Below are 236,997 nucleotides of genomic sequence, written 5' to 3'. Positions count from 1 at the left end.
TATATATCTTCTCTTGGAAAGGTCATCATGTAAGGCCAAGCGCTTGGTTCTATTAGGTTTTCGGCTCTTGGATAAAGTGATTTGTTATGATGATAGATAAGTGCAAAATTTATACTTTATGAATTGTATCTCTCTCTGTATATATAAATATAGCGGCGATTGCTTATTTACCCCTCAAAAGTTTTCGACTTTTTGATTTACCCATCGTAGAAGGCTAATATTGAAAATACCCTTTTCACGTTCCAACCTATTTCAAAGATACCCCTAGAGTTAAATTATGTTAATGAATTGTTAGCAACAACTGTTATTTATATGAAATTACTATTTTGCCCTTTCATATATATACCCTTCCATCATCACCGACTTTTCTTATTTACCCTTAAGTTAGAGATAGAAAAAGTATTTTGATTCTTGGTCTTTTCAAATATACCCTTCTACCATCACTAACATTTCTTATTTGCCCTTAAATTAAGGGTAAAATAGGTATTTTGATTTTTTTAAATTCTAGTAAATATTTAAACTTACGTTTAACCCAAATTAACTTATGGGTTGTAACTGCAGGGGTATTTTAGAATAACGGGGGAACATATGAGGGGTATATTGGAAAGAAAAAAAAATATCCATAAATAAGATATTTTTGAAGTTTTGAGAGATATATAGGCAATTATCTCATAAATGTACATAAGCTTATCTCTCTGCATTCTAAGTTACCATTCATTAACACAATGAAGACAACCTTGCACCCACGTCCCTCTCCTCCTCCTCCTCCTCCTCTATGGCTTACATAAAAGTCGCGAATTTCACTGCCGACTCCTGCCCTATTACCCTTCTCGGGAGGTTCAACTTCGCACCTCGCTCAAGCGCTATCTCCGTCCCTGTCTCTAGCATCACCTTCTCTCCTTCCATACTGTTAAACTAGCAAGAATCCCATAACGACCGTTAAAAATTGTCAATTTGGAGATCTTTTGATCGTATAGTAAATGATGTCAAAAATTATAAAATTTGATTTCTAGAAGCTTTAAATTCTTTAGATAATGTTTCATGGTATAAATCATCGATTTAAAAGCTTATCATCAAAAACGACTTATGAGTACAAAGCCGATCGTACTCATAAGAGTATAGTAGCCGGACTCTCTCTCTTTCTCTCTCTCTCTATTATATATATATATAGAGAGAGAGTTGGACTGGGCTACTATTAGTAGCAAAATCCCATTGTTGCTACCAGTTTTTTAGCCTTTGGATCAACTCTTTTCATTATCTCTAACCATTGGATTAAATACTATAACCCAGTGGGGACCACTCAACCCTATGGGGACCACTCAACTCTAACCGACTAATATCATCCTGACCCTACAATTTTTCATCCAAGGGTTAAAAACTTGATAGCAAAAAGAGCGTTTTACTATTAATAGTATTCCAGCCTAATTCTATATATATATATATATATATAAAGTAGGGCCTTTATACTCCTATGAATATAGAGCTCTTTGTACTCATAAGTTATTTCAATGATAGAGAATCGACAATCCACACCATTAAATATGATTTAGAGCATTTGAAACTTGTAGAAAATAAATTTCGTAATTTTTTTGAAATTATAGTGAAATCCATCAAGTGGGCATAAAATGAATGGTCAAAACTGAACGACATCCTATAAATGGATGACCAGATTCTTCAACTAAGATCATAGTTATTGATCTTTATCTAAATAGTGAATAGAATTTTTTATCAAAATTTCAACCAATTTTGATTTTTTACAATGTTAAACTAACAAGCATTCTGTACCGGCCGTTAAAAGTTATCAATTTTAAGATTTTTTATATCGTAAGGTTAGTGATGTCGAAATTATGAAATTTTATGTTTAGAAGTTTCAAATTCTCTACATCATTTTTTACGGTATGGATCGTCGATTCGGAAATTCTAATATTGAAAAATGACTTATGAGTATGAAGATGATCATATTCATAAGAGTATAGTCACCGGACTATCTATAACTCTATATAATCCCCAAAAAGAATCCACGAGGCAAACCCACCTTCAAGGTTGGGAGTGGGCTCCATCTTCAAGTTTGCTCTCCCCGGCCTTTTATCTTCCTTTAACCGTTTCTCTTCCCCATGTGACAGTTTCTCTTCCCCATATGACCATTTCTCTTTCCTATGCGACCGTTTTTCTTCCCCATAGTGGTTGGACATTCATGTTCTTCCTCACACGATCGTTTCTCTTTTCTATGTGACCGTTTCTCTTCTCCATATGTTGTGGTTTTTCTTCTACTTTCTTCCTTGCCGTTTTCTTTATTATCTTGCTTTTTTCAATGTAGATTCACCAAAAGGTGGAGTGGTGATTGATTGATCTAATGCTTTCTTCAGCGCGATCCGAGTCAAGGGCGCCAATGCCGTCTGCTCCTCCCTCTACGTCGATCCTGATCTCCTTCGCCACACCACTATCCACGACCTCCTCTTTACACTCCACATCACCGTCGTAAATGACTGCGTCGAGGTCTGCTTCGTTTAATCGCTTCTTTCTCTCTTTTGTGATTTTTTTTTTTTTTGTTGGAGATGAAGGAAATGGGAGAGTTTCCGAAGATGCAGGGAAAGAGAGAGGAGAAGAGTTGGTGGATATAATGGGTGGTGTACTGAAATCCGTAGTCTAGAATGAGAATAAGGTTCCTGGCAATGTCGGTGGCAGTGGCGGCGACGCAGCCTTTTGCGATTGCAGCAGTATAGGACTCTACCATTAATAGAGGTTAGAGGTGAGGGTTAGCATTCCGACGCGCCAATCGCCCCATTCACGACACCTTCTTTATTTCTATTGATGAATACTTTTTATTTTTTATTGGTAGCTCCTATAGTTTCTACCTGCTGTGAAGCGCGGGTCTTTTCACTAGTATATATAAAGCTAGGCTCTTGTGCTGTCAAAAGTATGGAGGCCTCCTTATTTGTAAATTGTTTTCAATAATGGACATTCAAAGCGGCAATCAGTTTAGTTGAACATGACTTATAAAGTTTGGAATTATCTAGAAACCAAATTCATAATTTTTTGACTTCGTTTGCCTAGTAAACGGATAGCCTCAAAATGAATGGTCAAAATAAAAATTTCATAAAAAATAGTGATAAAAGGCTCAAATTCCAAATTGGAAGCGTTGATCTTGCTCATGATGTTAAGTAAAATTTTTTTATTCAAGTTTCACGTAATTTGGATTGTTTTATATTGTTGAACTTACAAATATGCCACATCGGTCATTAAAATAGTTCTTTTTGAGACCTTTTGATCATTTGGTAAATGATGCTAAAAAATTATGAAATTTGATTTCTAAAGAATTCTAATAGTGTAAATCATGCCTAATGGAGTCGATCATCGAATCAGATGTCCTATTATCGAAAATAACTTATAAGTATGGAAGCCTCCATGCTTTTGAAATCACAGATGTACCATAAATATAGAATTAGGCTACTATACTACTAATAGTATCAAGTGCTTGGTGTTATTAGATTTTCGACTCTTGGATTAAAAAGATGTGCGGTTAGGATGATAGTAATCTCCTAGGTTCGCTACTATACTATCGATAGTACCAAGCCTTGGTACTATTGAGTTTTTTACCATTAGATCTACTTTTTGATCATTTCCACCCATTAGATTATACTATTAAACCAACCACCCATTCAACCCTAGAGGGGACCACTATCATCCTAACCGCACATCCTTTCATCCAACTATCAAAAACTCAATAGTTCCAAGGGCTTGGTACTATTGATAGTATAGTAGTATAATTCTCTCTCTCTCTCTCTCTCTCTCTCTCTCTCTCTATATATATATATATATATATATATATATATATATATATATATATATAGAGTGCGGCTAGTATGCTCATGGAAGCACGGAGGCCTCCGTGCTTCCAAGTTGTTTTCGATGTTAGGACTTTCGAATTGACGATCGGCTCCGTTAGACTTGATCTAGAGTATTTGAAGTACCTAGAAAATAAAATTTGCGATTTTTCGATATCATTTGCCTAGTGATCGAAGGGGCTCAAAATCAACGGCTAAAAATAAAAATCTCACAAAATGTGATGATATGACATGAAAAATTTAGATCAAAGATATTGATCTTATTTTATATAGTATAAAGAATTTTCTATCAAAATTTCACGTGATTTGGATATTTCTACACCGTTAAACTTGCAACCGGCTCACTACGGTCATTAAAATTATTGATTTTGAGCCACTTTGATTACTAGGCAAATGATATCGAAAAATCACAAAATTTATTTTCTAGGTACTTCAAATACTCTAGATCAACTCTAACGGAGCCGATCGTCGATTCGAAAGTCCGAACAGCGAAAACAACTTGGAAGCATGGAGGCCTCCGTGCTTTCATAAGCATACCAGCCCACTATATATATATATATATATATATATATATATATATATATAGAGAGAGAGAGAGAGAGAGAGAGAGAGAGAGAGAGTAGGGCTAGAATACTTTTACAAGTATCACCCAAGTGATACTTGTGTGTTTTTAGCCATTGGATCTACTTTTTGATTACTAATAGTCCTTGGATCAAACACTATTCCACCTACCACCACCTACCACCACCTACCATCATAATCTCAACCTTACATCTCTCCATCCAAGGGCTAAAAACACACAAGTATCACTTGGGTGATATTTTTACAAGTATTCTAGCTCTACTATATATATATATATATATAGAGTAAGGCTACTATGCTATCGGAAGCACGGAGCCTTCCGTGCTTCCAGCTCGTTTTTGATGTTGCGACTTTCGAATCGTCGATCGGCTCCGTTAAACTTGATCTAGAGTATTTGAAGTACCTAGAAAATAAATTTTATGATTTTATGATATCATTTGCCTAGTGAACGAAGGGGCTCAAAATCAACGGCTGAAAATAAAAATCTTACAAAATGTAATAATATGACATTAAAATTTTAAATCAAAGATATTGATCTTGTTTTATATAGTATAAAGAATTTTCTATCAAAATTTCACGTGATTTGGATATTTCTACACCGTTAAACTTGCAAACGGCTCACTACGGCCATAGAAATTTGTTGATTTTGAGCCCATTCGATCACTAAGCAAATGATATCGAAAAATAATAAAATTTATTTTCTAGGTACTCCAAATATTCTAGATCAAGTTTAACGGAGCTGATCGACGATTCNCTATCCAATGGTTAAAAATTCAAAAGCACCACCTCCTTGGTGCTTTTGAGAGTATTAATTCTAGCTCAACTCTCTCTCTCTCTCTCTCTCTCTCTATATATATATATATATATATATATATATATATATGAGTAGGAATACTATACTCTTATGAGTAGTAGGCCCTTCGTACTCATAAGTTGTTTGATGATGGGGTTTCCGAATCGATGATCCACTCCGTTAAATATGTAGAGTATTTGAAACTTCTAAAAAATAAATTTCGTAATTTTTCGAAATCATAATAAAGTCCATCAAGTGGGCATAAAATGAACGGTCGAAATCGAACGACGTCCTAAAAATGGATGATCGGATCCTTCAATTTAAGATTGGAGTTATTGATCTTTATCTATGTAGTGAATAGAATTTTCTATCAAAAATTCAACCGATTTTGATTTTTTTTCACCGTTAAACTAACAAGTATCTTATACCGGCCGTTAAAAATTATCAATTTTGTGAGCTTTTGATCGTAAGGTAAATGATGTCGAAAAATTATGAAATTTGATTTCTAGAAGTTTTAAATACTTTAGATAATGTTTAACGGTATGGATCGTCGATTCGGAAGCTCTATCATCGAAAATAATTTATGAGTACGAGGGCAATCGTACTCATAAGAGTATAGTAGCCGGACTCTATATATATATATATAGGATTAGGCTACTATACTATTAATAAACAAATTGTTGCGCTATTAAATTTTCGGCCATTGGATAAAAGAACGTGCGGTTAGGATGACAGTGGTAGTATGATCTAAAGGGTAAAAATGGTCAAAGGGGTAAATTTAAAAACAAAATATTTGGTAGCACCATGAGCTTGGTGCTGTTGATACTACTGTAGCCGGATTCAATTAAGTTTGAAGATAAAAGTTCAAAAAAAAAAAAAAAAACACAAAAGGGAAGTTCTAATCAAACATAAAATTTGAAAAAAAAAGATCCATTTCTTTAAGAAGGCCCACCAGCCCAAAGTTTAATCCCTCATACTTTTCCACTTTCCAGCGCCCAGACTGCATGTCACCTAACGGCTACAATTACCCGCCCTTTCTGCCGGTCTTCCCCGACGTGCACTGCACCCGCACCGCCATCCTTCCTCTCTCTCTCTCTCTCTCTCTCTCTTTCTGGACATTTCTCTTTCTCTCTCTTTTTCTTTTTCCGTAGCAGCGCCAGCTAAAGCCGCGATGAATCAGTACTGTATATTCCCCCCCACATGTTCCGGAGAGGGCCTCCCTTTCTCTCTCTCACTTTTCTCTCTCTTCTTTTTTTAGCAAGAAAAAAGAAGCTCCCATACCCACATCATCATGGCCACCACCACCACCGCACCCCTCCTCCCCCCTCTCTCTCAATAGCGAAGAGAGAGAAAGGGAGCCTATTATTCTCTCTCTCTCTCTCTCTCCATTGTCCCCCTCTTTCGGTTCTAGAGAGAGAAAGAGAGAGGGTGTAGAGAGAGAGAGAGAGAGAGAGGGAGGAGAGATGATGTTGCAGAGGGCGGCGAACAACGCGTACTCGTGGTGGTGGGCAAGCCACATTCGGACCAAGCAATCCAAATGGCTCGACAACAACCTCCAGGGTTTGTTTCCTCTTTTTTTTTTGGAATTTTTTGGGATTTTTTAACCCTATTAATCTAATTAGTTCGTCGGTTTTTTCTTGAATTAGGGTTACTCGCAATCGCTCTTTGTTCAATCTTGTGTGGATTGATTCGGATTGTTTGATTTGATTCGATTTGGAGTAATCTTGGCGTAGTTTAAGATTGCGAATTGAGATTGCTGGATATGAAGCAGATGAGCATAGTTTCCTTTCTTTTTATGCCAATGTTGAATTCTTTTCAAATAGTTAATTGATTTTATAGGATTACGATTTTCGCTATTTGGGTACTAGTCTCTTTGTGATCTTTGTGCCGATCCTAATCATGGGCCAAGATATGTAGGGATTCGTTATATTTCATGTGTTTTGAAGCATAATTTTAATTATCAAAGTTACAAAAAGAGAGAGATTTGTAGTTTGCAGCGCAGATAGAAAGAATATTACCTTTGGTTGCCTTAATTTACAAACTAATTAATATACTTGGATTTGTTGTTTAAGAGAAAGGATTTGTCGTTTAAGAGAAAGGATTTAAGTATCTGTCAGCACGGGCCATATTTATCTTGCCGTATCATGCCATTAAATATCGGCACGATACAGCTCCCCTACCGATGACACAACTTAAAACTCTCTTTTCTCGAAATTAGTATGTAATTTTAATAAGCAATTAGAATATTTTGTTGCTACAGAAAATAAATATTTTATGTCATTATATTTCGGCACACATATATTTTTTGTGACCGACACGCATCGGTACAACCCAGCACGCACCATACTATATCGTGCCGGCAAAAAGGTTTTGGCATGACCCCGTATCATGGTACTTAAATCCTTGCTTAGAGTTTGCAAAATCATAAACCCGAAATTTTATGGCACAAGGTGATTTGAAATGATGGTTGCAGTACTAATTTATCTTATAGTGTACCATTCAAGTTGAACAATGGTAATAACTAAGCCTTTAATCGAAAATAGGTCCAGCTTTTCCATTTAGCTCTGTTTTAAGCAAGATTCTCTAATAATAAACAGAGCATTTCTCGCGTCCTTCTTCTCTTTACGTGCACTTTTTTTTTTCTTCGTCTTTCTCCTCTATCTTATGTTACCTTTCAAAGGAAAAAGAAAACCATTTCTTATTTTATCTTTTCAATAGGCCTTAGTATTATCATTCATCTTTATCTGTTTCGTAACATAACCATGAAAATTTCTACTTATGCTGTATGACACTTAAAAGAAACAAACAAACGAAGAAAAGAATCATCTAATTAGGTCCCGGAGCTGGTTATGCTTATGTGCTGTATCGAATAATCACCATTCATTTTGATTATGTAACAACTGAAAGAGGCAACTCTCCCTCTCTCTTTAATAGAACATTCTAGAATGCTCTATCCCTTTCCAATTCTCTACTAGCTAATGGAGCATTGTAGAAAACTCTAGGAACAAAGTGCTCTCTACTTGCTAATAGAGCACTTTAGTGAGTTCTAGAAGCAAGTACTCTAGAATATTCTAGAGTGTTTATGTAGGTAGGTTGGAGGCCTATAAATAGGTGTGAGGCCTCCACACCAAGTGTGAGTGAGTGTGAGGTGGTGTGAAAGAGTGGGAGTATGTAAGAGTGAGAGTAAAGAGTGAGATATAGTGAAGTAAGGATGTGAGTGGTGGTGTGAGGTGAGGAAGTGTTGTGAGGTGTAGTGTTAGTAGTGAAGTAGTGTGTGAGGTTTGTAGTCTTTTGGGTGTATGTGAATGAGAGTTATTTTGTGTGTATGTGAATGAGAGTTATTTTGTGTGTAATAAAAAGAGTTTTATTATTAGTCTAGTACGCCAATACTCTACAATTTGGTATTAGAGCCAGATTGTAGGAAATATTCTGCTAGTTAAATCGGTGAAATTCTGCCAGTCCAGGCAGTTAAATACCGATATAAGCAGAGATTCTGCTGGTGCATAGTCTGGTCTGGGACTGTGAAGTTGGTTAGTCTGGGACCAGACTTATTTGGTTGACTGCTGGGCAATCACCAAGTCACTATGGCAAATCTTGCTGGTACAACTAGGGGAATTAAGAAGCTAAATAACCATAATTATGGTTATTGGCAAACCTGCATTGAGTCTTACCTACAAGGGTAGGATTTGTGTGAGGTAATTGGTGGTGCTGAAACAACTCCACCACCAAAGGAGAATGCAGAGGTGTTCAGAAAGTGGCGTATCAAGGCAGGGAAGGCGATGTTCGTTCTGAAGATGACAATCGAAGAAGAGCTGTTGGAGCATATCAAAGAAGCAGATACACCCAAGGCTGCATGGGACACCCTCGCCTCGTTATTTTCAAAGAAGAACGATGCTCGACTTCAACTTCTGGAGAATGAGCTGATGACGATATCTCAGGGTAGCATGACGATTAACTAGTACTTCATGAAGGTAAAATCTCTCTACCGTGAAATTTCCCAATTAGATCCAGAGTCAAAAATTAGTGACTAGCGGATGAAGAGAATTATTATTCACGGCCTAAAACCCGAATATAACGGGTTCATTACTGCTGTTCGAGGATGGCTCACTCAACCAACGTTGGTGGAGCTAGAAAATTTATTCGCTAATCAGGAGGCCCTAGCCAAACAAATGGCTGGAGCCTCAGTGAAAACTGAAGAGGAGGCACTCTTCAGCAGTAGAAGAAAAGGTCGAGCAACAGGAGGGCCAAGAAATGTGAAGCCGCTGAAGGAGTTCAGTAGGGCAAAACAAAGGTCGGGAGAGAGCCACCTTACAGAGGGAGTCCACAACCAGAAGGAGCAAAATACCTGGCAGTTTAAAGGCGACAAACGGCGAAGCGGAGAGTGTAACAATTGCAGCAAGAAAGGACACTTCGCCCGAGACTGTTGGCATAAGAAGAAACAAGTACAAGGCAATATGGCAACGCCAGGTGCTAAGAAGGAAAAGCTACCAAAGCAGGTACCAATATATGCATTAACAACAATAGAAAATCCAAGAGAGGTGAATTACAGTACAGATTGGATCATCGACTCTAGATGTTCCAATCATATGAGCGGTGATAAAGACAAGCTAATCAGCACAACAGAATATAAAGAAGGAAGAGTAGTGGTGACAGCTAACAACTCGAAGTTGCCTATCACCCACATAGGAAAGACAATCATCACACCCCGATTCAGCTCACATCAAGTACAACTACAGAACGTTTACCATGTCCCAGGTATGAAGAAAAACCTCTTAGCAGTATCACAACTGATTGCATCGGGCAATTATGTAGTATTTGGGCCACAAGATGTCAAGGTCTTTCGCAGTCCCAAGATATCTGGTATACAAATCATGGAAGGAAAGAAAGTAGAGTCTATATACGTAATGTCTGCAGAATCATCATACATAGAAAAGACTCGAAAAAGTGAGACTGCTGATTTGTTGCATGCAAGACTGGGACATGTGGGCTATCACAAACTGAAAATCATGATGGAGCGCAGTATGCTTAAGGGTTTACCTCAACTTGAAGTACGAGGAGACACAATCTGCGCAGGATGCCAGTTTGGTAAGGCTCATCAACTTTCCTACACTGAATCCAAATATAGAGCCAAGGTACCGCTGGAGCTCATGCACTCTGATGTTTTTGGACCAGTCAAGCAAACATCAATTACGGTATGCGCTACATGATGACGTTTATTGATGACTACTCGAGGTACGTCTGGGTATACTTTATTAAAGAAAAATCTGAAGTGCTGCAAAAATTTAAAAAATTTAAAGAAAAAGTTGAACGCCAAACCGGTTATAAAATACGATGCCTGCACACGGATAATGGAGGTGAATATACTTCAGCAGAGTTCTCAGCTTATCTGCGAGAGTGCAAAATAAGGAGACAACTTACGTGTCCATGCACTCCGCAACAAAATGGTATAGCTGAGAGAAAGAATAGACATCTAGCAGAAACTTGCTGAAGCATGCTGCATGCAAAGAATGTGCCAGGCAGATTTGGGCAGAATGTATGAGAACAGCAGCACATGTCATCAACCGGCTGCCGCAACCGAAGTTAGGATTCATCTCACCTTATCAAGTACTATGGAAAATCAAACCCACAGTAAGTTATTTTCGAGTTTTTGGATGCGTGTGCTATGTGTTCGTACCGGACCATCTTCGAAGTAAATTCGACAAGAAGGCGATACGATGTATCTTCGTCGGGTACGACAGTGAAAGAAAAGGGTGGAGATGTTGTGACCCAACAACCGGTCGTTGCTATACATCGAGAAATATTGTGTTTGATGAAGCATCATCCTGGTGGTCCTCGCAAGAAGTGATACTACCAGATAATAAAGAGATAGAAATCAAGCTACAAAAAAAGCTTGGAGAACAAGAACAAGAAGGAGAAAAGGCTGTGTCAGAGCAAGAAGAAAGCGGTCAACCTTCAATAGAGCCAACCGGTGACGAGTAGCAACTCCAGAAGTCTCCAGAACCCTGGCGAATTGGCGTACATTATCAAACCCCGGGAGAAGATCGATCGAGCCAACTTGAAGATACAGGTACACAGTCACGAAGATCTTCTAGGCAAAGAAAACCTAATCCTGAGTATGCAAATGCTGCTCTCGCCGAAGAAGAAGAGACTCCAAAAAAGCCGACCTCCTACGAAGAAGAAGTTACAAGCAAGGAGTGGAGGAACACGATGGACGGAGAGATCCAGGTGCTGAAGCAGAATCAAAATAGAAGAGCAAATAGCCAACATATTCACCAAAGGACTAAGCACCGCAAAGAAGAGTTCCGAAGCAATTAGGAATGCTCAGCAGAGCAACATTAAGAGAGAGTTAGAGTTGAGGGGGAGTATTGAAAGAGGCAACTCTCCCTCTCTCTTTAATAGAACATTCTAGAATGCTCTATCCCTTTCCAATTCTCTACTAGCTAATGGAGCATTCTAGAAAACTGTAGGAACAAAGTGCTCTCTACTTGCTAATAGAGCACTTTAGCGAGTTCTAGAAGCAAGTACTCTAGAATATTCTAGAGTGCTTATGTAGGTAGGTTGGAGGCCTATAAATAGGTGTGAGGCCTCCACACCAAGTGTGAGTGAGTGTGAGGTGGTGTGAAAGGGTGGGAGTGTGTAAGAGTGAGAGTAAAGAGTGAGATATAGTGAAGTAAGGGTGTGAGTGGTGGTGTGAGGTGAGGAAGTGTTGTGAGGTGTAGTGTTAGTAGTGAAGTAGTGTGTGAGGTTTGTAGTCTTTTGGGTGTATGTGAATGAGAGTTATTTTGTGTGTAATAAAGAGAGTTTTATTATCAGTCTGGTACGCCAATATTTTACAACAACTTAAGTCATCTAATTAAACTAAATCATAAGTTTCCTCTTTATAAATCGTATGTACCAATTCCGGTATTTCTAAAAGCTATGTGTGGAGGCAATTGCTAATCTTTATAATGTCCTATATTGAAAGGTGGATTTTGTGAGTTGCTAACTGTTCTTTATCGTTCTGTAATACATTTGACTGAAGCACTAATATTTTCCGACAATTTCATGCTGCTACTGTATTTTAGCTACTATCTTCTTTCTTTTTCTTTTCTTTTTTCCTGACGAACATATTAGGAAATTGGATTATGCCTTGATTATCCGATTTGGATAAAGGTGTACTGTGATAATGTTTTCTAGCTACAGCACAAGTTCTTTTTCAGCAAAAGAGAAACCAAGTCTAGGGATTTCTCCTTTTCACCGGAATCAAATGCGCGTCATCTGTCATCTGGTCCTTGCCAGTATACAGAGTTTTTTGTCTAGCCTATGATAACAACATGGCTTTGGTAAAAATAGATTATGTTCTAATGTTCACATAAATGGACAAAGGGTTGTGATTGGTCTACCACATCTCTACAATTAAGTTTAAGCAAAGAATGGTCTACAGCACAAGCTCTTCTGGTTTTTTTTTTTTTTTTTTTTGGTTAAGCAACTCTGCATTTCCGAATTATCTTTTTTCCGTTTGTCAATGATTCTGTTTACCTTAGGTTATTTTCATTTCTTAGCATCAGAATATTATTACATGTAGCCATGTACAAACTACCGAGTGGGGAGACTTCAGTATTCTACCTGTGTATATATATCACATTATTTCGCAAATCCATGGTGCATATCTCGCCAGAATATCTAACTTTCTTAAACATAAATTAATACATTAATACATCTTGGATGCTTCTAGTGTTCTTATCTTATATGCCGCCAGAGGAGTTGTGATACCTCATAGAGATGAATCTTGTTGCCAGATAGAGACCTTTCATTTTCTATTAGTGAGAAAGTTCCTTTTGTTAAAAATTTCAACCTTACAATTCTTTTTCCCTTAACAAAAATATTTATAGATACATACATTTACAGTGTGTTTGGTTTTTTTTTCCTTTTCTCTTTCCTGTTATGTTCAGAGATGGAGGAAAAGGTGAAGCATATGCTCAAACTGCTTGGAGAAGAAGCTGATTCCTTTGGTAAAAGAGCAGAAATGTACTATAAAAGGAGGCCGGAAGTTATAGTTGATGTTGAAGAAGCCTACAGGGCATATAGAGCTTTAGCTGAAAGATATGATCATATATCAGGAGAGCTTCACAGAGCCAACCACACTATAGCGACCGCTTTTCCTGACCAAGTCCAATACGCATTACTTGAGGAAGAAGATGACAATTTACCTAAAGCAATCACACCCATCGATTCAAGTAAAATTAATAAACCTACAGTCGAGGGCTTAATAAAGAGGAGAAGAGAATCCCAAGCAGCCATAAAGGAGAAACAGGGTAGAAAAGGCAGTCCTCAGATGAGCAAAGAGAGAGCGCAAGAAGAGATAAACCAGCTTCAGAAGTCGATATTAGTTCTTCAGACCGAGAAGGAATTCGTAAAAAATGCATATGAGAGTGGAATTGCAAAGTATTGGGAGATTGAGAAGAAGATCAATGATATGCAAGAGGAGGTCTGTTATTACCAAGATGAGTTTAATGCGAGTGCCATTATCAACGATGATGAGGCACGAGCTTTGATGACAGCTTCTGCACTTAAGTCTTGCGAAGAAGCCATTTTAAGCTTAAAGGAAGAGCAAAAGAAGTCGATTGAACTGGCGAGTGTAGAGAAAGAAAGAATTATGTCAGCTAGAGAGAAACTCAATGCTCTCAATGTTGAGTTTGGTCAATCCCCAATTAAATTCAATGAAGTTTTGGAGGGGGATAATAGTGTTGAGAAGGAAGAAAATTTCTCTCTAAAAAATGAGAAAATTGAGTTGGAATCAATTTGTGAGAAATTAATGAAGCACTTTGAGATGAATTCTGATAGCTCGGTCGAAGAAATTGCGGGAAAAATCGACGAACTTGTGAGTAAAGTTGTGAATTTGGAGCTCACTGTCTCAACACAAACTGCACAGATAAATCAGTTAAGTTCAGAAAATAGTGAGCTTGAAAAAAATTTACAAAATTTAGAGGAAGAGAAGACGGTTCTTATTAGCGACTCAAATGAACTGACTGGCCGATTAAAGAAAGTAGAAGAAGAGCTGAAAAAGGTTCAAACTCTGGCACGTTCTGTCGAGGATGAAGCAAGGAATATTCGTACGAATATTACTGAAGTCTGTGATGATTTTAATGATATTTCAGAAAAATTGCAGACTTCAGTTTTGAAGGAAGGAATAGAAGCTGCGGAGATCAGTGAGATAAAGGAGGATGTGGCGGAAGCGAAAAATCAAAATGTGCAAGAGCAGATTGATAGTTCTAATCTTGATATTGAACCGAAAATGGGTTTCAATACTGAATTTGATACAAAAGTTCAACTTGAGCAGGAAAACTCATCACACGAAGGTCAAAAGATTCCTCTCAATGATTCAGAAATCAAACAGGGCATCGGAAAAGGAGAAGAAATTCGAGATCAAGACTCATCAAAAGAATTTAATCTTGTTTCTCTTGGTGCTTTGGAATTGGCTTCAATGGATTCATCAAATGGTTCAGAAAAGGTCTCTGACATAAAAGATGAAGAAAAAGTCGGAGAAAAAGAATCACACGAAAAAGCAACACAAATTGAAGATCACGAGCTGAGCTGGCAACAAGTCCTTTTAGATGGACTGGAAGGTAGAGAAAAGATATTACTAAATGAGTACACTTTGATTCTTCGGAATTACAAAGAAACAAAGAGGCGGCTTACTGAACTAGAAAACAAAAACCAAGATGATCTTTGTGAGACAAACGAACTTGTAAGGAAATTAAGAAATGCCAATACTTTAAAGGATGAAGAGATTCAATCACTTAGAGAACTCTTAAGCTCTTCAAATATGCATTCTGATGTGGTTACAAATGTAATTTCTGATAAAATTGAAGCCTCTTCTGACCCCCATAGTTCTGAGAAATTAAAGGATATAAATGCAAGTACCATCCATGAAACAGATGACTCCAATAATTCACCTACTGAAGAGAAGTTAAGAAGGGAAATTGATGCAATTTTAGAAGATAACTTGGAGTTTTGGTTAAGATTCTGTGCGTGCTTCCACCGAATTCAAGGACTGAAGAAGAGACATCAAGAATTACGAGGTGACATTGAAAGATTGAAATATGACAAGGCTCAAATGTCAAATAATGGTGAATTGACTGATCCTGCCACTGATTCTACGCTACTTGAAAAGAGGCTAAGAGCGCTTAAGACAGATCTTCGAGTGTGGATAGAACAAAATGAATTGCTCAAAGGGGAATTGAAATTTAGATATTTATCTCTTAACAATATCCAAGAGGAGATTAAAGAAGCTTTAAATGCAAGTATAGAAAAAGGAGTACAGTTTAGTTCATATCAAGCTGCAAGGTTTCAAGGAGAAGTACTGAACATGAAGCAGGAGAATGACAAAATTTCAAGTAAATTACAAGATGGGTTAGATCATATGAGCGAAATTCAAGCAGAAATTGAGAAGAGCTTATCAAAGCTAGATGAGAATTTCAGTTTGTCTATGTCGAGAAACAACAATTATGGCCAATTTAAGCATTACCCAACAAAGACTAGAGTACCATTGAGGACTTTTCTATTTGGGAATAAGCCTAAGAAAAGATCTCTCTTTTGCTGTGTCAATCCGACTCTTCAGAAAAAGAATAGTGATTTAAAATCTGGGTCTTGGCACTAATTTGGTTTAGGTAATTCTTGTGCTATTATATTTAAATTGTATTTTGTTTAACTTGATTGGAGGTCCTTGCTGAAGAGTTGTTTTAGTATAGCTGTTCGGAAGAGTACAAAGAGGATTTTTTTTTTTTTTTTTCTATAAATCTTCTAAACGGCATATCAGTGTGACCTAAGCAGAAACTTGAAATTGGAGCATCTGCTTTTGGTGCCTAAGAGCTCATTTCAATTTCCGCTGCAACAAAAGCTCTAGACTTTTTGTCTGTCAACGCCTAGTTTCTGAAAGTACTTTTACAGAAGCCAGGCCAAAATAGGTACTAAGTAACTTTTAACTCTTTTTTTAATTTTGTGCGCTTAAATACCATGGTATAACTCTAAATTCATTGAGCAGGTCTACATGGTAAAAATCAGGCGAAAAGATGGAATGGCGAATGAACTCATTGATAACATTTGGCTACAGTTACATTGATGATGTCTTGGTTAGTTTCAATTATTTCTGTTTCGACTTATGGGGCTTCGCACTGGAATCATCTTTCATTCGAGATGGATTTATTTTCTTTTTCATGTTTTAGACCCATCATTAACTACCCAATATTTATTTATTTTGGGTGGTAAACATTTTAGCTACTGCAAATATATACTTGGTTTGGCGCTTGTATAATAATGGTATGGAATGTTCAAATATATCACTCTACTACAGCTATGAGTTATTGTATTCTGATTCGCACTCGTCATGAGATGATCTTTTACTAATTCCTTGGTTTCAGAGTAAAAGACATGGACAAAGTATTAATAGGTTGTGGATTATGTTTTTCTTTTTCATTTTCTTTGTTTTGTATTTCTCACATTAGGGAATAATTTCATGTTGTTTTGTTCAATTTTTGGTCGAGTTACAATCGGAGGATTGGTGACGCTCATCTGAAACACTAGTAAGGGTTTCAAAACTTCAATTATTGTCACATAAGTACTGCTGGAGTGGCTTTTGAAAGCACAAAATTAACTTGTGGTAAAAAGAAAGTTCTGGAGCTTTTGCTGTGGTAAGAAGCTGCAATGCGATGGTGGTGATTGGTGAATGCTCTAATTTGGAGGCATTGCTTCTGCTACAGTAAGAAGCTGTTAGAGAAATTCTCTTTATTCTGCAGCAGCATCATGTTTGTTTGAAAGGCTTGAACATAACTGATCTCGAAGGCCGAACTGAAAATTGAACTGGAAAAGTTGTTATTTATGTGTTGACATGTTGATATTCAAGAGATGCTATTCTCACGGAAGAAGAGCTTGGTATTACATAAAAGAATTGAGTATTAGGTGCTGCTGGAGGTATTCTAATATTATCCTACTTTTTATCTAGGGATGTCAAGAGGTCGGATTTAGGGCAGATTTTTAAAACTCCGAATCTCACTATCAAACCTGAAACCCGAATCTGAATTCGAATACGACGGATTTTACAAAAATGTACATATCCAAATCCGAATCCAACCAAAAATGCGGAATCTGAACCCGAAACAATTATTTATCTTTATAATATTTTAAAACATATTAAATCTAAATTTTTAAAGTATAAATTTAAATACAAGCAGTAAATTATCAGGTATAAATATATGACAATTATTATGAAATTCCAGCAATCCGTTGTAGTCTAGCTGGTCAGGATATTCGGCTCTCACCCGAAAGACCCGGGTTCGAGTCCCGGCAACGGAATTTTTATTTTTTGTTTTTTAGTTAAATTGTTTAATTAAAAAAAGAGGGCAATTTCATGACTTTAAAAATATCATAGGTAACCGTCAAAACTTTGAAATATCATTAATACTCTCAAAAACTTTTTAAATTCTCATGAATATCCTTGCCATCATCCTCTATTTGCTTCGGTTAATGTTAATGAGATAAAATGATATTTCTGTATCTAATTATTGGTGAATAAAAGTGTATGAAGAACTCTCATCTGTAGGTCTATTTTAAAATGGACCCCTTCAACGGTATTAAATTTGGCCTCTTAATCGAGGGTTCCTTAACACTGCAAGTGTGGGATAATTAATAGCAGATTCTTGAGTCTACTAAAAGCCATGAAACTATAAATCTGATTCCAAATTAAACTTAAACAAATCTAGTATGTACCATGAATGACCACTTATCGGAGATAGTCCTACGGCAGGCCAGGCCTTTTGTGGCGGCAGACAATCACTATGCTCTTCGGGTTGACCAGGCACATGCTTTCTTATCCAATTTCTATAGCAATTTTTCTTGAATCCAATGATTAAGAAATTAAAGTGTCCGTATTGACGAGAGAGGGGTGCTTCATCGGCCTTATTCTATCAAGATCGAAATTACAAATTCTAGGACAACGGTGAGCAAAGAGTCATATGGAAGCGAGCGAGAAGTAGGTGATGCGGTGGCGAACATGTGGCAAGTAATGATATATCCCAAGTCAACACAGATCCCGTCAAAAATGATGGTGAGGAAGAAAAAGGTCCATATTTTGGACGGTTGTGTGATGACCGTCCTAAAGAAGAATTATTTTTGTTAGAAGAAAATTGGCGAAGCAATGCAGAAAGGAAAGATGCAAGCTATCTTCCTTAGAGGTGGATTGCTCGCGAAGAAAACAGCTTTGAACTTCCACCTCGGTGAAGTCCGAAAAGTTCCAAACATTAGTTTGGTAATAACGAACACTGTTATTAATAATAATTAAGATGAACACTGAGAAGTTGGATGTAAAAGTTCTTCTATAAAATACCATATCGAGTTGTATAGCAGCAAAACCTACGTACTCGGGTTATATAGATGACTTGAATTGTCTAGTGGTTACATACTATAGTGGTAGCTAGAACAAGGTTCATATGATATTTTAGAGCGTGATACGACCTATTGGGTGGGAGCTTCGTCATAACAAACATATCATACTATACGAGTGAAGGCCCGCGCTTCGCAGCGGGATATTTATACAAATTTTAAAATATTTTGAACAAATTTTTTTAATTTTATAATTTCTAAATTTAATTTTAAATTCCCAAATTCAAAAGTTAAAGAGAAAGAAAAATTAAAAAATTATTTAAATATGGAAGGATAAAAAAATTTGAAACTTAAAACACAATTTATTATATGTATTATTAATTAATTAATTAATTATATATTATATAACATTATTAATAAATTTAATTAATTAAATGTTAACAGTTAAATTTAAAATTTAAATATAAAAATATAAAATTCGAAAATTAAAATTTTAAAATCTCTCTCTCTCCCTCCCTCTCTCTCTCTCTCTCCCCCTGTGTCTCTCTTTCTCTCTGTTGCTCTCTCTCCCTCTTTCTCTCTCTTTCTCTTTCTCCCAGCGCCTCTCTTCCTCTCTCTCTTCCCCTCTCTCCCTCAGTCCCTCTTTCCACTTCCCCTCACCCAGTGCTCGCGTCATGCCCGCGCCCCGCATGCCCGCGCCGCGCCCCGCCCCGCGCGCCCGCGTCGCCCGCTCCCCACACCCCCGAGCCACACCCTGCCCGCGCCTGCGCCGCTCCTCCCCACGGCGGCGTCGAGCCCGGCACTCTTGCGCTACCTGTCCGCGCCCGTGCCCGCCCGCCCTGTTTGCCGCCTCGTGCCGGCGTCCGCCCCCCGCGCCCGCAAGGAGGCCTTTGGCCCGCGCCCGCGTTAGCGGCGGAGCTCGCCACTGCGCCGGCGCTCGCGGTCAGGTAAAGGAGAGAGGGGAGGAGAGAGAGAGAGACCGGGGGGGAGAGGAAAAGAGGGGAGATGGGTGGCGGGGGGGAGTAGGGGAGGGAGAGAGAGGGAGAGAACCGGAGAGGGGGAGAGGGAGAAGAAAAGAGTGGAAGAGAGAGGGGGGCCCACGCATCCGCCGGGCGCGGGTCGCGTGCATGGCGCGGGGCGCGCGCACACGCCTGGCGCGGGTCCCGCGCACATGGGGGAGAGAGAGAGCCGGAGGGGGGGTGTGGGGATCCCTGCTCTCTCTCTCTCTCTCTCTCTCTCTCTCTCTCTCTCTCTCTCCATGTCCCTCTCTCTCTCGTGCGACCGGAACCCCCCAAACGCGGGGGGATGTCTGGTCTCTCTCTCTCTCTCTCCCTTCATCTGTTCTCTCTCTTTCTTTCTCTCTCTCGACCGGCCCCCCCAAACGCGGCGCAGGACCCCCTCTCTCTCTCTTCCTCTCCCTTTCTCTCTTCCTCTCTTCCTCGCGAGCGCGGAGAAGCGGCCACGTCGGCCACAGTAAAACTCTCGATTCAATTTATATATAGATGTGCTTATCAACCAGTTAGTAGTGACATAAGTTCTGCCCTCTATATCATTATGTAAGCACTAACCTTTTTATTCTCTTGACTTAGAATTATGTTATGAAATAGAGGTCCGATGTAATTAACTTAGCATGTATCTCAGGATCATGAGAAAATACGATCTCATAGAACATACCAAGTGTTTGAATTGAGATAGATTAACATGAGGGACTGAACAAGATGTTCTAATAACACACCACGTAAACCTTATGACTTATTGTTTGGGTGGTTATCTCGGTTGTGCCATTTGAGATGATCATGAGTATGAAAAATTATTATAGGGTCGAGCCCTATTATTACGGAAGAGGGATTTATGATGCTTGATCCGGTGTGTATTGAAACGTCTAGGGCATAGACGAATTTAGTTAGTAATGTGCTATGTTAGTTGAGTGGTAACTTAATATAGCACTCCTACATTGCATTTTTTCGTTAAGTCGCATGCTCCATTATCCGTATGAAGAGTAGAATGTATGTGTAAGGAAGTGAATTCTCGAAATGCGAGAGTTGAACTTCGTGTAAAATCGACCAAGGGTCGTGTTGGTACGCTTCGGAAAGGCCGAAGATGTCGAATATGCAAATGCGAAAAGTGCATTGAGGAGGGGTCACGAGAACAAGCTGGAGCAAAATCTACAAACTACAGTTTTTGTACTCTTGGGGACCGGTCCCTCGGCCAGGGACTGGACCCCGTACGCGTAGGAATGGCAAAAGGCCTTCTGCGCGAAATCCTGCTCTCGGGGACCGGTCCCTCGGGCGAGGACCGGTCCCCGTACACGTGTAGGGCAGAGCAGAGGGCTCTGCGCAGAACTGTGCTCTCGGGGACCAGTCCCTCTGCAAAGGACCGAACCCCGTGCGCGTAAAGGGGCTGGCAGAGGACTCTGCGCGTGAGGCTGCTCTTGGGGACCGGTCCCTCCATAGGGAGACAGGTCCCCGCACCCGAAATCTGCCCAGTCTGGGCAGTGCACAAGAGGCAAATTGGAGGGGGTTTTTGGCTATTGTAGCAAGAGAGGGGTTAAGTGGGCATTTCCCCCTCTCTCTTTCTCTCATTTCCCTCCAACACACACACTCACACTCTCCCTCTCTCTCTCTCTAGAAAAAAAAGAAGGAGAAGAAGAAGAAAGAGAAGAAGAGGAAGGAGAAGAAGACCAAGGAGAGGATCTCCATTGCCATCTTCTTCCTTAGCTTGGAGTAGAAGCTTGGTAGAGGTAAGCTTCTATATCCTCTCATGGTAGCTCTCTAGGGTTTGAAGCTTTGACTCGAAATGGTTTTGGAGGAATCCTAGCATGCTAAATAGGTGATTAGAGCTTGAATCACAAGATTGTAGCATGAGATTTCTCATGAGTAGAAACCTAGGGTTCTAAAGAGGGGTTTTGCTCATGATGGGTTTTGATCTCAATTGAGCATGTCTAAACCAAATTGCTAGGTACTTTGACGCGTTGGCGAAGTCGGTTCGACGATTCGTCGAGGCTACGCAAAGGAATTGAGAAAAAAGGTGTTTTTGGCTTCGTTTCCGCCTGGAAGGCCGAGGAAGCGACCAAAAATCACAAAACTGGAGTCTAGACCTCTTGACATCACCAGAAGGTGGGGGGTATCCATCCCGAAGCAACCGGATTTTCTTTTATGTCTGAGTATATACATTAATCATGTACATTCATGTTGCACTTATGCATTATAGGATGTTGTATAGCATATTTCTATTTCCTTGCATGTTCCATAGTAGTGTAGCATGGAGAGCTTGACACAAGAACCTAGGGACATGAGAATTAGACTTATGACATATGAACCTATAATGGCAAGATAAGTGATGACATGAACTTGAGAAGACGTTGATAATGGACATCGAACTAGTGTAGTAGAAGCACTACGAATGATTGAACGAGTGGCATCTAAACTAGTTGAACACTGACTACAATTGATTGAACGAGTGGCATCGAATCTAGTGTAGTGGTCTATGGTGACATGAATCTAGGGATAGTAGTGTTCCCGGTTATTGGATTATGCATTTGCATCGGTGCGGTAAAGGCACTATGACCTTTGTAGACAGGGTATCCTCTTGTGGGGATTGGATCATACTCACTAATCTGTTTACACTTGAGGTGGTCGCTCCACTCAAGTAGTGGTCTCTGGAGTACTTCACCATAGGGGTAGACGTAGTTGTCCCGCAGACGGTCTCGGTGTGCGAGTGTAGCTTCTCCTCACCTATGAGATTGAGAGTGAGTAGGGGCGAACCTTCGGGTTAGCCGAGTGATTAAAGAAAGAGCATGAATAGCATAGTAGAATTGCATTCATATCTTGAGTAGACATAGTATATGTTAGCAGATTACATGACTATGTGACACTTACCTTCATAACATGATACTAGCATAATAGTAGAGTTATTGCAAAATGGACATTGCATGCATTGATTGACATCGAAGGCATGGTAGATTATTGTTGCAGCTCATATCTATCTATCTATCTATCTATCTGCTTATGCCTGCTTAGACCTAGTGGGAAGATCGGCGGAGTCGGCGGTCGAACCCACTGGGAACTATATTTATATAGTTCTCACCCCACTTTGTTGCACGGCCGAGTACGAGTTCGCCGGGCGAGGATTGCGGCAAGGGCATAGTGCGCTAGAGTAGATAGTAGATAGTAACTTTCCTATTTTGCATTAGAGTACCCTCATGTGCTAGAGATATATGATGTATTTTGGGAGCTATTTGTGTATATTGGAGATGAACTTGTATTACATTTTTGGAGATGGAAATATAATTAAAGGAAATTATGATGAATGGTTGTAATAGCTAGATTATCTCTCTTTATTCACTTGTACCGTATACTTGTATCTTGCTCTTACTTGTTAGCACTTGTGGTGCTTCGTATATGATCATGTATGTATATTAAGCATTTTCCTGAGCGCTTGATTGTACTTGATTTGTTGTTGAACCTTGGGCGGACGAGGGAAGTGCTGTCCGTTTGGCGTCTGTTCGATGTGCCCGAGCCGGACCAAATTGGTAGCGGTCTCGGAGCGTAACAATATGAGAGAAAATTGGCCATTGTGGCCAAGTGGGAGATTGGTTTTCTTTTTTTTTGAGAGATAGGTAGCACGCTACCCGCTTTGTTTATTTCATTTAGAAATAAACTTAGCTAGAAATGTGAATCAACTAGGATTCGAACTTGGGTCTTGGGAGATTGTTGCTATGTGGTGTGTCCACATTGGCTAGTTCTAATTCAATCCGATCCACATAAGATGTGAATTAGGATTTACCCTAATAAAATAAGGATAAGGATAAATTTGTATATTTGTTATTAGTTAAGAAGTGTATTTCCTAATGAATATCTATTATATCATTATAAATATTCTAATTCTAATATTTATGTTAGAATCAGGATATTTTAAAGGTTCTAATAATCTATAAATACTATTTTCTCTCGAATTTTGTACATTCGAATAAAACAGGAATTTCTTCTTCCTTTCCCTCTACGTTCTCTTTGGGCTTTACTCTAAAGTTCTCGGTTTTTTGGAGCACGGATAAAGAAGAGGACTCTAATAGCCATCTTCGCATCCGATCCGCAATGCATAGGAGAAGGCGAGATACATAGAAGATCCAAAAGTTACGTCGAAGATTCAAAAGCTACGTGGAAGATCCAGATGCATCACGACAAGAACGATTCAAAAAGAATAGTAAAATAAGCAACCTGATTCGATTTCGATACCTGCATATGTTAGCTATCTAGTTTGTAAGTTTTCGCTGTCCTCTAATTCCAACACAACTCTTCTCTATCGCATTTGTTATCTTTCAAAATTTCACCAAATCACCTCAAATACTTTCTAATCCCTTTCCATAGCCTTCATACACTTTAAATCTAATATTTAGTCGTCATTATCATTAATACTCTAAAGTTCAAAAGATCTCACCGAAATTCTAACTTTTGGGTCTATTTTCTCAATTACACTTTTTTGTTAACTCTTATGAAATCATTTTTCTAAATGACTTCACCAATTACCCCTCACCAAGAGTTCGCTCGTATGGCTTGGGTTCTATATGTTACAGTAAAAATCTTAAGATTTGATTTAGAGCAGCACTTAAATTTATATTAAATTTAGTATGAATACGGCAGAGGCCTATTGTAGAAGGAGAGTTATTTTGGAGTTTAATAATAATGATTTCTATCGGGAGAGATTCTTTATTCTTCTATCTCATCGTTATGCTTCTTCATCTGTATCACGTAGCTTTTCGGCTGCGTCAATTCTAATGTCAAAGTTCTCGGGCTTTAAGCAATTTAGAATTTATAAGATTTTAATTCAAAGGTCTAGTCTGTTGTCGTCAACAAGTGTCCTCCTCTCGAGCAATAGGTCTAGGGTTTAAGTTACGAGCACTGCTACATGTACATTCCAAAATTGTCACGCCCCAGATTATTACGTTTTTCCGGGCGTCTTCAGACCCACCGTATACATAGAAATTTTCGATGTATACGAAGCGATAGTTGTACCTGTAATCTCATCATAGCTACAACCAGAAGTATAGAGCTGCTAAACAGAAACATGTGTATATAAAACATAAGATTCGTAGTACATACAAAGCTTCGAACCAACACAAACACCTCGCTCAAGCGAGTAAACCGAACATAGAGTATGTACATGAACAAAACCCACTATCTCTGACGGGTACTCCGCTAGCACAGCAACCAAGGATAGGAAGAATCTAGCTCGCGACTCCCTCCCCGCGGTCGGAATCAGCAACAGCAGCAGCCGCAGACGAAGACTCTGCAAAAAGGGGTCAACAACTGGGTATGAGCTAGAACTACTGCAAAACAGAGTAGTCATCAGTGGGTATCGCCACCGACCTCAACGGCCCACCCACTAAGTCTACAGAAATATGTGCAAGGATAGTAAAGAAAGTTGGAAATAACTCTACAGCTACATGCCCCTATACTATTGCTAACCAACACAATCTATTTGTAAATAAACAAATGTATCACACTAACCCAATCTCACAAGGGACTGCGATACGCCCGCCCCGCCTGTCTAAGTTACACCATACACCACCCCATGGGCGGCCGGTGGAGAGCAAGGTCCAAACCGGACTACTATGACGTCAACGCAAAGCAAGATAGTCAGACTCCTGAGCGACACTCGTGGGCGCGACCCAACCGAGTATGCAAGCGTGTCTCTGCTGAGCTCAATCAGACTCTTACAGGCTGTAGTCAATGCAGATGGGTCTAAACTGGTCTAACAACCAAAGCTCACGTGCCCTTGGCACAATCTGATGCAAGATACAGAAATCTGGGTCTACCGTCAACCGTGACGGCACCCGACAGTACGAAACAGCCTACACTCAACTGTAACATGAGCTTGTCTTCTCAGCACGAGCGTAATCTCAGCCTATACTAATTTGGGTATCCACCTCGCACTAACAGCGGTGATACAAAAGTACAGTAGCTCCTGAAACTAAATCTGGTAACTTTTTGAAAATATAACGGTGTAGGTTTAACGAGTTTTCTCCTAAGTCAATTCCAAGTTCAACATGTAAATAAATATTCCAACAATGAGGCTCCAAATTCAGATTGCACACAACTATACCAATCGATGAATTCGAGCTATTAACATGATACTACACATGAAAACCATACATGCTGACACTTTCTAGGACTTAGAAGGAAATCCGACGATTTCGGTAAACATCAACCCACCTCGAGCGCTCGTCCAACGTCGGCTAGAAGTCGATAGAAGGGAACCCACTTGTTTGCCCGATCTCCATGGCTCATCGCGACACCCACGCGCGCGAACGGTCCTCCGGGGAACGTCGAATGCGAATGAGCTCGAGCCCCCGACCTTCCAGACGCACGGCTACCACCAGCTAGAGAGAGAGAGGAAAAGAAACAGCATTCTCCTCTCTAAACACCCTGCGCATATCTATACAGGGTGGGTTAACATAGGAAAGAACGACACATCAAAAAACCAAACTACCCCTTACCAACTCATTTTCCAGCTGGAGTACCGGTACCCTACTTGAATACTGGTTACTCGGCTTCTCAACCTGCAGTCTCGCACACTAGGTATCGGTACTAGCCCGATACAGTACCGATACCCAAGCTCGATATCGGTACTTGACAACAGGTATCGGTACTCAACATCAGCCTCGTGCAAATCCCAGAGCATCCAGTTCTGCAAACTCACTGGGGTACCTGTACTTCTCCCCAGGTACCAGTACTCAATACTGAAATCCTGCACTTTGTAGATTTCAGTGTCAGAACTCCACTCTCGCGCTGCGCTGAGTACGTTTTGCGTCCGTTTCACGCCAAAATGATTTCGACTTGTCCCGACACTTACCAGACGTGTCGACAAGCCTCAGATGCTGACATCACTCAGACCGCTAAACACCAGGAGCACTACAAAAATAAAATCTATATCTTACACCTCCTTATTAAATTACACTTCAAGCATAAAGCCTGATAAAAATATAAAAATGAGAATTAAAAAAAAAAGAAGACTATTTTGCCAACTAAATAGTGTCGTATACCCTTTCTTGTATCAACTTGGTTAAGGATATATTAAATAAACAGAAAATTAATATATATCTGGGTAATAGCAGCGGGATTAGACTCCACTCAAGAATAGTTCAGAGTGTATTTTTTTTTTATTTTTGGTTTTATTTTTATCTTCAAAATTAACATTAATGCGTCCCAATTAAAAATTCATGCAGCTAGAAATGATTTAGAATACTTGAAACTTATTAGAATCAAAACTCGTTACGTGTTTTAATTATGCTTTAATGTTGTTGCATTTTTTTTTCTCTCTTGTTCATAGGCTTAGGTTGGCAATATGTTTTTCAAATATATGTACTTTTGTGCTTTAGAACTCCGGAAAACTAAAATAGGGCGTTACCTTGGCCAATCTGATGCCCATGAAACTGTGATAAAAATCTGTAGTCTAGTGAGATGAATATTTTTACCACAATTTCATAACATCCAAAGAACTAAGGGCGTGTTTGGTTCGAAGTCGAAGTCGAAGTCGGAGTCGGAATCGGAATCGGAATCGGAATCAAAATAAGCTGGAATCGAAATCGGAATGACTCATTACCTAATTCTGTTTTGTTTATCACCTGAATCGGAATCGGAATCGGAATCGGAATAAATCATTTTCATTGTCGGTGTTTGGTTCAGGTAGATATAAAAAAACGTAATCAAATTAATATACTAACATTATCTTTATAATATATTAATTTAAATTCAAATTAAAAATTAAATATTAAAAATTTACATCAAAATTTTGAAATAATGTCAAAATTTTAAATCTATTTTTTTTAAAAAAATTAAACTTTGAAGTTGAATGGATAATTCAAAATATGAAACTAAATTTTGATTTATTCAAACAAACTTAACATTACAATTTAAATTTTAATTTGAATCCATAAATTTAATTTAAGTTTGAAATAAAATTTAAATAAAACTTTATATAAATTAAAATTTAATTTAAATTCAAATTCAATAAATTAGATTCGAAATACTTGATTAAATTTTAATTTTTAATTTAAGTTCAAATTAAAATTTAAAAATATATATTTAATTTTTATATTTTAACTCATATTTTAATTAAAAAAGTTGAAAAAATAAATTTAATCCGAATAAATATTCATTCCGTCCGGATTCAACTTCCAATCCGGCCTCCTAGGCCGGATTGAAAAATTGGGTGATTGGGGGATTTCCATTCCACTCGGAAATTGGAATCGGACTGGGACTCCTGCGTACCAAACACCCACAAACGGATTCATCCATTCTGATTCCGATTCCAGAGAAAAAAAGAAGCGAACCAAACACGCCCTAAATTCTAACTTCCAAGGAACAGATTTTTATTTTTTAAAATGTTTCAAGTGTTGGATGTGGCTCATTTGATTTATTCAAGACGATCTATAAAGATAAGTCGGTCTATTAGAGTCGATCTATAAAAAAATACGATAGATTTAACTATTAGAATGTATCTAGACACGTTTTGATAAGCTGACGTGATTTAACATCCTTACATTAAGTTATCTATAAATATGTAACATACGGTAGTTTCGGTCTAATTCTAATCTTAATTTTCTGTGACGACTATATCACTGGAGATTAGAAAATTAGACTCGAAACATCTTTTTTCTTTGCAGATCGTGAATGAGAACGAATAACAAAAGAGAATCGTCATCTATAGTCCGGATATAAAAATTGAAATAACGACAGAACTACAATCTTAATTTTTTATAAAATTTAACATCAAGGTACGGAAGTCTGCTTCGGACAATGAGACAAGAGAGCAGTCTTACAGCGGAAGAAATTAAGGAAGAAAGTACACAACCTCGAGACCCTCAAAATTACGCCTGGTTTTAGAAGATATAGTCAAGGGACAAACTTAAAATTAGGATTTTTTTTGCAATTGGACTCGTGAAAAAAATTATTTTTAAAAGGGCTTTTTTTGCAAATAGTTTTCTGAAAAATTTTATTTACGCAAATAGTCCTGTATAAAAATTATTTGCAAAAATAGCCCTGGCCCTGCCATGCTAGCGCCACGTCAGCGCCACGCAAGCAGGGCCTGGGTCAGGCGTCTAAGTTGAACACGGTGATTGGTTCACCGTGTCTAAACACGGTGAACCAATCATCGTGTTCATTGCATTACTCACACATCGTCGGGGGTGGTAGTATTACATTAGACACGGTGATTCGTTCACCGTGTCTAAACACGGTGAACAGTTCACCGTGTTTAGACACGGTGAATCATTCACGTGTCCTTTACTTCTATATTTGGCCAAATACGGCCTAACTAGTTGTATCGGACACGGACTTAACCATTTTCGGGGCGTGTCCAATACATTTGTATTGGACATGGTGAACCATTCACCGTGTCCAATACAAATGGACACGGTGATCCATTCACTGTGTCCAATACAACTGCCTGCCCGAGCAAATATTTTGTCGCACAAAAATCAATACAAGATTCAATACAAGAATACAATACAGATACCTATCAATACACATCACAACACATCACAACATCACAAAAGTAATAAACATCACAACATCACAAAATCAATACACATTACAACATCACAACCAATAGAATATCAATAATATAATCAATACCAAATAATCAAAACAGAATATACAAAATAAATGCAAGTTATACAATAATATACAAATATAATATCATGTTCTCCTCCCTCGACTCCCTCGACCACGTCGCCTACCACGTCCGCGACCACGACCAACATCATGCTCATCAAAAGGCTCCAAGATCTCCAACTGGTCTAGATGCTCTATAGCAGCACCCTCAATAACCGGCTCAATCACAGCAGTAGCATGTGTCGGTAGTATGTCTGGCCGTGGAGGAGCTGAAGAGGAGGGCTGATCTGGCCGTGGAGGAGCTGAAGAGGAGGGCTGATCTGGCCGTGGAGGAGCTGAAGAGGAGGGCTGATCTGTACGGATAGACCTCGATCGCCGTCGACGCCTAAAATAAGCAATATCACCTGCTCGAGCTGGATCCGAGTGCTGGTGCCGGGTCTGTAACATCAGCATAAGGTGGCTCCTCAATAGGTGATGATGGCCTCGGTGGACTATATATGGGTGCATGGCCGGACGTCGATGCTCCACCATAGTCTGCTGGTCCTGGAGGTACATAGTGTGGAAGCGTAGGTAAAGTCTTCCATCTGATCTGCAACCTGTGATGGGGTAGTTAAGACTCCACCTCCTAAAATATCGGGCAGGACACGTCTGATTGTATAATATGATCTCTGCACGATATCGACCTGAAATAAAAGCACAATAAAAAAAGATTATACGAAATTTTCTTGTATATATAAAAATTAATATAAAAAGATATTATATATTACAATCATACCAATACTCTCTCGACGTGCGCACGTGGCTGATACGCGAGTGGTGGCCGCTGTACAGGTGTAGAGATCCACCTCCTGGTGATCGTCCAATACCACTGCATGTAAACAGCGGTAGCTCGTATCGGATCTGGATCTATCTCTAGGGCCATCTCTGCTATATCTATCAATCTATCATTCCAACGCTGAATGTATGACGCATGGTATGCCGCCCAATCCTCATCTGCTCCACCTCGTGAATTAATGCGATGTATGGCAAGTACTGCATCAGGTATATACTGTAATAGCCCAAACTGTCACAGCACACGATCGGGATGATGGAGCTCAATAATGTGGAAGCAAACTAAGGTAGTCCTCGATCGCCAAACGTAGAACCCGGCCAGACAAAAAGGTGGGAGCGTCTCTAAAACAGTGTCGTCATAAGGCCTCCATGTAATCTATTGTGAAAAATAAATATGATTAGTTATCAAAATTAAACTATATTGTGACTCATGTTTCGAATAAAAATTAAACTATATTGATGTGACGCCCCAACTTCCCAGGGGGTCACCCATCCTAGGACTACTCCCGTCCTAGCACGCTTAACTCTCTTAACCTCTTAGGCCTTGCCACCACCCAAAATGCTTAAGCCGAGTTAAGAGTTTAGCCCTATTATATCTCATATATAGGACTATCTCCCCTCCTTTAAGCCTTGACGTCCTCGTCAGGCTCAGACTCACAAGTACCAGGCGATGTGAGACTCATCTCGCTAGCCCGTCATCCAGACCCTGGCTTAACGGACTCCATACTCACTTCGGTGTAATGGCTTCTGATACCTATCTGTTGAACGCCCCAACTTCCAGGGGTCACCCCTCCTAGGAGCTACCGTCCTAGCATCGCTTAACTCTCTTAACCTCTTGGCTTGCACCACCAAAATGCTTAACCGAGTTAAGGTTTAGCCTATTATATTCTATATATAGGCTATCTGGGTCTCAACATTGTATTCCGACAGTTTGAGTAACTTTTATTTACCTGAACTCTAATCTGGCTGTGCCAGTGATCCGATAAAACTAAGTCAGTAGTCCTGACATTTGTCCCGAAAACCAGCCTGGTATGCCCCTGATTCATTTATATCAATATTAGTTGATAGAATAAAAGTATATACAAAATAAGATGAAAAATTACTTAGCGACCCCTAGAGGCATGTCCGACAAGCCAGGCTGTGGTCGCTACTCCCTCAGGACGCCATATGTCAAGGTGGTCCCATTACCATATCTATTAAAAAATATTCTAGTTAGACAATGGAAAGAATAACCATGACTTAAGTAGAAGTATTGTAGGGTCGTGTCGTCAAATTGTATAATGAACGTAATGTCCCAAACCAACAACACTCGAGCCTTTCCCTAAGGAAGATTCCTAGGAGACGCGATAAAGATGCTAGCGCGGCTGCACCCATGCCAACCCCACCAAAGGTCAAAAAATCCTCAGATTGGCAGCCATATTCAAATGCACCCTATTCCCGCTTGATTATGGAAACAAACTAAACACTATCTGAAATAGTATATGACTTTCACGCCTCGATTCGTTGTAGCTCTAACAATAGCGGGAGGTGCGTTAAGGGGATATCATGGAAAAACGCTGAACTGAATAATACAGTCTTTTGATCTCAGCCACCGCGGCCTAATATCCTGCGAATCCACCCAGAAGGTAACCAGAGCTGCTGCCCACTGATAGGATCCCCTCCAGTCAGCAGCCCCGCATCGACGGGAGATCCCTAAATAACTGCGAACGTCCATCATGTAATCTCATCTCTCCATGTCTGCAAATAGGAGAAACTTTGTGCTCTCTCAGGCCACTCTTCACTAATGCTCCAAAATGACATGATTCGAGCTGTAGCGACGCATCGTGAAACGTATAAAATACTGCTCGTCCGCAATAATCAAACACCGCAGGATGCTCGCACTGCCATCTGTTCAATTTTACGTCCATGACTCCCGTAAATTGACAGGAGAATCATCCGTGCATGATTGTCCAAAAGCCAGCTCAAAATAATACATAAGTATAAAGAAGATCTAATAAATTTGAAATGTTTTAAAAAATTCCGACCTTCTGATCAATGTAATACTATTGGTCGTGCTTGCTCAGTCAGCAAGCAGATGTACTTAATAGGGTCTCGGCTTCGTCATGATCGTCTCTGAATTGGCTTAAAAAAAAAAAAACTGAGTTAGAAACATGATAACATTAGTGGCGTAAGTATAATAGATTAAGAAGTTTAAGTGTCATATTCATATAGAAAAACTTATCGACGACGCTCTCGGTTCTTTTTGCTTATTTTCAGGACAAGTGCTTTTGATAATGTCCAGGCTATTTACGACATACTCACTTGCCTCTATTCCACTGCTTCATCCATAAATTATGGATACGTTACGACTGGGTCATCAGCTTTTTTCTTACTCTCCCGTGGTGGCACTATAGAGAATATATAACACGATTAATAACGACGATCGGTACGTGAGTTGAACTGCGGTTCATACGAAGTCTTACATATGATGCGAACCAGGTATAACCTCGAGAGCAACTAAGGCCATAAATACTATGTTCGATCGGTGTGATGAACTACAATGACAAAATGTGTTGACACAGTGATTCTGTGAGTTGCAAACACAATACATGGACATGCTAGAATGCTTCATTGATAATCACTTGGTATTGAACATCACCGCCAGTAAGTATCGTCGAACATGGGTGAAATGCAAACGTCGAACTGTATATGCTCTAGGACTTCTCATCCGGGCTATTGATATTGTTATTCAACATTCGATACAAATTGCGAGACAATTGTCACGCCTCCCCTGATGTTTTAGAAAGAATTCTACCACTTGATGAAATGTTGCCAATCACATAAAGTGATATTTGGAAAGGCGCGAACTCCCCTCAACACCCATTTAAACATTCAATGGTTAGTATGTCATAATACCGATATCGTCGACCACATCAAAAGCTTTAGCCCGGTATGATCAATCTTATGAACGATTTGTGATCCCAACGCTCAACTTCTCATCCACAGCTTGCAATTCTTCTTTTTAATGCGTAATATTGGCGTTCTTCTGAGCACTCCCAATGATAAGAAATTTAAGTAAGTGTTTTCTGGCTTTGAAAATTGATATTCACATTGGCCTCATATGTCGTAAACACCATCAATGCGCGCATGACCTTTAATGGTGGAAATAAAGTGCAACGGTTCGCTAGGCCTTTAAAACGATCTAAATTAGTGTAATAACTGGATCTGTTAATACTTCTTAGGCAACTAAGAAAAACTCCTAACTCGAGACATTTTTCTTCTCACCAATTGGCGAAACTAGCGGAAATTGAAACACCATTGGCCAATCACACTGTGGCGCAATTAATAGCGTGGCCTCCGTATTTTCCATACAGATGTAGCATTGATTACTAAGTAATTGGCCGGCAATACTCTCCAATCATAAATCGACTGTCCCAAAGTGCCAGAAAGCATGTGAAAACATTCTCAGTATTGCTTGCCACACTAATATAAATTCATCTTTGTAATAGTTGTCCTGGATTGTTTGCATTCCAACGTAGAGAAGTATCGAGGAAGGTCCGCAGTATCGATTCCCCAACTAGCGTATATAATTTGTAGTGCTTTATTTCTGTGCCGCGCAAGCCTTGCTATATGATATGCTAATGTGTAACTCGCTCTGAAGCGCGGGCTTGAATTTCCATAGGACCATTGTAAGCCTTCGCCTTCAGTTAAGTAGTATAATTGACATATAAAAGATGATGTACACGTTTCCGATGATTGTATTTAAATTGAACCAAACAAGTGTGTGGACCTTTATAAGTTTTCTAAAAATGAACTATCTTTCTGTCCGAGAGCATGTAATACTCGATGGTAAGATCGACACACATAGTCGCAAAGTTAATATAGTTTATTTGACATAAACAACTTTAAGTTGGCACATATGTGCAATGCCAAATGTCCAAGCCCTTTATCAGCGATGATTTATCAAAAAAGTCGATTAGCTCATGATTCATCACTTGAGGACTCCTGATTAATATTTTGGTTCCGTAGATGCTTATAAAGCTTGATTAATTAACTTCTTACACAGGCCAAAACCGTTGTCGATTGATCTTCAAATTCCACGAATTCGCACCGGATCTGGTACAATCTTCGTTGTTAACAGATTTGAGTGTTTCCAATCCAATAAGACCTTCATACTCGAATAGCGTATCGAGGGCATTTAAGCACCTGTCATGGATCAGGATCAAGAACACCAACAAAGGATTCCTCATCGCATCCACTAGACTTCAGCATCATTCGCCCTTGATCTCTTCGTACAGTTTCACTAATATATCCACTCTACAGCTTCTACTACGATCCAATAGATCAGTTTGTAGTCAATCTACCCCGATTTGGTCCATTCATGATGAGTGAATATGGACCTTCATTTTGATAAGGAGGGATAGTATTTCTTCTTGGCCAAGCCGATCCTTGATGAACACACTGAATGGTCGCTGGAACTTCATCTACATAAGGATGGTTAGTACTTCTTACTTCCAACCGATATTCATTAACACTTAGATTATCACTGGAACCTTCCATCCACATAGAGGAGTTGCTTAGTATTTTCTTACTTCCGCAAGCCCGCCATAGATGAAACCTCATTGAGACATTATTTTGATAAGGAGGATAGTGGGTTCTGACTTTCCAATTCTACCATTCATGAATATATATGATGGTCTGGACTTTTGATAAGGACGGGACAGTAGACCTGTAGAAGATATAATAAGATTTAACTATTCACTTAATTTTTTATGTAACATAAATCATAGAATCACCTACACACTCATTTTGATTCAACAACGAACGATCATCACTCTACGAGACGCAATGCTGCATAACTGGCTTGAGATGGACTCAAATCTTGAACATTACAGCAAGTTAATTAAATTTCGCTGCGACATCTAAACTAATGAGAAATCACGAAAAAGATTTATAAAGATTCATTAGCTTTGATACCTTGATGTTACGACCTCTGTCGAATTGGACGTATTCTTTGATCATTGCGGGTAGGACGCATTTTAGTTGATAAAAATCGGTTATTATGGAGACGTCGTGGTGCCGCGACCGCATCTTCTGCGTCACGTATAATTTTGAATACAATCAGGAACGAAAAATATCCGACCTTAGAGTGCACGCTAGATTAGTAGGATCTGTATTTTGATACGTTAAAAATTCCCATTCACTCCCATTGACATTTTACCGTGGGCGTAGACGGTCTCACTTCAATCATAATTAGTACATTGTATATTTCATCTCTAAATCCAGAAAATGAGATATTGAGTCGGACGCAACCAATTCTTACGGCACCAATATTCGTGGTAATTATTGTTCTCCGACAAAATTCCGTCCATGTATATACGAAGAAATGGAGCCAGATTAAGTTCTAAAGTAGTATAATTACATGTAGAAAAATTATTAACTCAAGACATTATCACATTTCTAACATATAAAAGAAGCGACTGTAAAAGATGGAATTAACTATTGTCAAGCACCGGTCGCGTCGTGACTCACTTTGCCAATTAAGACGCAGAATGATCTGTGACAAGAAATCGAGACAATCATGAACATGGGAGGGGGTTGCAGTGAAAGACTTCTCAGCTGTGAGAAGCCATATGATATGCTTTGGGGGGAGGGGGGGTGTTCTCACAGTGGCTTCTCACTGTGAAAGCCACTTGTGAGAGTGATTGGGGCAGGGGGGGAGGGGTGTTCATCAACAATGAGAAGCTCAAGTGGTCTTCTCACCGTGAGAGCTCACAGGGCATCCATGTGAGAATGCGTGGGGGGGACAAGTGCAGGGCGGGGGGGCAGAGAACCTTCTCACATGTTTGGGGGTAGAGGAGTGGGAGGGAGGGGAGGGGAGGGGGGTCTCACATGAACCTTCTCAAGAAGTGTGTGGGGGGGCGGGGGGTGGTGGGGGGGGGGGGCCCCCCTGGGGGGGGGGGGGGGGGGGGGGTCGGGGCGGCCGGGGGGTGGTGTAGGGGGGGCGCGGGCGGTGGTGGGGAGCGGGGGGGGAGGGGGCAGGGAGCAGGCGACGGCAGGAGCCGAAGGAAAAAGAGGTGGGAAGGAGGGGGTCGGGCGGGCGCGGGGGGGGGGCGGGGGTGGGGCGGGGGGGGGGCGGGGGGAGGGGGGCAGGGTGGGGGACGGGGGGGAGGGTGGGGCTTACTCACGTGTGAGAAGTCCCCCCCTCACAGAGGGGGTGGGAAGCGGCGGCATCGCGCGTGGCTGGCCGAGGTGGCACGAGGCGAGAACGAGAGAGAGAGGATACAGATCGAGAAGAAGAGAGAGAGAGAGAGAGAGAGTCACGAGAGAGAGAAAGAGAGAGATAATGCTTCTAGGCTAGAGAGAACGAAAGAAAGGAGGTACCTCGGTGCAAAAGCGTGCGACGGCGGCATCCTGCGCGGTCGGCCGAGAGAGGTGAGGAAGAGAGAGCAAGAGGAAGAAAAGAGACGAGCGAGAGGAGAGAGAGAGAGATGAGAGAGAGAGAGAAGAGAGAGAGAGAAGAATGATGAGAGAGGAGAGATCGAGACATGACACAGCAGTAGTTCGGGGGAGGGGGGTTTGTGTTAAAGAGAAACACGGTGAATGGTTCACGTGTCTAACGCGTGAAACCAATCACCGGGTGTTCAGACACGGTGACCAATCACCGTGGTTATAACATGCCTTACCCCACACCCGCCCACAGTGTTATATGCATTACCCCACACCCGCGTGAGGGTGTGTAATACATTAGACACGGTGAATGGTTCACCGCGTCTAAATGCGGTGAACAGCTCACCGTGTTTAGACACGGTGAACGAATCACCGTGTCTAATGTAATACTAACACCCCCGGCGGGGTGTGAGTAATACAATGAACACGGTGATTGGTTCACCAACCAATCACCGTGTTCAACTTAGACACCTGCCCCAGGCCCTGCCCGCGTGGCGCTGACGCGGCGCTGGCGTGGTAGAGTCAGGGCCATTTTTGCAAATAAATTTTACACGGGGCTATTTGCGCAAATAAAATTTTTCAGGGGGCTATTTGCAAAAAAAGCCCTTTTTAAAAATAATTTCAGCAAATTTATATTTACAAAAATAGCTTTGTCCCTGCCATGCAAGCGCCACATCAACGCCACGTGGGCGGGGCTGGGGGCGGTAGTTAAGTTAAACACGGTGAACAAGCGCCACGTCAGCGCCACGCGGGCGGGCTGGGCGTGTTTAGAGCTAGTACGCATTTTTCGTAATATAAATATTGAAAAGAGAAATAGGGAGTAGGAATGTCAATGGGTATGGATATCCGAAATATTATTCGAACCCAAACCCGAATAAATTATATATATACATAATTTATTTTTATTTATTTATACAATATATAAAATATTTAATAATTTTTATTTCTTAGATCTTTATCCAATGGTATAAATTTTTAAAACCCGCTGGGTTCAAGTTCGGGTTTCGAGTTTTTGGTCGGATATAGATATGGGTATGAATTTTTAAAATCCGTCCGCTTTCAATTTTAATTTGATTTTTGGGTTCGGATTTAAATTTTTGAAAAAGAGAAAAAAAATAAATACAAATATGAAATACGATGAACCATTCACCGTGATTAAACACGGTGAACCACGTGATGGTTCACCGTGTTCAACTTAACACACTGGCCCCGGCCCTGCCCACGTGGCGTTGACGTGGTGCCTGCGTAGCAGGCCCAGGGCCATTTTTGCAAATTAAATTTTAGTAGGGCTATTTTTAAAATAAAAATTTATTAGAGGGCTAAATACAAAAAAACCCTAACAAAATAGATAAGTCCTCAAAATACTGAGATGGTCTTTTATACAGCAGTGGCACTATATATAATTTTGTTTAAGTCAATTAGATATCTTATTTTGAGCAAAAGCACAACAATTTTCTTTTAAAGAAAAAAATCATGATGCGATGGTAAATTTTATGAGCAAACTTGATTATTTAGAGCTATAGATAATGTGATAACACTCATATTTTAGATTTTTTTTTTCTAAACATTGACAACAAAATTGATTATTGTTCCTTTTAGAAAAGAAGAAGTGTTTGTGTACAGGTAAGTACCTAGTACCTAATTTTAAGGGGGTTTTGTACATTTAGCCCTCTGATAAATATTTATTTTAAAAATAGTCCTATCAAAAGTTAATTTGCAAAAATGGTTCTGGGCCTGCCACGTAGGCGCCAGATCAACGCCACACCGGCAGGGCTGTGACCAGTGTGTTAAGTTGAACACGGTAAACCATTCACCGTGTTTGAACACGGTGAATGGTTTACCGTGTTTCATATTTGTATTCATTTTTTTTCCCTTTTTTAAAAATCTAAATCTGAACCCGAAAATCAAATTAAAACCCAAACCCAACGGATTTTAAAAATTCATACCCATATCCATATCCGACCAAAAACTCGAAACCCGAACCTGAGCCCAGCGGGTTTTAAAAATCTATACCGTTGAATAAAGATCTAAGAAATAAAAATTATTAAATATTTTATATATTGTATAAATAAATAAAAATAAATTATGTATATATATAATTTATTCGGATTTGGGTTCGAATAATATTTCGGATATCCATACCCATTGACATTTCTACTCCCTATTTCTCTTTTTAATATTTATATTGCAAAAAATACGTACTAACTCTAAACACGGTGACACGGTGAATGGTTCACCGTGTTTAACTTAACTACCGCCCCCAGCTCTACCCGCGTGGCGCTGACGTGACGCTTGCGTGGCAGGGGCAGAGCCATTTTTGTAAATATAAATTTGCTGGGGTTAGTTTTAAAAATAATTTTTTTCAGGGGTCCAATTGCAAAAAAAACCCATTTTGTTATGACTTTTTGATATTGAGTAACCAACCATCTCAGGCACAAGTGGCAAAGAACTTGATGGTTGGTATCCGAGGTTTCAAGTTCGAATCTTAGTTGATTCACATTTCCAGCTAAGTTTAATGAAATAAACAAAGCGGATAGCATGTTACCTATCTCTCAAAAAAAAAACCTGATTGAGTAGAATGAAAGGTAAATAAAAAATATTTTTTCAAATTTCAGTTCGTGGACAGACTCATTTCAAAATTCATCTTTTCACGTACACAAAATAAATAACATAAGAAAACAAACTTTTAGTTCCTCTTTTTTCTCCAACAATTAATATTTTATTTTTTATTAAATATTTTTATCATTCAATATCTTCTTTTTTAAGATAAATCTTTATATATTATCGCTATTCTATCTACTAATATTTTATTGTTATAATAACTTTTAAATTTTGATGATTTTAGTTTAAAATATATACTTAAATTTTAAATTTATCAAAATTAGAAAATATAAAAAAAAATTCAATGTATATCTATATCTACACTATATATAAATTTTATAAAATAAAAAAAAGAACTATATAATTATTGTTGACGACAAATATTTAAATTTGAGTTAGAATATGACAGACATTTTCTAATAGTACATAATAAATGAATTTATTTTTTAAAATTTAAATTTTATGTTATAAATTTGAATAAATATGATGTGTAAATTTATATTAATTTGAAGTAGTTATTAAAATATTTGTTAGCATTTGCACGTATACTTAATTAGTATTTTATAATTTTCTTTTACCATGACATTGGAACTTTATACTTGAGGACTAGGACCTTATTTTACTTCTTAGCATAGGCAGCCGGTCCATAATCTTGATTGCTAAATGACGAACTGTTGATTGCTAAATGACGAACTGTTATTTTTAGGGTGCATTTGAATTTTTTTTTTTTTTAATCCAGGAATCGAAATTGAAATAGACGAATATATTTGTAAGTATTTAGTATGTGAGAGTCCCATTCGGATTTCAATTTTCAGATGAATGTGAATCTCCCAATTATCTCTTTTTCCAATCTGGCCTTAAATTTAGACGGAAAGAATGCACTTTACGAAAATATCTCAATTATATTTTATATTTTATATTTTTATTTAAAGTTAAATTTAACTCTTTGATTTTAATTTTTAATTAAAATATAAATTTAAATTAGAAATTAAATTTTTGATTCTATATTTTAATTTAGAAATTAAATTAAATTTTATATAAATTCAATGAAGCAGTTTGAATTTGATCTATAAATTTAAATGTAAATTTAGTTGTAAATTTGAATTTGAATCAAATAAAAAATTAGTTTTATATTTTGAATAGTCCGCTCAATTTTAAATTTTATTTTTTTAAAAAATTAGATTTAAAATTTCGGCTTATCATTTCAATTTTTTGATGTAAATTTTTAATACTTAACTTTTAGTTTGAATCTAAATTATAAATTTAATTTTATATTTTGAGGTGCAAACTAAATTTAAATTATTTTTATATTTTGTATTTTAATTTTATTTTAATTTTATTTTAATTGTTTTTTTATAATCAAAATTTTCAAATATTAAAAGCACGAATCAACTATACCGATTTCGATTGTTATACTGAATCAAACATATTAGGAGGTTGTATCATTCCGTTTCCGACTCTTGCCCATTCCGATTCCCATTCCCATTCTATTTTTTTTCATTTTGAACCAAACGCGCCCGTAGAGTATAGAAGCTGTTCAAGAAGTCAGTCTGAATAATAAATTGATCTCAAGAGTCATTTAAACAAACATCTGATTGTTAAATCAATCTTCAAGATCATACTGAATTCACTGTGGATTGAAACCAATTAAATATTTTGTGGAATTATAAATAATTGTAAAAAATTGGTATTAAATCTGAATCAAATAGGATTCTAAATTTGGATTTTAGGATTTAAATCTAATACTCCCAATTTATAATAGGTTAATGGTGCATTAATTTACTGCCACCCAAATGTGTTATTTGAGGCCTATAATCTTGGATCAATTTTGTTAACTGAACTAATTCAGTAGATTTATCAGCAATCCCTCCATTTATGTTGAGAAATAGAAGATTTTTTTTTTTTTTTTTTGAGAGATAGGTAGCACGCTACCCGCTTCGTTTATTTCATTTAAAAATAAACTTAGCTGGAAATATGAATCAACTAGGATTCGAACTTAGGTCTCGGGTACCAACCACCAAGTCCTTTGCCACGTGCTCTAGGGACGGTTGATAGAAATAGAAGATGTTGTACAACTCATTATACATGTATCTCTTATATTTGTTGAATGCATCGATTTTAAATTTTTTTATGCTATTAATTATATTATATAAGATTTTATAAGATTACTACATTTTTTGCCTCTTAAAAATATATAATTATGTGTATTACAGCAACTTTTAATATGAAAAGCTATCACCAAAAGAAAGTAGTTTAACTTACAAATCTGAGATAAAAAGTATAAAAAAAAAAAAAACAATGATAAGAAAAGAGAATACTTTATAGAAAAAATAATTTTTTGGAGCGAAAATTGCAAAAAAGTTAGATGAGAAAATAAACAAATCAAGAGAAAAGAGTAAACTTTATATATACCTTTAGTTTTATCTAATTAGTCAATTGTTATGTACATTAACATGGAGCATGAAAATAAATATATAAGAAGGAAAAAGAAATAAAATTGAACAATAAAATTAAAAAGGGTGCAATCAAATTAAAGAATAGACCGCCTATCTTATCACACTAGAACATGTAACAGCTCCTATAAAATATCATTTATAAAACTGTATAGATTGAAATCATGATGCATTCAAAATATCATCTAGCTGCTTCTAATTAAAATTTTAGCATAAACTTCAAATACCATCCATATAGTTTTACACTTTTTCACTTAAATACCATGTGGTTTAAAGTGTATCAAATTAGTGTCCTATGGTTTCATTTTTATCTTTTCGTCAGTTTGTTTGTTAATATTTTGTTAAATTATATACAAAAAACTTCAGATACCCCATCTAGGGTTATCAAATATTCGCTTTTAGTACTCTTTAGTTTTAACGTTGTTACTGATTTAACAAAAAAAATTAATAAAATTGATAATAAAAAAATAAAAATAAAACTACAAGACACTAAATTGATACACTTTAAACTAGAAAATACTAGAGTAAAAAAATATGAAACTACATAAATAATATTTGAAGTTTTTCCAAAATTTTATCCAACTTCAAAATTTCGTTGTCATTAAAAAAAAACAAAACAAAACCAAATATTTCCGTGCGGATGCTGTTTCCTGATTAGCACGCCAGACGTACGACCTCTGCTTTTCAAACAAGTCCTTCCGTGCCGGCTGGATTCTTCTCTCCTACAGCCAAACCAAATTATTGCTCCCAACCGGCGTCAAACTTTTTCTTTTCCTCTTTCTCTTTTCTCTTTGCTAAAAGGTGCCCTCGGTCTTCAAACTGGAATTCGTTCTTTATTTCGATCGTTAAATTTTAATTTATTAAATTTAGATTAAAATTTTGCAAATTGTAACAATAAAATTTTAGATTATATTTTAGTTAATTAAGTAATATATAATGTGCTGGTAATGTACCACTAATATAGTAATATTATAGTTGAGAATGTGAGAATGATTAAAATACTAAATTACTGTCACATCAGCAGCACATCACTATCTGACGAATTACTTTGCATTGTAAAATTTGATTGCAGTAAAAAATTACAATACATTAAAATTTAAAAAGCCAAGAGTTATGCGTTTTATAATTTAAGTGATCGACTACTATATAAGCAAGGAAAGGTTTACCGGTATATATCAGTTTGGGATGTATATTTTACAGCGGAAACAGAGATGATTCAGATTAATCCAATTTAAATTGAGTTTTAATTCTCACTTTCTATTTTACTGACCCACTGCTTTTCTTATTTCCCTCCTCCCCCCCTCCCTCTCTCTCTCTCTACAATAAATGGTAAGGATAACAATTGCTTTTTGAATAAAATAATTAAAATAATGGTAGCCGTCTGATTTGTTGATTGTAAGATGTACACTCCAGATTAGGATGTACAGCTAACACTGCTCTTTTCTCTAAAAATTTTATTACTTTTTTTGGGTAAGAATAAAAAAAGGGTTAGTAAACCCTACCGCCCTTGAATGAGGGATTGTAGGGATTAAAATCATTTTGATTGGCATTTGGATTGTCCAATCAAATATCTCCACATTACATGAAGATACAAAAAAATTAAAACATTATCTTAATGTGCAAATTCTATTTTGCTTCTTATTGGATTTTGCTCTATCTCACTCGGACAAAATATGAATAGTTTGAAAGATATCTTATTTGTAATAACTGTTGCAAGAAAGACACCGACCGTCTCTAGAGCAAGTGGCAAGGGGCATGGTGGTTGGTACCCAAGACCCAAGTTTGAATCCTAGTTTCCCTTAGGCCTGCATTAAGGATGCCCAACAACATTAACCAAGTCATCCATATCTTGGTAATCTTACATGGCACAAGTCGATTGGTTCATGCTTTAAGGCACTTTTCAAACTATTAGTGTCATTCTAAGGGAAAAACAAAAATGTCTCTTTTTGTAATGGCCATATCACATAAAATATATCCCAAACTGATCTTGTTGTGCCAGATAAGACAGCAGAGGATATAATCAAAAATAACATAATAATTTTATATTTAAATATCACAAAAATAAAAACACGACATCACTTGCAACATATGCTATGAGTTTCGGAAAAAAAAATAAATAATAACTAATTATAGTAATAATAATATGAATTTAGATTCAGAGTTTTAACACAACATACATACAAAGACCAGAGCAACATATACAAAAGTGGAAACAGAAAGTACTACTGAATAGTCTTGAAGTGTCTTTCCAAAGATGAATACCGATGTTGATCACCAGACACCAGATTGACAGCCAAAAGACCAAAATTTTACAACCCCCAATGCTCCAAAATCCTCATTTAATCCACTCGACTTCGCTGTCTCTCTGATCCGCCGCTCATTTTCCTTTCGACGCCCCTCCTCGCCTGCGGGGGAGTACCCGGCCACGAGAGACGGGGCATGTTTGAGGTGGGTTGAGTTTCCGGGTTGTAAGTTTGCGAAGCAAGATAAGTAAGTGCTGTAACGACATCGACTATCAGAGGTCTCAGCGCGGGGTCCTCTTGAAGGCACATGGCTGCGACGGCCAGGGCTTGGTATAATCCCCTCACCGGGTATTGGCCCTGAAGGTTCGGATCAGCCATTTGAGGAAACTTTCTTCGATCTTTGAATAAAGGCCGTCCCTGCAATTTAAAGTTGTAATGCATTCGTATACACATAACATAGAAGTAAACAAGATAGTACTTCAAGAGCTATTGCATTAGGGATGCAGTGCATTTGAACAAGATGACTTTTTTTTTTTATTGCATTAACCTGTCCAAAACTATTATAAGCCTAGCGGAAAACATATTTTCAGCATTCGGGATTCAGAGCTATTCGGAGAAGCCACGCCGATAGCTTGTCCACTAAAATTTTCTTCACAGCTTCTTACCACAGCAAAAGTAGAAATTTCGAATTAGAGCTTGTGCTTTTATTTTCCTAGCGCTTAATCTCTGCTTTAACCATTAGCCAACCAGGCAGTTAAACTATATATGCCGACAAGTATAGAATACCGAAGAATTTCATTTCAATCTGTATCTTGTAGTAGAATAAAACACTCAAAGGAGACTCAAAGTAACCTCCCAAAACTGCTTTCCTCTCCATGGGTAACATACTTCAAATGATTTCAAACCAACATAAGAGAGAAAATAATAGAAGGTTTTCTTACCCATGCAACAAGATTGTGCTCCCCCGCAGCCCTAGAATTATCAATAGCTTTTCTCCCGGTGATAAGCTCCAACAGAACGACCCCAAAGCTATAAACATCGGACTTTAGGGTTAACTGTCCGGTCATAGCATACTCTGGCGCACAATAGCCATATGTACCCATGACCCTAGTGGATACATGGGTATTATCCCCAACAGGGCCGAGCTTCGCCAAACCAAAATCTGAGAGTTTGGGTTGGTATCCCTCTCCGAGTAAAATATTTGAGCACTTTAGGTCGCGGTATATGACGGGTGGATTGGCTTCGTCATGGAGATACTCCAATCCTTTAGCTGCACCGGCAGCTATTCGCATTCTAGTATTCCAGTCGAGACTCTTTTTATCTGGAGAAGGGTCTGCAACCAACAAAATTTGTAAGCAGGTAATACAGCATATTTAATAATGTAATTTGTAAACAAAAACATATTTAGACATACAACCCAACAAAATTATCTTCAAAACATATACCCCTGCTGACAAAATCGTCAATTCTTAGACATATTCCTGCATCTTATATTGCTCCTCTTCGAAAAAAATCTTTTATTAAAATAAAACCAACTTGTCCCTGCAAATTGGATGATTCCCTAACTTAAAGCTATTTTTGTAAGAAGATGCACTTTCAAGGGGTACATATATACGTGTAAAAGCCCTCGTAGGGAAAATATTATGTTGGAAAATTGGTAACAACAAAGAGGGCTGTGACAAGGATACCATGAAGATGATCTTCTAATGATCCTAATGGCATGTACTCGTAGACCAAAAGCCTTTGATCTCCGTCAGCGCAATAACCAATTAGATTAACGAGATTAGGATGGTGGAGTAAACTCAACATCAGGACTTCGACAAGGAACTCCCTGTTCCCTTGCAATCCATTTCGATCGAGCTGTTTTATGGCGACAATCTGTTCACGATGGTAAGAAACAAACATATGGCCGTGAGCACGCTACGTGTTACAAAATGACATATATTTTTCAGAACTTCGCTTTCTACCGCGAGCATAAGTGGAGAAATCATGGTAACAAAATGTTACAAAATTACATGAGAAATACTCTTGCTAATCAGTTCTAGTTTCCATATATTAAAACATGAAGAAATAATCAAACACAAAACACGTGAACTGTTTGAAGAAGATCTACAGGCTTCTTCATTCAAAATCTCCTCCGCAACTTCTCGCCACAACAGAACAAAAAGGCTTCAAATTGGAACTAACAGCTTTCAAGGCCCAAAAAGCTCATGTTATCAGCTTCCCGGAAAAGCAAAAGTTTCATACTAGTATCTAGTAGAGTGGGCTGCAAGACCATAGACAAAAGTCTTACAGTAACTCCAGGTGACACAATCTCCAATCTTGTTTCTAGAAGCTTATGCTTCTTAGTGCAGAAAAGTTGTTTCAGAAGTCAAGTCAAATAGGCACAATACGATAATTACTATGGAAGGCCAAAAGGCAAAGTTTAACAATCTAACCTGGCTTATGCTTTCTAAGCGGCCTTTGTAAACTCGCCCAAATCCGCCCTCCCCGAGAAGGCAATCAGCCCTGAAATTCCTAGTCGCCGCCGCCAATTCACGAAAAGTAAACGTCTGCACCGCGCGTTCCGATCCATTACTCGAAGGCCCTCTCTTCAGCTCTAATGAATTCTGCTTCCTCACATTCAGTTGGAAATTTGATTTGGACTTCTCTTCTAAAACAGAGGAAGGAGAAAAGAATTACAGGAAAGCCTTTACAGTCTGCTGAAGCAATTACATACTTGAGTTACAAAGAGTTACCAATAAAATAAATTATAATGAACAATATTTCATTTCTTACCATTTGATTTGCAAGTTCTAGCACAATTAGGACTTAATATTGTATATAAAATTTATCTATCTACAATCAAATCCAAAAAAAAGTCCATTAAACACAATAGAGAAAGATTTGATTTATATCTAACCACAATAAACCTAAAAATATGAATTACTATTCCATAGACTTAACTAAAAACATGTCTCCAGTAAGGAAGAAAAATAGAAAATTCCTTAGAAATAAGGGAGGGGAAAAAAAATTGTGATTACAAAGAAAAAAGAGAAAGAAAATCCAATTTATTAGCTTGAATCCGAACCAAACCGACAGAAGAGAAAATTGGGAGGGGAGGCCTCAAAACATCGATTGAATCGATTCTAAATAGCTCTAGAAACACTAAGGAAAAGAAAAAAAAAAAAAAAAAAAAGAAACACCAAATATGAAAAGGAAAAAGAAAAAAAAGAGAAAATGAAATTTGGGAGGAGGCGATCAACATGAAGGGGAGTGGGAATACCTGCGGAGAAAGGTTTGATCTGATCCTTGTTGTTTTCCGGATTCTCTCTCTCGCCGGCGCAAAAAAAGCAACCCATCTCTCTCTCTCTCTCTCTCTCTCTCTCTCTCTTATTTTCTCTCACTCTCTCTCTCTCTCTTATTTTCTTTCGGACTTTATAAAATAATCATGGCCAATTTGCATAAAAAATTCACTAGTTTTGAGTTTATATAAAATTGGGCCATTTTTTCGATTTTGCAGATTCGAACTGAATTTTTTGTCGTCTAACCAAAATGCCCCTTGTCTCCATCCGCCTCTCGCATATTCCCTCGGATACGTATACCATAATGCACGCCGTCTGGCCGGGCATGAAATGCGCCCCGAGCATCTCTACGCAACCTCCCACTAATCGGAATGCGAACCAAATCAGCCCCGGTGTTTACTGTTTGGCTTTTAGAAATTAGATATGCTGAAGCTACACGATAAAAACTACACGCCCGGCGATAAGAATAATAGTGCAACTCAAAAGAGCAACGTGAAAAGAAATGGTGCAGCAACCTTTCTAATAGTGAAACTTCCATATTTAATAGTGCGACGCTAGCGTTCAATCTTCTCCTCACCAGGGCAATATCCCACTCCCTCAGAAGGCAATCAGGCTATCTTCTTCCCAAACCGTAAAAAGCGTAGGGGAGTTCATTCCAACACTTGTTTGTAGAGGAGAAGTGGAAGAAGTGTGGCCGAGGGACATGGCTTAGGGTCTGGAAGTGGAGGAGGGAGGAGAGAGAAGAAAGGAGGGGGTTCCGCGGTGTAACATTTACCTAATTAGTGCAATAGTTTTAACCATGTCTAAAAAAGAGCATATTGTTATCTGTATGTTGTGCTATCACGAAGGTAGTAGTGCAAAAAAAGGCTCTAAGTGGTGTAACATATTCCTAATTAGTGCAATGGTTTAAAAGAAATCGTGCAAAGAGTCAAGTTCTCAAAGGGTAGAAAATAGAAGCCAAAAGAATAAGAAGAAGATTAATTATTGAAATAGAAAATGCACTCTATTAATCTAGGGCAAGGATTACACTTTATTTGATGCAAATTATACTATTTTATAGTACTTTACAACATAAAAGACAGGATTTGTATACAAGATACCGTTTTCTCTAAACATTTAACAAAATAATAGAGATCATCTGGCATTTTTTGCACTTCCATGCACAGGGCGACACTACTTTTAGTCAAGGAGGTGAAGGCGACGAAGGGCGTCCCCACCAAACGCAAGCGATGCGGCGGCGGAGGAGGAGGGTCGTCGTATTTCTCATCCCAAGTCGCTGTGGCTGCGGCTGCGGCGGCGTCCGCAACTCTTTCTCGTCACATTTGTTTCAGCTGCCCAGCCAGTGGTTGCGAGGGGGCAGAAACTAAAGTCATTGTGGTTAGCAGCGGTGGTCGTGTCGACGACGGCCGCTGCAGAAGGGGAGTGAGGCGAAGGAGTGGTCGAGGAGGAGGATGCTGTTGGGAAGGGTAGGACCAAGCAGATCAGCATTAAGATCGACTCGCACTACCTAAAGCGCTTCAATTGCTCCGAGCCCTTTGGATCACCGCTCTACAATGGTCGAAAACAGGCTCATTGTTGAGTAAAAAATATAAATAAATGAGAACATAAGCAAACCTGAATAAATGTTTGAAACTTGAAGAGAAGAGAACTAATGGGCTCGCAGTAACTGAAGCACTCCACATAATGGTAGTCAATCTTAACGCCGATGTGCTAGATCGTACCCGTCACAACAGCCGCCTCCTTGTCGATGACTGACTTGCCTCTCGCCCCTTCTGCCGCCGCCGCCGTGGGGACCACCCGCACTTGCAGCCATGACGGCTTTAATTTCCTCCACCGGCTGCTTCCCTCTGGGTTGAGGAGGGTTCTTGCATGATCACTTGTTGTGACCCCACCTTTGGCAATTACAGCAATGCTTTTTAATGAAGCCATTAGCAATCGGCTCTCTCTGCGCAATCTTCCTTCTTCCCGGTTGTATGTGCATGTTCGGAGGCCGCGGCGGCACGACGGTGGATGGCAGAGGTGGCTAGTGCTCTTTGCCTCTTGTCGGGGGGACGTAGTCGTTGTACGTTTCTCGAAAGGTAGTAGTCTTAAACCATTTTTCAACAAAATCGTATGGATCGGACCTTCTCATTGAGATTGCTCCCATGGCATGAGTACATGGGATGCTGTCACTGTCCCAGCGCTTGCACGAACATGTCCACTTAGATAGATCCACAACCTCCATGGTGGCCAGAGTGATTACCTATCATATAAAAACATAAGGCACTGGCATACATGCAAGAAATAGTGCAATGTCTAAGAAATAGTGCAAACTGTGATAGCAATAGTGCAAATAGCTATGATATAATTCAATACCTTTCAACATTAGTGCAACAAATTACTAAAGTAATGCAATATAATTTAAAATGGTGCAAATAAAATGATAAAACCTAAAAAAGGACATCTGTCGATGGGTTTAGGGTGTAGAAATGAGACACTTCCCTTGAGCTCTCTATGATCTTCTCTACATAGGGCGTTAAAACGCTCGTCATCTGCTCCCCTGCCACTTTTCTCCGGTAGAAATACGATGCCATTTTCTTTCGCGTTTTCTCCACGAGGTATGTAATTGAAAGCCTCTTTAAACGTCGTATCGCACTGTTTATCGTCTCAGCATAGTTGGAAGTGAGCATTGAATAATGCCTGCCAAGAAAGCAATGGGTAGCCCACCTGTGTCAAAGAAGCTTTGACACATACTTGAACTATTTGGGGTTCAAATCTTTTATCTTCTCCATTACCTCATTGAATTCTGAGGCGGTGTAAGCACCCGCAACAGCCAAAACCTTCTCCACGCTGGGGTATTTTTCGACCTGTGCGGGAGATTAGTGGATAGGTGGTATACCCAGTAACCGTGGGTATGTTTCGAGAAAACATCACCTACCGCTTTAATGAGGCCCTTTTGACAGTCGGAAATAAATGTAATGACACTGTTTGGTCCATGGAGTTCACGGTTCACAACGATATTATCCCGCATCCATTCTAGAAAACAGCGCCAGGAATATCGATTTTCTCCCTCTGCCCACGCCAATGGCAGTATATAGTTATTTTCATCGATACACGAAACCGTCAGCAGAGCACCTCTATACTTACCAGTTAGGAAAGTACCTGGAAGTAAGGCAAACAGTGTATGTTAGGTCATAATCATGCAAAACAATTTATTTCACATCAAATGTAGAGAAAATAGTGCAACTACTATATACAAAGGTGTGAAATTTGGCTTAATTGTGCAAGTTCATACCATCCAGTCCAACAAGCGGCCTGCAGTTCTTCCGAAATGCACGAATAATGCACCAAATGCCCAAAAGAACTGGTGGAAACTTCCTTCATCGTAGTATTCTAGCTGAATGCATGCATTTGCGTCGCCCAACCTGAGCTCTCGCATGTACGCTAGAAATGCAGCAAAGGAACCCTCGAAATCTCTGTGGACCGTCTGAAGGACCCTTTCTCTGGTGCGGTAGGCTTTCCAATAAGATATTCTTGTATCGTAAGATCGTTGTATCTCAGTTTGTATCATCTTCGGCATGTAATTCTCGTTCGCCATGACCTGCTCCCAAATTACAGAGGTGATAAATTCCTTATCGCAACTCCAATGCCCTATACCTCCTATTGCCCTGCTGCACGTATGCTTGGAATCAAATTTCTTCACCCACCACTGATTCAGTCCTGGAAAATGACGGGCCTTGATTCTCTACGGACAATCAGTGACATGGCATCTCACCGTTATTTTAAACTCGTTGCATTTTGTGGGGGCGTACTCGAAACCTCGTTTCATGGCATAGGACTTAATAGCTCTCTTGAAATCGGCTTGCGTATTGGAAATCTGGCCCTCATGGACATCATCCACATCAACGACAGTTCGGACAGCCTCCGGCGTAGCGCTGTTGACCACGAGATATTCCTCCAGCTTGGATTCATACGCCTCTGGATCAAATTCTTCATATTGGCTCAACGGGACAACATCAATAGCGTTGTACGTCCGGTGAGAGTCAATCGACGGAGATATGACAATACGGAGGCTGTCGTCAGATTCCATGTCATCTTTCATATCAAAGAGGCAAGTATCACCGTCACTGTCCGTCTCCTCGTCGATGATAATAGGATGACAGGATCTGCAGAACAGTTGCAAATGGTGCAATACAATGAATTAGTTAAAACACAAATGGTGCAATGTAATGAAATGTAAAGATAAAAGAGTGCAAGATTCTACAAGAATAGTGTAACATTAGTAAGATTACTTGTGCAACATAATAGGAGTATCAGTGCAATTGATTAACAACGTGCAACTCACGATCCAACCGGTTCAACATTTGATGGTATAGGCGAACAATCTTCTGCTAACCGGCTACTTATCAAGATTTGCAATCGTTCGTCAGTAAGCGCCTCATCTAACTCGTCAGGCTCACAAGTAGGAACCTCTCTAGCAGCTCTGTTGCTCACCGCATATAGCTCAATAAGTGCAAATGTGTGGTTGCTATACAGTTTCAATATGCTTCGGACATCATCGCCGTCTACAATATCGATAAGGTTACCTATTTTTCCAGCGTAGCTAAGCATAATTTGGATCTTACACCTCTCTTGTGAAGTATTCATGCATTTGAAGAATCACGCTTCCAAGGCCTTAACAGTCTCCCCTTCACCAAGAAAAGCGAGGCGGCAGTTTCCTCCTACGTACCTCACGTTTCCTCCATCCTCATCGAAGAAGCCATTAAAATGACAGTGAACTTGTACTTCAGCGTTCTCTATGAGGATGAGTTGGAAGAAATAGTATTAGGTGCAAGTAGTGCAGATAGTGCAACAGCTTATGTGTATACATATATGATCTAGTTCGATTAGATGAGTAAAACTTTTCTGGTTACGGCGGGAAACAGAAGGTCCGTTCCCGCTATAATTCGCTTACGATTACAACATTGCTGAGATGGTGGCAAATTGGTAACGGCCTTCTCCCGCCGACCGTCGTTGCAACACCTCGGCGTCAGTTACACCATTTGGTTCGCTCACTACATTATTTTCAACATGTCTTACACTAATTTGAGGCATATTGCACTATTAATTCAAACTGTTGTCGAATAATTTTACTGGCATTGATTATAGTTTTTACTTTTTCAACCATACACGAATAAGACGTCAGCAAAATCATTACGCTTACGCTCATTCCCCGAGGTATGTTCTTACACCACTCCTCGGTAATGGAAAGCGGTGCTACAGAACCCAAAGATAATATGAGTCTTTTCTCCTATTACTTACCGGATATACAACTAATACCTCCGTTGCATTACTGTAGGCTTTCGTTTTTGCACATTGCACTATTTTCGTTCCTGCATACACAGTGTTTTAGTCTTCGTTACACCGTTTACAGTGAGCATTATATACAAGTTACACCATTAGCATTACTTCATTGCAGTTCTTAAGTCAAAGTTACACCCCCTTTCCTCCTCAATGCTGCTATACTTCTTCGACTTATCTTTTGCAAACACCGAGAGCGCTGAAGCGTTCATAGATGAATACAAATATGTTTTCGAGCACGAGATGGCCAGTTGCCTTATTCTTTTCGCTTCTATTTTCTACCATTTGGGAAATTGTACCGGTTCTACCCAAGCAACAGTTGACGATGACGATGAGAACATACGACGACTGCAAAATAATGGAGTTGCACTGCTTAGTGAATGATTACACTACTTATCAAAGAACGTTGCACTATTTTCGTCTTCGTTACACCATTTACACATTTGTTTGCACTACAACTTCATGCAAGCACCAAATATAGAGAACAATTTGCACTGCTTAGGGACTTGTTACACTATTTATGAAAGATTGTTGCATTATTTTTGTCGTAGAACCATTTACGAACATATTTGCACAATTACCTTCATATTATCAGCAAATATATAGAAAAATTTGCACTAGTTTGGTGTATATTACAAATTGCACTAAGGGGGGAGTTTTTTTTTTTTTTTGCACTGCTTGTAGACTTGTTGTAATATTTTGCAACGACCCGACCCGCCAGCAACAATAACTCGTTGGGCCCAAACCACCGGCCCAAAATGCTTAAGCCCAGTTATTATTACTAGCGTGTATGCCTCATATAAACCGATCGAAAATCAGTATCCCACCCGATGTGGGACTATTGGGGGCGTTACAAACTCCCCCTGTTTAGACCCTGACGTCCTCGTCGGGTCCAAACCAGATCACAGACAGACGGATCAAGACCAAAATTACCAGGCGAAATGAGATTCTAGAGGTGGCTCCTACGGGTTCAAGAGGTGGCTCCCACTAAATCCGTTGGTGTAGCACTTTGCCCCGCATAGCACTTTGCTCTCACATTTCCGGCTGGTATTCGGCCCTGATACCAATTTGTGTCGTCGACTACGATGTAACACCCCACACTTATGTTTCCTTTATTTTAACTCCTATTCTTTTAAAATTCGGATCTTTTCGTAAATACTAGTTTTTGAGGGACTCGGCGGCATATTGTGCTAAATTAACCCTAATCCCTAATTCATGCTGTTCCCTATTCGTAACAGCCACCCACCCACCTCTCTTTCTTCGTCTTTCTCTCTCTTAGCAACTCTATTCTCCTCATGTCCGTACAGCCTCTTCCCTCTCCCATACCCGCGTGCGCCGTCGTTCCGGGCACCATCGTCATCGCCATCGTCCGCGGCCACCGCCGCAATCCTCATCCATCGGCATTTTTGATTCGTCGTCGACAACATTTCATCGTCGTCGTTTCTATCTTTAAGAAGGTTTATTCCTTTCATTTTCGTCTCTACACCCATTCTTGAAAGCATCTAAATTTTATTGATAATTATGTGATTGTTGTTAGGTGTTCTTCTTTGATGATTATTTCTAAGATCGTTCAAATCTGATTGCTATATACATAAATATAGATTGATCATATTATTAAAATTTTTTTACCATGTATTCTCTATGTGATCTAGGTATATAAATTTTGCATATTCTACATAGTTATTGAAAGTCAGTTACATGTTCGACAAAATGCCTAAAAGAAGGCATATATTGTTTTGTTTCCAATTTTGATTCTATCTAATTATTGATTTGCAAATCAATGTTTCAACATCTGAAAACCCTCTTTTCGAGCATTAGATCCTTTGTTTATTATTTAAAACTTCATTCATCTTATCTTGCTTCTTTGAATATTTTAATCCTTAAAACTCATCATTCTCTTGATTGCTAATTGAGTTTCGTCGAATGTATTATTCTAACTCTCTTTCGTGCTCCGTCTTGACCTTTTGCATGCATTGGTAGCCGACATTGTCGACCTAAGTGAACCTATCCAAATTTAGATTTTTGTGTAAGCTTGCCTTGTAAATGTATATATATCCTTTTTGTAATTTTATTTTTTAGTTAGCTTATAGAGAATCGCATATCTCTATTTTAGGTTCTGACGATTGATTTTCGTGCAATTTTCGACTGGATAGCTTCTTAGCTTTGAAGCCGCTTTTGAGTTAAACGACCGGACACCCGTTAGCTTTTTGCTAAATAATTTAGGAAAATACTTTGATTGTGTGAAAATCTTATTTTGTAGATTTTAAAATTAAGGGTTAAGCATATTATTAAATATTTTGTAAATTGAGATTCAAGTGTGATTGACAAGTTCTTTTAGCAAAAAGAATTTTAAAATTTGATAATTTGTTCTATAAATTAGTGACTGGATAAATTTTGAATTATGATGTCTCTTGGTATTCTGCTATGCAATGTTGGCCATGTCGACATGTATTTTGTTATAGAAGTGAGCTTCGTCTTTGTATCACGCCTTCGGGTGCCCACGCCTATTCGCGCCTCTGTTTTGTTTGCGCCTACGGGTGCCTCTGTTTTGGTTGCGCCTTCGGGTGCCTCTATTCTGTTTGCGCCTTCGGGTGCCTCTATTCTGTTTTCGCCTTCGGGTACCTTTGGATCTCGCCAACGTATCATGTGATATAGTTAGTTGCCGGAGACTTAATATTTATTTCGTTATTTACTTAAAGAGAAATGCTTTGTAAAGTTATAGTTTCAATCTGATCTGAATTTAAAGTTTTATAATTCTTATTTTCTGAAATTTTGCAAATTAAAAACAAGTCTCTTGAATTATTTTTGTATTTATTTATTTATTTGTATGCTTAATCCGACTAATGTGGTGTATGGTTGCTTACCCAGGTTTCCAGACTGATTCGCAAGGCGGGGTCGGGACCGAGTAAGCGTTAGATATAGCTAGAGTTTGATTTTAGTCATTTTTGTTTTATGCCTAGCATATTTAGATGTGAATTTTTTTTTTTTGGACTTCGTAAATGATCGTTTGTTATCTGCTTTTATTTCGTTATTTATTCATACCCACCTTTGTTAATTATGGTATTTAGTGGACCGAATTTATGGTGTTTCGTAGTAAGCTTTAGTTTTATAGATGTTAGAATTCTGTTTAATTTTAGTTAAAATTTAATTTCTTAGTCTCACCTTATGATTATCTGAATTTAGTGGAAAATTGGTAATCATCTTTTTGCTAGTTTTCGTCTGATTCTGTAGCCTTGCATATTTGCTAGTTTAGCAGGTATGTGGCGTCTAATTACGCCTCGAGTTTGGGTCGTGACAGAGAAATGGTATCAGAGAATAGGTTTAAGATCTCTAGGAACTTTTAAGGTATAAGATTGTGAGAGCTTATTAGGACGTGTGAGGTTGGGTAGAAGTAAGCGTATATTTGAATTTGTTTTGCTACTACTTTGTAGTTTTGATTAACATCCTGTATTTATGTGTTTGTGATCCCTCTTTTAATAAGATGGTGCGTCCGTCCCGCCGTAGCAACACCAACAATGAGCAACCGAGGAACCCACCTCCAACTAGATCCGGAGATGCAAATCTGAACACCACCTTAGTCTCACTTTTGCATACCACATCCTCGGCAGCTGTTCCACCTCAGACCACTGTTCCACCTACTATCCAGAATCCGCTACAATCGACGACAGCACCTCAGATAAATCCTTCGGCTTTTGCTCCACCTCCGCAGCAGGCTACTGGTGTAGGGATGCCTTCGACAACTGTTCCCACTACCATTCCATTTGCGCCGTCGACTACACTTCCCGATTTCGTTCCGCATCCGTCACAAACCACTATTCCCACCCACTCCGCCACTTTACCGCAGAGCACCACAATGGATCCCCTGGTTGCCACCCTGATACAAACTGTTGTCGGACTAGTGCAGACTCAGCAACAGAATTTGCAGCAGAATCCCGTTCCTAGTGCCGCTGAGTCGAATTCCAGAGTTCGAGAGAGGAGCATCAATGAGTTTAAGAAATCTGCACCGCCACCTTTTTCAGGCACTACAAATCTGGATGAAGCAGAAACTTGGATCAAAGAGATGGAGAAGGCATTTTCGGCCATGTAGTGCACAGATGAGGAGAAAGTCAGATTCGGGACGTTCATGTTTCAAGGCAGAGCAAATAATTGGTGGAAAAGCTAGTTGAGAACTCTCGGCAATAATTTAGCAGCCCTTTCATGGAAGGATTTTCGATTATGCAAAGTACTTTCCAAGGAGCAAGCTTCGCCAGCTTGAAAGACAATTTCTGGATTTGAAGTAGGGTTCGATGTTTGTGGAGAAGTACGAGGCTGGGTTTGACCGACTGTCCCACTTCACCCCAAAACTGGTAAATGATGATGAGTCACGAGCTAAGACATTTGAGGAATGATTGAATGGACATATTCGCACTGGTCTCGCACCGCTACACCTTGAGGCATATGATGATGTCGTTTCCAGAGCGAAATCTTTGGATTTAGTATGGAGGCAGACTCAAGAAGAGCGAAAGGCAAATCAAAAGAAAAGGAATAGAGATTCTTTCAGAGAAGGAGATCGAAATTCAAGAGAATCTGACAGATCTAATGACTCGGGGAGGTCGCGTAATACACCAGCTCCTCGTGGTGAACCACCAAATCGAGATCAGAAGCTGAAATGTTCAGTTTGTGGTAGATGGCATAAGGATTCGGACTGCTGGCACGTCACTGGTGGTTGTTTCAGTTGTAGAGATTTGAACCATCGAATAGCTCAATGCCCTGTGTTTAGCACTGACTCTGGCACTGGATCCAAGACTCAGGAGAAATCTATTGCTCCAACCGGTCGTGATCATGCTGTTGGAAAAACTTTCTGATCTTTTATTACAATATTCTTTAAAAACCAATTTGAAAATTTAATTACAGGTTTAGAAAAATCCCGAAACGAAATTAAATAACAAATACGGTAAAGAAAAGATTTAGATAAGACCTGTGGATCGAGGCGTGCAAAGCATTGTCCTAGAAGTGAAATTGCCCCTCCACGTGCGAGGCTTCCCAGCAATTACTTCTAGCGATACAACGACCACGTTCCACTCCGTCGGCACGCTTCCAAGGTGGCACAAGATAAACCCAACCAGCTTCAGATCCAGTAAAAGAAAACTCGGCGAAAATCCAGAAAGCAGAAAAAGACAAGAGACTTTAGGTATGTTCGGGTTATTAATCAACTCGTGCAACCTCGCCCCATATTTATAATCAAGGCGAGAATCTTGCTTCAACGCGTCAAATCCGAGTAGAACAAGATAAGCCTATGATTATACGGATAAGGATTAGGATTAGGATAAAGATAAAGATAAGGATTAAAATAAAGATAAAACCGACAAAATAAAAATAAACCGAGTGTATGGACTGCGCGCGCCACCTTCCGGCCCGGCCCGGCCCGGCTCGGCTCAGCTCGTGCTCGTGCCATGCGTGTGTGTATTTAAACGAGAGCATTACTCTCATTTTTTTCCAAACAACTAGCTTGAGTACAAAGGAATATATAAAAACAACAAACACCCTTTTGGTTTCTAATGTGGGACCACTCATGCAAATTTTAGTTGGGCTCCCCAAGCGGTCCATTAACAATTATTGGGCTCTCAAGAGGCCTTAACAAGTTTTAAATCATAACAAACCCAATAAAATCCAATATTCCCCCACATGATTTAAAACTTGAAATAAAGAAAGCAAATAAACTGAAATTCAAAATAAATCAAAAGAATGCTGGATCTTTTATACCATGTATTCGGTAAAGGTACCTTTCGGGTTTGAACCTTCACTTAGTGCTTGTCAATGTACATCCGAGGGCACAATGGTGGACTACGCCTTGAACCAAGACCGGTGAATCAGATTTCCACGAATAGCACACATGGTACAGCTGTTTAGGTTCTAAACGGGTGAGCGCTTTTATGGCCATGCGCTAGTATCGCTTCGTGTGTGTTTTAGGGAACCACCCTCTTCCCATAGTCGCGGCCTCATGACTCCACACATATAGTAGGTCCTCAAAGGGTATCTGCAAAGTCACACCCTGCCTTATAGGTCTTGGAGCCATTCAGAGCCAATGCCCTTCCTATCCACTTGCAGATATGAGCACTATCGTCATAGGGATGAGGTATAAAAACAGTGCTCCTCATAGCTGCCTGTTCGACTTGTTTCTACCCATTGAACCTGCAACAGGTTGGGTTGCCATCGCCGGTAACTTCTATTGTGGGCTAAGCCCCATCCCCCTCAACGATTCTAGGATCACTGTCCTAGATAATCCCTTCGTAAGCTGATCAGCCAAATTCTTTGTAGATTTCACAAATTCCAATCCAATCACATTTTCCTTCAAATTTTGCCGAATGAACTTATGTCTTACTTTCATGAATCTATTCATCTTCGTCTCCACATTCTCTTGGGCACACTTATCTATAGCAAATTTGCAATCACAATGAATACATATAGGTGCTAAAGGTTGCTCCATAAGTGGTAAATCATAAAGAAACTCTCTAATCCACTTAGCTTCTGCTACAGTTATATCCAAGGTTATGAGTTCAGATTCCGTAGTACTTCTAGCAATCAAAGATTGTTTAGTTGATTTCCAAGAAATAACTGCTCCTCCTAGAAGAAAAACAAATCCAGTAGTCAACTTTATATCAACAGTATCACTAATCCAATTAGCATCACTATATCCTTCAAATACTGCAGGAAAGCTAGTGTAATGTAATCCATAAGATACAGTCCCCTCCAGATATCTCAAAACTCTTTCTAAGGCATTCCAATGCTCTCTATTTGGATTATGAGTATATCTTCTCAATCGGTTCACAGCATAAGCCAAATCTGGTCTAGTGTAATCTACCAGATATCTTAAAGATCCAATAATCTTTGAGTATCTATTTTGACCTATTGGATCTCCTCTATTCTTTTGAAGATGCACACTAGAATCATAAGGTGTCACTACAGGTTTAACATCAAAGTATCCAAACTTTTTCAATAACTGTTCACTGTAGTGGGATTGGCTCATAATAATTTCTTTCGATTTTCTAATGATCTTCATGTTGAGAATAACATATGCTTGCCCAAGATCTTTCATATCAAAATTTTCATTTAATAATTTCTTCACATCATATATCACATTCATATTAGTACCAAAAATCAAGATATCATCAACATATAAGCATAAGATCACTATCTGTCCATCATACTCTTTCGAATACACGCATTCATCAAACATGTTCACATGAAAACCATTTGATATAACCAAAGAATCAAATTTCAAATGCCACTGCTTATGAGCTTGCTTAAGTCCATATAAAGATCGATTCAACTTGCACAATTTATTCACATGTCCAGAAACTATAAAACCTTTAGGTTGCTTCATATAAATTTCTTCATCCAAATCACCATTCAGAAAACTGTCTTAACATCCATTTGATGAACAACCACACCATGGATGGAGGCCAAGGCAATCAACACTCTAATAGAAGTAATCCTAGCAACAGGAGCATAAACATCAAAATAATCTACCCCAGACTTCTGTGCAAATTCTTGTGCCACTAATCTAGCCTTATACTTATCTATAGATCCATGGGGTCTCAACTTCTTCTTAAAAATCCACCTACAACCTACAAGCTTACATCCTAAAGGTAAATCAGTTAACTCCCAAGTATGATTCTGTAGAATAGATTGCATCTCCAGATTAATAGCCTCTTTCCAAAACGATTCATCTACAGACGTCATAGCTTTGTCATAGGTAGATGGAGTATCTTCTACTAGTAGGACACAAAAATTATCTCCAAAATTTTTCGCTACTCTAGGACGCTTACTTCTCCTAGGTTCAGTCTCTTCTATAGGTTCACTAATTCTAGGTCTGCTAAAACTACCTATAGGTAAAGGTGTCCAAAATATCCGATATCCCATACCCGATCCGGACCCTATCCGGACCCGAACCGGATCCGAACCGGACCCGATAAAAAATGAATAGTATACGGATAAAAAAAATTACCCATTAAAGTTTCGGGTATGGGTCCGGATATTTTATACCCATACCCGATTTGGACCCGACCCGAACCTAACTTTTAAAGGGGTAGGGTCCGGAATAGTTTTCAAATCCGGACCCGGACCCGGACCCGATGAAATATCCGATAGTAAATAAAAAAAAATAAACTTTTGAAGTTGAAGGATCAATTTTAATATGATTTATAGATGATGAGTCACTACGTATTTTCATCCTAATGAAACCCTAGCCGTCTCTTTTACTCATTACTTTTTTCTAATTTTTTTACTCTTTGTTTTCTACTCCTTTTTTTTCATTTCATTTCCGCCAACAATATTTCATTGTCATCATCATCATCAGTGTCATCATCATCATCAGCGACAATATTTCTTTTGAATGAATTTTATTGGACGGTACAATTTATTAGAATGCAAGTTTTTTTATGGTGGGCTTTATAGTTTGTCTATTGACTATTTAATAAAGTTTATAAAAAAAATATATTAATACGGATATCCGTACCCGATCTAAACCCGATCCATATCCGATCTTGAACGGGTAGTATACGGGTAGTCACTACCCAGACCCGCTCAAATAGACCCGATGGGTATATTAGTAACTTTAGTACCGAGATCCAGACCCGACCCGAAGTTAAATGGGTAGGGTATATATATTTTTTTATAACCATTTCTTTTTAGGGTATGGGTACAGTATATTAATTATCCAGACCCGACCCGGTCCACGGACATCTTTACCTATAGGCTCAGCTGAAATAGGTCTATCTACTCTAGTTCTAAAAGGAAAAGCATCCTCAAAGTATACTGCATCTCTAGCCTCAATAATAGTGTTGTTAGAAATCTCACTAATTTCAGAATTCACCACTAAAAATCTATTTGCATTGCTATATTGTGCATAACCCACAAAAACTGTATCCACGGTCTTAGGTCCAATCTTTCTCTTCTTATTCTCAGGTATTTTCACTTTAGCTAGGCACCCCCACACTTTAAAATAATTCAGATTAAGTTTTTTACCTTTCCAAAGCTCATAGGGAGACACATTAGAATTCTTGTGGGAAATTCTATTTAAAATCACACATGCAGAAATCAAAGCTTCCCCCCACAAGTTCTCGGGTGCGCCTAAACTAATAATCATCGAATTTACCATATCCATCAAAGTTCTATTCTTACGTTCAGCAACTCCATTAGATTGAGATGTATAAGGAGCAGTCACTTGATGCACAATTCCAAACTCTTGACAGAAAGCAGTCATCTCATTTGAAGTAAATTCACCACCTCAATCAGACCTCAAAATCTTGATTTTCTTATCTAATTGATTTTCAACTCCAGCCTTATAAATCTTGAATATGTTTAAAATCCCACCTTTTGATTTGATCAAATAAACATAACAATATTTTGAATGATCATCTATAAATGTCACAAAATATTTATTTCCACCTCTACTAGGTCTACTTCCATCACAAACATCACTGTGCATCAATTCTAATAGATTGCAATCTCTATCCACAGATTTAAAAGGTTTCCTAGGCTCCTTAGCTTGCACACATATTTCACATCTATGATCAGATAAATCAGATTTAGGAATCAAATCGAGATGCATCAATCTTTTGATAGTATTAAAATTCATATGTCCCAATCTTCCATGCCAAATATTAGGAGAAATAACATTCATCACAAGAGCACTTTCATTAATAAAAGGAGAAGATACAGATAATTTAAATAAACCATCACTCAAAAATCCTTTTTCAATAAAATTCACTCCTTTTGTTATAACTACCCTATTACATTCAAAAACTAACTTAAAACCCTGTTGAACTAAAAGAGAACCACTAATCAAATTCTTCCTAAAGTCGGGAACATGGTGGACTCCGTGCAAGGTTAAGGTCTTCCCAGAGGTCAGCTTCAAGTCCACTCGACCTGTCCCTAGCACGTGAGAAGAGGCTGCATTCCCAATATTCACCGATTCTCCACACGAGTCCTGATATGTGGAAAACCACGAACGATCAGAATGAGCATGAACATTAGCTCCAGTATCTATCCACCAATCAGAAGAACTATAGGGCAGGTTAACATTGGGTGAACTAGATCCTAACCTGATAGTGGAGTCAGAAGGGTCAGACGCTGCAGTCAACATATTCAACTGGCGCTCAGGTAGAGCTTCCTTCTTTTTCTTAGGTACGAAAGGTCAATTTTTGCGGAAATAGCAATCCTTCGCAAAATGATTCATCTTCCTACACACAAAACAACCAGAATTGCCTCCACTTTCCTCAGGTTTAGGTTTCTTAAAGTTTGGGTTGAACTTTCTACGGTGGAAAGGCTTCTTCTTAAAGTTTCGGTGAGGCTGGAAGTTTCTACCATTATTTTTGGGATTCTCTACTAGGTTGGCTTGGATTGTAGGTTCATTGGGCTTCTTATCCTTAGCCCGGTTCGACTCTTCTATCCTAATGGATCTTAGGACATAATTCAGGGATAGCTCTCTCTGATTGTGGTTAAGATCATTTGCATGGTTCGATCAAGAGGGTGGCAACTTATCTATAAGGGCGGCAACTAAAAAACTTTCATCAAGATCTACACTACTAAATCTAAGCTGCTCAACTATATGCTCAAAATCATGAAGCTGGTCAGACATGGACTTATTATCTACCAATTTAAATTTAATTAGATCAGACGCTTGGTATCTCTTCTGAGTAAGATCAACTTGACCATACTTATTTTCTAAGGATGTCCAAAGTTCNTATCTACCAATTTAAATTTAATTAGATCAGACGCTTGGTATCTCTTCTGAGTAAGATCAACTTGACCATACTTATTTTCTAAGGATGTCCAAAGTTCCCTAGCTGTCTTAGCACTACAGTAGATGTCGTATAATTTGTCAGATAGGGTACTAAGAATTCGGTTTAAATAATGATAATTGATCATGTTATGGTCAACGGGAGGTGCGGTTGTAGTTGCAGATGTAGTTGCAGTTTCAGAAGTGGGAGGAGTGGATCCAGTCTGGGCTTGGCTTCGAGTAAGCGGTCTATTAATCACATTCTGGGTTGCACCTACAGGTGCAGATCCACTGGCATTCACAGCAGAATCCGAGATAGCAAAAACAAGCCCAAGTGTGGTCAGCCAGAACCTTATTTGGTTCTGCCACCTCTTAAAATTATGACCATCAAAAGTAAACGGTTTTGTCGAATCCTCCATAATAAAACAAAATCTGTTCACAAATTAATTCTACTGTTATGTCAAAAAACAGTTTTGAATTTCAGAAAAGTAACAGTAAGATATATGTTAATTTGTAGAAAAGAAATATTTTAATTACTATAATAAAAGAAACAGAAAGACTAAGTTAATTAAAAACTTTCGCTTCTAGATTGTTGGAAAATATCTTTCTGATCTTTTATTACAATATTCTTTAAAAACCAACTCGAAAATTTAATTACAAGTTTAGGAAAATTCCGAAACGAAATTAAATAACAAATACGGTAAAGAAAAGGTTTAGATAAGGCCTATGGATCGAGGCATGCAGAGCATTGTCCTAGAAGCGAAATTGCCCCTCCACGTGCGAGGCTTCCCAGCAATTACTTCTAGCGATACAACGACCACGTTCCACCCCGTTGGCACGTTTCCAAGGTGGTGCAAGATGAACCCAACCAGCTTCAGATCGAGTAAAAGAAAACTCGGCGAAAATCCGGAAAGTAGAAAAAGACGAGAGGCTTTAGGTATGCTCGGGTTATTAATCAACTCGTGCAACCTCGCCCCATATTTATAATCAAGGCGATAATCTTGCTCCAACGCGTCAAATCCGAGTAGAACAAGATAAGCCTGTGATTATACGGATAAGGATTAGGATTAGAATAAAGATAAAGATAAGGATTAAAATAAAGATAAAACCGACAAAATAAAAATAAACCAGGTGTATGGACCGCGAGCGCCGCCGCCCCGCCCCGCCCGGCTCGGCTCGTGCCGTGCGTGTGTGTATTTAAACGAGAGCATTACTCTCATTTTCTTCCAAGCAACTAGCTTGAGTACAAGGGAATATATAAAAACAACAAACACCCTTTTAGTTTCCAATGTGGGACTAAACATAACACATGAAAATTTTAGTTGGGCTCCCCAAGCGCCGATTAACAATTATTTGGCTCTCAAGAGGCCTTAACAAGTTTTAAATCATAACAAACCCAATAAAATCCAATACATGCCCCTCCTATCGATCAGTCCAGAGGTGGAAGACCTCGGACGCAAGGTCATGTTCAGGCTCTCTCCCAGCAGGATGTCCGGGCATCTAATGCTGTAGTCCCTGGTATTCTTCCCATAGCTTCTATTTCTTCTCGTGTTCTCTTTGATTCTAGAACTACTTATTTCTTTATCTCTTTTGCTTTTGTTTGAAATCATTTGTCAACCTCCGAACCCTTTGTTTATATTTTATGCGTCGGGCGCCTTTCGGGGATGAGCTTGTGATTGACCGCATTTGTAAAAGCATTGTCTGAGTATACAATATTTAGATTTATTCTAGTAGTCTAGTAGAGCAATCTTTCTGAACGGGAAGCTACTTAGGAGCTCGAAGAGCAGACGAGAATGATGTATCCTTAGTCCTTCGAGAGCTAAGATATGTTAAGTTTAGAGGACTAAACTTCTTTTTAGGAGGGGAGGATGTAACACCCCACACTTATGTTTCCTTTATTTTGACTCCTATTCTTTTAAAATTCGGACCTTTTCGTAAATACTAGTTTTTGAGGGACTCGGCGGCATATTGTGCTAAATTAACCCTAATCCCTAATTCATGTTGTTTCCTATTCGTAACAGCCACCCACCCACCTCTCTTCTCCGTCTTTCTCTCTCTTAGCGACTCTATTCTCCTCACGTCCGTACAGCCTCTTCCCTCTCCCGTACCCGCGCCGTCGTTCCGGTCACTGTCGTCGTCGCCGTCATTCGCGGCCACCACCGCAATCCTCATCCATCGGCATTTTTGATTCGCCGTCGACGACATTTCATCGTCGTCGTTTCTATCTTTAAGAAGGTTTATTCCTTTCATTTTCGTCTCTACACCCATTCTTGAAAGCATCTAAATTTTATCGATAAATATGTGATTGTTGTTAGGTGTTCTTCTTTGATGATTATTTCTAAGATCGTTCAAATCTGATTGCTATATACCTAAATATAGATTGATCGTATTATTAAATTTTTTTACCATGTATTCTCTATGTAATCTAGGTATATAAATTATGCATATTCTACATAGTTATTGAGAGTCCATTACATGTTCGACAAAATGCCAAAAAGAAGGCATATATTGTTTTGTTTCCAATTTTGATTCTATCTAATTATTGATTTGCAAATCAATGTTTCAACATCTGAAAACCCTCTTTTCGAGCATTAGATCCTTTGTTTATTATTTAAAACTTCATTCATCTTATCTTGCTTCTTTGAATATTCTAATCCTTAAAACTCATCATCCTCTTGATTGCTAATTGAGTTTCGTTGAATGTATTATTCTAAATCTCTTTCGTGCTCCGTCTTGACCTTTTTGCATGCATTGGTAGCCGACATTGTCGACCTATGTGAACCTATCCGAATTCAGATTTTTGTGTAAGCTTGCCTTCTAAATGTATATATATCCTTTTTGTAATTTTATTTTTTAGTTAGCTTATAGAGAATCGCATATCTCTATTTTAGGTTCCGACGATTGATTTTCGTGCAATTTTCGACTGGATAGCTTCTTAGCTTAGAAGCCGCTTTTGAGGTAAGCGACCGGACACCCGTTAGCTTTTTGCTAAATAATTTAGGAAAATACTTTGATTGTGTGAAAATCTTATTTTGTAGATTTTAAAATTAAGGGTTAAGCATATTATTAAATATTTTGTAAATTGAGCTTCAAGTGTGATTGACAAGTTCTTTTAGCAAAAATAATTTTTAAAATTTGATAATTTGTTCTATAAATTAGTGACTGGATAAATTTTGAATTGTGATGTCTCTTGGTATTCTGCTATGCAATGTTGGCCATGTCGACATGTAATTTGTTATAGAAGCGAGTTTCGTCTTTGCATCGCGCCTTTGGGTGCCCGCGCCTATTCACGCTTCTGTTTTGTTTGCGCCTACGGGTGCCTCTGTTTTGGTTGCGCCTTCGAGTGCCTCTGTTCTGTTTGCGCCTTCGGGTGCCTCTGTTCTGTTTGTGCCTTCGGGTGCCTCTGGATCTCGCCAACGGATCATGTGATATAGTTAGTTGCCGGAGACTTAATATTTATTTCGTTATTTGCTTAAAGAGAAATGCTTTGTAAAGTTATAGTTTCAATCTGATCTGAATTTTAAGTTTTATAATTCTTATTTTCTGAAATTTTGCAAATTAAAAACAAGTCTCTTGAATTATTTTTGTATTTATTTATTTATTTGTATGCTTAATCCGACTAATGTGGTGTATGGTTGCTTACCCAGGTTTCCAGACTGATTCGCAAGGCGGGGTCGGGACCGAGTGAGCGTTAGATATAGCTAGAGTTTGATTTTAGTCCTTTTTGTTTTATGCCTAGCATATTTAGATGTGAATATTTCTTTTTGGACTTCGTAAATGATCGTTTGTTATCTGCTTTTATTTCGTTATTTATTCGTACCTACCTTTGTTAATTATGGTATTTAGTGGACCGAATTTATTATGTTTCGTAGTAAGCTTTAGTTTTATAGATGTTAGAATTCCATTTAATTTTAGTTAAAATTTAATTTCTTAGTCTCACCTTATGATTATCTGAATTTAGTGGAAAATTAGTAATCATCTTTTCGCTAGTTTCCGTCTGATTTCGTAGCCTTGCATATTTGCTAGTTTAGCATGTATGCGGCGTCTGTTACGCCTCGGGTTTGGGGCGAGGCATATTTTTTATTAAGAATTGCACTAATTGGGTGAATATTACACCATTTCGTTCCTTTTTTTGCACTACTACTGGGCGGCAGCGCCAGTTACAAATAACAATTTGCACTCTTTTTGTACATGCTTGCACTGTTGTTGCGCTACTTGCTGGGCCTTTTGGTAGCGGTTTGCTGGTGACCGCCTTGTTCCCCTCCTCCCTCCTGCCTCATCTCTTCTCCAGTTCGTAACTATACTCTTAAGCCATGTTCCTCCCCGACGCTTCTTCCACTTCTCCTCTGCAAGCGCAGCAGTCGGCAGACAGTGATAGAATAAACTGCCAAGCTTCTATGGAGGAGGGAGAGTGCTGGATTATACGCCTCTACGCTTCTTGCGGTTTAGGTACAAGACTGCCTTCCTTAAGGGGGAGTGGAAGGTTGCTCTGGTGAGAGAGAAGGTTGAATGCCAGTGTTGCACATCTGAGCGGTGGATATTGCACTGGTACCAGCCGAAAGATGCACTGTTAGAAGGGTTGTTACACCATTTCTCTTTGCTTTGCTCCTTCGCGTTGCACTATTATTGCTATTACCGAGGGTGTAGTTTTCGTCTTGTAGCTTCGGCATATTTAAATTGTTAAAGCCGAATAGCAAACACCGGGGCTGGCGAATAGCGAGGCTGATTTGGTATGGGTTCCGATGAGAGCGAGGTTGCGTAAAGCGCAAGAGGCACATTTAATGCCCGCCAGGACCGTACGTTATAGTATACGTATCTCACCGAATACAAAAGAGGCGGATGTACACGAGGGGCATTTTGGTCAGGCGGCTGAAATTCCGGCCCGAATCTGCAAAATCGAAAAAGGCGGCCCACTTTTGCAAAAGTGCAAAACTAGTGGATTTTTTATGCAAATTGGCCAATAACCATCTAAAATTTTATAATTTGTGAAATAATCCTATCAAATTTATATTTGGCAAACTAATCCTCGAAACGCGGTGAATCATTCACCGCATTCTGAAAGTCTCTAAGGTCTTTTAAAGGCGGAGAATCATTCACCGCATTCATTAAAACGGTGAACAATTCACCGTCTTCTTCATAATTTTTTGGGAAAGAGAAAAAAAAATAAGGTTGTTAAAATTGTGCGTAGATTATACGAGAAATAAAAAAAGTGAGGTTGTTAGGATTGTGTGTGAAATATTAGAATTTTTGTTTGATTGTTAGGATTGTATGAATAGATTATTAGGATTTTATTGATTGTTAGGATTGTATAAATAGATTATTAGAATTTTCAAGTTGTTAAGATTATATGTAATTTTGATTATTAGGATTGTATGGATAGATTATTAGAATTTTTTTGATTGTTAGGATTGTATGGATAGATTATTAGAATTTTCAGGTTGTTAAGATTATATGTGATTTGTTGAAATATTTATGTGGTTGTTACGATTATATATAGGATGTAGGAAGAAACAGTAAATAAGTGAAAGACGGTGAATGATTCACCGGTTTTGTGAGAAATTAGGAAGGCGGTGAATCATTCATCGTCTTTAAGAGAAAATTGCTCCGCCTGGCAAGAAGAGAGTTAGTTTTCCAAATATATTTTTGGTAGGATTATTTCGCAAATAACAAAATTTTAGAGGGTTGTTTTGTAAAAAAGTCCAATTGAGGATATATCTGCTGCTTTTATATTAGGGAAAACTTCAAAAACCCCCCTTGTGGTTTCAATTTTTTTCACTTTAGTACCCTGTGGTTTAAAATGTATCAAGTTAGTACCCTGTGGTTTCTCACTTTATCACTTTAGTACCCTGTGGTTTAAAGTGTATCAAGTTAGTACCCTGTGGTTTTGTACTTTATCACTTTAGTACCCTGTGGTTTTAATTTGTATCAAGTTAGTACCCTGTAGTTTTTTAAATCACAGGGTACTAAAGTGATAAAGTGTGAAACCACAAGGTACTAAAGTGATAAAGTGCAAAACCACAGGGTACTAAAGTGATAAAGTGCAAAACCACAGGGTACTAACTTGATACACTTTAAACCACAGGGTACTAAAGTGATAAAGTGAGAAACCACAGGGTACTAACTTGATAAACTTTAAACCACAGGGTACTAAAATGAAAAAGTGTGAAACCACAGGAGGGTTTTTGAAGTTTTCCCTTTATATTAATGCAAAATCATTCTGCTCATCGTATGAACGCAAAATCAGTCCACTCATCATGTGAGCAAATAATATAGAGGTTGATGATTAACGAATGCACATTTGTGCATGCACACAATGTTGATGATTCCTGGCTGATAATCTTCACAAAACTTTTCCACCATTCAGAAGTTAAATGTAGCGTTTCGCATTCGAGCAGTGATCCACCGAATTTTGGTGAGGGATCATACAGTTGTGGGCTAAATGCACAAAATCCAAAAGTTTCTTCCCGAGGACATGGATTAATTGATATGGGACTGCTTCTGCAGAAGCCTATCGTCGCCAGCATGAAGTTACTGTGATTGTATGAATTCTTAGCAGCTCTTTTCAATACTTTACATTCTTGTTTTCGTGCATATACACTGATGGCCTAGTTACCTTCCGTTGCTCCTACAGCACATCCCTACGCCTTGACCATCAATCTAGAGTTTTTCAATAGAAGAGTGGATAAACTTTGCTTGTTACTCTTGGTTGTGTTTTTCTTTGAAAAACATGTTTGGATCTCTATATCCATGTGTATGTCTCATTCATTGGTGTTCGCCTTTATTACCTTATCTCTTAGGTGTCCACATTTTCATAATTACTTTAGTATTGCATTTCCATGGGTTCTATTCGTGGCGTGTTTGTAATTCTCAACACATAATCTGGACAGTATTGAATCTGGCAATGATAGGTAGGGGGGTACCACCCAATCACCTAAGCAGATCCATGTATAGCTTACTATAAGTCAAATTGTGGCCATCCATCTTTCAGTCTTAATTCTGATGTAAGTTAAGAAGATCTGCAAGAGGTGGCCAAGCTGATGGTGAGAGATCCGTAGGTTCACTGTAATCGAAGCTTCAGAATTCTTATTGCCAAAAGCTTTACTATAGATGATCAGTATGGTTGGAAGCGAAAAAGTAGCAGCAGAGCCAAAGAGATACTTGGTAGAATTGCATAAGATCAAGAACTAAGTTCATTTAGTAAACCATTGAAAATTTGGTTAATCTTTAGGTTAATTTAGTCTTTCTTTGTTGAATGATCATCAATATAGGAAATTATAAGAACCAGACCTGTAGATGTTTTTTATATAAAGTTGAACTCTACTTCTTATCACTCTCCTATGTTATACATTCAGATCATTGAAAATCGTACAAGAAAGCTTAGCAATTTGTGAAAGTTCATTTTTTATTCCAAACTAGGAGTTAGAACTAACAGAAGTTGACAAGCAATAAACATAACAAAGTAATCCCATCTTCATGATTGCTGCTTTAATACGATTGAATAGAATCGTGACTAAGTTGATGCATCATACTCATGCTTTTAAATTTATTTTACCTTATTAATGAATTACATAAGGAATCACCATAATCTTACAGCCTAAAGAGGAAGAGCATATTTCATCATAATTTCATAACATTGACTGCATTATCTCACAAATAGTAGTGTCAATGCACAATGATATCTAGCTGAGAAGCATTAAGTTGTGTATACTTGATTATCTATAAAATAGGAAGCATGTATTATTTGTTCATTAAATACAAGAAAGTAATCAATTTAAGCAGACCAGTTTATAACTGTGTTATTTATTTAGGCAAAGGTAGTATTGACAACTCTTTTCCGCCGTCAGGAGAGAGAAGTTTTTGGAGGTTTTTCAAGTGCATTTCAGTAGGTTATAGTTAATGATGCATGACAGTGTGGGCAAGGTGATTTAAAGAGGTACGCCAATAACTTCGTTTCCTCTCATTGTAATGTGTCTCCTACAAATCCATGCGATCTGCCCACTGTCCGTATACCTCACCCTCCATAAACCAAACCTCTCTGCTATGTCTGTCCCAGTAGTAATTCGTTGGCCTTTCAAGAAATCTGCAAGCCACTGTCTAGCTGCTTTCATGTCTTGCGCAATATCACCTGTTGAATTGTCAAAATTCCTTCTTCTTAGTCTGTTTCCTCCTACTTTTCCAATCATCACAGCTCCTAAAGCCCCTGCAGTGACAGCTGTGGCACCGTAAACAAGTGAAGGGTCCAGTAGGTGAGCAACTTCCCTGCTGAGATCAGGTATCATTTCTCCCATTCCCGCAACAAAATGTGCTCCTATCTTGAGGGCAAATGTCAACAATTTCATAAACTTGCTCATATAAGGAAGCAAGCATTTGACCGTTTGGTTGTCTACTTGAATGAGGCCACATCCTATCTGGTCATCCACGACGTGCATCTCTCTCCGAAACTCGCACAACATGTGCAGTCTTAATGCTGCCATGCCAGAAAATAATCTTGTAATTAGCCTTTTCGAGTAATCTTGAACCTGGACAAAATAGAACATATTGGGCACCTTTCGTTCTTGTAGTTCGATATTGTAGTTCACCAAGTAATCCACTTTATTGTGAAGCTCAGTCAGGAGGTGATACTCGTAATACCTCAACCCCTGAATCTCTTGTTTCAGGTCCTTGATCCCTTGCTCTATAGTCTTCAGTCTCTGCAGGACTATCTCAACACCCTTGGCAATGCCCAATATGGAAGGTTCAATAGTGTCTAGTTCATGGCTATTTACGTCCACAGCAGCAACATTGTTTTCTCGCTCATGCAATTTGTCCTGAGGCAGCGCAAGCTCAATAGCTAGATGATGTAGATCGTAATAACGTCGATGTAGTACTTCTCGAATATCCTCATCCGAAAGTAGATCTCTACCATAATCAGAGGCTGACTTCAAGATAAGTTTGCAATCATTTTCCACTGAGCTCCAGGTGTGCTGGTAATCATACATGCTATCCGCTGGCAAAGAAAGTAGAATCTGCTTTAGATGTTGAAGAGGCACATGCTGAGCTCTTCTGAATCTCGGTGGTATTAGGTGCTTGACGCATTCTGGTCTTATAATGCTTTCGATGAAGGTGATGCTCGGGCACAAACTTAGAATTGTTGGGATAATGAGCTGGTGGAAGACCCTTAGGATCTCACTGATGGTTTTGGTGGAACATGCAAGAATGTCGATATGGTGGCCAAGCTGGCCTCCGAGCTCCACTCTCAGATGGATTCCATTGATGACTACGTAGATTAGGTATTTCTCCAGGTTGTAGGTTGCACCTTGTTGGTTTGTTGACCGCAGAATTTTGTTGTAGAGGTGTACCTAAAATGTGAGTAGAAGATAATTTTTTTACTTTTTTTGAAGGAGAGAGAAAGGTAGCATGCCGCCTTCTTCGTTCACTTTTTTTTTAGAAATGAACTTAGGTGGAAATGCTGAACAAGTTAATAGTAGTAATTCTGATAGAATCTATATGTTTACCTTAGTTATACTCTGGGATCCAAGTCTTTAATAACAATTTGTCATAAAAACCACATTTTGATAACACATGTACTGTCATAATCTTATTTTTGGCCTCAGATGTTAACCACAGGGTCACCATTTGATTGGTCACAATCATTATTAATAGTCTTGATTACAGGCCTGCATAACATTGATTTGTTGTACGCGATTTTAATTGTTAAAGTATAGCACGTTAGATGAAAGATGAGTTACTAATACTCTGGGATTGAGTTGTTGCTTGTCGTCTTGCTTATGTGTGGTGTAGCATTTGTGTGCTTTTATTTGCATAGAGCTGTTTGCCTGATGTGAGGATTTACTTTGATTTAGATAGTTGTTCGATTGTACTTTTTTTCTATTTAATTAGGTTGTTTTTGGGTTTGCTGTTGACCCTCAAGGTAGTGTTTGTGCAGAAATATGAGTTTATATCTTGTATTTTTTTTATTCCTTTAATAAACATCACAGGGAATCACCCTATATTGTACAGTTTAAAAGGAAGTTCTTACATAAAAGCTGTATATGTTGTTGATTCTACAAGAACCGGAGTTTTGAATGAGAAAAATAGGACTGCATTTTAAAAAAGTAAAAATAAGTATTATTGGTACTGTAAAGGATATTTTCGCATAGGCTAGATAGTTTATCATACAAATAAAACTTCTAAAGTACATTTCTCCATGGTCTTTTCGTCACATGCTTGTTTGGCAATGGGATAAGAAAACATACAACAATATGGTAAAAAGATGCATTCTTGTAATTTTCTGACTTGATGTAGTGATTGGGTCAACATTTTATTTAACAGGGTAGATCTTTTAAATGGAACCGATAAAAGACTTGATGGAATATGTAAATAGGATAGACCAAAAATTTGTTACCTGTAGTTTTGCAAAGAAGCTGTTTGTCAGAAACATATGCTTTGAATCGTCACATTCTAAATGCCTTCCTACATAAACACACCCAGGAGTGCTCAATTGCCACTTTTGTGTTCTTCCTCTTGTTTCCTGTAGAATCCCTGGTACTAGAAGTAGAGTGTTTGGATCACCAGGATCTTGTTCATGGCACAACTCTAGCTTCAGCATCATATTTATTAGATCATTAATTTCTAAATTGTCAAAAACTTTTGGACCAGTTGTAAGAACCTGATTTTGCAACCGTAGTCTTATAACTTTCTCCAATTCTTTCCTGCTGATGAAACCATTTTTTTCATTTTGGGTAATTCTTATTGCATCTAAGTTTGTAAGCTGGCTGAGCACATTTCTGAAGAACCACTCACAATCTAAGATTAGAAAACCAAGATCCCCGAAGAAAATTATCTGTCCCATATTGTGTAGCGAGCTTGCTAGTGCATGCCTTTGATTATTCAGCTTCTCCATATTATCATGCCTTGATCTGATTCTTACGGCTGGAACTTTAAGTTGGCATAAATCACAAAACTCATTCCATCTCATTATGGGTTTACCATAGTTCCTCGAGCGCCAGTCATTTAAATGATTTATTAGGTCATTGCAGAACCGGTAAACTTGAGGAGCTCTTTGCACGATAGTTCTGCTAATCTTTCGTATGTGGTGAGTGAGTTTGCTTACAGAAGTTGATGATCTGGCATCCACGCTGAAAACTGTTGGGTAGAAATCGATGTAATCTCGAAAGTCTTCCCTTAGCCTTTGGATTGCAGCAACAGTTGAATGCAGGTCTCCTGATAGATGGCACACTTTATCGGAGTGAGTGAGAACCACGGAGACATGTGGTAGGAGCATTCGTGACAACGTTCTCCTTGAACTTGAGACTATGAACTTGAGCCAGTATAGCAGGTCTTCTTCGATCTCTGTTGGGCTTTTTGGATCCCTATTTGCTGGCTTTCGGAACAAGCTGGATATTATAAGGAAAAAGGAAGGACTTCCATGACCTGGAAACATGAGATCCTGCAGTGCACAATTTTCGTGCTGACCAGCAAGGTTCCAAATTGAAATTGTCATGTCACCATCATGAATAGTCCTTATCTTGATATCAGGCGCGCCTGCAATTTTCTCAACTGGCTCTATTAGACTCCTTATCCGATCCATGTATTGTGAGTCTGTTGCATTCATGTTGTGATATATGGAGTTGCAAAGAGTGGTTTTTCCTGCATGCACATGCACTAGTTCAGCTATCACCTCAATTTCAGTGCTTTATTACATGTAATGATTGCCCGGCCTATTTTTGTGAACAAAAGATCTCTTTCAATCAAGGATATGAGACAAATATGTTAGCTGAATTTCATGTCTAGAATTCGGCTACACAATGTTAGAAGTAATAGGGTTAGTATGAGCTCTTCATGATATAGTTTACTGCTACTTGTTAACATCATAATGCGAGCATATGCGGGACTAGAAATAAGGTAAGGTAATCGAGTGTAGTGAAAACTTACCTGCAAGTTCTTGACCGCAGAGGAATAATCGGCAGCATGTAGGCATGGTTTGAGGCAGATCAGTTAGCAAGTCATTTTCAGGAATCGGCGCTCCATTTTGTATCAGCTTCTCATATATTCCATCTGCCTTTCCTGCAATCTGCAAAGGTGTTCCACTGAGATCAATTTCTTCGATCCAAGGATTGACCTGCAATGTTTCCATGATTGTTTGTAAGACTACATCCCCTTCTACTCCTGTGCAACCTGTCAATGAAAGGAACCTTATGGTTGCATTCCTTTCCAAGCTTCTGAAGATTCTAGCAATATCATTTGGTTTCATGCTTCTGTCCTCACAAATGACTAATTGGACCATGCTTTGATTCGTCTCCAACAAGCGCAGGATTGCTGTTATGCCACATCTACCTATTCTCGTCTTCCCTCCCCCGAAAGTTAATGATTTTAGGGTGTTATTGGCTTGGCTTTGCAGCGGTGAGAACCTGCTGATAGGACATAGTAAATGCTCTACCCCGACTCCACCGAACCAATTCCCATCCACCCATAAGTTCTCTAAAGATTTGTTCTTGAAGAGCCCAGCACCGATGTATACTATAGCTTTGTCTTTAAGACAAGTTCTTGACAGCTTAACTTTCTTGAGGCTCTTGTTTTGCTCTAGAGCCCCTGCAAACTCTTTAGCCCACTTTGATTGCAGCGGGATGCCTGTCATATCAAGGGTGGCCACTGTTATGTTCCATCCCAAGGCGCAAGCTACTCTCCGAGAGCCTGAAGAGTTAATTTTGTAAATCCTAAGTGTGCTCGTCTCAGGCATGAATTCGACTACTTTGAAGCGCTTGCTATCCGTAGATTCTCCGCCCCATATGTGCAATTCCGTGGTTCGATTCCTTGCTATAGTCGCAGATATCAAAGGAGTTGCGGTGACGGGATCCTTGTCCAGTATCAGCAGTAACTTCAGTGCATAATTCATCTCAATCATTCGGGAAAGCTCCTCTGCACCTTCCGAGCCGACAGAGTCCTCCCATATTTGCAATTCTTCCACTGTGTCATTTTCTGCCAATGCAGAAGCAAGGTGCCTAGCTCCGGTAGACTGAAGGTTACACTCGGAGAAAATGATCGCCTTGATTGTAGTGTTTCTTTTGAGCATTTCTGATAGCTTAGGATAATCTTCTACGCCGAAAGTATTCTTTTGAAATTCAAGCTGCTTCACACCAGAGTTGCTGCTGCTCAGCCACGTGCATAGGATTTGCAATTGCAGCTGCTGCTGCCATTCCACTCCATGAAATGACAAGTTTGTTAGACTTTTCCAATTGCCCCTTTGCATGGCAAGCTCATTCAAAAATCGACTGAAGAATTGAGTACTGATGTCGTTTCTGGCAATGTTGATGCTCACCGATTTCTCTGTTTCTTGATACGAGTTCGAGGTGGACTGGGTCTGATAGAAGGAAATACTCTCCAGTTCTGTGTCCCCGGACTGGATTATCTGCAAAGCCCAGAGAAGGTCTCCCATGTTTCTGGGGCTGTGGGATAACATTTTTTTTTTCTTTTTTTCCTAGACCCTAATAAGAAACTTGCTTGTTGTAGAGACCGGTTACTACCTTCTACATAAGAAGAGTATTGCTTTGCTTTGCTTTGCTTCTTCATATTTTGCTTTGCTTCAGCTTGATGCGGCGGCTGCTCAGCAACGAATCTCACTGTTTCTGTAATCTCGCATTTAATTGTTTAATTATCAGTTAATCCTATCCCAAGTAACAGCGCCGAAGGTGCGCTGGCACGTATTTGATTTTTATTTGTTCTTTGACTATCTAAAGCAACCTAATGGATCCTGACGGAAAAGTTGCCCAAGGATCAGATTCCTAGCGTGTGATACAAAAAAAAAAAAGAAGAAAGTGTTTTGAGGACCAGAGTTAAAAGGAAGATGCCTCTAGCGCAAGATACGAATTTCCCTGCCCAACATTTTCTTTGCGTTATTCCAGAGACTGGAAAGAGTATGCATGCCTTCAATCAGCTAAGGTTCAGTGAAGCCTAACAATGAACTGAAAACTTTAGCACAAAAATCTCAGTACATAGGAGGAAGCTATGCAGTAACCAATACTGTATTTAACAATGAACTGAAAACTTTAGCACAAAAATCTCAGTACATGGGAGGAAGCTATGCAGTAACCAAACTGTATTCGTCAGTGCGCTACATGCCACTACAGTGTCACATGGGAGAAGTTATTGTCTGCACCCAGTCCTTCAGGTCAATCTGTGAACCGCTTCCTTTCGAGCCGTCCATCCATTCAACTACATACTTCAAACCTTATTCTTAAAAAAGAAAGTAATTATAAAGTAAAAATAAAAGCACAGAAGGTACAAATTCGCAGATTTGAGACAAAATCACAGTACTCGGCTAGACGTTAAGCATTCTGATGAACAGCATAGCACTGTTAAAATTCTCCACGTATCCAGCTGTCAAAATGCAGAGCTTTCTCTGATGGCCGGTTGTGCTACTAAACCGGCGAGTGTGAACTAGCCAGCAACAACAAAATCTGAAACCATAGGCCTCAACAGAATCAAATCACCTACGATATGAACTGAACATTATACTAGCAAGGCAACAAAATCTGAGGGTTCAAGAAAAAAAAAAGTCAGCAGTAGAATCACGTATCATCATGAATTATGTCCGCCTCCTCAGCTACGGCTACAACATTGCTCCCTTCCTTGCCCATAAAGACTGCAGTCAGCATCAGCTTACCTGCATCAGGGAAATCCTTATGCTTCATCAGGATTTCCTCCACGGAAGAAGAACTAGTGCTGTGTAGAGTTAGGCTCGAAAGTTGCACATGCTCTTTCCTAAGGGGCAGTATCTCCTCGAAGCTACCATCGTACATCATATCTGCTCCGGACCCATAACACCGACTTGAAGCATTGAAGAGCACCGTTTCTCTAAGAGCTTCTAAAAGGACTTCCTCACTCCAACCTTCTACAGTCGATGCCTGGCAGATAGATAGCCAGTCATCTTGGTTGGCTGCATTCATCCAGCACTCCTCCAGAGTGCTTACATTGGAACGGCGGAAGGATGCGCTCGTCCAAGCAAACACATCAAATACTTTCAGAGAAATATCTCGGCCCCCTCTTAAGCACATATCTATCAGTTCTGTGGGAGTCAGTGGCTTACTAATGTCCTCTTCACCAATGTTTACAAAGTATGCGACAATCTCTTCCTGTAAAATAGAAGTCAAACATGCAACAACTATCATCATGACATTAAGCAGTACATTAACATATCAGAATTTAAATATTATAATATTGTTATTTTCTTTTATCTATAATTATTGTTCTCAGGACACGAGAATAAGGTGGCTTTGGAAAAGAAAGCAAACCAGCCACCACCACCATTCTATCATATCTCCAAAGATGGGCATCAGAAACCAATATGACAGAAAGTTCTATAGTAATTAGTGTAGGTAGTCATCCAAGATACAGTTTTAACTGCATAGCTTAATGCAAACAGTTAAGAATGAGCACAAAAAGGCTCTTGGAGTATGGTAGAAAGGTTGGAAGTTTTCACGCCTATGTCTAACAAATAACCGATAATGCAATCTTGTCAATCACCTCCAATCATCATAATCTTGTGAGCAGTTTTACATGGTAGTAAAGAATGCCAAAAAAAGGTTACTACACAGGAATTGGTCTTAAGCCTCACGAGAACACCTTCTCCTTTAATGCTAGAGTTCATAGGCTGGCCAATGCAGCTATCTACACTTTATAAGCAACATCATCTCAGAAGCGCTAAAAGACAAAGCTTTTTTCCTTTTTTTTTGGGGTTCCAAATAACACTATCAGGATGCAATTGTAGGCAAATATCTTCATGTGTATATAAATATAATATGAAGTAGCAGTTCCAGAAACTAAAATATAAGTAGAACACAATTCTGTAGAAATATAAACTTAATGTACCACTCCAAGAATATCAGAACAGACAATACCTGTTTTCAGTTCAAATCGCTTTGTCAGATTATTGAGGTGATAGCTAAGCAATGTGATTAGATAAACAGAATGTTGTAATTAAGTTTTGAAATTGAAATGGAAAAGTTTACGTCAAGGAATGTATCAAACTCTTAAGAAATGTCACCTGCAATTTAAGAATCTGCAGATCAGCTTCTATGCGGGCAATCTTCATTTCAAAACCCACATCTTTACCTATTCCATAGAAGTGTAATTTATCAGCAACTAATGCTAATAATAAAGAGAAAGAACTAACACTCGTTTGACAATCCCAAACTCCACACGATTGTTAGTGGTACCTCCCAGACTCCAAACGAGTGTATATCACATCTATTAAACCATTTTTATATCCAAAAGGAAGTCATAAACTTGACTCCGTTGAACCAGAAGAGCGAATATTATTGGGTTGATCGCTGTACCAAAACTTGCCCTCTTTACTGCCTGTTTGACAAACTTTACCCTATAGTTGCTACAATTTACTTTTAAACAACTATTAATTGAAGAAAAAACTAACCTGCCATAGCTGAAATTTTGGAGACATTAAGTAATCGTCTTCTTTCAGCCAGAGACGGCAATCTCTTCACCTCTGTAAGATCAAAATTTTCCTTGCTGACCAACGCAGAATCATCACCGCCAAACAAAGATAAGGCATGAAGAGTTTCTGAAGCAGAGGAGAATTGACTTAAGAATATCTCATGAAGCCACCGCAAATCTTTGTGATCCTTGAGAAAATTTGCTAGCTCATCCAGGAACTCCTCTCCAAGCCTTAACAGCTTAGCATACTGTTGGTTCTTAATTAGCTGCTGAAAGACATAGTAGCTGAATCCTCCATGAGGCCCTACATGCTGCATTATAACATTACATCAAACTAAAAAGACCCGGCGTATTGAAATACATAAAATATTATTTGAATAAGCCACATTTAGCTACCAAATAGCAATTCTTGAAAGGAGAAAAGAAGTTGAGTGCCGATGCTGGATCATGAGATTTGAACTCTAGTTTTTTTGGTCTGTGCATCTAAATATCCTATCAATGAGCAAAATCTTACAAAATACTTATTCAGAATAAAAGGAATGTTCTCATACCATAAGGTTTCTGAGGAGTTCTGTATCACCAAGGTCGTAACATATATGCCACAAAGTTTGATAGCCTTCATGCTGCTTAGCAATTAAAAGAATGGGTGAAGTAACCTCTCTATATATGGATTCTTTTGTTTCATTGTCATCAACACCTTTACATGACTCCTGAAAAGAAAGAAAAGGAAAAAGAAAAAGAAAGCATGGTTATTTGTTCTGTTACTCAACTAAATTCAACAAATTGAGAAACAGAGCAATGCAGCAAGCTATAATTAACTGCATCAAGGAAAGTAAAGATTACAAGTAGATATGTCATTACTCTGATATGGGTGCATCGAGAAACCAGATTCACTTATAACACATAAAATCTGAAAGAGAAAAGGGCAAAACAGACAATTTCTGAGTTTTTTTTTACAGTTTTGCAACTCCTCATAGAATATCTTCACGAGGTAAATGTTCTATAATTCTAGTTTCGAGAGGCAGCATATTCTCAGGTCTATCAGTATGGACAAGAAAAAAGTTGGTTCCTATTCTCAAGCTACCTAAGACATGCAAAACCACTTACCAGTCAATCGGCAAGTTTTCAAACTTACACAATTATTGCTAACATATTTACAACCCACCCCTCCCCACCACCACCACCACCACCACCACCACCAAACAGAAAAAACCAACCACAGGAAACCCCTCCTCCCCCTCCCCTCTCCAAAACACCTTGTTGCAGCTAAGTCCATATACCTTTCAATATAATCTACTATCTTGTACATCTCGTGATAAAAAGGAAACAGACAAGTTGATGATATAGTGACCAAACAAGGATTAGATGAAAAACAAGGCATGGTCATCAAAACAAGCAAATATTCTAATAAGAAAAAAATAGTCAGCAATGTCATACCACACAAAGGTACCTGGTATTTAGCTTCCACAATTCTTTTGGCAAATTCATACATGGAACCAAGTAGCTCCTCTCTTCGTCGACAGTATTCTTCAAGTAGTCCTTTTCGTTCTTCCCCACGTTCAATTTTAGCACTGATTGAACCAGTATACGCGTCCAAGAGAGTAGCTGTCAGACCTTGAAATTGAGACCACAGTTTAGATTTGCCTGAAATATCCACTTCTCCTGATTCCTTTAAAAGCTGCATGATGAAAGCCGCTATGCTCCACAAACCTGACCGGACAACAGGCTGGCTGTTCCAAGGTGTTAATCCCTCGGGAGAAGGATACCAGTTCTTGTGCTCATCTCTATAGCGCATAGCACTCTGAATTAACAATGTACAAGCATTTGCTAATTCAAATGCTTGCTCCATCCGAATAAAAAAGGAACTCTCTCCATTAATTATATACTGAAGATAGTGAGACAAGCAATAGAAGAATTCCTCTATGTCAGAAACTTTACTGTAGAATACTTCAGCATTATCTCGATCCATTAAGAGAACAGTATTCCGGCGAGCTTTCTCACCAACCAGCTGAATGAGGCTCCATAGAGAACCAGCGGTGTGAATATAAGACTGAGATGACGAAGAGTTGGCTGTGCCTAATCGCTGCTGGCTAAGCACATTTTGTAGCTCCCTCAACTGGATCATGCCAGAAAGCTTCTCTCCATTTTCCAAGATGGTAAGCAAAGCAATTCCTACAAGGAAAAGAGACAATTGTCTAACATTGAAAATACACATAATGTCCCACAAAACAAAGGATAAAAAAATTAGCATACCACAAAAACCATTATAATCAACAAATATGCATAGTATCTGATTATCTTGATACGCGACATAACTAAAAGTGGAAAAAGAACATGACCGAGTAGACTTGAGCATCTGCTGTCATTTTAAGCATTCAGCTTAGACACATGAAGAGGCATATGAATAAAACGCAGTTCACATAGACAGATATTTGATGTTAAGAGACATAATTAACCATAGGAAAAAAAAAAAAAAGAGAAATTATGTTCATCAATTACAATAACTTCCACTTTACATGTTACATCCAAGCAATCCTGTTAGAGAGTAGCTCAGAAGATCTAAAGGTACATAGACCATTAAGAGCTTTCGTCAACAGTCAGTCAGTGCTAATATTCAAATACATACTGGAAGACATTCGCATGGCAATATGTTCCCAAATGACAATCTACGACCAGGCAAAATATTTTATCTATCTCTAGCAGATTTGAGACTCTTCAAACTGTTCAACCAAATCGTTTATAAGAACTAAACCCAATTCATAATGTATCAAGTATCAACCAAGACCTATCAGGTTATCTTTTTAAAATAGCTTTTGCAACATCCTCAAGATGTAGAATATCAGTATAAAGAAAATTTTCTATCACGCATCGTCGAGTTTGAGACAAGTGAAGAAGACAATCAAATTTAAAAAGTTAACAGGTCATCAAAATATGAAGAAACATGAATTCAATGGCATCATTTAAACTGATAACCTCAATCAACTATTTTTCTTCTAATTACAGAACATTTCCCATAAAATAAAGAGAGGAAAATAAATCTGTTGGGAACACATAAGACAGATTAAAAAGAGTTAAAAAAAAAAGAAAACACAAGCATTATATCCTTATTAGAATTTTGCTGAAGATAACTTTTTTATGAAGCCTTCATATCCAATGTGAACCGTTTTTGCTATATCCTCAATGGTGAAGGAATACTTTTACCAACTAGTTCGGAACCATCTGGAAGAATGAATAGAGAAACCGTGTTTGCTATATCCTCAATGGTGAAGGAATACTTTTACCAACTAGTTCGGAACCATCTGGAAGAACGAATAGAGAAAGAAAGCAGATGCAGCACACAAGCTGTGCGAATTAAGAGAGTATAACATTGCAAACATTTTAGCTCCATTTGAAACTAGTAAAGAAAGTCGCAGAAACAGAGTCCCCATGTCACAACCTCCACACCCACAAAGCAAAGAGAAAATACAGGGGACAAAAAAAGCCAAATAGAAAGAAGCAAAATCAAACAGAAAACAGTAGTTACAAAAGCCAAAGCAAGACAATTAATCATGCCTTCAGCATACAAAATGGATTGGATAGTTGGTTAATGACAAAAAATATGACAAGTAGAGAAAAAGCGACCCAGATCCTTACTTTGCTTTGAATACAGTTCCGCATGGCACTTAGATAAAGCAAGAAACTGAAGGTACTTTTGATGTTTTTGCTGCTTGTCCAAGAGAAGGGATGACACAACAGCTGAAGCCACGAAGTCAGAACCTCTTGTTGTCGTCCAATGTTTGGCTAACGTATCAACAATAGATTTGCTCATGCGAACAAATACATTTGTCTCACCTTCCTTCTCAAATGCTCCTTTCATTTGAAGCTTCTCAAAAACACCATCAACTGCGCTAGACAAAACAAAATCATGAAACAGACGACCTAGCAACGCTTCAACCTCTTCATCGAGTGCAGTTCGCTGTGCAATGCCAGAAAAAGCTGCCCTTTGTCGACCTCCACCACTCCAAGCCTCAGAGCTAGCCCTTCTGGGAACAACATTGCCGCCAAATGCCTGACTTCTTTTTTCTTCTTCTGCAACTCCTTCATTAGAGCTTCCTTTACGTGATAAACTTCGCTCTGGTGGCTCAACCCCACCAAGTAAAACTGCTTTTTCATGTATAGCCCAAAAGCCAGCCCTTTCAGTCAAGACAATCCAGGCTCCTTCCTCATTATCCTCAGCAGATGGAAAAACAGAAGCATCTAAAACTTTTCCGGCATCCCAAGGCAAATCAAATTGATAGAGTCTCGTGGAGCCCCTCCAGTAATTAGTCACTGTTGCAGTTCCATCACCAGATAGCACAATTGCAGAACCAGATGGCTTACCTCCTATACGTAACCTCATGGCAAAAAGGAAGTCTTCATCTTCCACCCTAGCTTTAGGAATTATGACCTGAAGAGGAGCCTTTTTCTCCAAAAATCTTTCACTCTTTGACCCATTATGTTTAGACGAAAAATGTTGACCAGGATTATATTGCATTGTCAGAAGAGAATACTGAGTGTAGCTTGAACTGCTCACACGATCTTTACAGAAGGTAGCAACAAGAATACTCAAGTCTCTTCCATGGTCATCTGTTTGCATGTCCAAAAGCCAGATGTGCTTCTGACCAGCTAAATCCTTTTTAATACCCAGATCACCATCATTGCCAACAATTTCATGAGCCCAAAGTTTTGTAACTTCTAAGTTTGGTGCAAGCATAATATTCCAACACTGAATCTCACGATTTGTTAGCAGAAGGAAATTCCGATCAGATTTTTCTGCGAAAGAATGCTTTGATTGCCAGATAAGCGACCTTGCATAACCTTTATCGCTTTGAGAATGCCTAGTAGAAGTACTACCAAATAGAACTTCGGATAGTTGTCTCCGATGTATTTCAGTTGGTTTAAATCGAAACAACCATAATGCACCATATGACTGGCAAGCTATTGCAATACATTCATAAGGACTATCAGGAACAGCATCAGCAATAATGGAGTTGAATTTTTTTTCAGACGAGTGTTCATGTCCAATACAACCGTCCTTATGGTTCCTGTTGACAGCATTTGTGCGATCATCTGACGAGCCACCATCATTATTGTTCAGAGCTGGAAAGCTAATAATTGGAATTCTTCCCCTTTCAGAATAAATGTCATGCCAATATGCAACAACTTGAGTCGTCTGATTGAATAAAATGACACCAGTAGAACTGCTTTGCTCTAACATGATATTACAGGATGTTGATGATGGAATGTCCCATCTAACCATACAAACCATCAAATGATTACTGAAAAGGGGCTCACTGTGTAAGTCATTATTTCCGATCACAGCAAGTGGGACCTCAAGTACAATACAATCTTTTGAGACTGAAGCAGATAAATAGCTCCAAATAAACAGCTCGCTTCCACATACCATCCATGCAAGGGATGTACCTTTATCCATACCACCAGCAATTGCTGTACTATCTGCATAAAAGATAATAGGTCAGTACTGTTACAGGTGATTGTAAATCGTAAACTAATAGGGTCAAGAAACTAGTCTGACTGAGCAATGATCATAACTACCAGTAAAATTCTTCTGCAGAAGATTCGATTGAGCATTGCGAACGATATGTGGAAAATCTCCAACAAAAACAGGCTGGATCTGATTAGAATCATCACTTTTATCTGCTTTCTTCCCTGTTGGAATTCTGAAAATACGAGGTAGTATTAATAATCAGATACAATCTGCAGGATGTTTATAACTAACACGGATCGCTAAGAAGTAAGGGCATGTTTGGTTCATGATTAGAATAGGAATGGGAAATGAAATTGGATTGCTTCGGAATGGCAAATGGAATGACAAATCATGCAAAAATGTTTGGTTCATTATTGGATTGGAAATCAGAATGGAAATTTGGAATTTTTGAGAGAGGATTTTGATTAGGAGAGAGGAATTTGATGAAGGGAGATGAGGCAGGTGTTGGTGAAAGAGAATTTTGAATAGTTTACTTTGGAATAGGCCAATCTGGGATTCAAAGCCGGATTGGGTCATAAATGGATTTGGCCATTCCCATTCCGGAGTGGAATGGGAACCGGAATCCGATTCCTATAAAACAAACGACAACTATCGGAATCAATGAATTCAATTCCGACTCCATAGTCTAAAAAAGGTGGAGCAAACATGCCCTAAGGGTAAATCAGAATAACCAGTAAATAGCATAAGCCGTTTAAAGTTTTGAGAACTGAAGGTTTAATTAAAGCATCATTAAATCATCTCGCATGAGCTAAGCAACCGAGTAATTGTAAGACCAATTCACGAACAGTGTAAGCTATCAAATTAGGCCATAGAAGGTAGGAATGTGATATTCTTACCAAAGAAACCTAATGGTGCTGCTCACTTTCTACAATGGTAGATTCTCGCAAGCAAACAGGCCGTTACGGAGCACCAAGTAAAGAAACTAAACTGCTGCTGTGAGCTGCAGAGGAGTGTGGGGAGTAGTACCTGGCGAGAACGGAGAGGCGGGAAGACCAGGGGGCTGGCGTGCCGGTGAGGGGGCGGTTGGGGATGGAAGGAAGGGGGAGGGGGAGGGGGAGGGGGAGGGGAGTGGAAGGGGATTCGTCGTGCCCCTTCTCCTTGTTCTCCTTCCCCCTCTGGGGAGAGGCGAGATGCGGCTTCCTCGTCGCCGGTGAGAACATTGCTCCCACAAGAGACGGACGGATCGATCGATTGCGACGAGACCAAGCTTTCTACTACTATTATAGGGTTTAGGGTTTTAAAAACGGCTTAAGAAGAGCCTCCTTGGTTCCGCCGGACAGCGGCGATGAATGCCCGAAAAGTTACAACGTGGAAAGCGGGAAGGGAATCGATAAAGGAAGGAAAACAAATAACCCTATATAGAGTCTGTCCATGAAGGTTTTTTTTTTTTATAAAATGAATCTCCAGAAATTCAATTTTAACAACACAATTTTATCAAAATTTTATTTATAAAATTAATTCTTCTTTCGCCACGTAGGCACCACGTCAGAAATTTCTCAAAAAGACGGTGAATCGTTCACCGTCTTTATTATATTTGTTGTGGTGAATGGTTCACCGCCTTCATAAGGCGGTGAATCATTCACCGTTTTTAGTACAAATCTCTACTCTGATGCGTCAATCTTTTCAAGTCTAGAATATGGTGTCTTTGATAAGACGGTGAATCGTTTTCCGTCTTCTCGAGGGCACAGAAACGGCGGACTTGAAAGGGCGGAAAGGGGGAAAAGGGGGAAAGGGGGATTTTATACTAAAGGCGGTGAATGGTTCACCGCCTTTTGAAGGCGGTGAACCATTCACCGCTTTCACAACAAATATTACAAAGACGGTAAACGATTCACCGTCTTTGTGAGAAATCCTGACGTGGCGCCCACGTGGCAAAAGGAAGGTTAGTTTTACAAATAAAATTTTGGCAGGATCATTTTGCCAAATTTGAGTTTCTGGAGGGTCATTTTATAAAAAAGCCCTCCATGAAGCTCCATTCTTTCGTATTATATATTTTTTTGAGTAATAGTTCAATATATTGTGTAAGTCTTGACCATTTATTTTTTTAAATAAATCGATGAGATATATTATGATTCTAGATGCGACCTACTATTTAGGTATGGGTACCATTCACCAGATACCTATTTAAAAGATATTTTGATTTTAGAAAAATATTTTAGTCTACAAAATCGGTTTTATCCAACTAAGAATACTACAACCTTCTCAAATACCTACAACAATAGTTGGAATTCAAATTACAACTAAATTGTAAATTTAAATACAAAGCAACTTAAAAAACTTAATTATAAATCAAATTCAACTTTTAAATATAAAACACAAATTTAAAATAAAACTTTCAGTTCAAATTCAAAATTTTAATTTAAATCAAAAATTAAAATTTGGCTTTCAAATTAAAAGTACAATGTAGATTCAAAATTTACAAGTTTAATATTAATTTTGAAATTAAAATTTTACATTACAATACCAACTTCAAAACTTAAATTTAAATTCAATATTTTTTTGAGTTGAATACTTAACAAATTGGGTATTTGTTAGCTAGCTGAATTCCATGACCCTTGATTCGATCAAAGATCCTCCTCGGGAAGCGTGTCGGGATGAAAACAGCTTCGGAAGGTGACCATCGAAGTTTGCGCCCTTCGATTGATCAAGCGATTCGGCTGACGAGGGATCGGATCAGCCAGGTTCGAAACCTCTACAATAAATTTGGTTCGGCTGGATGAGCCGAATGTACGGACCAAGCAAGAATTGAAGTCGGCCGAGGAGCCGAAAGATTAAAGAACACAGGAATTGGTCGGTTTGAATAGCCGAATGCCTTTATATTAATTGGTAAGGAGTACAGGGGTTGAGTGTGCCGGATGGCATGCAGACTCGGGTGATCTATTTAATACACTACTCCTAGGAAAAACAGTAAATGCGGGAAAGTAAAAATTACAAGTAGACTACTCCTAGAAAATGCAGAAAATTGTGAGAAAATAAGGGCGGTCTTTTGTTCACAGGAAAAAGATCTCTTTTTAGGATGTTATTGACCTATTTATAGATCGCCCCTTGTGATCAGTTATTATCTATGCATAATCGGCCATTACTCCTAATTTTTCGAGCTATTTTCAGCCCACATTCAGTCGATCGGAACTGCTTGCAACTGCTTGCGGTTACTGTAACCTCCCTTAATTGGCGCGACGGTTTGTTCTTTAAACCCTTTCGGTGCTCCCGGTGTACAGCAAGATTGATGCCTTTGAATGGAATACCGGCGTACTACCTGTTCGCGCCTAATTGGCTCAACAGTATTATCTAATTTGGTAAGTAAAAAAATTAAATAAAATATTTAATATTATAGGATGTTAACAAATTTGGTATATACTACTAATTTTTTTCCAATATTGGCATATTAACTAATTCAAATCAGTTAACCTGTTCAATAGGTTACTTTATGTAAAATTCAACTATACCCTTTATTAATTAAGAGTTTGATTTTAATACTTACTAGTGTGGTGACCTCGCACATTGCGGCGGGTATATACTGCTGAAATAAAAATTTACCAAAAATAAAATATCACAAAAAAGAGTAGGATATAAAGATCACATTATAGATAAAATACTTTTAAAAAAGTTAAATTATGATAAGAAAAAATCAACTATTCCTAGAGAACTAATCAACAATATTCAAGAGAACTCACGTATCAAGCAAAACTTTATGATTACAATAGTTTTTACTGTTTCACATCACAAATCAAATAGAAATTATATAACAATTATAGCACATATCAAAAGAGCATCAAATTGCATGAGCTCATGTACAGTAAAGCAAAATTTATTACAAATGATAAAGTCAAAAAAATAAAAAATAGAGGAATATTAAGTATGTACTGAGAAAAGACTATTTTCTACCGTAAAGCTACTGAGGTTCAAAACATGCATAAATTTGTAGACTATAGAAAGAGAGTGTGTGTGTTCGATGATCATTATTTGCATTAATCAAACTTTCATTGTTAAGAAGAATGAAATTGAATTTACTTGCGAACAACTTTTTTCGAGTTTTGAGATGGACGGAAACTTATAGGTATAGGATCAAATGGAAATAGCCACAAAAGCTCAACAAAGAAGGACGTCCACATTTAAACAGATCAATAAAGACATGAATATCATCCAAATGTGAGCTCAAATACCTCCTATGTCATTATTTAGAAAAAGAGCTATGTATAGGCCCAAAGTAGCCATAGTACCCTTCAACTTTTCAAAATTTACTTAATAGTCCTCAGGTTCATGACCCGCTCAATGTTTCAAAATTTGCTTAATATTTCATAGATAATAAAGAATTATAGAATGAAATTCTAGTACATCTCAAAATATATATGACTATCTTTTAAAAAACTCCTTGGTGCCGACATAGAGTTATCTCTTTTCTTATTTATTTTATTGATGAAAATATACTAAGAACTTTTTAACTTTTAGGTATTAGGCAGTTTGAAATAAGCCCCTCAACTTTTAAAATTTTGGTTAATGCATTCCTAACTTTTGGATGACCTATTCTTTTAACTGAATAAAATATTATATTAATATTAATAGTTTTGTTAGTTAATAGTTGGGGGAAAAAGCAACTACCTTTATTATAGAGGTAAGCGGTTGTAATCGGATATAAAGACAAAAATTTCTACAGTAATTCATCAATGGATGTCCAATGCCGATAATATTTACAAAGCAAGCTAAAATGTTAGTTTCTTACTCTCACACAGCAGAAAAATAAAAGGTAGAAACAATCAGATCTTGCTTAAGCTATATTGCATCTTGAGATGGGTACCCTATTCTTTACTATTGCCTTTCACTTTCTATATCATCAAATTTTGAAATTATCAAAAATCATATATAACCATCCAACCCATGGACACACACTAAAGATTCTCGAAATAAGATCAAAATCACAATTAAGAGAAAAAAGTGTACCCTATCTACTTTGGTTGTAGCAGTTAGGTTAGAGACAACACAATTGTCTTAAATCCATGTAACATGAGTTACGTTCTTGGCATATTCATAACATTTTACTTGAAAATGTTGTGAATAAACGACAGCTTAAAGCTTTTTACCCTAATTGCAAACTCCTAATAAGAAAAGATATGAGAAAATACATTAGATTATATCAATAATATGAGTATGGCCATGTTCTTTTTCTCTATTTGATTACAAAATATTTACCAAATTATATTGATATCATCAATAATTTTCCTAGACCACCAATCTCAAAATATTGGAGAATTAGGTTCACATTTATCCAAAATTATGTGTTTTCTTTTTTCAGAAAATAATGGTATAAATCAAATCACAAATAAAAGTTGACCAACTCTTCTCAAAACTTAAAAAAAGGAATATTGTAAATGTCCATGTCGACAGCGAAGCATATGTCCTTTTTAAAGAAACATATGCCGCCTAAACAGCCGCACGGGCCTCTTACTCTGTAGGCCCCGCACTGTATGACAATTTCAATTTTAAATTTTTATTATTTAATAGTCATTTCTTTTTTTATTTTATATAAGTAGAAGTAATTTAATAGAATTTATATGCGTAGCTCAGGTCTTATTGGTTTTTTTATATTTTGAGTGTATTTCATTATTTTTTAGTATTTTTTTAAAGTTTAATACGTTTTAAACTTTAAATGTCTCATGAGTGTATTTTTTTAATTTCGTTTCTTATTCCTAATTGTAAATGGTAAACTAAATAGAATGATAAGGGACAAAAAAAAGGAGTTGATAAAGAGAAGGGTAGTTAAGGAGAATAAGTAAACAATAATTAAGAGGTATTATTAGTGGGGTTAATTTCAAGTTTTAATTTAAAATCTATTGCCTACTAGAAGATTTAATAGTTAATCGTTATACTAAATACTTACACATTGAATGAACTAATTACAAATTAAGGCAGCCAAGTCATCTCTCCCTTTTTATTCTTTCTACTCTTCTTTTCCACATCCTTCTTCTATGAAATTAAGTGTAATTAATTTTTTAATTTTATTGAAAATTTAGATTGCATTCTCTCTACCTTTCTCTTTGCCATCCTTCTAAATCTCTTAACTAAACCGAGTTTACCCAATAATAAAATAATAATAGATATAGATAATTAATTGGATTCTTACTTACCAAAGAACGGTGCACCGTTCTTTGTAACACCTAAGTAATTTCAATTATCTATTGGTACCTCTAAAAAGAACTANTGTTTCTCAATAGCATTGCCAGCACAAGCGAAAGCGCCTACATCGAATAAGAATGATTTTTTCTCTTTTCAATATAGAAGGAAAAGATTACAACAGAAGCAGTTTATAATTTCATAATTTAATCCAATCGCAATTACAAGATATCATCAACAATTTAATCTGTGATCCTAAAGTTGATCATGAAATAATAATGAAAGTAGAAGTGTAGACATACTAACTATAAGGGTATTTTTCTCACAGTTTCTTAACTTTAGCTTGTTTGGTTGTAAAACAATAGAAAAAAGTGAGACTTTTCAGAAGTGCTACTTTTGAGAAAATAGGTACATAAAAAGTGAGCTTCGCTTGTTTGGTTTGTCTAATAAGTGGTTAACAGAATTTCAAACTTTTCTGACTTCTTATGTTTGGGTATAGGTGGGTAAGTGTGGGGTGTTGGGGTAGATAGAGAAAGAACCTTGATTAGATCGGGCGGCGGAAGAAAGTTGATGCTGTAGGGCGAAAGAAGAATGTTGATGTGGCGGGTGTTGGGGAAATATGAATGGAGATCAAGCAAATTATAGTCTTGAGGCGTGTAAGTTCACTTTCTTTAAGGTGTTATTTGCCCTCACTTGAATGTATGCTGTCGGGTTACCAGCAAATCACCTCTATGATACAACAAGACCGCTGAAAGACTGCAAACAACACTTTTGAAGACTTTTCCTTAAGAACTTCTCTCTTAAGCATCAATATGAAAAATTAGGAAGGAAAAAAGATTGAATATGTTGCCCTTGAAGCCTTCAAACATCTCTCATTTATAGGAGGTGAATGGTTACGATGAAATGACACAACTTTTAAAGTCATATCCTTTCACAAAAGGACACGTCCTTTCACGAATAACGAAAAGACATACTCTTTCACAAAAGGTTCATATTTCTTCGTGAATAAACATATCTCTGCGTGAAGAGACATATCTTTATATTAAATGAAGAGACGAATCCTTTCATAAGAATAATTACTTTATGAACAGACACAACTATTCACCAATCTCACTTCCACTATTACAATCTACACTAACAGCGGGGAGGAAGTAATAAAAATAGGACGGAAGAAGAAAGTTGATGCAGCGAGACAAAGGTAATAAATTTTGACGTGAGGGAGGGAACATCGGAATAATTGCGCGGAGGGAGGGAAATAAAGAAAGTCGTGATAACTCGTTACCCCACTTTTTATGAGTTTTTATCTTAGTAGACGAAAAGTCGGGTGAAAAGAATCCTATTATAAAAATAAGATCCCACTTTTTCTTATTAAAAGAAGTGCAATACGATCAACTTTTTTTAACCAAATAATCATAGCAAATTCAGTTTCTAAAAGTCCCACTTTTTATCCTTCACTTTTCATCAACCAAACACTCGTGCTTCCAGAAAACAATTTTCTGGCTAGAAAAGTATTTTTCGTCCCTTTGATTTCCAGAAAAAGTAGAATTTCACGAAGAAGTCTCCTTTTTTGTTTTCTAATTTCTTGAGAAATATTATTCCACAATTTTTCGAGGAACCAAACAACTGCCTAAGCTTGCAAATTTTTGTTGTTGAGGCAAAAGCAAGAGAGCTAACCAACCAGATAATAAGTAAAACACCTCAATCAAATGATCTAAGAACATAAAGCTACCCATTTTTTTTTCAAAAAAAAAAAGAACTAAATGAACAAAAAGGCAGTCGCACACCTGAACAACCACCACAATTACAGAAACCCAGATAGAGAAATCGAGATTGTCATCGATAAAGGCGCGAATTCTCTTCAGTTCTCCAGTAGCATCATGGGGAAAACTCTGTGAGGCATGTAAAAGGACACTGGTAAAACTTGCCTGAAACTCAAATCATGAACAACACTGGAAAAAGAAATCAAGAAACTAGTACTGAACATTGCAACTTACCTGTTCCCATTGTTTGTTGAAAACTATGCAACCCACCGAAGCTGCTTCTAGTAGAATGAGTGTAACTATCAGTGCAGCATACTGAAATTGGTCTGGCTTAAGGACATTACTCAAAGATTTGAATGTCAGCAAAACCACCAAAAACATGTAAATCTGAGCAGGAGAAAAGCATATAGTGTGAAAAAGTATAGAATTGACCTGAGTGTCGGATCGTTGGCTCTAACCATTAATTCTAAAAGCTCGAGTTATTAGAAAGATACAACCAACTCACTTAAAGCATACAAACACCGCGCTCATGGATCTCGATTGTGACTCGGCCCATCCGAGCCTCCCACTATTTCGAACGTGGCTTGACAATCCAACTGGGCCTCCCACCAAAGGACAGGATGCTGACCCCTTTAAGCCGACACTAACTATGACTCATTTGGAGATGACTATCCAACCTTCAGATTTGCCGGTCAACCTTTTGATTCATTTGATAGTTGTTCCTTTATAGAATTTGGGTGCACCATTTGTTTCAACTTTCAACAAATTTTCTTTTTTTTTTTGAAAGAGAACTTTAAATGAGAATGGAGCCATTGGAATCACATGAGACAGTTAATTAAATCTGTTAAAGCATTCAAATGCATTTATGGTATAAACAGAAGTCACTAAAGAGTAGGTAGTATTGTTTAATGAAAGCGCTCTTTAGGAAGTACTACTAGGAGAAGCACTAAATAAAATTTCTCCCAATAGCTTCTCTTTAAAACGGCACTATAAGCTCTAAATCAGAGCTTCTACTTTAAGATCTCAAGATCACTTATCTGCTTTCTGCTGCAGCAAAAGCTCTAGACTTTTTGAAATTGTGTAACACGTTGTTATGTGTAATTGCCGCTTAGAAAAAGCAGAAGTAAAGCTAAACAGACTTTTAGTTCGACTGCAAACATACTAATAAAGACAAAAGCTAGCTTATGATCTAAATATTTAAGTGAGAGATAAGAGAGAGAGAGAGAGAGAGAGAGATAGCAAGTAGGATACACAACAGAGGAAGCAACCATTGCCTGCTCCTGCAGAGATTAGACCCACAAAAGTGATCAAACACACCAAAATTCCAAAACCCATCAAAGTCCACACAAGCCTGCATCCAAAAATATTAAAAGGGAAAACTTAGTGAGCACATTTACATTTTACTACCCTATGCCCAATATTTAGCAACCTGGCCCCTTAGTTTCCCCCTTTAAAAATAATAAAATCACACATTTTTTTAATAAAAATCAGAGCTGTGCAATATAGTATGTTACTACTCTCGTTAATAAAACATGAGATCTCTTCGGGATACGTCTTACGAGAAATTGCTACACTTGTAACCACATGGCAGTAAAGTGCAAACAAGCTGCGGCAAACGAAGTAAACCAACAAGCATTTCCTTTCATGCACAACCCAACCAGGGACGGAGCCATGTATAGACCCAAAAGGGCCATGGCCCCCCTCAACTTTTCAATATTTACTTTATAGTCCTTTGGTAGCTTATATATTTTTAGTTAATTTTTAAAATATATGAGCCTATCTTGTAAAAAAATTTTAAAGCTAGTATAAAGCTCTCTCTTCTTATGTGTTTTATAGGTGGAAATATACTAAGAACCTCTTAATTATAGTGCATTTTGAAATAAGTCCTTTCAACTTTAAATATTTTATTTATACATTCTTAACTTTTTTTATTTTTGATGAGCTAATTTATTTAACTAAATAAAATAGTATGCTAAATTTAATAGCTCTGTTAGATATAAGTCATTGGTTATTATTATTTTATCAACAAAATTTTAAAAAATTAAATTCTAACTAAATTACTATTAGATTTAGTAAAATTCTAAAGTTATTTGGGTGGAATAATGCAAATAAAATAATTAGATGTTAAGCGAGTGTAAATTAAAGAAATTTATTTAATATTTTTTAACATTAATTATCTAATGACTAAATTTTTTTATTAAAAATTTGAATAGGTAAAATCATATTTATCGGCCAAAATTTTTATTTGTACATATTTTGGCCTCTCTTGTGATTGAATCCTAACTTCGTCCTGAATCTAACTAAAATTAGAAGCTTGAAATGAAAAGGAAAAAATATACACAACTTACTAGAACTATAGATTATTTTGAATCGTTTACTTAAACTTTAAAAATTTTTATTTTGTACCCCCACCTTTCAATTAGTTTGATTTGAGTTGATCGATAGTATTTTGACTTCGAAATTTAAGCTAATTACTTATCTTAATAAATTTTTTTAATAAATTTATAGTTGTGAGAATTATATGAAACATACGAACTAAATCCGTAAATACGAACGATGCATTTATATTTTAAAGTCAATGCATCATTGACTAATTTGTTTGCATAATAAAAGCAAAATTTTAAAAAATTATCGATAGTTCAGATAAGTTCTATCCGTTCTTGAAAAAGAAGAAGATACCATGGGATTGTAGGCTCATGGAGATCGGAACTGCGGCGACGCCACAAGCTAAGCAGCCACACGGAGTATAAAACGATGGAGACCCCAACGAAGCTCTGGAGATAGTTCAAGAACTTGAGAAGAAAACCTAGCGAGCTCTGCGACCAACTCGGCCGCATCTTTTTCTTCTTATATATATACTGTCTTTTTTCTGTTTCTTTCCCCTCAATCAATCCCTCATGTAAAACCCTAAATAAATTAGGGTTTCCGTTTAGGGTTTCCTTTTTGCGTGGAGGAGCGAATGATCGAGAGAGAGAGAGAGAGAGAGAGAGAGAGAGTGGGGAGGGGAACGATGACGAGATCGAGCGGGACACAACGTTAGGAGCAGTTTTCGTTCTTATCTGTTTATTTTGTTTTAGTTGGAGAGTGAAGTCAGAGGCGGGACTTATCTGGCGGTTAGCTGGAAAGAGAGAGAGAGAGAGAGAGTAAAAATCTCAACACTGTGAATGAATAATTAATCATGTATGAACACGATGAATCATTTATGGTATCTAATAGATTCACCGTTTTTAGACTTTACCATATTTAAAAACGGTGAATTATTAATCGTGTTCAAATACGGTGAATGATTCATCGTGTTCAACTTATTCCACTCCCTTCCAGCAAGCCCGCGTGGTACTGATGTGATACCTGTGTAGCGGGAATAGAATCAAATTATAATTGTAAATTTAATTGAGCTATTTGTAAAAATAATTTTTTTGAAAGGACCAAATGCAAAAAAAAAAAACCTTTGTTTGGATAAAAGTGGAGAGAGATAAATTCATTTTCTGCTGTAAACAGAAATTTTTTACAGTTAGTTTGATGTAAAAAAATACAGTCGAAACTCACTTACGAGAAGGTAGAAGTCTCAACGTTCAGGGGGTTATTTATTTGGGTGAAAGTGAACAACGATAAATCCATTTTCAGCTGTAAACAAATAATTTTTATATTTAATTATTATAATAAAATTATAATCGAAACTCATCTGAGAGAGAGAGAGAGAGGGAGGGAGGGAATATCTCAACGGTCGGATCTATTTGTTTGGGTGAGAGTGGAGAAGGATAAATCTATTTTCTACTGCAGATAGTTTATGTTTTTTGAGAAATAGATAGCTAGCTACCTGTTTCATTCATTAAGCGAAATAAACTAAGCGTACATGATTGAGATAGCTAGGACCTCTTGAAGCTGCAAATAATTTCTATATTTGGTTCGACGTCATTTTTACCGTTTGATTTGTTGTAATAACTAATTAGTATATAGTCGAAATTAGCCCATGCAAACTCAGATGAAGAAAGGTAAAGAAAAAAATACATACAAAAATACTATAAAATAATACTAGATATATTTAAATATATTTAATTAAGGTATAAATTACTCTTTTATTTAGCTTTCATCTTTAAAATGTAATGGAAATTGAGTAATTAAGTTTTAGTATCTTTTTCATTAAATTTTCATATTACATTTTTTTAATTATATAGAAATATAATTATATTATATTATTTATTTATTATATTATAATTTATTATTTATTAAGTTATTTATTATTTATGTATAAATTAGTTTTTATGCCATTCACTTTCTACCGAATAAGCAGTAGAGCTGAAGGAACTTGTAACGCCCCAATAATCCTACATCGGATGGGATACTGATTCCGATCAGTTTATATGAGGCGTACACGCTAGTAATAATAACCGGTGTCACGCCCCGGATGTCTCCTTCCCCGGGCACGCCGACAAATCCGCCGTATACAAAGAAATTTTTCCTGTATACGAAGCGACAGCTGTACCTGTAAATCAAACACTACTACGAACAGTAGTAGAGAGCTGCTAGAGAAAACAGAAGCTAAACAAACTGAGTTCATATACATAGTCCAAATCCAAAATACAGCGTTACTCGCACTGGCGAGTTAAGTACTATGTACATAAGCTCGAAGTAAAACAACTACCTGCAGTAGGGTGCCTCTAGCTCTGTCAGTCGGGTAGGGCTCTAACTCGCGACGCCCTTGCCTCGATCCTGATCCGCGAAAGGCGCAGCAGCCGAAACCTGTGGCTCTGCAAAACAGGGGTAACAACTGGGCGTGAGAACTACTATAAAAACAAGTAGTCCTCAGTGGATACCGCCCAAAACAACATCGGTCCACCCACTAAGTCTACAGAAGGGAGCAAGAGTAGTCAGAAAAGCAGAAAATAAACTCTACCGCTATCGATCACTACACTATCATGCTCTACACTAACCAACTGTAGGAAATGTCAACTCTGACCCAATCCAATCGGGACTGTAAGCATACCCGTCCCCGGAACTGTGAATACACCCGTCCCTGCCCCGTTGCGACTATCAGGCTCTATCCACACTAACTGGTCCATGGAGAGCAAGTCCAACTGGCATGAGCGACACCAACGCGAAAGCACAAAGCCTGACTCCGGAGTGGCACTCGTGGGCGCTACCCAACCGAGTATGCAGCGTATCTCTGTCGAGCTCAATCAGGCTCCAACTAGCCAAAGTCAAGTAATCAACTCAAACTGATCTAACAACTAACAGGTAACGTGCCCTCGGCACAGTCTGACGCCAACAAGGCGATACGGGTCCACCGTCAACTCTGACGGCACCCAACAGTCCGAACAACCTGAACGACCCTGTAAAAATCCACTCGGCGAACCAGCACGAGTGTAAATACATTCTAAACTACCTGGAGTACTCGTCTCGAAGAAACTGCGACAGTACAATTTTCTAACGGCTCCTAGAGCTAAATCAAGCAGTTTATACAGGTGACAGGCCAAAATCGCAGGTTTTCTCCTAATTCAATTTTCAAGTCCAACATGTATAATCTACCTAATTTATAAAACATGCTCCAAAATTCAGATTTCACAATCTACAATTAATCCATGAATTTGAGCTAACATTAATTACCGAAATCAAAATCTATACATGTCGACCAATACGAACTTAGGAGTAAAGCCGATGTAACCCACCTCAAACGCTAATCACAATCCGGCGCGACAACAAAAACGGCGGAATCGGACCCTCGCCCGGCCCCCCTCGCGATGCTACGACGACGAACACACGCTCGAACGGCACCGCGGCGCGACGTCGACGAAACTCCACACCACCCGAGCTCCTCCTCTACGTACGGCTCAAGATCTATATATATACAATGCACATGTATCAAGATGATAAGCATGCTTGGGGGTAAGGTGCACGTGGCATCCTTATCCCCAGCTAGCTTACCAACTCAAAAGAAATAAAAAGAAAAAAGAAGAGAAAAGATAAAGAAATATGGATACTACAACCGGGCTTAAGCATTTTGGGTCGGTGGTTTGGGCCCAATGAGTTATTGTTGCTAGCGGGTCGGGTCGTTGCAATTGGTATCAGAGACGAATACCAGCCGGAAGTGTGAGAGCTAAGTGCTATGCGGGACAAAGTGCTACACCAACCGATTTGGTGGGAGCCACCTCTAGAATCTCACATCTGGTAATTCTGGTTCTGGTCCTCTAGAATCTCATATCGCCTAGTAATTCTTACCTCCCGATTTGGTGGGAGCCACCTCTAGAATCTCACATCGCCTGGTAATTCTGGTTCTGGTCCTCTAGAATCTCACATCGCCTGGTAATTCTAGTTCTGGTCTGTCTATCTGTGATCTTATTTGGACCCGACGAGGACGTCATGGTCTAAACATGAGGAGTTTGTAACGCCCCCAATATCTCACCCGATCCAATAATCCCACATCGGGTGAGATACTGATTTCGATCGGTTTATATGAGGCCTACACGCTAGTAATAATAACTGGGCTTAAACATTTTGGGCCGATGGTTTGGGCCCAACGAGTTATTATTGCTAGCGGGTCACGCCGTTACATTTGGTATCAGAGCCGAATACCGGCCAGAAGTGTGAGAGCTAAGTCCGTTGGTAATTCTGGTCCTTCTCTGTCTATCTGTGATTTGGTTTAGACCCGACGAGAATGNGTTATGTTTCACTTGCAATATTTCAAATATTTTTTTTATAATATCTATACCATTTTTCTTCTCATATAATTCTTATATACTTTCTTTCTTTTCAGTTTCGTTTATTATTTTTCGTTGAGTTGTGATTTCATTTTAAATATTTTTTAATATGTTTTTCATATTATTAAGTCTAATTAAATAGGTTATATTTTTTTGTTTCTTCTTTACATTTATATTTATTTATTTAATTTATAAATTTTTATTAAAATATTTTTTTTCGCTGCATCGCGCGAGTCACTGCACTAGTTAATATTAATTTTCAAGTATAACATCATACAGTCTAACTATAGCAATAGAAAGTAAAAAAAAAATTGCAATTAGAAGCTTCTACCTATGGGGTTTAGCATGAAGAAAAAAAGAAAATAGAATCACTCAAATAGAAGTAAAGGTTGGATTTTCTTACGTAAATTCTATACTCGTCATGCCAAGTAGAAAAGAATGTATTTTTACATCATCACGTAAAACATACTTTTGTAAATTTGCAATAATGGCTAGCGTTTGGCACAAAATCGGCTATTTTGCGATGAATAACTTGGAAAAAATTTTAAAAAAAATAAAATTAAAAAAACTTGTACAAAGTTAGCATATTATAAAGATTTGTGAGATATTAAAAAAGAAGGTGAATTTGGCATTTCATCAAACAGATGTAGGGCAAAAACAAACATTAAAATTAGCAAAATGAACTTTTTAATAAATCCAACAAAAATGGTGAAATGGAAATATCCAAATAGTAAAATGTACTATAATCTAGGACAACAAAAAAATAGTAAATTACACCAAGCTGTTAATAGACATTGAAATAGAATGAGAACTTGCCAAACTAGATAGTCAAAGTAGCGTTGTATCATTATAACATCCAAAATGTCAAAACAAATATAATTAGTAAAAACAATAGATTCTCAACAAAGGAAAGAAATTGTATTAGAAAAAAAAGATAATAAAACTATCTTGCCCTTTCATCCAAACAGATATAAATACCTATAAAAAATGAACCGAAGAGAGAAAATTAAAAAGATGTAAATCATTTTGCTGGTATTTGAGAAAAAACGTGAAAGAAGACTCAAACCGGCATTTGATCAAATAACTGAAGAGCGATGACCAACTTGGTGGCAAAGGCTGAAAACAGTGAAGCTTCACAAAGCTTTAGAGCAATGATGACAGGGTGCGTTCAAGATAGCTGCCATAGGTATAGAAGATAGGGAAAGGGTCTAGGTACAACAAAAGAAGAATGATGAAAAGAAGAAAAAGAAAAGAAACTGAATCCCATCCGATAAAAAAAAACCTCATCAATCTGAGCATTCTCAGCAAATCTCCGATCTAGGGGTTACACTCTGGGCGATCGGACCGTCTTCACCTCCCTATGCTGACCACACGACAAATGACTGTGGGATCCACCACGGTCTCTTTTCTCGTTGCCCATGGATTTGAAGCTAAAGCCGAAGTTGAAGCAATGACAGGTTCTGTGAATATGGTAGCACAACTCTTCGGATTCAACAGATTTTGAAAACCGATGTGGCGAAGGAGAACGAAGCATCACAAACGGAAGCAACAAGTAGAGAAGAAGCCCTTCGGATTCAATAGATTTTAAAAACTGATGCGACAAAGAAGAACAAAGCGTCATCGCAAACGAAAGTGGCGGGGAGGGAAAAGGAACCGACCCCCGCACCACACCCTTTTTTTGGTCTAGAAGGGGCGAACACCAGGAGCTAGAGCGACACCCAAAGAGGCAGGTACAATGATCCAATTTATTGTGGTTTACATTAAGCCGATTCATGTAAACTGGGAAGACCAACCGGTTCATTTGATGAATAAAGAAAGAAAACAGTAATAGATGGGCCCAACTTTCTCTAATTAAAATTAATTTAGGCTGACAGGTAGGTCCACACCCCAAAACTACTGAAAATTTTGCCACGCGGAAGAAGACACGGGGTTAAATATAAGTTAATAGATGGTGTATTGAAGCATTACTCATATTTTTAACCATCAAATGTAGCTTTAATAATATTTTTAAAGTTAATGAAAATTTTATTTTAATTTATTTAAAATTAGATTAAATTAAAAATAATTAAAAATATTTTTAGAAAGTTGTTATAAAAAAAAACAAAAGATGCTATTTGGGAGAGCTTACTAAGTTGAGAGTGCATATAAAATTTTATTTTATTTTAATTTTTTTAGCCAATTTGTATAAAAAATTTACAAGTTTTAAGTTTTTGCAAAACTGGGCCGCCTTTTCCAATTTTGCAGATTCGGATCGAATTTTTCGCCATTGGACGAAAATACTTTTATTTCTTTTCTTTTTTTTTCTTTTTTTTTTTTCCTTCGTTATTTTTTTCTCTCTGACCCTCATCGCCTCCTCCACCGTCTTCGCGGCCCTCGGCGATGATAATGAGGACGGCATCGCTTTCTCTTCCTCCATCTCCTCTTCCGCCGGCACCGGCGGCCCTCGGCGATGGTAACGAGCGCGGCGCCGCCTCCCTTTCCTCTTTTCCACCTCCGCCTTTGCTAGCACCGAAGAAAAAGAACTCGCAGCGAGCACGGGTGAGAGTAGAGCAGACGGAGACGATGAGGTCATAGTCGAGAAGTGCTCACCACCCATAAGGGTGATGAAAAAAGACGGCCCATCTCCAAAGAGTGAACAAAGATGCAAAGGATAGGAAAAGAAAATAAGAATAAAAAGTAAAAATAATAAAGAACGTTTAGCGATGACATCGCTGACGACGTGCGCTCGCTTTTGCACCGCTACTGCCCCTCCTACCCATTTCTCTGGGGGTGGAGGAGGATGAGGATGAGGAGAAGGAGGAGGAAGAAGAACGAAAAGAGAAATTGTGTAAATTTCACCTAAATAGTGCAACTTTGTCCTAAAGAGTATAAATCTCATCCCAAATAGTGTAATATTTGTCTCAAAGAGTGTAACTTTTATTTAAAACCCTGCACAAAAATTTCTAAATAGTGTAATTTTATTTTAACAGTACGATTTTATCTTCTTCTTTCTTCTTCTATAATTTTTTATCTTTGTTTTTTTCTTCTTCCTTCTTCTATAATTTTTTTCTGTCACGCCTCTCCACCAGCGGTGCCGGCGACAACACTGCTAAGGACCCCCCGCTCCAAGGATGCGGTGTCGCAACGACCTCCGTGGCGTCAACGTCGGCGACGGAGGAGGAGGGAGAGGGAGAGGGAGAGGGAGAGGGCGAGAAAGGATGGGGAAGGGCGAAAGAGGGCGAGACAGGCGTTATCGTCGAAGACGGTGGAGGAGGATCGGAGAGGGAAAAAAAAAGGAATCACGGTGCAGCATTGGCCGGATCAGAGGCGAGGAAGGTGGCGAGCGCGCGAGCGAGGGTGAGGGCATGAGGGTGAGAGGCGAGGCGGATGTTTCCGCCTCAGCCTCTACTTTCGCTGCCTTCTTCGGAGAGAGAAAAAAAAAATGAACGAGAGGAAAAAAAAAAAAGGAGAGAAAAAGTAATAAGAGTATTTTAATCAGTTTACTGAAAATTCGGACCGAATTTACAAAATCGAAAAAAAGTGGCCCAGTTTTATAAAAAGCTCAAAATTTGTAGATTTTTTATGCAAATTGGCCTAATATTTTTAGAGTTAATAAAAATTTTATTTTAACTAATTTAAAATTAGATTAAATTCAAATTAATTAAAAATATTTTTACAAAGTTACTATAAAAAAGCAAAAGGTGCTGTTCGGAGAGCCAATGTTGGGAGTGCTTATAAAATTTAATTTAATTTAATTTAATTTTTTTGTGATACAAATAAGTACTATGTTCACCGACTTATTCTTCTGGCGAGTATTCGGCCTTCCCCTACCTGCCTGTTAAACCTCACAAAACCCTCATTCGTCCCCAAGCCTCGTCACTACTCTTTCTTATTCGTCTCGCCTCGCCGCGCCTCGCCACGCCTCGCGGCCGGATTTCGTCCGCTCGGCACGTCGAAAAGTAAAGAGAAGTCGGAGTCGGAGTCGGAGTCGGAGTCGGAGTCGGAGTCGGAGGCTGAGGTGTGATCAACTACCATGTCTCGGATCGCTCGATCTCGCTCTCTCCCGACCCTGCTCTCCCGGCGGAGCAGATCCCTCAGCTCTTCCTCCACCCTCTCCTCCTCCTCCTACTCCTCCTCCTCCTCCTCTGAGGCCGCCGCCGCCGCCGCTGCGGAGGAGCACGTCGCCGGCGAGCGGCCTCCTCCGACGCCTCCGCCTTCCACCGGCGCTCGCAAATCCCGGAGTCTTCTCAAGTTTGGGGCCTTTGCATCTCTCGCCGGCGTCCTGGGAGCCGCTGGATATGCCACCTATGGTTTATTTCCTCAACCCCCGTTCTGTTTTCCTTTTATTTCTTTCGGCCTATCTCCATGTCATGCGTCTTCGTTGAGAATAACCGCGAGATATCTGAAACAGAAAGGAAGATCTGGTTGCTATCTATGTTCCTAAACACCTGATTGATTGGTTGATTGATTATTTCTGCTTTCCTTAATTTGTTGTCATTCGGAAAGTTAAGAGTTCAGACCAGTTGATGGCAGATGTTAAGGATCATTTATAAGCGTTGTTTAGAGTCTTCTTCTTTTCTTTTCTTTTCTTTTCTTTTTTTTTTTTTTTTTGCCCCCATTTTATTCGACAGATATGCTTGTTACGGTGGTAATCTTCTATGTTTCTGTCATACAGCATATACCTTAGATGAAGTGGATCAGAAGACTAGCTCTTTTCGGAAAACTGCCAATCTTTCGGTCGGTGATGATGCACCAACTTTCGAGGTGAATATCTACTCCTCCAAGTTAAAATTTTCAGCTTTAAAGAAAGAAATTGCAAGCTATGTGAGATAATTAGCAGATAGGCTTTGTCATCCCTTGTCTCTTCTTTCTTTACACTAAGAGTAGACAAATTGCTGAATGATGAATAGTTAGACATGATCAAGGGCAAATAAAACTTAGGGCCATTGGTTAGCTTCTTATATGTCTGTTGGCAGATAGCCTCAGTTCTGCTAGAAACCTTAGATTTCAGATTAATTCTGACCTGAATCAATCATTTTGAACCAAAACATTTCAGTATCAGCTGAAGCTTGAACAACAGTCTTTGAATAGAATACTCAAAACATTCCCTCAGAGTCCCAACTTCTGCTAAGTTGTGAATCTTTATCCCCACCGAGATCACGATTTAATGTTCTTAATAATAGTTGTTGGCTTAAATGGGCCAGCATTCTGCCCTATGGCGGGAGGCCATGTGGGCCGAGTCATGTTCGAAATGGCGTAAGGCTAGGTTGGGCCGAGTCATGTTCGAAGTGGCGTGAGGCTGGTTGGGCCGAGTCATAATCGAGTCCCGTGGACGCTGTATTTGTACGCTTTAAGTGAATTGGTTGCGTATTTCTAACGGCTCGAGCTTTTGGGATTAATGGTTAGTGCCAACGATCCGACAATAGTCTCAATCTTGGCTCAAGTTGGAGCTATGCTTGTTTAACAAGCTAGCTCACTTTTGGCTTATTTGAGCTTGGTAGCCAGTGCGGAACAATTGACACATGCCTAAACACATGGCACCTTCTCAGAGTTCGAAAACAATGAGCTGCATACGTTCCTGAAAAAGATTTGATTGATTTGTTGGGAAGGGTTGGAGACATTTATTTGATTTTTAATTTGACAATTGGGTGTCTTTGATGTGAGTCTCTTGTTAATATGTCTCTAAAGAAGAATTTTGTGTCATCTCTTAGAGACAAAGAGATGCATTCATACATATCTAGATCTCGATTGATGGAGCAGTGCAGCATATAGATGGAGATTGGGTGACTTGAATGGCTGAACAGAAATTGAAGGGAACAAAATTGGGCCTGTTCAGTCTTGGAGAGAAATAAGGGCCTTTTGGTAGTGCAAGGAAAGTAAGACACGGGTTAATGGTAGGGTGATTGACTATAAGTGATTTTGTTTGGGTGTGGATATCGACTAGTACATCTGGATAAAATGTTAGTACATGTTTGCAACTCTGGAGATATTTTGAGCATTTATACTAGATTAAATTAGCATGCTAGGCATCCTGTACGATGTTAAATTTTGGGCAATGAGATTCTATAGTAAGAAAGTTCAGTTTAAGCCTTGCTTATGGTTGGCTCTATCTTTCTCATGCAGAAATTCCGGGCTTTAATTTACTCAACAGCTATGAAAGGTAAGGCCTTTGAAATTCGACCTTCCAATCTTACTTTACTATCGACTTCATTGATCCAGAAATGAGTTGGTTGGTGTTTATTACTCAAGTGTTGTCTTGCTCTTGTATTGTATTATCTTCATTCAAGTTAAAAATGCTTTAACTTCGTAATAATTCCTCCCAATTTGATAAGGGCAGATAAAAAAATTTATTAAATTAATAGGATTCTTTATGTGCACCTATTCCTTAGAACAGTGGAAATCGTAGCAAAGCGAAACGTGACGATTATGTGGTTAAACTTTATTGGAAAGTTCTATTATTTAGCATTCTATTTTGCAAGTATAATAATAATAATAATAATAATAATAATAATAATAATATATTTTTTATATTACAAATGACATTCTGGCGGTGTTTGCTAACTTTTTAATTTTGAGGTGTTTTTTCAATCCCTGGAATTATAGAATACAAAGTGATATTTTCAGATTGATTCCGAACCTCCATTCTGCTTTCCTGTTCTGAAACTTCATCTTTGCGCTATAATGGAGTTTAAAAACACCATAATGAAAACAAACCCATGAAATACTGGGTGAAGACAATACTGCTCGCATTTTTTTCTTTGTCACCTGTTGGAGAAGTTAGGAGCCTCCTCCCCTCAACTCCTCCTTCCCCTCTTTCATTGTTCTATCTCACTACTAACTCATGAAACAGCCTGGCACCCGGGTAACCCTTCTCTCTCTCTCTCTCTCATGCGCGGGCGCGCGTGCCCTCCCTGCTCCGATTGATTGCAGAACCCACCAAGTGTTGTCATGTTTCTGCTCTGCAGGAGCGTGTTTAGTGTTGTAATATAAGATATAAGAACCTTTGTCATAACTCTGGTCTGTATTGTAACTGTTTTATTTTGCAAGGTCTCTTTGGCCGAGTTGTCTTTTAATCTCTTTGTCTTTCTGTCTCTTTATGTGTTTATTTATCTTGCATTTGATGGAATTGGCAACTTGCTTTTTCATGACCTTTTGTTACCTTTTGCAATGCTGAAATTCTGTCTTGATATGGCAGTTCCTGTGAAGGCCATTGAATTATATCTGGATATTAGGAGCAAAGTTGAGGAGCATGTGCGGGTATGCCACATACTGCTCTCTTTTAACTGTTCATATTTTGACTGTGTTTAGTATATTGAATATGTCTAATAATTTTAATAGCTCTGGTCAATTATAATCAGTTTTGATGCTTCATTTTCTGTTGGTTAGGGCTTTACAGAGCCTTCATCAGACAAGCTACTTCCCGACCTACTTCCTGAGGAACAACATGTATATACTCTTGTTCTGGATCTCAATGAGACTCTTGTGTATTCTGACTGGCAGGTATCTTTTGTTGCTGATGTAGCATTTATTCTTTTGGATTGTTTTAGATGGTATGCAATAAGTGGAAATGAATTAACTTAAGGGCTTAAGTGACTGCAATCATCTACAAAAAATTATGTCTTATATATGTGTTTTTACAGCAAATTGATTTACAAGCCCATCTTTTGACGGATCTTGACCTTCTTTTATACTAGTTTAATCTGCTCTTTTGCTCTGCCGAAGTAGATTTCAATAGTTACTCTTCATGTCGGGGTGTTGCATGCCATCTTGCATTATTGTTCATCTATTATGTTACCAGTTGTGATACCATGGCTTTGTGGTCTCATTCATCCTCCTTGCTTTCTCTTTGGTTAGTAAGTAGGCTTTGGAACAGTAGCTTGTGAATACCACGTTAATAGACTGTTGTTTCTTCCATTGGTTGACAATCCTATTTGTATGTGATCTAGCAGTTTCATCCTGTATTTTGTTTTTCAATTGTCATTGTCATCTTGGTTGGCAAGTTTTTACTCCTAATTATATAGTTACATGTATTTTGTTGGCAAGTTCTTGGCATTGATAATGTGTTACAAAACTATTATACATGCACAATTCATCTGGAAGGGACGTTTTTGTTGATGAGGATATGTCGCGCGCTTCTCAATCTCAACTTGTGATGTAGGCATGATAGGAAATGCTGCTCATTTTAGAGAATGGATAACGAATTATGCAGACCTTATATGAGTAAATGCTGCAAAGTAGAGACATAAGAAGAGGAATATAGAGTCAAAATAATAGATGGAAGAGAAAAAAATAGTATTTTAAGTTGTTAGGCCTTGTGTTAATTTCATCACATACAAGATATTATTCTTAAGGAAGTTGCCTTTATTGTTTGTGTTCTGCATGTTAGTGCATAAATTTTTCTGATATCCTAGTTTTTTCTATTTGTTGAAAGAAAGTTCTTACAACTGATTCTACAAGGATTAGTGTTATGCTTAAGAATTTAAGTATCGTGACATGGAGTCGTGCCGATGCGTGCTGGTTATAAAAAATATATGTGCGCCGACATATAATGGCATGAAATATTTACTTTTTTTAGCAATAAAATATTCTAACTGTTTATTATGTATCTTTATTAAATCTTTTGAACTTTATTGAGAAAATTACTTACTAATTTAAGGAATAGAGGGTTTTGAACTGTGTCATTGGCACGGAGACTGTATCATATCGATATCTTTTTGGCACAATACGATACGGTGGATATGGTCTGTGCCGATCGGCACTTTAATCCTTGGTTATGCTAATGATAGAAACTGGCATAATCTAGATTTTTTTTTTTTCCTGACCCCCAGTATAGATAAATCTTTCGGATGACCTGAATCCTTCGAACCTTTTGACAGGCCTAGTGCGTAAGAATAATATTGTTATATACCAGCATTTTTTTTTCCTTCTGTAATGCCAACCTTTTTGCCATAAGCTTAAATATTCAAGCTGTGTAACTCATATATTCTGGTAGATTTTCCTAGGATTGCATTCAGTTCTTTGCTTAATTAGGTTGATAGAGCATGTCTCACATTGAATGTATCATATGGTCTACTATGTGTTTCCATATTCTGCTTTTTCTTCCGTTAGGGACGATATTACCATTTTTTTTCAGGTTTTTTTTTGGGTGGGAGGTTGTCTAATTGTTTTTTTTTTCCTTCCCCAGCGTGATAGAGGATGGAGAACATTTAAACGACCTGGTGTTGAAGCTTTCCTGGAACATCTTGCAAAGTTTTATGAAATTGTTGTGTACTCTGATCAGCTAAATATGGTAATTTGATTGCATTATTTTTCGAAAACTATTGGCCATCTGCATCCATTTTAACATTCCCATATCTATATCTTTAGTATGTAGATCCTGTTGTGGAAAGGTTGGATCAAAAAGGTTGTATTCGGTATAAGCTGTCAAGAGCTGCAACAAAGTACCAAAATGGGAAACATTATCGGGTATGTTGGAAGTTTGGTTATCATTTCTTTCTTTTTCCTCTTCGTGCAGCAAAATGATCTTTTTTCTGGGTTAAAAGCTACTATGAAATGACTGTAGTTCCATCCCTAAGAAAGAAAGTTTCAGACACTTTTAGGCATATTTATTACTTCAGGAATACACTCAAAAGCATAAAAGTCAAGTTCGAGGGTGTTCTCTGTATAAAAGTCAAGTTTGAGGGTGTTCATTCTCTATATTATCCAGCTGTAGTTCCATTTTTATCATTTGAGTTGTGTTGTGCCATTTACTTCGCCTCGCTCTTGGTGCACAAGTATTGTATGTTTTCATAAGCGCATGCTGCTTACAGGACCTATCAAAGCTGAATAGAGATCCCTCACGCATTCTTTATGTCAGTGGACATTGTCTAGAGTCAACTCTTCAGCCCGAAAATTGCGTGTCCATAAAACCATGGAAGCTTGAAAATGATGATACTGCACTACTGGATCTTCTTCCATTTCTAGAATGTAAGCAACATTTTAAACATAACTCTTCCATTAAAGTTGGCTTTATTTTCTGTAAATTTTTACTTGCTATACGTAGTTTGGGTGTAAGAATTTCTTTTGTTTACTACAGTTGTGGCCGTCCATAGACCTGCTGACATAAGGTCTGTCCTTGCATCCTATCAAGGCCGTGATATTGCTACCGAATTTATCGAGCGTTCAAAAGAAATGAAGAGGTAAGCACTATCTTGTAAATACATAATTGCTTGGGAGCACTGAGAGAGCGCCGCTCTGAATTTTATTCTCATTAGCTAGTGTTTGCATCAGTGAAGTGGGAAAGCTGTGAAATTATATACCCTACCTGGTTTTCCTTCCTGCGCTCAATTCAAGCAGGCTTTCTGTCAGCCAAGGTGATAGAGTACTCAAATATTAAAGTCAACATTGAGGCAAACTAGATAGTTGTAAAAGTTTGATAAGACAACCATTCCTTCAGGGATGGATGCTAAAACAATGCAGCAAAGTGTAAACGATAAGAAAGTAAGTTCTTCTGTGCAGCAAAGTGCAAACGGCCCTCCATTGAGGCGGGCCGCTTTGTTGTACTCTGTTTTTTTTAATTGTAATCATTATAGCTGCTACCATCTGCAAAGGTAATGTAAATAGATTATTATTGCCTTGATCTAGCTTCTTTGACCGAATAAACAGTAGGTTCAGTAATTCTATGCAGTAGCTGGTTAGATATGCTATATGGTGCCTAATGTGAACAACCTCATATTCTTTCTATCAATTGCTTTTCGTGGGTTTTTTTATTTGTTTCAACACATTGAATCTTTATCAATTTAAAATTTATTTTCTTGTTCTCTGATAGGCGGATGCAAGAAGAGAAGCGTCCAAGTTTCTGGAGGCGTTGAGGGCACAACCGGTTTGAAGAAGCTTGTCTCGCACATGCTTGCGTGAATTATTGGCTTTTTGACTCTAGCAAATGCTTATTGAAAGTGTTGAAATCCAGTGGTCTTCTATCCTTCAATTACATCATTTTTGTTTTCAATTTTAGCAGCTTTTTTCGTACTTTCATTAGATATGCTGGTGATGAACGATAATTTGTCATTTGCATTTTTTTTGCTTTTTCTAGTGTAGTGATAATGATAACATGTTAAAAGTTGGGTACTCTCCATCTATTGGACTTGCTCGTGATGGCATCATGGCTATTATAAGATGGTGATTTTTCCTGTTACGCTATTACGCAGCAGGAGCTGCATTTTTGAATAGTGATTATCTTTTCGTTTTGACATTCTTTTATTGATTGTTTCCACTTGCCTTTATATTACCTTTTTCTGTTTGTTGCATCCACTTTCCTCTCTATTTCTTCCGTGCTCTACTATCAGCAGAGACCAGTACTCAAAGGTGATACTGCACTGGTGGAGCAATGTCTGATTTCGATATCAGTGGGCACGTGGTCAAGTTTCGGGGACGAAATTTTTTTTAACGGGGGGAGTATGTGACACCCCAATATCCCACATCAAATGGGAATGGCATTGTTATTGAGTTTATAAGAGACTTAGACACTAGTAATAATCACTGAGATTAAGCATTTTGGGTCGGTGGTTGGGCCCAACGAGTTATTATTACTAGCTGATTGGGTCGTTACATTTGGTATTAGAGCCGATTCACCAGCTGGACATGTGTGGCGAGTCTTGACTGAGCTAGGGTCTGGATGACGGGCTAGCGAGACGAGTCTCATCTTGCCTGGTGATCTCACATCTCGCCTGGTGATCTTGGACTGTGTGTGTGATTAGGACTGACGAGGACGTCAGGGTCTTAACGGAGGGAGTCTGTGACACTCCAATAATTCTACATTGGATGGGAATGGTTGTCACGTCCCGTGCCCCGCTTATTTTGTCGGGTTCAGGCACGCCAACAGATCGTCGCGATGTTGTTCCAACCAGGAACAGAATTCAACATACAGATTGTATAAGGAAGTATTAAAAACATAAATCCTAGCTATTACAAACATTCAACCCAAGTTATACATATTACAATTTGCTTTTACAACCCACCGGGTCCAAGAAGGCACTGCAATCATGTTAGATCCAACAGATATCCACAAGTATTTTATGCAATATTAAAATACATGAATGTGCCTCACAATATGCAATATGAAATTCATGCAACTATGCAAATAAATTAAATAATTTTACTCTCTATCATTTGTCATTCTTTATTGTTAGCCATTCTTTACTATTTGCAATTCTTTCTTATTAGCCACTCTCTATTCTTAGCCACTCTTTATTCTTGGCTACTCTTTATTCTTGGCTACTCTTTATTCTTAGCTACTCTTTATTCTTTACTAAGGGTATTTATACCTTAGTCACACTATACCACTCGACTCGGTCTTAAGTCAATTAACTCCGAATAATCCGCGTTCTGTTCGGCTAGAGGTGAAGGAACTCTCACTTGCACCTCAGCCAACCACAGCCTACCGCGCTCCATGACATAGCCACCTGGCGGCGAAATCGTCGCACACGCCCAGCCATGGCTCACGTCAACCGGCGGTATAATCTACAAACCAGCTTAACCATCCGGCGGCGAAATCGTCGCACACGCATCGACAATGGTTTAGCCCGGGGGGGCGAAATCGTCGCACACGCCCCACACCTCTCTCGGTGTGATCCATAAGTTATGGAATTCCGGAATCCATTTCACATAGCTTAAGGGTTGGTCTTAACCCTATAGTGTCGACCTATTTAGGTCCAATGTCCTTTCCATTCTAGGTCCAATTGACCCTAGATTCAATACTTTTATCACATAACCTAGGTTTACATGACTCTAGGTTCAATTCTCAACATATATTCTTTAACACTAGGTTCAATGCCCCTCATGTCGAACCTATATTCAATAACACTAGGTTCAAAGCCACTCTTGTCCAACCTATGTTTATTAACACTAGGTTTAATGCCACTCGATCTACTTGACATCCTAGTTGTCCAAATCGAGCATTTCATAGATAACATATTTCTGTTTCCCAATGTCGAGTTCTCTAATCACCTTAGAGTTATCGATCCATGTTCAACTCATATGAATCAAGCATAATCTACAATTTGCCAACATGCATTTTACACTTAACATAATCCTTATGTCATCGTGCACATTCCTTCTAGCATATATTACAACAAGTACATCATGCATTCGTCTAACATGTTTCTACAATATGATCAACATGCTTTCATTTCAATGGTAGGTTATAAACATTTAGAATAATAGGATTCATGCATCCACATTATCGTAGACCACCTACCCATTTATAGATATATGCATTTCATTTAGTATTTCTACATTATGTCTTCTTCATCCAATGGTAGTTTAACATAGGCTTCATGTTTTACCACTAACTACCATACATGCATCAATAACAATTCTCACTTCGCTTCGACATGGAAGCGAGCTAATAACTTCGGTGAGAACAACCCACCTCACATCGCTTTCCGATTACTTGTAGTCACTTGCAATCGGCCTCCCGCGACACTCGTGTCCGTTGGGCCCGATCTTGCAACTACTCACCAACCGTGCGTCGATTCGCGGCCCCGAAAATTAATGATCTATAACTTGATGCCACGATGCTCCGGATCCGTTCTCGTGATTTTTGGGCCTCGCCTCGGCCTTCCAGGTGGAAACGAAGTCAAAACGTCCGTTTCTTCAATATCTTCACGTAGGCTCGACGAATCGCCGAACCGACTTCACCAACGCATCAAAAATACCTTCAATTAGGTTTATATAGGGTTAATTTACATTTAAACCCAACTATGACAAAGACTCCAATTTTGGTGCCCTAAAAATATCATTTAGCAACATATGCTAGATTGATCTCTTAGCTAAGCTAAAACAAGCTTAGAATCATCTAGTAACTCTTTTAGAACCATTTCTAGGTCATTCAAACCATTCCTAGGGCATCTAACATGAACCCTAGCAAACCACCATGTACACTTGAGCAAAACATGGATTTCCACATGTTCTATAGTTTCTACTAGATTTCCACTCTTGTAAGAAGATCAAAACCACAAGGTTTAGAGTACAAAATCAAGCCCTAATCTCAATCTTACAAGAAACCTCACCTTAGTCTAGATGTCCACCAAGCTCCATCTTGGAGGAGAGCTCTAGGTCTTCCAATCTCCAAAATTTCCTCCAAATCCTTCTTTTGATCCTCTCTTTTCCACCTTGAGAGGGAGCTTCTAGAGAGCGAGAGGGAGAGAAATGAGAGAGAGAGACAATCTCAGCTGTAAACAAGAGGGGAGGGGTGCTGGGGCCTTTTACAAGTTGTAACAATAGCCAAAAAGCCCTCCCAATCTTGACATTTGTAGCAGACTATGCCTGCGGTCCACAGTGCACTGTACCGGTACACGAAATTCTGTCACCGGTTCAACAGCCTTTTTCTACTCAAACCCAAGAGCTACCTCTCTCGGGTAGCTGCCTTGTACCAGTACACTTTTGATGTTAAACCGGTAACACAACTCTAGTTTTCAGATTTTTGCATCTTTTCGATTCTATTTCGTTCCGATCATTGCTAAAACCTTTTTAACTCTTCTAAACTTACTTTTAACCCTTCCAACTTTGTTGGAATGTTAATTTGACTTTGTCCAACTATTTCTTTCGCACACTCTAGTCGATTCGACAAAAGCTTGATATACTCTACCGAGGTTTCGGTATATTACAATGGGGTTGTCATTGGATTTATAAGAGACTTAGACACTAGTAATAATAACTGGGCTTAAGAATTTTGGGCTGTTAGCTGGGCCCAACGAGTTATTATTGCTAGTGTACTGGGTCGTTACAGTTCAGCTCTCCTGGTGAGGATTGAAACTTACAATCAAAATGTAACACATACATTGCTATCTATATCTACTTAAAAATTTGATGCTTTTGATGAGAATTTACTTATATTGCTTATTTGTACCACTAATTGCAAAAATATTACTTTTTAAACAGATTTTTTGGGTCTTGTCATCAACTTGAATAAGCTTTCGAAGTGGAGCAATAAGTTTTGAGGATTTATAATTTGGGATTTCTCCGAGATTATAAGTGTTTACTGTCATTTAGAATTTGTTGTTTTTTGGTTAAATTTCGAACAAGTACTTTGTTGTTGGAATTCATCTCTGAAATTTAATTTGAATATTGATATTGTAATTTGAGAGTGAAGACTATTTATTATACAAATTAGTAACACTTTTTGGTTATTACTATTTTTTAAAATTTTAATTCATTGTAGTATTTAGTTGTGGAACAAATATTTTAGTATGAAATTGCCACAATAAACTTTGTTTATCAAACATTTAGTATATTTTTAGTGGCAATTATAGTTAATTATAGTGACATTTATAATAGTTGTTATTATATAGTATTTAGCAGCATTTATTTAGACTTTTACCAACCGCCGGAACAAATGCCACTATAATTTTTACCAACCCTACCAATAGCGACAATTATCATAATTGTCTCGGAATCATTTAGCGGCAATTATAATTGCCAGTAATTTAAAAGATAATCACTTAAAACTTAATTTTGTTGTAGTAGGTCTTATATAAATTGATCAGAATCAGTATCCCATCCGATGTGAGACTATTGGGGCGTTACAATATGTCAAATGAAGTTGATTGCTAAATCGGATGTCTTATTATTGAAAACAACTTGAAAGTATGGAAACCTCCGTGCTTTCGAAGGTATAGTAGCCTAGCTCAAACCACAAAGTTATAAAGTGCAAATTTACAAATCATAAAATGACCAAATGCATGTATAAATCAAAAGTAATTTAGTTGAACTTTTCTCTATTATTTATATCTTATCAGGCATCATATGTAAAATTCAAAGGATTAAATAAAACAAACTATTATATATCCAATACTAACTCACTAATAAAATTTTATTATATTTTATATTTATTTTATAGTAAAATATAAAGCCCTATATAACAATATTTCTAACTATATATGCATTAGGTTAGTTTGTCTTGATAAGGTAGTGAAGTGCTACTAAGTTATTACGTATGTTAAAATATGTTTCGGTAAAATTATTAATTTAAATAAAAAACATGCTATCATTACACATCTATAATTTTTTTATAATGATCTCACATATTACCAAGTATTGAAATCATTGAATGAATTACTAATCATGTAAATGTAAAATTAATTAATAATTATAGACATATCATCTATATGTATAGATTAATCTTTGAAAAACCTTCAGTTACCCTGTATGTAGCTTACCGCCTTTTTACTTTAGTATCTTTGATTTTAACTATATCAACTTAAGTATCCTATGATTTCTATTTTCATTTTCTATCACACCCTTCTTTAATTTCTTTGCTAAAATAGTCACGTGCCACACATGTACATGATGGATCATCGCTTTTTCGTCGCTGCGGACTCACCAAGGATGATGAGGTTTAAAATTTAAGTAGTCCTATGCCTTTTCGTTGGCCTTTGCAGGTTGATTAGTTTAAAGGAGAAGTTAATGGAGGGTGTAATAAAAAATAAAAATAAAAAACACAGAATACTAATTAAATGATATAGTTAAAATCATAAGATACTAAAGTGAAAAACTGGCAATGCATTGTGGGTATTAGAAGTTCCCTTTAATCTTTTCATATTGAGTTGAAATAACAGAGCAACTTAAAAGTACTATTTCCACAATTATATATAAATCACAACCTCACTTAGAATCAACCAATTAACTACTAATTATTTGGATTTTTAATAGAACTGTTTATGGAAGAGAAACTTTCTGCCCTATTTTCAATTGTAATAGATAGATTTGGTTAATGACTACTCTTAGATATGAATAAACACAAGAATCTTATGAAATCAAGTCATACAATTGAAATTTCATTACATAGTTATTACTAAAGAAGAAAACAAAGTACTTCATTATATAATCATCTATAAACTCTAATGAATCCCCTTTCCTTTTTGCCACGTGTCCAATATACCTTAATCCAGGCTAATTCAATCCACGTCATCGAGCCACTTCAGATCCTATTCATTCCTTCACTCCCGCCTTGCCCCCCGTCACTCTCTCTCTCTCCCCGTCCGATCCCGCCTCTCATCTCTCTCCGATCTCCCCGTCGAGATTCGCGGCGCGATCCACGGCGCGATCTTCGCCAGGATTCGCAGCGGGGGGAGAGGAAGGCGGTGTCGTTGAGGGGCTGGTGGTCGAGGGAGAGTGATATCTTCTTTTTCGATCCTTTCTCCAACGGCGAGCGATGGCGATGGGAGGGATCTCAGGGACGAAGATGAAGAGAACGATGATAATGGTGAGAACGTAGGGGAGGAAGAGGACACATACTTGAGCGACGGTGTAGAAGAGGAAGACGATGACTCCGACTTCAGGGAGAACATCCTCAACGGCCTCGAAGACTCCGCCGTGGTCGAGGATTGTTCTTGGTCCGTCTCCACGGTGCGATCACGAAACCCGAACCCTAATCTCCTCCTCCTCCTCTTCAGTCGCGTTGCTCGAATAGAATTTGTGTTGTGTTCTTTTGTACAAATTTCCTGTTTGGATCGCGCCTAACGCTATCGATTGATGTGTCGTGAGTGTCGGAGCTCGATTGTGAATTGTTCGATTGAGCACTGTTTCTGGATTGTGCTTGATCGATTTCTCCTCTCTGATTAAATCACTTATTTTAAGGAGTTTTATCATCTCATCACCATTGCGCAAATTTCTTTTTTATGGTACTGCTTGCGAACATCTTAAATATACTTCTCATTTTTTGAAGATAACATCCGAAATTTACTTGAAATTTTGTTTTCGAATAGACCAAGTCGAAGAGGCATGTTCTTCAAGCACCCAATGAATCGAAAAAAAGGTACACTTCTTTTATTAACACCTCAAATAATTGATTAGTGATTGTGCTCTTTTTGTCATTTGTATGAGCTGAATATCAAATTTACATGCTATGATCATCCTGCTGTGTTGATGGTCGAAGCTCAGGTTAGTAGGTAAAGTTTGTTTTCACTCATTTTTGTTTGGTTAGATGATCTCACTTGCTGGAAAAAAATAACACTTTCATGCTCAGGCAAATTATGTTGGGCACTTGGGAGGTGCATTGAGTAAAAATCTCCTGTTGAAGGTAAATATTCCTGTTCAAAACCAAAAAAAAAAGCAATTTGTAATATCTATAACCAAGAATTTGTCTTTCTGAAATCATGTCTTGATGTCTTTGACTTGCAGGGCAAGAAGAACAGATTTTATATTGTTTCTGCTCTTGCAGGCACAAAAGTCGACTTAAAAAGTAGAAAATTTCTTTTACCCTCTTAATTCTGGATAAAATATTTCATTATTTAAGTTGGAGGTGTTGTTAACTTTGATTAACCTTTTTTTAACGAATAGTACTATCGCAAAGGCTTGGGTTGGGATGCGAATGGCTCCAGGCTCCAGAGGAAGCATTGCAAGAAGTACTTCAGGTGGTTATCCCAGATATATCCTGTATTATCAGATTTTCATTGCAACCAATTTATTTTTTGCATACATTAATTTTATATTTTATGAATTAGATATTTACTCTATTCTTTAAATTATCAACTATCTTTTCCTATTTCTTTTTAGGTGCCATTGGGCTGTGTTTCTCCATTTGCTGTAATTAATGAGTCTGCAAGGTATACCTTTTTTCTTTGTTGTCGCATGAGATATCTTATGCACAATAGTTTTTTTTTTTTTTTTTTTTTCACTATTTAAACCAGAATCATGCCATAGTTAACTTGGCTAGAAACGTTAGTTTTGGTTTATGTGAATCTTTAATTTTTTCTGTTTACGAGTCTTTAAATCTTTATCAGTTTACATATATTCTTTTCCACCAATATTTGTACCAATGGTGATCCACAAATGTGACATAGTTGATATGTTGGATCACTCATGATCAGCAAGTTAATGACTTAATGCTTCTTTTGGATATTGCCCATCAATAACTTTTCCTATGAAACTGCAGAATAGCGAATCGCGAAAATAACTTATGCAAGTGCATATGAACATAAGTGTTACAAAAATGGAAGAGTACACGATGAATGGAATTAAGTAATCTAAAAGGAGATGCAAAAAACTATAGAATTTTATGATCAAATCGAGTTTATTATAGGATATGCAACCATAAAGGATCATGCCAAAATTGTAACAACTGTATTCAAGGTTTCATTAGCTGCCTTTGATAGAATCAAGGTTTCATTAGCTCCGACGTGGATAGATAATAGAATACAGTTGTTTCGCCTCTACAGGAAAGCATTTTCTTTTGTTCTTTTGAAAAGTGTCTATAGTGAAGAATTATAAGTTTGTGAACTTTCTTATCACTGGAAGCTTTATATTCCTGCGAATAAATTTTCCTTATTTCTTTCTCATACTTCTCCTTCTACTACAGTTCAATTTTTTCTTGCGTCCTTCCTTCAATTGTTTGCAGTATCATTTTTATTTAAGGTGTCGGCAACTCCTGCTTATTATTTCCTCTCCCCCCAGCGTTTTTTTTTTTTAACTTTCCTTTACCACCCCATTTTTACTTTAATTTTTTCATCTTGCTGCCTTTTCACCCTGATGTAGTTTACACTTACACTCTCTACTACACTTTCTTGCTGTTTAATGGTAGTCTTATACACGTTGCAACTGTTTCGGCATTCTGTGCAGTGGCTTTTGGAGATTTTGCGTTGTTTCTATAAGCTTTTGCCAAGTTTTCTTAAAATTTGAAAAACAATACTTGCCGAATGAAAACAGTTTCATAGCTGGTCAGACGTGTTCAATTTATAGATCATTTAGTTTCATAGTTTGTGGGTTCAAGAATGTGTAATTGCTTTTAGCCTCACGTAAAAATTGAGAAAGAGGGATTGTTTGTATATTTCTTCGCATGTCGAATTTAGTTGTCATCTGCCTTCCTACTATGATCGAGATATTTGCTTCGGTATTTGATGTTGATCTTTTTTATTATGAATGGTTACCTGTGAGTCATCCTATGGACTTTCAATGATTCAACATTTATGTATTTGTTTTGGTGCTGGTGCCAATTATTCTCAATTTTCCCTTTTCACTCTCTTGCTGCTAAATTACTAGGGATTATTGTTGTTCCGTGTTATTTTGTTTTGGTTTTGATGGAGGAAGCTTTTAACCTTAGTTTACAGAAATTAGTGTTATAAAGGACCCTTGGATGCAAGGCAATGATGTAATAAAGAACCCTCTCATGAGTTCTTCAGAATATATATCCACTTATTTAATAAAGATTGATAACTCCTTATTTTTTTCCTACACTTATAAATCCCAATAATCATTCTTCTTGGTAACACACTTCGTTTTATTTTCGTTTGATCTCAAAATCATAGCTAACAAATACAATAGTTTTTGAATTCATTTAATCACATATTTTGTATCGCTGATTTTGTAATAATTTTTATATTTATATATTTTTAAAACCTTGGATCTATTCTCATTTTTCTTAGAATTGTTGATGCAATTTTCGTTTTCTTAGCGTTTGTGAATTTTTGTAACAGAAAATTGTATTTACATACTATAAAATTTATAATTAAATAATTACGACGACGAAGAAGAAGAAAGCATGCGAATAACGTTGTCTCATTCAAGAAGCATCGTCCTGCGAAGCCGAGCCGTGGCCCATATAAGTGCCCGCTGGGCCGCAAATAAGTGCTTGCTGGGCTGATTTGCACTGAGGCCCCCACTTGTTATGAACTGCCGCCGCCTCGGCTACCTCCTCGCGCGGCTCGCGCATGCCCACAATTGGGCGGAGGCAAGCGGCGTCCTGAGCCTCTTCAAAGGGACGCTGCGCAGGAGCTCGCTTCTCGAGAATCGCAAGAACTTCTTAGTAAATCTAAATTGTTTGAGAATTAGGGTTTTCTGTGGTTGATGTGATAGCAAGGCTGTGTCGGTTTAGATATCGCAGTTTGGTGATGCAGATTAGGTGTTTGTTCATAGGTCGCAATAAAAATCCAGAAGCGATTCGGCGCGGGGAGCAACTACCAACTGAAGATTAAGAAGATGTATGAGGTTTGGATGAGCAATCTCGCGTGGATAAAGAAGTGCCCCAAAAAAATATAAGTTTTTTTTAAACTTGGTGTTTTTGTTTTATTTTTATCTTATAATTATTTTTTGAATAGGCACTGTTGTGGGCAAAGTCTTTTTCATAAATTAAGAAGTATGATGAAGACTAGAGTCTAAAATTTCACCCAAAATTTTCTTAAGCCAAATATGTTAACTTATTATTTATGTGTTTCATATCCTTAATCTGTTTTGATGATTAAACAAAGGTGCTTTATTCAGATGGATCTAGCTCTTTTTTATATTTCACAACGGAATGTTTAAGAGGCATATAATATGATAAAATTGTATACCTCTTACTGTATTTCGATAATTTTAAAAAAATTATATAAGCTTCTAACTATAATTTTATTTTTTTAAACAGTTGAATTTAGTTATGCAAATTGGTTGTACTTAATACGATATAGCTTCCTATACATCTATAAGATGTAAATATAAAGTTTATTAAAGTTTTAAAATTTTTGCTTCTATTATCTATCCGCTGCATCGCGCGGGTCTCTACACTAGTGAATATAGAAAGGTAGTGCATGAAGCATGTCCAAAAAAGTCAATAATATTTCAGCATTACAGTTAAAGTAAACTTATAATTATTTAAAAAAGGACAGTATACAAAGTAATTTATGATGCTTCTCAAACAGATAAATTGTACAAAAAGTTTTATCTATTGGGGTTAAACTGATATCACAAATATTCTCAAGATAACTGATAGAAACTAGGCTATGAGAAAATATTTTTTCTCTCAAAATATTGAGAGATGAAAATATTCTACAAAAATGACCCGAGGGAACGAAATTTTATAGGCTTTCTCACTTTTTTCTCAGTTTCTTTCTCCTTCACTTTTCCTTTATTATCATTATCAGCTTGTAGATCATTTTGTTGGTTTATATTTTCATGATCATCATCACCATCACCAACACTTGTACAGACCAACTGCTTGTCAGTATTTTTAGTTATCATACTCTTTTCACTACCATGTCCGCGAGTTCTTCTCTCCTTTGCTCGACAAGGTCCAAATCCAGCATAGTAGTAATAGTATTCAGAACTACTATCAAAGACTCTTTTTGCCACATTTTTCTTCTTCTTTTTCTTATTTTGACAATTGGCTTTCAAAGCAGTGCAAATTTTTGTGTAGTTGTGAGGCCGAAGTTGTTTGTGATGACAATGGCAAAATGAGCCTGTCAAATGGGTCTCTCCCTTATACTTCCATATCTTTCTATCATTATACTCGCAGACTCTCTTAGTGATAGTAGAACTTGATGCAATATGAGGTTTCTCTTTCTCCGTCTTCATCCTTCTTTTAGATGCCTTGTCCTTCCCTTTCTGCCTTTCTTGATCTTCCATAATTTCTATAGCACTATAATATAATACTAACATATTATGTACAGAATAAGCTTTTGTAGTATTTAGAAATAGATGATTGAAAACTATCAATAAAATACCTTTCAAATAGATTTAGATTGTTGTTTTTTACTTCTTCACCTTCAGGGTCAGATTCCATAATCATCACATCATGTTTCTCCTCACCCTAAACACAAAAAAAAGGAAGAAATGATCGAATTCAAATGGAGGGAAAAAAAGAGTATTTCTTAGTTAATTAAGAGTTAACTACAAACTTAATTTTTAATTATTCTAAAGTACTTTATCAAAAAAATAAAAAAGAGAAAATATTAGGTAATAAATAAAGTTCTCATAAAGGCTACATGAAAAATTATAATGACTAATAATATTATTAAATGGATAACCTGCAAATTTAATCACCATCCATGCCTTACTTGCATGAGAAATTAACCTTTTATTAACCATTTCTTTAATATGTCATTTGAAAGAAATTTAAACAAAAAAAACCTCTACAAATGAAAGCAAGTACAAGAACAAAAAAAAAATCTAAAATTTGAAAAAAAAAAAAGGGGGGGAGGGGGAAAATACAGAAAAGCATAATTTTTTTTTTTTGTATCAATCATGTTAGGATAAATGAAAATGATAGTTTTCCACTGTGATCTCTTTAAGTGAATGTGTTTCCAAGTAAAAACAGTTGAATGCGCCGCCTTCACCAACATCAATGGATGAAAATAAGGAAAAATTCTTTTCAAAATTAGTTCATAAAAGAAAACCCTAAAATAGAAGAATAGTATGGACAATGAGGAACAATTCTTTTCACAATTCAAAAAGAAAAAACCTAAAAATAGCAAGATACTAAAAGAAAGTTTGTAATCTAACCTGAATTTGTTGATGATCGGAATCTGGATGATCAGGATACAGATCATCCCATGGGGAATGATTCAATACGCATGGAGGTAAATGTGATACAGATTTGATACTCAAAGTGTCGGAGGTATTAGATAACGATGTATACAAGAAAGAAGGGGATGCAGTACCTAGTATCCCATAAGAATTCTTCAAAGTCTCCATGGTTATCAAGAGAGACGCATGCAAATAGAGAAAGAGAGCAAGTGAATAAGAAATATACCAATTGTGATTTGTGCACTTAAGACGAGGGCAAGACAAATGTTTGTACCCCATTTCTTTTTGCCTATTTTGCTAGATATATACCTATATTACATGTAAATTACTCTATTTAATTTTCTTATTCACCATTAAGATTTATATAGATTATATAGAATCATAGCTAGTCTACATATAATGTGATCGATTTTTCTATCTACTAGTTTAAACTTGCGGGTTGGGTTTGAGCCTTTTAACATGACATTAAAGTTGATTTTTCCATCTACTTTCAGTTTAATCATTTATCAAATTCTTATCCAATTTTATGCAGATTTTTCAAATTAGTTTTGTTTGATTCTTGTATGATCACATTATGCTCTTGTCACGTGTTAGCAAGACTAGTATGTATCAAGAGAGTTGTAAAATAGGATCCTAATTTGCATATAATGCTTAAAATTTTCCACTTATTAGCTTAAGTTTTAAAATTTTGATTCGAGCCCTTTAACATTCACCATTCCATTTTTTATTTTGGGTTTTAGTTTGTCGGACAAATGGATACAAGAATACACATATATGCACATGCATGTGCTAGCTCTAAAACAATTGCGGTCACACACATATATATATTATATTGTTGGTAGAATTAAAGACTTAATTTGTGACAAAAGTTGTAGAAAACTTATTGCTATAGACTTATTTGAATATTAACATACACGTCTTAATTAATTAATTTTGGACAATTATTTTCATATGGTTTGATGGATTTTTTCTACTCCTCTAACTAATATATTTATCCTATCAACTCATCCTCTCTTTTCCTTTCTATCCTTGCTATTTTTATTTTAAATAAAACTGCTATAGTACCAACATGATGAAAGGATATATATTTCTATGTGTATATTTATGCAATCTCTTTGCTAACTTAGATGATGTTTATTGCAATAGATAATATCGAATATATTTATTGCGTGCAGTTTGTGGATTGAGAAAAATGGTAAGAAAATGGTGATAATTAATTATTGTATTTGCTATTCATCTCTTTTGTTTTTTATATCTGAATTAATTATTCTTCTCCATTGTTTTATTAGCATTCTTTTTTAGCATTGTTCTTCATTTTATTATGAATGATTTACAACAGAATTGGGTTATAGGGACACATGTTTGAGACACTTTTATGTAAATGTCCCACTTATACCAAAACTTTTTAAAAAATCTACTAATGCTTAAATATAAAGCCCAATCCAACCAAAAATAAAAAGTTACTTTGCTCAACCCACCCCACCCAACCCATTCAGCCTGATTACAAACAGAAAATAAAAAAAGAAGAAAAATCGATTACCATCTCCCCTTCTCCCCTCACTCAATCCACTGAAATCTTAGACGAAGAGCCCTTCCCTCTCGTCCTCCTCCGCCATCGCAGCCAACGAGGTAGATTTTCGGCTGTTGCTAAATGTTTAAATAAGTGTTTGTAAATTAGCAGCACTCTTTTTAGGTTATAGTGGCACTCTTTAACCGTCACTATATACCTAGCTACCCCACATATAGCAACACTTTTTAAAAGTGTCGGTAATTTAGCCAGCAGCACTTTTTTTTGACTTATACCGATATTTAAAAGTGTCGCTATAGACCGTTTTTGTTGTAGTGTGATAATTTGTCAAATAGAATAATACAAGCATACACGCATGCATGCATATGGGTGCCAGAAAATAAGCATGGTCGTGAACATAGAAATCTAAATAAATATAGAAATATAGAAACCTTATTATATTGGCTTAGACTTGCTTAAAAATTAAATGCACTCTATTTTAATTGATTAATTTTGTCCACTTATCTTCACATGATTTAATAATTTTTTTCACTCTCTAACAATTATAAATGGGGCAATTGCTTATCTNCTCGTAGGCTTTTTTCAGCCTTTGATGGGACAATCATCCGATTCTTTCTTCGGCGAGAGAACACATGCACTTTCTTTCTGCAGGACGAGGACTCGGTGGCTCTCCTATTCCCATATCATTCAGACTTGGATGACCTCTCTTTCTTAGACTAGATTGAAGAAGTCCCCCTAGTCAGGAAGATAAAAACCAATACGAAAGTTGACCCGAAACTTCACTCAACAACAGATAGAGAGGCAACCCTTCGAATACAACTTCAAACATTTGCTTATCCTCTTTCCTCTTTGATTCACAATGTTTCTTCTATTCGATTTTGAAGGAACCTACCAGAAATCGAAATCGAACCACTTCCCGCGGCTCCTCAACTATCTCTGGGAAGAACGGAGCCAGAGCTCCCTGAAGGAGTGGCTAGAATACCAACAACTAAGGATCTTCCATCGCAGGAAAGAGCAGTTGGCACTGAAGCAACAACTGTTCAACTGCTGCTATTGCAACTTCTTCTACAACTGAGCCACAGACTCAGATCGAAGAGAGAGAGAGACCAACATACTAGGGTGCTTCTAATAGCACCCAACGCTTAGTACTACCAACTTTTTCATTATTAAATCTATCTCTTTGATCATTTCTATCCTTAGATTAATACTATTTCACCAACAGCCACTAAACCCCAGGGGACTATTATCATCTCAACCCTACAATTTTTCATCCAAGAGTTATAACTTAGTAGCAAAACAGCGTAAATATTATTAAACTTATTATAGTCCAATTCTATACACACACACACACACACACACACACACATAGGGCATTTTCCGTAAACTCTAATTTTCAAACGACACATTTTTCATAAATAGCTTTACAAAAAAGGTCCCAAGACATGACAGATTAGGATGGCATCAGAGTGGCAACAAGTACAACATCACTTATAGGTTTTCTAACTGAACAACATGTTAGATTGACTCTAAAGAGACCTTCGGATTGTAGACACATTAGAATGTGAGGTATTCGAAATTAAGTCCCAACGGTTTGTCGAGTCTTATTAGTCTCAAGGCTTATGGTTATTTATTACTCTGTGTTTTGTACCACAGGATATAGTGCATACCGTACCAATTCCAGGGATGGAGACGGTGATGACAGACGCATCCAGTTGCTTGAGGATCAGGTGGCGGCCCTGACAGGCTAGGTGACAGCCCTTACGGGGCTGGTGTAACAGTTGAGGCAATAGCAGGCTCCTGTCCAGGCCCCACCTCTAGTGCAGGGTATAGGAGCTACCGTAGGCACTTTCGCGGATACTGCATAGGATTCGGCTATGCTGCAACTGCCGTTGTGGCTACACAGTGCAACCGGAGGTCATGACAGCGGCTGCACAGACGACTACTACAAAAACGGCAGGCGGTGCTACACCGATGGTAGCAGGGGTCGTTCCACTAGGCATCCCGGACACTACTACGGTGTTTACCCCGACATCTATTTCTGTGGGTGGCGAAAATATGCAGACAGTGGTGCTATCCAGGGCGAAGGCGAACTTGGTGGAGTTTAAGAGGTACAAGTTGCCTAAGTTCATAAGTGAGACCACTAACCCAACAGTCGTGGAGGAGTTCATTTACACGATCTATAAGCTCTTCAAGGATCTGTTCATTGAGGAGCACGAGAGGGTACCACTGGCGGCACCTTGTTTGGAGGGTCCGGTGTGGATCTGGTAGAAGGGTGTATGCGGTGGATGCCCTTTTTCGCTCTTGTGCGGCTTTCAATGAGAAGCTTTTGACGTTTATTTCTCTGATAGCATTAAACAGAAGCTCAAAGATGATCTCAAGAACCTTTGAAAAGGCAGTAAGACAATACTAGAGGACAAGTGGGAGTTCTCCCGGCTTGTCAACTGCATCTCTTTTGCAGTGCAGAATGAAAATTCTAGACTGCTTCAATTGTGGACAGCCGAGGCATATTCATGCAAACTACCCTCGTGGGTCTGGCACGACATTGAGGCGGCTTTTACTTCTTCTACTCTGCATCAGAACCAAGGAAATACAACATCTTCAGCATTTGGGCACCCTTTGGCATCCCGCCAGGAAGAGAAGGCGTGCTAGGCCATTGGTGGGTGTGTCTACGCTATAACCCGCCAGGAGGGCGAGGAGCCGACAGGCATTGTCGCAGCTATTGCATCCCTTTACGGCATTCAAACTAAAACTCTTTTCGATATTGATGTATCTCTCTTTGTTATTGTGCATTTCTTTTGTACGAGATCATGGTATCATAATGATGCAGTTGGGCACTATCCTTCAGGTACAAATACTTGAAAATTCTATCTTGGTAGAGGAGTACTGACGGTCGTGCCCCGGTGCAGTTGGATGACCATGTATTCCTAGCAGATTTGGCACTAATGCCGATCAAAGAGTTTGATGCAGTACTTAGGATAGACTAACGAAGCACCACGCCACTATTGATTACGAGCAGCAGACGCTAACTTTCAGCACACCAGGTAAGACGGAGTTCGTCTATGCTGCATGTAAGAGCATATTCTTCACCATGACTGTTTCTACTTCTCGGACTAGGCAAATGATGATCAGTGGTTGTATCTTTCTGTTTTTCAGGCTAGGCATAACTATTTTTGCTTTTAGATACTTCAACTGGTACAGATCATATTCAATAGTGTCGATCCTCGATTTGGAGGTTCATCATCGAAAACAAAGAGGTAGCAATGAAGCCCCTTTACTATCAATAGTATTCCAGCTCAACTCTCTCTCTCTCTCTCTCTCTCTCTCTCTCTCTCTCTATATATATATATATATATATATATATATAGTATAGCACCAAGGTTTTCAATATTATAGTCTCATTTTTAATCTTAGGATGTTTCAATTAGTTATCCACACTTAAATATGATTTAGTGTACTTAAAGTTTTTAGGAATAAAATTTTTTGATATTGTTTCCCTATAAGCAAATCTGTAAGGACTGAGATTTTTGACAGTGTAACTAACTCTCTGTTGATGATGTTTATGTGTGTAATTTAATTACATAAGCACTCGTAAAGTTTCAGGAGAAAATGAGCTAAAACGGAAAAGTTACGCAATTATTAGTTTTCACTTAAGTGAATAGTAACTCCGGTTTTCCGGAGAAGCCATGGAGTAGAGTTGGCTTCTGGTGCGTATCGGACTCCGTTCATAGCAGTCCAACAGCTCGTTTCGAAGGATTCAGTTATTCTGGAACCAATGGCATTGACGGATTTCAGATCTGATGCACGATTTTCGAGAAAAAGGGATTTTATCGAAATGGGGGTTTTCGCTCTTTGCTATTCGTGCAGTTTAAAGCTCCTCGTACTCTGTGCATGTGACCTAGAGTTGAGTGGAGGACGCTTCTAGTACCTACTGGTGGTAGGAAGCCCAAATTTGAATTCGAGTTAAAGGTTTTAGGGTTTATACCTTGGTATATGTGCGATATACAGATTTATTTGAGAGCGGATAGGTTTCGGCGTGAATCGGAGATCAAATCGGACGAAACGAAATGCTAGATTCGATGCCCCCGACGTGCTGAACGCGCTGGAGCAATCCGTTCGGCAATCCAACGGACGGATCGTCGGGAATCGTGAAAAGTCTGCGGAGAGGTCAATTTGGCAAAATCAATTAATCGCGGAAAGTCCCAATATTTTATGCGCCGTTTTGCGAGATTTCGAATACTGAGGGTCCAACGCGCGTATTTTACTTGGGGACAGGGACTTGGTCGAAAATATTAGACTACGGTGGGCTAAAGTGCAAAATGCACATGTGTTATGTATTTGGGACTAGGGTTCACAATGGAACCCTAACCCTAATCCTCCAACCCTTGCCCTCCCTGTGCACCCAGCCGCCTAGGAGGCCCCCTGCCCACGCCGTGCTTGCACCCCGGCCACCGGCAGCAGCCGCCGTCGCCGGAAAAAGGGTTCCTCAACTTCCCTCTCCTCCATCCCTCTCCCTCTATCTCTCTTTCTCTCGGTTGGAGCCCAGGCCGAGGCTACATGGCCTTCACCGGCGTGGCCCTGTGCCTCGGCAACCTCCCCCGCCGACCGCCGCCGTCGCCGTGCGCCGCCGCTGCCGCTGCGGCCGCCCTGGCCACAAGCTGCCAGCCTGGACCGAGCCTAGGTCGAGCTTGAGCCCGCAGCGCCTCCGCGCATCGCCGCCGCCCACCGTCGGGCGCGCCACCCTCCCCTCGACCTCCGGCGTCGTCGGCGCCGTTCCCCGCCGGCCATGCTCGCTGTGGTGCCGCCCGAACTCGCCGCAGCCGCCCAGACCCGGAGCGGGCTGTGCTTGGGCGATCTCTGCCTCCGCGCGTCGCCGCTGCTCCTCGCCGGCCGCGCCGCCCTCCGATGACCTCCTGCAACCTCCCGCTCGCCACCCGACCGTTCCCACACGCCGCCGGCCGCCGCCCGGTTCTCCTGCGGCCGCCCAGACCTCGTGCGGGCTGGGACCGAGCCTCCTCGGCTTCCGAGCGTCGCCGCCGCCCATAGTCGCGTGCGCCGCCTCCCCCTCGACCCCCGGCGTCGTTCCCAACCGGCCCCGACCAGCCCCGGCCGCCGCGTCGCCGCCGGCAACTGTTGGAAGGCACCGAGCCGCAAGAGAGTTGGCGGCTCCGTACGCCGCCGCCGCACCTCCGGCCGCCCTGCGCCGCCTGGCATGGAGTGCCCCGGAGCCCCGCCATCTGGTGCACCCATCCCCGGCCGGACCGCCCGCCGGAATACCGCCGGCGGCCAACCCTAGCTCCCCCCTCACTGTGAGTGTCCATTTATGCAGCCAGCACTGTTTTCCCACTTTCCGGTAACTATTCCGGCAATCCGAATGGTCTTTTTGACCTCGGGAAGTGAGCACGATGATCCTTAGGTCGTGCTGAACATCGTGCTCACTTCCGTCGAGCCCTGCGATGCCTTGGTTGCTTGGCCAACCGCGATCTTCCTGCAGTGCGCGCTGCTTCGCTGACTTTCGCGTCGCTTGTGCGCGCACAGCAGTCGCCGAATGTGCTCCGAATGGTGAGCACGGTCTCCGGAACGCTGAAACCTATCAGCGGGTGCGACGGTTGACCCAGCGAACCTCGTATCGCATGATCGGGCCATAAAACTGCCGGAAATCGCATAAAATGATAGATTTTAGGGTTCATGTTATGCTTTCTTGCTTATAACTTCAACTCGGTCGCTGTGGACAGCGTGTAAATGCTGAGGGTAACCTCTGGACTAATCGTCCAAGGCCCCAAGCCACTGCGGAGATCGAAAAGCCTTGTTTGGGGCGTTTCACGGCGAAATTCGTCGACGGAACGCGATCTTAGTTCGGTTTTTATCCGATGGTGCCTCGGGATCAGTTGTGATGTCGCCAAGCCTTCTTGGCAGGTCACCCGTGTCGTTTCGAGGGGTTCAGAAATGACGGGTGAGCGACTGGTGGGTCCCGGTGTCAAAAACGACACTTTCGGGAACCCGGTTCGAGACGTTTAGTCAACGATGTTTGTTCCGAGGCGATGTGTGGTGTTGGCTGCCAATGTGGGTATTATAGAGTACTAGTGGCAGCGGTTGACTCCCAGTTGGAGTTGGGGAGTTCCAGGACAGTTAGTGGGTCCCGGCGGAGTCCCGGTGAGGTTTTCGGGACTTCCGGCGAGTTACGGTAATCGGTTTTGGGAAACCGATCTCCGTGGGGTTGTTTGTGGGTTATGCTTTTAGGGTTTCTTAGCTGTGGGTTAGACATTAACCCAGTGGACCTTCCTTAGGTCCGGTTGACGTTCTTTTGCAGTCAGGAGACAGGCGCGACAGTTGTACAGGTGGGTACTTCGATCCGACGTCGGTACAGTGGTGCACGCTCGGTGACGTTTCATTTACCCTTGTTGTTTATATCTTTTACCATATATATGTTGAGCCTTGCACCCATACTGTTTCCTTATTACTCTACTTAGTTGTTGCCAAGTGTAGTATCATGTGTAGGAGTAGAGTAGACTTTATCGGTATATGATCTTGTGACCTGGTTAGTGGTTTCATACCCTGTATTGGTGACCTGGTTGGTCGAGTTTCATACCCTATACCTACGACCTGGTTGGTCGAGTCTTCTGTGTCATATCTAGGACCTTGTTGGTCGAGCTTCCTATCCTATACTTGTGACCTTGTTGGTCGAGTTTCATACCCTGTATTGGTGACCTAGTTGGTCGAGTTTCATACCCTATACCTACGACCTGGTTGGTCGAGTCTTCTGTGTCATATCTAGGACCTTGTTGGTCGAGCTTCCTATCCTATACTTGTGACCTTGTTGGTCGAGTTTCATATCCTGTACTGGTGACCTGGTTGGTCGAGTTTCATACCCTATACTTACGACCTGGTTGGTCGATTTGTTTACATGATGACCCATGCGGTCGATGGGCCCTAGGGGGGGCAGGATTGTCGGCCGGTTGCCGACGGTTGATCATTGAGCATATTGCATTGATTGCCCGATACTCGTCGCATTTCACGAACAATGGCGGTCTGATCCACCGCAAGGAGTGTTCTTTTCCGAAAAAGTGGTTGAATGGTGACAACCCGTGAGCCCTAGAGGGGTTATATGCATGTTAGAGCGGCAGTGGTACTGTCGGGAGGTGTTGCGGTGCGGACCTCCAGGGCATTGGCTTGAGGTCTGCGGTGCTGACCAAGAGAGCATTGGTTTCAGATTGGGTACTTTTGGACTTCTTGACCGGTTGACGCATATGTTTATAGTAGCAGTCATTGCATGCATACTTACAGTTCTTACTTTATAGTTGTCTTGCTGCTATAGTAGATGTTCATGTATGCTTTCAGTTTCAGTTACAGTAGCGGTAGCCGTTATTCAGTCTAGTTCTTACTTTCTTTCAGTTTATTGCTACTGTATTCGGTATATCTGCTCTTTACCTTACTATTGTTGCTACTATATTTCCACTGACCCTTGTTGTTATTTAGCTCTTCCTGATCCGGTGAGTACTCCTCGCCTTCATCGGCTTGCGGTACCCACTGGGAGGGGAGACATGTTTACATGTTCTCACCTCCCCCACCATTTTTCAGGTATCGCGGGCGGTAAATAGTGGGACGAGACGTGAGGTACATGTGTAGCGGTCGATAGAGCTTCCGACCCAGGTTATTTCGGTATAGTTATTACCCTTATTGTTTCAGTTGTTATAGCTTAGATAGTTATATGGTTCAGTATTTTTATTACATTTGAAAATATGGATTTTCGTAAATGTAATAAACGGATTTCTGGATTTTGTAAAATAAAAGGTTTTCTACCCCTCGTGGTAGCGTTTTTAAAGAATAAAGGTTTCCGTGTAGGAAACAGTTTTCAAAAGATTTTCTGTGGATTTTGCATCTTAGTATTTCAAAACCTGTTTCTGTGGTTGGAAACATTTTAACTGATAGATGTGGATTTATGTTTAAATATCGAATATATAAATGTGAACCTGTGATGTGAATGGTGTATGAACATATAATTGTTGGTTATTTGTATGTTCATTTGGTCGTGGTTGTACCTGGGTTACTTCTTGTACTTGTGTGACGCCGTGCAAATACAGGGGAAACTCTGTCCGTGTGAACAGTGGATTCCCTGTGTTTGTGGCGGATCTGGCATACTCTGGGGTCAGGCTTTCAAAAAAAAAAAAAAAAATTTTAGACGCTTTTTCCGCTGTGTTCAAATAAAAAAGGACCCCGGGGCGTGACAAAATCATGTCAAACCAAACAGGAGAAATTGAACAATCTTTTAAAATTGAGAATAGGGCTTCAAATTTGGGAATGGGAGAGCTCAAATTAAGGTTACCTTTTTTTTACTTATATATATCAATATAACAGGGATTCTATCATACTAGGTTTCCAATATATAGGCTCTTTATTGACCTTAAGATGTTCAAATTGGTGATCCATGCCGATGAATATGATCTGTATATTTAAAATTTTTTGATTAAATTTTTATATTTTTTTCAACATTGTTTTCTCATCAGCAAATCATATCAAAACTAGTAGTGGAAAGTAAATGATCTTTCAAAAATGAGGATAGGATATTTAAATTCAGAATCAATAATGTAAACCTTACTCTAGATAGTTTAATATATTTTTTTTTCAAAATTTAAATAAATTTATATTTCTTCTACTAGTTTTGATATCAAACTCGTTATAATAGCCATTGAAAATTAGCAATTTTAACCTTACTCTAGATAGTTTAATATATTTTTTTTTCAAAATTTAAATAAATTTATATTTCTTCTACACCGTTAAACTACAAACTCGTTATAATAGCCATTGAAAATTAGCAATTTTAAAATTGTTTGATCATACGTAAACAATGTCAAAAATAAATCTAAAATTTTATTTCTACGAACTTCAAATGCTTTAAATTAGTTTTATAATATGGATCACTAATTTGAATATCATAAAATAAAAAATGAGACTATAGTATCGAAGCCTTGGTATGAAGCCACAATACTTTTTGCCACGTGGCATGTTACCCTTTATTGTTATAGCCCAACTTTAAATCAAACCACATTCTCCTCTTCTCAACACCCAACCCTTCACCACCCCACTCCTCTAATTACATGAAAAGTGCAATATTTAATTATATGCACCATATTAATATTCTATCAACCTATATGAAGCCACAATACTTTTTGTCACGTGACATGTTACCCTTCATTCGCATAGCCCAACTTTAAATCAAACCACCTTCTCCTCTTCTCAACACTCAAACCTTCACCTCCCCACTCCTCTAATTACATGCAATGTGTAACATTTAATTACATGCACCATATTTATATTCTATCAATGAGTAGGCTTTATAACTTTAATCCACTCCCCTCCTCCATTAATCTCCCACCCTCTCTCTTTTGTAACTCTTTTGCATGCACCATAAAAAAAACATCATCGTCTAATCTCCCACCCTACACTCATCTCCCTCTTTCTCTCATTGTGTTAACAAAGATGATGAGGAAGAAGAAGAAGAATAAGAATAAGAAGAAGAAGAAGAGCCTGCGAAGAACATTGTTTCATTCGAGAAGCATCGTCCCGCGAAACGAGCTGCGGCCTATATAAGTGCCCGCTGAGCCAGTCCGCATCGGGACCCCTGCTCACAATGAACCGCCGCCGCCTCGGCTGCCTTCTCGTGTGGCTCATGCACGCCCACAACTGGGCCGAGGCGAGCGGCGTCCGTCCTGAGCCTCATCTTCAAGGGGACGCTGCACGAGAGCTCACTTCTCGAGGATCGCAGGAACTTCTTGGTAAATCTAAATTATTTGAGAATTAGGATTTCTGTGGTTGATGTGATGGCAAGACTGTGTTGGTTTAGATATTGCAGTTTGGTGATGCAGATGAGATGTTTGTTCATAGGTCGCAATGGAAATCCAGAAGCGAATCGACACGGGAAGCAACTACCAGCTGAAGATTAAGAATATGTATGAAGTTTGGATAAGTAAGCTCGCGTGGATGAAGAAGTGCTCATATTAATTTTTTTTATTTATGTTTTTGTTTTATTTTCATCCGATGACTATTTTTTTGAGTAGACGCTATTATGGGCAAAGTCCTTTTCGTAGATTAAGAAGTATGATGTGGAGACTGAAATCTGAAATCTCATCGAAATTTTTTTTAAGCCAGATACGTTAACTTATTATTTATGTGTTTCATATTCTTAATCTATTTTGACACTTGGACAAAGTTGCTTGATTCAGCTGGAGCTAGCTCTTTTTTATCTTTCACAACGGAATATTCAAGAGGCACATAATACGATAAAATTGTATGTCTCTTACTACATTTCGATGATTTAAAAAAAAACTTATATAAACTTCTAGTTATAATTTTATTTTTTTAACAGTTGAATTTAGTCATGCAAATTGGCTGTGCAAATTGGCTGTGTGCTTAATATGGTATAGCTTTCTATATATCAATAAGCTGTGAATATAAATTTTATTAAAATTTTAAAATTTTACTTCTATTATCTACCGCTGCATCGCGCGGGTCTCTATACTAGTATATAATTAAATAGTTTGATCCTATTTTGGAGTGGTGACTTGCAGATTCAAGTGGAGTTTTTTGTAACGTATCAATGAGATAGAGCCATGCTGCGATTTGTTTCAGGCCCTAAATAAACACGGACACTCAAAAAATCTAGAAAACTATTGATAGCAACCTTTGTTAGTTAATTCGCGAATTATTCGCGAATTATTGAAAATCTGAATTAAACAGTCCGTTTACGAATTTTGTCCAAAGAAAGAAAATTATTCGCGAATTTTTGGGTCAACCGAATAATTCGCGAATTATTCGCGAATTATTTTCAAATTATTAAAAATCTGAATAAAAACTTATAATGTTTATATTTAAATATAGATTATCTTATATTTTATATTTTATACCGAATTTATTTTTTAAGCTGAATTTTTCAACGAATTTAAAAATTAAAAAATAAATTTTATACGTATTATATCTGTAAATTTTTGCCAAATTTGAATTACTAACTATGGTAGCAACAAGCCTTTGGTGCTAGGGAGATTTTGACCCTTGGACCAAAGGCTCTAGTCTGTCGATTAACGGCCAACAATGTGACTTACGATGAGCCCCTTATTGTCGCACTAGTGAAATATCCATCCGGTGCTGCGGATATAAAATTATTTTTATAATAAATTTTTATTTTTTAATATTTTTATTATAGTTTTATAACTCTAATTATTAATTAAATAAAAATTATATAAAAATAATTTAATAGTTAAATCTATTTAAATAAAATTTATTAAAATTAGTACATGCGCAAAGTAAATTTATACAATAATTTATTTTATAAAGATTTATATGAAAAGGATTTGAGATAAATCTATCAAAATATTTTTCAATAAATAGAAGAAAAATAAAATTATAGAAGAAATTATTTAATAAAAAATAATTATATATATACACATATATACATTATATTTTTAAAATTTTACTCATGAAATTTAAATTCTGTATTTTTTTATACAACGATATTTTACGTGATTTAAATTGCATCTATTAGGTTAGAGAGAGAGAGGGAGAGGGAGAGAATATCAGCAAAAACCCCTCCATGGCTTCTCTACACATATATGGAGGAGTGGGAGAGCGGGTGACATGAACGAGGCAAGAAAAGACCAAAAGGCCCCTTACCTACCCTAGTGTACCGGTACCATCGCAATGTCGCACCAGTACCACGGAGCAAAATGGCCANTCTCTCTAACCTATATAGAGTAATAGGGATAAGGTGATACAAACGAGGCAAGAAAAGACCAAAAGGCCCCTTACCTACCCTAGTGTACCGGTACCATCGCAATGTCGCACCAGTACCACGGAGCAAAATGGCCAACCCGAGAGCAGTCTGCGCAGAAAATGTATATGATACCGGTACGCCCCTGTGTGGTACTGGTACCAATTGCTGAAAATCTGCAATTTGCAGATTGCAATGCTAACTTTCTGCTCTCGCGTCCTGCTGAGTCCAGTTTGCATCTATTTCGCGCTAACCTGACTCGGACTTGTCCCAATACTCTCCAGAGCTGTCGGCAAGCCTCAATTGCTGAATCCCAAGGTCTCTACACCCTCCCCCACTATAAAAAGTTTCGTCCCTGAAACTTAAGCATACCTCAGCCCTGAGCATCAAACAAGTAGGGATAGGACTCCCGCATCGCCAGCTCCAGCTCCCAGGTCGCCTCCCGCTTCTCATGATGACGCCACTGCACTTTGACAAAAGGAATGACTCGGTTGCGTAATTCCTTCGTTTCACGAGCCAGAATTCACACTGGTGTTTCCTCATATCTCAAGTCCTCGCCAAGATCAAGTGGAGTGTAGTCGATCACGTGCGAGGGATTAAACACGTACTTCCTCAAAGCGGAGACGTGGAAAACATCATGGATACCGGCCAGTCGTGGGGGTAAAGCAATTCTGTAGGCAACTGGTCCAAAGGGCCTACAAAATGTAGACTGAGCTTTCCACGCACTCCAAATCTACATATGCCTCTGGACGCCGAGACCTTGAGAAAAACATGATCTCTAACCTGGAACTCTAAGTCTCGTCTCCAAGTATTGGCGTAGCTCCTCTGGTGGCTCTGGGCTGTCAAAAGGTGTCGTCGCACTGCTCTAACCTTTTCCTCAGCCTTTAATAAGATCTCAGGCCCTAGCGTCTTCCTTTCACCTACATCACTCCAAAACAAAGGGGATCGATATCTGCGTCCATACAATGCCTCAAACGGATCTATCTGAATGCTCGTTTGATAGCTGTTGTTGTACGCAAACTCAGCCAGTCTCAAATATCATTGCCACCCTCCTCCAAAGTCCAGGACGCATGCCCTCATTATGTTCTCCAGAGTCTGAATGGTCCGCTCAGACTGACCATCTGTCTATGGGTGAAACGCCGTACTGAAATGCAACTGTGTACCCAAGGCTGTCTGAAGACTCCTCCAAAAGTGCGACACAAACCTCGGATCCCTGTCTGAAATGATCGAGATCGGTACTCCACGTAATCTCACGATCTCATCCAGATATAGCTGAGCGAGCCTCTCCCTGGACCAGGTGGTCTGAACTTGTAGGAAGTGAGCAGACTTAGTCAGTCTGTCCACTATCACCCAAATAGCATCAAAACCACCCTGTGCTCTAGGCAACCTCACGACGAAGTCCATCGTGATCTGCTCCCATTTCCACTCGAGAACTGACAGACTCTGAAGCTTGCCGGCAGGTACCTGATGCTCTGCCTTCACCTATTGGCAAGTCAAACACTGAGCCACATATCTGCCAATATCTCTCTTCATTCCATTCCACCAGAACTGTGCCTTTAAATTCTTATACATTTTGGTTCCACCAGGGTGAACCGTATAAGGTAAACAATGAGCCTCCTTCAAAATCTCCTCTCGGATCTCTGAATCCACAGGCATACACAGTCGGCCCCTGTACCGCAATACTCCCGAACTGTCCACTACAAAGCCCTCTGCCTTCCCCTCTCTATCTGCTCTCGAATCCTCAACAAGTGCGGGTCTCCACTCTATTTCTCTCGAATCCTATCCAATAGAGTGGGCTGCAAAACCATAGTCATCAGTTTTGCAGTAGACCCAAGGGACACGATCTCGAGCCTCAACCGCTGCAGCTCCTCGAGTAACGGCCTCTGCTGAGTAATCAATAAGGTCAAGCTCTGCACTGCCTTCCTGCTCAATGTATCTGCCACCACATTCGCCTTGCCGGGATGATACTGAATACTAATATCATAGTCCTTCAGCAACTCCAACCACCGGCGTTGCCTCAGGTTCAACTTCGTCTGGGTGAACAGATACTTGAGACTTTTATGATCGATGAAAGCCTCACAGTGCTCGCCATACAAGTAATGCCGCCACAACTTTAAGGCAAAAACTACTGCGGCAAGCTCCAAGTTATGCGTAGGGTAATTCTTCTCGTAATCCTTCAATTGTCGTGAAACATAAGCAATTACCCTACCAAGCTGCATCAACACACAGCCCAAACCGCTGTGCAATGCATCACTGTAGATCACAAATCCTTCCCCTATCACAGGAAGGGCAAGGATAGGAGCTGACATCAACCTCTGTCTCAACTCATCGAAGCTCCTCTAACAATCCTCACTCCAGATGAATCTAATCCCCTTTCGAGTCAATCGAGTGAGGGGTGTGGAAAGCTTCGCAAAACCTTCCACAAACCGACGGTAATATCCTGCCAGTCCTAGGAAACTCCTCACCTCAGTCACCATCGTCGGTCTGGGCCAATCCCGAATAGCATCAATCTTCTTCGGATCCACTGCTACTCCAACTGCAGAAACCACATGGCCCAAAAAAGCAACCTCCCGTAATCAGAACTCGTACTTCTTCAACTTGGCATACAACTTCTTCTCTCGCAGTAGTTGCAGCACAATCCTCAAATGCTCCTCATGCTCGGTATCACTCCGGGAGTATATCAAGATATTATCGATGAAAACTACTACAAATCTATCCAAGAATGGCTTGAACACTCTGTTCATCAAATCCATAAATGCGGCAGGGTCATTTGTCAATCCAAATGGCATCACTGTAAACTCATAATGCCCGTACCGAGTTCGAAAAGCCGTCTTGGGGACATCCTCGGCCCTCACCCTCAACTGGTGGTAACCTGACTAGAGATCAATCTTCGAGAAGACACAAGATCCTTACAGCTGATCAAACAGATCATCAATGCGCGGCAACGGATATTGTTCTTGATGATCACTTTATTCAGCTTCCGGTAATCCATACACAACCTAAGTGAACCATCCTTCTTCTTCACAAATAACACAGGCGCTCCCCAGGCAACACACTGGGTCTCACATACCCCTTATTCATCAGATTCTGAAGCTGTGCCTTTAACTCTCTCAGCTCTGCCGGTGCCATCTGATAGGGTACCTTCGAGATTGGTGCAGTTCCAGGAATTACATCAATCACAAACTCAATCTCCCTCTCCGGCGGCATCGTCGTCAACTCCGTGGGAAACACATCTGGAAATTCGCGGACTAGGGGGATATCCTCGAGTCCCGGCGCCGCCGTAGGCCCCTCTACCACCGTCGCAAGAAAAGTGATGCATCCTCTACTCATAAGCTGTCGACCCATCGCCGACGAAATCCAAGTAGCAAACAGCGTACTGCTGCAGCCTCTAAAAGTGAACTCCTCCTGACCTAGCTCGCGGAACGTCACAATCCTTGATTCACAATCGATAGTAGTATAGTACCGCGCCAGCCAATCCATGCCAAGCACAACGTCTAAGTCCTGCAGCTACCCTAACACCAACAGGTCTGCGGGCATGATCCATGAATCCAGCTGTATCGGACACGACCAACAACACTCTGCAACATGTAAAATATGGTCGGAGATCTACACTTCTCTTCCCTGTACCAATGGCCCTAACTCTAAACCATGCAACAATATAAATGCTCGGCTAACAAAAGAATGTGATGCAACGGTATCGAAAAAAGTACGAGCTTTAATGCCGGAAATCAAAATGATACCTGCCACCACTTGATCAGCTGCTGTAGAGTCCTCCACCTGGGCTGCGTAGACTCTACCACTCGGAGCCTGCTGTCGCCGCTCGCCCTGAAACGGCATAGATGCTCTGTCCTCTTGACCGTAACTCGGTGGTGCCCCGTAAGACTGCGGAGGTCCTAGCTGTGCTTAGGCTGTCGATGGTGCTGGTGATGCTGTTAGGGGACAGGCTTGTCACGCCCCGGGGTCCCTTTTCAGTTTAAAACAAAGCGGAAAAGCGTCTGAAATTTTTTTTTTTTTGAAAACCTGACCCCAGAGTATGCCAGATCCGCCACAAATACAGGGAATCCACTGTTCACACGGACAGAGTCTCCCCTGTATTTGCACGGCGTCGTACAAGTACAAGAGTATAGCCAGGAAACCAACACAACCAAATGAATATAACGATAACTATACATTCATACATTCACCATTCACGTCACAGTTTTACATTCAGTGTTTAAATAGAAATTCACGAAAATTCTTTTGAAAACTGTTCCCTACACGGAAACCTTTATTCGTTAAAAACGCTACCACGAGGGGTAGAAAACCTTTTATTTTACAAAATCCAGAAATCCACATTTTCAAATGTAAATAAACACTGAACCACATAAACCAACTAAACTATTCATCAGCCAAAATAAGAAGGGTAAGAAAGTAAACCGAATTAACCCGGGTCGAAAGCTCTATCGACCGCTACACGCGTACCTCACGTCTCGTCCCACTACTCATCGCCCACGATACCTGAAAAATGGTGGGGGAGGTGAGAACATGTAAACATGTCTCCCCTCCCAGTGGAGCGGTACCGCAAGCCGAAGAAGGCGAGGAGTACTCACCGGATCAGGAGAGATAACAACAGTATGGTAAGTAAAATACAGTAGCAACGATAATGAACGAATGAGATAAATATTTATGAAAACACAACTACCGCTACTGTAATGTACAACTGCAAGCATACAAGGATATAAAAACTATAGTAGCAAGACAACTGTAAAGAAAAGAACTAGAAGTACATATGCAACAACCGCTACTATAGCTATATGCGTTAACGGACGAGAAGTCCAAAGTAACCAATCTAAACCGCCGTGTCGGTCTAAGGACCTCAGGCAAAGCCACTATCTGCTCACACCTGGCATGTAACCCTAGCACAGAGAACACCGCTGGCTCACGGGTCGGATGTACGACCACTTTTCCGGAAAAGAACACCTCCTGCGGGGGATCAACCGCTGGTGTACGTGAAATGCACTCGAGCTGTGGCGATCAATGCGGATATGATCAATAGCCAACCGTCGGCAATCAGCCGACAATTACTGCCCCTCTGGCATACCGACCGTGTAGGTCATCAAGCAACAACGTGAACCGACCGAGATAGGTCAATGTACGGAAAGTAACGGAACGACCAACAGGCCACCGATGCAAATAGGAGAACCGACCAACCAGGTCACAAGTATAGTATATACGAATGCCATCTACTCTACCCCTATACAGGATACTACACATAGAACAACTAGGCAGTAAATAAAAGATAGTATGTAGATACTGCTCGATGTCAACTAAAAGTACGAACGCAGGAACCGACCGATAGGTCACAGGAGTGTATTCTGTAGTCCAGAACTACCGTCAGCACCAGCCGACAATCCTACCCCTCAGGGTACACCGACCTCAAAGGTCATCGACGATGGATACAAGAACTGACCAACCAGGTCAACAGATATAAGTATAAAGCACCGATCAACTAGGTCACTGAAACGAAGTACGAGAACCGACCAATCAGGTCACTGAAACAAAGATACGAGAACCGACCAATCAAGTCACCGAAACAAAGTACGAGAAGACCATCAGGTCACCGAAACAAAGTACGAGAACCGACCAATCAGGTCACCGGTATCACATATGGATAAACTACTCTACTCCTACACATGATACTAAGCATAGAAACATATGAGTAGAGTATAATAGAAACAATGGGATGCAAGCTCAATATATGATACGAAAATAGCAACAGAAGAACAGGGATAGAAGAATATCACCGAGCGTGCACCACTGTACCGACTTCGGATCGAAGTACCCACCTGTACAAATGCTGCGCCTGTCTCCTGACTGCAAAAGGACGTCAACCGGACCTAAGAAGGTCCACCGGTTAGTGTCTAACCCACAGCTAATAATCACTAATCCAAACTACAAGCAAACCCATGGAGATCGGTTTCCCAAACCGATCGCCGTAATACGCCGGAAGTCCCATAATCGCACGGGGACTCCGCCGGGAGCCACGAACTGTCCCGGAACATACCGACTCGAGCTACGAGTCACCTGCTGCCACTAAACATAAATAATCGTGCATCATGGCAGCGAACACAAACTCCTCGTGTCGAAACAATTATCGTCGGATAATCGTTTCGATCCGGGTTCCCGGAAGTGTCTAATTGACACCGGAACTACCGTCGCTCACCCGTCATTTTCCGAACCTTCAAAATGATGCGGAGTGACCAGCCAACAAGGCTCAGCGACTACACAATTCATCACGAAGCACTGTCGGAGGAATCCGAACCGATCTCGCGTTCCGTCGGCGGATTTTGCGAGAAAGCGTCGAAAATCTCTTTCCGACACTTGCAAAGGCTTGGGGCCTTGGACGATCAGTCCAGAGGTTACCCTTAGCCTATACTGCTGCCAACAGCAGCCAAGACAGACAAACTTGCACAAAGCCCTTCCGACTGCTCGAATCACATTATTTTATGTGATTTCAGCGCTTTTATGGTTCCGTCGACACAAACCAGCAGTCAATCAACCAAGCCGAGACGCCCGCTGACAGTCTCGGCATGCCGGAGGCGTGCTCGCCTTTCGGAGCACTGCCGGCCACTGTGGAGAGCGCGGGAGTGACGCGAAAATCTGCGAACAGCGCGCACAGCATGAAAAACATGCTTTATCTCGCTAACCAGGGGCTCGCTGACCCTAATTGAGGTGAGCACTGTGATCAGGACTGACTGACTATCACCGTGCTCACCCCGGAGGCATGGAACAGCCTCGCGGCCGCCGAAGAGTGAACTAGAACAGGAAATCACCGCGCGAAGGGCTAAAATATGCTTACCGGCCACTGGGGAGCTACGGTACGGCCGGCGGCGGCCGGGAAGCAGGCGCGCCGGCGTCAGGAAGGTGCTGACGACAGGGAGGGGCCGGGGCGTGTGCTGGGCGGCGACAGGAGGCTGCGGCAGCGACGGGCAATGATGCCCTAGCCGTACGAGGTGAAGGGGAGCTCGGCCCTAAGCTCGGCCGGCGGAGGCTTCGGCAGCGACCGCGCCGGCAGAGGGCGAGTGCGGCAGGCCAGGGAGGGCCAGTGCTCGCGCCGCCCGGCGGCGAGAGGCGGCGGTGGCGGCGGCGGTGCAACACAAGCCCGCATGAGCCGCGCTCGGGCTCGGGTTTCAGCGCCGGCCTCGGCGGCGATCGGGGCACCTCGGTGCGGCGGCGAGAAGTCACCTGAGGTCGGTGGAGGAGAAGGGATGCGGCAGCGACGGCAGTGACAGCCCACGACCCAAGCTCGGCCGCCCGAACTCAGTTCTGCCAGAGGGTAGCCGCGGCGACGCCCTAGCCGCGCAGCGGCGGCGGCGACCACTCCGGCCGGACGCGGAGGTGCCGGAGGGTCTCGAGGAAGGTCCCCGACGTGGTCCCGGGCGGTGGCGGCGCGGGGAGGAAGATGCAAGGTTGCCTCGGCCAGAGCTGGCTCCTGCTGGCCGCGGGTCGCCCAGGCTGCGACGGCGGCGCGCGGCGGCGGCTCGGACCGGCGGGGGAGCTGCCGGAGGTTGGGCCCTGGCCAGGGGAGGGGGCACGACTCGAGTGGACGACTTCTGGGTGATCCATGGCCAGGAAATAAACGGCACGGTGGAGAGGAAGATGGAGAAAAGCAAACCCGGCTTTTCCGGCGGCCGGAGTCGCACGCCGGCGGTCGGAGCGCGAGCACGGTCAGGGTAAGAGCCTGCTGAAGCTACCTAGGGCACAGCTGGAAGACTAGGTCGGCCGAAACTAGGGTTTCGTGCATAGAAACCCTAAAGACATAATATATACCAAATGCCGCTTTGCACCAAAGTCCTCCGGAACTGGTTATTTCCAACTCAGTCCTTCACAGCACGAGTAAATCGCGTGTACGCACCTTCACGTTTGATCTCATGCGATTCGGTACATAAAATATTAGGTCTAAAGAAAAATTATCATTTTGCGATCACCGACCTCTCCTCGAACAACGCGCGATTTCCGCAGATCCGTCCGTCAGATTTGCGAACGGATTGCACCAGTACGATCAGCACGACGGAGACAACAAATCTACGATTTTGGTTCACCTCGATCGACCACGGATTCGCGACGAAATCCAACCTTTCATTCCAACCGAATGAATAACACATAAATACATATAAAACATGTATTTTTGGATTTTCTCGAAATCCGTGCATCAGATCTAAAATCCGTCAGTGCCATTGGTTCCAGAATAGCTGAACCGGTCGAAACGAGCTATTGGACTGATATGAACGGAGTCCGATACACGTAGAAAGCCAACTCTACTCCGTGGCTTCACCGAAAAACCGGAGTTACTATTCACTTAAGTGAAAACTAATAATCACGTAACTCCTCCGTTCTAGCTCATTTTCTCCTGAAACTTGACGGGTGCTTATGTAATTAAATTACACACATAAACATCGTCAACAGAGAGTTTAGTTGCACTGTCAAAATTTCAGTCCTTACAAGGCTCAGATGCCCTGGCTGTCCACATCCATAGCATCAGCCCTCTCGCTGCTCACACTGTCGAGGCCAGTGTGGTCCTCCGCAAATCACACGCTGCAGCGACCCCTTAGACTGCCTCTGTTGACGAGGTCCTCCAGAACGCTAACGCCCCGAAGACCCACGATCCTGAGAGCATGATCGTGGAGGTCTCGGCAGACGCCTGTTGCTCGATTGTCCTTCGTCGTCTGGAGCCGAGCACTTCCTGTCCTAGCCCTGCTCCTGTAGCTGTGTCCGCTCACGGATCGATGCATCACCTCTCTCCACCCAAAGAGCCTGCTCCATAAACGCATCCAAGGTCCTCAACCTTTGCGCCTGAACCAACCTAAAAATCTCTGGCTTCAGTCCTCACTCAAAAAGGTAAACCCTTTGCACCTCATCCCTGGCCACAAATGGGATACAGTTCAGGAGCCGAGTAAACTCACGGATATACTCCTGAACTAGTCGCTCTCCCTGCTGGAGCCTTCTCAGATCATCCTCGAGCTTCTGCTTTACATTGTTGAAAAAATACATCCTATACAGCATGCCACAGAACTCATCCCATCGCATTTGTGAAGCCACCAACCCGTAGTCTCTCCTCGTCCTCCTCCACCAAGCATAGGCGTCACCAGACAAACAATGAACTCCCAGATGTACCTGCTCCCGCTCAGTAATGAACAGGTCGTCAAACAGTTTCTCCATCGCGCTGACCCAACCCTCAACAATCCAGGCTTCTGTGCCTCTGCCATCAAAAGTCGGCGGATCAAAGCGACGAAATGTCACACCCCGGATTACACGTTTCCCGGGCACGCCGACAAATCCGCCGTATACAAAGGAATTTTCCCTGTACACGAAGCGATAGCTGTACTTGTAAATCATACAATACTACAAACAGTAGTACAGAGCTGCTAGAGTAAACAGAAGCTAAAGAAACGGAGTTCCATATACATAGTTCAAAACTAAAAATACAGAGCTACTCACACTGATGAGTTAAGTATACTATGTACATGAACTGAAAACAAAACACCTACGTGCAGTAGGGGCACCTCTAGCTCGGCACGTCTGGTAGGGCTCTAACTCGTGACGCCCTTGCCTCGATCCTGATCTGCGGCAGCAGCAGCCGACGACGATGGCTCTGCAAAAACAGGGGGTAATAATAGGGAGTGAGAACTACTGTAAAAACAGATAGTCCTCAATGGGTGCCGCCCTCAACAACATCGGTCCACCCACTAAGTCTACAGAAGGGAGCAAAGATAATAATAAGTGTAGGAATGAAATCTACCGCTATGGGTCACTACACTATCATGCTCTACACTAACAAACTGTAGGAAATGTCAAATCTGACCCAATCCAATCGGGGCTGTAAGCATACCCATCCCTGGGACTGTGAATACACCCGTTCCTGTTCAGTTGTGACTATCCAGCTACCTCCACACTACTAGTCCGTGGAGAGCAAGTCCAACCGGCATGAGCGACACCAACGCAAAAGCACAGCGCCCGTCTCCGGAGTGGCACTCGTGGGAGTTACCCAACCGAGTATGCAACGTATCTCTGTCAATCTCAATCAGGCTCTCGAAAGCCAAAGTCCAATAACCAACTCAAATTGGTCTAACAACCAACAAGTAACGTGCCCTCGGCACAATTCGAAGCCCAATAGGCGATACGGGTCCACTGTCAACCTCGACGGCACCCAACAGTCCGAAACAGTCTGAACGCTACAGTAAAAATACACCCGGCATCCCAGCACGAGCGTAACTGAAATTTAAACTACCTGGGATACCCATTAAGAGGATACTGCCATAGTAAAAATTTATATAACGGCCCCTAAGGCTAAATCAGGTAGTTTAAGCATATGACGATCATAATCGCGAGTTTTCTCCTAAGTCTCATCCAAGTCCAATATGTATATATATCCAAAGATAATAATCAAGGCTCCAATTCAGATTATGAATCATAGTAAATCAATGAACCGAGCAATTGCTATACACAAAATAATTCCACGAATACAAGTCGACTATATAAGCACTTAGGAGTAAACCGATGATTAACCCACCTAAAACGCAAATCCCCGACAGAGAAGAAGGTCACCGGAGTCCCTGTCAAGCTCGGCGTAGCTCCCCGAACCAGCGACAACAACGTTCCACGGGTCTAAACATAGAAGCCCACAATAAGCCTCGAATTTGCCTAAAGCAACAGCAGCAGAGAGAAACGGTGATACAACCAAGCTAACCTATACCAAATTCAGCAAATAAGGGCTTCGTGGATTCCTCTCGAAGTCCCGAATCCAACGAATCAAATCTCGTCAAAATCCGATGCTCCTACGCCTAGAACGAGTCGAAACGCTGACGGTCGACGACGACAATCTGCGAATCAGCACTTAGCTCGAATTTGATGATGCTTGGAAAATGAAGAAGCAAATCGACGGAACACCCACCTTGACAGCGACTAGCACCAGGGCGACATCAATAACGGTGAAGATCCACGCTTGCTCGGCCTCCTTGCGATGTAACGGCAGCAACCGTATCCCCGAACGGCTCCGCGGCGCGACGTCGGCGACGAAAGCTTCAACCGAGCTCCCTCCGTGCTCACGATCCAAGCTAGAGAGAGAAGAAGTAAGCAAGAACTCTCCTCTCCTCTCAACTCTCTCTCTGCACAGGTATATAGGTTGGGAGTTGGTGGGTGACATGAACGAGGTGGAAAAAGACCAAAAAGTCCTCCTACCTACCCTGGCGTACCGGTACACGGGCTCGCGTACCGGTACAAGAAGCCAACCTGAGAGCAGTTTGCGCGCAACCTGTGCAGTGTACCGGTACACCATGATGGCTGTACCGGTACAGCAAGCAGAAAATCAGCTTTTTGCAGATTTTCTTGCTAAACGCTGCTCTCGCGTCGCACAGAGTCCGTTTTGCGTCTATTTCGCGCCAACGCTACTCAGACTTGTCTCGACACTCTCCAGAGTTGTCGACAAGCCTTCACTGCCGAACACCAGGGATCTCACACGAAAGAGGGCGAGTCTCTCAGCCATCCGCTCTTGCTCGGCCTCAGTCAGCGGTGGGGCCTCTCCAAAAGCTGCAACTGGCGCTGGGGGGACCACCGCTGGTGAGAGTACTGCTGTTGGTGGGGGTACTGCTGCAACTGGGGGCTGCCACTGGAGTAGTCGGAGGTGGAACTGGCTGCTCTGGTACTGTGCTCTGCGGCGGAGCTAACCTTTCACACAACCTCTGCAACAACTCTCCCTACTGCCTCGTCACGTCGGTCAAGACAGCCAACTGCTCCCTCAAGTCAGGGGGTGCGCTCACCTCAGGTCGTGTACTTGGCTCTGCCTGCTCAGGCATCTCAGGAGGTGCAGCACGATCCCTGGTAGGCGGTCGACCTCGGCGTCGGTACATAGCTGTCAAGAAAGAAATAAGGGTCAGATAAACACAAACACTCTCGACCCAATCAAACGAAAGTCGGGAAGGCGGCCCCTGTTTCTCCTCAAAATTATGTCGTCTGAGCCAATATAATTTTTCTGGACCGAAACAGACACTCCTTCAATCACTCACTCCACTCTAGGAATTATAACTATTCAATCATTGACTTTCGCGATAAATCATGCCCCTCGCGTCTTGCCCTCCTAAGATTTGCCAAACTTAGATTTTCTAGGTCCCAACGACCTAATACTAAGCTCTGATACCAACTTAATCTGACACGCCTCGGATTACACGTTTTTTCATGCACATCGACAAATCCGCCGTATACAAAAAAAAATTTTCTGTACACGAAGCGATAGCTGTACCTGTAAACATACAATACTACAACTAGTAGTATAGAGCTGCTAAAAGATATGAGATATATAAAACAGAAGTTCACTATACATACAAACATCCCGGTGAACCAACGAAAGGAGCGGAACCACACGCTCGAACGGCCTCCAATCGACACAACTACGACGTCCACGCGCTCGAACGGCTCCCCGTCGCGTCGTCGGCGACGATCCGAACTCCACCCGAAAGCTCCTCCACGTACGGCTCAACCTTAGAGAGAGAGAGGGAGAGAATATCAGCAAAAACCCCTCCCTGGCTTCTCTACACGTATATGGAGGAGTGGGAGAGATGGTGACACAAACGAGGCAAGAGTTAAAAGACCAAAAGGCCCTTTACCTACCCTGGTGTACCGATACCATCGCAATGTCGTACCGGTACCGCGCAGCAGAATGGCCAACCCGAAAGCAGTCTGCGCAGAAAATGTATATGGTACCGGTACGCCCCTGTGTGGTACCGGTACCAATTGCTGAAAATCTGCAATTTGCAGATTCCAATGCTAACTCTCTACTCTCACGTCCCGCTGAGTTTAGTTTGCGCCTATTTCGTGCTAACCTGACTCGGACTTGTCCCGACACTCTCCAAAGCTGTCGACAAGCCTCAACTGCTGAATTCCAGGGTCTCTACAATAGGGTTGTTTCTAGAAATTCTGGAAGTGATCAACCTAACAATTCAGACAATGCTGGCGAACACTATGCAGTTTTGCCAGTTGAAGGAGAAATTAGTAGACAGTCAGCTTATCAAGAGTCGAGTCTAACTCGGGCTCTCGGCCAGATGACCCGAGTCCTACAAACTGTAGATCAAAATATCCATCAAAGTACCGCTCGACTAGACGCGGTGCTAGCCGCCATCACAGCTTACAATGAAAATATTGTTCGAATTAGACAATAATTTATCCAAAACAAGCAACCTTACGGGGTGCAACAGGGGCTCCTAACTGTGCCGGCGCAACAAAATTTCATCACGCCGGCGGTCTCACAGGCGCAACCACAAATGACACATTTTCAGGCTGCTTATAGGCCGGCGGATATAAACGTCGGTCCGCAGTCGGAGATGGCATCGAGTTTACCTCCTTTACCAGCTTACCAGCCCCAAAATATGGGCATAAGGGCTAGGGGGCAGGCTCCGAATATGCGAGTTAACCCTATTATACCGAATTTCGGTCTACCGCAAGGACCAAATGTAGTACAAGCATAGGTTCCTTTGCAGGGGAACAATAATGAAATATACGCATGAATTGAAGAAGCCATCCGAAATACTTTCGGAGTTGGCGCAAAACCGACAATGCGGCCTGTGTTTAGATCTCCTTATCCCGCGAACATCGACGTGGAGCATCCGTATCCGGCAAACTGAAAAATGCCGAAGTTCGACAAGTTCTCAGGCGATGAGACCGAGAATACGGTCAAGCATATAGCCCGGTTCATGGCCTAATGTAGAGAAGCGGCCGCTGACTCATTTTTGAAACTTCGATTATTTAACACGTCGTTAACTAAAACAGCGTTTACTTGGTATACAAGTTTATCAGCCAATTCCATCCAAGATTGGGACGAATTGAAAAGAAAATTTTATGAGCAATTCTATAGGTCGAAGCCACAATTATCGATCGCCGACTTGGCTTTATACCGACAAAAGCCAGGTGAAACGGTCGAAGAGTATTTGAACCGTTTCAAAATAGCCAAAATCCGATGTTTTATGAGAATGCCGGAATCAGAGTTCGCCAAAATGGCGTTAAATGGTCTGCATTTTAAAATAAAAGACTATTTTGAAGATAAGTATTTTCCTAACCTATTTGATCTAGGTGTTCGAGTTGCCCATTATGAGCAATTCCGGAAGAAAAGTAAGGACGATCGACTGCAATGGAGCCAATATAAAATAAAAGCAAATGCAAGGAGAAATCCTTGATAGAAGAGCAGTCGATTCAAAACAGCCGAGCCAATCGAGTGAAAGTAAAGAATCGACTGATGAAGCCGAGGTACATGTGGCTGGTAAAGAGCTACTTTTTTCAAAGAGAAATCCTTGATAGAGAACATTCGGTTCAAAAAGAGCCGAACCAATCGAGTAAAAATAAAGACTCGGCTGATGAAGCCGAGATATATGCGACTGGGATGATAAAGAGCCGTTTTCTTTAAGCCGACCAGGACCAGCGAAACTAAAGCTTGGGTCTCGGCTGTGTCATTGAGCAGTCGATTTGGCACCAATAGTCATCCGAATGTTCATTCGAAAGACTATTCGGGGCGCATTGTTGAAACCAAAAAAATTAATATACGCCGACCTAACCCACTTATGAGCTAAAGAAAGAAGGACACGTGGTACACCAGGAGTCGGCAATAAGGCGCCTGAAGGTCAAGAGCGTTTAGGCGGGAACGATTGAGAAGTGGGGCGTAACTTCCATGAGAAGTGGGGCGTAACTTCCATGAGAAGTGGGGTGTAACTTCCAAGATCATGTCTACACCACTTCCCCCACTATTAAAAATCGACCAATAATGTGGGCTGAGAAGACATCACTATAAATAGTAACTTCAAAGCCTGTAATAGAGGTCTTTCTCTCCCCTGAACGAGAAGACCACCGCATTTTCATATCTTTTCTTTTCTACATTTATCGCTTTTCTAGGAGTAGTCTACATGTAATCTTTTTATCCACATTTACAGCTTTCCTAGGAGTAGTTTTTAAGTTAGATCTCTGGAGTCTGTATGCCCCACGGGCACATTCTGTTGTAAACTAGATTTTCAGAGTCTGTATGCCCTTCGGGCACACTCTGCTTTATTAATATATAAAGGCATTCGGCTCTTTCAGCCGACCAGTCACTGTGTATTCTATATATTCAGCTCATCAGACGACCAAAAACTCTGTGCATTTCATCAATTCGGTTCATCCAGCAGAACCGAATTTACTGTAGAGATTTCGCACCCGGCTGATCCGATCCCTCATCAGCCGAATCGCTTTGATCAATCGAAGGGCGCAAACTTCGAGGGTCACTATCAGAAGTCGTTTTTCATTCCGACACGCTCCCCGAGAAGGATCTTTGACTAGGTCGAGGATCGGAAGTTTTGGCTCGCAACAGATACATACTATGATTTTGTAGATATCCTTATGTTATACCAATGATGACATTGTAAATCGATCCTTTTACACTGTAGTAGACTTAGAACACGTTGGTTTACGGGTGTAGCCCGTTTGGTTCATAAATGAGACTTTCAACCGTTCTTTATAAGATAACGAAAGATGGACATTACCGTACTTAAGATAAGTTGCATATTCGTAGGAACAATAATGTCATAAAGAGGTAATTTATTTAGTAAACGGTTAAACTGTACGTTATCACATAAAACTAGACCTTTGGGTTGTTAGTATTTATACCATGTTTGTGACATGACGACGATGTACTTGAGATTATGATCACGCTTGCTTGCCATTGTGCTCATTCACATATGCTTGTGAGGGTCGCTCCCAATAAGCCGGCACTCCAGAGATAGCCAACGCGACACAAGCTCGCCCGTACGGGATTGGAAAGCGAAATGGGATGCCGGTGGGGAGGCTCATTCCTAGAACAGGAATGTTGACTACTACGGGGCCATTAGACACGGCGCAGACCGGACTACACTTGTGTAGGTCCAGATGGATTGAACTATGATAGTCAAAGATAATTGAACTTGACATAGTAGATGGACACACTAGTAGGTCATTACTTTTGTGACACTAGTTGATATATTCATAGTAGTGGGACATTCATATGAATTATTGTTTACATTGACAACCTTAGTTGTAGTAAACTTACACTCTTGTTGGGTAGTATGGTACTGTAGCTACATAATGACATTAGCTAGTAGAAATTAATGAAAGATTTACTCAATCTGTAACATGTAGCTTAAAGATAGAATAAACATATATGAATTCATATATTTGTATGTGCATGTGATAATGTAGAATAAGCATACATGCTAAATGACATTTCATATAGAGGCATGATATAGTTGAGATTATTCTAATATCTGTTGCATTTACTTTTTATACTTCATATATCATATCTATGCCTCATTTAGCCTAGTGGGGTATTTCGCTAAGGTCAGCGACTTGCCCACTGTGAACTATTGATTAATAGTTCTCACGCCCTCGATTTTGTTGATTTTTTTTTCAGAGCCTTTCACAGCGGGAAAGGCTAGGGATCATGGCAAGAGAGGCAACAACTAGCTAGCCTAGTTAGTTAATTCGCGAATTATTCACAAATTATTGAAAATCCGAATTAAACGGTCCGTTTACGAATTTTTCCCAAAGAAAGAGAATTATTCGCTAATTTTTGTGTCACGCCCCGGATTACTCGTTTCCCCGGGCACACTACAGACCCGCCGTATACATAGGAATTTTCCCTGTATACGAAGCGAAATAGTAAAAGTACCTGTAATCAAACAATACTACAAACAATAGTATAGAGCTGCTAGGAACTGCACTATATATAAAAACAGTGGTTCAATATATGCATATCATCCAGGATTCAGTATGTATGTAAAGGACGAAAAACTATAACTACCTGTAGCTAGTACTCCTTTAGCTCTGTGACTCGTCTGGAAGGGCTCTAACTCACAACGCTCTTGCCACGATCAGTCTCGGTAGAAGCAATAGCCGGAACAGCAGGCTTTGCAAAAATAGGGGTAACAACTGGGCGTGAGAACTACTGCAAAAGAAGTAGTCCTCAGTGGGTACCACCCTAAAACTCATCGGTTCACCCACAAAGTCTACAGATAAAAGCTCAAAGATAGAAAAGAAAGCTGGAATAAATCTACAGCTATATGCCACTATTCTCTCATAATCCAACACTACTATCTATAGAACGATGTCATCTCAGACTAAATCTCACTAAGGACTGTAAACATACCTATCGCAGGGACTGTGAACACACCCATCCCGACCGGTTGCAACTATACAGCTACCTCCACACAAAGTAGTCAGTGGAGAGTAAGTCCAACCTGCACGAATGACACCAACGCAAACGCATAACACCCGTCTCTGGAGTGACACTCGTGGGAGCTACCCAACCAAGTATGCAAGCGTATCTCTGTCGAGCTCAATCAGGCTCTCACAAGCCAAAGTCTAGTACACAGGGTCTAACAGGTCTAACAACCCAACTCACGTGCCCTCGGCACAATCTGATGCCAAAACAGCAATCTGGGTCCACTGTCAACCCCGACAGCACCCGACAGTCTGAAACAGCCTAAACACTGCCAAAACAGCAATCTGGGTCNTATCTCTGTCGAGCTCAATCAGGCTCTCACAAGCCAAAGTCTAGTACACAGGGTCTAACAGGTCTAACAACCCAACTCACGTGCCCTCGGCACAATCTGATGCCAAAACAGCAATCTGGGTCCACTGTCAACCCCGACAGCACCCGACAGTCTGAAACAGCCTAAACACTGCCAAAACAGCAATCTGGGTCCACTGTCAACCCCGACAGCACCCGACAGTCTGAAACAGCATAAACTCTGCTGTAAAAATAAGCTCGGCATCCCAGCACGAGCGTAAATGCATTCTAAACTATCGAGAGTATCCACCACGCTGAAACTGCGGTGATACAATCAAACTACAGCTCTTAGAGTTAAATCTGGTAGTTTAAGCATATGTTGGTTAGAATCGCGGGTTTTCTCCTAAGTCATATCCAAGTCCAACATGTATAAATATCTATAGATAATATACTAGGCTCCAATTTAGATTTTAATCATGCTAAATCAATGAATCGGGCAATTACAATATGCGAAACAACACGACGATTACATGTCGACTATATATGTATATATACTTAATTAGGAAGTAAACCGATGATTAACCCACCTCTAGTGCTAATCCACTGCAGCACGAAGTCTCTAAAATGCTGGGAGTTCCAGCCGAACACCCTCACAACCAGCAACTAATCAACTCGAGGATCTACACCAAAATCCATCAAAATCCATCCAATTTGCATAATTTCAACAATTAAGCTTGATTTCCTCACTTTCATAGTCAACTTCACCTTCTAAAGCTCAAATCAAGTGTAGCAAGGTCCCAAAATAGTGTACTAAGATGGAATGATATCCTCTAGTCCAAAAGAAAACTTCCCCCAAGATCTAAACACAAAAACATCCAATTTGTATCAATAATTTTCAAAATTCAGCACTAAAGCTTAAATCGACAACTCTAATGTCAAAACTCACCTATCAATCCCCATTTCCAATTTCGTTGATGAACACCCTCCAAAGCGAGTAGGGAAAGTGGCACAACTTCCACTGACTGAAAATCCAGCTCTCACCACGAATTGGTTCATAACAACAAAGAAAACCCAAAATCAGGACTAAAACATCAGCAGCTCAGTAAAACATGACAATGACTAAGCTAACCTCAACCAAATTCTGTGAAATTGGGCTCCACGGATTCCTCTTGAAGTCTAGAATCCAGCAAACCAAGTTTCACTGCAATCCGACCTTCCTACGTTGCACACGAGTCAAAACGCCAATGGTCGCTGCTGAAAATCTGCAAAATCAGCAATCCTCAAGCTTGGAATTGTGGAATTGGAGCAATTTGAGGGACTATAATGCAATTTGAGGCTTCTCTATGAAGAACAGGTGAAAAGAGCTCACTGTGGTCGAACACCACCTATTTATAGGGTGTTAGAGCGGTTCAATAAGCCTCAGGAATAACAGCTGCAAACTTGTAGTTCTGCAGAAACGGGCACTTTCAGGCGCCCGAAAGCATATTTTGGGTGTCCGAAACCTCCAGGCTGCACAATTGTTCCACTTCAGATCCTCCGCCCGCGGTGTGCTGCGCCCTAAACCGGTTCCGGCGGATCACACCTACCACCAACACGTGTCAGCACAAACGATACTCACAAGGTGATTTTCGAACCCACTTCTGGGCATTTTCGAACCCACTTCTGGGCACCCGAAACTCGAATCTGAATTGGCTTCTAGTTCTGCTCAGTTCTGCACTCAACTTCTGGGCGACCCAAACCCTGTTTTGGGCTCCCGAATCTTGCAAAACTCCAGTTTTGCTTATTTGAGTGCGCTGAGTCGATTTCTGCATCTACTTCGTGCAAAATCGACTCCAACTTAGTCCAATACTCTCCAGATGTGTCGACCAGTCACTAGTACTATAGCCAATCCTATCAAAACCTCAGGAACACTACATTTTGAGCCAGCCGAATTATTCACGAATTATTCGCGAATAATTCACGAATTATTCCCGAATTATTGAAAATATGAATAAAAAACTTATAATTTTTATTTTTAAATATAAATTATCTTATATTTTATATCTTATATTTTATATTTTATACTGAATCCGTTTTTTAAGCCGCATTTTTCAACGAATTTAAAAATTAGAAAACGAATTTTATGCGTATTATATCCGTACTTATTATATCCGTACCGAATTTTTGTCGAATCCGAATTAACTAACTATGCTAGCTAGAGCCTCACAACATGTGATAGATGGACCCACAATTTATTTAGTGGCTTAGTGTTGTAATTGTACTTTAGGTAGATCCTATGTTTTCAAATTAATCCTTGATGAGAATGGCTGTAATCTTGAGGTTTTAGTTCCAAATTTTACACCTAGCTGTTGTATTTTCTCACTCTGATTATCATGTCTAGGATGGATTTTTCTACAGCTCTCTTTGACTGTGTAAATGTCTTGTGCACATTGTGGTTTTTGGTGTGTACGGCGGGTCCGTGCACGCGCCCGGCGGGCTTTCGCTACAGCCCGGGGCGTGACAGAGTCGCTATACTAACCCATCAAATCCAAACGACTGCAAAGTCGTTAAACTAAACAACCCAAATTCAAATAACCGCAAAGTCACTAAAGTAACAACCTAGAATCAAACGACCGTTAAGTCGTTAAACTAAACCCACATTCAAACGACCGCATAATCATTAAACTAAACAATCCAGAATCAAACGACCATCAAGTCGTTAAACTAAACTCGAATTCATATCACCGCAAAGTTTTTAAACTACACAATCCAACCTCAAAGCCGACCTCCATATCGTTAAACTAAGTATCTCAACTTCAATCGACCGTTATGTCACTAAACTGAACAAATTAAGTTCAGATATAACTGTCAAATCGTTAAACTGAACAAATGATCGTCAAGTCGTTAAACTGAACAAATGACCGTCAAGTCGTTAAACTGAACAATGACCGTCAAGTCATTCAACTGTACAAAGACCGTCAAGTCATTAAACTGAACAAATGACCGTTAAGTAGCTAAACTGAACAATTGACCGCCAAGTCATTAAACTGAGCAACAAAACTCAAACCGACTACCATGTCATTAAACTGAGCACCAAAAATTCAAACCGACCGCCATGTCATAAAATTAGCTACTCAAATCAAGCCAACCACTAAATTGTTAAATTGAGCAACTCAACTAAAACCGACCACCGCGTTGTTAAACTGAGCGACTCAACTTCAAGCCNTCGTTAAACTGAACAAATGACCGTCAAGTCGTTAAACTGAACAATGACCGTCAAGTCATTCAACTGTACAAAGACCGTCAAGTCATTAAACTGAACTGAGCAAGCCAACATCAAGCTCTACTTCAACTGACCGCTAAGTCGTTAAACTAAGCAACTCAACTCAAGCCGACCACCACGTCATTAAATTGAGCTATTCAAATCAAGCCGATCGCCACTTCACTAAACTGAGCTACTCAAATCAAGCCAACCACTAAATTGTTAAATTGAGCAACTCAACTAAAACCGACCACCGCGTTGTTAAACTGAGCGACTCAACTTCAAGCCGACCGCCATGTTGTTAAACAGAACGACTCAACTCAAGCCGACCGCCACGTCATTAAACTGAGCAACTAAACTCAAGCTGACAGCCACATCGTTAAACTGAGCAATTCAACTCAAGCCGACCGCCATATCCTTAAATTGAGCAACTCATCTCAAGCCGATCACCATGTCGTTAAACTGAAAATCTCAACTTCAAGCCGACCGCCATGTCGTTAAACTGAGCACCCCAACCTCAAGCTAACTACCATGTCGTTAAACTAAGCATCTTAACTTCAATCAACCACTAAGTCGCTAAACTGAGCAAATCGAGTTCAAATATGACCGTTAAGTCATTAAACTGAACATATGACCATCAAGTCATTAAACTGAATATTTGACGACCAAGTCGTTAAACTAAATATTTGAACGCCAAATCTTTGAACAGAGCAGATCAAATCAAACTCAATTTGACCGTCAAATCATTAAACTGAGCAAATTAAAATTAAATTTAACCTCAACTTATTTCAGCCAACCGCCATGTTATTAAACCGAGCGACATGATTCTGATCGATCACCAAGTCTATAAACTGAGTATTTTAGTTTGATAAAATTCATATATAGTGAGGGTATGCTCCTGCTTAAGCCGTACACACGGTAAATCATATTAAATAAAATTTTATTTGCCTGTTTTGTCTCTTATATTATCAGCATTTACATTCGGTCTCGAGAGTTCTTTCGCATTGAAAGTGTGGAGTAATTAACAGCAAATTCTTGAGTCTGTTGAAAGTCATGAATCTATAATCATGATTTCAAAATAAAACTTAAAATAGATTTAATCTCTACTATAAATGACTACTCGTCGAAGTAAAACTTACGGCGAGGCCGGTTCTTTCGTGGCGGCAGACATTGATCCTATCCAAAACTACTGATCTAAGGACCAAAACTCCATGGCACCAAATTCTTGGTGCTATACAAATAGGACTCTCTCTCTCTCTCTCTCTCTAAATATGTATATGATATGAAGCATAATTTTTTTTTACTTAAATAAATAGCATTTTATTTGCTGGTTCTCTTTTGTAAATCGTAAAAATGTGCAATTACGAAGAACAGCAAAATGCTATTCCTTTTAGAAACCGTAGGATGGCAAAATATACATAACTAGAGTGAGGCTACTATACTATCGGAAGCACGGAGCCTTCCGTGCTTCCAACTCGTTTTCGATGTTGCGACTTTCAAATCGTCGATCGGCTCCGTTAAACTTGATCTAAAGTATTTGAAGTACCTAGAAAATAAATTTTATGATTTTATGATATCATTTGCCTAGTGAACGAAGAGGCTCAAAATCAACGGCTGAAAATAAAAATCTTACAAAATGTAATAATATGACATTAAAATTTTAAATCAAAGATATTGATCTTATTTTATATAGTATAAAGAATTTTCTATCAAAATTTCACATGATTTGGATATTTTTACACCGTTAAACTTGCAAACGATTCACTACGGCCATTGAAATTTATTGATTTTGAGCCCTTTTGATCACTAGGCAAATAATATCGAAAAATAATAAAATTTATTTTTTAGGTACTCCAAATACTCTAGATCAAATTTAATGGAACCAATCGACAATTCGAAAGTTGCAACATCGAAAAAAAACTGGAAACACGAAAGGCTCCATACTTCCGATAGCATAATAGCCTCACTCTACATAACTATACCACTTTTTTTTGTTTTCTGTTCTTATATTTTGAAGGTATCATCTATATTTGGCTACAGCGCATCAGAAACTGACAAACAATAACAAGAATAGAAAAGTCCACCAGCTGATGTATCCATGTAATAAATTGTATAAAATCAAAATAACTGGAACGATGCCCAACTAAATTTTGTGGACCTTACCGACAATTCAAATGTATTGGACTCATTAATAGAAGAATCCATATTTATTGCAGTGTGCACATATTGATAAGGAAGTTATACACAATTGAGAAGAATCATAGGAGGGTAAAGAAATTCAAAGAATTACATGTACAAGAAAATACCGAAGAACATTCATCACCAAATGGAACCGTAAAACAGAATAGAGTAATACCTAATTCTCTATACCGAATAGTATGGTAATAGCTGAAGGTTAGAATGTCACTATACGTATACTGTCGATTTCTGTAGAATTTTTGTTCCTCGCCGGCCCAAACAATGTGCTGTTCAATCGGAAAGAAAAAAAAGGGTGCACAGCGAATCCAGCTTTGACCAAAGACCTGCCAAACTGGTAAGGTAAAAAGGCAGTTTATTTACTCTGTTTTCTGTTTCTTTTTTTTTCCTTTTTATTTTCCCTTTTCAATATTCCAATGTGTAGTATCTCAGTCTTTGCGTTTCTTAGCTTTGCTATAGAGGAAGATGCCGATGACGGCGAGAGTATAGCCTAGTATTCCTGTCGCGGATACAGGATTCCTGAAAATAAGGATCGAGACGACCACCGCGACAGCACCTTTAGCATTTCCAAGAACCTGAAAAACAAAAAAGAATGAACATACAGAAAAAATTGTTGGATTTGAGAAGTTGATCTTATTAGATATGTAGCAGTTTGGGTGTAGAAGAGTTGCAGGAATAGAAATGTTAAAAAGAAGAAATAATTAGAATGAAGGTAGGGTTTTTGCCACCTAAGCAATAGTTCTATGAATCCTTCACATACTTGGTTTCAATACCAACAAAAGACATGCATAAATGACAAATCGGATAAATATTCAGAGAAAGTAACAGAGGCCATAATTTTTATCCATGTTTGCCGCATATGAGCATCTTTCACACAATAGCAGTTATCGCAAGTTAAGATAATATGGGAGATATATCCAAAAAAAAATCTTGCTAACACCTTTGCAAAGAAACACTATGAAAATAAACCACTTTCAAAAGGCCAAGAATAATAAAACAACAGCGACATAATTTTTGAAAAACCATGGAATGATACATTGTGTTTACTTAATATTTGTTAAAACAAATATAAATTATGCTTTTGCATCATGAGAAGAATATACATTTAGATAACTGGGATCTTAGCCCACTACACCCGAACCCGCGTGTACCCCCGCTGGTACTTGGAACTGTGCCATCAACCTTTCTCCTACTAATGCCTTACCACTGGGAATCCCACTAGTTTGGCAAGAATATGCTATTATCTTAATAGTTTCGGGAGAAGAAAAGTTGAGAACCATTCAGCACACCAGAGTTAAGCGAAAAGGCAACATAACCTATCAGCATTTATATAACAACATTGAACCAGAGTTGACAAATAACTACATAAAGGGTAAAGGAAAAATAAACTTAAAAATCAAAGTTTATTATTGTCTTAATTGAGGCATAATAATACCACGTTTTCATTTATGTGTATCAGATTAGGATCTATTTTATCTTAATTCTTCAGCTAAATTATGAAATCTAAGACGAACTACTAACACAGGCTTACTCATGCAGAAGGGGATATCAGATAGAAGGTACTCCTTGCTAGTAAGTAAACAAACAGATAGTCAAGTGCATATTTTAAGCACAGAACATAACCCATCCAACTACAAAGTTAGATCAGAAAATGTAAAACAGAATACATAATAGGAAATTCTAGAATTTCTTATCATACCTGAACAGTCAATGCGCTGGTATGTTTGGTAACCAAGAAATTGGTCAAGTTCACTATGAATGCCAAGCAAGAATTGAAGAGAAGGTACCAAATAATTTTGAAATCTTCTCTAGCAAGTGCTATCGTGATGCTGACCACATTTTCCTCAATTATAGTTGAGGCAGGAAGCAAGAGGATTACAGCAACTGGAGCCATGTAGAGGAGGAGATTCATAGAGTCAAGTTTCTCCCTAGACATAAACCAGTACATAAAGGATATAAAACTCAGTTCTCCACTTAAGGAAAAGCAAAAAAAAAAAGTCAATTAATTTCAAGACAGTTGGAAGAAAATATGAAGTACGAAGTTTCACAAAGTAGAACAACTGTACTACATGTTGTGTGGAAATACATCCATTACCGCTCTGAAGACAGTATAATCTCTTGCAACACCGTCTTAAGAGCCCGTGCAGAAGTTGCTGCTACGCACATGACGAAACCAAAAAAATGGAAGCTTGGCTCTCCCTAAATAATTGAACAATATATAGTCATTATGCGGAGTCGTTTTCTTTTTCTGGAAGCTTGAGTCTCCCAATGTAATTGAACAATAAATAGTCATTATGCAGAGTCATTTTCACTAATGAGCAAGAATAAACATATTAAATATGGAAATACCACAGAAGAAAACTAAGGCACTGTTTCATGGCAACAACAGGGAATAACAAAAGTTATCCTCACTATGCTGCACAAACAAAAGAATAGGGGAATAGTTGCTCTGATCAAACTGAAATATTCTAGGAAGACACGAATACTAATCTAATGGAACCATGAATAGTACTTTCCTTGCTTTATCCCCAACTATCCTTCTCGTCATTACATTTCTCGCTGAAACAATTATGATTGCTCCGATGTGTGCAAAGCAGTTGCAAAAATGACTTTATTCTCCATTATCATCCGCTCTTTTGGATCAAAAACTTATCATCTAGGTTTTTCTCTCCCAACAAGCACACCCTAAGATACATATGCCACAGATAAATAGAAATTACAAAAAGGCTAGTCATGCATCAACTTACAAGAAGAAAGCAGCAGTGTCATTGCAACATACATATCAACTTAGTATAATAATTACAACTATTATGCAGCCAATTAGCAACACAAAAGGCAAGGATGTTAAAATATATAGGCCTGCGATGCAAGGGTATTCATATAAAGATCACCTCGCAATTACACCATAGTCTATGTTAGCTTGACAGCATAAAGTTTAATTATGAAAATCCAGAGAAATGGAAAGTAAAAAGCAAAAGGGATATGCAACCAATGTAAATTGACCCCATCTGATTGTTGCAATAAAAAAAAAAAAAATGAAAATAATGCTAGCTATCCACACAAACACAGTTAGAACCAATCCTGATTAGTTGGACCCTTCCTAAGAAGCACAAAGGCATCCAACAAACTGGTTCTGCATATCAATACCGGAATCTCATCTAACAACATGAAGTTGGAAATATTTTGATCAATTGGGGCAGTTGGTATTGCTTCTTTTGTCATATCCACATGTTTCGCTCTATTCATAGGAAAATCCAGCACCTAAAACTTAACTTCAGTAGTTCTAGAAAACTAGGTTACAATTAGATAGCTTAGAACATTGCAAACTGAGGTAAAAAAGAGGATAGACAGACTACTCACACAGGAAGGGAAAAAAAAAGAAAAGGAAAGTGCTTACATTAGAAAGGGGGAAAAAAAAATAACGTGTTTACACTAGAAAGTGCCCAAATAAGAGGATAAACTATTAACAGGAGTTTGTTATTTAAAGCCTGAAATCCTTGGGAGCCCCAACTGGAAATTACAAGAAAGGCCACATTAATAAGTCTTAGTCATTTAATTTCACTTGAATGATTTCCACACTCTCAATATATCATAGTCAAATCCAGTGAATCCTACTAAATATTTCCAAAATGCAGACCTCAATTTCCTCTGGATCCATTACTTGTAAAACAATCTATTCCCACCACACTTCTGCACTAAATTAGGTTACATGGCAGATTAAATTTCTGACATCATTAGAGGAACACAAGACAATACAATATCAGTGAGCAACCAAAAGAAAAAAAAAGATCTATTCATGCATCTAACACTTGTCTCAACCTTAGTTACAAAGAATATCTTGATGCATCTAAGAACTTCGATCGACACCCACCTAATGCATAGTCACTTGAATGGCATAGCTGACCCCTAACATACCACCCAGCACTCCAGGAATTCGCATTTCTTTGCTATTTTAACATTTATACAGAATAGCTAAATTCATCTAAACATATTACAATATAATTAGCGTGCATAAAAGCGATTACTGAACAGATCACTAAGTAAGCATTTGTCTAACCAACTAAATTAGTAAAACGTAACTAAAATAATCTAATAAATTCAGGCGATCAAAGAGCACTAACCCAGCTCGCGATGACAACGCCAGCTACGACAGGGACGAGCGCGGCATATGTGTACCACGTCTCGCGCCTTCTGGTGAAGATGTAGGAGAGGACGGCGGTGAAGAAGGGCGTGGTGGCGCCCACGGCCTGGTTGAAGGAGACAGGGATGTAGCGGAGCGAGACGTTGCCGCCGACGACGGAGACACAGAAGACGAGGCCGAGCGCGGCGATCCTCGCGGCTCTGGCGCGCGTCCGCAGGCGCTGGAGCGGCGGGATCCCCACCCACGCGACCGAGGCGTAGCTGAGGATGGAGCACGCGGCCATGTGGCACAGGGTGAGGAAGATCGGGTACCTGAAGCCGTAGTTGCTGAGGAGGTACTTGTTGAGGAGGAGTATCCCGACGTTGGAGGCGTACCACGCCGCGACGATCACCATCGTAGTGGCGCGGCTCAGCGCCGCCGCTGCCGCCATCGCCATCGCCGCCGCCATCGCCATAGCCGCCGCCGAGAGCTCGCGCTTCCCGGCAGAGATCGCGGAGGCGGTGGAGGCGGATGGGTCTCAAGGAGAGGGGAGAGGATCGGGGACGATGAAAGGGGCTAGGGTTAGGGTTCTAAGGAGGAGGGAGTGGAGAAGCATCGCGAAGAGGGAGCACGCTATCGAGGAGTGCGTTTTATAGGAGCGGAGGAATTGGGGAAATGGAAAATGGCGGGAGATTGGAGATACTTTTGCCTAGACCCGGTGTATAAGTCCATTCATAAATTTGCATTAGAAATTTAATGGGGAAGCATTTCCAACTAATTTTATTTCTAAATGAAATAAACGAAACAGGTAGCATGCGACCTTTCTCTCAAAAAAAAAAAAAAAAATTTAATGGGGAAGAAATTTATAATTCTTGTGGTCTTTAAATCGTAGGAATTCGCAAACCACCATCTTTTTTTTCTATATAAATATAGGAGTTTGGTTTTAGCATCAAAATTTAATATCTTTTAAATTAAATTTGTGCACGGTTCCAAGTCATTGTTTATTAATTGAATTATGTTTGTTTCTAAATTTTTTATTTTTAAGATTATTTGATTTCCTCGTAACAAATTTTAGAATTTTTATACATTTTTTGCATGTAGAACCTTTAGATGATCATGCTATAGTCTAAGAAATTAGTCATAAAAAATTAGTACGATGCAAGATGTCTATAGATACACCAAGTGCAGATAATAATTTCTTTCCAACTTTCTTCAAAAATTCAAATTTTCTATAATACTGTTTATATACACATCCATATATATATATATATATGGGAAAACTTCAAAAATCCCCCATGTGGTTTCAATTTTTATCACTTTAGTACCATGTGGTTTAAAATGTATCAAGTTAGTACCATGTGGTTTCTCACTTTATCACTTTAATATCATGTGGTTTAAAATGTATCAAATTAGTACCCTGTAGTTTTGCACTTTATCACTTTAGTACCCTGTGGTTTTAATTTTGTATCAAATTAGTATTCTATGGTTTTTTAAACCATAAGGTACTAAAGTGATAAAGTGTGAAACCATAGGGTACTAAAGTGATAAAGTACAAAACCACAGGGTACTAACTTGATACACTTTAAACCACAGGGTACTAAAGTGATAAAGTGCAAAACCACAGAGTACTAACTTGATACACTTTAAACCACAGGGTACTAAAGTGATAAAGTGAGAAACCACAGGGTACTAACTTGATACATTTTAAACCACAGGGTACTAAAATGAAAAAGTGTGAAACCACAGGGGGGGTTTTTGAAATTTTCCCTTTTTTTTATTGGTCCCTTAAATTTCACACATATCAGCATAATTATTAAAAATTAAATCATACTTTCAATTTATGTAAATATAGAGCACGGCTACTATTCTATTAGGAGCACAGTAGCCTTTGTGCTCCTAAGTTTCTAAACACCCATCAAGTTTGATAGGTGGTTAAAATGAGAATGGGAGGAGATATTAAAGAGAAATTGGGTGTCGCAATTTCCCTTCTCTTTGAATTTCTCTTCAATATCTCCTCCATCTCTCATTTTAACCACCCATCAAACTTGATGAGTAGTTAGAAACTTAGGAGCACAAGGACTATTGTACTCCTAATAGCACAGTAGCCATACTCTATATATACTAGTGAAGGCACCCGCGCGTTGTAGCAGGTAGATTCTGTATAAATAAATAAATAAAGAAAGCTGTCGAAAAAAATTTAGATATTAAACCTCACTCCATGCCTAAATTTTCATGAATAGTATAAAAAAGAATGAGTTGTCCCTATATCGGAAATAGAGATATTTTAGTTATATTTTCAGTTTAGTAATAATGTATATAGTGTAGGAATTCATGCGATGCAGCGGATAAAAATTAAAAACTTATAGAGTTCTTACTTTTTTTCGAGAAAGGAGTGATCGAGGGTAGGAGTGGGGGTCGTATAAGAGTTTGAAATTGTTGCAAATGGGCGCGATCACACATCCTCCTTGAACGCGGCGCCCCCGTCCACGGCCTTGAGCGCCGCGCACACCTCGTCAAGGGCCTCGCGGATCATCCGCTCGAACCGCGCACGCACGGACGTGGCAATAGCGAGATCCGCCATGCGAAGGAAGGTCTCCAGCCGCTCCTCCTCCGAGGTCTCCTTCTAGATGGCCACCGCCGTGTGGACGGCGGCGGGGCCGGCAGAGAGGAGGCGCCACCGATCGGAGGGGCGGTGGCAAGGGAGGGTGCGGAGGGAGAGGAAAGGTTGGGATTTTAGGATTTAGGATTTGGAGAAGCTATCTTTACTACCACATATTAATTTGTTATCTAAAGTATAGTATTTATTTAATTAATTAGGAAAGAAAAACATATGCATGTAATATATAGCTATCATTAGCAACATTAAATATAATAAGATAGTAAAAATATAAACATATAAAACTGAAGTAATTATTCTTGGGCAATAATTAGACAGTTTTTTTCCTTTATAATTAATGTCTTAAATATTTCACTATTAAAAAATTTAAAGGAGATATAAATAAAATTAAAGAGTAATTAAGAGGTGAGTATTAATGGAGTTATAACTATTAAGAACATTAAATGTAAGAATAAAGAATAATGAATCACCATTAAAAAATATAAAAAATATAAAAAATTAAAAAAAAGGAGGGCTTGCCATGTCATCAATTTTATTAGGGATTCATATAGAGTTATAGTTAGATATATATATATATATATATATATATATATATATATATATAGAGAGAGAGAGAGAGAGAGAGAGAGAGAGAGAGAGTGAGGCTTCTATGCTTCTTGAAGTACGGAGCCTTCCGTGCTTCCAGATCGTTTTCGATGTTTCGACTTTCAAATCGTCGATCGGCTCCGTTAAACTTGATCTAGAGTATTTGAAGTACCTAGAAAATAAATTTTGTAATTTTTCGATATCATTTGCCTAGTGATCGAAATGGCTCAAAATTAAATAATTTTAATGGCCGTAGTGAGCCGTTTGCAAGTTTAACAGTGTAGAAATATCCAAATCACGTAAAATTTTGATAGTAAGTTTTTTATACTATATAAAATAAGATCAATATCTTTAATCTAAAGTTTTAATGTCATATTATCACGTTTTGTAAGATTTTTATTGTCAGCCGTTGATTTTGAGCCCCTTCGTTCACTAGGCAAATGATATCGAAAAATTACAAAATTTATTTTCTAGATACTTCAAATATTATCAAGTTTAATGGAGCCGATCGACGATTCAAAAATCGCAACATCGAAAACGACCTGGAAGCCTTCCAGAAGCATAGTAGCCTCACTCTCTCTCTCTCTCTCTCTCTCTCTCTATATATATATATATATAGAGTAGGGCTAGAATACTTTTAAAAGTATCATGGGGGTGATACTTGTGTGTTTTTAGCCCTTGGATGGAGAGATGTGATGTTGAGATGATAGTAGTAGGTGGTGGTAGGTGGAATAGTGTTTAATCCAAGGGCTATTAATAATCAAAAAGTAGATCCAATGGCTTAAAACCTAATAGTACCATGATGGTGATACTTGTAAAAGTATCATAGCTCAACTCATATATATATATATATATATATATAGAGAGAGAGAGAGAGAGAGAGAGAGAGAGTAACTAGGCTACTATGCTATTAATAGCACGAAGTCATTGGTGCTACCAAGTTCTTGGCCATTGGATTAAGAGATGTGCGGTTAGGATGATGTGAGCCTTCTAGGGTTGAGTGAATGGTTGGTTGAATAGTATGATCTAACAGGTGAAAATGATTAAAAGGATCGATCTAACGGCGGAAAATTTGGTAGTACCAAGTGCTTCGTGCTATTAATAGCATAGTAACCGGACTCTCTATACAGAGAGAGAAAGAGAGAGAGAGAGAGAGAGAGAGAACTGCTATTATACTTTTATGAATACAATTGATATTGTATGCATAAGTCATTTTCGATGATAAAATTTTCGAATTGACGATCTATACAGCTAAACATGATTTAGAGCATTTGAAACTTCTAAAAACTAAATTTTAGATTTTCTTTTACATCATTTACTTTACGATCAACCAATCTTTAAATCGATAATTTTTCACAATCGGTATAGAATGCTCACCAGTTTAACAGTATAAAAAACGAAATTGGTTGACCTTTTAATAAAAAAATTTTATTCACTATATAGATAGTGATCTATAACTTCCATCTTAAACTAAATTTTGATTGTTCATTTTATGCCTATTTGATGGACTTATTATTATTTCAAAAATTACAAAATTTATTTTTTTTAAATTTCAAATATTTTAGGTTATATTTAACAGTATGAATCATCGATTCGAAAACTCCATTATCGAAAATAATTTAAGTGTTCTATCAATACAAATAATGAAAGTTGAGTATGTACGGCGCCCTCCCCGCGTTTCGCGGGGGCTTCCGCGCTCGCGAGGAAGAGAGAAAGAGAGAGAGATATATATATATATATATATATATATATATATATATATTTAAATATTAACCCCCTAAAGCAGCTTGTGGAACGCCCGTCGCTGCCCTTCCGCCGTAGCGCGCATCTCCCTCTACTCCACCAACGTCTTCCCCCCTCTGGGTCCCGCCCTTGCGCGTCAGCGCGGCAACCTAGGAGGCTATGTACTCGCCCTACAACCGCAGCAGCTTCCCCTCGACAGGGCGCTCCTCGTGCTTCTCCTACTGGGGCGTGCTGGTGCGAAGCCGCGCGCGGGGTAGCATGGGCATCGTAATCTTCACTTTGGGTCTTTAAATGGTATACGAACTTTTTCGGATCTTCACATGCTAAGTGAAGTAAAATGTTAAACTATGAGTCTATTTATTAGGTCCCCTGATTGTGTTTATTCCCCCTTATTTTTGAGTAAAAGTTCAATTGAAGAAAGCGACGTGTGATTATTTACGATGTTTGTGTCAGGTTTAGAGTGTATTAAATAGAACCTTTTCGTTGAGGCAAAAGTGTTTTACTCGTGATTAATGATAGAACGTAGGTTTCTCGTAGAGTTTTCTTTTTTTTTTTTTTTTTACTTCGAATCTCTCTCCTACTTTACGGCATCTTTTTTATTTACAAGCATGTTAATTTTGTTTGATTAGGATACCCGGGAAGGTTATTTATTTACTTTAATTTCGAGGATACCGTAGATTGTGTGGGTTCTCTTTCAGAGTCTCGGTAATTATTTGTCATGGCGCATCCGACCCCGGGGCGTGCGGTATGCATCCGCGGGCAGCGCCGGCGCGACGAGGCGCTCCCGACGCTCGGGCTTCAGCCTCTCGAACTCGCGCGGCAGCGTCCGCTCCTAATCAAATTTTTTAATAATTATTAATAATTATTAATATTAATATATAATAATTATATATTAATTATATATTAATAATTATTAATATATAATATATTGTAATTTTTAAAATTTGAAATTTTAAATTTTTAACCTTTTTTATAACATACGATTGTCAATTTAAAGTTTAAATTTATATTTTTATATTTTAAGTCTTTAATTTTAAAATTTTAGAGAGAGAGGAAAAGAGAGAGAAAGAGAGGGTCAGAGGGAGAGACAGAAAGAGGTGGACCGAGAGAGAGAGACGAGAGAGAGAGATAGAGAGAGAAAGAGAGAGGGTCGCAAAGAGAAAGAGAGAGAGAGAAGGGAAGAGAAGGAGTCGGGGAGAGGGGTTGCGCGGGGGGGAGGGTTGGGCCACGAGCGCGGCCCGGGCGCGGGGCGTACGGGCGCGGCGCGGGGCGGGGCGCGTGGGCGCGTCGGTCGAGGGGCGTGGGGGCTCGTCGCGGGACGGGGCGCGCGGGCCCGGATGGACGCGGGGCGCGGGCACGGGCGGGGGAGCTCGGGCAGGACGGACGGTGGGGCGCGGCCGCGGGCGCGGGACACGGCGCGGGCGTCCCTCCGGGAGCCGGGCGCGGGCGCAATCGCAGCCTCGGGCGGTGGCGCGGCCGCGAGCGCGACCCCTCTCTCTCTGGCCCCCATCCCTCTCCTTTTCTCCCCCTCTCTCTGCCCCCCCTCCCTCTCTCTCCCTCTCTCGGGCCCCCCCACCCTCCCTTCTCTTCTTTTCTCCCCTTCTCTCTCCCAGCGCACGTACCGCGCCCCGCGCGCCTGGGTGGCCCGCGCCCAGTTCGTGCACCCCCTCTCTCTCACTCTCTCTCCCCCTCTCTCTTTCTCTTTCTCTCTCGACCCCTCGCTCCGCGGGCGGGAGCGGGGCGCCGCGGTCGCGAACTCGGGTGTGGGCGCGGCCGCGGCCGCGGGTGGGGGTGCCGCACGGGCGCCGCACGGGCGACGGCGGGCGCGGGGCGCGGCAGCGAGCGCGGAGCCGGAGGAGCGCTGTGCACTGGTCCATCTAGAACCTCGCGCAGCGGTAGTGGAGGTCGTAGGCGTCGTGCAAGCCCACGCTCTCGGGGGCGTAGCGGCCATGGAGCGCGTCGTGCGCCTCGGGGCGCGGGAGCGGGCGAGGAGGCGGAGGGCGACGTCGGGCGGGCGAGGGCGCGGGGACGGAGGGCGACGGCGGGCGGGCGCGAAGGAGGGGGCGACGGCGAGCGGGCGTGACCCCTCTCCCCGTTTCTCTCTCTCTCTCGCCCCCCCCCCTCCTTTTCTCCCCTTCTCTCCCCCCCTCTCTCTCCCTCTCTCGTCTCCTCTCTCCCCCCCAGCACCACCCTCTCCCTCTCTCTTCCCCCACTCCCTCTCCATTTCTCCACCGCCCTCTCTCTCTCTGAGAGAGAGGGCGCGCGCGCCCGAGGAACCAGGGGGGACACAGGGGGGAGAGAGAGAGAGAGAAAGAGAGAGAGAGAGAGGGCGCGCGGGGGCGCGCGCCCCCCGCGCCCAGCCCATGGGGCCCGGGCGGCACAGGGGGGAGAGAGAGATGCGCGCCCGGGAACTCCGGGGGCACAGGGGGGAGAGAGAGATGGAGAGAGAGAGAGAGAGATAGACGAGAGAGATAGAGAGAGAGGGAGAGAGAGACACAGACGAGAGAGAGAGGGAGAGAGAGACAGAGGAGAGAGAGAGGGAGAGAGAGAGAGAGACAGACGAGAGAGAGAGGGAGAGAGAGAGAGAGACAGACGAGAGAGAGAGGGAGAGAGAGAGAGAGACAGACGAGAGAGAGAGGGAGAGAGAGAGAGAGACAGACGAGAGAGAGAGGGAGAGAGAGAGAGAGACAGACGAGAGAGAGAGGGAGAGAGAGAGACAGACGAGAGAGAGAGTAGANTATATGTAATTTGTTAGAATTTTTATATGGTTGTTAATTTACTGTTTCTTTCTATATCCCATATAATCTTAACAACTTTTAAATCTTAATAATTTATCCATATAACTTCATATAAAGGCAGTTAAGATTATATGTAATTTGTTAGAATTTTTATATGGTTGTTAGGATTATATATGGAATATAGAACATAACGGTAAATAAGTTATGCGAGAAAACGGTGAATGATTTACCGCCTTTAAAAGAAATGGGAGAACGCGGTGAATGATTCACCGTCTTTAAAAGAAATAGGAGAACGCGGTGAACGATTCACCGCCTTTAAAAGAAATTCTGACGTGGCGCCGACGTGGCGAAAAGAGGGTTAGTTTTACAAATAAAATTTTGAGTGGGTTATTTCACAAATTTTAAAATTTTAGAGGGTTGTTTTATAAAAAAATCCGCAGAGAGAGAGAGAGCCAGGTGGAGAAAGACAGAGAGGGAGACTGGGAGAGAAAGGGAGAGAGAAGGAGAGAGAGATTTTAAAATTTTAATTTCTGAATTTTATATTTTTATATTTAAATTTGAAATTTAATTGTTAGCATACCATATTTTTCCAATTTTTAAATTTTAAAGTTTAAAATTTTTAATTTCTAAACTCTATAAATTTAATTAATTAATTAAATTTATCAATAATGTTATATAATATATAATTATTAATAATTATATATTAATTATATATTAATAATATATAATTATAATTATTAATAATTATTAATAATTTTTTAAACTAATCCTCGCCTGCGACGGCGCGCTCAAGCTCTCCGACTTCGGGCTCGCCGCCCTCNAAGTTTTTGGTGCTATCAGTTATTCGGCTCTTGAATGAAGATATGTGCGGTTAGGATGATAGTGATCCTCTAGGATTGAGCAGGTGGTTGGCTGAATAGTATGATCTAATGGACGAAAGTGGTCAAAGGGATAGATCTTACGGTGAAAAAAATAGCACTAAGCGTTTGATACTATCGATAGTATAGTAGCCGGAAGTTATATAATATATAATTATTAATAATTATATATTAATTATATATTAATAATATATAATTATAATTATTAATAATTATTAATAATTTTTTAAACTAATCCTCGCCTGCGACGGCGCGCTCAAGCTCTCCGACTTCGGGCTCGCAGCCCTCGCGGAGCAGCGCGGCCGCGACGGGCGCCTACGTATGGCGTGCGGGGCCCCAGCCTACGCGGTACTGTTTATTAATGGCTCTGAGACTTTCTCTTGGGTGTGTTAGATGCCATAGGAGCTTTAATTTCATTTATTTATTGGAAGGGCCCATAGGATTAGTTTGTTTTAATTGTACGAACATTTATTTTTTCTACGTCTCTCTCAGCTTCATTTTTTATATATATATATATATATATTTCTTTTGAGATGCGCTTTGGATGCAAGATAGTAATCAGTGCTTATTTTGTGAAAACGGAGTTGCTTTTTCAAGATAAATTATGTGAGATTTGGACTGTGTTTGTAGCATTTATTAGTGTGCAGCGAAAGAAGTTAACTTGAAAATGAGTTTTTATTCCCCCTTATTTGTGTTAGTCCCCTGGATTATTTATCTGAGTATCAAATTGTAAAATGAAGTGAATCGTACACTTCTAGGCTTTTTCAAGCATATGGTAAATTTCTGGGTTTCACTTCTAATGCTACGGGTACGATGGGGCGCGCGCCGAAGCGTGGTCGTGCGGGGTCATCCTCTTCGTGCTCCTCGCGGGACAGCTCCCCTTCGACGACGCCAACATCCCGCTCATGTATCGGAGGATCCAACGGCGCGACTGCGCGTTCCCGCCCTGGGTCTCCCCCCTTCTGCAACCACCTCATCTCCCTCTACGCGCGATGCCGCCTTCCCGTCGCTGCCCGCAAGGTGTTCGACGAAATCCCCCAATTATTAATTTATATATATATATATATATATATATATATATATTTAGAGAGAGAGATAGAATTAATATTCTCTTTCTCTTCTTTTTTTTTTTTTTTCCCTTTCCAATTTTTTTTAGTATTGTGATTTCACATACAAAAAAATAAAAAATTTAAATTTAAAATGCAACAATTAAAATTTGAATATATATAAATTAACTTATAATTATAGAGAGAAGAGAGGGGGCGGGGTAGAGAGAATTATAAAAAAATATAATATAATAAATATTTATATATAAGAGAGAGAGAGAATTATATATATATAATTATACATTGAATTTTAAAAATCCAAATATTAAATTCTAAATATTGAAATTTCAATTTGATATATTAAAATTTAAATTTTAAACTTCAACATTTTATATTCTAAATTTAAATTTAAATTTTGAATAATAAAATATTTTAAAATTTAAATATTTAATTATTTATTTTGATTTTTTTTCTTATATTTTCCGCTGCGAAGCGCGGGTCTTCACTCGTACTAATAAGAGTATACTCTCTCTCGAATTTTTTGAGTCACTCTCAAGATATTTTTATTCAAAGTCTCTCGAATTTTTTGAGTCACTCTCAAGATATTTTTATTCAAAGTTCTTAATTTTTAAATGCTTTTTATTTTGAATTTTGGTACCTCGATAAATCAACTTTTTGGGAATTTTTTTTTGATTCCTATTTTTTCTTACGTAAAATAAGTAACATAACAAAATAAACTTTTAATTCTCTTTTCTCTAAGAGATAAATCTTAAAATATTTAGTATCTTTTCATTTTATGTTAATATTTTTTTATTACTTTAATATTATCTACTAATATTTTAATTGTTATATTAATTTTTTATTGATTGCAACCGATATTTAAAATTGTTGAGCAAGACCGCTAGAAAAACTGAAGGCAAAACAGGCCGAAAGCTAATTGTAGTTTCATATCCGTCGCCACTGAATATATTTTTTTTAACTTTATGAACTAAAGAATCTGTTCGTCTCAGTCATCTGCTTCAAAAATCTAATGAGATAATACAAAGGATAGACAGTTCCTGCCAACCAAATTGACTGGATTGCATGCACCTCAATGAGAACCTCATTTAGGGAAAAAACAAGAACTGAAAAGAAAGAAAGAAAGAATTAAAAGAATTAAAGAATTCCAAGTGCTACCTGCAGGTACTGCATTAGCTTCTTCCAAAGTAATATACCTGCATCAGTTCAGACGAGACGATTGGATGTAAGGCTGTTCAAAACCAAGTATATCAACTAGAAAGCAAAGCAGAAAGGAACTTACACCAATCAATGAAAAACAAATTAAGCTTATCCAACCTTGAGGATGATGAAAAACCTGGAGCAATCTCCTACATTGTACTAAGGAGTTCTCTCATCTCGGCCACCGAGGAGACGGTCTCATTTGGATATATTTTTGCTACCAGTTTAAGAAAACTTCCATATTTGTCCAAAAACTCTTTCTGCGGGACCCAAATTGGAACAAATTCAAATATTTTACCACCAAATTTATTCGTAATTTGCAGCAATCTTATCAATATCTGAATCAGTTGATTTTGTTTTTTGGGGAAATTACCAATGATATTTATTTAAAACATGGTAAGAGCAGAAATAGTGCGGCAAAGTGCAGACACACAACAAGGCAGCAAGAACAAAACAGGTTCATATAAACAAAACGAAATTGAGAAAATAATTCAATGTGCTGAAACTATTAAATCAACACATTATTCTAGTGCTGCCAACACACCATAGAAAATGATAACTGCGTCTCTGTGGAAACATTACCTATAATACAATAAATTGAGTTGAAAGGAGTAATAAATTAAAAAAGCACCCGTTTTGCCCCTCTTTTTTTAAAAAAAAAAAATCAAACAGAGAAAAGAACTCCCACTCTCTCTTTCTTAATATATGTGTGTGTGTGTGTGTGTGTCTCGAATTCAATTTATTATTATATATTGAATTCTATACCCTATGGATTAAGAGAGGTAGTAGTCAGAATGGCTTAAGGGGCAGTTAAGCCATTCCTCCCTCTACTCTCTTTTCTTGTATCCCAGGGGTGTTTACAATGAGTTTACTTTATGGAAGATGTTTTCTCCCCAGGTGTTTGACAAAAGGAATTGGATTTTTAGCTTCCTAGTTTTAAATCAATGGATGAAATGATTCAAATCAGATTTTTTTTTATGCTTTTTTCAACTAATTCTTTAAGAATATTTGACGTATCTGTAAAAAAAGGCATAAACATAGATGAATCGAAAGACAGATAGATATCGAAGAGGGCCAGCGAATGAGTCCACCAGCCGTCTCTTTAGTAGTATGTATATATATATATTTGGTTCATGTAGTCGAATAAGATATTCTCTAATTCTCTTGGCATGTTTTGATCAGAGCAAATGATAAAACAGACCTTGCATTTTTCCCACAATGAAGGCAACAACTCTTCTGCAGTTAAATTCTTCTGTAGTTTCCTATACATTGCACTTACGGTCTTGTCAAGCTGTAAAAAAAATAATAATAATAAATGGCCATAAGTGCAGCAAAGACATAAAAAATGAAGATAATATTCTCACCATCTCAAAATGACAGCCAAATAATTAGAAGTGCACTTAAGACAGAAAGATGAGACTAAAATAAATATTGCAACTTACTCCTGATAAGCTGGATTTTAGTGTCTTTCGAAGTTCCATCTTTGACATTCCAATTTGGAATGGGATCTGCAAATTTTAATATTAGAAAAGATTAGGTATAAAATTAAGTACAACTAGATGCAGTTTGAGCTTTTGTCTCCAACATTTAGTCAAGCATGATAGCACAGACAGATGACTAGTGGACGGAGCAGGTCATAGGGGAAGTAACATCATTAGATAATGAAGCAAGAGCTGTTAAAATTGAACACCATATTGTAAACTACAAGAAAAGATGCATTAGCAAGTTGTAGGCCCTATTCAAGATTGTCTTACCTCCTCAGGAGCAATTGTGAACATCAATTCCTCAATTCTTCTTGCGAACTGGAATAATTTCTCAAAGTGCTGCAATAAGTAACATGGTTATAAGAAAACATCTTGGCACACATGCACACATGCATGAGCATGCGAGTGCACATATACACATCCACACATGCATATGCTGATATACCCATTCAACCACCACACATTAGCACATAAAAACATATTTATGTATGATGTCCTCAGCGGGCTTGCCATATCAAGATAGCAGGTTTGAGTCAAACCACTACATAAATAAAAAATACTAACACAAAAGCATCTCCAAAATTCTGACACAAGAACTGATACTCATAAGCTTTCTAGATGCTGGAGATTCGTTGCGATTGATCCAAATCATTGACTAACGCATTGCTTCATATGAAATGATCACTAGGAACAAACCATTCCTTGGGAACTAGAAGATATGGATGCATATAAGGAAAAAACTCTTTTCTTTCTGGATACATGTAAGACAATATGAGTTGGCTGCAAAAGCAAAATTCAATTATAAATCTGGAGATGAGACACACACACACACACACACACACACACACACACATATATATATCTTCTTATGCCTTAAGTTGACAAAAAAAAGAAGTTTGAGATGACAGAAAAAAATGATTTGCTGGGGAGGGATATGCTGTAGGAGCGTCAGTACTCCGGACAAGATCCTAGCCTATATATGGTTTATAGAAGTGTTTTTGTTTTGTCTTGTTCGTTACTTAGTAAAGAGCACCTTTCCTCAATATAAATAGTGCATCTCATGAAAGAATAATTCCCTGATTAGGGGAAGAAGTATGTGCATCTCATGAAAGAATAGCTACCAGATTAGGGGAAGAAATATATGGATAGAGATAAAGAAGTCCTTACAATGTAGATGACCATATTAATATGGCGCAAGCAAGCTTGTTCATAGGATTCACTTGCTTGATGGTAGAACTTAGCAAGTGTTGGCACAACATTAGCTAAATCATAGAGACTGAAGAAAAAAGAACATATGTATCAGGAGAGCAGACTTGTTTCTTCAGATTACATGAATAATGAATAATCTGTCAGTGAAGGTCAGTTTTTCACAACCTGTGCTGAAAAGCTGCATAATTCTCCAATAGCACGATATCGGCATACTTTGGCTCCACTTGTGCAACCCTCTCCAAGGTAACGAACATTATGCTGACCTATTTCAAATTTTACAAATTATCATTTAGTAAATTTGAGAGAACGTTCAATAAAACATCAGATATATAACTTAAGCCACCAATAAGGAGGAGATGCTAGGTTAGATGCCCATTATTTAAACTTGCAGACCTGGTATTCTGAAATAATGTTAAAGTACAAAAAAAAAAAAAAAAAAAGCGTACAATTGTCGCAAGTTTATTTTCAAAAAAAAAAGAAGGAAAGGGCCAGGTATTACTGGTATCAAGTGGTGTGTCCAACTGGGTAGAGTGGAACTCACAATTTTTGTATATGCTTGATCGACCAAATCCCTAGATTGCCCTTGTATATACTGTTCCATACGTGTTGCCAGCGTAGCAAATCTACGAAGAATAATAGATTGCAGATTTATGCTAGAGCATTGTAAATTAAAGCTAACCAAGGGAACAATACGGCCTTAGTACATTTTTATAAACTAGACGGAATATTAAGGAAAAATATCTCAAAGTGGGAAGAGCTTATGTAAACTTAACATATCTTACTTTCTAGAGAACAAAACAAAATACCAAAAATAGCTGTTAAAATCAAAATTGCATTACATCTGATCTGATAATCAATTATGCAATAGAACTCCCTCTTTTCTCCATGTTTGATTTTACCATTTAATGTTCTACAACCTAAATTCCTACTTTGTTTAATATCTTATGCCTCTATTCTATTGTCTCTGTTATTTTAACTGCATTGATTTACAAGTTATATAACAAAAAAAATATTTTTTTTCTTCTGTATTGATGCCTTGATGGTAATCTTACCCAACCCATATACAAAGTGACAAAATTTATAAATATAGTTTCTAACTGCATGCATCTAACAAACTATTTATGTTGCAGTATTTTCTATTACATCCAACCAAACAAAATACATATAGTTGTAACTGCTGCATTTTTAACTATATGCATCTTTAGTTGTACGATATTTAAAATTACATCCAACCAAACAGCCCCAAATTTGTGATGATATTGAATAAAATACTTGGTTTCAAATATCAAACTATGATCTGTTTATATTACAGATTATAATAGCAGAAGAGAACTGGTGTTGAAAAAAAATCAACCGTACAAGAAAACACGCATCGACGGTTTCAAGGAAGAAGTGTTGCAAACCTTGGTATATATGGTAGAACTCCCATTTGTCGCACATTCTTTTCATATTTCTCAATCTGATAACAAGCATCATCAACAAACTAGATGAAAAAGGAAAAAAGGAAACAAAAGTTAGTCAGATGTCTGTTGCATGCAATTCCAAAGTGTCTAGGACAACCAAAAAATCATATTGCATATAAACAAACCCTGCTGAAGAGCATGGAAACTCTGGTCTCTAGGTCATCAAGCAACACACGAACAAATCCTGCTACATCAGCTTTTTGAGTAGAAAGATAGCGGTCTGTGATACCGTGCATCGATATGCAACAAAGCGAATCAATTTTGCATGCCCAATCTACCACAGAATAGAAGTCTTCCTGAGATAGTAAGTTAGAATAATAAGTAAATAAGTGAAGTCCCACAATGAGCCTAATGTTGCTGTTCTAAAGTTTGTCATGAAAAATATATATATAGCACATAACTTGACGTTGGAAAATGACATAAAGAATCATCTCATAGTCTAGCTGAATATAGTAATATTGCAGAATTGGAGTTTCTAACTAATCAGTACCTCTTTCAAATGTCTGGCAAAACAGCTCACTATTATACTTGCATTATGTAAGGATAACGGCATTTATAGTTTAGGCATAAAGCTTTCATATGAAAAAGCTTTACTGTTAATAAGATCAACAGCCTCCTACATTTAGGCATAATGCTTTCATATGAAAAAGCTTAATAGCATATACACTGCAGACTTAGAAATGTGAAGAATAAAAGCAACAAAATTAGTAAAGATTTCGCCAGCAAGCACATTACGCATTTATGGTATGACATGATTCAAATTCAGAGTCAGCTGTAATGCATAAGAAAATTTCTTACAACTACAGAAAACTAACCTGGATTCCGTCAAGCAACTCTCGAAGACATTCATTTAGAATTTCCAATTCATTTGAATTATTCTCTGCAGGGAGAATCACAAGAATTTGATATTACTTCAAATTTGTACACATAATGCAGAAGAAAAGGCATAGTATTAAAATTTATCTTAACAACATAGGCAAGAATATTACTGTGCTTGACATCACTTCCAGTGTGAGCAGCTAGATTTGTTTCTGTGCCATCAGATCCAAATTTGTTACTGCCAAAGGACTCAGATGGAGCAAGTGCAGACACTTCAAAACACATGAAGTGTGCAAAGAAAGAGCTCTACAATGAAAATAACAGTTAAAATATTTCTGTTCCAAGGCATGCCTGTGTTAGATGAAACATATGGAAGAATAAAATAATATTACCTCATCTACGAGAAGAGGAATAAATACTGTGAGCATCCTTGAGTATGCTTCAGAAGCTGAAGAACTATCAGCACTATTAGTTGTCTGACTTGAACCTGGAGGGCCCTCAAGCCAAACAGTAGAACTCTTTGATACCTTTGTACTAGCACGAAGTTCATTAGAAAATTCACGGGCCTGTGAAACACAAAGCCCAAATAAAGTAAATAGATATAGCACAAATTCATAATTTATTTCATTACTGCTATTACATAATCAAAGCCATCCTCTTAAACAAATAGAACCAACTATCCCGCTATCTTTAAAGTGTGCCATTATGTTTAACAGCATTCCCAATTTCAGTTGACAGAATGCCTTGAATCAAAACAAAAAATGCCGAAGAAGTGACAATCGAAATATAGTAGAGGGGGCTGATTCAAAATGGCCACTTCATCCTCGGGGACAAAATATTTTCAATCCTATTTTTTTTTTTTACCAAAAAAAGAAAGTTCCTTAGGATGGTTTTCTTGAATGAATATAGACAGCAAATTGCAAAGCTAAGAAGCACAACCGAATCCCAGATTCGCTCAATTTTCTTTAAGAATAAATTAATGACCTAAGAAGTAATTCCCAGTCTGAATAAATCATAATATTGATGTCAATGAATGCACATTTGTGCAATTCTGCAAGATAGTTAATCTACTCTTGTAGAAATCGTCATTATTGGTCAACAGCATATATTATCATGTTCTTATTTAAGCAGAAATAATTAGAAATTCAAAGGAAAAATATATATACTGGTCAAATTTTAAAGTACAATTTCACTCCTGACCTCTCGACGGAGTAGCAGGTTAAGAGAATGGCAGTACGCTTTCCTCAGTGGTCCCAGACAATTCTTGTCCAGAGACTGAAAGATTTGCAAGTCAGAATCATGAAAAAGCACTACGACTTAAAGCTAATGCTCACTCCTTGACTTTCTCAAAAAAAAAAGGACCTTTATGTGCTGCAGAAGTCGTGCATATATCCTGCACTTGTATCTAAGATCAGCATGGTCAGGCCTCTTCAGCTGTCCTCGCTGAAAAGCATAATTAGGTAAAAATCCTGAAACTACTTGTTTGCAATGATTAGCAGATAATGAAACTATGTCATTACCTGAGAAAAATAACTCTTGTCATTTATCATAAAATCAATTAAACTAGGAAAGTAATTTCTTAGAAATTCTGATGCCCGCCGAACAAATGTACACTTCAGCAACACAAATTCGGCACGTTTTTCCTTGACCTGTAAAGATATTAATAATAAGTTCATTCAAACTCCAGATGCAAAGCAACAGCAACGAATGACCTAAGGTAAAATGTAATATGTAAATGCAGTGCGACAAATGAATGGTTCATTAAGATTCCACTAGGAAACTCAGAAGTTGCAGAAACTAATGATCTTTACTCTACTGTTATATTAGATTTCATGTTAACAGTAAACAAAAGGACAAGAACGAAGTGCAATGAAATTACTGCCAATATATATTAGTTCTTTGCCACATAATATATAGATCATATATGATTATAGGCTTTATCCAGATCCTCTGTATCCTAAGGTTGGTATTATTTATTATACAGTCATCAAGAAATTAGATTTTATAGCTTCTGTCAACCCAGTAAATTTGTCAAATTTGATGCTACTTATGCACAGAGAAATTATTATCCAAGCAAAAGGAAAAGGCATACAGCTCGTAATTTTGCATAGCATGGCTCCAAATTTGGCACTTCAATATTCTTTATCGCACCAGTTAACCACTCACAGGCTTCAATGTTCTTAATCATATTTGCCTCATCAAATGAACCTCCAGTTAGAGCTGCTTCGAACTATCATCAACTCAATGGTATCAACAATTGGAAAATAATTATTAAGAAAATTCAATCAAAATACCATCATAAGAGGAAGGTATATGACATTAAATGAGCGGCAAGCGCACCTCTGAAGGTATTTGTAAGCGCTCAAGTAACTTATCGAGCTCCTCAATAAGCACTTTGTTACTTACCGATTGCAACTCCAACTTATTGTTACGAGATTCTATCTGCGACAAACTAAGTATCAGATATTGTGAGTGATGACAATTGAGGCTTTAAATTTCAGATATCGCATAAATATGTAAAGATTTCTTGGTTTGGAAATAATGGAAAGTAGAAAGGATAAAGTGTGCAAACTGTGCAGGAAAAAAATATAAAATATTGTGTTGGCTTCTCGCATGATTGTGCTGTGAAAATACTTTTTAAATCTTTACATCACCTTGACAGATGAAGATTAAATATGCTCTTAATGGCGAAATTTGCTATGTAGTATCAGTAGGCTGTGAATACCATACCGATTCAATGTCTTCTCTCATATGTCTAAGCTTCACATTGAAAATACCAAGCCACTCATCCATATCTTCCACACATATACTAGCTGCTTCTAGACCCTGAAGTACCTGCATAGTTTGGAATTTGCAATTATTACGAGTATGCAATTACTGTATAATTTTAAAGAGAAGGCAAGTACATTGATATTATTATCTATTCAGCTGGCATAGACACTTTTGGAGCTGATTTGATTTTTCAGCAGCTCAATATTTATTTTTAAAAAAAGCTGAATTATAATATAGAAATAAGGTTAGGGTCCAATGAAGCACCTCAAAGGGTTGCAGCAAAGTTATAAACCAGAACAAAATTGTAACTATTAGAAATTAGCAGATAAAATCTCATGACAGGCATGTGTTGTGAAATGTTATGGAGTTTTACTCTCACATGGCCCCTTGTGGAGACTAAGACGTACTTTCTGGAGATTGTTTCCTCTTGATTAGCCTAGATTGCGTATAAAGTGATAATGCACTACCTCACTATTTTCCTGGGATTCAGTTTTTAGGTGTTAGACTTGCTACTTCACGATGTTAGTTGATCAATAATTTGTATTCTATAAAAGAAGAAAAGCAAACAATCGAAACAAAATAGGAAACTGCAACAGTGCATAAAAATAGAACTTCACCGTTACTAGCTATTTGGGTCACTTTATTCCTTCTTGATATTTACTGCCATTAATTGCATTTTCTATATGCCAGAAATTCTGAATAATTTCTTAAAAAAATCTATGAAATTATAATTTATCATATATTGATCATCATCATGTTTAACATCTTGTATGAAGCGAAGACTAGGTAAAAAGAACCTCTTCTACTATAGGCTCGCTTTCCAAAAGGGCATGGACATTTGCAGCTTCCAGAGCTAGAAGCTCCCGCTTCAATCTTTTTGAAAATGCCTCTGCTTCACCAATGCCCATAACATACCTACAGAGTATACAAATTAGTACTGCATTTAAGTTATTAAAAATTACATATATTAATGAACAAACCAAAAAGAAAAAGTAGATGAATATGAAAGTATGGGCAAGGTATCTTCACCTTTATCCTTGTTTCATCTATCTTTTGATGCAGATAAAGGTTTAAATATTTTGAATTTAATAATGCTTTATATAGTAGATATTATGCATTGCGAGTTCAGATATAGCAACATGCAGCCCTGAGACAATGCAAATTTTATATGTAACATTTATTATATGACTTGTATTGATATTATCAATAGCCTTGATAGTTCCAAGAATGAACTATCTTTAAGATTATATATTTCTATGTGAGGGAATACAAAGAGAAAGAAAATTACAGAAATACTTGGTGACATAGTACGTATGTGGATAACAAACATAAAAAAATGTCTCAGCTTGGTGCCAACCAATATTTTTCAGTTGAAAATTGTCAAGCAAAATAGAAACCAGAAGAGCAATAGAACTAAAACTTCGTTAAATTGCAGAATGGAAATGGTATCACAACCCATTTCGTGCTACAATAAAGTAACATAAAAATTTTAATAAATCGCTAAGTTATTATGTGAAATTGTGAATACATATCCATTCACCTCAAACACTAGCAATTCAACGATAGAATGAAGTGTGCACATTATTATACCAGTTTAAATGAGAATTTCACAGATAGAACAAAACATAAAACTTGAAGTTAGGAAACTAGCATACGTGCCAAGAAGGGCCTCCATGTCCTCTTCTTCAGCTTGTGAAACAAGATCTCTTTCGACAGTAATTTGTGAGTCATTCTCTGTCATAACAGATGTTGCTGGTCCATCTTTAGTTGCCACTTGACTAGTTTTTGCGGGAGTATTTTCCTAAACGAGATTAAGAAACATTTAAGTTAGTTTCACTATTAAGATACTAATGAGTGTTAGCTATATAATTTAAGCCATGAGATTTGGGTCAGACACCATTGGACCAATTTAATCCTTACTCTTTAGAATCTACTATTATGGCTATATATAGTTTGTTAAGTGGATCAATATAATCAATCCATCACCTCAAAAATCAACTAATGAAACTAGTTTAGTTTGTATGACTATGTGGGATAAAGCCCTCAACATGGTAATCTATTTCATCTTGGGGTTTTACCTCATCATTAGAAGCTTGCACTTTTCCTTTTTGGACATTATCTAACGGGTAGATTGCAAAGGATGTGTAGCATGTGATTATAGAAAATATAGGAAGTATAGAGATAAAAGGACATAAAGTTCAAACTAGCATGAAACTAGGTAGTATGGTCATAATTAAGCGGAATGAAGGCCCTAAAATATGGATCTTAATGTGGACACTGAAGTTCACTATATTTGGTTACCCTAGCAATACTCTGCCCTTAGGTGAAATTAGCCATCAATATCTTAGGTCTAAACTCTTGATGAGGTGCGATAAATACTATCCTTTGATGCCCACAATATAACAACTCACTCTGGCCTTGTCAACCTTCTGAACTGTAATAGCTCTGTCTTCTCAATGTATTCTTATCAGGTAAGTCCTTTATTAGTGTAGTACTTGTTCCATGGAACATCAATTATAATTTCTTACCTAGTCCAATATTAACTCTAAATTTGGGTCGAACCCCAACTTTGTAGCCCCTTTTGCAAAATATTTGTAAGGGATACAGCCAAAAATTGTGAGTGACTGCAGAAAAAGAATTTCCTTTTAAATGCACCTTTGCCCATAGAGCCATCTCGACAATGTCTATACCAACAACTTTAGGGATACCACCTAATATCTCCTTGCACATGTTTAAAATGCACATAAGAATCCGGTTCCTACAAGTAGACAATGGTAAGTGAAACCAAAAACCATATTGTTAGTAAGAACACATGTGAAATCTTCAGTAATGACCTCCGAGCATTCCCTACTATTACCTGTCATCTTTGTTGCGCATCGTCCATTGAGGAGGTGCAACACTTTGCATTCGAAGGTTATCAAATCCCTAAAAGAAACAAAATGATCTGCTTAAGGATCAAAAACAGAATAGCATGTAGGAAAAATATAATAGATTCTGTTGTTCTCTTCTTATGCGAAATCAAAACGAAACATTTTGACAAGTTGGAAACAAACAAGTAGAGTAAGATAAAAGAGCGTACCAGCATAAAGGTACAACCACTGGGATCATTTTGAATAACCTCCACTTTTGAAAGATGCTTCAGTTTGTAAATCTTCGCCGGCTACAATACAAAACAAGCGAATAAGAAACACCTTCAGGAACTCGTTAAGACCTTTTGGTTATTGTCTACATTAGCAATTGGCAAAATGTAAATCACAAAGATTATAAAAGCATCAACATGTCGAAACCCACAAAGACCACTTTCATTTCATTTCATCTAAGGAGCTTTCTTATTGCACAGTACCGCACAATTGGGTAAGGGCGAACAGTAATCACCATATGGAGAGTCCTGGAAGGTCTCATAAAGACGCAAAAGAGTTAAAAGATATTAAAAGTGTACCGCTTGCATGATGAGGTTTAAGCATGTAACATGAATAGCAAAATCAAAGTGAAAATGATCTACGTGCATAGTAATACGTCATGAAGATGGCATTTAAGCATTTAGTTACCTCAAGAATTCCTCCAGTAGAATATTTCAGAACTCGAAGGAAAGCTTTAGTCCGCTGGCCTTTTGATTTGGCTGCATGAGTTACTTGCTGTCACACTAGATGCCGCATAAAGAACATTTGAAAATGCACATTAATGACTTGTATTCGAGCTACTGGTTCAACTAAACTAATCAATTGAGCCCGGAAAGAGCAGCATTTATGACGAGAAAGCTTTGATGCATAAGCGCTCAAATTGTAGTTTTTTAATGAGTTACAGCAGCAACTAGAATTCTTTGACATCGAACACTTGAGGATGTCGTCGTTGTATTTTGTCAAGAGATTATGATGATCACCCACAGAGAGAGAGAGAGAGATTGAAAGGACAGTGTAGCCTAGCTTAGCTATGAGATTGGAATGTATATGCAGCAAGAGAGAGAGAGAGAGGTTACAGAGAGAGAGAGAGATGCATACTGGTGAGGGCAAGGACTCTGGGCTTGGCCATCTGCTGGCGGCCGAGCTTGCCGGCCTTGCCCCAGACGCCGCGGCTCTTGGCGACGCGGATGCACAGAACCACCTTCTGCTTCCCCCCGCCCCCGTCGATCGCCGCCTCGCACGCCCGCCGCAACTCCACGTCGTCCGCGCTCGACCTCGCCATCCCCTACGCCTCCTCAATCCTCTCTGATCCTCTGAGTCTGATCCTCCTCCTCTGATCCTCCTCCTCGTCCTCTACTACGGGTAGTAATTACGACAAATGATCGATGCTGATGAAATTGATACGGGAATTAATTATTAACTAGTGAAGGTACCCGCGCGTTGCAGCGGATTGATTCTATAGAAAAAATGAAATTATATAGCAGTTGATGAAAATGATAGTATAAGCTACATAAATTTGTTAAGGTTTTCTTTAGATTTAGGCAAAAAAAAAATTTAATTTATATAAAAAATTCATCAAATTTGAAGAAAATTTCACAAAAGTGCAAATTACCAACGAAAAAATGGAAGAATTTCAACTATTACTCTCATCAACCTCAAAAAAAGCTAACAGACATGAAAATCCTAGTCAAAGAGCTTGGCACACATAGTTCAATGTTGATAACCAAACCGACATAAGTTGAGCTTGTTCAACAGCTTGCTAGATAAACATAATATCTAAAGAAAATATTCTGCATACGCTGGAATGAGTGTCCTGTAGATGTTTAAATTAGTTAGTCCAACTTTTCTTAGATAACTCAACAAAGAAAAATTTAAGAGACTTTCATACAATCTCTCTATTTTCCTATATAAAGAATCATTTCACTTTTGTAATCCTCTATTTGGTTTCTCCAACTAAGAGCTGAACTTTTTGAGGAACCATTTTACTATTATCATCACCAAATCTGAGCCTTCCATGCTCTCCTCTTTCCCAAGAATATACCTAGCAGAGCAGCTAGATTCTTAACAAAATTACTTGTAATTAAAATACTATAAACTTCTCATTTTTTTCCTGTTTCCTTGCATAGTGCACTCAAAATTGTATTCACTATATTACATTGTCTAATTAAGCAAAATATATGACTATCAAGAAACTCAATATAAGTTATTGAATTACATGGTCTAATCAACTGGGAAGATGCCAAGTCTAAATGACATCTAAAAGGTTTTAAGCATTACCAGCAATTACATATAAAACTATATATTTAAAGCATCTTATGATCATAAACAAACCTATATAATAAAAAGGAAAAAGGAACTATGTTACCCAAATAAAAAGTAAAGAAAGGTGATCTTAAACCGTCTCTAAAATCATTTTGTAATATTCAACAAATATTCTTACTTGAAACTGCATCTAAGCAAATATTTTCTACGTGAACTCATTCAGACCTTTCCTCAGTGTAGCACATTGTCAAAATTGGATTTAAATTTGCTAACAGAAAATTTTCATTAGTATTTTGTATTGATAAACCAATTATTAGTATGAGAAGAGGACCCTCTATCAAAAGGCATCAAATTTTAAGTAATTTTTTTGTCTCAATTAGAACGCTTCAATAACATCATAAAGAAATGAAAAGCTCACTATTTTATACACTTTAAAAAAGAATTGAAAATCAGCAACCCAAAATGTTGCTAATCCTTCCTCAGGGAGCTCTCAAACATTGAAGGCCTCTTTGAAAATCACATATTCTTGAATAAATTTTTGATGCCTTCCAGAAAACTTCTTGCCTAAGTGAACAAATATAATTTAGACTTCAAAAACAGCATATGATGAATGTAGCGCAAGGTTACATAGTGGATGAACTACCAACTCGATGAACATCTAGACACGGTTGGAACCTACATAGTTATAATTGCACTTGTGTCAAATTAATAGCTTGAGCACTTCAGTGTAAATAATTGAGAAATGAAGTTCAAAGGTTAAAAAAAAAACTAATTAGTTGGAGAAATAATGAGGCCCATTACAAACCAAAGAGACTTGAAAAAAGTGCACACCAACATAATTCAAACTTCAAAAAGTAGGAAGAAAACCTAACGGAATAGATAGAAACAAAGAATTTTTAACGGCAATCAAAGTAAGAATTTGAAAACCGACAGCATGCCAACTCAAAGAAAGGGAAGAAACTACTCAAACTGCAGTCCATTTTGGCTTCTTCCTATGTGTCTTTGTGGATTATTTTTTGCATCTTTGTACTTTTTTGGTACTTTGACATTTTGCGCGTTAATTTGATAGCTTTTGCATACTCTTCTTCCAAAGGTTTCATAGTATGCATATACATATATGTATCAAACTCTAAGCAAGATCAAAGAACTTAACTCGACCTTCTTATGCATAGAATTTGCATGGGAAAACATGAATGTATACAAATAAATGGTGGGAGCATTCTAAAGCATAGGAATTGGATGACAAAAATTAACATACAGAGCTATCTCTTAAAAGATGAAAGCCACATGAGAATTGATAACGAATATAAAAGGCTTTACATTGGAGCATTGCACTGTAGATCACTATTATATGTATCAGTCTGAAAAATTAATGTTGTGTCAATAAAGAATTCCAAATTAAAATTTTGAATAGTATTTATTATAACTATACGCGATAAAAAAAGAAACTACATAACAGATTAATTTCCATAATCAACCAAAGTATAGGACTACTTTTTAGATATATACAAATAAACGAAGTGCACAACAATAGACAGAGATGGAGTAGAACTTACAAAGGTTGGTAGAGAGCAGAGGAAGGCAAAGATGCGGCAGGCTATTGGGGTTTATAACTAATTGACCATAAAATTTAACAAAATATTTTAAATTAATTAACAATAAAAATAAATAAATAAGATAATTGGAAGCTACAGAGGTGTCAATTAAAAGAAAATTAAAGTAAAAAAAAAAGAAAGAAAGAATGGTTTAAGGCCTCCTAAAACATGATCAACTTTCGGAGGGAATAGGGATGTAATGTGTTTTTGCTCAAAATATGTGCAGTCAAATTGTGATATCTGTTGAAAATTTTGCAAAAAATGGCGACACTATATCATACAAAATAAGCTATATTCTTATCAATCGACATTAGGAATAAAGTGTGGAAGTATTCAAATTTATCAAACGACTTAGAAAGATTAATGTCAAACTACTCTTACCATCATTGGCTTCGGCTTTGCTAATGGGAGCTGTTGAAAAGAACAAAGTAGGGGACTTGATGGTTCAAAGTAATCTTTTGATGAACCAACCATAATCTTGAGAAAAAAATATCAGAAATGTGAATTAGTTTGTCTAATCAACCTTAGTAAATGAGTTTGGTCTCATGCAAATTCTTTTCAACGGAAAAAATTGCACAAAATTTCATCAATCGCTAATTTGGATGCACCAAAAAGAAATAAAATCACTATCTGACATTTATGACAACAAAAATTGTCCCCAAAAAAAAAGAGCGGCATTCTTGAAACTCTAAAACACTTCTAATAATCCCGTATTGAAGGAACACTTTACCCAAAAACCACAATTTACTCCTGAAAGTCATCATCTTCATGCTTTGACGGTGCTTTACAAATTGAAGTGCAATTAAAGAAAATTGAGAATTACATGCTGTTACTTCAGAACTCTAAATAAATCACAACAGTGTGAAAATAATAAAGCGGAATAAATGATAGTGGCCAAAAATTCAATATTTTGCTTTCTTGTATAAGATTATAAATTGAGTTCATCATTTTCGCATGATAATTAGAGGTCCATAGAGGCTGCAACAATGGCATGCATCTTACAAAAAAGGTAGATGATTCTAGGAATAAAAATGAACTGATATGTCATGTAATATATATATATACACAATAACACAATCGAGCACCTTCAATCATCATAATTATTACTTTGATTAACCAAACATTAAAAAGAAGGAAATATGATTTAATAGCATGATAATTTGTTTAGGTAACAAAATTTTTATGAATTAGAAAGCTACAAAAATTTTATGAATTAAAAAGCTTTCGAAAATAACCACCTAAGCATTTCGGAAAAATGCCCAATTGAGGAATTCTATTCATTTACTTCTTCATGTCAATAAAAGATCTAATTTTCAAACCTAATTTTTACGAACTATCAAAGATCTAATTTCAAATTATAGCCATAAGAAATGATTTTGGGGGCTGCATTTTTTTAAAATAAATTAAAAATTTATGATGTCATCTTTAGAGGAGGAGCACAATAACCAGCACCAAGTCAATAACGACAATAATAACTACTACCACTAATGATGATGATGATGATAGCATAAATAGAAATAAAGTCATAGCTTCAAAGTCGAACGTATTCAATTTTCAACAATATTTCTTGTCGTCCGATATGAATACCTTTGCATACTTCATAGAATTCAGAAAATCTCTCTGCCTAAAAACTGAAAAACTGGGTATAAAACATTTAATTCCACTCTGATTAAACTTTAGACTTCATATAGTGTGAATATTTTTAAATCCACGATATTTTCCTTCAGTGTACAGTTGTTATTTTAGAGATACGCGATAAGTCTACAATCTTACACAATTTTCATGGTTCACAGCATTCTCTCATTATTTTAATATGCAATGAACATTAGTATCTACAAATTGATAATTTTACATTATTGGTAATTTTACATTATCCATCTTCTTCATGAATTTACAAGTAGATGTAAAACGGTCTCAATACTACCATCATCATGTACTTAAGTTTGAAGACCAAAGTGTTGTGCAACTTATAGTTTGAGGACCAGGAGTGTAATATAGCCTCCTCCTCCTAGCTTTTCTAGTTATTCTATCAAATACTACGTAGGCACTACTGAAATAAACCAGTTTGGACAGTTTTTTTTTTTTTTTTTCTATTTTCCTTTCTTTGCATAAATACCCTTGTCAATATATTCCCACAACTTCACATATTCTGCCATTTCTTCAATCCAATCCTACAATTCTTTAGAGCAAAAAATATCAATTGAAACTCACAATGTACTATTATTATCTATTGCGCTTCTATTACAAGGTGACATGATATTTTATGACACATCAATGAGATATGAAATTAAGGACACTTATTTTTCTAAAAAAAGAAAAACAAATTGAGAGCACTTACTTGAAAGGTGTCACCAAATGCATCTGATATACAATGAGGTTCATTCATTGATTCCCATGTAAAGATGATGGGATTATCTCTATCAGTTCTAGCCAAGTGGTTTTTCTTTGTTAGCATCGTCTAAGAAGTATCTGATATTGGATCAAATATCATTATATTTTTATATTTAAAGTTCATTTCTCAGAGAATCCCAAATAAATTCGATTGCAACTTAGCAATAAACTGTTTTTAGTACATATTTATCAGCGGGCTGATATTACCCTCTAATAAATCTTGAATATCTCCAAATCGATAGATCAAAGAAGAAAGAATCATTTGAGGAGCTCAATCCTATGCTTTTGTCTCACGCATATTTAATATATTGCATCTTCCCACTGTAATGTTTTAGATTATTGACTAAGCTAAGAATCAATTCAATCCCATACTTTCGTCCTTCCACAATAATACGGTTGAGCACCTTCAATCGTCATAATCATAACTTTGATTAACCAAACATTGAAAAGAATGAAATATGACTTAAAAGAATGATAATTTGTTCAGCTAACAAAATTTTTATCAATTAAAAAGCTACAAAATTTTTATGAATTAAAAAGTTTTCGAAAATAACCATCTAAACATTTCAGAAAATTATATAGCCAAACAACCAACAAGATTCATCACTACATCAAATGTATAATATGCAAATCCACAAATTAAGTATGAGATGAAGAGATACCTAAAAAACCCATTCGTTGACCATTTTGCCACTGCACGTCTCATCTAAAAGCTTTCGGATTCCTGAAAAGAAAGACAATAGCATATTCTATAAGGAAAAAAAATTAATAGTAGGCAAGATGAATCGTAGGCAGAGCGGCGGATTTGATGAGATTCGGATCCATCTCATCGGATCCATCATATGCGGTAAAGAAGGGAGAGGGACGATGCCGTGGAAAAGGGAGAGGAAACGACGGACCGTACAAAACGGTGAGAGGAGAGGGCAGATTTGATGAGATTTGGATCCATCTCATCGGATCCATCGTATGTGGCGGAGAAGGAAGAGAGACAGACGATGGGGTGGAAAGGGTAGAGGGAACGGCGTATCGTACGAAACGGTGAGAGGAGAGGAAGCGCGCAGCGGGGAGGGGGCGCCTCGTGGCGCGGGCGGGGGCGAGCGCGAGCGCGGGGCGCGGCGCGAGGGGGAGCGGCAGAGCGGGCGCGCGCGGGCCGGGCGCGTGTGCACGCGACGAGCGGCGCGCGCGGGAGAGGAGGAGGCGAAAAGGCGGTTGCGCGCGCGGCGGGGCGCCCGCGTGGCGGCGGGGAGAGGATGCGGGCGAGGAGAGGCGACGGGAGAGGCAGAGAGAGAGTGAGAGCAGAAGGGTGGGGCCCAGCCGAGGGAGAGTACGAGGAGAGGCGGAGGGATTTTTTTTTTTTTTTTTGTCTCTTTTTCTCCCTTTAATGTTTTTTCTTTAATTTTTGGCCAATTTGTCATAAAAAATTCAGTTATTTTGGTTTTTGCAAAAACCGGCCACCTTTTTCTTTTTGCAAATTCGGTCCGCTTTTAGCAAATGACCAAATACCCTTATTACTTTTTCTCTTTCCTCTTATCTATCTGTCTTCCTCTTCGTTCTCTCGTCTTTTTTTTTTTTCGCCGAAAAAAAAGCGACCGCTCGGAGCACCACCAGGCGGGCTCTTCTTCTTCTGTCTTCAGGAGCAATTTTTTTTCTCTTTTTCTTTTCTTCTTCTTCTTCCTCCTGCTGCGAGCTTTTATTTTTTTTGTTCCCTCTTCTTCTTCTTCTTCTTCTTCTTCTTTTTCTTCGCTATAAGATGCAGTGGGCGCGCACGGCGACTTTCGCCTCGCCACGGAGCCCGACCGCGTCGACCCCCGACGCACCCGCCTCAAGCCTGGGGAAAGTCTACTTCCTCCTGTCGACCTCCCCCGCGCCGACCGGCCGACCGCCGCCACGACGGGCGGCAACCGGCACCGGCGCGCGTCGGCCCGGCAAGCCGCCGCGTTCCTACTAGTTCCGAGGAGGCCAGCGCGTGAGACTACGAGCCCGACGCTCGACCCCGACAGCCCTGCTCAACCGGGCAGCTCTACTTCCTCCCCCGCGCCCCCCGAGCCCGACCACCGCCGCGCCCAGATTCACATCTACACCATTAATGGTGAAAATTACACCATTAATGTGTAATGGTTACACATTAATGTGTGATTCACCATTAATGGTGTAAGGTGCCCACCATTAACACCATACGAAGAGACTCAGCAACCGGGAAGCCGAGCGCCCGCCGCGACTGCCGGATCGCGACGTGCGCTCCTCCGCTATTGGCGGACGGCGAGGAGAGGGAGGCTGTTGGCGTCACCGGCCGACCTCGAGCTCGGCGACCCGACCTCCCCCGCCGCCTCGCTCGACCCGACGCCGCAGGCCGCCCCGCCGTGCACCAGCCCCGTGCGCGGGCGCGGCGCGCCCCGAGCTCCGCGGCGAAGCTCGGCATCCGGCGGGCGCCATCGCCGCCGCGGCATTTCACCATTACCCATTAATGGTGAAACTACACCATTATGCCGTGTAATGGTTACACCATTAATGGTGTAATTACACATTAATGGTGCTAGTTCACATTTAATGCTGTAATAGTGAAATCGCGCTGGAGTGGTGGGGCTCAAGGGTCGGCGCGGGGAGGAAGTAGGCTCCCCGGCTGCAGGGCGTCGGTGCGAGCGGTCGGCTCGTAGTCCGACTTGCGCGGCCTTCCTCGGGCAACCTAGTAGGACACGCGCGGCGCCGGCGCCGGCGCCGGTGCGCGACCTCGCGGCGTGTCGTGTCGTGCTCGAGGTCGCGTGGGGAGAGTTCGACGAGGAAATAGAGCTTCCCGCGGGCTACGGGGCGTCGGCTCGAGCGTCGGGCTCCGTGGCCGAGCCGGAAGTCGCTTGTGCCGCCCCGTGCTCTTACAGGTTAAGAAAAAAGACGAACGAAGAAGAGGAAGAAGGAGGGAAAAAAAAAAAAAAAAAAAAAAAAAAAAAAAAAAAAAAAAAAAAAGCTCCAGCAGAGCGAGAAGAAGAAGAAAGAAAAAGAGAAAAAAAATTCGTTCCTGCAGGAAGGAAGAAGAAGAAGAGCCCGCTTTGGGCGTTGCTCGTCCGTCGCTTTTTTTTTGTCGGCTAAAAAAAAAAAAAAGAACGAGAGAACGAAGAGGAGAGAGAAAGAGGAAAGAGAAAAAGTAATAAGGGTATTTTGGTCAGTTTGCTGAAAAAGCGGACCGAATTTGCAAAAACGAAAAAGGTGGCCCGGTTTTGCAAAAACCCAAAATAAGTGAATTTTTTATGCAAATTGGCCTTAATTTTTTTACATATTTATTCTCTTAATATATGATTAAAAAAAATTATAATTTTTTAAATTTTTATAAAAATTAAAAATATATAAATAATTTTTAAATAAGTTAAATTATTTGTATTAAATATAAATTTTAATTAAGCTGAATAAAAGAATTATTAAAAATATATAAAAAGTAAGGAAGGAAATTTACAAATAAAATATAAAAAAAGTAAAAAAAAAATAAGAATAAAATGATAAGATAGATAAAAGAAGAATAGAGGCAAAAATCTAAGAATAATAAATCATTTTTTTTAAAAATTATATATAATTATAATAATAATTATAATATATATAATTATAAATATAATTATATATAATTTCTTATTAATATGATTTTTGACCTTTTTTTTAATCTTTCTTATAATTTATTTTTATATTTTTATTACAGTAATATGTCACGCCCCGGGATCCAGCAGAATCCCGCCCGGTACGTGTCCAGACCCGTCATACGTATACAACATATAAGGCGTCTAATACAAAACGATAAATAAAGCAAGAATGGAAGAACATCTAGAAGTATCAGAGTATACAACATCTAGAGTCTAAGATATAGAAGCATAAAAGAAAGCTAAAATCTACTAAATAGAACCATAAAGTAGTACAAAGGATATCCCAAAAAAAATAAGTGCTAAAAGTATAACATAGGTGGTCTCTATATATGGATACAACTATCACTTTCTCTCAAACAACACAAAAGGAGAGAACAAACCACCTAAAGCAAAAGAACTCCTCGCTATCTAGCAAGCGATCCCCTTACCGCGGTCCTGTGCCTCCACCGGTGTAGAGGGCTCTGAAAGAAAACATAAAACAGGAGGCGTGAGAACTATTAAATAATAGTTCCCAGTAGGCAATTACTGACTTCGGTGAAATGCACCACTAGGCCCAAAAGCTAAGAAGGGGTAAGTACAAATATGACCAATATGAAGGGTAAGCAAATAAACATAAAACTTACTACAACATGATATCTCTACTTAGCATGAATTTGCCTAAGTAAGAAAGCTACTGTAACATGTATATGCATAAGTAAAACTGCTACTATGTCCACAGGTAAATAGTAAGTTGGCATTGTTTACTATTCTAGTGAATGTCCTCTCAGTATACTAAGGCACCAAGGTACCAATCATGTAGGACCTACCCGTGGGCAGTCCGGCCTGCGCCGTGCCTAATGGCCCCATTATAGTCAACATCCCCACTCTAGGAATGAGCCTCACCCACGGCTTCCCATTTCGGCGCCCAATCCCGCACGGCGAGTATATATCGCGATGGCTATCTCCGAAGTGCTGGCTTGTAGAGAGCGACCCTCACAAGCATATGCGAATGAGCACAATGGCAAGCAAGCGTAACAGTCTGTCTCAAGTCTCAAGTCATCATGTCTAAAACATAGAATATAGTAAGTGTCACTATGGCCTATCACTATGTCATCACGTGTAAAACATGGAATATAGTCGATATCTCAATGGCCTATCACTATGTCACTAGGTTGCAGTTTAACTGTTTACCAGTCCGAGTGCCCCTTTATGACACTTTTATTCACTAAGTACAAATATGAGTTTACTGTTCAAGAATGCATAATTCTAGTCATATTCATCACATGAGACATGGTTCCGATCCACAAAAGAGAATACTTCTCACATGCATGTTTACTACACATAGGCTCTACTACATAGAGATGAAAATTCATGATACATAACACATGCATTTTAAGTATTCTAAAATTCATAAAAATACTATCTAGCATGAATATGAATGCACTTCGATGATACGAAAATATTTAACCACTTAGGAGAGATTTTCTCCTCTTTCAAAGAAGCCAAACCCACCGTGACCTCTCGCAACCCTTCGTTTAAACTGACGAAGGTGCCCACTAGTCTCCTAGCACCCTAAAGGTATAAAAAGGAGAGTTATAAAATCGAAACGAACAACCTATTGCTCAAACATTAAGCAACTCAAGAAAAGGGTGAGAAAACTCACCGAATGCGAAGAAAGCCCTCTCGATCTCCAAATGGGAGGTAGAGGCCTTCTAATCAAACCTATACAAAGGTTCTAAACCATTCAATATGGTTCTAAAAGCATCTAAACCAAAATCCCCAATTCTAACCCTAATTCTCAATTCTAGGGTTTCCAACAACAAAAACCAATAAACATAGATCAAAAGGGGGATTTAAGCTTACTAACCTCACAAGAGCTCCAAATCAACCCTCCAAGTAGGCTAGGGTTGAAGATCTTCCTTCCCACAAGCTCCAATCTTCAATCCAATGCTTCTCCAAGGTGGAAATCCCCACAAGGAACAAAGGGAAGCAAAGAGAGAAGATCAAGAAGGGCTAAAATGCAAGAAAAAAGGGAAAAAAAATCAAGAGAGGAGTTCTTACCTCTCCTTTCCACGTTCTAGGGCTCAAAGGAGCTCTCAAAGGGGCTGGGGTGGGTATAAATAGAGTTGCAACAATTGCAAAAAGCCTCATCTACGAAATCAACATTCTGGGCAAAGTGTACCGATACACGGGAAAGTGTACCGATACAACCCCTGCCATACAGCCCAACCCGAGCCTCGGGTTTGCTATTTTCCATATTTGTACCGGTACAGAGCCATATCTGTACCGGTACACAATGTGTTCCGGTACAGAACCGTATTTGTACCGGTACAACAGTGTGCAGAGGCAACCCGAGAGCAGCCTAAGTTCTCCTCTTTGGCGGCCTTAGCTCTACTATAGAAACTTCATTTCTCGGGGTACGAGCCATAGGTCGGAACAAGGTCAACGAACGTCCAGAAAATCTAGAAATGCTCGAAACACAGGCCAAACACTCGAACCTCGTAATTTGCAAAGGTCCAGTGTGTTACATAATAATTGTTCATTTTTTAGTTATTTTTTTATATAATTTTTGGCCTAGCCAGGGGAGGGTGTGAAGAGGAAGTTTTTTTTTCTCTCATCTCAATTGTTCCCTCATTTATTTTTTTTAAATCCAATCTGGGACAAGGTGGGACCCAGCGGGGACCTAGCGGGGGAGAGAGGAGAGAGGTTGTTTTTTCCCCTCTAACTTCAATTTTTTTTCCTTTGTTCATGTACATAGAAGAAAATTTATAATTTTTCTAAGTCTAATCTAATTTTTTATTTTGTACTATAAAAATTTAAAATATATAAAAAAATGGATAAAAAAAGTTTTTGAAAGATTGGATTTACACTTTCATCCTTAAAACTATAAAACGAATAACAATTTAATCCTCAAATTTTTAATGTATTATGATTTAAACCATGAGGTATGTGGTTTCACACTTTTTTGTTTTAGTACCCTGTGGTTTAAAGTGTATCAATTTACTGCCATGTGGTTTCATTTTTATCTTTTGATTATTGATTTCACTAATTTTTTCGTTAAATCAGTGACATAGTTAAAACTAAAGGATACTAAAGTGAATATTCAATAAATCTAGATGGGGTATTGAAGTTTTTTGTATATAATAATTTAACGAAATATTAACAGAAAAACTGACGAAAAGATAAAAATGAAACCACATGACACTAACTTGATACACTTTAAACCACAGGGTACTAAAGTAAGAAAGTGCGAAACCACAAGGGTGGTATTTGAAGTTTATCCTTTTTTTTAATTAAAATTTCACCGAAAGTTAAAAAGACAATAATATCAATTAAAGTTATATTATATTAGAAAGAAAGATTTGATATGAACACAAAAGCCTACCAAGAAGGAAACGTCCAGATATTATAAATAGGAGCGTCGATTCTTGAGGATAAAACAATAAAATTATTATTATTATCATATTATATAAGAAAAAGAAAGATTTGAACTGAATATCTAAATTTCTAATTTCTTACCGTTCAAATTTCGGGATAATAGCATAAGACGCTGGTTTCGATGCGAGGCATGGACAGATTTTATAGGCAAAAATCGGCCAGGGTAGAGGAGAGTATCCATCTAAAACGATGGTAAATTTTATGAGCACGATCCCGTCGATCCCGTCTGAAACGAAAATAGGGGATGGATGCTGCGGCATTGAGAGGAGAAGAAATGATTTAATGTAACGGACAGGAGAAGAAGCAAGGTCGCACGGAGGGGAAGTGATTTACTGTAACGGACATGAGAAGAACATGAAAAGAATCAAGGTCGTGAGGAGGCGGAGCGACTTACGGTTTCGAGCGGAAAAGAAGCAAGCGACTTATGGTTTCGAGCGGAGAAGAAGCAAGCGTGTATTGGTTCGGTTTGAGAAGTTTATTGGTTCGGTTTGAGAAGTTTAGATAGTGAATGGTTTGGTTCGGTTCGGTTCGGTTTAGAGAGAGTCAGTTAATTGGTTCGGTACAGATTTTTAGAGACAACAGCTCTTCGGTTCAGATTTAATTGGTTCGGTTTTCAGATTTAATTGGTTCGGTTTTCATACACAAAACAAAATTATATAGGCAGATCATTGATTCAGTTCGGTTCAAGTGCTAATTTAGAGAATTCCTCAATCTTTAATTAGTTACTTATTTTTCAGTTATTTATTTTATATAATTCTTTGACTTTTTATTTTGTTATTTTAAATTTATTTATTTATTTCTACGAAGTCGTCCCACCGCAATGCGTGGGTCCTTCACTAGTAATAGTTAATAGAAGATAGAAGATAGATAATAGATGTATGATGATTTGGGAGCTAGGAGGGTCGGATCGTCTCGATCCACCCATTAAGGCCGCGAGAGCAACGGCCGTCGGGCCATCTGTGGCTCCTCTGCTCTGCTATTCTTCCACACTTTCTACTTCGAACCAAATATTTTGCCTTCTCATTATAGAACTTATGAAATATTGGATGTAGTCCATAAAATACACTAATACGCCTGGTGTAGTCTACTACTTGATCATCTGACTGAAAGAAATAACTACTAGTTACTTAAAAAATTTTATAACATTATCTTCTGATCTCCTTCCNACTTTGACCCACCGCCCCCCCCCCCCAAAAAAAATCCAAAATATTTGAATTTGAATTATAGAACTTATGAAATATTGGATGTAGTCCATAAAATACACTAATACGCCTGGTGTAGTCTACTACTTGATCATCTGACTGAAAGAAATAACTACTAGTTACTTAAAAAATTTTATAACATTATCTTCTGATCTCCTTCCTCTCTCTGATCCTCCTCGTTCTCTACTACTGGTAGTAATTACAACAAATGATCAATGATGCTGATGAAATTGATACAGGAATTAATTATTAATTAATGTATGATGATTTGGGAGGAGGGTCGGATCGTCTCGATCTACCCATTAAAGCCGTTGGCGAGAGCAACAGCCGTCGGGCCATCTATGGCTCCTTTGCTCTGCTATTCTTCAGCACTCTCCGCTCTAGATCAAATATTTTGCCTTCCCTGCACTTCCCCCACCTCCCCCAAAAAAAAGAATAAAATAAATTCAAAATATTTGAATTTGATTTATAGAACTTATGAAATATTGGATTTAGTCCATAAGATACACTAATACTCCCGGTATAGGCTACTACTTGATCATCTGACTGAGAGAAATAATTACTTGTTACTGATCTTCTGATCTCCTTCCTCTCTCTAATCCTCCTCTGACTCTGATCCTCCTCGTCATCTACTACTGGTAGTAATTGTCACTCCCCGGGACCCAGCGGAAGCCTGCTTGGTGCGTGTTCAGACCCGCCATATGCTAATAACATACAAGGCGTCTACAACCATAATATAATTAAGCAAGAAAGATAAACTGCTAGTATGATATCAGAGCATACAACAACTAAATTCTAATTACAAGTAGAATATAAAAGATCTAATTAACTAACAAAAACCATGAGTAGATACATCAAGATCTCAAATACAAGTATTAAATATAGAAAAATGGTAGTCTCTACACAAATTTTTTAAGTAACAAGTAATTATCTCTCTCAGTCAAATGATCAAGTAGTAGCCTACACCGGGCGTATTAGTGTATCTTATGGACTACATCCAATATTTCATAAGTTCTATGATTCAAATTCAAATATTTTGGACTTATTTTATTCTCTTTTTGGGGGGGGGGGAGTGCAGGGAAGGCAAAATATTTGGTCCGGAGCAGAGAGTGCGGAAGAATAGCATAGCAGAGGAGCCACAGATGGCCCGACGGCCGTTGCTCTCGCCAACGGCATTAATGGGTGGATCGAGACGATCCGCCCCTCCTCCCAAATCATCATACATTAATTAATAATTAATTCTCGTATCAATTTCATCTACATCATCGATTATTTGTTGTAATTACTACCAGCAGTAGAGGACGAGGAAGATCAGAGTCAGAGGAGGATCAGAGAGAGGAAGGAGATCAAGAGATCGGCCCCGTTTGGTTGTGGGATGTCACGCCCCGAGCCCGATCCTTTTGGCCGGTTCGACAGCGTCAAACAGACGCCGAACGGACAGAGCCTCCCCCATCTGCCCAAGGCTCAACAACAGGTATAGATAGAGTATAAAATTTGCATAAGCGGAAGCATACACAATGGCTTGCACGAGGGCAAACAATAGCCAATAGTAAAAGTAGTAAACTACACTTAGGAAAATCGCTTATATTTTTGCATCATTTCTTCTCTTTTACATCACATGATATCTCAAAATATAAAGTTTGCATTGAAACATAATCCCCTTTTTACATCATTCATTTAACAAGTTCATAATCCTAAAATCATCAAAATACAAAAGATGGCAACTAAAGGGTATGCAACTAAACCAAAATGAGAAACCGTCTCGGGTGGTCTCTATCTAGGGCGCGATGCCCTTACGGCGATCATCCGTCGGCTCACTCGGTCCGGGCTCTGTGGAAAATGGGGTGTGAGAACTACAACGAAGTTTCCAGTGGGTTCGGCAACCAACCACGCCGACTTTCCCACTAGGTCTAANATGGCAACTAAAGGGTATGCAACTAAACCAAAATGAGAAACCGTCTCGGGTGGTCTCTATCTAGGGCGCGATGCCCTTACGGCGATCATCCGTCGGCTCACTCGGTCCGGGCTCTGTGGAAAATGGGGTGTGAGAACTACAACGAAGTTTCCAGTGGGTTCGGCAACCAACCACGCCGACTTTCCCACTAGGTCTAAATCAGGCATAATAGAAGAAAAGAGATATAGATAGTAACCAAACTATACAAATGCAGCTAATATGCCTGAACAATAATAAATGCGATGCTCAATTGTATGCTCATGTTGAATGCAAGGTCACAATCTCATTACCCAATTTCTTGGCTAACCCTTAGGTTTCGCCCTCAATGACTCACCAACCAAATTCCTAATATCGGGGAGATACCCACTACAACTCGATGGGACCGTCCTCTGGGGAGATACTCGCTACGACCCGGTAATGACAACTCTGGAGCACATCGCCCGAGGGGAAGCTACCACCCTCGAGCAAGGACTTACAGGTGAGTATGATCCTATCCTTATCTATAAGGATGTCAAGTCAAATCCATTCCTTAACTATAAGGAAACAATGCACATTTGACCCTTAACTCTAAGGTTGTTATGTCATAATGTCGCTACCTCTATTTACTTGCATTCTTTAACCTTTACTAGTGTCATATACACTACTAGTTCTTGTACTCATTCATTGATGCCACACTTGTTTTCTAAGTGTCAACTCTAGCATATCTCGATTCGTTGATGCCATTCTCTATAATTATGTCAACATGTCACTTTTGTTCTCTAAAGCTACTAAGTTCTTGTCATTTCTCATGCATACATAGGGTAAATAGAATTCTCACATTCTTACAAGTATTTCACATGCATTTGAACTCACAACATGCAAAGGAAGCTTACAATTACCCTACTATGCAATATGCTCAAATACATACATATGCTCAATGTGACACTTTAGATATAAAAGAAATTTCGAGGTCCTTGGAATGCACCACCCACCTTAGATGGTTGTAGGGATGCTACAATGAATTTCCTGAAATTTTTGAAGCCTTACTTTCTCGCCTGTGGCAAAACGAAGCCAAATTAGGCTTTTTCTCAATAACTCCATCTAAATCTTTTCGTAACGTCAAACGGAGTTGTCCCATGCGTCGGGAATACCCCTAATTAGGTTTTTACAAGGTCAATTTGCCTTAAAAACATTCGGAGGCAAAAGCTCCAAATTGGGTGCCCTAATGTTGCCATTTGCAAAATTTCTTAGGATTGATCTTATAACTAAGCAAAATTAAGCTTAGAACCACCCATGAAGCTTTCTAATACCATTTCCAAGCCACTCGAACCAATCCTAGGGCATCTACTTTAAACCCTAGATGTTCACCATGGAAGGACCTTGAGAAAATCATGATTTTCATGGATTTCAAGGTTCGTTCGACGTTTATAGGGTTATTAGAGGATCAAAACTCCAAAACTTAAGGTAAGAATCCTAACCCTAAAGGAGTTCATGCATAAACTCACCTTAGCCACAAGCTATCCCCAAGTCCTCCTTGTAGAAGAGCTTCTAAAGCCTTCAAATCCACCAAAACTTTTTCAAAAATCCTTCTTCTCCTTCCTCTCCTTACTCATTGGAGAGTTTTCTAGAGAGAGAAAGAGGGAAATGAGAGAGGGAGAGAGTGGTTGCTGTTTAGAACAGGTAGGAGGGGTGTTGGGGGTATATTACATGTTGTAACAATAGCCAAAAAGCTCTCCAAACACTTGTATTTGCAGCAGTACGTTTTCATTTTGCTGTCAGACCCAAAGTGTACCAGTACACTTTAAGGTGTCACCGGTAACACGATTACGCAGAGGGAAACCCGAGAGCAATTCTTACAGGTTTTACCAAAGCGTACCGGTACACACCAGGGGTGTCAACGGTAACACAGGCAAAATATCTCAAACCCGGGAGCTTTTCCTTCTCGGCCTGCAATGCTGTACCGATGACAACTCGCTAGTTGTACCGGTACACTTTGCTCCAGAATACAATTTCGCACCGTTTTCGATTCTGTTTCGCGCCGTTCAATGCTAAAACCTTTCTAATACCTCTTAAACTCAATTTTAGCCCTTCCAATATTGTTGGAATGCTAATTGGAACTTGTCCAACTTTTTCTTTCGACAACTTTAACCAATTTGGCTAAGGTTCGATAATTTCTTCCGGATTTCGATATGTTACATATGATAAAAGGGGAATAACCCCTTTTATCCTACTATTCTTGCCAAACACCAAGCAAACTTAGCATGTTAATTTATTCCCGCGTTAACGGGCTATTCCGGAATAACCCGTTAAGAGAGGAGAATAGTAATTCTATCTATTAGGTGTAACAAACTATTCTCTAGTTTATTCCTCTAATAATTAAGTTATAAATAATTATAAATTATAATTAATTAATATAATTAAATTTTTTAATAATTGACTAATTACTTATTTAAGTTATTAAATTAATAAATATTTAAATAATAATCTATTTATAATTTATTATTATTTATCTAATTAAATAGTTAAATTTTAAAAATTTAAATTTTTAAAATTTATAATTTGTAATGTCACGCCCCGGATTACATATTTTTCTGGGCACAGCAACAGACCCACTGTATAAATAGGAATTTTTTCTGTATACGAAGCGATAGCTGTACTAGTAAACAAATCGAAGCTACAACCACAAGGTAAAGAGCTGCTAAATAGAAAAGTAATATATAACCTCAAGGGTTCCAGTACATACAAAATGTCTACTACACCACTCACTCCAGCAAGTATCCAGACAATAAGACTATATGTACAAAAAAAATCCAAAACTATCTGTAGGAGGTACTCCTTAGCACTGCGGCAAGACTGGAAGGAATCTAGCTCACAACTCCCTTTCCACGATTCAAAACAACAACAGCAGCAGCCACGGACGAAGGCTCTGCAAAAAAGGGTCAACAACTGGGTGTGAGAACTACTGCAAGAAGAAGTAGTGCTCAGTGGGTACCGCTACCAACCTCAACAACCCACCCACTAATTCTACAGAAAAATATGCACAAGGATAGTAAAGGAAGCTGAAAAAACTCTAAAGCTACATGCCACTATACTATCACTAAACACTATTTTGTAGATATAAGAATGATGCAACCTCTAACCAACTCTCACTAGGTACTGTGAACGCACCCGTCCTGCCTGTCGAAGCTACACCAACGACCAACATGCTGGGTAATTGGTGAAGAGCAAGTCCACATTGGACACTACGACATCTACGCAAATGCACAAAGCACAACTCCGAAGTGGCACTCGTGGGCGCTACCCAACTGAATATGTAAGCGTGTCTCTGTCGAGCTCAATCAGGCTCTCACAGGCTATAATCAAAGAAAATGGGTTTAACTGATGTAATAACCAAAACTCACGTGCCCTCGGCACAATATGATACAAATATAGAAATCTGGGTCCACTGTCAACCGTGATAGCATCCGACAGTCTGGAACAGTCTACGCACTACTGTAAAATAAACTCGGCTCCTGAGCACGAGCGTAAACTCAACCTATACTCATCCGAGCATCCACCTCGCACTAACAGCGGTGCTACAGAAATCTGGGTCCAATGTCAATCCCAACAGCACCGGATATTACGAAATAGTCTACACACTACTGTAAAACAAGCTCGGCATTCCAGCACGAGCATAAACTCACCCTATACTAATCTGGGTAACTATTGCATACAAACAGCAATGATAGAAACAAACCATAGCTCCTAAAGCTAAATCTGAAAATTTTTAGAAAATGACAGTGTAGGATCTATAGTTTTCTCCTCAGTCAATTCCAAGTCCAACATGTAAAATGATATAACTAGCTTAACTCCAAATTCAGATTTAAACACTTAATCCATGAATTCGAGTACTAGCAAGGAAATACACAAACGATACATGTCGATGATGCTAAAACTTAGAAGGTATTGCGACGATTTCGGTAAACTTCAAACCACCTCAAAACGCTCGTCCAACAACGGCGAGAAGTCGAAAGGAGAGGAAAACACGCGCTCGCTCGGCCTCCAACGACGCAACCGCGATGCACGCACACTGGAACGACCTTCCAAATCGACGTCGAAAATTTCTCGAGCTCGAGCTACGGCCTCCACCAAGCCCACAATTAAACCAAAGAGAAAGAGGAACCTGAGATGATGTCACATCCCGGGGTCCCTTTGGATTTAAAATTCCATGCAGAAGTGCCCAATTTTTTTTTAAAAAAAATATTGACCCCTAGGGTATGCCATATCCGCCACAAATACAGGAAGTCCACTGTTCACTTGGACAGAATCTCCCCTGTATTTGCACAGCATCGTAAAAGTACATGATACATTTTACTATACCAAATACAACCACACATATGAACATCCACAGATAATCATACACCGTTCATAACCATATTTATTTCATCACAAATATTCATCAATTCATATTTTATCAATTTAAAATATTTTCTACCCGGAAACTCATTTTAAAATACTAAACCGTGAAAACCAAAAAAATCTTTTAAAAATAGTTTCCCACACGGAAACCCTTTTTTCTTTAAAAATTCGCTACCATGAGGGGTAGAAAACTATTTCCNACCGTTCATAACCATATTTATTTCATCACAAATATTCATCAATTCATATTTTATCAATTTAAAATATTTTCTACCCGGAAACTCATTTTAAAATACTAAACCGTGAAAACCAAAAAAATCTTTTAAAAATAGTTTCCCACACGGAAACCCTTTTTTCTTTAAAAATTCGCTACCATGAGGGGTAGAAAACTATTTCCATTTCACATAAATCCCAAATTCATTATTACATTCATAAAACCATATGAATTCAAAGGTGATAAGTAACTGAACCAATTAACTGTTTAAGTCATTTATTTAAAGAGCTAAATTTGATAATTAACCAACAACGGGACGGTGATACTATCGGTCGCTAGACTCGCTCCTCACGAACCGTCCCACTAGGACCTGCAACGTCACCTATAATGGGGGTCGGGGGTGAGAACATATAAACATGTCTCCCCTCTCAGTAGGTACCGCAAGCCGACGAGGGCGAGGGGTGCTCACCAGTCAAGGAGGATAAACAAAAATATGGGTAAGTGAAATACAATAGCAATACTGTTATTGTATGTGTGCATCAACCGGACGGACGACAAGTCCAAAAATACCCAATCTGAAACCAATGCTCTGTTGGTCCACACCGCAAACCTCAAGCCTGTACCCACTGCCACTCTACCTGCATTTGACCTAGCCTAGGCCGCTAGTGTAGTACACTGAACTTTAGCAAATTGCAAAGTTCGAGTGTTAGAATAGTAATTGAAACTATTCCACATCTTTTGAAGGGTTATTGGGAGGTTTTCGGCAAGTTACTGAAGTGACGAAGTAGCCGGAAGAGCAAAAGTGCATCGAAACGGCGAAATTCAACATTCTGTATTGAGTACCGGTACCAGAACGCATGGGTACCAGTACCCAGCACAGCAACTGCGTGACATTAGGGCTGTTTTGGTCATTTTACTTCCCAAGCTTATCTCTAATCCCCCTGCACAACCCCTGCAGCTATTCTAAAGTTGCTTGAGCTGAGAGAAACAGATTTGAATACCTCTCTTACTCTCTCTAGGGTGAGGTGTTTAAAGTGAGATTTGGTGATTTGAGCTCATTTTTCTTCCCCTCTCTTGTGTTGGCTGGGTTAGAGACTTGAGGGTTAGCTCTTGGAACGTGGGAGATGGTATTTTACTAAGTTTTCCCCAACCCTAGCAGCAGGTAGCTGAATTGAAGTCTTGGTAACGTGAGTGATACTATTCTTCTCTCTAGTTGATACCAGTAGTGGATTTGAGTTGTTTTTGGTCCCTTTTGTTACAGTTAGTTTGGGAGAAGGTACCAGCAGTTGTAGAAGAGGTTTTGTTGTGGTTCTTCAATTCGAAACTAGGGGAAAAGCTAAGTTGACGCTGTGAAAGGGTATATTACCTAGTAGTTCCTTAGTTGAATGAGATGATTCTAAATTTAAAGCAGTTTTTATACTAGACAGCATGTTCACAGCGGACCAGTTGATCTTGTTTAGCTGAGATTTGGGAGCTTTCTAAGGTTGAATTTGGTGTTCCAACCTTAATCAAGGTTGAGATTCCAACCGTAACACTATACTAGGTAAGAATTACCTAGGTAAGATAATTATATGGATGTTTATGTGAACCTTGATGTAGAAATACAAATTCAGCCCTTAGCTGATTTTGGATTGATTGTCAGGGTGCTTGGAGGCTGCGCATTGTCCTCGCTCATGGGGTCGACGAGAGTCGTCGAGTACTTGGTGGGTTTGACCTTACCGAAATGGGTGAATTCCCTCCATGTCTTCTTTGACATTATGGAATTGAAAATTCTTGCATATTCCTGTGAATCTATGTTTGGATGTCTTGTTGCATGTATAACAAGCATAGTATGTTGGATTAAAGGAAACCTCTATATGGTAGAGATGAAATTATGGAATTTGCTTATTATGTATAGATCGCCTGTTTGCTTAGCATGCATTATATGATAGTAGCATACTTGTATAGACAAGTGAAATATCACATCATGCAATGATAAATGGAGGTAAGGTTATGATGATGACATTTAGTTTAGATGAACAACTAAGTCAATAGGATAATATTATTCTCAACCATCGAGCTAAACTATGCAATCCCATGTTGTAGACAAGATGACAGGACTTTTGTGCATATTCTGTTTAACAAGGCTATAATTCTAGATTATGAAATGAATTGTGTAGAAACCATGTATATAGAGTACCTTATGTGATGCGTCGCCTAATTGCGTTAACAAGCTGAGTATCGTTTTTACATGGTAGAAAAAGCATGAACTTCATGTTCTTATATATGATCTAGTTAAGTAACTAGAACTGGGCATTATGTTATAACATGAATGTTATACTATTGAATACAATCTAGTTAAATAACTAGAATTGGATATGATGTCATACTTGTATAGTCAAGAAAAATTACTTGCATGATACTTGTTTACTCCAGATAGTGGAGGTTTTTGTAAAACTATAGAATATGTGCCATGAGTCATATGAATACTAGAAGGAGCCATTGAATATGACCTCAGTAAACCACTTTTCTTATGTATAGAGAGTAGTGAGAGAACTATATGTGAATATGAGGGTATAGCCCGTTAGAATCATCAATATGATGTAAAGTATGTACTTATTTGAGTCATACTATCTATTACTAGAAACATATCACCAAGTAGTTGATAGTGGACTATGACTTAGTATTATTTGTCGACCTGGTGTCGAGTTAAGATTCCATGTTAGAGATATGATGAACTTATGATATCTATGCTATGGATTATGCTTGCTTGCCGATGTGCTCATTCACACATGCTTGTGAGGGTCGCACCCCACAAGCCGGTACTCCGGAGTTAGCCTAGCGAAAGATTGCTTGCTTCCGTCTGAGACTGAGCTCCGAAGTAGATTGTTGTGGGTAGTGTTGACTTCCACGGGCCATTAGGCACGACACGAGCTGGGACTTTACCATTTGTAAGTCTCTTGTTAATTGGGTTAATGTTAAGAACTTTAACCTTAGATGGACATAGTAGTAAAGATATTTTATATCATCAGTTGAGTATACCTAGTAATGAGCATACTAGAAGATTGACATCCCTGTTGGTCAATAGTTTAGTGACAGTTCCTGAATGTTTACACTCTTGATAGGATAGGGAAATAGCTATATGATATTAGCTAGCTAAATTATAATGATGATATTTTGCATACAGCCTGACATATAGCTAATTAAATTGTTAATTAGCATGTATTATAGAACTTGTTATAATAAACTAGTACATAAGACAAGTTAGAAAACATATCTTGCGAGGCATACTATAGTTGTTTTACTTCATTTACTTGTTGCATTTACTGTACTTACTTATTGTTGTTTATACATGCCTCAGTTGACCTAGTGGTATACTTCACCACTCTCGGCAGCTTACCTACTAGGAACTATTGTTTAATAGTTCTCACGCCCTTTTGTTGATTATTTTTATGCAAAGTCTTCCGCAGTGGGAAAGGCTAGGGTTCCCGGCGAGGGGTCAGCGGCTAGCTAGAGCCTTCTCGATTTTAAATAGACAAACCTCTACAAGTTTATGCAGTTTAGTTTAGTGATGTATATTGGGTTATGTAGATTGTACTTGTTCTATTCAGTTGTAATAAGGTTATGTGTAGTATAAGTTTTTGAACTTTTAAGTTTTTCTTTGATTACCTGGTTAAGATATTATGCTTTTTCTATGCTGACTGTAGACGCCTAGTGTACACTTTAGGTTGTGGTGTACACGGTGGGTCTGTGCACGTAACTGGTAAGCTTCCGCTGAAGTCCACGGCATGACAGCTGGGCTCACGGGTTGGCACATCGAACCACTTTTCCGAAAAAGAACACCCTCTTGCGGTGGATCAAACAGCTGGTGTTCGTGAAATGCGTACGAGTCTCGAGCGATCAATACTGATATGCTCAATAACCAACCGTCGGCAACTACCGACAATCCTGCCCCTCAAGGCGTACCGACCGTATAGGTCATCAAATAGTCCAACCGACCAAATAGGTCACGATAGCATTGCAATAAACCGAACCAATGGGTCACAGATACGGGATACTGGAACCGACCAACCAGGTCACAGATATCACAAATAATCACGCAAATGTTCTACTCTAAACATGAAACAGGATATGTAAAACAACTAAGTAGAGCAATAAGGAAATATGGTATAGGTGCTAGGCTCAACATATAATATATGCATGTGGAGTAATAACGAGAAAGTAAGGCTAAGAAGATATCACCCAGCGTGCACCACTGTACCGACTTCGGATCGAAGTACCTACCTATACGTATCTGGCACTGGACCCTTGACCGCGGAGACGAAACAACCGGACCTACGAAGGGCCCACCGAGTTAGAATCCAACCCATGAACACAAAATGCTAACTTACAATCCCCACCAACGAATCTAAGGAAATCGGTTTCCCAAAACCGATTGCCGAACACGCCGGAAGTCCCGAAAACCGCATCGGGACTCCGCCGGGACCCACGAACTATCCCGGAACAAACCAACTCGCGCTACGAGTCACCCACTGCCACTAAACACATATTTTCGTAAGACTTGGTGGTTGGTATTCGCGATCTTCTAAATTTGAATTCTAGTTGATTCACATTTCCAGCATGCTACCTATCTTTGCAAAAAAAAAAAAGAACTATTTCTAATGGTGGGGTCTACGGCTGACACCCATTGTTAGTTAATTCGCATATAATTTGCAAATTGTTTGCAAATTTTTGAATAACCGAATTAAACGCCCGTATCCGTATTTTTTCGAAAAATTCAAAAAAAGATGCATTTTTTTATCAAAAATAATTATTCGCGAATTATTCGCGATTCCCGAACGATTCACCCAAAAAAAGGCGGTGGCGGACTCACGAGTAGCGTCGTCGCCGCTCTCGTCGCCAACTCGTCCATGTCGTCTTCGTCGTCCTCCTCCTTCGCGGTTCTTGCCGCCGAACTCACGAGTGTTTGGATCTATGTTAAACCCCTCTAAAAAAAAATTTCAGTTGAAAATTTTTTTCTCCATGTTTGGTTGTTCGTAAAATTTTTTTGGGGAAAAAATCGAGTTTTTGTTGTAGTCCGCAGAGANTTTTATAATTGCTTTTTTTTCGTAAACTTTTGAAGTTATGAGGGCCTTCTATTACATTTGTTCTTACAATTTTGTCTGTATCACTTACGTGCTATGATGTTGCTATGATGTTGTTATTTTGATTCTAATACATTCTTAGGATTTGAAATAGTTATATATATAATGTATGGTAGATTTTTTTTTTTTTTTTTGAGAGATAAGTAGCACGCTACCTGTTTCGTTTATTTCATTTAGAAATAAACTTGGCTAGAAATGTGAATCAATTATGATTCAAACTTAGGTCTCGGGTACCAACCACCGAGCCCTTTGCCACTTACTCTAGGGACGATCGGTAATGTATGGTAGAATTAAACCTCTGAATCAAACTATAATATTTTGAATGATGATTAGACTTAACAGGTTAAAAGAGTTGAGCGAGTTTAAGATTAAAATAGTTCTGCGCCTACGTTAGGAGATTATTGTTGTAAGAAAAGAGAGATAATTTTGGAAGAGTAGTACAGGTACGAGCTGGGAACGAGCTCGATATCGAAGGAGNGAACAATATATAAAAATTAAACTTTATAGAAATTTACTTGTCATTTATTATGTTTGCAAGGATCTGTATAAAATTAATCCTTTACTATATTATTGAGAGTGTCTGTTTGTTTCTATACGTAATATTCATATTCGTTTTGAACCTGGAGCTCGGTAGTGACGGGGTACTCGTCCATGTCGACGTAGTTCTTGTTGAGGGCGGCCATGACGAGGCGGTCGCACTCGGGCTCCATCCACGTCGTCACGAACGACGCCAGGTTCAGCCGCGGGTTCCCGTCCAGCATCAGCTCGTCGTTGATTATCTGGTACGCCGCATCCTTCGGTATCACCCTCTCCGGAATCTTATACCTAATTATTATTACTTTAGAATTATCATAGCAATAATAATATATAATATTATTATATATGATTTTGTGTCACGGTACTTAAATTTTTGCAGACAAAAAAAAAAAATCGAACCTGGGAAGCAGTGCGCGCACGTAACGGGAGGCGAAGGTGGAGTGCAACGACTCCGCGGTATCCGTCGTCGTCGTCGTCACCACCATCTCGCTGATTCGATTTGATTTGATTTGATTTGATTTGATTGGTGCGTATATGAAAAGAATTAGAAAATAGGGTTTTAGCCTTTTTAAGAAAGAGGAGAGGTTTTCATTCCACGGTAAATAAAAATAAAAATAGAAATTAAAAAAAAAAGATCCGGTGAAAGTGGACACGTGGAGGCGTTGATGGGTGACACGTGGAGTAGCTCCGCGGCGTGGTGAGCGGAGGAAGCTCGGGCCTACGGGATCGGCGGAAAAACGGTTCCACTTCGTTAAAAAATAAAACACATTAATTATTAATTACACTATTGGTCTCCCAATTATCACCATTTCATTTTTCTGTTTGATTATTGTTTTTTTTTTTTTTTTTCGTATTTTTAGGTTCCATACCTCTATATTTTGTTTCAGCTCGATCCAACTATTCAAATTTTTTAAAGTTATTTTGATAGGGTATGTCACGCCGGATCAAATCATACATTAATTTCATTATTTTTTGAATCCGTTTGGTATTGAAGCATCTCTAATACTAATAGACTAAACAGAATTAGAACGGAAGCATATTGAAATTTACTTTTACGTTTTGCAATAAAATAGTATAAAATGTTATCTACTGTTCGGAAACAAATATAATATTTTTTATCAAATTTTTTCATCGTATGTAACACTATTTTTCTGCAATTCTAAATAGAGCATTAGATATCAATGTCACACATGATTGAATGCCAAAATGGTTAGATATTTTAAATATAAGTGTCGCATGCGAGATTAAGATGGTCTTAAGTACGGAGAACATCATTGAAGGTGATTAAACTGGATTTGACGCGATAGAATGCGCACACAGAAAAAGAGATTCAAAATCAAAGTGAAAAGACAAATAAAGAGTAGGGACCAATGGCATAATAATTCTACTAGAAGATTAAGTATCGGATTCAACGAAAAAGAGAGTGGGAATAAGTGGTGCAATTAATTTAAAAACTGTATGCTACCTCAAAAGTATATATATATATATATAGAGTAGGGCTAGAATACTTTTACAAGTATCACTCAAGTGATACTTGTGTGTTTTTAACTATTGGATCTACTTTTTGATTACTAATAGCCTTTAGATCAAACACTATTCCACCTACCACCACCTACCACCGCCTACCACCATCATCTCAACCTCACATCTCTCCATCCAAGGGCTAAAAACACACAAGTATCACTCCCATGCTACTTTTACAAGTATTCTAGCTCTACTCATATATATATATATATATATATATATATATATATATAAAATACAAAATTGCTACACAAGTAANATAGTAGCCGGACTCTATATATATATAGTGCATCAGCAGTTTACTATTATTTATTTGCAGTATGATATTTTGTACTTCTGATTTGATTTTCTTTAACTTTTTCGAAAAGATTTGCATCGAATAAGGACCGTACCATGCTATACTTTATAAGTTACATATAATCAAAATATAACACTTTTTAATTCTGCGATTTACGCTTTACTATTATATCGCCTCGTACTGGCACGTTCTTACGTTAAAATAAAACTAAAACTACAAAGAGTGCAAAGCATTCTGACTACGTAGCAGTAAATTACAAAAGCATTATACTTTTTTTGTACACTTTTAAATTGGAAATTGCGCGAATGTTTGTACAAATTAGTTTATATTTGTGTAGTGGCAATGCACTTTTTATGCATACTTGTATGATTGTATTCGAATCTTTGTCGAAGAATTTCTAATAAATTCTCATTTTGGGTGCAGGTTCTAGTCAAATAACCGCTCAATATTATCAGTTCCTACGGTTAGGTTTCGATGTACATATTCTTTCTATAATTTGAACAAAACAATGATCCTTTTATGTATGTATGGCTACAATGTTTATTAGACAAAATTTTTGGACAAAAATCCCAAAATCTCTTAGATTGTTTAAATTTGTGTACATTATACTTTAAACTACATATAAATTGTTGGAAATAATAGGCAGCGGAAACTTACAAACCGGATAGCCAACTTATCCGGGAGCCCGAATCGGATCGAATTACTTGTTTTACAAGCCTTCTTGGATCGTCCTTGTCTCGATGCTTCTGGATCTCCCACGTTTCTCGCCTTTTCCTTCGCGTACGCCTTACGCCACGGATCGGATGCGGATTTGATGCGACGGATGCCGATCGAAGAGGGCTACCAGAGTCCTCTTCTATGTCCACACTCCAAAACCCCGGGAACGTAGTTGGAGATCCCAGAGAGGAAGAAAAGAGAGAATAATGGAATATTGAATTAATTCGAATATCAATCGTCTCAGATGGGAGAAACAAGGGGACGTATATATAGAATAACGGAACCCCTAAATATCCTGAATCTCACAAAGAGATTAGGATAAGAACTAGGATATGATAGATATCCTCTAGTAGATATATTTCTTAACTGATAAGAAACATATAATTTATTATTATCCTAAACCTATTAGGATAAGCCCTAATCCACATTCTAAGTGGATCGGGTTAAATTAAAACCCGCCAATGTGGACACACCACATGGCTACAAACAATACCAATAATAAATGAAAGTTTTTGATTTAAATTAGAGAGTACAAATGAATGTTGTGACTCCTCCAGGGTTATAGGAATGTGATGAATAACTGCATGGAGAGTGCTAAGATCCTCCGAGAAGGGCTCGACGCGACGGGCGCGCCACTTCGACATAATCTCGAAGGAACAAGGAGTGCCACTAGTGGCATTCTCATTCAAAGAGAGAGACAAAACTCTGGCCTACAAGTTCTCTAACCTCCTGCGGAGGTTTGGCTGGATCGTCCCTGCTTACACTTTGCCGCCCGATCTGGAAAACACGACGGTCCTTCGGGTGGTCATTCGTGAGGATTTCGGCCGAACTTTGGCCGAGAAGTTCCTCTTGCACGTCAAAATGGCATTAAAGGAGCTCGATTCGATGATCAGGGCGCCGGTGCCCATGATACGGTACACGATCGAATTTGGACCTGGCGAGAATGCGGGGGATGAGCCAATGGTTAAGGTTGTGAAGCAAGAGGTAGGAGGGATTCAAAAGAGTGTGCCTTTGCTAAGCGGGAAAACAAAGGGTGTTTGCTAAATATATAACAATCAAAATTGATGGACTTTGAGCTTGTACATAAAGATTTGAGATGAAAAATAATGTGGTGCTTTTAATGCCCTAAGTAATAAGAATTATTTGTAAGGTACCCTACCAAGTTTTATAATGTTTTCTTTCGTAAAATGCATTAAAATTTACGAATAGTCTCTATATGTTTACAATCTTGATATGTTCATTAGAATAATTAACTATCTAGTTGTTTTTTGTCCAGAATAAGATGATCATTTTACTGGAAATTTAACCTATGTTGGATCACGTACGTGACTAATGAGTATTTAACCAATACAGTGGAAATGTGGTTTTTGTAGTGAATTGCAATGAAATTATTATTTCGATGATACATTTATGCCTAGGGTTTAGTGGAATTCGGTGGAATAGTATTAATACAATAGTTAAAAAATTGAAATATAATAAATATTATTCATATACTATCGCTAATATATATTATATATAAAAGACTGATTTGAATTAAGTTAAAATACTATTCATAATATGAGAATAATGTTTACTATCAATTTTTTTATCATTAAATATTTAGAATGTCGTTGAAGTAGGTGAAATAATAATAATTCAAAAATAAAAAAAATTAAATAGTAAATACTATCCATATACTCTGAATAGTATAATAATAAATTATTATATATTATCATTATTATTATTATTATTATTTATTATAAAAAACAATCAGTTGACTTTCAAATTGTTGAAGTGAGCTTCTTGTGCACTTGCTTGGTTGATGGCTTTATTTGACATTGAAAAGCTTGTCAAAAAAGTTGAAGAGAGGAAGAGGGGAGAGGAAATAATCAACAACTTGACCTACTCTTGAAGTTGGTTCTTTTCAAAGTATACTTATTCTCCTCAAACATTAATAATGCATCTCTTCAATTCCTCTTTACTTGGAAAATCTATGTTGCACATGAGATTCATGGGAGTAATACCACTTCCTTATGTTTCTATTATTATTTGAAAAATACCCTCTTTTATTCAAGGGGGAAATATGTCACACTGTGAACAATTATATCACTAAATTATTAAAACAATTGTCATTTTTCAGTGCAATTTCATACGAAGTGGGAAGCTCCTTTTGACCTAGAGTATTTTTTTTATTATTATTACTTTTTTGGGAAACTTCTAGGAATCTTATTTATATTAAGAAAAATGTAATCCGATTTCAAAAGTCCAACCACAGCTTGGTAAAATTGATCACTTGATAATATTGAATTTTCGACCGTTGGACGAAAGAACATGCGGTTGGGATGATAGTGATCCTCTAGAACTAAGTGGGTGGTTCGTTGAATAGTATAATTTAACGGATAAAAATAATCAAAGAGTAGATCTAACGGCAGAAAACTCGATAGTACTAAGAATTTGGTACTACTGATAGTATAGTAGCCGGACTCCGTGTGTGTTTGTGTGTGTGTGTGTATATATATATATATATAATATATATATATATATATATATATATATATATATATATATATATATATATATATATATAGAACTAGGTTGTTATACTATCAATAGCACCAAGTTATTGGTACTATTAGGTTTTTAGCCATTGCATGAAAAAAAGTATGGTTATGATGATATGGGCTCTCTAAGGTTGAGTAAGTTATTGGTTTAATAGTATAATTTAACGGGTGAAAATAGTCGATGGGTTAAATTTAACGGCGGAAAACTCGATAGCACCAAACGCTTGGTGCCATCGATAGTATCCCAACCAGACTCTATATATATAATAGTAGAACTATTATACTTTCGGAAGTATAAAGGAGTTGTGCTTCTGACTTTTTGACCCTTGGATCAACCCCCTTGACCATTTCTAATATTTGGATTAATATTATTATATATCCTCTGGAAACCACTCAACTCTAAGGAAACAACTCGATCCTTAGGAAACTATTATCATTCCAATCGTACAATCCTTAATCAAAGATAAAAGAAGTCGGAAGCACCAATTCTCTTATACTTTCGAAAGCATAGTAGCTCATATATATATATATGAGAAAACTTCAAAAAACCACCCGTGGTTTCCAACTTTCTCATTTTAGTACCCTATACTTTAAAGTGTATCAATTTGCCCCCCCTGTGGTTTTGTTTTTACCTTTTTTATAGCTTTTTTCTTAATATTTCGTTAAATTATATGCAAAAAAATATCAGATATCTATCTAGATTTACCGAATATTTACTTTAGTACCCTTTAATTTTAATTTTGTCATTGATTTGAGGAAAAAAATAATAAAATTGATAAAAAAAAAAGAAAAACGAAACTACAGGAGGGCAAATTGATACATTTTAAACCATAGGGTACTAAAGTGAGAAAGTTGAAAACCACAGGGGGGGGTTTTTTGAAGTTATCCCTATATATATTGTGAATTGTACCAAACATCCAATTAAAGCATTTGAGCTCTACATAATACAGATCTCATTATTAGAATCTAATTGAGTTAGTTTGTTCCGTAACATATAAAAGTCCACCATGTTAAAAATCACAAATTTTGGACGCCAATATCGTATTTTAATGATTATATATTTATTTATTTTTGTTCTACGGACTCTTTATATATTATAACTCACATTTGTTAAATCAAATTTTAATTTCACGATATTCAACTTCAAATATTTAATAAGGTTTGTCAATTTTAAGGACACACCTTGCCGAGGCAATATTTATGTATTGAGCATTGCTACAGGTTTTGACAATACTAGTTTTATATATTATTAATATATTGACAATCTGTGCGATATACCGACCGTTCCTAAAGCAAGTGGCAAAGAGCTTGGTAGTTGGTATCCGAGACTCAAGTTCGAATCCTAGTTGATTCACATTTTCAGCTAAGTTTATTTCTAAATAAAATAAACGAAGCGGATAGCATGCTACCTTTCTCTCTAAAAAAAAAAAGAGACAATCTGTGCGATATAAAAAAAAAAAAAGACAATCTGTGTGATATTTTTGAATCACATGTGCAAGTTAATCAGAAGCCTTCGCATCAATCTGGGAACCGAAATCTATTTTCTTATTTCTACTAGTTGTTAACTAGAAATAATTATTTTTTAAAAAATAAATTAATTTTAGAAAAAAAAAATCTAGTTCGTACAAATTTATAAAAAAATTTAATTATTTTTAGCAATAACTTTTTAAATAAAATTAGATAAAGATTAAAAATTTTGCCCAAATCTCTCTCCTAATTTTATCTCCATCCATAATAACTAAAAATTCTTTTAATTAATTATACGTCATGTCTTACGTATTGATAATTGGACTTGCCACTGTACTAAAGAAAAGGCTCTGACTTATGCTATCATATAAAGAGCGCTAATCTTACTTAAAGGACTCAACTACCGCATTTAAAAATTTCGATATGACTCAAATTATCTAAACGTTAGATTTATTATTATGTCTTTTGTCATTAGGTCTATTGTGAATCGCAGTCCTATTTAACTTTTTAAGTTCAACCCAACTTAACTGATTAATCTTTTGAATCTATTATTATTATAGATAGTATGTTGAATTTATTTTACGCAATAATAAATTGCAACCTTATATGCTATGTGGATAGATGCTCTTTCTAAAAAGGATAAATTTCAAATACCGTTCCTATGGTTTCACATTTTTTCACTTTATTACCCTGTGGTTTAAATGTATCAAGTTAGTATTCATTNAATGAAATAAGATAATGAAATATTATCAAAAAAATAATATCAAATATAACATAGTTATTATCAAAACCGAAAAAATTTTTTGGGTAAAAGATGTCTAGGGATTTCTAACATATTCGAAGTATTCTTTTCATTAAAATCCAGGTAAAGGATCGTCGTTGCTTCTATTGATTTTATACAAATACGAATACGTAAACACAATCTAATGCATCGAACGATTATATTTTCTTTCTTTTTCTTGTCCTAGATTTGACACATACTGATCTGATTAGATCCATTGGAATGAATTTTTTTTTTTTTTTTTTTTTTCGGTCCCCAAATTTTCCACATATCCACCCATCCAATTAAATCCTAGTTCATCAAATATTACGTATAATTTTTTAAATTACATGATGATAAAATAAAAATCAGTTAACTTTTAAAATAGTTAAGTATAATTTTTTGAACTATAAAATGATAAGATAAAAAATAAATTAGAGGCACCGGTAGAGAAATTGAAGTTTACTCTCATGTCTCGTTTGGTTCACAGTTTGTAATATTTCGATATTCTTCTATATTTTCTATTAAAAATATTCAAATTATTATTAATAGCTCAAATTGGGTAGTTGTAAAACTTGTTAGTGAAGCAGTGGAATTATTATTTTCATTAATAAATATATACTAGTGTTTAACAACTTTTCAATCTAAGTGACTTGATAAATTAGTAACAGACTTGTTATTCTAAATATAAAATATGTGATATCTTTTAAATATTATAAACTTTAAATCAGACGGCACCTTAATTTGATATAACAAATAAATCTTTGTAAATAATTCGCTATAATCACTGTTTTTTATGAGATTTTTATTTTCAGCCGTTCATTTTGAGGCTACTCGTTTATTAGACAAACGAAGTCAAAAAATTATGAAATTTAGTTTCTAGGTAGTTCTAATAGCGTAGATCATATCTAACGGAACTGATCGCCGAATCGGATGTACCATTATTGAAAACAACTTACAAGTACGGACACTTCTGTACTTTCGAAAGCATAGGAGCCTAGTGCTCTCTCTCTCTCTATATATATATATAGTAGAGCTACTATGCTATCGGAAGCTTAGAGGATCTGGTACTTTCAATTTTTTGGCCCTTAGATCAATACCTTTGATCATTTTTAACCTTGGATTAATGCTATTACCCTGTAGGGACCACTCAACCCTAGGGGTACTACTCAATCCTGAGAGAGCCGCAATCATCTCAACCGTATAATTTTTGATCCAATGATCAAAAAGTTGGAAACATTAGATCCTCTATACTTCCGATAGTATAGTAGCTCTACACTATATATACATATAGGCCCACCTTTTTTTTTTTCTCTCACACCCTGCACCTTTTTTTTTTAATTTTTTTTTTCTCTCAACACCTTTTCTTTTTTATTTTTGCTTATATTAAGTATAAAATTTTATCACATGGACCAATCCTATTTTTTAATAGTCTATATAATAAAATTAAAATTTCATTTATATACCATACATGAATGATGAATCCGGAACCCATAAGCATACGGCAACCCTCTCCACACTCCTCTGTATAGAATGTATGTAGTTGTAATTGCTGTATTTTTAACTATATGTATTTCTAACTACACTGTATTTATAATTATATCTAATCAAATAGTTCCTTAATATAGTAAATAAGTAAAGTAATAAAAATAAAATAAATAAAAGTAAAGAANTTTAGATGAAAATATGAATCAATTAGGATTCGAATTTAGAACATCGGATATCAACAACCAAGTCTTTTGCCACTTACGCAAGAGATGGTCGATTGTTGCTGCAGCACTTAAATATGTTTCTCGTGCCTTAATAAGTAAACATACTTATTAAGTACAATTAATGGATTAGTCTCGACCGATTAATTAGTGAATTGATTTTTCAAACTTTATTTATAGATAGTTAATTGTGTTGGAAGAATCTTTTAGACAGTTCAGAAAGTATCACCAATATTTTGGTAATACTTTAAAACAGGTGAATTAATTTGGACACGCCGCATATGATTTCTAATGACTTTAATATAATTTAGCCGTAAAAACAATTAGCCAAAATTTGGATCAATCGGGCGATTTGTTTTTAAAAGAAAATTGTACGAATTTTTCATATTTAAAATTTAAAGAACATATAAATGGATTTTGAATGTAGAACCGGTCTAGTTCGGATCAACAAACACGCACCAATCACCTCCACGGACTCGGGCCGTCGAACGTCCCTCGACCGCAGGATATTCCCCCCCGCCCTTCGAGAATATTCTACAAAAAAAAGATCACCTGTTCATCATACACCCACCAACCACAACTGGCCACGTCATCATCTCGCGTTCCGTCTCCGCCACGTCAGCAAACCCCGCCCTGCTAAAATCTCCTCGTGGACCCTGTACAGTTTCACGATAAAAATGGACCTCGCTGCTTCTCCTCCTCTCCTCTTTCCCCTCGTCGCTTCCGTGGTGTATTCTCTCTTGCGCGCTCCACACGATCGCATCCCCTAATAGAGAGCGCGAGAACACGGAGAAGAAAACCGAGTACCCTAACCCTAGATTAGCCATGATCAACCTCGGCATGGACACGAGGCCCTCGGCGGCGAGCTCCGGCACGGCGGAGAAGGCCTTCTCCTTCTTCTCCAAGGGGTGGCGCGACGTCCGCGACTCCGCCGACGCCGACCTCCGCCTGATGCGGGCCCGCGCCGACTCCTTGAAGAACCTCGCCGACCGCGAGCTCGAGAACTTCCTCCACTCGGCGTCGGCGTTCTCGGCCCCGGCGCGCCCCGCGGCGGAGGGGTCGATCGTCGAGCTCGAGTTCGTGAAGCGGATCCAGCCGAAGCTCTCCGAAATACGGCGCGCGTACTCGTCGCCGGATTTCAGCCGGAAGGTGCTCGAGAGGTGGAGCCCCAAATCGACGATACGGGTCGATCTCTCGGCCATAAAGAAAGCGATTGTGGCGGAGGTGGATGAGGTGGGAGGCGCGCTGGATTTGGGGAAGGAAAGGTTTCGGGGGCAGAGGAAGGTTCTGTGGAAGGATCGAGAGCGGGAGGAGGAAGAGGAGGGCAAGGAGTGGGAGCCGATCCGTATGTTAAAGACTGGGTTAAAGGAGTTCGAGAGGAAGAGCCAGCCGAATGAGATCTTTGGGAATTTCAAGAGCAACGAATTTGTTGAGAAAATTAAAATGAGCTTGGTAATGCCCCTTCCTCTATCCTCTTTGTTTTCTTTATGTCGCTCTAGGGTTTTCATGGCTAGATTCTTAGTACGTACAGTATGTTAAATATTTTATTTCGGGGCTTCTATGTTGTTCATTGTGAAATTAATTAAGGATAAATATGATGGATGATTTTTACAGCGATAGATAGAATTATCAAGCTTGTAGCATACAAAGATTATTCCGTGATGAGATTGGCATTTGTATTCTATTGCAAAACAATTGATCAGTAGAATAGGATATCAGCTACTCATGGACATCACTTATCGTATTCCCATAATTCCAATTAAATTAAGTCTGGATGCATTGTTCGGCAGGGACTAGTAGTCCTGTATTCTTTAGAAATTTTTCTTTAATCATCAATCTTTGAACTTTGGACATCAATTCTTGAACTTTATTTCAAGATTTTTCATGGCAAACAGTCCATAGGGTAACGACATTCCGTAGCTTCAGTCTGTGCTGGTCATCATGCTCTAAGAATGATAGTTTGTGACTATTTGGTCCCTTCTTTAGATGTGTCATTTCCGCAAATAACGCAAATGGACTAACTGCAGGGAAACATACAATTACATGTCAGAACGTTTTACTCCCTTGCTCATTCAGGACTTAAACTATGTTCTCTTAAATAGCTCTAGCTTTTCTATTTTTCTGAGATTTTTTTGTTTGATTGTCCTTTGACTATTTTATTCTTCTTATTTCAAGAACATGCCCACATACTAGCAAATTGATATTGACTCTCAAAGTTACTTCTCCTGAGGTTTAGTTTTGTGTTTTTAGTTTGCTAAATTGCTCATCCAAGTATTAGTGGAATACTTGTATTTTTGTTTGTCTAGGTATGATATGTTTATGTGTATCACCATTATTTTTCTACTTGCAGTTAATGATAACACAATCTATTGTTTTATCAACCCCACATGCAGAGTAAATGCATGGATTAATTTATACATCCTCATATGTTTAACTTTATTCTTATCCCGTGTTTCTCTTCTTGCATATATATATATATATATATATATATATATATATATATATATATATATATCTTAACTCAGAGTCGCCATACTTATATCTGTTTTTGGTTTCTTTGCAGAAGTCAATGTGCAAAGAGCCTGAACAATCCAAGGTTTGTCACATTATTATCTTCATTTTGATACTTTCATTTAATAATGTACTACTTTTATTCGATAATGATTCAAGAGCAAATGCATTTTGTTGATTCATACAGGAAGTTCCGCCTTTGGATATACCTGAGCTTTTGGCATATCTTGTTAAACAATCTGGACCATTGTTTGATCAGTTTGGCATCAAAAGAGGTATGAAACCAAAACTTTGTTTACTCAGTCTAACTTGTGACTTGTTAATATACAGGATGTTTATGCATATCATTGTGTGTTTTTTTAAAATTTTATTTTTTTTAATAATATTTCTTCAGACCTAGCATTCTCTTTTGTTTTTTTTGTTTTTTTTTTTTTTTGACTTTTAAAGATACCACATCTTTTACCTAGAAACATATCTTCTGGGTGTAGACATTTGCGACAAAATAGTGGAGGCCCTATGCAGTAAACACAAAGACCACCTTCTATATAATCCTGTTAGTCAAAATGGAACATCCTTATGTGGAAATGAGACTATAAGCGACGAACTTGACCTACGAATAGCTAGTGTGCTGCAAAGTACTGGCCATCACTGTGATGAGGGAGGGCTTTGGAGTAATGCTGTAAAGCATGATAGGACAGATCATAAGCGCCATGTTGCAATTTTTACAACTGCTAGTCTTCCCTGGATGACTGGAACTGCTGTAAATCCACTTTTTCGAGCTGCATATTTGGCTAAATCAGCTAAGCAGGACGTAACGTTGGTGGTCCCTTGGCTTTGTAAGTCAGACCAACAACTGGTTTATCCCAACAACATGGCTTTCAGCTCTCCAGGGGAGCAGGAGGCCTATATACGGAATTGGCTGGAGGAAAGAATCGGCTTTAAGGCAGATTTCAAGATCTCTTTTTATCCTGGAAAGGTAGTCATTTATTTAGTGCATTATGATCCATTTTATAATTCTTATTAGTCTTCAATATGCTTTAACAGTTTCTTATTTACTCTCTTGAATGATAGTTCTCAAAAGAACGGCGAAGCATTATTCCTGCTGGTGACACTTCACAGTTCATCTCCTCGAAGGAAGCTGACATTGCCATATTGGAGGAACCAGAGCACCTAAACTGGTACCACCATGGAAAGCGGTGGACCGACAAGTTTGATCACGTGGTAGGTGTTGTTCATACGAATTACTTGGAGTACATCAAGCGGGAGAAGAATGGTGCTATACAAGCTTTTTTTGTCAAACATATCAACAATTTGGTCGCCCGTGCATACTGCCATAAGGTATCAAATTTGAACCTTCTGCTTTCGTAATTTAATATAGTCACGTGGCTTGTAAAGAAGTCCGTATGTTCTTCTTTGTTGGGAAGGTGGCATTTCCTGGTGAATCATTTGCTTGTGGATCTTTTGTTGACCTGAGGGTCTGATTGGCCTGGCTGGAACTTCTGAATGCCTTTTGAGTGCAGCTGTTCGAAAAAATAGTAGCTTGTAGCTTAAATTCTCGTCAACAGCTTCCTGGTGCAGAAGAAGCAGAAACTTCAAACTGAAGTTTCTGGTTTGCCGGCCTTATGCTTGTTTCAGCTCTCATTCCCAGCAAAAGCTTCAAAATTTTTATTCCAAACACCTGGTTGCTGCTTCTTGGAACAGAGCAGTTCCAATCGCTAGGCCAACCTTTGATCGATATCCTGTATCTTTAACTAGTTAATGATGGGCTGTCCTGCAGGTATTGCGTCTTTCTGCAGCAACTCAGGATCTACCGAAGTCCGTCATTTGCAATGTGCATGGTGTGAATCCCAGATTTCTTGAGGTTGGAGTGAGAATGGCAGCTGAAAGGGAGCGAGGGCAACATGCATTCTCCAAAGGGGCATACTTCCTGGGGAAGATGGTGTGGGCCAAAGGTTACAGAGAACTGATAGATTTGTTAGCTAAACACAAGAGTGACTTGGAAGGCTTCAAGTTGGATGTCTTTGGAAACGGTGAGGATTCATATGAAGTTCAATCAGCAGCTAAGAAGTTGGACCTTAATCTTAACTTCCTAAGAGGAAGGGACCATGCAGATGATTCACTTCATGGGTAAGTATTTCATGAAAACTAAAAACTTACAAGGGATCTTTTTGTTTCTTACATATCCTTGAAAATATGTGAAAAATTGCATAAATTAGATCTGCAAAGTTGGGTTTGCATGCATGTACCTCAGAACCGAAACCTTATCAGTGATCAAGCCCCTGCCTGGGCTAAATGGAAAAATTGTTTATGCCTATACATCAGCAGAGGGGCTGCATTTAGAGTAGACAAGCATTTGTGCCTATTGCAGTTTTGCATATATTATTATATGTGTTTGAAAAGAAAAAGACCCCTTCATTAGGCCTCATTGTTTTGTTCTGACTTCTATATTGATTGTGGAATGTGGAATGCACTTATGTGATCTTTCCTTGTCTTCTCAGGTACAAGGTTTTCATCAATCCAAGTGTTAGCGATGTCCTATGCACTGCAACAGCAGAGGCTCTTGCAATGGGGAAGTTCGTTATCTGTGCCGACCACCCGTCAAATGATTTCTTCCGGGATTTCCCGAACTGCTTGACGTACAAAACATCGGAAGATTTTGTTGCCAGAGTTAAAGAGGCGATGGCCAGTGAGCCTCAACCCCTCACCCCTGAGGAGAGATATAACTTATCATGGGAGGCTGCAACCCAAAGATTCATGGAGTATTCGGAACTCAACAAGGTTTTGAGTAATGAGAGCAATGAGCATGGAGAAAGTAGTAAAACAATCAGTAAGATGAAAAAGTCGGTTTCCTTGCCAAATTTGAATGATATGGTGGATGGAGGGTTGGCATTTGCTCATTACTGTCTAACAGGCAATGAAATTCTAAGGTTGTCTACAGGAGCAATACCCGGTACACGTGATTATGATAAGCAACATTGTAGGGATTTGCACCTCTTGCCTCCTCAGGTACAGAATCCTGTGTATGGCTGGTAATGTATAGTATATTGTAACCTTAGCCCTCATTGTAGCAACATTGTCTCTTCATTGTAACCTTGCACCTCTTGCCTCCTCATTGTAGCAACATTGTCTCTCTCTATATCTTGTGGTGTATAGTATATTGTAACCTTAGCCCTGCGCTTTTCCCCTAGTCGTAAACATGTACAATGAGCCCACATCCCCATCCACTGAACTTAGTAATATCGTAAGATCGGAGAGATTCCTATTGAACTTTTTTTTTTCCTTCCTTTCTTTGGGTGGGCAGGGTTTCGTATTGTATGTTATTCTTTAAGCACGCGAATATAAATACAGACAAATGAATGGGGATATGTACTGAATATTGGAGATTCAATGAGAGTAATCCATTTGACGAGGTGAAGATTCAAAAGCGAAGATTATGCCGGTGTGAGCATCAGCTCGGCGTAGATCCTATGCAACTGCACATGTTAGAAGGACAAGGTATTTATATGTCAGACCATTCATTTATAGATAGATCAAGGATCGACATTAGAGAATCGAAAGCTAGTGTAAAAAATGTATATCGTCTAATTGGGTCGATGCTGCTTATTCTATTTCATAGCTTCAACAATTCTCTTGTTTCTCTTTTGTTGGTAAGAGATGCGTCTGGCAATGTGGCGTATGTAAATAATCAGCTTCATATAATTGTATAGTGTTTTGCTCTGGCAAAAAAGAAATAGACAAAATACAACTATTGTAAAACCTCATACGTATTGTAATTTTAGCAGAAGCTTGTCGGATCGTCATACTTGTCTTAGAGCCTTCTAGGTCTGCAATGACCTTTTGGATCGAATTTGGATCTTCGATCGAAGATCCTGTCGGAATCTCTATCCTTGATCATCATGTAGATGGAAATCCGTGGGAAGAAATCTTTATTTATTTATTTATTTATTTATTTTTTTATGTACAAAGTCGGAGAGAAAGGAGTTCATAATTATAAATTATCAGGATTTTATTGGATTCTTTAAAATATTCTGATTTTTACATAAAGATAAAGATAAAAATAAATATTCTGATTTTTACATAAAGATAAAGATAAAAATAAATATTCTGATTTTCACATAAAGATAAAGATAATAATATTTGTTAAGATATGGGGAGATGCGTTTTATAACTAATAAAAAATATATAATTTATTCTTATTTTTATCTTATTAGGATAAATAAAAATTCACATTTTATATGGATAGAGGTAAAATAGAAATGTGTTATGTGCGGTGAGATAATATGATAAAAAACATATCCTGTTTCTGTAAATTACATTAGTCGGCACGATATATTTTGTACAATTCCATAAGAAATTAGAAAAACTATATTTCTATATATATTTTTTTTCCCTGAGCTGACGACCTTTTTGTTTATAAGCATTAATTAGTATGCGTTTCACACTTTCACTACAAAATCGATCCTTCTTCGTCGAATACAGTTTGTGGCTACAGTTTCCCGTTGACAAATATTGCTGTTAGGTCGGTTTCGGATGCTCGAAGTGTTCGAACCCAATTCAATCGTTCCCAACAACTCTTGAATCTATCGTGCTCGATGGCCTCAATCTCTCTCAAATCCAACACCGAATACCACAGGTGCAAGATGGGTCATTTTTCACAATAGAACGCACGCACGTACTTGCTGCTACGTGCAGAGGAAATTAAGCTTTTGGTTTAATTCTCTGGCACTGCTTCTGGGGAGGGTTAATTAGTGGGTTACTATATAATTAATTCGTTAGAAGAAATTAAGGTGTTCTCTAATAAGTCCATCATGCGTGCATGGTTTAGTTACATTCCTCTGCATCAATCAACAAATAGTTCAACGCACTGACGCAACATGCACACACTAGCTACAACACCCTGGTGGTGGCTCCTTCGCGTGGAGATATTCCTGGAGATATTCTCTCACCATCTTAATTACCACAGAGACAGTACAAAAGGACACGAAAAATACAAGGAACAAATTAAGTCATCGATCCTCAAAAGCCAATTCAAACTATATATATATCTTCCCACCCTAAACAGGAAACAGCACCGCCACTTCCTAACCTATTCTTTTCCGTGCGCGCATGCATGCATGCATGCCCAAAAACCCATCTACCATCTTTCAAAACTTAGTCATTAGCTTTAGATACTTGGCATATTATGATACCAGTTTAAACGATAAATTTTTGAATAAACTTCAATTTACTGTCCTATAAATAGTTTATTTTATTTTTACTTTATTATTTTATATATGGTTTAAAATGTTATACTTATCTACTCTACAATTCTTTTTTTTTGTTTGTTTTACCATGAGTATGTAGGAAGTGTCAAACAAAAAGATAACATGCATGGCAAATTTTGCAAACCATAAAAGAGTAAATTAAGTGCATATTAATTATAAAATTGTAAACTGCTGCATCACATTAATGTTGTTTTGTAAAAAATATTACTTTATTATTTTGTTTAATAATTTATTTTAGAATTTCGTTTGAACCACAGCCCGCTAATTGAAGTTTACTCTTTCTTTCTTCGTTAAATCACTTCCATGTGAATGATTAATTTTCTCCTTGTAAAACTCTCATTTTCTGGGTATAGTGTTGTTAAAGATCTTGGTACACTTTACAAAAAGACAAGGGGAACATCCGTGATGAGAGGTGGTGTTGATTATATACAGCAAAAGGTTGAATGCGTTGATGCGCCATGACTTTCCCTAAAGCCTGGTTTGTTTTTTCTCTCTATCTCTCTGTATATCTATCTGTGTATATATCTATATAGTGGTTTAGGCTTTGTGTCCCTTTGGTATTACAGTGTAATAGTGGTGAACACCTCTAGAAGATCAAAGGAAGGTCCTGGACCCTTTGATTTGACCAATATGAGTCAATCATCTATATTCGTGTGGTTCCTTTAGTTTGTCTAACTTAAAGACATTATCTAAATGTTTCAATGTGCTCTCTTTGGATTATTATTTACTTTATCTTTGTGTTAGACGAAACCTTTCATGTATTTAGTATGTTCAGATTCGTTTGATAGTTTGATTACTTTATTTTCTTAAGTCAATCTTATAGATTTGAAACATTTGATAATCTTTTTTTTTTTTTTTTTTTTTTAGTATTAGGTAGCAAGCTACCTGCTTCATTCATTAAGCAAAATGAATTAGGCGAACAAGATGGAAGCAGCTAGGCCTCCTAACCGAGCCGGCAAAAGAAGGAGAAACCAAAAAGAACCGAAAACAGCAAGTCCGTAAAAGGGGAAAAGTAAGAGAGTGCAAACGAAGGGAAACTAAATAGATATGGGTAAATACTGAAGGAAAAGAACTGCGCGTTGTATCGCGGCTTCAGAGGACTTTGTTCCAATTTGTGATCAGGGCCATGACACGTTCAAGAGCCCGGTAGGCGTTGGGAGACCCGTCGCGGAAGATGATCTTGTTTCGCTCCGTCCAAATGACCCATCAGATTGCCGCCAATTGGGTAAGATTTTTCGATCTCATTAGGGCGTTGGGGTTGTTTGAGATCCGTGTCCATAAACGACGAACATCCCCGGCGTCCGAATCGGCCGCCACTGAAACTCCGACCTCAATTTGGAGGTATCTGACGAAGATACATTCACTAAACAAGTGGTCGCAAGATTCAGATAGTAACACACAGAACATGCAATGCTGATCCACAGGACTCCCTCGGCGAATCAGTCTATCCGTTGTAAGTAATCTCTTATGCAATAGGATCCAAATGAAAATTTTTTGCTTGAGCGGAATTTTTAACCCCCAAAGATGATCGTACAGAGGATCAATCTGACCTGCGTTGGTGATGAAATCATAAAGGGATTTAACGGTAAAAATTTGATCAGCAGTCCATCTCCACAATAGCTTATCCTCTCTAGCCAATGGGCAATACTGAATGAGCAGGTTTTTGAGCAGCGCTAAACTTTGGCGGTTCAGGGGAGTGGTATTAGTAGTGAGACCTCTGGTTATGAAACGCCATCTCCACCCTCTATCATTCCAGCATTGTGCGACTGTGGCGTCCTGATTCGCTATCCTGCAAAACAATCCAGAAAATCGGGTACTAAGAGGGGTTTCTTCAATCCAAATATCCGTCCACCACCTGATGTTTTTTCCATCGCCAAGCACATACGAGACTCCACACTTGAACACGTCTCGGCAGCTCATCACGCTTCTCCACCATTGGGAATAAGGTCTGAAGGATCTTCCCTCGTGTAATGGCCTTCTTCTAGTGTAATACAAGGCTTTGATCAGTCTCCCCCATAACAGGTGTCTCTCATTGAAATACCGCCACCACCATTTGGTTAACAGTGCCTTATTCATTGCTCCCATATCTTTGATCCCCAGGCCCCCTTCTCTTTTGCTTTTACATATTGTTTTCCAACCAACGAGGCATGAGCCACCAGAAATTTTGGAGCACCCTTTCCAAAAGAAGGATCTTCTAAGAGCTTCAATGCGGTTCAGAACCCATTGTGGCACTTTGAAGATTGCGAAGTAGAATAACGGGAGGTTCGAAAGTACCGAGTTGACTAAGATTAATCTGCCTCCTTGTGAGAGTAGTTTTGCCTTCCATCCATCGATGCGCATCTCTAAACGGTTAACGATCGGAGCCCAATCTTCCTTTCGAAGGGGTTTGATATGTAGCGGCAAGCCCAAGTAGCGAAACGGTAGATTACCTACTCGGCACCCCAAAATATCTGCGAGTCTCTTGGCTCTGTTTACGGTGGTTCCCACATAGTAAAGTTCCGTCTTGTTCGTATTTATCTTAAGGCCAGAGGCCCATTCAAATATCTTCCATAGGAATAGTAAGTTACGCATATTGGACTTTTTGGGCTCGGAGAAGAATAATGTATCATCCGCATATTGAAGAATCACTGTATGACAATCAACGGTTGGTCCAATTCCCTGCAACAAGTTATTTCCTTTAGCTGCTTCTGTCATCCTAGCCAAGCAGTCGGCGACCAATAAGAATAGGTAAGGGGAAAGCGGGTCCCCCTGCCTCAACCCCCTCCTCGTTTTTATCCATCCTGATGGCTCGTCATTTACTAAAATGGCGATTTTAGCATTGCAGATGCATTGTTCAATCCAGTTCCACCATTTATCACTGAACCCGAGCCACCGTAGTATACTTTGCAGGAAACTCCATCTCACTTTGTCGTAAGCTTTCTCAAAATCCACTTTAATACTGACACACTTCTTAAAGGATTTTGCGCACCAATTGAGTAGTTCACTTGCCGTAACAAAAGAGTCGGGTAATAGTCGATCTTTCAGGAAAGCTGATTGTGACGAAGAAATGATTGTTGGTAAAATGCCGGCAATTCTATTCGCGAGCACTTTAGAGATGATCTTTTGAATTCCGTTTATTAGGCATATCGGTCGGAAGTCATTAACCTGACATGCTCCTTCCTTTTTGGGGATTAAACAGACGTAGGCGTAGTCTGTTGGGGCCGTGGAGAGATTGTTCTCCTGAAGCTCTAAGAAGATACTAAAAATGTTTTCCTTGACCGTCTCCCAAAAATATTGGAAAAAAATGAGTGGGAAACCGTCGGGGCCGGGTGCCTTTTCACTACCCAGTTGAAAGGTAGCCTTTTTAACCTCGTCTATAGTAAACGGGCTCGTGAGGGAATCCGGATCAGCAAGGGAATCCGCTCGGTACAGGTCAGCCCAATCGCCAAAGGAAGCTGGGTCATCTTCCACGTTCCCAAACAGACGTTTGAAGGAGTGAAAAAAATATGATTTCTTTTGAGCTTCATTGTTGGTCTGTCTTCCATTGTCGTCTACAATAAATTGTATCTCATTGGTACGTTTTCGACTGTTGGCCACTGCGTGAAAAAATCTTGTATTACTATCTCCTTCTTTAAGCCAGTGCTGCTTCGCTCTCGTTTTCCAAAGAATTTCTTCCTCCTTAAGGATGAGCTGGAGTTGTGCTTTGAGGTCGAGCCGTTGATCCCGCATTTCCTGAGGCAGTGTATTTTCTTCCTCTAAAAGATCTATGCATCGTATATCCTCCTGTAACCTTCTAATCGCGTTGGATATGCTATGAAATTTCGTCTTACTCCATTCTTTCATCCTGTTTCTACAATGCCTTAGTTTAGCTGTTAAAGTGAGGATTGCTGATCTCTCACTGGTAACTTCATTCCACCAGATTGGAACGTTATTTGAGAAGTCCTCCCTAGAGAGCCATACTTTCTCGAACCGAAATCTCCGCAAAGTGTGCTTGCTCCCTGAAGTGAGAATTAATGGTGTATGGTCAGATGTAATTCTGGGTAGCGCAGATACCGTACAGTGTGGGAAAGTTTGGTCCCACTCCGTGGTGATTAGAAATCTGTCTAGTTTGGCCAGTGTCGGCGATCGTTGCATGTTCGACCAAGTGAAATTTTGGTTGGAGATGGGTAGGTCGATGACTTCTAGATTCGAGATGAGATCGGAGAACATGGACATCGCTCTTGTGCTCCACGGGTTGCCGATGCGTTCTAGCTGATTTCTAGTAAAGTTGAAGTCCCCACAAATAGCCCAATTACTGTTTGAGCAGATGGTACTGAGGGATAGGAGTTCAGAGCAGAACTCTTCTTTCCCATCCCATGTCGGCGGTCCATACACGTTCGAAAGGTAAAAGCTCTTTCCGCTGGTAGCATGTTTCAAGTTGAGGGTGAGCGAGTGAACTCGCATCAGTGCTTCTGTACAAACAAAGATTTTGGAATTCCAACAAGTGATTAATCCTCCCGAAGCACCGATTGCCGGAATAAAGTGGCATCTGTCGAAATTCGAACCACAACAAGAGCGAAGAAACGATCGAGAGACAGAATCGACTTTAGATTCTTGGATGCAGACAACCGCCCGACAGTATTTAGATATAGTAGACCTGACACAACGACGCTTACAAAGGTCGTTTAGACCGCGGACATTCCAGGTAATAATATTAAACATAAGGGAAAATGACACACACACAAAAGGCGGCCCAAACTCATCAGACAGACGCTGTGGGTCAACTACACAGCATGAACTTATGTAGCTCCTCGGCTTCGGCCCCCGAGAGCTTCACTCCACAAAGAGCACTTTTCTTCAAGATCTTTCTAGTGTTCCATTTGCGAGCTAAGGACGTCGAACCAGTAGTCTCTCCTTCAAGGAGGAACGCTTTCCGAAGTTTTGCCCGCTCGAGCGCCGAGACCTTCCGTGCAGAAATCAGCCTCGCACTGGATCTGGACGACCCTGTCGAATCACACAGAACTACCTCCTCCAGATCGGACAGAGGGGCAGTGGCGGGGGTGGTGGGTAAATTGCCCCCGGCACCAGGCACGAGCGACGGACAGCTGAACGACGTGTTGCTGCTAAGGGAGGGCCCCTGCGGACCGCCACGAAAAGCCGGCCCGAGACTAGCAGTCGAGCAGATGAAGGTTGATCCCTGTGGAGAAGCGCGAACTGTCGACCCAAAAGAGCTGAAGGAGAGGGACCCCTGTGAACCTACCCTGAAGGCCGGCCGAAAGCTAGTGTCGAGAATCTTCTCGTCGGGCTCCAGGACAAGCCTTCCGACCGTCGACACGTTGCCGCAAGGGGTGGGCCCCTGCTGACAGCCACGAGAAGCCGACTCGAGGCAAGTAGAAGAGCTGATGAGGGTTGGCCCTTGTGAACAATCTCGAACGACTGACCCAAGGCCAGCTGCATTGCTGATGAAGATAGACCCTTGTGAACCGTCGCAGAAGACCGACCGAAAGGTAGGCACGAGAGACTTTTTTTTTTTGTAGAACCCAACTTAATTAATTAAGACAAAAGAGCAAAATTAATCTCGTGGCCACTCAATCCTTGAGTACAATCTTGACTGAGCATAAACAAGTAAATAAATTACTCAGCTTGTGCTCAATCGAGTAATTTTATAGCTCGATTTTTTAAGTCAAGCATAAGCTGAATAAATAATGATCGGCTCATAGTATGTGATATATATTTCGTATCGAAGGTTAAATTTCATATTAATCTGACCATCAAATTAACTTAAAGATCAATGTGAGATATATTTAAATTTAGAGGAGAATAAGATTCATTTAATCTTAAACTGAATGTTTAAATTTGTTTTTTAGATTGTATAGAAATCTTCGAGATTGATCGAACCATGAATTCTTTTTCGGTTTCTTATAAGGGTGAAAACGACATAAACACCAGGGAGAAATGTAAAACCGAAATACGGAGATAACAAACGAGTTTAATTCAAAGGGAATTGAAATACGGGTATCATAAACAAGAAATGAAAACTAAAAAATATATCTCAAAATAGAAATAGGGATCTTACTTAGAGACAAAGTCCAGAAAGTTGGTTAGTTATGCTGGAGTATCTACTCTAAAACGATTTTGAGCTAACTAAAGAACTTTTGAACGAAGACTATGTTTTGAAATTCATAAGTCTCTGCGGGATAAATATTGAAGATTTAGTATTGTAATTTAACAAAGGGATCACTCTTTATGAAAACTGGGTAATACGTCATGGAGGAGGTTGTGAGATAGGTGTTTTTAGTTGAAGTTGAATAATAATCTTCGTTATCAACATAGTCTATTTGAACTTGGCACTTCTCTTCTGTCTACCTCTTCTTCTGTCTCTTCTGTCTCTTCTTCTGTCTCTTCTTCTTCTGTCTCTTCTTCTTTCCTTTAGGACGAAGGCCTTTTCTCTATCAAGCTTTCCTATTCCCTTTTCCTTTTCTCTCTCAACCACTACACGATTTCCTCTTTTTCTGTCTCTTCTAATTTCTTCTGGGTCGAGGATGATTAGAAACCGTTTCCTTCTGCGGTCGTGCGCTCTTCGTCCGAGGCAGCTGCAGCAGGTGGACGGGTAGTTGGCTTGAGCGCCGAAAATCGGAAGCTCCGTCCGGAGTGGCTTGTTGCAGCAGGCTCCTCGAAGCTCAATTACACCTGTGGATGAGACGGAGAAGATATCTCGTACCTCAATTACTCCTGTAAATGAGACGGAGACGGAGAAGGTTCTTCCAGTACACCCGACTACTCCCACCCGATCGAAATTGATTCCAATGAGAGAAAGTGGGACACCTAAAGCGGGGGAGTTGTGCTAGGTCGCTGTGCAGCTGATTACTGCTGTCCTTCTCCCTACAGAGCCCGCTCCCCGTCCTGTTTGGTGAGAAGTGAAGACCATATTTCTTCTGAATGTTCCTCCGTGAGGAGTGGGGATAAGGGTGTGACTGCGGCATGGGAGCGGCGGTTGCCTCACGGTAAGGGTAGGGGTGGAAGCGTAAGGGACCATTCTGAAGGAAGTCCCCCTCCACGATGTCCACAGACCCATGGTTAGTGACCCGCAGGTCAACGGCTCCCGGGGAGGCCACACACGCCACGAAGTTCTGTCCGGTGCAACGTTCTAGAACGTACCTGGCCAACGGCTACCGCCAAATGTCCCGCTACGCCCGGTCTGGTAGGATAGAGTCGCGCAAACAGGGTGTTTGTCTGCTGAAGATGTGGTCTGTTTTAGTGACAGCGTTGCGGTAGGACCAGCTGCATGAGGGCGGATTCTTAAACCCAGTGAAAGGTGTCCTCTGCTATCGATTGGCCGACCGCTCGGCGAAGCCACCCAAGGGCAGACTAAAAGTGCAGCGGTTCATATCGGTTGCACTAAAAGACTAAAAGGACGGCCTCACCCACGGCCGCCTGGTTGAATAGGCAGCACTCTAAGATAGCGACCTACTAGAGTCCGAGGTCACAATATGGACCTTAGGAATAATACCACAAGCTTCCCGTAGCGATTGGATGTTGCACACCTAGGCTGAGCATTCGAATGGAATGCTCACAACCAGAAGAGCATGCCACCGCCGCGACCAGCCACCGAAGCCGGCAAAGAATGCCGGCCTACTGATGAGCTAAGCGTACCACCTAGAATGTCCTATGGCCACGGAGCAGAGGCAATTGGTGGAGAGGCTGTATGGCCTTTTGAACCTTTAGTGCCACCCCCTGAAGAGCGAAAGCCACGAATAGGTCGAGCTCTCTACCCCGGCGGCACTGCGGCAGCAGGGTCCGTTGGGTGGCTTACTCTCCTGCCTAGTCGTGCTGGGGGACAGCTCTCTGGGACCCGGAGTAGCGGCGAGTCGACCTAGGCGTTCTCCTGCTGCTAGTAGTCGGCCGCCGAGAAGATCGTGGCTACGTAGAACCTTAAGCAGGCTTTAGGCCCTGTCCGCTTCCCGACCAGGCAGAGGACTAACAGGAGATGCTGCCTTAAAGGGGGGCTGGGGCCGGCTGAGGTTGGCCGTCGAACTCCTCCTAAGCCGGAGCTTCCCAGCCGAGCTCCTCTTTAGCTGGTACTTCCTAGTCGAACTCCGCCTAAACTGGTGCTTACCAGGCCGCTAGCGGCCTTCCGCCCCACGTTGCCTGCCCTTAAGCTTAAGGAGACTTCATCTGCAACGTAATTTACAGTCTGGACTGCACCTCCCCCCGGCATCGTAGTAACGCCGTCCACCAAAAATAAGCCTCGGTTGTCCTTTTCTAAAAAAAGTACGAAGCTCCGAAAACGTAACCTTGGGCCTCGTTTTTCCTTTTCGGTTCTTCCGAATGGCGTTATTATAGAAGTGGACCCTCTTCACGCCGTCGAAATTAAGGTTCTAAACGAGTAGGGGGAGCTCGGTGCCCGGCTGGCTAACAGAGGAGTTCGTCACCTGGGTGAGCCAGAATAGGAACCTCAGTTGCCCAAGGCCAAAACCCGAGCTGAGCCCCCTAACAGACGTACGACTCTCCTCCCCGGATGGTCCGGGTGTACCTAGACCCGGTAACCAGCCCAAAGCCACCCCCGGAGAGAAATAGAGAATACGACCTAGAAAAGCCAAGAACCCGGGGGGACCAAGAAAAACGAAGGGCCCGGGCAGCCAACCACCTGATCCGTCACTCTCCTCACACTTCTGACGAGTGCGGTAAGAACCCGACCCGCAACCATGATTGAGAGATCCCGGATAGCTTGAAGCCGAAAGTTAAAGGTAGGGGTTGGAAAAGGACGGTAGATCACACCCGGGGAAGGCTAAACAAAAGGGGCAGCCGGGGTGACCAATAGGAGGTGGGAGCCCGGACTGCCTACGCT

General features: G+C 39.0%; 15 protein-coding genes, 1 non-coding gene and 1 pseudogene across 42 annotated transcripts; 8 read left to right on the top strand and 9 right to left on the bottom strand.

The window, feature by feature from the left end:
• LOC109720842 (protein NETWORKED 2D-like) lies at positions 6,281-16,605 on the top strand. Its single transcript, XM_020248188.1, has 3 exons — positions 6,281-6,780; positions 13,152-15,869; positions 16,244-16,605. The coding sequence occupies exons 1-2, from the start codon at positions 6,684-6,686 to the stop codon at positions 15,857-15,859; spliced, it is 2,805 nt and encodes a 934-aa protein (XP_020103777.1). The 5' UTR covers positions 6,281-6,683; the 3' UTR covers positions 15,860-15,869; positions 16,244-16,605.
• On the top strand, positions 17,478-17,550 carry TRNAE-CUC. The gene has a single exon. It is a non-coding gene; the product is annotated as a tRNA-Glu (tRNA).
• On the bottom strand, positions 43,607-47,143 carry LOC109720460 (probable serine/threonine-protein kinase PBL7). Its single transcript, XM_020247595.1, has 5 exons — positions 47,012-47,143; positions 46,185-46,399; positions 45,435-45,624; positions 44,688-45,079; positions 43,607-44,163 (listed from the first exon to the last, which is right to left on the bottom strand). The coding sequence occupies exons 1-5, from the start codon at positions 47,085-47,087 to the stop codon at positions 43,843-43,845; spliced, it is 1,194 nt and encodes a 397-aa protein (XP_020103184.1). The 5' UTR covers positions 47,088-47,143; the 3' UTR covers positions 43,607-43,842.
• Positions 53,526-67,013, top strand: LOC109720461 (mucin-2-like). 5 transcript variants are annotated; one of them, XM_020247596.1, is made up of 3 exons: positions 53,526-53,806; positions 55,831-57,519; positions 66,759-67,013. In XM_020247596.1, exons 1-2 carry the CDS (start codon positions 53,645-53,647, stop codon positions 56,434-56,436), a joined length of 768 nt encoding a protein of 255 aa, XP_020103185.1. In that variant the 5' UTR covers positions 53,526-53,644; the 3' UTR covers positions 56,437-57,519; positions 66,759-67,013. The 5 variants fall into 5 exon arrangements, 1 of the variants encoding a protein (XP_020103185.1); XR_002218977.1 differs by lacking the exons at positions 53,526-53,806; positions 55,831-57,519 and adding exons at positions 63,092-64,629; positions 66,003-66,069; XR_002218978.1 differs by lacking the exons at positions 53,526-53,806; positions 55,831-57,519 and adding exons at positions 65,353-65,915; positions 66,003-66,069.
• On the bottom strand, positions 69,374-76,525 carry LOC109720108 (protein TORNADO 1). Its single transcript, XM_020246993.1, has 3 exons — positions 75,025-76,525; positions 73,496-74,739; positions 69,374-72,449 (listed from the first exon to the last, which is right to left on the bottom strand). The coding sequence occupies exons 1-3, from the start codon at positions 76,523-76,525 to the stop codon at positions 71,037-71,039; spliced, it is 4,158 nt and encodes a 1,385-aa protein (XP_020102582.1). The 3' UTR covers positions 69,374-71,036.
• Positions 77,060-86,390, bottom strand: LOC109720326 (nuclear pore complex protein NUP133). Its single transcript, XM_020247372.1, has 8 exons — positions 86,033-86,390; positions 85,114-85,238; positions 83,173-85,014; positions 80,990-81,711; positions 80,091-80,249; positions 79,520-79,850; positions 79,133-79,200; positions 77,060-78,221 (listed from the first exon to the last, which is right to left on the bottom strand). The coding sequence occupies exons 1-8, from the start codon at positions 86,224-86,226 to the stop codon at positions 77,658-77,660; spliced, it is 4,005 nt and encodes a 1,334-aa protein (XP_020102961.1). The 5' UTR covers positions 86,227-86,390; the 3' UTR covers positions 77,060-77,657.
• LOC109720098 (tetraspanin-18-like) lies at positions 91,889-95,999 on the bottom strand. The gene is made up of 5 exons (XM_020246983.1): positions 95,614-95,999; positions 94,186-94,285; positions 93,169-93,264; positions 92,959-93,063; positions 91,889-91,930 (listed from the first exon to the last, which is right to left on the bottom strand). The coding sequence occupies exons 1-5, from the start codon at positions 95,769-95,771 to the stop codon at positions 91,904-91,906; spliced, it is 486 nt and encodes a 161-aa protein (XP_020102572.1). The 5' UTR covers positions 95,772-95,999; the 3' UTR covers positions 91,889-91,903.
• Positions 103,406-110,838, top strand: LOC109720793 (mitochondrial import inner membrane translocase subunit TIM50-like). Its single transcript, XM_020248107.1, has 10 exons — positions 103,406-103,918; positions 104,284-104,372; positions 105,732-105,768; positions 106,804-106,865; positions 106,995-107,108; positions 108,793-108,897; positions 108,975-109,073; positions 109,418-109,574; positions 109,684-109,786; positions 110,416-110,838. Exons 1-10 carry the CDS (start codon positions 103,642-103,644, stop codon positions 110,456-110,458), a joined length of 1,086 nt encoding a protein of 361 aa, XP_020103696.1. The 5' UTR covers positions 103,406-103,641; the 3' UTR covers positions 110,459-110,838.
• LOC109720577 (prolyl-tRNA synthetase associated domain-containing protein 1-like) lies at positions 116,618-119,558 on the top strand. 2 transcript variants are annotated; one of them, XM_020247805.1, is made up of 7 exons: positions 116,618-116,993; positions 117,353-117,527; positions 117,613-117,666; positions 117,768-117,828; positions 117,927-118,000; positions 118,143-118,192; positions 118,522-119,558. In XM_020247805.1, the coding sequence occupies exons 2-7, from the start codon at positions 117,513-117,515 to the stop codon at positions 118,559-118,561; spliced, it is 294 nt and encodes a 97-aa protein (XP_020103394.1). In that variant the 5' UTR covers positions 116,618-116,993; positions 117,353-117,512; the 3' UTR covers positions 118,562-119,558. The 2 variants fall into 2 exon arrangements, with proteins under 2 accessions (XP_020103394.1, XP_020103393.1); XM_020247804.1 differs by having other exon boundaries at positions 119,205-119,538.
• LOC109720721 lies at positions 121,291-123,094 on the bottom strand. Its single transcript, XM_020248000.1, has 3 exons — positions 122,838-123,094; positions 122,060-122,145; positions 121,291-121,974 (listed from the first exon to the last, which is right to left on the bottom strand). The coding sequence occupies exons 1-3, from the start codon at positions 123,027-123,029 to the stop codon at positions 121,386-121,388; spliced, it is 867 nt and encodes a 288-aa protein (XP_020103589.1). The 5' UTR covers positions 123,030-123,094; the 3' UTR covers positions 121,291-121,385.
• LOC109720103 (vegetative cell wall protein gp1-like) lies at positions 128,413-130,895 on the top strand. The gene is made up of 3 exons (XM_020246986.1): positions 128,413-129,695; positions 130,674-130,695; positions 130,873-130,895. Exons 1-3 carry the CDS (start codon positions 128,706-128,708, stop codon positions 130,893-130,895), a joined length of 1,035 nt encoding a protein of 344 aa, XP_020102575.1. The 5' UTR covers positions 128,413-128,705.
• Positions 143,127-145,345, bottom strand: LOC109720101 (formin-like protein 5). Its single transcript, XM_020246985.1, has 2 exons — positions 145,040-145,345; positions 143,127-143,867 (listed from the first exon to the last, which is right to left on the bottom strand). The coding sequence occupies exons 1-2, from the start codon at positions 145,343-145,345 to the stop codon at positions 143,127-143,129; spliced, it is 1,047 nt and encodes a 348-aa protein (XP_020102574.1).
• LOC109720074 (probable sugar phosphate/phosphate translocator At3g11320) lies at positions 159,110-164,460 on the bottom strand. The gene is made up of 4 exons (XM_020246953.1): positions 163,239-164,460; positions 161,213-161,316; positions 160,817-161,045; positions 159,110-159,692 (listed from the first exon to the last, which is right to left on the bottom strand). The coding sequence occupies exons 1-4, from the start codon at positions 163,710-163,712 to the stop codon at positions 159,546-159,548; spliced, it is 954 nt and encodes a 317-aa protein (XP_020102542.1). The 5' UTR covers positions 163,713-164,460; the 3' UTR covers positions 159,110-159,545.
• On the bottom strand, positions 173,779-192,068 carry LOC109720221 (exocyst complex component SEC3A-like). 21 transcript variants are annotated; one of them, XR_002218886.1, is made up of 29 exons: positions 191,857-192,055; positions 191,620-191,681; positions 185,808-186,097; positions 185,358-185,428; positions 184,889-184,969; positions 184,667-184,734; positions 184,465-184,567; positions 183,465-183,610; positions 182,607-182,724; positions 181,768-181,872; positions 181,378-181,479; positions 181,130-181,267; positions 180,558-180,686; positions 180,400-180,480; positions 180,238-180,312; positions 179,430-179,603; positions 179,208-179,343; positions 179,034-179,098; positions 178,344-178,514; positions 178,159-178,238; positions 177,297-177,378; positions 176,921-177,018; positions 176,714-176,822; positions 175,817-175,885; positions 175,505-175,570; positions 175,264-175,353; positions 174,180-174,322; positions 174,021-174,093; positions 173,779-173,918 (listed from the first exon to the last, which is right to left on the bottom strand). XR_002218886.1 is itself a non-coding variant. In XM_020247165.1 (29 exons), the coding sequence occupies exons 5-29, from the start codon at positions 185,989-185,991 to the stop codon at positions 174,212-174,214; spliced, it is 2,652 nt and encodes an 883-aa protein (XP_020102754.1). In that variant the 5' UTR covers positions 185,992-186,097; positions 188,528-188,584; positions 188,948-189,043; positions 191,620-191,681; positions 191,990-192,068; the 3' UTR covers positions 173,779-174,211. The 21 variants fall into 21 exon arrangements, 16 of the variants coding, with proteins under 16 accessions (XP_020102754.1, XP_020102747.1, XP_020102761.1 ...); XR_002218884.1 differs by having other exon boundaries at positions 173,779-173,968; positions 174,059-174,093; XR_002218885.1 differs by having other exon boundaries at positions 174,021-174,058.
• Positions 211,455-211,899, bottom strand: LOC109720100 (glutamate decarboxylase 5-like). The gene is made up of 2 exons (XM_020246984.1): positions 211,801-211,899; positions 211,455-211,689 (listed from the first exon to the last, which is right to left on the bottom strand). Exons 1-2 carry the CDS (start codon positions 211,884-211,886, stop codon positions 211,455-211,457), a joined length of 321 nt encoding a protein of 106 aa, XP_020102573.1. The 5' UTR covers positions 211,887-211,899.
• On the top strand, positions 212,651-214,984 carry LOC109720099 (annotated as a pseudogene).
• LOC109720330 (digalactosyldiacylglycerol synthase 1, chloroplastic-like) lies at positions 221,091-226,336 on the top strand. 2 transcript variants are annotated; one of them, XM_020247376.1, is made up of 7 exons: positions 221,091-221,868; positions 222,980-223,012; positions 223,115-223,202; positions 223,395-223,903; positions 223,999-224,265; positions 224,705-225,054; positions 225,426-226,336. In XM_020247376.1, the coding sequence occupies exons 1-7, from the start codon at positions 221,242-221,244 to the stop codon at positions 225,958-225,960; spliced, it is 2,409 nt and encodes an 802-aa protein (XP_020102965.1). In that variant the 5' UTR covers positions 221,091-221,241; the 3' UTR covers positions 225,961-226,336. The 2 variants fall into 2 exon arrangements, with proteins under 2 accessions (XP_020102965.1, XP_020102966.1); XM_020247377.1 differs by having other exon boundaries at positions 221,092-221,868; positions 223,416-223,903.

The sequence above is a fragment of the Ananas comosus genome, linkage group 14 (assembly GCF_001540865.1).
Source record: "Ananas comosus cultivar F153 linkage group 14, ASM154086v1, whole genome shotgun sequence".
NCBI lineage: Eukaryota > Viridiplantae > Streptophyta > Magnoliopsida > Poales > Bromeliaceae > Ananas > Ananas comosus.
Note: the sequence above shows the minus strand (reverse complement) of the source record. Positions and strands in the feature narration are given on the sequence as shown.

Excerpts from the sequence above, each read along its gene's own strand:
- LOC109720842 (XM_020248188.1), top strand. The coding sequence starts at position 6,684 with ATGATGTTGCAGAGGGCGGCGAACAACGCGTACTCGTGGTGGTGGGCA. Across the intron at positions 6,781-13,151 it reads GCTCGACAACAACCTCCAGG|AGATGGAGGAAAAGGTGAAG; the intron begins GTTTGTTTCCTC and ends TGTTATGTTCAG.
- LOC109720460 (XM_020247595.1), bottom strand. The coding sequence starts at position 47,087 with ATGGGTTGCTTTTTTTGCGCCGGCGAGAGAGAGAATCCGGAAAACAAC. Across the intron at positions 45,625-46,184 it reads GCTTAGAAAGCATAAGCCAG|ATTGTCGCCATAAAACAGCT; the intron begins GTTAGATTGTTA and ends CATCGTGAACAG. Across the intron at positions 44,164-44,687 it reads AGCACAATCTTGTTGCATGG|GGACGGCCTTTATTCAAAGA; the intron begins GTAAGAAAACCT and ends TTTAAATTGCAG.
- LOC109720461 (XM_020247596.1), top strand. The coding sequence starts at position 53,645 with ATGTCCGTACAGCCTCTTCCCTCTCCCATACCCGCGTGCGCCGTCGTT. Across the intron at positions 53,807-55,830 it reads TCGTTTCTATCTTTAAGAAG|ATGGTGCGTCCGTCCCGCCG; the intron begins GTTTATTCCTTT and ends TCTTTTAATAAG.
- LOC109720108 (XM_020246993.1), bottom strand. The coding sequence starts at position 76,525 with ATGGGAGACCTTCTCTGGGCTTTGCAGATAATCCAGTCCGGGGACACA. Across the intron at positions 74,740-75,024 it reads CTGCGGTCAAGAACTTGCAG|GAAAAACCACTCTTTGCAAC; the intron begins GTAAGTTTTCAC and ends ATGTGCATGCAG. Across the intron at positions 72,450-73,495 it reads GCTTCTTTGCAAAACTACAG|GTACACCTCTACAACAAAAT; the intron begins GTAACAAATTTT and ends CTCACATTTTAG.
- LOC109720326 (XM_020247372.1), bottom strand. The coding sequence starts at position 86,226 with ATGTTCTCACCGGCGACGAGGAAGCCGCATCTCGCCTCTCCCCAGAGG. Across the intron at positions 79,201-79,519 it reads CAAAATTTCAGCTATGGCAG|GTAAAGATGTGGGTTTTGAA; the intron begins GTTAGTTTTTTC and ends TCTATGGAATAG. Across the intron at positions 78,222-79,132 it reads TGCAGATTCTTAAATTGCAG|GAAGAGATTGTCGCATACTT; the intron begins GTGACATTTCTT and ends TCTATTTTACAG.
- LOC109720098 (XM_020246983.1), bottom strand. The coding sequence starts at position 95,771 with ATGCGGCCGAGTTGGTCGCAGAGCTCGCTAGGTTTTCTTCTCAAGTTC. Across the intron at positions 93,265-94,185 it reads ATGGTTGCTTCCTCTGTTGT|CCAGACCAATTTCAGTATGC; the intron begins GTATCCTACTTG and ends AATGTCCTTAAG. Across the intron at positions 91,931-92,958 it reads TAATTGTGGTGGTTGTTCAG|TCTTTCAGCGGTCTTGTTGT; the intron begins GTGTGCGACTGC and ends TGTTGTTTGCAG.
- LOC109720793 (XM_020248107.1), top strand. The coding sequence starts at position 103,642 with ATGTCTCGGATCGCTCGATCTCGCTCTCTCCCGACCCTGCTCTCCCGG. Across the intron at positions 104,373-105,731 it reads ATGATGCACCAACTTTCGAG|AAATTCCGGGCTTTAATTTA; the intron begins GTGAATATCTAC and ends TTTCTCATGCAG. Across the intron at positions 108,898-108,974 it reads ACTCTGATCAGCTAAATATG|TATGTAGATCCTGTTGTGGA; the intron begins GTAATTTGATTG and ends CTATATCTTTAG.
- LOC109720577 (XM_020247804.1), top strand. Across the intron at positions 117,829-117,926 it reads CACAAAAGTCGACTTAAAAA|TACTATCGCAAAGGCTTGGG; the intron begins GTAGAAAATTTC and ends TTTAACGAATAG. Across the intron at positions 118,193-119,204 it reads GTAATTAATGAGTCTGCAAG|TGGCTTTTGGAGATTTTGCG; the intron begins GTATACCTTTTT and ends CATTCTGTGCAG.
- LOC109720721 (XM_020248000.1), bottom strand. The coding sequence starts at position 123,029 with ATGGAGACTTTGAAGAATTCTTATGGGATACTAGGTACTGCATCCCCT. Across the intron at positions 122,146-122,837 it reads CCGATCATCAACAAATTCAG|GGTGAGGAGAAACATGATGT; the intron begins GTTAGATTACAA and ends TTTTGTGTTTAG. Across the intron at positions 121,975-122,059 it reads AATCTAAATCTATTTGAAAG|TGCTATAGAAATTATGGAAG; the intron begins GTATTTTATTGA and ends ATTATATTATAG.
- LOC109720103 (XM_020246986.1), top strand. The coding sequence starts at position 128,706 with ATGCACATGTGTTATGTATTTGGGACTAGGGTTCACAATGGAACCCTA. Across the intron at positions 129,696-130,673 it reads ACCCTAGCTCCCCCCTCACT|GTCCGGTTGACGTTCTTTTG; the intron begins GTGAGTGTCCAT and ends GACCTTCCTTAG. Across the intron at positions 130,696-130,872 it reads CCGGTTGACGTTCTTTTGCA|TATCATGTGTAGGAGTAGAG; the intron begins GTCAGGAGACAG and ends TGCCAAGTGTAG.
- LOC109720101 (XM_020246985.1), bottom strand. The coding sequence starts at position 145,345 with ATGGAGAAACTGTTTGACGACCTGTTCATTACTGAGCGGGAGCAGGTA. Across the intron at positions 143,868-145,039 it reads CATTTGTGGCCAGGGATGAG|GCTCTTACCCTGACCGTGCT; the intron begins GTGCAAAGGGTT and ends TAGCTTCAGCAG.
- LOC109720074 (XM_020246953.1), bottom strand. The coding sequence starts at position 163,712 with ATGGCGATGGCGGCGGCGATGGCGATGGCGGCAGCGGCGGCGCTGAGC. Across the intron at positions 161,046-161,212 it reads ATTATACTGTCTTCAGAGCG|GGAGAAACTTGACTCTATGA; the intron begins GTAATGGATGTA and ends GTTTATGTCTAG. Across the intron at positions 159,693-160,816 it reads CCAGCGCATTGACTGTTCAG|GTTCTTGGAAATGCTAAAGG; the intron begins GTATGATAAGAA and ends TTTGTTTTTCAG.
- LOC109720221 (XM_020247165.1), bottom strand. The coding sequence starts at position 185,991 with ATGGCGAGGTCGAGCGCGGACGACGTGGAGTTGCGGCGGGCGTGCGAG. Across the intron at positions 177,379-178,158 it reads GTTCTACCATATATACCAAG|ATTTGCTACGCTGGCAACAC; the intron begins GTTTGCAACACT and ends TATTCTTCGTAG. Across the intron at positions 175,354-175,504 it reads TAAAATCCAGCTTATCAGGA|CTTGACAAGACCGTAAGTGC; the intron begins GTAAGTTGCAAT and ends TTTTTTTTACAG.
- LOC109720100 (XM_020246984.1), bottom strand. The coding sequence starts at position 211,886 with ATGGTGGTGACGACGACGACGACGGATACCGCGGAGTCGTTGCACTCC. Across the intron at positions 211,690-211,800 it reads GTGCGCGCACTGCTTCCCAG|GTATAAGATTCCGGAGAGGG; the intron begins GTTCGATTTTTT and ends AATAATAATTAG.
- LOC109720330 (XM_020247376.1), top strand. The coding sequence starts at position 221,242 with ATGATCAACCTCGGCATGGACACGAGGCCCTCGGCGGCGAGCTCCGGC. Across the intron at positions 223,904-223,998 it reads TCTCTTTTTATCCTGGAAAG|TTCTCAAAAGAACGGCGAAG; the intron begins GTAGTCATTTAT and ends CTTGAATGATAG. Across the intron at positions 225,055-225,425 it reads GCAGATGATTCACTTCATGG|GTACAAGGTTTTCATCAATC; the intron begins GTAAGTATTTCA and ends TTGTCTTCTCAG.